Below are 286,390 nucleotides of genomic sequence, written 5' to 3' on the forward strand. Positions count from 1 at the left end.
AGCAAGAGATGATTGCAACATTGGCGCCAAAGAAGGAAGAAAAAAATTAGAGGTGAAATGAGGACGGGACGGGTCAACGATAGGTGTACTTAAGAGGTGAACAAGAGATGAGTAGAATACTGTATTACGACGTGGTAGAACGTGAGTATAGATCACAGATGCTAGATGATTATTTGTCGTCACCCCGATTCAAAGCGATAATCGTGAAGATTCAGCCAGTTGGTGACTCATGGTCCGCTCGGACACAACATGAGAGAATGCAGCCTAGAATAACGCTCTGCAGGGCTAGTTGGTGGTCAACTGACGATCGTGTTTAATCTCCTCGGTGCATGAGATTTGAATTCGCCGCTAGCTGTTGAATTCGGCCAACAAATTCTGTAGCTGCGAGCCATCGCAGTGTTCGTGCATGTTCGTGTCACGTTTTCTTTTTGAGGCGCAGGTTTCTTTGCGAACCCGACCGGAATTTCCTGACCGCGTCTGTCTTGCCAAGTAGCTCGTCACGTGGCCGATGGAGCCTCGGTTTCCCCAGCACAGCAGCCCAATGCTCTAGCCATTGGGCCACAATCGCATATATATATATATATATATATATATATATATATATATATATATATATATGTGTGTGTGTGTGTGTGTGTGTGTGTGTGTGTGTGTGTGTGTGTGTGTGTGTGTGTGTTGTCCGGTTTGCTACCCTACACTGGGGGAACACTAACTATAGCTCTTTGAGACGATAGCCGCGTGTGTCACATTGCGTAGCAGCACGGGTGCGCCCGTCTCCTTTACGCCAACAGAATCGGGAACGAAATGGGCAGCTTCGTGGCATTCCGTTAACCGCTTCGCACATATTCCAAAGATATTCACTGGATTTACGTAACATCCCAATTACTATAGTGCCGCAGAAGGCGAAACCTGAGAGGCAGGCGACGGGACAAGCGCTTGTCTCATTGCCTCTCTGTCGGGTTTCGTCTTCTGTGGCACCCGAAAAAAAGAAGAGGAGAAAAGGAAAAGAAAACGTACGTGAAACAAATACACATGAACATTTCGTTTGCTCGCAATGTTGGCAGCACACGTTACGCAGCTACGGTAAATTGAAATCTCACCACTAGCGCGTTAAAAACAGCTATAGAGCGCACGAAGGTGTGACTTTAAATAGCAATCTGCCGGAGTAACTGCAATAATGCTAAACGATGAACGAGAACCGCTGTCTACTAGATACTATAAGCGGTTTCATTTTTTATAAAGATTGTTGAATATCGCAAACTTTCAGTAAACGATACTACCAAATAAACAACCATGTAACTCAGCAATGAAAAACGATATCACAATTCTGTAAAATACATATAATAGTAATCTAAAGCGCACGACATTGATCATTTTACACGGCTCTCAATAGACCACTAAGATGTGAGTAGAACTTTTGCAAAATCGTTATAGCAATGTAACAAATTCACGTAAGATATAAATTGATATATCAAATTTGTCCGCTTTGAATGGTGCAAAGGGTGCAGTTTACAAAACCGCGATAGCTATTCTTGGTGATGAGCTACAAATTTGTAAACTTCGTGCTTCTTTTTTTTTCAGGCTCACGAATTTTGGAAAATTCCTTTAAAGATATTGAAACCCTAAATCAAGATTCCGCTTCCAACAATCACTAGAACTTAGCCTTATGTCTCCAACGAAACGAATTCCTTTAAAATCGGCTCGGTGGTTATTTCAGACAAGCGTTTCTGCGTTTTGCACGTATTTGAAAAGGTGGCACCGCAGTTGAGCCCGAGCCCGACCTTCCTCTTAATGTCGTTACAGATAAGTTTCACTTGTAAGTGGAGCGTTCCACACGTCGAAAATTATTGCAGATATATTCCATTTATTGGAACTTATGTGGAACGAGATTAAAAGAGTGCATAAGTGGACATCAGCTCCTTTCCCAAATAGGCCGTCGTTTCTCCCTCGGGGTGCCAGGTGGGCATCGCGGTGGCACTCCGGCAGGCCGTCATGGCCGTGTCCGTGCGCGGCTTCCTCTGGGGCCTGGTGCTCTTCTCGCTGGCGCAGCTGGCCCACTGCCTGTGGAACCTGCTGCTGCTGCTGCTGGCTGACACCTCGAGGAGCGACACTCGCGTGACGCAGCTGGGACCCGACCGCAGCCTAGCACGGGTGCCCGGATGCAGCAGGGTGCAGGCGCTCAGGGCCCGCGCCGAGGGCTGCGTCGACCCGAGGCCCGACGCGATGGGCTTCTTTAGGCTCGATCGCCGTTGGCTTCTAGAACTGCTCGCCGTCACTTTCAACATGGGCGTTGTTCTGTACCAGGTGCGGGCCTGTGCGCCATATTTCTATCTATATGAGCTTTGCCGCGTTGGCGTCGTACAAGCCTGTGACGGATGTGGTGTCGTCGAGGAACGTGACGTCATCAAGCTAGCATTCTTTTAAAGTGAAATCTTTCCTAACCGCGTCGGGCAGAGTTTCGCCGTCGCCAGCGATTTGACCTTCATTTGACCACAGCTGCGCCTTAGCCTTGGCAACGCATCACGCGACTCGACGCGCCGAGCTCCACCGCCGCCGCCTTGGCGCATGCGCTGTCCGCACCTGGGTCGCCACCGCACCACCGCCTCACCACGTGACTCGCCGCACGCCGATTTACGCTCGAGCCGCCCATCGCCGCAAGCCGCACCGCACCGCACCGCACCGCACGCTTGCGGTCGCGCGAAAAATTGCACGTATCCAGCACTTGTGCACAAATTACGATTTGCACTGTTTGCACGGTGTATACCTTACACATTGTAAACCGAAATTTGCGCACAAGTGTTTTATACGCGCAATCTTTCGTGCGATCGCACGCGTGCGGTGCGGCTTGCGGCGATGGGCGGCTCGAGCGTAAATCGGCCCTAAGGGCGCTGCGCTCGACTAGTCAATGCGAGCTTGGCCATGGATGAGAGCGCGGCCAGGCCGTCTTCTCCGAGAGTTGCGCGGGAGCGGGAGGCTTTGAGCCGTTGTCGCCAAGCGGCGTCTGACCACCCCGCGGATGTCGCCCGGCGAGCTGCTTCACTGGATGGGGTCAGGACACTTACTCCGTGGGTCAGGAGTGCAACAGGCGTCGCAGCGTCGAGATCAATGTAGCGACTGCGTTCGCGCCCTGTCCGTTTGTGCTTCGACGCTGCGCATGTTCGCGGTGTCTCTTTGCATGTCTGGAACTTGCGCTTTCCCTGTGGCACCACAGGCGTCGCACCGTCGAACGATGCGTGTCTACCCAAGCCTAATCACAGGCATGTCTAGGCACCAACCTAGGCATAGATGTCATACATATCTTAACGATGATTGTATACCTAAGTGCAATAATTACAGCTAAATCAAAGGTTAACCAAGTGAAACCAAGACTTAACCAGGCTAAATCAAGCTTTCGCTTTGCATATCTAGGGCTAGCTGAGCTAAGCCGCAGCCAATTTTTTTTTTTGTGAACGTACGCTTTGCAGAGGCAACGATCATGCGGGTAATGTCCTTGGCATCTCGTACTGAGATGTATGGGCCACTTGGAATGTGTGCCGTCATGGACTTGCACACTGTCACATCACCCTATACTGACAATTCCTGCGCGCTCTGAATGTGACATTATCTAAGTTTGTTACGAGCTGAGGGTCATTTAGGGGTACGGCGTCACCTAGGCTTCTTACAAATGTCATCAAATAGATATATGAAGGCCATATCTAGCACAACCTCCCTTTTATTTATTTTGCAAAGAGCGTGTCCGGCGCCTCGCACTGATATGCGGGCTGCTCGCCAGTCCGCTTGAGGCCACGGATGTAAACACTTAGTGACGCAGTTCCTTCGCTATCTGGACATCCATCACTTAAAGGCCTGCATGCGCCTGGGACCGCAACATCACAGAAGTGGGGGCGAAGAATTCACTACGAGCAAAACATCAATTGCCTGATAAGATATTCTTGGTTTGTAGCGCGAAGTGCCACACAAACTAGAAGAAGACAGGACGTTCTACCGTACCAACTAGCCCAACTTTCTATCCTTTGCCTGATAAGCGCTGCTGCTTGCATGTCACCGTTCCCGTTTGATAGTACACACTATCAGTCCACTTGCATGATGGCACGGTACTTGCGTTATGTCACGGTAGTGCTGGTCAAACGTGAGCGCACAAATAAAATAGAACCTTGACGCATTGCGCTTTGTGCGGCAATAAATTTGTCATATCATCGTTTCAGTAGAACAACTTGGTCCGACAGCGCCGCGCGGTAAATGCCATCAAACAACTAAGTGATGGAGCTTTCATTTGGCGCTGTATTTCGCGAGTGGAAAGTATACTTCAACCGCCAAGCCCAGCATGACGTAAGCGCGACCTCTGCCCGCTTCTAATTTTATTGTACGGCTTGTCCGCTCACTGTGGCACGTTACAGCTCAGAGCCTAAGAGATAAAAAGAAGGCACGGACGCTAACCACTAGACAGTCTGTAACTACCCTGCTCTGGCGCAATTAAGGGAACAGCTAGGGGTGTGTAAGTAGCGAGAAAAGGACGAAGCGATGGTACATGATGCGTTGAATGATGTGTTAATCAAGCACGAGCAGTATAAGGTCGTAATGTCTGCGCAGTTTACAGGGATCCAAGGTTGAGAAGCGTCCGCGGTCACTTGAAAGTCGTGCCGGGTGTCCACGCCGACAAGCGGACCGCGGCGATGAACACAACGTGTCACGAGTTTCCGGCAGAAAAGGCACCGTGAGGCCCACACATCATAAAATTAGGATATTGCGCTAACCGCTGCTCTATTTTGTCGCAAATTTCGCAGCAAGATCGCACTTTATGGCCCGAATAGTTCAACGCAACACTTGGCACCGTTACTTTGCCTGGCTTTCGTGAAAGACTGTCATGGTGTCTTCATCCAGGCGTCGATGTGTTGCCCAAAACTTAACGTCGTATGGTCGTTTCCAACGGTTGCTGCACGGCAAATGCATGACCTTCGAGACTGGTTTCAGCTACTCAATGGAGGGTGCGATGTGGTCCCCACGAGTATCATTTTTCTTGATTTTAGTATTCTTCTTGACAAATCAGGCAAGTAACAATGTCGAGTGTTATATAACGACGGGGGCATAAAAATGCGACCTTGCTGCAAAATTCGAGCAAAAACAGAGCAGCGACAAGCGCGAAAGTCTTTATGACCTACAATGAAAGAACTTACGCCATCAGAGACGCTCTGCACGAGTGGTGCAATGGCCAAGATAGATTGTTAGACCTCTATAGAATGCCTGTCACAATGGCGCAACTCACTGGACTATCTGGGGTATTGCGCCAAGATCGTCGTCTGTCGCGCAACACACATGCACATTTGCACCATGCGGGAAATCCACCGCTGTCGACGAGTTCGGCATGCGTTTGCGTGCTCCTTACGAGTAGACAATTCATCGCTAAATTTTCATTGCGGTGCGTGCTTAAAAGGCCAGCGACGAGGTTTCACGGTGGCTAAATTCGCTTATAAATTAGTGTAGCATATAGTACTGAAACGATTTTGGCAAAGCTTCAGAGCTGCTACCTGTCTGTATTGTTTTAAGTTTTGAATAGCGTGCCACGTCTACTAACCAGCGTCCGCTGACTGACTAGCGGGCATGACGCATATTTCAGGGGATGGCTTCCGGGCTGTGTTTGCGGTTATACTGCTGTACGAAAGTATTCTCTCAAGACGCAGCAGCGCAGAAACATAACCACCTTAGCCTCGCAGCGTATCCAACACCTCGCCGCTCCAGACAAAAATTCGGGCATACGTACATTCCGCCTGTTTCAGCAAAGATGAAAACCAGTTAGGGCTATTTGATTTCTGAGACATGCACGCAAATGAAGGTTACCGCAGAAGCTGCGGCTTTAGTGTGCCACAGAAATATAGCGAAATCAGTCACAAATATGCTTGCAAGTATATGGCGTTGAAATGTATATAACCCACGTAAGAACAGCACATTTAGAAAGTTGGAGGAGAAGGCAAGAAAATATGATAATAGAAAGTACCGTAATTCATTGAACAAGGCCCGAGAACGTCATCACAACACACTTATAAAGAAGCTAACGACGTAAGTTATCGAGCATTGATAACACTGAATCGTAATAGCCGAAATAGTTTACATATAGGCTTCCGAAATCACGTCAGCTGCGTTCCTCTTTAGAAGCTTTAGAAGCATTCAGAAGTTGGATTATAGTAATCAGTGCGTTCCACACACTTCCTGACGCAAGCAACGGTGCGCCCTTTGCACCCTGGAAAAAAATTACCCGTTGTTATCGCTATAGTTATATCTCTGATACACTGATAACCAGCAACCTACGTACAACACACGAGTGCAAGGTATACTCGCTGCCCTTTCACACACACACAAGGCGTCATCAACGCATGCGTCTTTTCTTTCGCGCAGCTGACGAGACCTCTGTCGGAGACGGAAGCCCGGAGGGCCAACATGCTCCGCGCTGACAGCGGCAAGCGACACTGTGGACCGCGGCTCGGGTGCGCGTTTTAATCGATCCCGTTCTGTGGACGTCAACAATAAAGAAACCGAGCGAGGCGGCGTCGTTGTGGTCAGTGCGCGTTCGGTCGCCTCAAGCGCGGCAACACGACGGCCGCGAACCCGGTCGTGCCGCAGGGCAGCCGGGCCGCCTGCTCCCACAGGTCCTGGCGGAACCCGTAGGCGAGCACGTCCGCGCTGGCCTCGGTCTGGTTCGCGTTCACCAGGCCCCCGAACAGCAGGATGGCGTCGTCCGCGTTCACCACGCACGCGCTGTGCCGCGGCTGAGGCAGCGGCGCCGCGGGCCTCCAGAGGCCCCGCTTGGCGTCGTACCAGAGCACGTCGGCGGTGACGTCCAGCAGGCAGTCCTCGCCGCGCGTGAGGCCGCCCACGGCGAACAGCTGGTCCATGTACGAGACGAGCGCCAGCGAGCCGCGGCCCGACGGCAGCTGGGCCGCTTCGCGCAGCCACCGCTGGCACGCCGAGTCCCAGTGCTCGACCGAGGGCACCAGGAACACTTTGTCCGTGCGGCGCCTCGACTGGACCACGCCGCCCGCGATGTGCAGGTTGCCGGCGTGGAGCGCGGCGCCGCACGCGGACATCTTGCAGCACAGCGGCACCGGACACTCGGTCCACTGGTCCTGCCGAGTGGCGCACCAAAGTTGTCCCGTTACGGGAGACGCCCAGACGCGCTACACGAGTAACCGGGAGCGTCTGGACGCACTCTGTGGTTTCGTTATCTACTCTTCCGGTCGACCGACAGCGCCAAGAACAACGAGAGGCTGGAAGAACCTTCATTGCAGAGAGACCAGCTTCGAGTAATGAGTTGCGTACGTGTGAGCCTATCTGAGACGCGTCACGAATATTAGGAAGACTTTCGCTTGTACAATTCAATGTACATGAACACTGAATAACTAATCAACCAGTAAAGAAAGAAATAAAAACAATATGAGGCTCATATTCATAAAAGTTATTTCACTTAAGTACCGTCCACGGTTGGTCGTTGCCGCGGGTGTCATCGCGTTCCAGAGCGACCGATATATTGTTTGCGTGACTGGAAGATTAACGCTGTGAAATGCTCTTACGCAAGATAAATTTTGTGACTACGGGGCTGACGTACGTAGAAAACTCGTCGTTTGGTGTTACACATACTTATGGAATATATGTGCAAAGCAAGAACACGCAACAAACATATTTTTCGGCGATTTTCCCCGGAGGTGTCATCTGCGGTATCATTTCACTATAAGCCAATTACGTCGATTACTATATGCTCAGCAATCGTCAAATTTTATCCGCACAATGAAGACATGTAGCGGCTTAACAAGCACGGGTTGTAAAGAGCAGGCGTGGAACGCTTCGGAGGGAAGACGCACTGAGCTGACATATTCAAGACACCAAAACCCGAAGACTCCAGCACCCTCCGCAGGAGACGCAAGAAGGAGCTTAAGTGCGTGTTCACATGGCGGTGAATGTGCTTTCGCGGGTGGGATGTCCACGTACGCCATTTCGGTCCTTGGCGAATTAGCGCATACGCGAGCGCCCGACAAAGCGAACCTGCGCGGGGTCGTAGATCTCGACCGAGGCGAGGAAGCGGTCGAACTCGTCCTGGCCCGCGACGGCGTACAGCTTGTGGCCCATGGCGACCGTGGCGTGGTTGCAGCGCGCGTGGTTCATGTCGGCCACGCGCTCCCACTGGCCGGCGCCGCTCTCCTCGAGCGGCATCCGGAAGCAGGTGCGCGTCGCGAACTTGATGGCCAGGTGCGTGTTGCGCGTGTCGAAGCCGCCCACCAGGTAGACGCAGCCGTCCAGGTAGGCGGCCGTGTGGTTGTGCCGTGGCTGGGGCAGCCGGCCGCACCGCGTCAGCTCGCGCTTGAGCGGGTGGTAGCGCAGCATGGCGCAGCCCGTGGCCAGCTCGTGGCTCTTGGCCGGCTCCACGCCGCCCAGCAGGAGCACGACGGCGCAGTCCGGGTCCTGTAGCGCGCCGGCGTGCCACGGCAGCGTCCGCGACGGGTACGAGTCCCACGTGATGCCCGGCATGGACCGCGAGCCCGGGTGGCGCACCAGAAAGTGCTGGTACGGGTCGTCTTCGTCCAGCACCGCCTCGAGCTCGACCACGGGCCGGACTCGGGCGTGGACGCGCTTGTAGTGGCGCAGTGCCAGGAACCGGCGCACCCAGGCCTGGCTCCGCGTTACCTGCAATCACGACGAATGAATGAATGAATGAATGAATGGGAACTTGGCCTCCGTAGGGATGTACGTAGGAGATAAGGATAAGATTGACCAACTTTCACGTCCTAAAGCAGTACAGGGAGTATGATAGGCGCCGCATAGTGGAGGACTTCGCATTTGTTTTGACAACTCGGGTTTCTATAACGTGCACCAAAAATGACCGCTGCAAGAGCATTTCCGCTTTCTGCCGCCGTATAGGAATGCGGCCGCCGAAGAGGGGAACCGCTGCGTCATGCTCAGTGGTGGAACCCCAGAACCAGAGCACTGAAACCACGCTGCCGAGTAAATGGTTGGCTGAGAAAGGACCGATTACGTGTAAAAATTAAATTAAAATTGAAATGGAAGTTTAAGGTTTCAAGGCGTAGTGGCTGGCATCCCGATTAACATAGATCACATGGGGTTCTTTAACGTAAAGCTAAATATAAATGCGCGACCGTTTTTCGCATTTCGTCAACGTCGAAATGAGGCCGGGAATCGATCCACGACCTCGTGCGCAGCAGGCAGAACGTCACCGAGCCATCAAGGTTGTTGGAGCACCCATAAGAGCTACGATCGTGGTCACTGACGTCTGTAACGACGGTCCCGAAGAACAGTAGCGTGTAGGACTTGGTATATTGGGTTATAACGCATGCTACGGGACATCGAGGAACACAGGGAGGGCGGAGGACAAGCGACTGATTTCACTGCGCAATAGAACGACGTAGCTGGTAGCGTTAATTGCACTCTGGTTCTTGTGGGTCACGCTTTTCGCAGTGTTTATCATCAAGGGGAACGAGTGAGGTGCGCTGTCCGTGTATAGTAAGGACGAACCAGGGCTGCACCAGCAAAGAAAATGAAACAGCGGAAGTTGGTTGTGGCGAGAGGAAGCGAGATACTTCTGGAAGTTCAGAAATTCTTCTATTCTGAAAGGAGATTGGTAGGTGATACATGGCAATGGACGAGAGGAAGAACTTCATGTCGAAAGGCCGCTGAACGAGAGGGTTTACTGCTATATAGGGGGGCCGCAGGCAGAAACACCAATCAAAACTAGCAGCGACACACAAAAATAAATAACCCCTCCTGTAAAACCCACAGGTGGCGAGACAGCGGTAGATGTAGACGCACCAAATCCTGTGCGAATCATGTAGGGCGGAGATTTTTGGCGGGAAGAAGAAAAAAGAAACGTTGCAACGTGGTTTAATTAACAAGCCAGAACGTTGCACGATACACAGGCAGGTCTGTTGATCAAGCGTCGGGCACCGAGCGCGCGACCTCTGTCCTCGAGCGAGGCGTTGACGACGCTCCTGAAGCACACGCCTGCATTCTTCGCTATAGCGTATTCGACGCTTGCTCGTTTCTGTGCATGCTCCTTATTAAATACACAAGGGCCTGAAAGACACTGATAGGCCAGTTGGTGAGCCATATCATATTGAAGCAGCGCATTTACATCTGACACGTACACTGAACGTACACCTGAACCTGAGCACGTTGGTGCCGCTTCATGACGGAGAAAACGCGTGACAGGGGACGAGAAAGCGGCCCACTAAAGAGGTGCATACAAATTCACCGCTCTCAGGCGCACCTATAGTGGTTGCCGTAATACGCGGCGACCACAGCTAATTCTAGCTCCTCCTTGAACTTCAGCGGGGCTTCCCAATCACGTGTAGCGAAATCACGACGTCGAAGGGCAAACTGAAGTTTAAAAAAAAAAAAAGACGCACATCGCGTACAGCTGGCGGCTCGTCGTACCAGCTCGAGCTGAGCCTCGTAAGGCGTCAGGTCGACGTGCATGTCCTGCGAGGCGTCGCGACGCACTTTGGTCGACAGCGACTCGCTCGAGTCCACCCACGTGGGCACGAACTCGGCGTAGGGCGTCTCCGCCGCGCCCATCTCGGAGTCCAGCCGCGGAAGCACCGAGCGCAGCGGCCAGCCGCGGTGGCGTCGGTACGTGTCCTGGATGCAAGTGGCCGCGTCGTGCCTCAGCGTCTGGTTCTCGCGCGTGTACGAGCACTTCTCGAAGTTCTTGACCACTCCGTTCGCGTCCCAGTCGATGGCCGGCCCGTCCTCGGCCAGGTACGTGCGGGGCCGCGACCTGCGCGTTCGGCGGTGCTGAACAACTACGGCACTTTTCGCGGGCGACAACCGTCACACTGTGCAACTGAGACCGAATGTCTGAGTACGTCCTTTAGAGCAATATGTTTGCATCCCGAAGGCTGGGTACCGCGAACAAGCTCAATTTCTTCGCGGTTTAGGCGTGTGTATCGCCCGACATGAATGAGTACATTGTTGTTGTTGTTCAGACTGAAATTCCGCACCCAATTGAACATTTCAGACAGCGCTTGTAGCTCCATCTCGGCAGCCGTGGTCCGGAAGCTTTTACGCCAGCCTCGTGCTTCAGGAGATGTTCATGTGTGTGTCTAACCCCTTGAACAGTCGCCGATAATGGCTTCTCCACAATAACAGACTTAGCGCAGAGAAGCCCGCTTGGCAGGATCCTTTCCCCGCTATGATACCGTACTTATTTGTTCGTAAGCGCAAACGCTGGCACGGAAACGATACTCCTAGCTTTCGACAATATCGCTGCATGGCTTAGCTGGCGAATGTACGTGGTGAGGACAGCGCTAACGTGAACGATGCAGGAATAAGACACAAACAAGTGCTCACTCCGAGCAATATTTTTTTTCATTCAAGTCCCCCATAGAAGCTGCAGAAGCATGAAAGAGCCTAATGCTATCACGAAGAATCAGTTAACACGTCGTATCGAATAACTTACCGATGCACCTATCGACCGATGCAGTTTAACGGCACAAAGTAACAGCTGGGTTGGGAGACACGCCATAGCAAAGGGCTCAGAATTATGACGAGGCTGGTTTATCCAAAATGAAAGTGTTGTCTGAGAAGAGCGTTTCAACAATATCCTTCGTTTTACATGACTTCTGTGCACTCCCTGCTTCTGGAATATTTGCTCGCATGTGCGCAATTCAGAACCGGGACAACCATCCTAATTCTGTTCAGCGAGTTAAGTGTATAAGTCATGCGTATCTGTATATATACCTGCCTGTATCTGTAGTTGAGTGTACCTGTATTTTGCACCCGTTATTTATACGTTATCTGTGCCTATATGTATCCGTATCTGCAATTATGTGAATAAGTTAAGCGTGTTTGGATTCCGCGTCTGTTATCTACATCTGTATATATATATATAGTTAATTGCATAAGTTATTTATCGGTTACATGTATCTACACGTACCTTTAGTTAGGTGCGTATACAAGTGTACCTGCATCCAGTCGGCATCTGTTACGTGTGCACACGCTATATCCGCGTAGCGAAAAGCCAAAGCGACGCACCTGTACTCGTAGGCCAGGTCGTCGCGGTTGCGCTGGGCCGCCAGGTGCGTGAAGATGGCCTTGACGATACTCAGCTTGACGGTCGCGTTGACGGCCGCGCTGGGGCAGATGGGCGGCAGGAAGCAGCGCATCAGCGTCGCCTCGTCCATCAGCGGGAAGCGCACGCACTCGAGCACCTGCTCCTCGAGGCCCCGGCGCCGCTCGTACTCGTGGTCGAGCCACGCGAGCGCCGCCATGTACACGTTGAGCTCGCTGCGCGTGCCCAGCACGTCGGAGCGGAGGATGCTGCACAGCTCGGCCGCCGTCAGGTCCAGGAATTCGCGGCAGCGCATCACGTTGTCGAAGTGCTCCACGAGGAACTGGAACGCCACCTGTCGGGACGCACATACTTCGTTCAGAGAGCGCTAACAGCGACTGAGTATATATATCTTAATATGGGCATACGCAGGTAATGAGAATGCGCTCCTTTTAACGCGATAGCGTCAAGGGCCACGTGTCGCAGAAAATCCGGTGTCGGCATCGGCGCCGACGATGGCGTCCCGTGAGCGAAAACTGCCGTATATATTTAGGTATCTGTATATGTCACGCCTTGCTGTATGACATTCGGTAAATGCGAGTTATATTGTCACACCATTATATCACCAAAGTTGCTCATGCTTAGTCTTACATTCATGACAAAGTTGTTCCTCGGAATTTTGATAATGACAGCCCACAAACAAAGGTTATTGCACAACAACATCGACAGCGCATGGCTTTTATGCTAAGTCTTCTCGGACTTCAAATGTTAAAGTCCGTAACAATAATAAAATCCTGAAAATGATTTTTTTTTTTGGCGGCTGTGCACTATCTCCAGGATCAGCCCACGCAAGAGGCCGCATTTTTACCAGAAAGCTCGCCTTCGCGCATAGCGTTCGCTGACAGCGTTTTCCGGTAAACCTGACGGTTGCATATGCTGAAGTTGCAGGGAAGCGTGAAAAGCAGTCAGGAATCCTTGAATGCTATTGGCGTTCCACTCTTAAAGGCGAAGTTTAAGCGTCCTCCAGTTTTTTTTTCCTCTCTTTTTAGATATACACGCGAGCGCGTGTCGCCCCTGGTCGCATAGCGAGCACTGACACGTCTAGTAAACGGCTTGCAGAGCAGTTTCTGAAGAGGCTCTGCTGAATTAAGCCATCCCCCTTGCGCGCCCTGCGTAAGAGACGGAGCATACTACGCGTTCCTTAATTATAAACCCCGGCGCAATTGCTTTATTAGGCGCCTGTGTCGTCCACTTCGCTTTGTTCTCTCTTCGCTGCTTGCAGCAAAATGTTAGCACGCGAACCAGCTAGCCCAACTTTGTCGCTAAAGCATACATTTGTTGCGTCCGATTTTCTTAAAAACTACGAACATGACGGCCATCGCTTGTCATCTCGCTTTGGGATGCGGAGCATAGATCCCGACGAGCCGAGCGGTCCTCACGTACCTTCTCCTCGTCCCGCATGGCCACCTTGACGGCGTTCACGTAGAGAACCACATGACGGCCCACCTCGCCGGACTCGGCCAAGTACTGCAGACACTTGGAGATGAGCGCCCGGATGCGCAGCTTGTACGCGCAGCGGTACACGTCCGTCACGTTCTGGCACGTGATGCGGATGCTGCCCAGGTACATGTAGGAGCGCAGCGCCTCGAACGCCGACGGCGACACGCCCTCGAGCTCGACCTTGATGCGCTGCTCGGTGCCGATCTCGTGCAGGATGTCGCGCAGGTAGGGGCTGGCCGCCATCAGGATCTCCTTGTGCGCCAGGAACTCGCTGCCCTTGATGCAGACCACCACGTCGGGCTCGCCTGACGGGATCGTTTCGGACGCCATGGCGCTGCCCAGGCCGGCCCGCCGACGTCGACGCCTGTCAGCCTCTTCGTCTCCCTCGCACGCAACCGATCGGCGCTCACGGAAGGTTGCGCCGCCGATCTACGGCACTTACCCACTACGGGGCATCGACCAGCATGAATGAAAAATATATATATATATATATATATATATATATATATATATATATATATATATATATATATATATATATATATATATATATATATATTTGTGTATTAGATTGTATTACAACCCGCCGTGGTTGCTCAGTGGCTATGGTGTTGGGCTGCTGAGTACGAGGTCGCGGGATCGAATCCCGGCCACGGCGGCCGCACTTCGATGGGGGCGAAATGCGAAAACACCCGTGTACTTAGATTTAGGTGCACGTTAAAGAACCCCAGGTGGTCGAAATTTCCGGAGTCTTCCACTACGGCGTGCCTCATAATCAGAAAGTGGTTTTGGCACGTAAAACCCCATAATTTAAGAAAAAAAGATTGCATTACAGCGAGATGGCGAGACGGGCTTATGGTTAAAGTTCACGCTGAACAGGTGTTGCCGCGGCCTATACGCTGCACCATGCCAGCTTTTCTGTAACCCTCTGTCTGTATGCCGGTGAGCTTCAAGACCTGTTCAACATGAATTCTGTAGTGTATTTGTTGGGATTCTCACGTCGTCATGTAGTAATTGTCGGATATGGGATCTCCCTTGTGAAAAAATCTGCGCAGCTCCAAGAGCAGGAGTTGTAAATCTGCTCTGCATGACTTGTGCGCGATGCGTACATCGGGCACAGCTGTGGGCAGTTGCTGCTCGTCTGTTTCGAGTGGTGTAGGAGAGGTCAACCGGCCCATTCGATAGCGACCGAATTCAACATGAACCGAGGAAAGTGCAGAGGTTTCCCATAGGCTGTAAGAACAAAGACCGAGATGGGGGTGCACTTCACCCAACCTTAATTTTGCCATCTAACCCTCTACAGTGGCCGAGTGTCGTCCCCCTTTTTTGAAATAAAGGTTTATTCATTCATTTAGGAACAGCATGGTTATTCCTTCTAAAAAGCGTTAGGCTTCAGGTAACGAGTCACATACGCCACGATATGTGCCCGCCTCACGTGCAAACTTTCAAAGGTACAGCAGCGTGTGTCGATGGTCGCTTGTGTCTCTAATGAGGTTATATGATCGTGCATACTTCTATTGCAGGTCTTGGTATCCAGGGCAGTCCCACAGCGTACGTCTACCAGCAGTCGGGTGGCACGAGAAGAGAAAACCAACAATCATATAAGAAGAGAAAGTATACAAGAATGTGCAAAGAAATAAGTAGAAAAGCTGTCGATCTAAACTGCCGAGTAGTTAGAGAGGCTTACGACGTCATTGAATTCGGAACGTAAAGAAATTGAAGTTGCTAGCCTGTCCGTGGTACCCTTTCTTACTTGTTTTGCTTTCTTATTGTACTGCGATACAAGACATTATTTTCATTGTAGTACGACGTTTTCGTTTGTTACTTGCCGCGTGAGAGTCTTTTCAGTTTGCGCTCAGCCAATCCTTGTAATAGGTATGTGCCACGTGTGTTAGGCCACACCAACGCAGAAAGGTTAAGTAGGCTGATGACGACAATGTTCTCATTGCCCTGAAGAAGAAAGAAAAACAGCCCAGGGAAAATTGTGGTCGGTTTAAACTATCGCCGGTAGTTTATTACACGAATAAAAGGGCACCCTGAATATCCGCTTCGTAAACTTGGTTTAATTATTTGAGTGCGTTGGTCTTACTCTGCACTGAGGCCTCGGCGCAAGAGGGGAACATGTGCGACGCTGTGTGCGATTTCATTCAAGCTACGACACATATACCATTATCACCCTGCTGCTTTACAGCGAAGCTGTCTATGGCTAGGTGCCCGGGATTTGTTCGTGGCGAACCGTCGACAGAAAACTGTCATCATCTATGGCTCATACTCCCAAATGCAATGGCTCATAGCCCCGTAAGGCAGAAGCTACAAGCCCTCAGCAAAGTGAAGCGAACAGTGCATACGTTCTTTGGAATCACGCATATAACATGCAGAACAGCATGCGTTTCAATAAAGAAAAAAGCCAATTGATAAAGCGCTCCTGCGCCTACATGCAATGCGAAGAACGTAGCGCTCCTCGTGTATGTTTCCTGGTAAACATTACTGTTGCGCAAGCTGCCACGGCGACGGCAGCTTGACTGTAGCATATGAAGTAGGGAGTGACGTAACCACACTTTCGTACGTAAAAGAACCCGACTAGCGACTGATTTGTCTCGTGACAGTGCTATGGCATAGCGAGGACTCCTGACGAGCAGCGTGCATACGAGTCGCGGCGAATTTCTCTGATCTCTGGTCCACTATTTGTATATACAGTAGTGCACGAAGTAGCGGCGTAAGCCAAGTCGCAGGCCTTCAAAACGTTTTAGGCTAAAAACTAGGTGAAGTGTCTATGAATATCGCCACGACAGTAATTTCAACTTACGTCGCAAGGGGCAATCGTTCTAGCTGTCGTTTACAGCTTCGCTGTCCAGCCACCTTCACAGCGTGGATAGGATGCCATTGTTTTTTCACTATCTCTATTATCATTCTTAATTCCTTCCAGTCTAAATCATTCAGTGAATCTTTTTTTTACCGCTAGACATCATTCTCAATCAGAGAATAGTCGTTTTTTTTCAGTTATACCCTTTTAAGTTCTTCATCGTTGCTGCAATCATCCCTGCGTTCTAACCATAGAGTTTCTGACTATACTATAGTGAGAAACTCTACGGTTCTAACCATACCATTCTTGGTGACCCATCCCAGGCTGTGAGCACGTGCTACATTTTGAAAGGTCATGCTCATCTCGGTTTCAGCCACAGGTTTGTTTACCTTGCAGCGTGCAATTTCATTCTCAACACAAAATATTGCTGCCCTAATTTGACATTAGTCTTCCTTTTCTTTCTTTGAAATTCACATGCAAATTTTGAGTTTTAGTTTATTCGTCATTAGTCGGGTTCCCTTCTCTTTCTTTTCTTTACCACTTCTTCCAACTTTAAGTTTCCTCTGTTATTCATTATAGTAGACTCACTGCTAAACAATTAATATCACCCTATTGTTAAGCGTATATTGATGTAAAACCACATTATTATCCATAATTACTAGCTGTACCATTCTCGTTGTAATATTTTCACTCTTGCCGTCTTCGCCGGATATATTTTCTTATTGTTCTGCGGCTCTCGATTCGTCGCCCATCCACCATTGTGGGTACACGTGCCACGTTCTACAGGATCGTCATCGCCATCGAAGTGGTGGTGGTGCGGCAACGGCAACCGCCATGGCTGGACCCTCGGACACTCGTCGCATCCAATGGAGCCGGCGACTCTCTCTGGCCGCGGCCTGCCTGGCGGGAATGCTGGTGCTCGCCTGTCTGGCGTCCGCCTTCATCCCGCCGCCGTCGCCTTCGTCTGGTGGGTACGAATAACACGCGCTTCTCGAGGAAGCACCCGCTGCCGTCGCGAGCTGACCTACAGCTGTCGAACGGTGAACATCTCGACGATGCATAATCCTAAGCTCGAGTCACCGTTAAGGCAGGAGTGCGAACGCGGAAACCACTAGGAGCGAAAAAAGGACAGCGCAACCAAACGCCGACGATCAAGTGAAAGGTCGCACAGGGGGCAGCGGCAGAGGAATGAATTAAGGCGCAGAACTCATTGTTTGCTCACCATACTCGAGGGCTGACTTGTACATGCACGTGCTATCGCTCAGTTTAATGATGTGCCATGCCTCGACCATTAGACGCCCTTCTTCGTTTTTATGTCCGAACAGAAGTATACTGCAAAACTATCCTGCCTTTAAGAAACATGAACCCCCGTTTGAAGTTCGGTCGTTTAGAAAAACATCAATAATCGCGCATGGCGTTAGTTTATGCTTTCAGAAGTATTCGGCGTCTTCAGGGTATATTATTTCTACTTCTGGGGAGCAGTAACCCTGTTACTATGCCATGACTGTTTAAGCGTGCTTCTTGCTAGCCAAATGAAAGCTATGCAATCCTCTGTCGTATACCTCGAGTGTTCACATTCAGGGTACGACATTCAGAGTGAATGATGCTCGACAACAGAGGCGTACCATCACGGGCAGAAACAGAGCGGAAAGTGCATTGAGTGCACGTTAACCTAAGGAACCCCAGTTGGTTAAAATTAATCCGGAGTCCACTACTACGGCATGCATCATAATCGTATCGTGATTTTAAAAAATAAAAGCGAGATTCAATTTTTATTTATTTATTTTAGACAGCGCAGAATTTTTGCGTTTCCCTATGTCTGAAGGTACATAAATACATACTTTAGCAAACAGCACGAAAAACAGGACCACCCGCCGTGGTTGCTCAGTGGCTATGGTGTTGGGCTGCTAAGCACGAGGTCGCGGGATCGAATCCCGGCCACGGCGGCAGCATTTCGATGGGGGCAAAATGCGAAAACACCCGTGTACTTAGATTTAGGTGCACGTTAAAGAACCCCAGGTGGTCGAAATTTCCGGAGTCCTCCACTACGGCGTGCCTCATGATCAGATAGTGGTTTTGGCACGTAAAACCCCATAATTTAATTTTTTTTAAAAAACAGGACCCAGAAATAGGGCACACGACACAGGCGCTGACTTAATTCCAACAGATACGTTTATTGCGTATCTTGCGCGAGCGCGGCATATGCAGGGTATTTCACGTAGCTTGTGCCAAGGATTTAAAAAAAGTGATTCGCCGCAGCTGAATGAAACCAACGGCATATGGTTTGCCGTCATGTGGCGCTCATTAGAGTATTTTTTTATATTCCGCTTAATCAGTTAATTAACTAAAATGAATGATGCAAGATTTTAAATATTCACTTTAGGACCAAATGCGTTTCGTTGCGTTAGGGGATTAAGAAACGACCGATTATTTATTTATTTATTTTTTGTGGCTGCGTACATGCTGCGTGGCGACTTTTTCTTTAGATGTTTAAAGAAAGCCCACGAAATACGAAATAAAGCCACGTGACTGCGCTCGTGCGCTACCGTATTGCAGCGCTCTCAATGGCGGTTCGTGCGAAAGAACCGTGCGCTTCGCACCGTGGCGAAGTCAGCGGCCGCGGCTCCCACACAGGCATCGGCTTCGCAGTGCGTCAGCATCTTCGGCGGTGGCGCACGGAAAGGAAGCGCCGCCGTCCCCGATGAGCGGTAGGCTCGACGCACGGTTGAGAGCGGTGCAATACATGTACGAGCGCAGTGACGTGCTCTTATTTTATATTTCGCGGGCTTTCTTTAAACGTCGAAAAGAAAAAAAAAATATCGCCACGCAGCATGTACGCAGCCACAAAAAAAATTGGATCGGTCGTTTCTTAATCCCCTAACGCAACGAAACGCATTTGGTCCTAAAGTGAATATTTTAACACTTGCATAATTGATCTTAGTTAATTAAGCGGAATATAAGAAGATACTTTAAAGAGTGCCGCATGAAGACAAGCCATATTTAGTTGGCTTCATTTAGCTGTGGTTAACCACATTATACTAAAATCCTTGGTTCAAGTTACGCGAAACACCCTGTACAGGCAGAGAAGCATGGGTGAAAGAAACGGTGTGATAAGCTTGAGAAGAATGACTTGAGGTTGCAGGTGGGCGGGGATGTGTTAAATTATGAGATACGAGATTTCCTTGTCTAATAACTGGATGGATTGTAAACTGATGCACGAAGGATCACGTTGGATGATGGCAAATGCCTGGATAATTTGACGTGCTTTTGGATGACCGTGACTTTTCTAAAAGAGGGGATGCGCTCACGCGACCTGCAATGCAGAGCAAGACTGCTGCTGTGTTTTTGCTTTACGTTGTTGGCGTGCTCCCGGAGGCTGTCATCGAGGCAACTTCCAGTTTGTCCTGTATGCTATGCGAGCTCCCGTGCGTCAAGAGTATTTCACGAAATACCCGCCCACCTGCGCCCTCAAGTCGTTCTTCTCGTGTTTATCACGCCGTTTATGTTATCACTCATGCTTCTAGATCTGCAATATATTCCGCGCATAAACATGTTTGTTGGAAGTTCAACGCTTGTGTCGTGTGCCCCTTTTCTGTGTCCCGTTTTTTGCACTGTTTGCTGAAGTATGTGTTCGTAACAAGCCCGGCTAGCTTCTATTCTAAACATAAGAATGTTTCTGGGGACTTGCGCACTAGGAGTTCAGGGAACCACTCTAGTGAAATGGCTCCATTCAAAATGGCTCTCATTCAAAGGAAATGCTACTCTTATTCGGAGTTGTTTTCTTAGTTTCTGCAACCACCCTTTGCAATACAATTGAATTTCATTATAGAAGCTTCTGTGCTTCGAAGAGTTCGGACTTAAGCACAGGGCAGTAGACAGATTAGGAATTCTGAATTTCTAGGTTGTTCTATTCAACCCGCAATTGTGTATTCTGCGTCTGGTTTAAATTAAATAAAAGCAGGCTCTAATGAATGTTTCACGCGCAGTAAGCACCTGAAATGCGCTTACTGCGCATGAAATGTTTGATCTACATCAACTGTTTTATCTACCGCAAGCATGAAGACCTTCTCACGCATTTTTCCCAAGATATTTCGAGCATATTGGTCCATCTTGCAGCAAATTCCAATCAGAAGTGTCTCCAGATAATGGTGCACAGGACGAGTTGATGTGGATTCAGTTAGGAATGCGCGATATCGTAAGCGCTCGTTCAGTGTTCCTCATTTCGTACCTTTCCCTTCGCACTATCTTATTCTTGCCTCAGGATGCGTGCATCACGTTCTGAACATATACTTGTCGTCTTCATTGCAGGTAGCGCGTGTAGGTAACGTCGTAGCAGGGGGCGCCGGGACGCTCACTTGAAAAGGATCCTAAAAAGAAGTACTTACAGTGTGCGCTCTTGAGAGAGATCAGCCTTAGCCTGAGCGCAGTCTTGCCGCTTAAAGAAGTATTGTGAACCTGTGGAAGTATACAGGCACAAACGAAGGGTTGGTAGCGATGTCACCTCGTAATTTTCACGCTATCTCACTTTCGTCAGAAATTTGAGCGTCCTCTATACCCAATGCTCGTAAGCTGTTTGATAAAATAGGACTGTGTTGTGTATAGGACTAACGAGGTCCCATACAGGCAACTTTCGTATAAGCTATTGCCGCAAAACAGGAACCCTACACATACGACATCCACGGGCCCGTGGTGGCGTAGATACCTCGCAGCGACGTAGTCGTGGGCACCATCAACTGGACACACTAGCACGGCGAGAAGCTGCGCAAGAAAGCAACGTGACAGCACGACAGGCGCGTCTTGAGCAGAGAGTCAAGTCGATAAGAGCGATAATCCGGTGAAAAACAGTCATCATCAAAAAGTAAAACGATGCTCACGTGATAATATGGTGCACTGACGTGATCGTGGCCGCGATATTCGGGCAGCCGGGTGAGGAGCATCGTCCGTGACGTCATGTGAAAACTGTATGGGTAGTTAAAAAATACTCGGTATCATACCGCTGCTTTGCACTTAGCACCGTAATCTTGGCGAAGAGCCCCCATCTGGACTACCGCTAGCGCGTAGGTCGTGCCCAGTTCATGCCATGCGTGGTGGCCGAACTCCCAGAGTCCGTCGGCCGTGCTCCAGTGGCGACGCGCTCGCGCAGCGTCCATGCGCGAAAGGTCCCGGCTGGCTGCTTGCCGCTCCTGTTTCACACCTGCGGCTACTCGCTCTTGCGCATGCTCGCGCCGTTGCACGTGCACCGAGAATGCGCTGCGCACGCGCAGTAGCGCCCGTCAGCACTGCACGCTAGCAGAACGCAGCAGTGGACAGCACGCGCCACGAATACGCTTTCTCTTTTCTTTCCTTCTCTTCGTTTCGCTTGGCGCTGGGTGTGAGTTGTTATCGTTGTCGACTATACCCACGGTTTTTTCGTAGACGTCATCACGTCTGGTAAGCGCGCAGAACTCTAATTCACGCATCAAAAAAGAAGAAATACGCCGACTAGTGAGGTTGAACTATAGCTATAGACATATAGCACGTGATCGCCTGAGATATGAGGCTCATGCTACGACCACGGAAAGTAGCTGGATCCCTCGCCAGTGGGCCTACAAACCAATTATAACACACCTCTGTGGTCAGCTGACTTTTTGAAACGGCTGTGCATGCTCGTGGTGCAGGAAGCCGCCGCCCCCCTGCCGCGCGGGTACCTGCGAACGCGCCGGCAGTGCCCCTTCGGACCCCGAGGCGACCCCTGCTGCGCTTCTGCACCTCGGCGCAGTGCCAACGGGAAGGTAACGCATTATTAATGCACACTCGAGAACGCATCCATCGAAGCTCGCGCCCCGCTATCGTCGTATACTTGGAATACAGCATTGGTGCGAAACAGCACTGCATAATTTGTGGATACAGGAGGGGGAGTCAGAGTCAGAAGAGGTTTTATGTAGGCCATAAATGAATTACACGATTTGTGTATGCAGAAGGAGGTCCCATAGTCAGAGACTGAATCGGGACCTCCTGTGGTAGTGAATATAAAAAAAAATAACTAAAACAGCGAACACCACTATCGAAATGTAATGCAAAAGGATAGAAAGTTGGGCGAGTTGGTACGGTAACATGATCTTGGATTGTAGCGCGAAGTGAACACGGACACAGAAAGGAGCTAGTCATGTAATTCATGTCCGCACAATATGCAACAAAGCCTTTCACAACAGATAGAAAAGCTTGGAAGGGCTAGTTATCCCATGCATTTATTATCACTAACCTGCGAAAAACTTTTAATATGGGTAAAAAGCCCCGGTAAGAAACAAGAAAAACAGAAAAGAAAAAAAAAGTTTGCTGTGGTACCCTATGTACATAGATTATCCTATGATTTACGGAACGTGGTCAATAGGTATGACGTCAATACAGTTTTCTCGGCCCCTCGCAAGTTGTCTAACATGTGCCCTATGATAAATAGGAAACCTGAACAGGGTGGCAAAAAAAGAAAAGATGATTGCGGCGTTAAACATGTGTCCCCTTTAGTGCCTTGTAACAACGGTATATATAGTTTATCAGATTCCACTCAAGTGCGGGAAAGCTTACATTGGACAGAGTGGTAGGTGCATTATTATTAGACTAAAAGAAAACAAACATTCACTAAACAACCCTAATGCATCACATTTAGCGTCACATTGTTTCAATTGTGGTTGTAAACCTTTCTTTGAAGACACAAAAATTCTTTTCCAGGCACAAATGCCAAACCACACGGGAAATTAACGAGGCATTCCACATCAAAAGATTAGGAGACACTTGCGTTAGCCATGCATCGTTGTCTCTGTTAGATTGCGAATTTCAGTACCTTCACAATACGCGTACTAATCTGAAGTAATCTTTCTTGTGTTTCCTTCTTTGACTTCCATACCTCCTGATATGTTTAACTGATGTTTTTTTTTTACCTTGTCACGTTCTTATGCTGCGGTTTTTGCAATCACCTGTATATATATGTTCTTCGTTGTAATAAAATTTATTTGAGAGTTAGCGCTCGTCCTGTCTGCTCCTTTCTGCGTCCGTGTTCAGTTCGCGCTACAATCCAAGATCATGCTACCACTATCGAACACAAACAATGAAATGCATCGCAGGCAACAACAAAAAAAGGAAGAAACAAAGAACAGCAAACAAGGAAACCAAAAGCGAAAATTAGACAGGGTAAAAAACAAAAGTAATTCAACACTCCTAAGCAGTTGTCGAATGGTTACGGGGTGAAAAATACTAAGAAGAAACAAAAAAGAAAGAAAACAAAAAAATCACATCTATCTTCAGCAGTGTCAAACAGCCCCTGATGAGATGCTTCATCAAAAAAGGATTGTGGACAGGTAGGTATGATCGGGACCGGGACAACAAAAAGAAGTAAACGGAAGTCAGCACAATTATGCAGAATTTGGCATGAGTGTGACGAAAGCTTTCAGTTCTTTTTTGAATTTTCCAATTCATTGAGATATTTTGATTGCCGGTGGCATGGTATTCCAGAGACGGATCCCGGTGAAGTATGCCGTTTGTTTGCCATAGTTGGTATGAACTGAATGTCAAATAAAATAGTGATTATGTGCATAACTTGTCAACTTGAGGGATGATGAACAGAGGAAGTCGATTGTTGATTTGTTTGAATAATAATATACCTACAGGATATATATATATATATATATATATATATATATATATATATATATATATATATATATATATATATATATATATATATATATAAACGAGAAGAAAGGGGGTTAACCGAGGGGGCCCGAATTTTATTAATCGAAGCCAACAAACATTGACACCAAGGACAACATAGGGGATATTACTTGTATTGACTAAATGAATGAAAGAAATGCTAAATTAATGGAAATAAAAATGCATGAGTATATATATATATATATATATATATATATATATATATATATATATATAGGAAGTACAGCGATATATCACTTTCGTTTTCCCGTCGTCATGTCTTGAAAATTATGCACCGCTCTTTCGTAGCGTGATTACGACTTGCACACCACAACATACTTTCCCAGACGAGACTTTCACAATGAACTTGTACTAAAGTGCTAAAGACTAGGCGTGCTCTGAAATGTTGTTGCCTAGCGGTGTATCCACTAGGTCTAGTGAATCTTGTACGGGGCATGGACCTTTAGTCGAGCCCGGTCCTAAAGCGCCTTTATGTATGCGTCCCAAACTTGTGATGCAAACTGAGGTTTGATTCATTTTACAGACCCAGGTAGATCGACTTCGATCGAAAGTGCACTTATGCCAACTACGCGCACGCGGCCCCTCCTTACGTGTGCAGGGCAGCGCCTGAACAGTTCGATCGCGTGGAACCAGAACCCGTGCCGCGACCCCTACCGCTACGCATGTGGCCGCGCCGCTCACAGCCAGGCGGCAGATCTACGAAGAGGAGACGAGCGCCGCCTCAGCGGTGCATAAGGGTTCTTTTCTCAAAACGTAATCCTTTCAGCATTGCCTCCAAGATTGAGCAGCTCGTGAGATAGCGCTGCCCAACCTCGGAGGCAATGGTTTCACTCACGGCGTCGATCCACACCCATGGGGATCGATGCAGCATAGCTTTGAATGTTCCGAGTGTTGACGACACTAATCATGAACATAACGCTGCACCTAAACGTAATCATCGAGATCTGCTAGCCAAAAAATCGCCGACGATTAAGATACTCCCTAATGCGAAACTTAAGCACAGCTAGCTGCATACGTGTTTTCATTTCGCGATATAGTGCCTGGCGCGGACAATCTGTCTCGTGCGGCACATTGCAAACGGAGCGAAGTGTAAATTGAACAACGTGATGACTCAATAGTAGCTATTTTACTACGAGTTCATTTACTAAGCCTCTCTACAACCGTGTCTAACGGATCTACAGAAGAGCAAGTGACGCGGTGTCTTCTCGCGCATGCAGCGCTGCTGTCCTCGACGGTGGCGCCACGGAGCAGGCAGACTGTGACTGAGAAAGCAGCCGCCCTCTACCAGGGCTGTCTGAAGACGGGTGAGCAGACGTTACTGCAACAGTGTCGCTTCGTATGTAGACCACTTACCTATAGCTTTCATCTAATGTGGCCATATGTTTTCAGAAAATCCGAGACCTAAGCGCGTAAGCTAGTCTCAAAAGCATACTCAGAAGCGTACTGCCGATGCTATTCCAGGGAAGTACGCACGATTCAGCTGGCTATTCACACATATTGCCTCAGACGCATCGTGGTCGTGTACTGGGAGCAGACGGCGACGCTGAAAACCTGCAGGCGACGGTGTATATACGGCCGCACACTTATTTGGCTATGCCCAGCCACATCATGGCAGCCAACGAACAATTCTATAACCAGCTAGGCGCGCCCCGATGTGCCATATGATTTGACCTCCGGAAGAGATGTTACAACCCTAGAAAGTATATAAAGCAAAATACACTCTAAAACAAAATGACAACACCCTTTGGGCCGTGTCTTACCACACAACAATAATCGTCATCTGTCTTGTCCGCATTTCATTTCTGTAACGCTGCGAGTCCGGTACTTCCCAGTAACGAACGGCATGCGCGTTATCAGCATGACATAGCATTCCCGACAGGAAAGTAGCGGGCGCGGCGTTTTCAAGAAAGGAAACGCAGGCAAGGCAGATGACAATTATTTTTGTGTGGCAGATATACACCCCAAAGGGTGTACCTTTGTCTAACACTCTTAGAAAAGTTTACACCCTTTGGGGCTTATCTTGTCCCACAACGATAATCGTCATCTGTCTTGCCCGCGTTTCATTTCTTTAACGCTGCGAGCCCGGTACTTCCCAGTCACGAACGGCACGCTCGTTATCAGTGTGACGCAGCATTCTCGACAGGAAAGTAGCGAGAGCCGAGTTTTCAGGAAAGGAAACGCAAGCAAGGCAGATGATTATTGTTGTGGGACAAATATACACCCTAAACGGTGCAACCGTTTTAAGAGTAAGAGTGTACAACGCAAATCACGGCTAGAAATATTAAGAAGGGTACTGGTTTGGTCTAGTTGGTTGCAATTCAAGACGAATGTTATTTGCGCATTACTTGGAACGAGGACTGGCGGGCAGTTGAAAGTTTATGCTTCTGCCTGCCGTATCCCAGTCCTCGTTCCAAGTGGTACGCAAATAAATTTATCATAGAAACTTTACCTTCGCTAAGCCTCGTTCGCTCCTCTCCACCAAATGCTTAGTATATATAATCAACTCTATAGGAAAAGCTACCCATGGCGCTTACGCATTGAAATCGGTGACCGCAGGTACCCTTTCACGCAGCGTAAAATTTGCAGTAATTTTATAAATAAGCATAGATCTTCCTCAAAAATATGCGTAATGAACTTTAAACATTGTCCACGTAGGTGGTATACGTATAAATGGTTTTCGCATCATATGTTGGACATTTTAGCACTACAAAAATGAGGTAGCAACATGGCGGCGCCTTTGCATTTGCCGCTTATTTCGACTTTCTACGCATGATGCGCTATTATAGAATCTGGACACTTTTAGAATTGCCCATCTTGTCGGTTCTGATTGGCTCGCAGGGCGGTTACGTCGGCACTGATTGGTTCAGAGCGCCAACATGGCGGAATTTGATAGCATCCAGAAAAGCGCGATCCTGGTTATTCAGAAGCGTCACTCGTTCGAAAAGCACAGCACTTTACACAGACTACACATTGACATATACCCAGGTTTCACAACCTGCCCTCACTGCGGGGCCTCGTTCACAGGCCTTGTGGGAATGCACTGCGGCCTGTCCTTCCAGAAATACCTTACTGTCAGCCCTACCCTCCAGTAAGCGCCCCGGCAGCCAGTAAGACTACATCACTCCCCGCGAGTAGAAGAAAATGTGGATGCCTCGGGTGTGGCGAAGATATTGCTGTTACAAGGATGACAAGGAACGCCTACAGCAGTGTTTCCCCCTGGAGGGCATGCGCCCACTTAATGCGTAGTAAATACCCATTGCGCAGGGAGTATTTACACCTCCAGTGCCACCCCTCTGGATCCGCCACCGTGCGTGATATACTATAGGACATCTGTTTCCATTTTGGGAGAGAGTCGTGCAGCATAAGTGCGTTGCGAACTCGTTATGGCCATGATCACACTGCAGGATTGCAAGATTCCGCCTCAAGCTTTGCTGCCATCTGACACTTGCTTCGTTATACCCGTGTACGTCCCCGCTAAGAAATATCTGCACTGTCTGTGTCTGTCTGTCTAACCGTGTTACCGCCAAACTGGGTCACTGGGCAGTCCATGGTCTAATGGGTAGAGCGATCAAGCGGCTGTGCTGTGGAAACCGGGTTCGAAACCAACTGTCAAACACTGGGTATGTTCCACTCTTACAAAAATAATCACTTAAAGTTTCTCCGGTGGTGAGTGGAATCGAACCCGCTTCATGTATATTCGGGCAATCGATGTTGTCTGAATACGTAAATTATTTGCACACGCCACGCGCGGACTTCGCGGCGGCGGCGCTAGTTGGTGCAGGGTGTCCAAAGGGAAGCACGAGAAAGGGGCCCGGCTGCACACACACGCATCAGAATATACTTGCATCTCTGCGGTGACAGCACGGTGGGCCGCTATTCGATGCTAAATACATTACATCTGTGGTTGGAGGGGTTCTGTCAAATGTACTTCTCGTTTTTTTTTTTTTGCGCTAATTTCCGTCAACGTCTTCGCTAAAGCACAACTGGATCGACATATCTGCGCGCGCGCAGAGCTGCTGACGGCTCAGAGCAGCGACGCCTGGTGGGCGGTGGCGCAACGTTTGGGTGTGTCCCAGTTCCCGCTGCCGCTGGACCGGGAGCCCCCCGTGGCGCCTGAGCTGCTGGCCGGACACCTGCTGCGGCATCTCGGCTTGGGGCCCCTGGTCGCCCTTCGACTGGGCACCCCGCCCGGAAATCGCTCGGCAGTCGCCATATACGTGAGCCCCGAGTGTAATTGCTGCATGCCTGTATTGAGAACCATCTGACAATGCTCACAAGTGCAACATGTGATGGCAAAAGGCGACGAAAATGCGAAAGATAAACGACCACTCAGGCTCCGAAGATATGTATTCTATACGTAGCCAAAACCTTACAATATTTAGGTACAATTTAGTAGGTATATACACTCTTTTAGGCAATATATAGAAAGTTTCAGTACCAGCTAATATCATTGTCGTCATCATCATCGTCAGCCTAGCGTTATGTCCATTGCAGGACGGACGCCTCTCCCAGCGATCTCCACTCACCTCCGTCTTGCGCTACACCTAATTTCCCCCCCCCCCCAATTTGCGCTAAGATAATTCTTCATACGTGTATGCCAAGATACTTGTTCATAAATACGTGTTCTTTCATTGTTTTGCTGCAGTATGTACTCATTTCTCTTTTTTTTTCTTTATTTCGCTCATGATGTGCACCACGTTAGATTTCTTTTTGAGATGCATCAGCTACATGTGCACACACACAAAGAGGGGTAATAAACGAAAAAATACAAAGCGCTGTACCCTCTCGGTCTTGTTTGCTTTTTCTTGCTTTTCTTGTTGAGCTTCGAAAAGGAATCCATCGCGATGAACTTAGACTGGTTAGCACGACTCTCCATTTTGATGTGCACCTTCGAGTTCGATTGCAACGTGGGTATCATGCGCATCTATTCTTTTTTGTTAAATGAAAGTCCCACCTGATCGGTTCAATGTGACCGCGGTATTTCTGAACAGAATGTATAAGTGAAGCCGAAGAGCGCAAACCGTGCTACGGTAACGGTGCTACAGGTGGATCCCCCTTCGACGGCAGCCAGCTGGCGCTGGAACGAGACGGCCTCCGGGCTGCAGGCGCTGACTCGACGATCTCCGGACGGCCAAGTGGTCCGGGCCCTGGTCGAGCTGGACCGCGCCGTGGCGCACACTGCGGCCAAGGCCAGCCCACCTGTCGCCGCCTACGTGCCACGCTACCGCACCATACGCATATTCAGCCTGCCCCAACACGCGAAGGTACACACGCACTATACGGACTGGCACAAAACGTAAAACACGAAACACATTTTAGGCATCTGCCGTATCGGCGCGCGTCGACATTTGATGTGTGTACATATTCTTGCACTACCGCACAGACCAGTTTGGAACGCGTACAATGAATCAGAACCAACCAGCAATAAAGCAACGGCCACGCCGTAGTTTGATTCCCGGCCTGTTTGGATTAAGGCTGTTAACGTGGGGAGTGGAAAGCAAAAAAAAAAGTCGCAGTTTCGCCCGAAAGACCAAGCATCGATTGCGCTAGAAAATTAGTGGGCAGCTATATGAAATAAGGGTAGTAGTCTTATCGGCCGTATAAAGTTGTAAACATAGGCATAGTAACTAAATTAACAAGCACGGTGTCACGCGCACACAAGCAAACATGAACACATCTCATTCGATGTCGGCGGAAACTCGCTGTTAAAACGCTGGAGTGAGCCGCGAGTGAGCCTGGAGTAAGCCGCTGTCAACGCCAACTACGCTGCGAAGACACAGCGAGCGGCGGTCTGTGTACCCGTCGAAAACGGCTTTCGAGATACGGCGCCCCAGCCGGACGGAGTAGAGCGCCCCCCCTCCACTTTCCCCGGAGCCTCCACCTTCCCCCCGGAGCCTAGAGCGCGGCGGAAGACGGCGCGCTTCCTCCCCTCTGTTGCGTGCGCGAGATTATTGCCGGCTCACCCTCGCACGCTTTCATTCGCACATACGGCGTACGGGGCGCGGCGACAATTTTATCGGTCCTTGGACTTCATGTGGAACCTCACGGCGACAGCGACGGCAGAAATGCGTTTGGAGTGTTCATATAGGTGCTATCGCAATAAAACGCAGACGTGTCGCGCTTTGAATGCACGTTAAATAATTCCAAATGGTCAAAGTTGATCCGAAATGGTGGATTTACTACACGGCCTTTTTTAACCGGTGTTTTGTTTTGCATCAGAAGTAAAGTCCCGTTAACCAATGTTTTCTGCTGTACGGTAGAATCTCGACGATGTGTGTGTGGGGCGGGGGTGCGTGTGTGTGTGTGTGTGTTTGTGTGTGTGCGTGCGTGCGTGTGTGTGTGTGTTAGATGAAGGAACGAGCGCGAAGTGTATACTGGATCAACATTTGGCCATAAAGGTCCAGAAAGTCGCCAAAGAATCATTCGACCGAAAGTAATTCGCAATATTCATGAAGTGCCTGCCGGGATTTATCGCTCACGGCCAACGCCGCCGACGCCGACTTTTCTGCGACACGAGCTCCTTAACGCTGTCGCGTTAATACATGAAGAATGTCTCACCTTTACTTTGGCGCTCCGATTGTGGCTTATCGACCGCACGAATTCACTCGGATGATACAAATATTTTTTCGAGGTCCCGAGAAATTTGCATCGTAGAGATTTTACTGTATGTACCCTGTGCCAGCGAAGAAAGGCTCAACGGTGCCCAATAGCTGGCAGGGCCACGAGAACCGCATGCTTGAAAGGCCCGTCACACGAGCCCACACGCACCGCTGCAGTGGCGCTGGCGGGAGGTGTTCTCAGCGCTGCTGGAAGACCTGGCGGCACCCCAGACGGTCAGCCTGGTGCTCACGGCGCCGGGCTACGTGGAGGAGGCGGCGCCGCTGTTGGCCGACGCCAGGCCCGCCGCGGTGCACAACTACCTCGCCTGGCGACTCGCGCTCGAGCTGGCTCCGCTGCTGCCCGTGCTGCCGGCATCTGTGCTGCTCGCGGCAGACGGCGTCCAACAGCGCCCCGAGCGGCGATGCCTGCGAGAGCTGCGCGGCCTCATGGAGCACGCGGCCACGGCGCTCCTGGCGCCGCAGCCGGGACCGCAGGTAAAGCGACACGCAAAGGCTTTCCTCCGTTCCACAATAATGTGGCATGTGTAGGTGTACTGTGGTGACCGTGCGCAGCGGAAGCTACTGATGGCGCAAGAGAAAAAGTGATTGTCGAGAGAAAGAACCGATGAAGAACGCGATGACGCTCGTTAACTTAAAGCGGTACATAGAGTGAAGCAACTCCAGTTCTAGGCAATTAGAACTGTCATGTTCGAATCAAACATATATTCGCCGATCAATTGGATTTTGGATATTTCCAGCTATTTTAAGAAAACCAGAAAGTAAACAGAGCAGAAGGTGGTGTGCTGCTGGTCCCGCCATTTCAGTCAACATAGCTAACTCCAGCGCAGGTTCCCGATTAAAGCAAATGTATAAGCCTTCCGCACAGTATACCTCCCAGTTCATTTTCCCGACTTTCAAGGTAAACATGCAGTACTGCATCACTCCGAGGTTGTCCGAAGCAGCGAGGCCAGCTTTGGTGACCACGTGAACTTTTTTGAACACGAGGTCTTCTCAGCTGACCTCACACGGGTTGGCGCATCTGGGATCTGGTTATCTCGTAACCGCTTCCAGAAGAAAAAAATTATTGCACGCCTCCAAAGCGTCGTAGGGAGTCGCAGCAGGTATCAAAATGTAGCACTCAACGAGGCAAGAAGTGAGCATTAGTTGTAGAGTAGGTAAAATAAACTGAATGGGCGTAATTAGCGTCAATATAATCGAACATTGCCCACATTTCACTATACTCCTGTAAAGGGTGAACCGCCGCAGATGACGTTGTACGGCACACTTTGGACAAATGGGGCGAGTTCGATTGGACTAAGCAGGGCTCAAGCGAGATACCAGTGCCTAGAAGGCGGTTTTATCGCTGCTATTTGCAGGATCGGCCCGCCTGGCCTTTTGGAGAAAAAAAGAAAGGGTCAACCAAGTGTTGACGCAATGAACACTAAGTCGACATTATCGCGCGTGAAATACGATACTAATAAGACGCAAAATGAGCAAATAATTAACATAAAAAGAAACAGCCACGCTCAACTCCAGCTGACATCTATAGAAAACGAAGCATTATTTATTTATTTATTTATACTGCAGCCCAATATAAGACTATAGCAGGGGTGGGATCATTATACATTACTATACATTACACTTCAAGAACACAGATATTCAGAAAAAGACGAATGATCGAAAAGAAGCGCTTTACATGTTAGCGAAGGGCTTACCAGTGATAGCTATAAAATATTTTAATGATAGTGAACGAATGTTACCGGGTAGAGAATTCCAAAGCTCTATTGTACGTGGAAAAAAACTGTACTTAAATGAGTTAGCACGGGCATAAATAGGTGTTAAGTTCAAGGCGTGAGAGCTACAGGTACAACTTGCGTTAGTAAATGTGATAGTTACAATCAGAAAGATCAGAGCAAGAGTTATTAAATGCGTATACAATTTTGAGGCTTCAGTGTGATAACGTGAAAGTAATGGCTCAATGTTCAAAGACTGTTGAGCCTGTGTTGGTGAAAAAATGCGGCTGTAATTTTGGCAAATGAAACGGATAAATTTTTGTTGAGCGTTATTGAGCGACCTTACTTCACATTGTTTGCAGGGGAACCAAACGACAGATGCATGTTCTAGAACAGGGCGAATTAACGTTTTATATGATAGCAGTTTAGTAACGCGGGGAGTCTTAGCTTAAGTGCGGCGCAAATAACCTAATTTTATGGCTTTCCCGTTTACATATTCGATGTGTTTAGACCAAGAAAGATGATCTGTTAGAATGACAACTAATTATTTATATTGAGACACTCTTTTTAGTTGGACGCCATCCAGAGAATAATCTAACGAGAGGGGGCCCTGTCTATTGTCAAATGACATCACAATTGCTTTGCTACAGTTGATGTTCATTTGCCACGTTTTGCACCAAGCGCAGAAAGACAAGGGATTGGGCAAGACGGTGGTGGTGATTAATGAAGTTAATAGGTTCGTTTAATACGCAGTCATCTGCATAAAGTCTGGTTTTAGTTGAGGTGCTACGAAATAAATCACTGATGCATATTAGAAATAATAAAGGGCCTAATACGGATCCCTGAGGAACGCCTGACGTAACGCCGACAGGAGTTGAGTCCAGTGAGTTAAAAGAAACAAATTGTGAGCGATAACAAAGAAAACTGGCTATCCAAGAAACAAGACAGTGATTATTGAATATGGCGTTTAATTTTACCAGTACTTTAGACTGAATCACAGAGTCAAAAGCTTTAGAGAAGTCAATAAAGATGGTATCCACTTGATTACCTATGTCTAGGTTAGAAGCGATATCATGAACAAAATCGAATAATTGCGTTACAGTGCTACAACCACGGCAGAAACCATGTTGGGCAGATTTTATAGCATCATTTGAGTTAGGGAATTCGATTATATGTTTGTGAATAGTGTGCTCTAACATCTTGCATGACTGGGTTGTGAGAGATATCGGCCTGTAGTTAGAAATTGTTTATCACCTGATTTATACAAAGCCAGTATTTTGGCTGTTTTCCATTTAGTTGGTACTTCACCAGAGTCTAAGGATTTCAGGAATATTATAGTAAGGTACTGAACGCAGTAGCTTACTTGTAAGAATCAGTATCTTACTTGTAAGCTCAGTACCTTACTTGTAGGAATTCGGGATACCATCTGAACCGGTCCACATTTTAGTGCCGAGATTCAAGATTAGGTTTAAGACACTATCAGAACTTATTACGATATCGCCTAATTTATTAGCTTGTGCAACATAACTAAACTTTGGAACTACATGGTTATCGAGGGTGAAAACAGATTGGAAGCACTAGTTAAAAGCATTCGAAACTACGGTGGGGTCATTAGTAATAGCGTCGTTAATGTTGAAAGAGGTACTGCACGTTGCACTAGGTAAGATTGTTGTCCATAACCTGCGAGGATCTGATTTAAATAGTACATGGAGTTGGACTGAAAAATAGAAATCTTTAGCACTTTAGTACGAGTACGAAGTTCCGCCTTCGCTTTTTCAAAAGGAACGCGAAGCGCAGGATTAGAATGCTTTGATTTACGTATTCTACTTACACGGTGTGACAGGTGCAAGATATCCTGGTTAATCCAAGGAAGTTTATTATTTATATTTTTTAATTTAGTAGAGCGTAATTATTGATGCAAGATTTCAATAATGACTCAAAACAATTAACAAGGCTCAACATCACATTCGGTACTGAGTGACAAAAATGGTCGAAGTTATCTGCCAGAGTATCAGTGATAGACGTATCGTTAGCCTTGTTAAAATCATGAAATGTGGAATAGCTAAAGCGTTCATGTGGGATATGACAGTTAATGTGTACGAGAACTGCGTTATGATCCGAAATTCCTTCCGGGATGTAAAACTTAAAACCTAAATTAGCAATACTGTCACTGATATACAGTAAGTCAAGTATGGAGTTCTGCCACGTGTCCTTATCAACTAATTGTACCAGATTATGGGACAAAGAGAACGTAATTAAGTCTCTATAAATAGAGGCACTATTGGTGGAATATGTAAATGAAGGCCAGTGAACGCCGGGAACGTTAAAGTCACCAAGAACTATTAAGTTAGAACTGTCGAGGCTATGGTCATGTATAAAATGACAAATATTATCGAACAATTCACTAGGGCTATCATCATCATCATCACCATCAGCAGCAGCAGCAGCCTGGTTACGCCCACTGCAGGGCAAAGGCCTCTCCCGTACTTCTCCAACTACCCCAGTCATGTACTAATTGTGGCCATGTTGTCCCTGCAAACTTCTTAATCTCATCCGCCCACCTAACTTTCTGTCACCCTCTGCTACGCTTCCCTTCCCTTGGAATCCATTCCGTAACTCTTAATGACCATCGGTTATCTTCCCTCCTCATTACCTGTCCTGCCCTTGCCCATTTCTTTTTCTTGATTTCAACTAAGATATCATTAACTCGCGTTTGTTCCCTCGCCCAGTCTGCTCTTTTCTTATCCTTTAACGTTACACCTATCATTCTTCTTTACATAGCTCGTTGCGTCGTCCTCAATTTAAGTAGAACCCTTTTCGTAAGCCTCCAGGTTGCTGCCCCGTACGTGAGTACTGGTAAGACACAGCTGTTATAAACGTTTCTCTTGAGGGATAATGGCAACCTGCTGTTCATGATCTGAGAATGCCTGCCAAACGCACCCCAGCCCATTCTTATTCTTCTGATTATTTCAGTCTCATGGTCCGGATCCGCAGTCACGACCTGTCCTAAGTAGATGTCCCTTACCACTTCCAGTGCCTCACTACCTATCGTAAACTGCTGTTCTCTTCCGAGACTGTTAAACATTACTTTAGTTTTCTGCAGGTTAATTTTTAGACCCACCCTTCGGCTTTGCCTCTCCAGGTCAGTGAGCATGCATTGCAGTTGGTCCCTTGAATTACTAAGCAAGGCAATATCATCAGCGAATCGCAAGTTACTAAAGTACTCTCCATTAACTCTTATCCCCAATTCTTCCCAATCCAGGTCTCTGAATACCTCCTGTAAACACGCTGTGAATAGCATCGGAGGGATCGTATCTCCCTGCCGGACGCCTTTCTTTATTGGGATTTTGTTGCTTTCTTTGTGGAGGACTACGGTGGCTGTGGAGCCGCTATAGATATCTTCCAGTATTTTTACATATGGCTCATCTACACCCTGATTCCGTAATGCCTCCATGACTGCTGAGGTTTCGACTGAATCAAGCGCTTTCTCGTAATCAATGAAAGCTATATACAAGGGTTGGTTATATTCTGCACATTTCTCTATCACTTGATTGATAGTGTGAATATGGTCTATTGTTCAGTAGCCTTTACGGAATCCTGCTTGGTCCTTTGGTTGACAGAAGTCTAAGGTGTTCCTGATTCTATTTGCGATTACCTTAGTAAATACTTTGTAGGCAACGGACAGTCAGCTGATCGGTCTATAATTTTTCAAGTCTTTGGTGTCCCCTTTCTTATGGATTACGATTATGTTAGCGTTTTTCCAAGATTCCGGTACGCTCGAAGTCATGAGGCATTGCGTATACAGGGTGGCCAGTTTCTCTAGAACAATCTGCCCACCATTCTTCAACAAATCTGCTGTCACCTGATCCTCCCCAGCTGCCTTCCCCCTTTGCATAGCTCCCAAGGCTTTCTTTACTTCTTCATGCGTTACCTGTGGGATTTCGAATTCCTCTAGACTATTCTCTCTTCCGTTACCGTCGTGGGTACCACTGGTATTGCATAAGTCTCTATAGAAATCCTCAGCCACTAGAACTATCTCATCCATATTAGTAATGATATTGCCGGCTTTGTCTTTTAACGCATGCATCTGATTCTTGCCAATTCCTAGTTTCTTCTTCACTGCTTTTAGGCTTCCTCCGTTCCTGAGAGCATATTATACTTCCTTATGTCAGCTGTCTTACGCTTGTTGAATAACTTCGAAAGTTCTGCCAGTTCTATTTTAGCTGTAGGGACAGAGGCTTTCATACATTGGCGTTTCTTGATCAGATCAGCGCTATCAGGGGGGGCGATAAAGACCACAAATTGTTAAATTCTGCTTATGTACTAGTAACTTGCACCAAACCGATTCTACATTCGGAGGACATGGTAGAACCTTAAAGTTAAAATCTGAAACGTAAAAGCAAAGCAACATCACCGCCTTTTTAATTCTGACGGTCATGCCGCACAGCAATGTAACCAGGAGGTGTGAATTCTGAGTCATGAATATCTTCATAAAGCCATGTTTCTGTGATGCATATAACATGAGGAGAACATGAAGAAACTAGTGAAAGAAAATGTGGAAATTTGTTAGTTATGCTTCTGGCATTAACATTCAAAACCGCAAGATCGGTGGCAGAGTGATGAGGTTGTCAATGTAGTGATGATGATACATTTTCAAATCTTGCGCTTGAATCAAAACCTGGAGCTATTACTAAACTGTTTGAGGCACCGTCTCAGTTGTAACGAGCGTTATCTACAAATAAATGAGCGAACCTCATTTTAATAACCGAGCCATTGTTCCGCTGCTCAACCGAAGCGTCACATGGCTTTTTACGTATTGCACGTACTCTGGACGAAGTCTTCGGAAAGTTTCATGCCGGAATTTTTCAGCTTATAAGCTTTTTTCTGCGTCACTGGCTTATCGGTGAAATCAAGCAGTTATAAAATGATAGGGCGAGAACGCCTAGGCCGCATTCTGCCTAACCTATGTAAGCGTTCAATACGCGGACAGTCAAGGGAAAGCCTAATGAAAACGTTAGCAACCTTGGAGTGCAGTGTGCCACGATTCTCGTTGGTATCTTCTGGCATGCCACGAAGGATTATGTTATTTCTTTGTGAACGGTTTTCAAGATCTTCATATTTGGCAGCCAGTTCGGAAACAGTGTGCTTTAGGTGAACCGCCTCAGAACGAAGCTGATCAGAGTCTCGATCAGACAAAGCCTTCAAACATGAGGCTTTGGGAGCAACTCACTCCATTCCAAGGCATAGAAACGTGTATTCACAGCATTTTTTGATTTCAGATATGTCCTGCGACATATTTTTCTGACAAGCAACTAAATCGGAAAGAACCTTGACAAGAGAAGGCTTATCGCAACTGGACACTGCCAGCTTGGCCCTCAAGGGCGTTAAGAACGCTTCCTTGGGTTTCGTCAGGTTTTCCAGTTTTTAGACGCCTGTCTCCTGGGGGTTGAACTTAACGTCACCGCTCAGGATAAGACGACTAAGGTAATTGATGACATGAGAAAAATTGCACATGAATCTACTACGCAACTAACTGTGTGGTCAACACAGTAGCAGCAGGAATTGATTATCGGATCGAATACAGTACGATTTGTCCAAGTAACGTACCTGTGCAAACAAGAAGAAGCGTTTAGGCAACGTGCTGAAGCGCTGCTGCTGCTGCTGCATAGCCCACTGCCGGGGCGCTGGAACGACGGAGCTTTTATACTGATGAAGCTTGACGTCACCGATCCTATGGCGTCACCTGTCGGAGTTGCCACGCTAGAAGCACCCACGGGAGTGCGCAAAATCGCCAGAGAAAGAAGAACGTGGGCAGGAAATGCATGCCGATCATACGCCTGGACGATAGGGCTGAGCCATGTCTAATTGCCGGTAATCACCACGTGTTCGACCGGTGCAGGGCGTGCCATGCCCCGGAGACGAACGGCACGACCAACGAAGAAATCCAGGAGCTGTGCAAACAAGAAGAGCTTAGGCAACATGCTGGAGCTGCTGCTACTGCATTGCCCACTTGAAGACCTACGGGCCCCGGGTGCCAGACGACCTAGCTACGCCACTGGACGGAATAGATAGATATAATCAACATTTCATCATCGAATCATTTGAACCACCGTGCACGTCAACCCTGTCATTTAGCGGCGACACTTGGTTGACCCTTTCTGTCTTATCTTCACAGGGTCGCACGGCTGCGCGCGACGTCCTAGCAGCGGCCACGGACCAGCTGAAGCGCCAGCTGGTAGACTATATGTGGATCGCCGAGTCGGTGAGCCAGAGGGCCGTGCAGAAGCTGAACGCGCTGCAGGCCCACCTGCTGTACCCTCCTTTCGTCGAAGACAAGATGGTGCTCGAGCAGATCTACCGCCAGGTTCCCGACGTCGGCGGCGACAACCCCGTGCTGCTCGATTGGTTCCGCGCCCGCTCCGCGGTCATGCTCAAGCGCTGGAAGGCGCTCGCCGGCAAAGGGTTGCCTCCGCTGTAAGTCATCACAAACGCACTTGCAGTTAGATTTTATATGTAGTCTGCATGCTCGAAGCCTGTTGAATAAACTCGCGCGATATTAGACGAAAAGAAAAAAAAAATAGCTGTGGTTTAGCTCTGGTTAAACTTGGCTGAATTGCGAAAGCAGTCGTCGTCTCATAGTTTCGTTCAGTCTTGCACGACCAGACTCGCTTTCTAAAGCGGCTCGCTTAGCTGCTTCGCTTCTCGTCGTTTTCGCAATCGTTCTTCTCGTTGTTCGTCTGTTTCCTGGGCACGTTGCAACCTCTTTCTCTCATTCTTCCTAGTTTGCTTAGCTTTCGCCTTAGAATTTAACTGTTCCGAAGCAGTAGAGCAACTAGATTCAGATAGACTTCGTCGGTAACTTCCATAGCGAAACTGATCAATCAACGCGTAAGCGCACCGCTATATATCCCAGTGAAGCCGCCACGGAGCGAGCGCAAGGCGAGGAGCGGCTCCCTTCTAGCTGCGGCGGGGAGCAAGCTGACGTCACGCGTCGTCATAGCAACGGAGTGAGCTGACGTCACACAACCTGCAAAGCGCAGTGCCGGCTCTGGGGCCGGCCCACGGCATACGCGACGAGCGGTTAGACCTGGCGTAGCATTGCTTTGGCAATAAAAGTACCGAGAACCCCTGAGCACTTCTTATGAGTTGCGCATGCAAAAGCATTATTGAACGCCGCTGAGCGGTCCTTCGCGTTATGATGACCTCCTTGCGGACAAGAGAGCGCGCCTTGATTTGTCCTTACCAAGGCGCAGTTAGAACACAGGCGAGAGCTTGCGCGGACAAGGAACACGCGGATGACACAGGCTTCCGAAAGCGAGGTTGACGTGGCGTCGCGGCGATGCCCTCTCTCCTCACGCAACACCTGGCGCACTACGTGGTTTACCCTTACGCCCGCCCTGCTCCGTCGAGCGGCGCTCGTGACGTGGCGCCGCAGCCAATGGAAGTTTAGGTGCCGTTTCGCTGCTGGACAGGCAGACGCGATGCTTTTTTTTCGTTCAATTGGCCATTTGAAGCTTTCGCATTAAAAAATTATTCATACGACAGTTATGAGTGCGTAACGCGAATGTTTAAGCGCGTGATGCGGGCTACGCGTTCTCGCTCCTGATCTCGCCGAATAGCTTGGGCGTCTCAAGGTCCTGCCAGCGGCCATGGTTCTGCTTTATCTATGACATTTCAGTGTAAAGTATGTCTTATAGCACTCTGGTAAACTATACTCGCGAACAACTTTCTGTGGCAATGAAGGCTGCTACAGGCACGTGGCTGCCGCACATGTGTTGCGGTGCCAAGTAGTCCGCCAGCGTTTGGCAGTGTCCCCCCCTCCCCCCTTTCGGTTGCATGGAACCTCGGCACCACGACCTCCTCAGGTCGTGCTCGGAACAGACGCCAAATTGATACAGCTTCACGAGCGACGATTTTGCGTTTTCCCAGACGCGGAAGGGAAAAGCCGCAAAATAAGTAAACTTTTACGTTCAATGGTGTGTTGTATCTTATTTAACCGTTGCTAATAAGGTGTTTGTTTTCTCTTTCCAGCTTAAACTAATGTGAATGAAAACACGGGACTCTTTTCAGAAGCGCTCTCACTTGTGCGCGCTTCGCCCCCGTAGCTTCCCTTTCATTGCCACAGAAAGTTGTCCGCGAGTATAGTACACTCCTCTTCGTAGCTAGAATGCAATCCGGCTTTGTAAACACTGGCGCAGCGGGGCGCACAGCAGCCAGCCGGGTAAACCAATGGCGGTCTCGTCAAAACATAAACACGCCGTGACGTTAAACACCATCTGGTTTATGCGACACTGCGGCAAATGCCCACGCTGCGACGAAACCTCAGGGTTACGCCACCCTTGATGCACGGAAGGCAACACCACCTAGTGGCGTTGCAGGGAACCAAACTTTCCTCTATGCGGACGGCGCGAAACTGAAGAACGAGCTAAAAAAAAAACTGACCCCTTAAGAAATTGCAATCTCACCCGAAGAGCGAAGCAATGGTGAGGGGGACAAGGCATTAATATTACGCGAAGGCTCGCAGTTTTATTGGCAAGATAAACTTCAGTAAACATTCGCTAATACGTGTAGTGTCCAGCGGCAAATACAAGGTTCATTCGATGACCGCGAGAATCCGCAGTCACAAGGCTGGTGAGTGCCGGCAGCGGGGGGCGTGCGCGCGTTTCCCAAAGAGAACGTTCCATGTTGCGGCTCCCTTTACCATTTCACTGTGCCGCCGCTCCGAAACTGAGCACATCTCGTGAACACCGTGGGAAGACGTCGCGCATCAGGGCTGTAACAACTCACGCAGCCGCAGCAGATCGCGCGACCTCCAGTAGGCACGGATCGCACATGCGCCGTCATACCCGGGACAGCACGGCGGCGGCAATGGCGCGAACATGCCTGCTGTTTGTAATGGCTACAACAATAAAAGCAACAGGGACCATGCAGTCTGAGTATAGCGTTTCAGTCGATGAGCACTGTAGACAAGGTCACTGGCTCTAGCTAAAATCAACTGCCTCAACATCTTCATCCGGTGAAGTGCCAGATAGCATGCCTATTTACATGTGAAATGAATAAGTGCAAAACATGAACTATGCTGCACGGCCGCCAAGTCTAAGATTATACGCTACCTGTGTTCTGAAACTGCACAGCATGACCAATCGAGTGTACCACCCGCAGGTGGGATGTACCATACATGGAGCCGGCCGTGCACTACTTTGCCGACTCCAACGAGCTGGGTAGGTTAATTCGTAGCAGCAACGCTTCTTGCCAAAAATTAGACATTGTGCGTCTTCTTTGGCTACATGCAGTGGTGCCCGTGGGAGTGCTCCGTGAACCCATCTTCTCTCCGCCCGGCAATGCCCTGTGAGTGAGCCGACACCCCTTCCGTGGCAACAGGCCAAGGGCTAACGCAGTCTTATGCTTGCAGGCCTTTGGACATCGCACGCTTCGGTTTCCAACTGGCCCGCCAACTTGCGCAGGCCGTTCTGTACCGCGGTAAGCCCTAGCTGTGCATCATGCTCTGGATCCACCAAACAACATTTTTGGTGTGGATAATTCAGGTTTTTGGGCCCCGCATTTGCACCTGCATAGAATGTAGTCAGCACTCGTGCTTGCGTGATTGAAGCTGCAACACGGTGCCCGTAGACGAGGGATGCCAAAACTGCACTGCGGCGCCGACATACGATACATTAGATAGCGAATTGCTGTTCTGACAACTGCATGGTATTCAAAAAACAATTTTTTTCATATGCCGGTACCACCGTGCAGTCTTGGGGCCCCTTCCACCACGGGCAGCGGTGTCCCTCATCCTTTACTGGTGAAAGTTATGCTGGCCGCACTCATTGTACCTACCAATACGTACATTAAAAGTGTGATCAGCAACATTGCGAGGAAAACAGCTACGATAGATCAGCACAGACTGGCAAATTATTCTTTCGAAGCTCCACTTAAGTAGAAGGTTAATTTGGAAAAAATGAAGGCCAAAGTTCCCTTTCTTAATTTCGCGCGGAAGCTTCCGTATCGTTACAGCTCAATGCAACGTCACCAATTTCAAATATTTCCTCATTCGTTTTGGCACACGAAAAGTTCTCATTTAACTAAACTCCATAGCAGATGCTGTCAAAATCCACGTCTTCATGGTGAGCTGGGGTGGGAATCGTGGGGCAGTGTAGCCACCTGTCTTGTTTTTTCGCACATTTCCTGGCTTACCATGCCTCTCCACACAGTGACAGTGGCGTTTTCTGCAATTGCAGAAGTGTAATTTAATATTCCTCTTTAGTGGCCCCATAGTTGTTGTTAGGGGCTACACTCTGGGGTCAGTGTGAGGAAACACTGCGCACTCCTCACAGCTTGGCTGCCAGCCATGGAGATGCTTGTAACTTAGCGCAATAAAAACTAGAGACAAGAAAGGTGGACAAAGACAAGCACTTGACTTTGTGCACCTTTCTTGTCTCTGGTTTTTATTGCGCTATGTTACTAGTTCAAACTAGTTCAACGCCTTTTTTCACGGTACAACGGTGCATGCGCCCTGCCCTAGTGGATTAGTCGCAAAACGTTTTGGAAGGGTAGCGCGCGGCCATGTGGCCCAATCTTGGAAGAAAAAAAATAACAACAACAAAGCGCTCGAATGCGCGCTGCTGCAAACACTCGTGCCGTGTACAGCGTTGAAACTCCTCTGGTAACTCGACGTTGGTGCGGTGCCAACAACGTGCATGGCGTACTAAAACTCCAACTTCACTTTCAAACAGAAAGCGACCAGGGTTTTTTCCGGACGACTGAGTGGTTTGTACTGCACCATGAGCCACATATAGTTTCCGCCTTTGATGACTAGCAAATTTAACAAAAAACACCTGTGTTACGATTGGGTGACACTTAAATACACCGCGTTGCTAACAAGTCTTCATGCAGCATCGGCCCCAACTTGCTAGTGGTGACAGTGCTTGCTTGACTTCACATAATCGTTTAAAGCGAGGTAACACTTGGTCGATACGAGACCAACAAGACGCTCAGGCTAATGACTGGCCGACATTTCAGCACACTGTGTCGCGGAGACCATTTTATCATACGAAGCTGATGATGACGTAACCGACGAGTGCCAGCTGGTGTACTGCAGCGGGCTTTCTTGTCGACGGCACCGGTAAAATCAGTGTGCCGACGATTGTTCGATTGAAGCCCGCAAGATCGACCGTTGAACCGACAATGGGATAGCCGCAGCTCCTTTGTGTGTATATATAATTAATCGTGCTCGGAATGAAGTCAAAACATAATGCATAAAAGAAAGAAAGGTGAGGCGTGCAGACAGGACACAAGAGCAGAGAAGTGGACAACACGAACGCCGACTATCAACTGAAGGGAGCACTGAGGCGATAAAAGAAGACACAAAACTCAACTGCGCAAGCTCAGGAATGGTAACACCATGTGTCAGTTGGGTACATGTGCCAGTATACGTGAGAGATAACTGTTAAGGCACTTAATCTCTTCCTTATGTAAAGCAATCGAAGGCTGACTCACGCATGCACTTCCACCATTACAGATATGCCATGCCTCTACCATAAGATGCGTATCTTCATTCTTATGTCTGTACAATATCGCGCATTCATCTAACTCTGGCATGCAGTTACAATCTTGGCAATGTAGGGAAAGATTTGACGGCGATCCACTGGTTAACGACCTTTTATGTTCCATTAGCCTCTGATTGATACACCGTCCTGTTTGCCCTACGTAGAACTGGCCACAGCTAAGGGGAATTTTATAAACCACACCCATACGACAGTCAGTAAACCTTTTGTTCTTATTGTGCTTCACTGGACAAATATCTGTTCTTTTCTTGCCTTTTACCTGCTCCTTTTTCGTCTGTACGGCAGCACATATCTTACCTAGCTTATTGGGAGCAGTGAAAGAAACATTAACATTATATCTACTTGCAACTTTTTTAAGCCTGTGCAACACTGAATGAATGTACGGAATAGCCACTACTCTTTTTTTGCTATTACTACTTTCTGTAATCACGTCCATCCCCCTCGACACCGACTTCTTTAGGCGATCAGCCACAGTGGCCACTGCTACACTAGGATAACCTGCTTCTAATAGGCGCCGGACCTGCGCATTAAAACTTGCGCTCATTTTGTGCATGCAGGATCTGGTGAGGGAAAACTTAAGGCACGACATGGCAGTTCCGTTTTTTACTACTTTGGAATGCTTGGATTGAAAGTTTAGCAACGGCTTCGAAGATCTTGGGGAGTACTGCCACCAAACGTGATTTTGTTCGAAGACCAAGGAAATGTCAAGAAACTGAATTACGCATCGCTGAGGAAATTCCTTCGTAAACTTTAATCCTCCTCCATAAAGTTTAAATTCAAAAGTCATGAGTCAGAACATGCATACTACGTTAAAATGCCCAAACTTTTAACTGTCTCAAGCCGTGCACATGAACTTTGAACCAATGTTCATATCCTGTTCAGTGAAGGTTAGGCATAGAGCCGTCGAGTTGGTGCACCCGCTACTGGCGGACCTGAACTTCATGAAAAGTAACCAGTTAGGATGAAGGAAACTACTTTTATAGCTCAATTCTGGCCTCAGCGATTTGAAATCATCTACTCTTAACTTCGCACGGTGCGTGCACAATAAGTGGCAAGCAGCGACGCAGCGGTGTACCAACACCTGTAAGTCACTGTTCCCATAGGCTGCCGGTCGCATTCGCTGCGTAGGTGGCTGGGTCCATAAATGTTTGTATGCCGACACGTTTCTCAATTCTAGAGAAACGCTGTTTACCTCTGCGTCAAACGGGAAGCAATGAGACGGTACCTTCTGTAAACAGCAGCACAAACAAATGCCTATCTCAGTTATATACCAACTGCGTGTGAGCAACGGTACGCACCTTTCCGCGAACCCTGCAACATGGCACATACAAATGAGCGCTTATGCGCCGAGCACAGTTTTCTCTAATAATGCTCTATGGCACACACAAACTGTTAGTATGAAGTTAACGAAAAGCGAGAATCAGCAATAAATTAACAGCCAGTAATATATGCATCTGGATCACAGCTGCTGTTGCTTAAGCAGCTCGGCCGCTCATATTGACTTGTCTCAAGGAAGAACAAGGCGGATCATAGGCGCAGTTATATAGGTTTTCCTACATTTTGACATTGTTTCATATCACCGATGTACTTTTCCTGGAACATTTGACGCTAATAAAGACCTGTGGCTGTAGATGTGAACAAATGTACCTCTTTGTTAAATCCAACAGAGAAGACTGCGCTCGAAGACTTCTTGAATATGCGAAATGTCTAAAGAATGTGTAACAATAGTACAAAAGGCAAGGCGCAAGTGCAGAAATCAGTGTCAACAAGCTCCAAGGCAGCCGCGTCGGCAGACGGAACTCGGGATGCCTTTATCGGCCACAGTGTTAGCACACCAACACACTCAGGTCTGCTCACTCAGTAGTCAATTAGTGTTACATGGCTTCCCGGGAACGAGATACTGTCCAGGAGAAGCCATTGATTATTCACTATCCACGAAATGCACAACCGATGTGCACTCAACATGGGCGCAAGTAGTACACAATTCAGCCGGTGAAAGCCCCGGCACTTTTCCAAAACGTTTTCGAGTCACACGGTCAGGGCTCTGGAATGAGGACGCCTTTCCAAAGCTGCATTCACCCAATAAAAATGTTTATTCTCTCTCTCTCCAAAACGTTTTCAGTGGTGTGCGGCGGAGGGCAGCACGGGAAAATGAAAAAAGGCGCATTATGGATAACCAACTAGCCCAACAATCAACTTTTCTATGGAGGTGCTGTTGCAGCGCTCAAGTAAAGCACCGCTCGGGCGCCTGCCTGAACATTGCTGTAAGGACCTTCAAAACAAGGGGATGAAGCTGCTAACTGCCAAATGACTGGTCATGGTTAAAGTGCAACCACTGAACACTTTACAGACGCCGTATCTTCACAAAATACAGTGCACGGGCACTGTGTGTGGTCGTCACAATAATGGAGTCCGTCAAGCCGTTCTTTAACTGAAACAAGCGAATTAATTCTTTTTCTACGCCGTCTGTAAGACAGCAGCCCAGATAGCAGCCAATGTCATTTCAACGCAGTGATCGCATGGATTCTCAAAGAGCGCTTGCAAATGCACAAGTGTGTTGCCGCACGATGTTTCCACTTCGCTGCAAGAACAGAATTCCATCTTTTCAGGTGGCTCATATAAATAGGCGGGCATTACTTGCTCGACAAATTTTAACGACCATGTAGCTACAAGAAACTTGATCTAGTGAAGTCATATCTGCCTAGCAAGAAATCTTCAGACTAGCACATCCCCATCCGTCCCCAATGTGCTTAAGTTTGCAGTGGCATGGCAGTTATATGTCCGAAATGCTAACTGTTAACAGGAACGCCAATACATTTCCCCCCCGTTTTAGAGACGCCGTTGTCAAGATTGGTGCTACGATTTCTGCTAAGTGGTGTACGACTTCACAACTGCTCAATTTCACATTCTCAGCACGTAACAAAGCGAACAATTAGAAAGTTTATTTGTAAACATTTTTAATTATAGCCAACTGGACATTACGATTTGCCATGCAACTCATGAAATAGCTCATCTGAGCAGGCTGACTTGCACTTTCGAGGCATTCTTTTTTAAATCTCCTTTAACAAAAATATATATAAACAAGACATTGTATATATGGCAAATGCGTCCAAATTTAAGCTTTTTATGCCGTTTCATGCCCAAAAAGCGAGGAAAGTGGGACACTAAAGTGCAGACAGGACAAGGCAATGTTCCGCTCGTGTCCCGCTATCTGCAACTTTTTTCTTTCTTTTTTTGTCATGAACGTAATATGTAATGCACATATTTGCACAGTGCCATGGGCTTTAGGTCGTAGCATATGAGCATTTGACATAATAAAAGCAAATATTATAATGCAAATGGCTTCTAGAGCTGTTCGAAAATACTTGCCCTCTGCAGCGAGATACTTGGTCGCCCATGCAGACATGCTATAGCCCTTCGCAACTATGCATTTGAAAGCGAGCGAATAGCCTTCTTTGACTCTTTCACCCCTTCTCGTGGTTGGCGGCAGTCGGTGGTGTTCAACGGTTGAACTTGTGATACAAAGGCGCTGAGCGAAAGTTCACATGCTCTTGCGCAACCAAGTCCCGAAGAAGGGCAGGAGGGGGGCCGGACTATCGCTCACTCACTTAGGCGATTTGTTTACATTGACGTCGATGGTTCCTGCACATTTTTTTAACCTGAATTCTTTTTGATGTCTCATTATTTAGTGTAGGTGAACTGTGAACCATAGTGCCGCTATGACTTCCCTAGCAGTGCTAAAGCTTTCATTCTGAGCGAATACCTCCTAGAAACATTTCTTTACATGATGACTCAGTCCATTTGCCGGCCTACTTCTGATGAGACAGCTTAGCCTTCGTGAACCTTCATGCTATGTCACGGCAACTGCAGTGACAGTCCTTCCAGTTGTGATGCTCGCTCTGAGCTTCGCATATTACACCAACATTCTAAAAGAGAAAAGGCGAAGCAGAAATCTTCACAGCTTGGGGGGAAGGAATGACTGCTTGTCAAGGCTGGCTGCGTGACATAATCCTCACTCCTGTAGTTTATTTCCTTCATACATGGGTATAAGCAAAGTAACAATAAAACAAAGTGATGATTACCTTTCAAGGCAAATTTGCGGGACTGACGAAGGTTGTACTACTGGGTTTTCTTTTGACATTTAGTACCAACTACGCCACTGTATGTCGGCATTCACTGCCACACAGAAACCACTGCGCAACTCCCCATAACAGCTTTGCTGTAAAACACGGGGTATGGAAGTCTAAATGGCAATTTCATCTGTCTTGCGAATTAGTCTTGCAGGCCACTGAGAAGCTTTATGAAAATAATGATTGGCCACACTATGCACCAGATATGCCAAGGCACCACTCAATGTGAAGCACTAGAACGGAGCTGGCCCTAACGTGTCCCTTCACTTATGCCATACGCACATGCTGGGATCTTTCATTGGGTGTCATTTGGTAGAGCTATTCTTGCTGCTGTGCAGAACATGGCGAGACCACCTGCTTGGAATGATTCAGCGCTGCTATTGGCTTTCATTGGTGGTCTAGGGGTCTAGTATTCTAGGGGCCTTAAATGGGTCTTGAAGCCATAATGTGACAACTGGGGCACCATAAACGGCTCAGAAAAAAGCATAGATCCAGCTTGGTCATTACAGGCATCGAAAACTCTATAATACACAGGGTTAGAGGTATTAATGAAGAGAGAACGCAGAGATAGGTAAGCGTGACAAGCTCAAGCAGGCTAGGTGACCATTTGTTGCCCCCGTTTAATTGGGGATTCAGTAGAAATCATAATTACAACCAGAGTTGCCAAAAAACCTTTGCGACTCCTGAGGGCGGACTTCATCTCTTGAAATCTATCCTTTGTACTTCGGGCATGACTATTCAGTCTAGTACAGAGCGTTACCTTCTCACTACCCGAGACTGTCTGGTGCAGTGCGAAACGGGACAGGGGACACAGGAGAAAATGAGGACAAGCGCTTTTCCTTGTTTCTTTTTTTCTTTTTCCCTGTCCCGCTTCGCACTGCACCACACAGTTTCATGGAAAACCAACTGGCCCAGACCACCACATTCTAATTCATACTACCTGCTGAATTCCATTCAGCAGAGCATACAGACTCTGCTGAACAGAGTTCTACTAGCAGTTTGGCAGTGTCATGTCATCACTTGGCTCCAAGCACAAGCTTCCGACTCCTTATCGCATGTACAGATGTACATAACCGTATGCTTAACACATTTACCACTTTCAGGACCCCTTCGTATACTGTGTACACACAAACCAGCTCTAGAACACAGCTGTGGGTGTTCCAACATTCACACAAGGAACCAGCACCAGCTGGCTAACGCATTCAGACTACTCCCACGTCACATCAGAAACACCACAGTGCAACACAATTCACAATTTTAGAAGCACTGCAGAGGACTGCGTATTACAGAGATTCCATTATTTAGACCTTGATCCAATTATCTGCCTGGTCAAATAAAGAGGCGTATTAATGTTGGAACACACCACTGCTTCATCAGGGAGTGTTTACTTTTCTTATGCACCCAGATCTTGTTGTCGAGTTCATTGTGGAAAACAATGTGTGCCCAAATCTAACAGACACCCAATTTTATAATGCAAAAAGATGTATGCTAGCTCAGATTCATGTGACGCAACTGTGTTGCTGCTAACTTAGCATGTAAAATAACTTTACTTGGTCTGCCGTCACCTTGTGATGACAATGGCAATAACACAGGCTCCGATGGCATGTTGATTTTAACGCAGTGAACTTTATCATTTCAGAACCAAATTTAGGAAACTGGCATGCATTAGGACCGGGTAAACATGTCATCATTTGTTGCAAGTTGGAATTTTTGTTTTAAAATGTCAAAAATGGGCATTTTTAGAGAGGACATAATGCACCTTCAATGCTTTCACTAGGGAGCCTACATGCAAGTCTTGTTTTAGGGTAGTGACAACCGTTTAAAGGATACCAACACCACCAGCTAAGTTAGGGAGGCGAGACTTTCTGATAAATTTAACAATGTGGAATACAAAACTGTGATAGGTTTGCTAGAAGGGCCACGTGGCCCACAACAGTTTAAGACATGTAATTCAATTTTCTTCATAATATTTAGCCTCAGCCACCAAAGACATGGTGTATGCGAGAGCAGCACACACATTAAATTAATTCATGCTATAAAGAACACCCTTTACTTACACGCAAGTGGAGATACACTACAGAGCTTAATGCACTTCACAAGATTGTCTTATTTCTAACCAGATTGGGGAACAAGATGGCCACCTGCAATATTGTGGCGAATGGCTGTTGAAATTTTGGTAGTGTAACAACCCAGAACAGCAGCTGCATGCAGGCTACCTAGCATTTACTGCCTTAACACTACTTTGACAATGGAAACAGGTGAGTGCATGCTGAAAGGGCCAATTTCAGCATCAAAATAATGAAAGTCTTGGCCCATAGAAGCCTCCGGTCAGGATAAAAGAGATTAAGAAATCTAATAATATCACACGTCTACAGCTCTTCACCTTGCTAGTTGTCCTGAAACCAGGTCCCATCATAAAGTAAAAGCTCAACAGCCAGTGCTGGATTTGCAGGTTATTGAGTTCAATAAGTGCTTGTCTTTGTTCCTCAGTGCAAACGTCTACAGACTATCGCTTGACATCAATACGCAGGTGCCTTCCACGACGAATCCGGTGCGCTGAGCTTCTGGTGGGAACGTGGCAGCTTTGTGCGGTTGCATCATGCCGAGCACTGCCTGGCGCGCCACCATGCAGCAGACCCAGCCGAGGCAGTGCTCGATCAAGTAGCGCTGCAGGCAGCTTACGCGGTATGTTTCACACACACAAATGGACAGGTTGGCTCTTAGACAACAGTCCTGCATGTTTTTACTGGCCACCAAAAATAATAATAAAAAAATGCACATGCAGCTGTACAAGCAGCGGCAGCAGGGCAGCCCAGGACTCCAACTAGCTGCACTGCCGCACGCGTCAGATGACCAGCTCTTCTCACTTGCTTTCGCCACGGTGAGTGCCTATGCAGGTGCGTCACACTGGTGGAAGCAGAACCGTGTTGCGGAACCTCTCGAAAGCAGATGGCGATAACTATGCTTGCTCGAGGTTCAACGATTTTAATGCCAGTGAACTTTGTTCTACCAGTCTCGTTCCTTCCGCATGTGCGCGACTCCGCAGTTACGCGTCGAGAAGGCGCCGTTCATTCACTGGCGGTTCATTCACTTTGAAAGCCACGCTTCACGGTTCCGCTTCCTCCACTGCCAGTGTTAACGAGCCCTAAACTGTGGCGCGTACGCAGGGCATGTGTGCTGAGGGAGAAGAAGGACCACGAGCCAGGGACAGGTGAGAACAGCACACAAGCAGTTCCTCTCTTGGCACACGTACACCCAGGCATAGTCTTCCGCCACCACCAACTTGTGTCTCGGCGCAGGGTGAACCTGGCGCTTCGCGAGTGGGCCCCATTCCGCCAGGCCTTCAGCTGCCCTGAAGAGCGGCACCCGTGCAGCCTGCGCTAGCTCAGTCCAGGATGACAATCTGGTCTGGCGGTGCCCGACTGCGGCAAGGCCGCCGGGCCCAGCGCCGTAGCTCGGCCGTACTCAGCTGCCGCCGAAGACGCCTGCAAAGAAATAATAATAAGAATGCTTCTATTTCAACGATCCATGCTACACTTGTGGGGAATGTGCGAGCTTAATGAGTAGCAATGCCCAGCGCTTTCAGACGTGGTCTGAACTACACCATCACATTGCATGTTTTTTGGTGTTCTATGGAAGAATCAGTCAGGGGTGAAATAGTAGTTTTAAAGATCTGCCCAACATGGCAAATACCCAACATGGCCAGTACAACCTAAAAATAAATTTATTAACTACCACTTCCTGTGCTTTTGATCCTATATGGCACGGATCCTTCATATTTACCCGATCATAATGCACACCGAATTTTTCATAGCCAGTAAAGAATAATGCAATGTTCAAATTCTAATGCACACATAAATTTTCATACTTTGAAAAAATGCAAACTGCAAATAGTTTCCTCACCGTATTTTCATGAAGAGATATAGAAATAGCGATTTGCTGTCAATTGGAAAAAGAAAATTTAAAACTTAGGCCGCAGCAGGAGGTTAAAAATGAGGCCGCAGCAGGCGGTACGATTTGAACACCAGCTAAAGGGAGTGTCCAACAATGACAAAACTAGAAACACTTGTAGTACGGCAAAGCATTGGTTTTGAGACTAGGGGATGGAATTTGGACATCATCTATTGCAGTTTTGATATTGTGCTGAATTCCAATATATGTGCCATACTTTAGTGAGTTCTTCCTGAGATGTGCGCATTAAAGAAATGAGTAAATATGGTATTTACTTTGCCATAGCACCATTAATGACGACACTTTGAAACCATTTGCTTCCATGTTGGCTGGCACGACTCCAGTCACCATAGACAGTTCTCACTCGCATTGTTACAACCATCATATTGGCAGTAGTACCAGCTTTGTCAAGAACTTCATAATGATCCAACCAACAAATTTCTGCCTGTACTGTGAAAGCCATGAGCAATGGTATCTGCAATGTCATGTGCAAGATAACTGCAAATGCATCAAAATACTCTCTCCATCAGGGCATCTGCTGCACTGCGTGAGTCACTCGGAAGTGCACCGATTTCCCGGCAATGTCATAACAAAGACACATCCCCTGCTGCACCTCAACTAGATTGAAACGTCATTCCACCATGTTGCAAATGCCAAGCAACGAAAACGAGGCAGCTCTAGGCAAGGCACTGATGATGTGCACCATGCCCTTCAGTTATTGTGTGTTTACAAAATTTTCCAGGCAACTACATCTAGACAGGTGCGATTATCTTTCTCCACGTTCTCTATGTTGCCATAGAAGAAGTCATCTGAACTGAATTTTTGCATAACTGCAGACTTTGTTGTGAGGCCGCTCAATATGTACATCTGTTGCTTAAAAAGATTTCCACGGAAGCCCATGGGAATTCTGCATGCACGACAATAAAGAACATGGGTATCTTGACAGGTTTCACTGTTTTCTAGCGGAAACTGCAGCTTTCTGCTCTGTCAGGGTGTCTATCAAGTTGACATTTCCAAATTCACTGAGTTTTCTAGGTTTTCCCTGAGTGCCCTTGCAAAATTCCCTGAGTGACACAGAACTTGTGTTTTATATCAAGACAGGCTGATACTATGTCGCCCAATGCTGTCACTCTCTAGTAAGCATGCTAAGAAATGACTTAATCCAGTTTGAATAGTAAGGAGTACCATCTATATTATATTAAACAAATCTGTAGCGAGCGGTTAGTAAAATGCACAGCGAATAAAATAACTTTGGAAAAAATGGTAAAACTCGTTGCAAATCGAGTGGAACATTCTCAAATATGGATAAAAATGAGATACACACATAAACAAGTGTTTTCGAATATCCACTTCAGTCACGAATTATGATCGACTGTCAATACATGTGTGGGAAACACAGGTGGTGCTTGAGACTCCACTGAAAGCAAATCAAGCTGATAGAACGACTCTTTGCGCATCTTATGATGAGTCATTATAATTAGAGTAACTAAATATTTGAATATTGTAAAGTCAGTCATGCTATGCTTCTTCATAAAAAGGATTAAATCCCCCGCTCGAATTACATGCACAAGTTATTCATTAGCCTCAAGCATTTCAAGAAAGAAAAAAAATATATATATATATATATATTTCAAGGTTACTACCGACATGCGCCACATCAAACGTCGAATAAAACATGGTAGTGCCTTCACCAAAGCGATACTCCAACGATACATATCACTCAGAAGAAAAATGGATGTAATTTAGGTTAACAGAACCTTCAATTTGCCGTAAGCTTAATGTTCATGCTGTATTCCTTGCTACCACTCCACAGAAATGGCAAAAATAGGTCGTGTCTACAAATGTGCACGCCGTGACTGAAGGTCATATGAGCTACATTTATCAATTTATAGCAAGCTGATTGGTGTGAGGCCCGAACTTTGTCACAAATGAGATTCTCAACAGCTGGTGTGTCACCCTCAACTCTCCTGGCATACTCTTGGCCTGCGTACAACAGCTCAGTGTTGCATTTCACTGCTTTAGCGAGTTTATTTCAGTTTGGATGAGTAACACCTGCATTCCAGCGTCAGCCAATACTTCGTTTTTTGAGCTCAAGCTCCTCGAAAAAAGCAGCAACAGGCTTTCTTTCCCGTTCATTCCTCAATGCGTCGGTCCTTTCTGTTCTCGTCCTCCTTCAACCGTGCTTTCGCCCCACGGACCATTCGAAGCATCCTCTTCATCAGCTGTGCAGTCAACGTCCGATTTTTCGGACTCCCTAAGGGCCGTGAGAACGTTTGTAAGATCGGGCAGTCCGTAAAAATGAATGCATGTCTTTTACTGCCATTAAAGGCTCAAATTGCCACAGGCACATCCGAAAAGGCCTACGATCACGCTTATTAGGCATATCGGTGTCCGTACTGTGACAGGAGATTGTGGATGGACGCGTGTATAATTAAGGAATGGATACTGTGTCCCGTGACAATTGCCCCTTCCCACGCTTGTTATGCTTCACCGCGTAACACTTGTATTGAGGCAAAGCTGACTTTTGGGAAGCGGCCTCCCCCATTATGCAACGCGCCATACTTTCCGAGCTTCGAAGCCAATCGCGAGGACCACAAAGACAGAGTCAGTGCCACTGCTTACAGCGGCAAATTCTTTCAATGAAAAACACGGCGCCGAACGGCAAGAAGCTTTAAAACGAACGTTGAAGCAGCAAGGCTTAGCGTTTGCCAAGGTGGCGAGGTAATCAAAACGGCGGCAGTAGTGGCTTTGATTACTAATGCCGTTTCGGACCTGCGGTCGCGGCAAAAAGTCCGGAATATCGGACGGCGAAGGGCTTTCGCGTCCAAAATTTCAGACGTTCTTAGACATTGATTCTATGGGGTACGTGATAATGCCGCGGAACCGTCAGGCATCCGAAAAGTCGGCCATTGACTGTAAACTCCTCCAGCCGACGACACGGCGTCAAAAGACGATTCATTACGATTCCTCTCTGTTACATGAGCCAGCATTACTGCAACTTTCGTTCCCTTTCAATAAAATTGCAGCTAATTTTCCCCGATAGAAGCACAAATTCCCTGAGTTTTCCCCGAGTATTTCCAGACTATTCAAAATCCCTGAGAATTCCCCGTTTTCCCGGTTGGTAGACATCCTGTCTGTGTGGTTAGTGTCCTTGCACTCCATACAGTCACTGACCAATAACTCGGGACTCAGTGGGTACTGCTCTAAAGTCTGAATAGTACATGGGATTCCACAATATTGAGTTCACCAGATAATAAATGTCTATTTCACAAATGCCCAGAAAGCTTGCATTGCATTGCATTGCCGTGTGCACATAGATTTGCTTGTAACTTGGTTAGCCTGTATTTCAACCACTGTCGTGCTGTTGCCACAGAAAAGGACGAACAATAAATGAATGCACTAAAGCTCCATCCTTTGACCGCACTAACAACAGTCAAACGATCACAGGTTTTTTCGGAACAGTCACTGTGCTCACACTTTGCTCATCACCGCCCCTGTTTCAGGACACCAAGTGTGGAGTTGGCGCCGTTTGAAGTTGCTTGGAGATTCTGAGCCACAAAAATTAATAACACTCAAAGAAGTCTCCTGGGACCTTGCCACTATTTAACACGTAAAGGAACAAATGCTAGAACTTGCACAACAAACTGCAGCCATTACAACTAAGCTGCTTGGTTAGGCTTGTCGCAGCCAATGACTACAGATCGACTAGGCTTTGCCAGTATCACTTTCGAGAATGTGCCGGTGACTATGCCAGCATTGTATCGAAACAAAAATAAAGCTTTTTCTGCGAAGCTCAGTGGCTGTATTAGTATACAATGATGCAGGTGAAGTATGAATTATTGAACAACGCGCAGTACGGTGTCAAAAATTTTTGTCTCTATAGATGAAGTCTATTGGGCCGGTGGTGGTGCCAAAAAACTGTCCAAATAATCAAGCATGTCCAAACTATCTGTCAGCGACTGTACTTCCAAGTGGCCTCAGCACTTTTCACCTTTGGCAGTTGCTGCTTGTTTCCTCACAGCATCTGTGGCTGAAGCATAAGCTTCGACCTCTCTTCAGAGCATTATGGCATTCCCATTCTTTAACAGTCAGTAACACTCGTTTCGGCAGGAGGACTTCTGTGCTGACAGCTGCTTGGCGAGAAAAGCATGCCAAGTTGCTCGCGTCTCTTAGGACTGTGGGGATATACGACTCTCACGCATCCCCTGATATGTTTGTTTTCTCGCATAGCTCCCATCTCCTGTAATCTGGCTTCACTGCATGGCTTTACCGCTGCGGTCGATATGCTTGCAGGGTAGTACAAGAGATGGCGCGAGTGTTGCTCTTAATGACATCTAATGGCTGGGTTACTTGGGCGCAAAAAGGAGAAGGCTCTTCTTTTTTGGCTCTGGATCTGCAAGCGGTACGGACGTTCTGCGAGTGCACCAATCCATGTTTCTGCGAGACCGTCTCGTGAAGCCTACCTTGGAATGGACGAACAAGATCGTTCGAATGTGCCGCCGTTCGCGTAACTGTACGCGCAAACGACCAGACATTGCTGTCTAGCATGGGGCAAACATTTTCGCTCGTTATCCGGTCGCAGTGAGTCCGACTTCCGCGATTTGTCGCGCGCCCGTCGGCATGTTTTGTTGATAGCAACTCGGCTAGCAGGCATTAGTCTATGAAAGGCGCAATAAATGCCCTTGTGATTGTTTGCACTACTGTGTTGTCATTCCTTTGTCCCAAGAGCACAGGTAAGAACCCCACAGAACTCTGCTCGTATAACCCCACATTAGGTGAACAGTCAGTGATGCAAACGTGTCAGTGACATTAGTTACCGCAGAAATTCCATATTACACTGTTAGTGTTGACCATTACTATGTGCACTACACGGCACGGCAGCTCGGATGAACCAAGGGAGCAAACCAGTTGCTAGGATAGAAAATATCGCTAAGTTAGGATTATGTAAGCACGAGGCAACCAGTATGACAAACTTGGCCCATGCAGTTGCACAGTGTGCTAGCAATATTGCGAGAAACACTGGCTCAAAATAGGTGCGCTAAACAAAAGAGCAGTTCGTGACACTCCAGTGCTAGACATAACTCGTTACTCTGTCAACAAGCCCGAAGTTAAAAATGTAAAAACCGCAGTAGGTGTGTAGTACAGCTCAGAACACTTAACCACTTATAGTGCAGGACCGAATATAATGGGGTCTTTTCTGACTCCTGTTTACCTTCCCATAGAACCCAAAGTATATGCAACCATTTATAGTGCAGCCACGTGAGGTGACGCAGCTAGTGCACTTCTCGGTGAGTTGCACCGCCGAAGGGAGTGCGACAAGGTCAATGCAGAGAAGATAGAGGATACACGAAGCAAACGAACAAACAAGGAACGGAAGGGGGGGAAGGGGGGCAGCAGCAGCATTCTTGCTCAGCAGGCGCACGGGGGTTGCCAAGGCTACGGAGAAGCCTTTTGCTCTGGCCCCCCCCCGTATGGTCTGCACAGAGCGCATGTGCACTGTCGCTCCTTGGCTCTTCGGTTTGTGTGCAGAAAGTAAATACAGTCACCAAACGAGTTCTTGAGTACGAACAGGGTCGCAAGAATGTCTGAAGATTGGGCAGGCCGGAAAAACTAATTTCGAGGGCAACAATTTTTCGTGTTTCACAACTCCAGCACTGCGGAAGAACCAGTCGAGGACATGAGTGCATTTTGTGTTCACCCACTGCGATGTGCATTGTCACGGAAGTGCAGATATTGTGTGTGCCACCATCTGAAGTTCAGAAGGCACATGGCCAACATACACACTGAATGCAAATGAAACTACTGTTTGTTGCAGTAAGTGTGGCTGAAACTGCAGTCACTATCAACGTGACCATGGACAGCGACCATGCAGCTATGAAGGAATGCGGCCAACGCGGTGTTATGCTCGGTGGTAAATGCAAGAATAAAGGCTATAAGGGCACAAAAAGGCATGAAGCGTTCTGCTGTTCCAGTTATTCACATATGACTTCCACTTCGCTTCGCTTTCTACTTCGTTGCAGTTGGACACTATAGCCGTTACTGCTCTTTTGCGTTACATATTTGCTGTGCTCTGCTCTCACCAAGCTTCTAGAGCTATCCGAATTAACCAATGTGCAGCCATATATGTCAGAATTAAATGAGAGTTTGAATCCATAAAATAATGCATCTGCCTCCCAGGACCAAAGTCTGTATTATCCTAATTTGCTAATCATCAAGGGTCGTATTAAGGAGGTTTTCCTGTCGTAGGTGGTTTCAAACTGAGGTGAGAACTTTGTATGGGCATTATTAAACTTCACTTCTTTAAAGATATAAATTAGGATCAAGTCAGATACAGCAGAACCTCGTTGATAAAACCCCGTACCGCACAATTTCTTGGCACCAAAATTTGCAATAGAGAACACAAAAAATGACCCAATACAGAAGTTGCGCGTCTTTTTTGCTGGTTGATACATTCCTGGAAAACATGATCTTTTGGCACTAATGTTCAGTACATTGCCAAAGTGCGATCATATAAAATGTTTTCTGGCCACTAGATCTTGCATAAACAAAGAAAAGCGCAGAGTGTGCTATTAAAAATAGCAGCCGCCCACGGCAGCAGCTTCCCAGCAGCACTCACCCGCCCTTGTCATGTGAAAATGCCAGCACGCACTCAGTTTTCTATTCCAGTACAAGGAAATCTCCTCATTGGCCATCGTGCCCCGCATTCACAGCTATCACCACCCATCTTATTATGATAAGCCTCCTCACCTATCTGTGCCACAGCATGCATGCATAGCACCACTGAAAGGATACTGCGCGCTTTTAGAAGGAAATAACTAGGGGTGTGCAACTATTCTAAAAGTTTCATTATCAAATATTATATTTTTATCATTCGTACTAAATTAAAAAATGTTCCTATATTTGCTTGAATACAAATATTCGAATCAAATCGAATATATTGCTGGGCACATGGTAGCAAACACAGTTCTTAGCATTTTTGGATAAGTTTCGGAGAAGAAAAATTTGTCTTTTTGAAACACTTGGAGTAACACAGCAGTAATCTGTAGCCATTTGGCAAAGCTTGTTATTACTGTGCAATCAGTAAGTGCTGCTCACGAATGAAGTGAGACACAAAGCGAACAGCAACCAATTAAGCTTGCCTTTCAACGGATGGTATACCATGCACAGTGTGTTGCAAACATATTTATTTAAGTAGGCAAGGAACTTGATTTTGTAAACAAATAAAATTTTGTAGCCTAACAAGAACAAAGATATGTGTCTGGGCGCAAGACAGACATAAAATTACAAATGAGCTAGAACAATTTGCATCATCAGGCACAAGACAAAAAGTGATGGCAAATGTCATATGTGCATTCCAAATGACAGATGTGCTTTGATATGCTTTACTGCACTAGACAACATGTGTATTATGCCCAATAACAATGCTAGAAGCTCGACAATAGACTATGCGTCAATAAACAGCGCTGAGATGGGATGACTCCGTACGGTGTGTCACAAAGATGGTGATAGTCAAGAACAACATTTGTACCATCCCGTACACTTGCTTTCGTTGTGAGGCAGTTTGTCAGCTTCCAGTGTTTCGTGTGGCCACTGGGAATAGATATGAGTCAATTCGGCGTAAAACCTTAATTTTTGTTGCTGATACCCGACCGCCCTTTCGAAGCCCAACCCTTTACTGCCTCCAAGGGCTCAAATTGCCACAGGCACATCTGTAATGGCTCCAAAGGCCTGCCAGCACAATTATTAGGCATATCTGTGTTCATACTGTGGCAGAAGACGGCACATGCTTGCGTTTATAATTAAGAAATACATCCAGTGTCCCGTGACAATTGCTTCTTCCCCACGCTTGGTATGCTTCAACGCACTACTTCGTGTGTGCTTCACCGCGTAACACTGCTATATTGAGGCGAAGATGATTTCCAAGAACAGGAATTATGCAACGGGTCGTGCTTCCCGAGCTTCGAAGCCATTGGCAAGGATTTGGGCGCCACTGCTAACAGCTGCAAATTGTTTTAAAGAAAAACACGGCACCAAACAGCAAGAAGCTTGGTACAAGCTAGGCCTAGTGTTGCTGCGGTAGTGGCTATGGCTGCCAGCCGATCAGCGTGCGAGAGCACCTGTTCGAGGCAGCGAGATAAAAAATATGGCGGCGGTGGTAGCTTCGATCAATGCAGTTTCGGACCTGCAGTCATAGCAAAAAATCTAGAAAATCAGACGGCGAAGGGCTTTTGCATCCAAAATTTCAGACGTTCTTATAAATTGACTCTATGGGGTACCGTGACGGTTCCGCAAAGGCGTCCGAATTAACGAGCAGGTCCGAAAAATCGGTAGCATGAATCGGTAGGCAGCATGAAGTGAGGATCGTGTTTTGCTATGGCGGCATCGTATTCTGGTGAAGACCACCAGCTTGATTTAGTTTCGGAAACACCATGCAATAGAAAAACGAAAACTGGTGTATTGGGCCGCTCGGGCCTCACCAGCTCGACACACGTCGGCCTCTCATGCCGTGCACCGAGTGAGCATGTCAAAACTTGCCACGTGAAGAAGCTGCTGGCTCAGGCCAAATTAGAGGAGCACGAACATAAGCTTGCTGAAGCCATAAAAACGACAATGTGTGTCTCAAGCTGCTCGGGCCCCGCCAGCTCGTTGCACGTCGGCATCTCGTGCCACAACGATTCACGCAATGCTTTGCATTACGTGGATGTCAACGACCCCCTTCAGTCATGAATTATAATCGATTGTCGAAAACTGTGTGAAAGTTACACAATGTTGTGCCAAATTGCTGGAGACTGCATAGAAAGCAAGTCAAGGTGGAAGAATAGTTCTGTGCTTTTTGTAGTGACCTATCAAAATTACTACATAGTAATTACCTATTCATTGATGGTACAGTCAGTCATGCTATGTTTCTTCATTAAAAAATAAAATCACCCGCCCGAATTTTATGCGAAGGTTAATTATTGGGTGCAAGCATTACAACAAGGGAAAAAAATAATATTTTGCAATTACTACCAAAACGTGCCACACCAAACATCCCGTTCAAACATAGTAGTGCTTTCACCAAAGCGGTTGTCTGAAGCAATACATTTCACTCAGAAGTGAAATGGTTGTAGTTTAAGAAATGTTCAATGTACTCAAAGTTTAATGTTCATGGTCTATTCCTTGCAACCACTGTGCAGTAATGGCAGAAATAAGTCACATCCACAAACATGAACGCCACGACTGAAGGGGCTACAGTTGAGTTCCGTAATTTTTTAGTGACTTCAAATCATGGTTTTCCTAGTTAGAAAGCCTTTTCCCACGTTTTTCCCTAAAACGTATGAGTGAGCTTCTACCTCATATTTGGGTTGTAAACTTCTACACTGCAATCCAAGTGAGTCTTTCTGGTGCATCTTTCCCAATTGCTAGTCCTCTGCATCTCATCAATTAACAGCCGTGACAACATTTTGAGCCAAGCCATTTTCAAGACTAGCCAAACCTTGCATTCCCAAAGTGGTAGCACTGTCATGAAACTGCTATTTAATCTCAATGGTGCCAGGTTTTTGTCTATAGCCCATGACAACCTAAAGATGCAGTGGCAAATACGTTCAGGGAAGTTGCACAGATGCAAAAGAATCCTTGCTCACATCTGTGCCATCACGTTAGAGGCAACCTTCTTTCAATATAGGCATCTCTCCGGAACAATGTGTCAACACGTGGCGGTGCACGCAGCAGGTGTAGGCGGTTTTGTGGGCAAGCCTTGAACTGAATGTTTATGGTTATCACCAACTACAAGTAATACATGTATTGTAAGAACCACCCTTTCCTCCTATATCGGCATCCCTCACCTGGTGGCTTCGGTGGCGACAAAGTACAGGTCGTCAGGCGCGTCCACCCATGAAATGAGGTGCTTGCGGCCGCCGCCCAGCCGCGTGATGGTGGCAACCTTGGGTCGGCCCCCATTCAAGGGCACTGTAGGAGGGGGTGGTCCCAGCCGGCGCCTGGGTCCGCCCGGTGGGCCAGTGGCCTGCTCTGGGGCAGGTCGCTTACGCTGCTGCTGCGGTGGTGGCTGGTGGTGAAGTAGCAGTGGAGGAGGCCGCTCAGCCGGCGGAGGGAATGCGTGGCGTGCGGGCGTTGGGATCTGCTCACGCGGCGTCGGGTGCAACCACTCGGGCCGTGGCAAATTGGGCGTGCCCAGCCGGTGCGACACATCTACCACAGCACCGCGCTCGCGAGGACGGCGACGGGCAGCAGCCAGTGCGGCAGCTGCTGCAGCCGCTGCAGATGGCGTCGCTGCCAGCACGGCTGGGTCCAGCTTGCCCTGCACCTCGAGCCGGATTGCCGCCGCATTCACTGGCAAAAATGGATTGCGGGCCGCATGGCGGGGCCGCAGCGCTGCTGGGCCTGCCAGCCGCCGTGCCATGCGTGTCAGTGCGGTGGTGCACAAGTAAAAGGCGGCGCGCGTCTTGACCACGGGCCGCGGGCTTCCAGCACGCAGCGCCAGGCCGTGGGCTGTGGCGCAGTGGCGCGCCAGGTGAGCCTTCAGCTTGAACTCCTACGCAGAACAGTGAAGGAGGCATGCTCATGCTAAGTTTCAGAAAGGGAAGCACTGATGTGTAGTGAGGCCCCAACCACTCACCTTTCCACATCCGGTCACGGTGCACCGATGCGGTCGGTGCGACGCCATGCCAGCGGGCAGCCGTTCCGAGCCAAGCACATCTGCTGACTCTGCGTGTGCACAGACAAGCAATTCGAGTTTTGCTAAGCAGCACGGGGACAGATTCTTACTTGAAAGACTTTGAATGCCAATGTGGCGTCTGTCCTAACCATATCAGTCCCCGACCAATTATTCGAACCTCCTTGACTGACTGGACATCGTGCACCACAGACATCTTGTCTATCCACAGAAACTGACAAAAAGGGTCCATTATGAAAGTAATGCACATGATTTTATTATGACGCGACTATCCATGGCAGCGCAGTAAAACCAGTCGGGAGATTTGGCGAGGGTTCTACCCTGCTAATGCACCCAGTCGCCAGTTTACTCCGAGCAGTGTGAGCAAATAACATGACACGATGGAGCATTCGCTTGAACAGAGGTACGCTATCAAGTTTTGCATGAACCTTGGAGAGAATTCAACCGAAACATTCCAGATGCTTCTAGAGGCCTTCAAGGACAACTGCATTTCAAGGTCAAAGTCCGGAAGGTGGCACAAGGGCACAAGGTGTTCAGGGAGGGCCGGGAGGAGGTCGTCGACGAACCCTGTTCTCGATGTGTGTGTGTGTGTGTGAAGTGATTTTTAAAGAGAAATGGAAGAAATAAGTGCAGTGCCGTAACTGCCTCTGACAGGAGGAAACCTCAACAGCACTGCACGGGGAAAGGGGTATAGGGAGAAAACGATGAAGGAGATAGAGACCGGAAGTAAGAAGGAAAGAGAGACCGGAATAGTAAGAAAAAAAAGAGACATAATATAGCTAAGCATTTGCGGGGCCTACAGCCACGCTCTGAAAGTGTGTTGCTTCACAGAATTCCATCAATGCCGAAAATGCACGCTTGGTGATGGAGCTGTGAGCATTGGGGAAGAGTAGGCACTGCAGGGTGGTGGATGGCAAGCCACATCGGCGGTAGGAGGCGTACAGAGCCTCCCTCTCGGTCCCGGAGGCCGGGCAATGAAGCAGAAGATGCTCCAGTGTCTCCACGCCGTCGCAGCTACCACACGCTCAACAATGACCAGAACCAACAGAAACGTGGATCGTGTGCATAAAGTTTTGCGTTCCGACCGTCGAGTGAGCATCCAGCAAATTGCTGACTTCCTACACATGTCCACATTTGCGGTACATGAGATAGTGACCTAGGATCTGCAAATGCACGAGGTCTGCACGAAGCTTGTGCCGAAAGTGTTGACAGAAGAACAGAAAGAAGTTTTGCACTGTCAAGAATTGTTGGATTTGGTTCAAAATGAGCGGTTCAACCTCAGAAGCCACCAGTCTAGCTCGCACATATTCAGTGAGCTGCATGGGCTACAAACAAAGGCGAGCAGCCGTGAAAGACAGCCGCCGTGTGGTCAATGCAGACAAAAAGCGCGCATCATCAGCAGCATTCCAGCAAGCCATCAAGAAGAGACGCAAAGAAAAGCCTGCTTCGGACTATTCTCCAGGAGCATTCTGATTCCTTTTTGTGGTGACTTCCATGATTTTGTCACATAAAAAGGATTTTTCAGATTGCTAAACGTTTTTTTGCGTTTTTCTCAGATCATGATTTTCGCACACCCGAAGATTTGGGATGTGCACTGTGTCTCTGCTAGTTCTTTGATTTGCATGATTTTCTTTTTTCTGAATGCTGAACAGTCAGAGAGTGCAACAAAACTATAAAACAGTATGCTAGTGTAATGCAACTTTTTCAAATCTTGCCAGCATTAACAACAAAAAATAGTGTTCCAAAGTTGCTAATTCAAATTTTGATAACTTTTGGCTATGTAGATAGAAATACAAAACTTTATATGTGCACTCTTCAAACATTCAAAAACATACCTAGTTAATTTTAGATCTCTCAGTACAATAAATTTCTTGCAAGTCACATTCCAAATTTATAATACTAAAGATTGCATAACTTTTTTCTGTTAACCATAGAAAAAAACTGATTACATATTTGCAATCAGCTCACTAAACTGAATATAAGCTGGAAGTTTCAAATCTCCAGAGTTAATAAGAATAAAGTTCTGCTCGTGCACCAGGTCCCCCCTTAAAGCCGGTCAGCGTGACAGAGAAACGCAGGGACCGTGCATTACGTGACTCCGCACCGCTCCACATGATCATCCACGTGGTCAAACAGCTCTGTGAAACTTTGTTGCAGATCGTCCATATCAGTACGTTGAACTTTCCTAAGCGGAGCATCACGCTCGGCCCGCCGACTTCCTCCTGGTTGTCGAAGCAGCAGCCAACAATGCTTGCAATGAAAACGCCGCAAGTCATAAAGCATTTATTTTCATGAGCATTTTTGCATCTGGACAATTATGTCACAGTTAAGTGAACATAGACTTGGTTCTCCCTATACTCCGTTGGCAGCAAAGAGTAAATAAGGCCTTGCACAGTGGTCGCTCCGTGCGGCCAGTCTGTGAAACCAAGTGTGGACACTCAGCAATACATCGGCAGTGTTTCAACGATGTGCACTCCGTTCTTTGTTGAAGGAGTGCCTGTCGCTTGTATCAGTTTCGTGTTACCATCAGCTGCCTCCGAATAAGCAATATTTTTAACGTAATCTTCCTTCAGTGCCGAGCCTCGATGAATCTGGTGAATAGTGGCAGTTTTAGAAAGCAGATACTTCCACACGCAATCAGTTTGAATGATACACTTCGAGAAGTCGGAGGTCTATGTCATGTACGAGAACTGGGACAAAGCGGCGGAGTATTCCGTTATTTTTGTCTCAATGAACACACGCAGTTGCCGTGGAAGAGGCCCGGCAGAAGCCGAGAAACGAAACTCACTTTCTAACCACATGCTCTTGCACGCAGAGCGCTGCAACTTTGCCTGTTGTGCGCCAGATGGCGCTCACTATTTTGCAAACTATTTTTGTGCTCACTATTTTGCATTGTGTTGCTAGCTGACAAGCAAAGTGATATGCAACATCTGGTTAAAATCTGTTGTGCACAGGAAGGCAATAAGTTAGGTATGAAATTAAGCGTTCAAAAATCAGGTGTTATGGTATTCAATGAAAACAGCGAACATACAGTGACAATACAGGGCCAGGAAATACCACGCGTAAAAGAATATAAACACCTTGGTATATGGATAAACGAAGGCAATAGATATATATGGAAACACAGGAAAGAACAATAACAGTAACGGGGAAGAGAAATGCGGCCATAATGAAACACAGAGCAATATGGGGATACAATAGGTACGCGGTGCTCCAGTTCATCTGGAAAGGTGCAATGATTCCAGGACTTACATTTGGAAATGCGGATGTTTGCTTGAAGTAAGGGGTACAATCAGGACTCGGCAACTAAAGGTCAGTGTGACGCCTCGCATTGGGAGCTCACGGGAAGACTACAACTGAAGTTGTGCAGGGTGATGTGGGCTGGACAAGTTTTAAAGCAAGTGTGAGGGAAGCTCACAGTAAAATTAATTATTAAGAACGACTGAGGAATATGGAAGAAAGTAAATGGGCTGAGAGATTGTTTAAGTATTTGCACAGGAATAACATTGATTCACAGTGGAGGAAAAGAACTACGTACGAAGCTTACCAGCAAGTATGCGGCCTGTATGGTGAGCAACACAGCAATGAAGAACGCGAAGCAGAATGCCAGAGAGGCTGAGACAATCTCATGGGTGGCGGCAATAGAAAAGAAACCTGCCATGAGTAACTACTTAAGAAGGAAAAACAAAATCAGGAAAGAAACAATTTATGATAACTCAAAGGGAAGCTCATTACTTTTCGAAGCGAGATCAGGATGCCTTAGAATACGCACCTATAAAGCGAGATATAAGAAGGAAGAAGAAGCATGTGCTTGCTGTGGTAAAGCTAGGGAAACGATGGCGCATGTTGTATTAGAATGTGAAGCTATGTGTCCAGCGGTCGATTTAGGAATTGCTGGTTTCCTTGAAGCCCTTGGTTTCAGTGAGAGCAGGGGAAAAGTAAACATGGCTGCAATAGAGATTAGTAAAAGGCGACTGGAAAATTGGCGGAAGAAAAGTATGGAAACGACTAACAGAGGCATACAAAAACAAAGTTCACAATAGGGGTTCAGAAACATTTGTTATGGGACTTAATCATGCTATTATTTTTTTCTTTTTTAACATAGGTAGGACATTAGGCAATAAAATAAATGTTGGTGGAGCAACCCACCACCCTGTTCCAAAGGGGATGCTCTTAACATCCATCCATCCATCCATCCATCCATCCATCCATCCACCCATCCATCCACCCAACCACCCACCCACCCATCCATCCATCCATCCATCCATCCATCCATCCATCCATCCATCCATCCATCCATCCATCCATCCATCCATCCATCCATCCATCCATCCATCCATCCATCCATCCATCCATCCATCCATCCATCCATCCATCCATCCATCCATCCATCCACCTATCCATCCACCGTCAATCAATCTTTTCCTTGAAATTTGCTTTTCGGGATGTTTGATTAATGCTTTTTGGGCCTTCTCCATGTATGAAAAATTGGTTGTCGACTGTATTAGGTGCATGCAAGGCATTGGTACAGCAGGGTTATGTGGGCAGGTCAAGGAAGATGCAAAATTTGAGCCAGTTTCAGTGCATAGGCATATTATGCCTGCGGTTATGCTCAGCCAGTTCAATGATGCATATGTAACGTGTAAGGAGAGAAAGTGGGCTTCTTGAAACATCCATGATTTGTGAAAACAGCTTCGTACAACCTGTAAGTAAGCAGCTCCATTAGGTCCTTTCACCTCTACTAAGCTAGGCATGTCCTACTGTTTCTAGCACATTGCAGTTGCCAAAGCAGCGGTTGGTGATAGTCTAAGCTGGCACAGATACAACATTCGAATAGAGCCCATCGTAGTTCCAAGTCTAAAACAGTATGTGTGCAGAGCTCACCCAGTCGGGTTGGGTATTTGAGGCCACCAAACTTCTTCCAGTAGGTCCAGCAGGACTGACACAGACGGCACTGCATGTGTGCAGGTCCCCACGCATACCACTGGGCCGAGTTCATGGCTGCAATGATAAGTAGCGCTGCCTTCATCAGCAAGCTTGACAGAAAGGCAAAAACAGAAGTTCACGCCATCTTCACGGTTACATACGTCGCTCACCTAGCACACCAACAGTGACAACTGTGATGCTGACAACTTCACAACACTGTGATGGAGTTCTGCATGTGCATCAGAGCTTACGTGACCTCCGAGACACACTCGAACTTCGTTATAATGAAGATGAAGGGAGAGTTGAAATTACTGCATGATATAGAGTATTGTGCTTTACTACAGTATGTGGCCAATGAAGCACACAACTTTAAACATGCTAAGACTATAGCTCCATGGCCTGACAAACACGACTGTGTATGCGATGAAAATTTACTAAAACAACAGCAAACGAATCTCCGGGTATGCAACACAGAACTTTTTAGTACCTGATGCAGCAGCCTTTACGATGCCCTCATGTTGTAATGTGATGGCTGTTCACTTCTCTTTCTATTTGGCTAGCTCAAATTGTCGAGAAACTGGCAAAACGGCAGCGCAGTTGAAGGAAACAGCTAGCATGTTGCGATGCAAATGAAGCTTGTTGTGTTCGAGCATGTGGCACACAACATGGTGCACCAACTACACAGCTGGGACAATATTCTTGGGCGACCTCCATGACTTTCAAAGATAGTTTCACTTCTGCTACATCATGCAAACCTGTCAAAAGTATAATGGCTGACAGCAGGCTATTGCCACTGTGTGAAGGTAGCGATATTGGTCCAGTGTCAGAACTACTGTCGGTCAAACAAGTACACGCATTTGGCACGTGAAAGTCACTATTTCCAAAGTAATTGCCTTAGCACACAACACCAATGCAATCTTAGAAGTCACGCTGTGCTGTGCCAGCCTGCGCGGCACGTCACACAGAGATAGCGAAGTGGAGGCACTGGTTTTTCGCATGCCATGTACAAGTACCACCATCTATATGTGTTACGGCGCAGCTGGCTGACTTCTGAGATCACAATCCTGAAAGGCCTGCCTGCACGTCTAGCTTCGCAAAGATATGCACCGCAACAAGAAAGGTAAGTGCTATGATGAGCCGTCGTTTGAGGGCGGCCATCGAGCACAGCCACTATGTGCGCGGCAGCGAAGACGACCATTGTTGCTCAATGGCGCATTCGACACGGGAATTTTCAACTGCCCCACCGACCACGTGATGAACCTGGCAGGAAGCGATATGCTCAGTGTACAATGGTTGGTATGTTTTGGTTTTCGAAGGTGAATCTGGTTCGGTATATCCATTGACAAATACATGGATCTCTATGGGAATTTCAAGGGGCATAGGTTGTGTCCAAAGAACGACAGAAAGCTGAGTTAGTTCGTAAGGATTCATTATGCAAAAAGGTGAGGCGTGCAGACAGGACACATGAGAAGAGAAGTGGCGTTCGTATTGTCCGCTTCTCTTCACGTGTCCTTTCTGCACGCCTCACCTTGTTGTGTCTAAATCTGCGCCCCATAAGGCAACACCTTCTAGATTTAAAACGGATATCTTATTAAGGGCTTCACTTTGGCTGGTTGTACATGAAGAAGCAATTTCGAGAACCGGAAATACGCCATAGGACATCAAGTTTTGGACATCACTTATTGAATTTACTTCGTTACATTTCATTGTATGCCACTTTGCTATAACAAAGTTCGAGTGGTGTTCTGCTGTCGCAACAGTGTGTCACATGTTGTAATTTCAAAAGTCATGCTTTTAATGCAATGTCGCAGTTGACCCTCAGACACATAGAGCACACACATGCACAAGTTGAAATGGCATGCGGCACACTTAAGGTACACACAATACTGCAACATATTTTTCTTGGACGCAACATTTGGTACTGAAGCACTGCTGTTTTATGAAACACATTTCAAAAAGCAGGCATTGATCTGTGGTAGCATGCTTGGCTAGCATGCACAATAGCATATTGAGGGTCAGGGAGTAGAAGTGAAAACAGGGCAAGTTGGTAAATGTTGCACATCTTATAAAAACAGCGTGAACTACACAACACAGAGAAAGAGAAACAGGGGCGAGGTGATTTTAACTTTTTTTCCCCAGCCTGTAGCTGATATCAGTTACTTCAGTGCTGTACATTAATTTGCGCAAGGCTGCTGGAAAAAAAAAAAGAAAGTGTGAAAGACAAACAAAATTGAGAACGAACAGCAGAAAAGAGAGAATCTGAGTGCTTCAGTTGATGACGGTGACACTAAAGTATCATTCAAGTACTGAGCCAATCCCCTTCCCGTTAATGACATAATAGCTTTTCTTGGGCCAGTATACTGCCAAATAATTGTTGGGCTAGTTGGTGTTGCACTGCTGATCAGGCAAATCAGCACAACAAAAAGACAATGCAAGCAAGAAGAGGCAAAGACCAAGCACTTCTCTCTGTCTCCCCTTCCTTGTGCATTGTGTTTCTGTTGCGCTGATTTTCCTCATCAGCAGTATACCTTTGTTTCATGTGTCCACAGGCCAGGCACAATATGCTTGCGAGGGACAGCCCCAGCAGAGCAATAAAAGTGAGAGCAGGTTCAGTGGAGCACACTCACTGTAGCAGCTCTCGCAGGGGCGGCCGCCAGCTGTGGCTCCTTCGGGTCCTCCAAGGACACCCGTAGCTTTGTTGTTGCTGCACAAAGTTGCATCATTTGCAAAATACTGGTTAAAGCGCTCTTGCAGTGCCAAGCAGCTGTAGTGACTGACAAGCAGGGTGAGGTAACATGGGTCCATGCTGCAGGAAGGGGTGGAGAAGAGCCACGGGACTGGCGTGCAGATGAGGGGGGTTCACAGATGAGAGGGGGAAGCACTCACTAGTTTGGGATGTAGACTTGCTTGAGCTTGCTCTCAGCTTCAACGGCTTTCACTCGCTTCTGCTGCACGTATCGGTCGGTGGTCTTCCACATGTAGTAGTACTCGACAATGTTCTTGAGGCTCTTCCAGGGCAAAAAGTCCTGGCGGATGTCTGCAAAGTCCTTGCCGTACTTCTCAAGGGCCTCCTCAAAGAGGTTGGCCTCTGAGGCCGACCACTCCTCCATCTCATCGCGGCAGAGCACGGGCCCGCCAGGAGGCACCAGGGCCGCCACCGCCCGCGCCAGGTCGTAGCCCGTGCGATGCAGCAGCTCCATGGCGTGCAGCAGCGTCACGTCTCGTGAGGCCGCCGCCGCACTCATGTGGAGGCTGGGCTGCTTCACGGAGCTCGAGCAGTCGAGGGCACGTGCAAATGTGCCCACTGACCGGCACACGATGAGGAATTGGTCCAGCTGCCGGTCGGAGAGACCGTGTGACGGGATGTACACCAGCGTCTCTAGCTGAGCACTGTCTCTGTCGTCAGCCCCTTCGCCTGTTTCAGCGGGCAGCCCTGTCCAGGGAGGCACTTCAGCCTGGTAGCGCTGGCCCACGCGGATTTCACCTCTGTCGGCCAGCAAACTCTTCTGCTGGGGGTCATAGACGAGGGCATAGAAGAAGGCATCCTCCTTGTTCAGGTACGAGAGCAAGGACTCGGTCTCGTTGAGCAGGGTGACAGAGCATTTGCCCCGGATGTGGGTGGCTGGCAGAGTCTCCACCTGTCGTGACAGGAACAGCTCCCGGTGGCGGAGCTGGTGGCGCTCCTTCTCTGTCAGCTGCTCAGCCTCTCGCTCTTGCTCTTCCTCGAGGGCGCCCACTAATGGCTTCTCTAGTGACAGGTCCCGCCGGCGGTAATAGCACATCACCTTGGCCTCCACATTCCCGTTGGCAGTCTGCAAGGATTGAAAGAAGCCCATCGTGGTTAGTTCTGCTGTTACGATTGGCTCGGCACAGCCAACTCTGGCTTTGCACATATGCTTAATCAGTCATTGTAAATTTTCCTACTCATTGTTAAACAATCACAGGCACTTAACCAGTGCCCACTCCTGTGGCCACTCCACCTTGAGCAGACAGGATGCAGTAAGGAAAGAGGTGGTCATAAAGGCACTTTGGAAATATTAGCTTTCTCCTTCAGCAAAGTGCAAGCAAGGTTCAAAAGTCCACTGCACTGAAGAATAACCAAAAACCTTTGCCTTATAGATATATAATTGACTACAACTACATAGATGAGAAAGTGACACTACATTACTCGTATTTCGATGGGGGCGAAATTCGAAAACACCCGTGTACTTAGATTTAGGTGCACAATAAAAAACCCCAGGTGGTCGAAATTACCAGAGTCCTCCACTACAGTGTGCCTCATAATCAGAAAGTGGTCATGAGACGCGAAACCCCATAATGTTTTTTGACACTAAATTACTGTTGTATGCATAGGAATGATGGGAAGAGGGTGCTTTAGAGCAACATCTTTCTTGAAGAACCAGCCAAGATGCAGACAGGAGCATTCTGATCAAGGTTTCCAAGTACCCTAAGCAGGCCATGCAGCATCCAGCACAAAAGACACTCTGACACGACCAGCACGGACAGGTTCATGAAACCACTCTATGGCAGTAAAAATAATTTCATACCCCTGTCACATGGGGTCTTTTCAATCGTCATCAAGCCTAATCAAGAGCAAATTTTTCACCAATTGGCTCCGTTGCACAAGCTACAGAGGGGAGCAAATTGCAGTATGGAAATTTTATTTTTGCTGGGCTATATTGCAATCGAAAGCACCCCAAGGGACTGGGGCATTACTTTCTGCATTATTTTTTATGAGCCCCACACATACCTAGCTGTACAAGGAACATAACTTATCCAACGATTATGTAGACTGCTAGCTTATTTAGTATTTTTTTGTAGTGAAGCTGGCAAGATGCTCAGGTGCCGAAAAACAATGGCTGTCGCGCCACGTCTTGAACTCGTCTTTGTGTCTAGTCACGAAATGCGAAACCGAGGCTTACCTTAACGAGTTCTTCAATCCTCCTGATTTGAAAGGGAGCAGTGGACGAAGTCTCGAAGAAGACATAGTCTGCAGAGAGATGGTAGAACTGAATGTGTCAGGTTGCATGCAAGAGGCTAGAAAAGCTAACCAGGGCAGCACTGCACAAATGTACCCACAAAGCCTTGGTATAATAAAGTCCAGCTTAAATGGCAGTCAACAATTTAAAAAAAGAAAAATGCTGACCATAATGCTTGTCTTTTACATGAAAGCCAATGCTCCAGACTTGGAGCAGAATGACGTTTCAACTTACTGATAGTACACATAAGAAAGCCCATTTTATAACCGTTTTTTGTTTCATATGTGCAATATTGCATGCTACTTGCTTCTTCAAAACAAGGTAAGCAACCACAGTGCCAAGCTGAACAATTTTATTTTTCCAGCTCTTGCAAAGAAAACTTGCCGTACAGTTGTAGGAGAATACTTGTACACAGCATCAACAAAAACATGCATAACTCACTTGCTTAAAAGCTTGTCTATTTCACTTTTTCCATGCACAGAACTAAGAGACCATTAGCATTTTTAAAACCATGATTGGGCACCACTTGATGGAACACCTGTTAATACTTCAGCTGAGGCATAGTCACATCTGAACAGCCCCAAGTAGAAATAACAGCACCCCTTCCAACTACTGCAAAAATTGAGGTCTAAACCTGCAGGATGGTCTGTTACTTTTCCTCACAAGGGTAAACTGTTCACCCTTACTTAGGGTGTTCAGCTGTGGCACATTCAGGCAAGCATTTTTGCCTAGAGCTTTGATTATACTTAGAGGCTTTGAACTGTTGAAAACACCTGTCCAAACCTATGCCTAGCAAAATCCTGCACAGAAAAAGCTGCAAATCATGACACAACCATCTAAATACACTGTTGCCAAGCACTGCCAGAGATGAAGCTAAGGACAGTACAGAAGACGACAACACTCGCTGATGTCACAGGGGCTGGTTTCCATCTTGTATGCCTTGCAGGCTAGTGGACACGTAAATACTGTAAATATATTTAAACCTCTCTTCTCACCCTAATCATTTTAGTGGAGGTTGTGGGCTCTCCCAGACACACGACGGATTTATGAAGCGGGCGCTCCTTGGCTGCATCGGCAATGCCAGCTGACAGCAAGAATGCTTTGGGCATGTCGCCACCAGCGCCGACTTTCATCCTGGCACAACTGGCCGACTCTGGCACCTTTTCCAGGACGGATAACACTGTCGTTAAAGATTGGCTTCAACTAAACAAACGGGTGAGCGCGAGCAATCACTCACACCAGACCACCATGCTCGCTAACCTGATCTTTTACCTTGTGGTAACGGCACGCGTCTGGTTTGAAACCCACGAAGAGGAACTCACCAGTTGGGACTTGTGCAAACAAAAGCTCACCGTTTGTTTCAGCAAGCCTCTTGCCTGCCGGCGTGCCGTGCGGAAAGACCTCGTGTGTCAACCGCCTTATAATCTACAGCAAGTAGTGTGTTTTCAAGTAGAACGTACGAGAGTGGGCAGCCACCATGGGGCATGTTTGGTCATCTCATCACTAAACCACACTGGTGTCAAAGGTGTTGTTTCGATGGTCACAGAGGGCTATTGCTCTTAAATTTGTTATGCACATCCACGAACACAAAAACAACTGAACATTTACTCTATACAAGGGTATGGCTGCAAATTACATTAACTGAGGACTGACGCCAGCAATATTAGCACTCAATGACTGTCAATACTGCATGGGTGCCACATACATTAAAGCATGTCTGCCTTAACACCGCTATTGAACCACAGTTTATGTCGTTACTGAGCCGTACTACTGTCACGCTTGCCAAGGCATGATCATCAGGGCATATATATTATAAAATATTCAGCAGCTACCATAAGTGGATGCCAGTGGTAGGCTACTGCTGAAGTTTCCCTAAGCTCAGAAGCATTTTTTCTTTCGTGAGTGCGAAAGAAAAAAAGCGAAAGAGCCTCACGAGGTCTAATGGCAACAGCACTTAATTAGTACTGAAAGTTCTCGTCACCCTAGTTACTAGTTAGCTAGTTAATTTGGCTAATGCACCTTTCATTCGTTCTCGATAGAAGCGGCTATCCGGTACTCCTTGCATAGTGACACCAAAAGTAACACGCTATTCGGTTCTTAAGCAAGACGTCAGCATTATTTACAAATGTATTTTAATAGGCTGCATCTTTTGTTTTTGTGCCGTTATTATAATGGCTTCGTTAGGTGTATTTCAGTAAGGAAACACGGGCAGAGTTACCAAGAAGCTAAGACATTCCAGACGAGAGCTTTATCAAGCGATTGTCGTAGCGGCCCAAGATCGTTAAAGGCAACTCGAAACGATGAAGCAGACCTCGGTACGCACCTCACGTCCGGCATTTGACGCGCCGGCATCGCAAAAGACGCCAAAAGAAAACTAAGGATAGTGCTTTCTGCGCTACTGTTGCGCATTCAAGCAAAAATGCGACAGACTTGAAAAATCCTTCCTTCAACTTCCATAACGCTGGAAATGCATGTATTTCACGTTCACAAATACGCAGACTGCATAAAATTGCCGCCGATTAACCCTAACTAGCGAGATACCCAATCGCCGGCAAGTCACATACCTCCAACACGGTACATGTTGGCAGCCATGGTGGGTGACTACAAATCGCTGGTCACAGCAGAGGAGTTGTGGACGAAGCCGTGGTAGTGGAAATTGAGGCATGCATTCGTATTTTCAGCTTTTCACGAGTTCACAGGCACGGACGCCGCGCGACCGGCGCCATTTTGGACGCTGAGTGCCAGTAGAAAGCAGCGGCGCCTAACCAGCGCTAATGTTTTATGATATCCCGTATATTCACAGAATGTACACTTTAGTGCAGCAATTTGAATGATCTGACTGACATGATATAGCATGTTGTGGCTACGATTAGCGGTTCAAGGCATTTTTTGAGCACGGGCTACGCAGGCTACGTATGGCTTCAAGATCGCTTTTGTGCGGCTTCGTGATCTCTGAGCCAACCGAATCAAGCCGAAGCCAAAGCTGTGTGGTATTGGCGTGGCTGTGGTAGCTGCGGCGCCTGCGCGCCGCATTCCCGCTAAAGCTTTGATTATCGTTTGAAACGTGAGACGCTAACAATTTCAGTTATTTAGGTGGAAGTCGGTGTTGCAGAGACGAAAAGTGGACCCCCGCAACGACGAGACGTGCACGCGTACCCTACATACGAGTGCTGTTACTTGTGAAGTGCTAAAGCTCGAAGATCGTAGCCGGTTGCTTCCCGCGTGATACATCTCGGCGACGCAACGTAAGCAAATGGAATAAACTGACGCTGTGGCAGTATGTCATCGCAAGATCAAGACGAGTGCAGCAACAGTTGCAGAGCTGCGGACGCATCTTCGGAGGACAGCGAGTTCGTACAGGCGATCAAAATTGAAGGCTCTCGATATTTCCTCCACACCGTAGCAAAGCCCTCCGCCGCAAAGCCGACGGAGTACGAGCTCGTACTTGGCGACGGTCATCATTGTTTCAGCGGCCACGTGCAGATCCCCGATGGGTCAGAAGAGACGGCACGTGCATTCGACGCAGCGCTCACCTCAGGCGGTCGCGATTTCGTTTACCGTCTCAAGCCGGCCGGCGAAGAGCAAGCTCGCTTCTCGTGGCTGCGACGGGTGTCGCACGGAATGCTGTCCCGAATAAACGAAACGCTGCTCCGGCGCGACGACGACGGTGGCCCCAAGTTGCTCGAGGCTGCACTGCGCATCGTGGAACAGCGCGACGCGAACCTGGCCCGACTGCGCGACGAGCTCCAGAGGACGCAGGCCGAGCAGGCGCGGACACTGGAAGCCCTGCAAAGGTACCAGCTGACGTCGTTCAAGCGTTCTTGCGGTCTGTTACACCCGCTCGACCAGGAGGCCGACCTCGCGTTTGTGTTCTTTGGTACACTGGGAGAAAACTGCGCCGAGTAAAGGGGAGGGAAAATAGCTACGATGGTTGCCGATGAGAACAGCAGTAGTCGTACGTGAACACTTGCGTCGCAACCTTGAGTTACCACTCCCCTATATCTCAAGAACGCGCTCGCGAAGTTTTATTAGTCACCCCGTCGCGTACAGACATATTACGCGTTTGAGGCGGGATATCATCCGGAGAGCTTTACACGCCAAGGTTTTGCCAGAGCGCTTCGAACCGAACGCTGTTACCATTCGCGGATACCATTGCAGGAGCGTGCGCCTCAAGGAGGAATTGGAAACCGAGCTGTACGCCAAGTTCAGCCTGGTCCTCAACGCGAAGAAGCGCTTCATCCGCGACCGGACCACGACAGGACAGACCGCTGAAGTGGACGAAGCAACTGCCAGCACCTCTGCCAGCCCGCCGACGTCCGTGCCCGACCTACTGGACCGGCTAGTGTCAGGACAGTAAGGCATCGCTAAATGATGCTATGGCCACTAAGTATGTGACCCATCCTTGTGCGGCTGCCTGCAGCCATTGTGTTGCCTGTGCTAGCATTGTGAATTTCACACACATCAAACAATATGCATAAAATACTGCACATTTTGAAGTTTATGAATTCTGTGTTCCTGTAGTATAAAGCTAACTTGAGCTTTATCAGCTGTACAATGCTGCATGCAGCATAACTTCTGGTAAGCACACTGCATCCCACACACTACATCCAGAGCCACATTTGAGAGGCACACCGGATACCCAAATGACCCTTCACAAATTCTCTACGCAAAATATATAGCGCTGACTTCTTGTAGGAAATTGGTAAGCCAGACTGGCTTTAATCAGGTGGAAACAAAACTAGGATGGCTGTCACAAGGCTACTGTATGTGCTTTCTGGCAGCAGTCCAATATGTGCACACATTACACCACAGTATGCTCAACCTTCATGGTGAACATGAACAAGGTGGTGTCACACTTGTGCCAGGTATTCAGTAAACCTCACAACTTCTGAAGGGCATCATTTAATAACTTTGCTGTAACAGTATGGAAGAGCAAGCACTGCAACGATTGTCCCGTCAACAGCTGCTTCACTGGCGTTTTCCACCTGAGGGAGATTGCTCCAAGTGTCTTCCATGCTGGGCACGAGCATGCACAAAGATGAAACCTTTGTCGGGAATGAAACAGGCACGCACAACACAAGTGACCATGTGCTTTTCTTTTTTTTTTTCTTTCGGATGAGTGAAGAGGAAGGCGGGTGATTCAGATGTACTTGGTCCGTGTGAGTGCTTTCTCAGCGTGGGTAGGGTCTGTGAATTTGGACCAGTCTGTCTGGCCCACAACAAAGCCAATGTCCCGCATACGCTTCTGTTGTTTACTCTCCTCTATGTCAGCCCACCGCACCTGCATAGAGACATATCGTAAACAATGCTGCCAGGTGAGGCAAATGACATCAGCACTCACTCGTTTTTTGCCCGGCTCACTATGTCGTTCCTCATAGTCATCGGGCAACTGTAGATAGTCATCCATTGAGGTGTGTTTAAGCTTCTGGCTACTCAGGCCATCCAGCTTTACTGCAAGAAGAGGACAGCGTCAGTGCCGCGAGGTAGCGTTGACTTCGCAGCAATGCACTTACAGAGTCGCTCTCCACTGCTTGTAGTATCTGTCATCAGCTCCCACCGGCTCGGCTTGTGGACCTGTGCAAATACTCGGGTAACATTCGAGCTAGCTCCCTTCCCGAGCCGCAATGATACTCACGGGCTCGTCCTCCTCCTCCTCATCTTCAGGTGCAGCATCATTGCCATTGCCACCGCCATCGCCATCACCACCACCCACACTGTCTTCAGTGTCGGCTGGGGGCAGCTCTCCATCCTGCGCTCAGAAAGTTGCACGTTCTAGGCATCCACGGCCTTTGTCACAGAAAACTGAACTACTCAAGGTGATCAAAAGTGGTCGAACAAGGCATGTTTTGGGCTGGAACCAATCTTTCAACAAGAGGACCTATCTTTGTCAGGGCTTGATGAAGACAGGTTTTACTGTCGAAATGTTGACTCTGCAGGCCTCCCTTGTTCGATCATGGTTGATCTTTATATAGCCTCATATGTGAGATAATAGCCGTGTAGGTTTCTATGTTCCCTTTTTAATATTTACATTGTGACATAATGTCTGAGAAAAGCATGCTCAAAATTTGCCTCTCCAAGGTCAGACAACAGTAATGGTAGCAAAAAAAAGCAGCACAATCAAAACAAGCAGAAGAAGGGTCTTCACCATTCGACGCAGAGTACCTGAGGTGTCAGTCAGACAAGTGCAAGACAGTTGCAGCACAAATGATGCAATCTTCTTTTTTTTTTTTTTTTTTAAGGCAACACTCTAACTCACGCCTTCAACGCAATTTGGTGTTGAAGGCGTTGTCCTGTCTAAGAGACATGCTGTTCCTTACCATGTCTTCCATCTCATTGAGTAGTACACTGCAGTCAAGTCGGGGGTATTGCCTGGGTGCTGGCTCCCAGGAGTCCACAATCTGTAGGAGAGAGACACAGTGAGCAGCTGCCCAGACATGGTAGCCTGGTTGTCAGTGTGTACCCGTCGGATGTCCTCAAGGGAGCGGCCATGCACGTTGCGCCTGTGGCACTCCTCGGGATCTAGGCAGTCTGGCTCGCAGACGTACACTTGGAACCCATTCTGGCGTGCATAGCCTGAAAACTGCTCCAGCTGTTGTACCCGTGCCAGCACCGCATCAACAAGCACAAATGAGAAAAGTCGGCCATCCACTGTCTTGCGGAAAGATTTCAGCAGGCTGCTAAAGTACACGTCCTCCATGTCTGCCTCATACTCGTACCGGAATTCCTGGTGGCCGGGAAAAAGAGAGAGTGCCATTCATAAATGACAAGGAGCCTTTGGTACAGGAGAACACGCAACAACCAAACCTCATCTGCAGTACCCATTGACACAGATGCTACTGATATCTCATTCTTCAATGGCTGTCCCAACAAGCCTTGTCACATAACCATTGAGAGCACTTACACACAGTTCTTTAGATGAGGCACATGCTGGTTTGACAAGGGGAAACTAACCACAAGGAAAGCAATCTCCGCACTGGTGCAAATCCATGCACTCTAGTGGCTGAAGTGGCAGCATTCCATATCACATTATTTTCTAATGTTGACTTGCTCTGACTTCGGTAGCTGCTGATTACCATAGCTGATCAAACTTCTCTGGGTCTGCTGAGCACAACACTATTCTAAATGAATTCACTAAGCACCATTTTTGTTTAGGAGGCATTTGCTCTGACAAAACAAGCCCATTTAAAGCATCACATTCTCTCCCAACATAAAAAAATACAAATTGTAGTTATTTGTCTCCAATTTTGACAAACAATCACAACCTTCATTAATTTTGTGGGTAATCCCTTACTCTAACTCCTTCTGCCAGACACCTTTTTGATAGAAAAGCACCAAGCAAGCAATATTAATTCTTCCAAGAATCAACACACAATCACAGACCAAAAAGAGCATGGCATTTTCATTAATGTAGCCCCAAGTCGCACAATTTTCATTTTTGCATGAGTCTAACTTCTGTCTTCTGTTCTCAAGTTTCAGCACTACAACCACCATTCATCAGCAGGTAGTGCCCAATTTACAACTCTTCGCTTTCGTAACAGCATGTGAACCGTCGAGGTTCACAGATATAGGTCGTATGTGGAGCTACTCGCCTTTCGTTTGACACGCTTGCCTGTGTCGGGATCAAGCTCGGACACCTCCACTTCCTGCATAAAGTAGTCATCGAGGGCAAGTACCCGCGGCGCTACACTTCCGGCAGCACCCATCTCACGCTCCTTCAGGAGCCGTGTCAGGTATGACTTGCCCGAGCCTGGCGGGCCACGCACGACCACGCACAGAAGTGGCGGACGTGACTCACGGCCAGGCAGCCCCAGCAGGTCCTCAACAGAGATGACTTGCGGTTCTGGAGGCGCAGGTGGCGGTGCTGGTGGTTCTGGGGTACTATGACGACTGCCACAATCCCTGAATGCCGGTGGAAGTGCCAGGTCGTCAATGATTGGCAAGCGCTCGCGGAATGCTGCTCCATGACCATAGTCCATCACTGCACCAGCCAGAAGCAGGAAGGAGCTCTGTTGGAAAAACTTGCCAACCACATTAAAGTGGTGCTAAACAGGAATATAAGGTTGAGCTGCATGGGTAAATTACACATCTGAAATAGCAAAGTGTCTGCTATTGCCATGAGAGGAAGCTCTGTAAGCCAGAAGACAGGAGGCAATAAGTTCCCGTACTGGTTCCTCATGGTGTGGATTTTGGAATTGTTTACGCAGTTCAAGTTAGGTAGCAATGATGCACCAGCACACTGAAACTTGAGTAAAATTCAAAAAAAGGGTTTGGTTTTCATTTTTATTACTAACCAACATTTTGTGCTAAAGGAATGAATATAAGAGTTATTAAAAAAATACTTAGTCTAAACTGGTTTGGTTTCACTCTATGCACCACTATTCTGCTAGTTAGCAACCGAACATACCAAGGCACCAAATCTCATCCGCTTGTTTTTGTGGCTTTACGCAAGCATCAACAATGCCATGGTCACCACCTTACCTTTGGGTAGTTGCCTTTTCTCCTCTGCACTCTTCCCATGGCCATAGTCAAATGACTCGAACCTCGCTGCGCAGAGAGCAAAGAATGCGCATTAGCCTAGACCAGTCAACAACCACCCTAAATTTTGTGCGCATGCTTTGTGCAAGTTGCATGGAAGTCTTTGCTGCTTTAATACAGGTGGTTTGCATTAATCTGACCATGACAAGAAATGTCACGTTGACCATAATTACACAAGGTTCAAATGAAGGGTCAGCATGGTTAAAATTACGCTAGCTAAACATTAGTGAAAGTAGGTAGTTGCAGATGCACTGCTGCTACTTCTAAGAGCTGGGAAAGCATTTCCATATGGAAATCACGAATCTGAGCTACAAAGACCTGGTACTTATCTCGATGCACCTCCATTGTTCTTTGCAGCTATTTATGCTTTAACCTGACTATACCTGAGCTATGCTTTATTTGTAGCCTGCATTTGCAACACTTACCTACCTAGCCTTGTTGGTATAATATAGGTCTTAACAGTTAATGGTGGGCTCTTCTAGCAAGTAGGCCTTTCTCTGCTGCCTTTCAACTGTTCCATCTGACATGTGGAAGTGCATTAGTTATTAAAGATGAAGCTGTGTGGTGCAACACTTTCTTTAAACTGTTATATGCATCTGGTACTGCTAATGCCATTCTACAGTACCTCTTAGCACACTAGTTTTACTTTCACATGCTTGCCCACTCTTTGGCCAGTTTTACAAGGAAGATATTTTGCAGCCTAGGAGACTTACCACAAAGCAGTACAGGCTTTTGTGCAAGCCTAATGTTTCAATTTTTTTTTAAAATAAATGTTCATGATTAACTAGGGCAATGTTGCCTGTTCATTTTCAAGGCAAAGTAACACCTTGTAGCTCATTGGCTGTACTCACATGGAAGCATGCATGTATTTGCATAACCAGACCTTTCCCAAGGATCAATGAAGATGGTTTTGTGGACCTGGTGTTGCGATGTGGTTATAGAAAATTGTGCTTGCATGTGTTTCACTACCAAACTGTACTGCACAATACACAAACAGCACCTATAGCTAAACCTTTACTTTGTTTGCTTGTTAAAAGGCACTTACTTCACCTTATATTGCACAAGCGCTTTCTTAGATTTCAACAGTTTTGGCAACTAGTTTACCTGTACCCTCTAGCATCTGCTAGAACAAGAGGTTCTAGCTGCTGGGCTAGGTTAGCCACACTTGCAGCTGTTGAAGGCAATATTGAGAAATATCACATTGCCTCAGTGTGGCCATGAGATGCTACCTGCCTGTACCTGCATGTGCTGGCTCTGCACTGTTGCAAAGCAGTACCGCCACTGTTTCATGTGTTCTTTGCTTAGGGACACCAAAAATCAAGGCCCAGGAAATATTTCAACCCTGCTGTATTCAGCAGATTGCAGTTGGGAGATACACTTAACTTTTTCCACCATAAAATTAGGAACGCTAAATGCTGATACTCAATGTTTCTGTGTAACCACATGCATAACTCCTTTTTAAGAGCCCATTTGGTGGAAGGAGTGAGGTTTTTGGGACTGCAGACTTTACCACATTTGGCCAAGCATAACTGAAACACTAGTCTGCCTCTTGAACCAGACTAGTACTGCTGCTATCACAGATGCTTGGACAGAAGTACTGATGGTTGCAATGCTAGGAGTACCACATGCACATCATTGTTCCAGCTAAACCACTGGCCGATTCCTGAATATCCCACCAAGGTAGAATTTTGTAGTAGGTCCAGTTTAATAGGTTACATTTTCCCGTTTTACATTTGCCCGTTTCCTTCACAGTACAAAAGCTGAACTGGCTATCCTCTGCAACGATGCCACTAAAGCTAATGGTGTTTTTGCTACAGTAGAATGGTGGCGCCATCTGTCACTACTATGGTAAAAAGTGCACTTCACCATAATGGTCACAGATGGTGCCACCGTTGTACCAAGATTAAATTTTTTAGTTGCTCTTGCTGCAGACAATGCGCACTTTGGATTTATTATGAATGAAACGGGGTAAAGTATGCTTGTAAACTTGGTATTAAGATGGACCCACTACAACATACAACCGTGTGAAATTTATAGCAAAAATCAGCAAGCAGTTTAACTGGAACAGTTATGTGCACTTGGTGCTTATAGTAATGCATCACTCAGTACATCAGCACAAGTGCATCTATGTGAGAGCGCAACTTTTCAGAAGTAGCACCTCCTAGCCTCAAAGTACTACAGTCATGCCTCCCCAGTGCAGTGTAAGCAGTGCTCTTGTTGACATACCTGTCTTTCGGTACCCCTTGATCTCCTGTACAATGTATGGACACTGTACAGGTGTGCAAGGGGGCAGGACACTTTTGGCAAGCACTGCTTTGCACAAACGCAGATGCAGGTTCTTTTTTATTATTATTTGTGCTAGGCGTAGCAACTCACGATGAGAGGCGCTGTGGTCCGATTGCCAAGAGCAGTACTGCTGTGTTACAATCTGAAACTCTGAGCTTAATTCGATGTTCATAGGTTGATGAACGGCAGATGCAACTAAATGTGTTACTAGATGCCCTGCCAAAACAGCCCTCTAATCTAGGCCTCGTTACCAGAGGGAGTGATCCATGGTCAAGAATGACTCGTCATCAAGAATTCCACAGCCGACATTGCTAATGAATGCCCTTGCTGCTGATTTACCTGAAACTGCTCCAGAAGCATGCTGAGCTGTTCTAAACTTCAGCACTGAAAGGCTGGTTTCTAAGCTTGCCTACACAAACCTTTGCCAGGTGCCAGAAGCCTAAAGGCCAAGTTGCATGCGAGGAGCATCTTCCGTGACATGAAAAATGTACTCGTCACCAGTCCTAAAATGAAGTGCCATAGAAATAGGCCCTACAATTGGAGCAAGTACCATTAATGATGTCTAGGCAATTATCAATGAAACTTTTGAAGTATTAGCCTCTTCTACGTCGAAGTCGAATTCTTTCACCTAGATTAATGTTCTGCTTACATTTACTATACTGTGCTGCCTGCTGTTTCTCAAAGCACTGAAAAAAAGTGCGTAATTATCACAAGCTTTGTCGTCATCAAACTAAAGAGATGGGCCCTGTAGCATCAAATTACCCCTTCTCATTTTATACGATTATTCTAGCTAACCACAGCTCATTTCTGAACTTAATGGCATTCAGCACATGAAAGATCACATTAGTATATAAATTAGCTCAGCTTAACATTACCCAATATGTCACTGTACCCTAGTAAAGCAAACTTCATACTGATAATCTTGAGAATAACAAGCATTTTGTTTCGCATCAGGGAGTTGCACCAGGTCACCCTTAATTTGGCCATGCAGTTTATGACTTGCATGCTGCCTGCCTGTGAGCCAAACACCAAGCCCAAACATTAGGTTTACTCTGTGAAAAGCTTTCATGGATTTTCAATGCTTAATCTCAAACAAAGGTCCCTTAATCCTACAAACTGCGCGGTAATTTTGAGAAGCTTATCATATAGGGATGTATTAGTACAGCCATGAAATAATGTGCGATCAATATGGCTGCAAAACTTCTTTGCCCACCAAGCCATTACACAAAGCTGCTAATCTGATTCAAATGTTCATGCAGCATCTTTTTCTTCTCAATTTACATATCCACAAGAAAGTTTAAAGTAGTACTGATATAAAATTTTCTTTTTGTCATCTTTATTTTGCACTATGTGAAGGTTAGAACCCTCTGCACCTTAGAAAAACTATCGGCAAGTGCCCTAAATAATTTACTACAAAGCTTGTTTCTACAGACCAGCTTCGGTTACCCTGGAGGTGGACATATCATGACATCACAAAGCAGCACCTAGCTCCATTCCTGGAACCCATTGCAGTAGCTTAGTGGCTATGGCGTTGCACTGCTGAGCTCAAGGTCCCAGGTTCTATTCAATCCGTAGCAGCCGCATCCAGGTGGGGAAGAAATGCAAAACTGCTCATTTACTTATATTTAGGTGCACATTAAAGAACCTTAGGTGGTCAAACTTAATACTGAGAGCCCACTACAGCGTTCCTCTAATCAGATTCCAGTTTCTGGCATGTAAAGCCCCAGAATTCAACTTTTTTGGTACCTAGTATCACCACAGCTGCCAGACTTGAGCACAGCAAGAAGGAATGCTTCTAATATTCTTGCTTCTTTTGTCATCATCCCTAGTCTTATTGTTACACAAACAGCAAATTTTGCTCTGTCTGTGTGATGAAGGTGTCAATAACACCAAGCCTGGCATTATCTGAGCCCAACTATTGTACCAAATTAAAACGTTTCCCAGTCTTCATAGTTTGATAACCATCATCTTTTCATGTGCAAAAAGCATGCAGAGCTTCTACAATTTCAAAAACATGTCAATACTCTTTTTTTTAAGCAATTTTTTTCATTAAGAACTTGAACTTCTCAATTTTTATTATCTTGTTTCGTCAGGACACACTAGACTAGAATGTTTCAATAATGCCCAAACAGCACCCCCGAGTCTCTTGTCATTTTCTTACATCTTTCACACCAGTAAGATGGTCCTCACAGCAACTACTGCAACTCTATGTGGTTAAACTGGCACCGGACACTACTTATATGCCTATATTTGACCAACTAGTAGAGGCAGTACTTCCACTGACCTCCATCATTGCAGCCACCATGTCATGCTCCATATCAGCTAATTGCATGCAACAGTCTGGTAGCACAGCAAAAAAAGTGTGCGGCGTATTTAGAATCTCTCTCTGGATCAAACAGAGGAAACATTCCCTTAGAAATCTCATATAAAGGTATGACACAGTTGTGCGCAGTGAATTGTTAGAGACGGCCGGTGACACTAGTTAAAGGCCAACTACAACAAAATTTCACATTTATCTAAATTGGTTTAAATGAGTAGCATACTACTGAAGCACTCTGCAAAGCTGCAGAGCTTTTAATTGTCTTTTCTTAATAGCCTTTGAATGGCAACTGAGCAGACAATATGTGCACCTCATGGTTAGAGGATATGGCGTACATCGCATACCATGGCCTCGGCAATTTACAGTGTGTCACCTGCATAGAGTTTCTCACTTTTTTACCTAGAGAGAAATCTGACACTGGTGCGCTGTGGTATGCGTGAGAATGCTGGTATAATCAGGCTTCAGATTGGCATCGTTCTTGAAGAGCCAGGACATCTTGAAGACGCGCCTGGCAAGCACCATTCAGTCTGTCCCAATGATTCATTTTCTACTAAAACGGCACGCAAAAAGCTGTTTTAGCTTTATTATTATACAAAAACATTTTTTCTTCTTCAGAGAACTTGTTATTGCATGTACAATTATATGAAACGTAATAAGTATCAGCGGGCCGCTAAAGCTGGAAGGCAAACGACAAGATTCGTGCTTGCTTCGAAACAGTTTGTAGTCTGTTTTTGCTTTTTTTTCACTTGGTTTTTGCTTTTTTTTCACTTGGTTATGCATTGTGGGCGAGTAAACTTCACTGGAAAATGTAATATGTGTGAATGGAAACATTTTATGAAGATTTTAGTTTAAGAACCCGTTATTTGAGTAGCCATATCCAGGCTTTAGACGAAGCCTCTTACAACACCAGCCAACACAAGCTTTGCAGACACATATACCGTCATTCCCATGACGGCACAGCGCCCCTTAGGAAACTCTCATAGACGGTGGTGCCAGATTTCCCTCTAGGTGTTATAGTCAGAAACTCTATGGTCACCTGAGCCCACTAATCTTAAAGGCCATGCTAAGGGCTTGTCCTGGTTCTGTATTTTCTGGGTCCTGTCTCATTGCTGGCGAGCACCAAAAACAAGTTTTTTTTTTTCAGTTTTGATATAAATTTCTATTGTAGAATGCTTTTCCTGGTACATCCACTTGTATTTCAGAAAGTAAAATTTTGCACGAAAGCTGCTATATATCCTATCTGAAGCTAGGCCTCTTGCATGGTCAAAAATTGTGTTACAGTTGGCCTTTAAATGACAGACAGGCTTATTTTCAAAATCAAACTATCCAACGATCAAAGCAATCCCCTTGAATTTCGACACCCAACTACATATCATATAGTTGAAATAGTGAACTATTTTCATACCCCCTTTTACTTCTATGTTACAAATACTTGCAGCAATTAGCTCTTAAGCTCATTAAATTATGTTTCAATTTGAATGTGGAATGCTTAACAAGCTACCATTGACAAGCGAGCAAGCAACTCTAAAACAGACATATGCATCAGGTAATGCAACCTGCAAGCTACTTGCCTGAAGTTATGCATTTGCAGCATTGCATGGAACTGCTGACAAGGAGCATGGCTTCTACCTCTCAGCTATAAGCTGGGGCACTGAAAAGTTTCTGCTGCAACCCTGGAAATGTCTTCCGTCTTTAGTCTACCTTTTTTTTTTTTTTCCGCATAACTTTGAAAACTTTGGAATGTGTGCTTCTAGTGAACCGACACATTACAGTTGATTACGATTGTATTAAACATCTACATGCTTCGCTTAATGCCCTCAGCAAACCAAACTATCGGAATGCAATTTAAGCAGTACAATTTTCAGAATGACCTTTTTGGAGTACTCTCTGCAATTTAAGTTTGTAGGCTTTATAAAAGGAATGAATACCATATTTACACGATTCTAGCATGCACCTTTCTTGGCTTAAAAGTGAGTTGAAATCTGCGTGCCCGTTGCAATTGTAGCTAATTCTACTCATCAAAAACAAAATTGATTCTTAATTTTAAAAAAGCTTAATGCAAGGTAGCTAGCCGCACTGCCATTAAACTTTTTTTTATGCTTTAATTTGCACTCAGCATTTTCTAGTTTTCTGTATGTGTGGCATTTCTAATGAATTAGATGAAACTAAAGATGACTTTCTGTGGTCGGTAGACAGCAAAAATGAGGTGCTGTCGGACTCCGATAGCGACTAGCTGCTAAGATTAGGCTGTGCGCACGCCTGTTTACCTTTGTACATTCCGTAAAATTGTTTTACACGGTACGAGTCGACTCGGGTTTCATTACCCAATGTGCCCGCATAATCGGCACCAAGTTATTTTTTTGGATATGTTGGCGGTAATATAACCGTGTCTTACAATCGGAGGTGTGGTAGAATCGTGCAAACAAGTACTGAAGCCACGGCCGGTATGAAAAGTGTATACAAGATGACCTAACCAGGGTTGCTCAATAGTTAAGCAATGATGGTAATTTCGGATTTTCAGCAGTTAACAATTTTCTACTAGATGTCTACTGAGAGGATAAGCACTACTTAGCCACTAAGTTTAGGGTTCTTAAAACATGCAAGTAATATTTTGACTAGCTGCAAAGTTCCTAAAACCTATTAATTTTTGTGTTTTCAATTGCCTTGATGGCGAAAACTAACTAGCAATCGAAGGCTTATACAACTATCTTCAAGAACACAAGAGGCAAGTGCAATGCAATTTATTGCAGTTATGACAAACTTGAAATATGGCTTTGCCAGCCAGATGAGTTATTGTTGTCAATGGCGTACCACACAGGATTTTATTTTTTTTCCATGCGAGGAGTCTGGAGAGTCCAAAATCACTTATAGCGGTCTCCGTTGAGCTGCCGGATCTCGGAAAGAGTACAGTTTCACTACCCAACGCAATATTTGTTACACAACTAACTGTGTAAGGATGCCAATTCTGTCCAGTAGGAAAGCTGAAAATTTGACTAGCTTAAGTTTGTAGCTACAGCTTGTCTCGTTACATTGTTTAGAAATAAAAGAGTTTTCTGCCAGGTTGGCCATAGACAAGTTATTCAGTCTCCTGAACTACTGTTTTTTTACATTACGAGCTTTAAATCATAATTGCTTTTATGTTACATTATTTATTTCACATAATGGGTTTTACATTATGGCTTTATGCAGAATCATCTTAATGTTCAGCACTCTTATGCTTATGTACACCATACATCAATGCATAAATAGGATTTCATTAAACTGCAAGTAGCATTTAACAGGTTTGTGCTATATGACACATGAAGGATGCACAATTAGACAGCTTCTCCTGAAGGCTTGTGCTGAACAGGAATTAGGGGTGTGTGAACAGTGATATTTGAGGCCGAATTGAATAGCGCCAGAAGCGAATAGAATATTGAATAGTTTTCTAATAATGAACAGCCATTATTGCAATTAATATAAAACAATGTTCACATCCTAGTATTCTTAAATTTAGCAAGTTTCTGTCATTACATAGCATGTTACAAAACGTTTATTAAAAGCACAAACGGAGTATTAGAAGCAAACAAGTAGTTTCTTCGCATACACAGGACTGTTCAGAGAGTGCAAGTGATTGCTGTATAGCCTGTGAAGCATGGCTACCTAAGCGCCGTAGCCTGTACCACCACACAAGTTCTCATGTTTTATGTCTAACTACGACTGCGGGAGTCAAAACTTACGGTACTTTTGCTCCAATTTTGTTTAATTGGGCGCAGTTGAAGTTTTGAAACAGTCAAGAAGTATTCGAAAAATTTTGCATTTAAGAATAGCGACTACTTGGTTTGTTATTCGAAAGTTTCGGATATTCGCACACCCCTAATAGGAATCATTAAGTTACAGGAGTTGAGATTTGCTTTTGCCAACATTACTATAGGTGCAACATTTCACTGCTAGATTTACACCACTGTACACAAATGAACTGCACCTTTAAACACCATATTTGCAATTATGGCCAGTGTTGCAATATCAGGATAAGTTGACAATATACTCAAAGCTATGCCACGTGGATAACCACTGCTTGCTCTCAGTCTAAGCAAATGGGTGCAATACTTTTGTGTGTGCCTCCTCAGTTGGAGCAGCAGAAATTACTTTTTAAAACGAAAGTGACTCCCTTTGAGACAAACTCTTTTGATATGATGTCTATGACATGGCACACACATCAAGGAACTTCATTTAGTTCCCACAGATAAGCTGTTGCTTAGTAAAGATTGTAGTAAGACCAACTGACCTTCAAGGTTATTTCACGTTTGCCTCAAAGGGAGTCTGCTTTAGACTAATGTGCTAGAAGAGCAAGCAAAGATTTTTAAAATGAAGATGGTGCCAATTAGTTTCGCCTGTATAGTAATACAGTCAAACCTCGACATAACAAACACGGTACAACGAATTGTAAGATTTAATGACGTTAATGCAGAAATTTCCTTGCTCATATCAGCATGCAATGAACGTGCTAGTATAGAATATTGGATTTAATTAGGGTGTTTTCGTGTCGAATACGACTTTAATACAACAAGGTTTGACTGTAATACAGTACTGCTGCACGAACGGCTTAAATTTTTCGCTCACGTGATGTTCTTTCTCCTTCTTCTGGAAGATATGTTTTGCCAACTGTTTACTGTTGCGCATGTGTACAGTGGTAGCATATCCGAGTATCGTCCCTGTATAGATTGTCCTCAGTTTGAGCCCTCTCAAATTTCTCTATAGACTTCTGGTTGATTTAGGGCCTCTTAGAGATGAGGCTCCCTAGCGCAGCACGAGTGCCTGCAGACAGACACCGCACGACGTGGGGAGAGTGCCAGAGGCACTTTGCCCCCCGCGCTGCCCCTCCCCCCCAAGCCCCTCTGCCCAGCAACTCCATGCAATGGATGTGGCCGCAGAGGGGGCCCGAGGGAAGACAGCGTGTCTCTCTGCTGGTAGACAACATACATGAGAGGCCCTTTATTCGCAACGATGGCCGGCTGCTACTTGGCTTTACCTCCTCCAGGCAGGTCGGCTGGCCGATGACCGTAGTCAATCACTTCGGGCTCCCACGGTGCCTCTGGCGGCTCCTCTGCCCTGGCCAGAGTCAGCCCCCCAGAAGAAGAGGAACAGAGCGTCACACACACACAGGAAGAGGGCACAGGCATGAGAAGAGAACGAGAAGCAGAAGGCTCCCATCCAAGCCTTTCCAAGTGTGCCCCCTCAGTGCCGTGCTATCTCCACAGCTCTCTCTTTGGAAGTCCGGCAAAAAGTGTGTGCCCAGTGGTGGTAACACTGGCAGATTTGCGAGCAATGCTTTGAATTATGGGGTTTAACGTGCCAAAACCACTTTCTGATTATGAGGCACGCACGAGCAATGCTTTAAACATGGCTTATTTTGTTACAATGGGAAATGCAAGCACGTGGCCTACATTATGAGCAGTGAATCATAGGTGTTTATGTGGACATCAGAGCAGACTGTCTGTCTGTATGATGACTCTAATGCTGAAAGCAACATCAACCTGTTTGGTACCTGCCTCTTCGTTGTGTGACAGAATGAACGCTACTTCATGAATGCTGCAAAACTCCATTTTTAGCACGAGGTGAGACAGTGTTTGGAATGTTGCAAGCTGATGCTGCCAAGAACAAGAAATGACCCCTTTCATAGTGGGCTTCAATATACAGCCCGAAGCAAAGAAAAGCAACTAATCAAGCCTGCATTCAACCAGACTAGCATAGTTTTTTTTTTTTCTGTGTGCGCTTTTTTTAAAACTGGGGCTGATCTGCTTTACTGTGAAAATTTCTGTGCAAACCAGCAAAGTTAAACATCAAGATAAACAAGCAAAACTTTCATATACAAAGCAAGCCAATTTTTGTGAAAGTTGGCTACAAAGTTATCAAATTAATTTTGGACTGTAGAGAAACACGATTAGCTACATGATTAGCTGATACTTATCCAACTGGTTTGACAATGCCTACGCCACAATTCGGCGCATCTATTGCAGACTATACAGTGGCAGTTGCTGTCTGTTCTAGGAGCACATAATGGCTAAACTATTCAAACTGAAGTGTAGTCAAAACACGAGTCTACTGGGATAGTGGAAGCTGCAGTGCTGGCAGTGAAAGCTCTTGCTCCAAAGCTGCCATTATCACTTATAGTCTGTGTTAAAGTGCGGAGTGTTGCTGTACACTATATATACATGTATGCATGCATGCATTTGACATCTATTGCATGGGCCCTTGCACATTAAACTAAATCGCAAGTGCAGAACCACATACACTTGCAACAATTAACCAGTATATAGTGAGAGTTTCATACTCCATGCCTAAGAACAGCTGCAGCCATGTAGAGCTTCACAAGTTTGTACAAACCCAGAAAAAAAGTAAACAGCGTTGCTTCTGCGTTTTTCATTAAGTGCGATGAAAGCTTCCCTATTAAAACTCACATCAATCATTAAAAATAAATCATCTGGCACAGCTGATGGTGACAGGAACCGTGCTTACTTCCACAGCATAAACCAGACGACAAATACAAGTGCTTGGATATGTCCCATGCTCTACATCCTGTTTTAGGTGCTGTTTGTTTCATTACACAACTGCCATATAAACTACAATTAGTGTTCCGCTGACACAGCAGCATTTCAGGCATGGGTTTGCATCACTTTGCAACTTCCTTTCAATCGTTCATTGACGGCTCTAAAGCACTGAAGTGTACACTCTGCTGGCATTTACCAGTGTGCATCCTTTCTGCCTGTGCAAACTAAGAGACACAAAGAGAGAATTGCCCAAAAGCCCAGCACATATGAAGTGACCTGCCCGCTTCTCATGATGTTGCAAAAACAAAGCACCATCTGCCGCATTTCCACACAGACCCAGTCAAGTACATGCTGAAGAGTAAGCTGTTTCAAAGCATGGATGAAGCAATGCAAAAGCCTTAAAGGCCAACTGCAACAATATTTCACTTTGCCTAAATTGGTTACGAACATACTACTCAAGCAATCTTGGTGAATCTGCAATTCTCTTATTCGAAGCTTTTAAATGTACCGAAGTAGAAAATGTGTGCGCCTCGGGGTCAGAGCCTGTGAATAAGTCTCAGCATGCCACATCTGACACTTCTCAGCACGCCGTGGGCAGTCACGGAGAGCAAGTCATGCAGAACTTCCAGTGAGGGGTGACGATAGCATATTTGTGTGTATGTGTGCGTGCAACATAAACGGCTACTTCTGCTAGCTTTCTGCAAAGCACCCACTTGTATTTAAAGCATAAATCTTTGCACAGAAGCTACTGTATATATCGTCATGAAATTCTTATGGGCTTCTTATGAGCTGCTTATGGGGTCCAAAATCTTGGTGCAGTTAGCCTTTAAAGGGTAGCACATGCAAACACTTTTCCTGTGCAGAAACATGCTTCTAATTATAATGTAAAGACTAGACAAAATGTATGATACATGCATGTCAGCCTCTCAGCCAGGGTTCGTACAGAACATTTGATGACATTTGAGAACATTTGATTTGAAGGATGACGAAGGTCAAAATTCAAGGAGGGAGAAACAAACCTTATTCGTGCACACACACTGAAATATAGTGTAAACTCCTTCGTAGCTGCTATTTCTTGCAGCTAAGCAGCAGCTGCTGAGTTGGACACACGCCTCAAGCTCTTCAGGTCACTTTTCTAAGCCGACTTTCTCATTGTAATGATGTCAATCGCCTTCTGCCATGATGGTTAGTAGTGTCCAACCTCAGAGAAAAATACTCGTTATGCTCATATCAAATGGCTGAAACTTACTTTCTGTCAGTCATTTCTAGAGCCCAGGGCTCAAAAATGGTGCCAAGCAAAATAACAATGGTAGCATGGCTTGGTTGCTCATTCTGGCTTTGTCTAGCTCCACAAAGGCAACGGTGACTTAAACAAGTCTGGCTGGTGGCTGTTGACTCCAGGTTGCAGAATTTTAGTGACACTTCCACAATAAAATACTATGATTATTTCCCGATAGACAGTGCCCATGGCATAGGCATTGTGACGAGTTTGTTACATTGAATTTTCAAAAGTAACCTCCAACTCCAGTTTGCAAAAAATTCAAGGAGCAAATTTATTTTCAAGAAGCTTTAAGGGCCCTTGAATTTCTTTTTCTAAGTGCACGGGTTTTCAAGGATCTCAAGGAAGTGTACGAACTCTGCTCACGGCACCTTGATTAGTTGTGAAGCACATGCACCAGAGAGAGATATTCATGCGACCATGCCAACAGCATCAAGGAACAATAAAAGAAAGCTATAACAAGAAAGTGTAAGTGCAATTACATATACTCGCAACCTCACTAACACCTGAATAATACTTGAGCATCAGGGCAACATGCAATGGGGTTATATGTTTCGAGGAGCTACCTGAATCATCAAGCAAACACTTGAACGGCGAACCAACCGCATGCTTTACGTTGGACTACTGCAGATGCTTCCATGTATGACGGGTTCAGAACACGGCGCTAATTTGTGCTCAACCAATGTTTTCAGAAGCTATTCAATCTACGGGAATATGTCAGCAACATCTACGAAGTGTGCTCGTTAATGGTTCACATAGGTGAATGTGAATGGATCACATAGGTAGGCAGTGCTTGTTGGCAGCAATTGAGGACACACTTCTCAACTATTGTTGTTGTTTCAGTGCAACAAAGCCACCAGCAACGTGGTTCCTGAGGTGTATTTATTTATGACTGCTTCCTCGGAGCAATTGTCCTTTAGCTGTCACTAAGGCGCTCGAGTCATTGCACTGTCATTACTGCTACCGTCTGGTATGCTTCAAAAGCTTGCTGAATTATTCTAGTCACTAAAAGCAAGTGTCGCATCAGCAGCATCAAACATTTTCACTCCACCAAGAAGTACAATGTTGAGGCACTGGTGTCTACATTTTTTGTATTTTTATTTTTATGTTCAATTGGCTAGAAGTGCCGCAATAAAATTTCGAACTTCTGGCTGAATTCTAGCATTAAACTGAGACTGAACAGGCAAATGCAGGGAAACCTGCCTTTAACACAGCAAGCAGGAAGCGCTAACTGTAAATCCACTCTGGACCAAGCACTGGGAGATAAACAGCCATGTGCCAGAGAAAAATCCAGCCTTACTGCAGACTAAACAGTAGAAATTCCCATCAAATTAAATTCCCAAGAAACATTATAATGGATAATGTGCTGTGGTCATATAAATGCTTCCTTCCGAAATTATCACTTTGAAAGTTCTCTCCACTTAGGCAGTGGTCTACACGGCAATGCGCATCACATACTGTTCATATAACACAATGTTTCTCTCTTTTTTTTTAACAGAAGAAAATTAGGCGCATAAATGATCCCGGAATAACACAGCCACAAGAATCTTGCTGTAGTAGATTTTGCCACAATGGCCAAGAATGCTACATTGTATTAAAACTAAACTGCTAGCAAGGCCATTTATCTTTGAAGAATGTAGAGACACAAACACACGAGACTTTTCAGCACTACAGCTCGCAAAGCTGTTACTGACTTAACAAAGTAAGCTGTTAGTTGGAGCTCATCGAGAGGTGGTGCCAGTATCACTGACGACAGCAAGAATATCCTGGGACATGTTTTACCAAAGAATACAATAACATTAGAAGGCATGAAGGGACAGAATATTGTGATGGTACGGGAAAAGTAAGAGAACAGATGTGAGGACAGGCTTGCACATTAGCGAAAAAAGATGCATGGCAGGAGAAAAAAAAAAGGAAAAAAATGCACGCTGAAACGACGATGAGGACGCTTATACTCGAGGCACAAGCACTGCATGCACGTGACGCAGAGACCACGCCTAATGGCTCGGGCACGCAGATGGCCATCCAGGTGGCATGATCGGCGTACGGGCAGCCGCCGACTCACCAGGGGGGCGGCGGCAGCCGCCGATCCCAGTCAAACGGTGGCTCGTCCGGGTACCTGCATTGCCCATGGGACCGAGCGCTCTACCGAGATGCCAGACATGCGCTGCATGCTACTATACGGTGTGCATCACACTCTCGACTAGACGCTTTTGGATGCAATGCATCGTCTGCTTTTATTCCTTCCGGTGGGAGTCTGACTTGTCCACACGTAATGGCTCATTTTGGATGCCACTACGGTAGACTTCCATTAATTTGACTCCATATAATTTAATTTTGTGGTTGATTTTATTTCGACCGAAGGTCCCTGCTGGCACCCATTCATTTCTATGTGCCCAAACTTTCATTACTTCGATCCTGAAATTGGCCTTCAGTGGATAATTCAAGCCCGACCAGTCGGCATGCACTAGTGAGACTGCTATACTGACACCAATAGCAACCCCTTTAATAACAGCATGTCTCGTTGGAGCTTAGGGGACAGTAAATGCATCGAACACAAGTAATTTCCCTGCGAAAATACCTATTTTCAGCCTGCTCACAGTAGCTCACAGAAGACAGTTTTAGTTTCATGTATGTTGAAGTGCTACACATACGTGAAGATCTTGTGGGATCAAAATGCACATGTGCCAAGCATCTCACGTACGCAAGTGAAATCTGTTCCCTTGCGCTGCAAGCCCTAATGTACGTGATAGGCTCCGATAATTACGAGGCAGAAAACGCAGCACAAGCTAGCAAAGACATGCAGTTCACAAGGTGCGAGAATCGAGCGTTGACTCAGATTCCTGCTCGTTTTGGTTGAACTCAGCTGGAATAATGTTTACATCTGCTGGCAGAGGGCACCAATAGGCATGCAGAAGCAACAATATGAATGTTTGCGAGGCCTCCACCCACAGACTGTTGCATACATGAAACTGCATGTGTGGAATGTAGCACACATAGAAATCTCACATTTGCATGTGCAAAGCTTCTGTGTACACGAAACTAAAACTGTGTAAAGTCTGATTATGGTATTTACCCAATTCTAATGCGCGCCTTTCTTTTTCCCCAAGAAAACTGGGCCGAAAATTGCCTAGGTGCTAGGTGCAGTCAGATAAAAAACCAAGGGAGGTATTCTGTAAGAGTCCACCTATTGGACATGTCCATTTCGTCTGCTGCTCAAGTACCGATTGACTGTGGCACCTTGCTGCTGCAGACACTCAGCCCAGCCCAGCCAATCAGAACACCACCAGAATATCTCCTACAGAATACGTCCCCTGAACCGCGTTCGTATGCTTCGCCGCACAACATGGTTGTACTGCGGCGAAGCCGATGTCCAAAAGCTGTGCGGTTAAGCATACTTAAGAAAAGTGGCTGCCATTGGATTCTTGCTAAATAATTGAATGCGCATTAGATTTACAGTTTGTTTAGGAGCATTAATGCCAGTTCTTTGTTAGTTTTCTACTTTCGACACGCACAAAGCAGGCACATCTTTTATTTGGGGGTTTGATTAGATTAGACAAATACTGCCAAATGAATCAGAGGGACCTCCCAACGTTATTGCACCGTTTAATTTGACCCGTTGGATAACTAGACCAATTTCGTTGATCCTACCAGGATCAAATTAACAGAAGTCGACTGTAAGTAAGCAGGCTTGAATGCACTATTTTAACGGAACACAGGGTTTCCTCTTTGACTCAAAAGAGATGGCTTTTGATTTTAGTAACGAAGTGCCAATGGCACCATGGCAGTACTTTCACATTATTCTGAAGTTAGGGCCCATATATCACATACACTCATGAAATTCTTATTTGGGCTCACAATAAAACTAAATGGCATCTCTTGTGTATTTTTCCCCCCCAATTTGTAATGGCACATGAAGGGATTCTAACATTCAGACATCATCCACTGTAGGTGTGCAGTGTGGCGGACAAATCCCAGAGTTTCACTGCTGCAGTCACCTGCATGTTTATTTCAACCACTACCCTGCATTTCCTAAAATGTTAAATTTTTGTTGTGCATTTTTCAATAAAGCAATTATCTTTGCTTAACTGCTTCTTATTAAAAAAAAAAAGCAGAAAGCCACCATGATATGCATCTTGGTCATCTGAGAAGTGAGCCACATTAAAGATATGGATTGATTTCACTGTCTATCAAAACAAAAATTCCAGATGAATCAAATAACGAAGCCAAGTGCATATCAGGTATGCTGACCGAAAAATGCAACCTTGTTGCAAAATTAACAGTGAAAACAAAGCAGCAGTACGTGCTCAATCTTTACACCTTTAAAGTTGTTATCATGGTAATGCAAGTCACTGTATGTTAATAAACCCGCAATGCTAAATAAAAAAAGTAGTAAGCTTGTGAAACCTGCAGGAGCTTTTTAGCGCTTTCCGCAAGTCTATATTACAGCACATGCATAGGTTTTGTGTACGCTATACTGAAGTTTTTCACTGCCAGTAATAAGCTGATCTCACAAGTTTTAACACTGCCACAAGGGGTGCTAATATTTCTAGCTATCAGCAGACTGAATGGTAATTACGGTAAGGAACACAGAGTTGTAGTTTTTTTATATATATATTATAATTTCCTCCCATAAAAAATTGCCTGAAGCCATAGGACTGAGGGGTAGTGGGGCTACTAATTATGGATGGGGTATTCATGATGAATAAGGTGTGGGCAGGGAGGTGTAACCTGCACCAGTCCACAAGGCATCATCAAACCCATGGCGTTGCAAACTGAGCCCTGATAATGATATATAGCATTATCTAAAGTAATTACATCTCCAATGCATTGTTCACTGACCATTTCTCACAAAATACAGAATGCTTGACCACCCCAATGCAGCCCCACAGCCAATGCAGAGTCAGATTTTACTGTGCACATTCGCTGCAGTGGGATGTACTTTGCGTTTTATTGTACGACTGTCTACATTCTACACAAAAGCCAGTGACGTACAGTCAATTCAAGTTCATTCAACTTAATTATAATTTTTGGTTCATTCAAATGCACTGGAAAGCCCTAGCAGAAAACTTGTCATGGAAGGAAAATTCATTTAGTACCAACTCGAAAACTTGCTGCTTCAGTTCGCTCAACCCCCACAGGTGCCCCCTCATATAGCAGCATTTAGTAAACGCTTGAAAATGCAAGAAATTGAGCACATGATGCTACTGCTACCCTGGGCGCAAAGCTGTTACTTAAATTTATTTTTATCTTTTAGTGGCTGACACTCCTCCCACCCATGGAGCCATTTGTTCACCCCTGGTTCATGGGAAACATAGCTTTTAAACATATCGGCACTCTTTGCCTCATAATGGCTGGATTGTGCTTTAAAAGCAAACTAAATGCGATTACAGATGAATTCAAGCAATAAAAGAGATCTTAATTCATTTTGCCACCGTTAATTTGACCTTTTGGATAATTGGACCAAATCTTGCGGTCCCGCAAGGGTTGAATTGATCAGAGTGGACTGCAGCAGTAAGAACGCCTTTTTATGCATGTAAACATTTACGACGCATATTAGCTCTTGACGACTCTCGTTACGCCTTCACACTTGACTTGCAAGCTCTTCAAGATTTTAGTTTTCTGGTCAATTTTATGTCTGCTAAGGGAGCAGGCAATGACTTGGTATACTACTGTAATCTACAAAAATAATCTTGAAGGGGCCTTTCTACACAGCAGACCCATTCGTCTCAACACAAAATAAAGTCAACCTTTAAGGAGTTCTACAGAAAGTGTTTTCAGGTACAGTGGCCACCCTTTGGGATGAACAACCTAACACTGGGCACTTTGTGAAGTTGCCTATGCATTCAGTGCTCTTTAAACAGAAGTTTTGGAGAGATGAACACTTACAGAAGGAAGCCTACTGAACCGTACCGTCAAAATTATTCAGTGACAAAAACCACAATGTGGCACACATTAGCACTCCACCCAGCTTCCTTGAATGCAACTAAACAAATCATCAATGTGACAGTGGGTAGTGGCATCATTATACTGGCAGCATAGACTGTGAATTTGCCAACACTGTTTTGTTGTATATTGGAGAAATTTCACACATTGAAACTGGGCTTTGTTCGTAAGGTGCCGTCCTATCATGAGTTGGAAAAGCATTCATTCTAGTGCTACTTCTTGTTCTGCACCCAAGCTGGTTTGCTGCTAGGTGGACTGGTAGTTTCAATATGGCTGTGAGCATGGCCTGCCCATCTAGAGACTGCGGACAATTTGTCTTTACATTAGTCTGCATTCACTTTTACTGCAGGGAGCTGTCTGGTCAAATCAGATCTGCATGTGCCCAGCATGTCCAAACATAGCATCAAAGACAAAAAGACAGCATTTCGCTAGAATAGCAGCTTGGGCTTGTTGGTTTTCCATCCTGCGGTTAACAGCACAAAATGTAGACAAGAGACGAGACAAGAAGACACCACAGCGCCTGTGGTGTCTTCTTGTCTCGTCTCTTGTCTACATTTTGCGCTGTCAACAGCAAAAAAGACAGCAGGTGCACGTGTAGAGATTTTTTGCTTAGTAACGTTGAAAATTTGGCTGTATAGTTGATTTTGCATGATTCAAAATGCAACAGAATTTCAGTTTATAGTCTTGTTTGAAGTAATGCTGTTACATTTTGAATCAGAGCCTAGCCTCAAGAAATACCCCACATTAAAGAATATCTATAAGCTAATTCCTAAATGCTATATAAAACCATCAAATACAAGCCACAATAGTTTGAATGCTTGAAGACTGATATATTAGTCATATCAAAGCCGCATAAAACAAGTTCCAGTGTTTTTTTTTTTTTTTTTCTGACGGCCCAGTGAGGAAAGTGGCAATAGGTGGATGAGCTGCAGGATCCCACTGATATGCTCCCAGTAACTGCAGAATGGTGGCATAACTCTGGTAAAATGACAATAGGTTCTTGTCTTCCCAATTGCAATGTTTGCTTTTTTTCTGATAATCCTGTCAAAAATGTACGAACAGGGTTATAGTGTTAACCGTCGCAAGATTAACAAATTTTTCCAGTCGTTGCAAATATTTTGACAATCCAATGGCACCGTGTTTTCGCATATCTAGAATAAGCTATACAACTTCATCAGATGACAAGGCACAGAACCTTTACAATGCAGACTGTGCAGGGATGTGCTAGAAGACATCCACTAGAAGAATGTTAGTGAGGTACGCGGTGACACATACGAGAGAGCATTAGCAACTGAAGTTTATTAAAATTTCATGTGTTCATATACAGGCACATGATTCTAAAGCCATGTGACAATCATTGCCAATCACTCTGCTGAGTTAAGCAAGCACAGTTCTTGCGGCAAGAAAACAGATTGTTTATTAAGTAAACATAAATGGTACTAAAGTTGCACATTGGGCTTGTTGGTATATAATGATGCAGGCAAAAGGCGTAGTGCATCAGAAACAGGGCAAAAGAAGAACACAGACGACGCACACGTTTGGCACTAAACGTGCGTGTCGTCTGTGTTCTTTTGTCCTGTTTCTGATGCGCTAAGCCTTTTGCCTCTATAAATGGAACCTTGCCCAATTTTAGCTTTTGCTTCTCTTTACATTTATCTTCGTGAGAGCTGGTTATGCAGCACTTTGAAAAAAGTCGCAGTTTCACCCGAAAGGCGAAGCAGCGACTGCAATAGTAAATTAGTAGATAGCTATACGAAGTAAGGATTGTAATTTTATCAGCCGCATAGGCTTGCAAACATTCTAAGTTAACAATGATATGATGTGTAAGCAGGACTGAACAAGGGCGTAGAAAGAAACAGACACAAAGAGACAGCACTGTCTACGTGTGCCTGTTTTTTTTTTTTTTACATCCTCGTTTAGTTGCGCTTACACATTCTATGATAGATTTAAACCAACTAGCCTGCCAACATGTTTTAAATGAATTAACAAGCACAGTGTCACGCGCGCACAAGTAAAGATGAACATATCTCGCTCGATGAGTGCGGAAACTTGCTGTCAAAATTCTGGAGTGAAGAATCACGGCAGCAACAACAGTGATCGAATTGACCTTCACGCATCTCTCGCTTCAACGTGAACAAAACGTTGAAAGCACAGTGCGTACGAAGCTACCGGCACTACGCACACTCCGCAAACATAGCAGATGGCCTTGAAGATGAAGTCTGCACGGGCGCGCACTTTGGACACGTTGCAAATCGCTTTCGAGACAAGGCAGCCACACGGCCGCGCTGTAAGCAGCAGCCACTGGAGAAGAATGCCCCTCCCCCCCCCTCCCTCGCTCGCACATGCGAGATTGAGCCATGTTCGCCAGCTCACCCTCGCACATACACCATACAATGCGCAGCGACGATTTTATCCCCCATGGACTTAATGTGGGACCTCACGGCAATGGTGACGGCAGAAATGCGGCTGGAATGTTCATGTAATTGCTACTGCAATAAAAAGTAGAAGACAACCACAGTCATAGCAATGTGCTGACAGGTGCCCGTCTTTGTAATGCATAATATTTTGCCCATGTTCCCTTTAATTAGTCATTTACAGAGCAATGACGGTGGTTGTTTCAAGTGTATTAGTAAACTATACGTTTTGTTGTTGCAAAGATAAATGTACATGTTTAACTTTCTCCGGTTGCAGCTTTTCACCAGCTAAATAACATTAAAAATAATCGCTTGGCACTGGACACGCCTGCATATATCAAAAGTTTCTCGAATGTTTTCGATAGTTCTATCTCTTGTCTGTCGTCAGCAAACCTTGTGTATTATGATTGTATGCGCAAGGCGAATTGCGCAGCACTTTCTGGAAGTCAAGTAGGCACCAGTGATTACGCTGGAACCTTCGACGAGTCATGTATAAAAGCTGACAAGCTTGATCCGCAGAATCAAATGTTTGACAATCGCCGACACTGCTCGCCGCTACTGTTGTGCTTGGGTGTTACTTGTATTGCCGAGCACCAGTTCACCTAATAAAATGTTAAATTTGTAACTCACAGTTTTGGCACTGTGGCATTCTTCACCATCACTAAAACATGACATCTGGTGGAGGTACTACGTTGTGTAACAAAAAAAACCTGCAAGCCCAAGCCTTGAGGACATGGTCAACATCCTTGAGAACCATTGAGCTAGTTGCCGGCTTAAAAAGTTGCTGCCGGAGCAAGGACTTCTACCAAAGATTTTCAGATAGACTAAGGCCAAGCCAACAGCCGAAATGACAGCACTCGCGCCTCCGATCATCTTTCAAAAACCCAGGGTGCCACCGACCCTTTGTGGATCATCAGTTAAGACCCCGAAAGCTGGCTGGAGACATACAACAGGGTCGCAACATTCAAGAACTGGTACTCCAAGGACAAGTTACGCCATGTGTACTTCCCCTTCAAAGATACTGTGATGACCTGGTTTGAGAACCGAGAGATGACCCCAACAACATGGGCGCTGTTTCACAACAGCCTCCTGTGGAACTTTTCGGGCATCATATGCATGAAAGGGCAGAGGCTCTGATAGATGCCGAAGTGCAGCTCCTGAATGAGAACATTGCTGTTTACACGGAAGAGGTGAGCCGTCTTTTCTGCCATGCCAACCCGAACATGTCTGAGAACAAAGTTTGTTCCCTGATGCGGGGAGCAAAGAAAGAACTCTTTGTGGGATTAATTCACAACTCACCGAAGACCGCAGCGGAATTTTCATCAGAAGCCACAGCCATCAAGAAGACGCGAGAAATGGGCACCAAACAATATGATTGCCAAATGGTTATGCCGAAGTACGAGGTCCAAGCACTTGGCCCCAACGACTTAGGCAAGAACCATCCAAGCAATTGTGCGCAAGGAGCTACAGAGGATGTTCCCAAGGTCGCAGCCTCAGATGGCCTCAATCGCTGATGTCGTGCTAGAAGAAACCCAGCGGTCATTGGGAGTTCCTGAAGTGCTGCCGGAATCACCACAGCCACAGCCTGAAGCAATGACTAACACCGCTGTTGCTGGCCATCAGTCTGCCTCCATGCCTGCACCATGGCCCTGTCACACCGCAATTCCATCGCCAGCTTTTGCCACCACCGCGTGTCACGTGGCTTTGGAATCACGTATCTATATATGAATGCGTCACATCGCAATAGACTTCAGTTGCTAGTGTGCTCCCATTTGTGTCATTGCGTGACACATACAATTATAGTGAAAAATTCAAGAAACTAAACTTTGACTTTCATTTTCTTTTCTAATAAACAACCTATTATCACAGGATTAATGAAAATAGAGTTTTCAAAGAATATCTAATGCTACTGTGGTTTCCTTTTAAAAATTGCAGTACCTCAACTGCCAAGAATGAGATGCTCTAAGCTGTTGATAGTCTCTCACAGCAACGATGAGTCATATACAAATGCTTAAACAAATTGCTGTTACTCTCTTACTAACCACAAGAAAGTGGAACATTGAACAACCAAGGGCACTGCCTTTATAATTTCTTGAAATATCAAAATCGGGTTGTGTATATTAATTCAGGGTGCAGTTCAACCTGGATATATCTAATCTGAAGGGGATTACAAAAAAGTTCGAAATATAGGTAATTTGATATATAAAATAAAATTGTAATCAGAAAATCGAAAGGGGATTTTGCAGCTGCTCGTTCTACAGAATAATTCATTATATGTGAGTTCGATATATCCAGGTTCGACTGTATTTCATTTTTCGTTTGTGTCCGAAAATTTGGTGCTCATTACAAAAGAGGGCACGTTATAACCAAGTAAATGTGGCAGCTCCCAAGGTGGGGTACTCATGTAACCTGCTGTCGCTCATTCACAACCTTCATACCTTAAAATCTTAAAGGGGCCCTCACCAGGTCTGGCCATTTTGAGCTGACAAGCGCAGAGCATACATTGCGCGCCAACGATCGTGTTTGCAAAGAATTACATTGCTATGCGCTGCGAAAAGGCCTGAAATTTCAATCCGAACGCCATTTCCCTCTTCACTCGCAGTGAATGCGCCCGGAGAGGGACGGTAACGTAGGTTACATTGCCGACGTAATCGTGTCCGCAGTGTGACGTAGCTTGTGGTGACATGTGACTTCAAGAATTATTCAAGGCAACATCTGTTTATTTGTGTGATCTGTTGCTTGAATTGACGAATTGAAGTTTAGAGAAATAATAAAACACACAAACGGAATTTCTGCGTGGTCTTTTTTGTTTTACTTCGCACTGAAGCAAGAGCGATGTACTTCAGTTTCGTCTGCTTGTTCCTACAGTGGTGCAGTCATGTGCGCAGGTATCGAAACTATGCCATTTTTTGCCGTGTTCCGGAGCGTGATGATGCACTGTGATCTGCGTGTTCTGCCTCAGTATTCGTGTAGCCCTGAATTATATCGCTAGCCATGTGTCTTTGTGCACAGCGAGCAAAATAGTGTGCTGCGTGAAACGATAACAGCTCGCGTGCAACGCCGCCAGCGGATAAACCAGCGGAAGTGCACATCGACAAAAAAAATAATAATAATAAAGCGAGGATAAAAAAGAAAGTAAAGGCGGGGCCCGTGACGTATGGGTCAAGTGATCCTCGAGGTACGGCATGGTAGAGCGCAGGGAAGGTATTTCGCTTGTGAAGGCTAGACGGGGCAAGTGGAGAGGGAGTCTCACTATGCAGTGGAGCCTGCCTGCTGAAATCATGGGTTCGGGGCACTGAAACATTTCTATCTTGCTATTAATGAGCCGATTTGAAAATCTGCAGCAGAACGCTCCCTAGAGGACCCGTAACCACTTCCAGCGTATAACGAAAATTTGCTAGGGGGCCTGGTGAGGGGCCCTTTAAAGGGAGACGCCCCTTGAAACAACTTTTTTTCATTACTTGTATTACAGTTTTCAAAATTCAGTCAAATATAGAGTTTTCTATGCAGATTTCAAATAAGGCACTACTTCCTGTGTAGCTGTTATAGTTTGAGAGTTATATGATGCACGATGGCAAAATATAGTCATCTTTATGGGCACTTTCTTATGTAATAAATTTACACAAAAAGCATCATGATTTAGCTTGTTTAGCTCTTCATAGATCACGAAGTGCCGATATCTAGCCAAACAGTGTATACAATTACTGAAACTATGCAAAAAGATTAGAACATTTCAACTAACTTTTTTTTCTCAATTCTCTGAAATATAACCATGTACTTTTGCAACTTACTGCTTGGAGATATTGTGATTTCAAGTAGACAATAGCACTGCACGTGTCTTCAAGAGTATGTATGCCAAATTTATTTACTATAAGACAATTGTATGTGTACAAGGTTAATTTAATGTGATTGTGAAAAAAAATTAGTTGAAGTGTCCTCACCTTTCTTAAATTTCCAGTAATTGTACACGCTGTTTGAACAGACATCGGCACTTTGCAGTCTACAAAAAGCTAAATAAGCTACAGCACAAGGCGTTTTATGAAAATTTATTACACCCAATAAAGTGCCCGCAAAATCACTATTTTGCCACTGCGTAGGACTTAACTCAAGAAATATAGCAGCTAACAGAAACTAATGACATATTGGAAATCTGCTTGAAATGCTCTATAAGTGGGCAGATAAGTGAGCGTCTCTCCTTAAGAACAGCCCGTAGTAAATGGCTGCAAGGTTCACTATCCCCCCCTGTCACAGCCAGCCTGCGTGAGCGAAGACGGGTATGGCTGGTGTCTTGCAACGATGTGAAAGTGTGCGCAAATTCATATGTTATGTGCACTTGGCCTGCGCCATCAATTCCAGACATCTAATTGCTAAGTATGCATATATGCGAATTTCTCTTTCAAGTGCAGCTACATGGCTATGCAATCTGGGTTGCTGCCAGGTTGCACCACAGGTTGCACCACAGACTCAACATAAAGAACTAGGCTGCTTTTTGGAGAGTTTTTCAGTAGTACACACTGGTGCTAAGTAACTTTTACAGATTTGAGCGTTGTTGTTTGCGGTTATTAAGTTATGAGTGCCTTCCACCATACTTAGATGTTGTAATTGAGGGTGCAGATCACACACATGGCAGTGCACTATTCATGTGAGAGTATGGCAGCATCTGCGACATTTCTCTCTCTCACACAAGAAGCATCAAGCGAAATAAATCGCACCTGTTAATCAAGTTCGTAAGTGAACAAGTCATCATCACGCATATTAAACTGCTGCTGTTGACCGCATTCTTAAACTGAAGACATTTCAGGGACCATGCAGCCTCTCTGTTCACATGAAGCAAACAAGGCCCTGTAAATAACAAATGATGATGTAGTTACTGTGCAAAGATTGATGACGTGTTCCCTTTCACTCAGCTGATGGCATCTAGTACCAGACAACATGACCAGACCAGAGCTGACCGATTTTCATTGAACCTGTGCCCATGGAAAAGAGCAAATGACTTGCAAGCAGTGAGCAAGGCTTCTCTTAGTTCCATGGCTGCAATGGCAGTCTGTGTGGCCAGTCAAACAACAGCATCCATCTAAAAGTTCAAATGTTCTGTTTATTAATGTCTTGCATAAAGCAATGATGGTTGTGATACTTGCCAATACAATTCCGTGAACCCTTAACAGAAAAATAAAAGGTACGGCAAGCAGGAAAAACTAGCAGTGTCAGATGCCGCTTCAGATATGTGTAACACAGGGTTGGGACCTCTCACGGAAGCAACTTGCTAAACTGGAATGATTAAGAAAAGGACCAAAAAGGGGGGGGAAAAAAAGCTTGAAAAAAGAAATTCGGCGATGCCAATGCACAGCGGCCGTTCTGGGGGGCAGCTGCAGGCTCACATGTGTGGTGGGTGAGGGCGAGGTCTCCAGTCTGGCGGGGGTGGCCGTGGCCCTCCACGCATGGGGCCCCCCCAAGGGGGCGGAGGTCCCCACTCGGGCATGTCCCAACCGCCCGGTGGAGGCATGGGGCGTCCTCTCATCCCTCCACGAGGCTCACCCTGCATTGCGCATAGTTCATGTGCACTGCCATCAACATCATCCTGCGACTCTTTGCACAGGGTCTGCCAGACCACGAGTAGATATGCTAAAAGTTGGCGAGAAATACCGTATTTACTCACACAATGATCGCACTTTTTTGGCAAAAAAAATTGACGCAAATTCAGGGGTGCGATCATTACGCGGGTTAAATTTCTCGTGAAAAGAAAAAACATTTCATTTTCATCCCGCGTTTGGTGCGGGGTGACTACAGGTCAACAAGCAGGCGGCTGCCGCTGAACAGTGTGGGACACCAAGACAAAAATGGCGGCCGGCAGACCAAGCCGAACGCGCCGAACGTGATTTTTTCTTCTTGCGAGTACATTACGCGCATTGAAACAGTTTCTTCCGTATCAGTAATGAATAATATCGTAAATATCGGTAAGTTTGTGACAATAACGTAGCCATGTCCACTTTGAGGAGACAGAAACAGAGGTGGGCGCGCTTTGCTGCCAGTGACATAGAAACACATGGCATGCATGCTGCGGAAACTGCGGCATTTATCTTCGCTACTATCCTAATACGGCACATTTTATTTCAGCTGTATTACAAGCGTCGGCGTACGAATAGGGTACACTGCTAACATATCAGTGTAAACATTGCCACTATCGTTGTCGCTCGCGATTTGTTGCGCGCGCCCACGAGTGCAGACGAGAAGAATCAAAAGGTGCCTTTTGTTCTTGAACAAAACCATTATGAAGCCTACAAATAATAAAGCCAAGGTAAGTTTGGTTGTAGCTTTCTTTTTCTTTCCATGGAAGGGCGGAAAGTGATTAAAGGAATGAAATGGAACATGTTTGGTGCATGCAGACCGCTTAGTATGTCTTCAAGAGTTGTTCGCGTGGCATTCAACAGATGGTAAGCGCGATCATTATTAGCTAGACTTGGCACACGACATATTGCTGCGACAAGTTCGGGGTGCAATCACTACACAGGAAAGAACAAAAATAGAATTTTGACGAAAAAATTCAGAGGTGCGATCATTATGCGAGTAAATATGGGACTAAAGTTTGTTATATTACTCAAGAAGTCACCTCATCTTTAAAATCAATCCCTTTCGTTCTATGTTGATGCTGTAAAACAGGCACTCTGCTTTATGGTTGGCGCAAGAATGATCGGCATCACAGACAAACAGAAGCATTTAATAAGTTTACTTGTGAAATATTCATGTAAAAGCGGAAGAGATTTTAGTCACTAATGTTGTTTCTATGGAGTACACTGAGTAGGATTGAATTATCAGGCTCAGAGAAATCAGCCTGCTACAGCCCAGTCACTGAGTGATAATTCAGACTGCTTTGCAGCACAGCCTTAACCCTTTGAGGTCTGAAACTCTTACCCCACTTTCCGACATTTCCGATCCAAAACTATTTCACCAGTTTTGGGCACTGTGAAAGAAAACAACAGCCGTGTAAGGAGAACTCATAGGATGTTTATTTTTGCAGTTACATTTAGTGCCCAAGTCTTAAGCAGTACTTGGGTAGCGTGTGGAAGCGCTCAAAGCACTCTCCTGAGTGCAGTCCTGGATTAGTGCTGCAAGTTTTGCGGAACACTGTTTCTTTCCTGCCCCCCTTTGTTTTGCAGTCACAGGAAACAGCGCAGTCCTTGCTACTTCGGCCAGAGATCTCGTAGATGAAATGTAGCTTCTTTCTTCACAGTCCAAACGTGCAGATGGGCCCCGCTTTTTAGCGCGAGCCCCTATGTCACCCACCAGCTGCTCGATTGGGTTCCGGAGGTACTACGGGTGTTGTTGCTGCTCGTTCTGTCCCTCCTTGAGCTGGTGCACCCTCATCAAAATGAAACTGTTTACAATCAAAACCAGTAGAAGCACCCCAGAAAAAAAAGAAGTGCTTTCTTTACCATTTTATCAACTTCCAGTAAAATGAATTTTCAGTGGAGTCACATATCATCACGGGTTTCTTCAGTGTCCCTGTCTGTCCTCCCACTTGCTTCCTTGATACTTTTTTCGTAGATGCATTGTGGGCTGAACTGAGCATTGTGACTTGACACATCTTCCATCAGGCAAGCACCATGTACGAGTTTTCTTGTCGGTAAGCAGTCACTTTTTTCGCTTCTTCTTGAGCTGATGTGGCATTTGTTTTCTATTCATCATCATGGTCCCCAGTTAGAAATAGCCTCTGTGAATAACTTTCCAGCAAGCACTGGGGACGTGTAAGATCTGTCCCTATAAAGATGATAACCACTAACCGGCATAGCTTCCTACGCATTCTGCAGCAGGTGAAGCACAATCCTGCACATGGAGGGGAGCGCAGGACAGCAGAGGCTATCAGTCGTCGCGCCACCGTAGTAAGCTCAAATGCAGAAATGTAGCCTGTTAGGCAGGCAACAAGCACACAAACAAGCATGCCCCATTTTGTTGGCTTCTGAGAATTGTAACAGTTGAATGAGACTCAGCCCTTGAAGCCAACGATGCTATCATCTAGGCAAATTTTGAGGCTGCTTTGAAATTCTCTCTGCATTTTGCATGTATGTAAAGTACAACATCCCTGACCCTGCTCCCAAACCCAGATGCCACCTGAAGAGGCATCTGGGCTTGGAGCAACGTGTTGCATCCAAAAGATTTTAAAAAATCTCTTTCGTTGAAAAACATGTGGGAAAAAAGGCATCTTCTTGAGGAGGTCCTTGCTAGAGTACTCCTTCAGTTCCGACTTAGGATTCAAAGCCATGTTGATGATTAGCCCTAGGAAGGCTTTGAATTCTTCTAAGGACGCATCTTCCCAGTCCTTCTAAATCGAATGCTTCAGAATGATGCCAGCATTGGAGATTTTTTCACGTGCATAGCAGTTCATTTTGCGCATTATTTCCTCAATCAGCTAATCTGTGAAGAACAGTTGAAAGTAGTCCAACTCATAATTTAGATTGAAGGCACTTACTCGGGATCCCAGGTTCATGGCACTGAAGGTAGGAGGGGCAAAGAGTGGAAAATTATCCATGTAGGCACGCCAGCCCGTTCCACATGGACATGTGTTACCAGAGCCAGTGTCGTCGTCATCTTCGTGGCTGGCATCTGTAGGATCTCTTATCTCCATAATAGGGTGGAGGCACATAGTTCTCTTCCTCACTAAGATCGTCTTCGCTTTTGCTAAAAGCTTCAGAATTACCGCCGTAAAAGGCGCTTGGTGAGAAGGCGGCCATGCCTTGCATCAAGAGGCACAAAGTCAGAGCCTCTGAGCCCTTGAAGAATCCAAGGCTCCAAACAGCATAAGCACTGCCCTCTAGTCTAAAGAAAGCAAAGCTCAAGTAAAAGAGTTTAATTACTCTTTAAGAGATGGCACACCATGCATTATGAGAAAATGCACAGCAATGCAACAACGAAAAAGCTTGTCGGGCAGTAACCGACAGCGGACCGGTACAACTGTGTTGCACTGTCGGGCACCTCCCGACAATGGAACGCAAAGGGTTACTGTGTAAGGACCAAAACTTTTCACATGTTCCAGCAATGCATACTTGAAGCGGTCCCCGGTCAAGGAGACAGCAGAGAATGATGGCACGTTGGGTTTATTGCCTATTAAAATGTGCTGTACACTTACAACAGCACTAGACACTACACTACACCCTATTCCACTATGTTGCCAAGCAGATAGCAGAAGATGCTTATTGCATTAAGGTTGGCGGTGATAAGCCATACTGGTGCGCCTGTTGGTGGTTATATTCTTTTCTGAAGCTGCCACCATGGCTCCACACATTTTCCGTACTTATCTATATAAGCCATCACTGCAATCGCACTGATGCCAGAAATGTTGATAGGCTGGTTTCTGCACTTTCTTAAAAGGTTCGTGGCACAGCATGGCGCACATTTTTTTTGCCACTAGTGGAGTGAAGTCACTTGTCGTCTGGCGACTCCAATATACCGGGTCCCAATTATTGGGACATCCGGTGGTCCTCGTCGAATCTAAATCATCGATCGCAACTGCATTAGTGTTCTTTGCAATTCGTTCTGCACTAAGTTAGACACAAATGAAGAATTGTGAAATTGCTAGTTTCATTATGACAACTATAAGCAAGCTCTAATATTGAGCATTTCACAATAAATTAGTAAACCTTGGCAGATATGCATCCACTAAAGAGTAGCACAAAGCTACAAAGAAAGCCTGTATGGTTTTTTTTTTCAGAAAGAAAGTTTTTCAGTTAAAGAAAAGATCATCCTGATAAATAGCTTGAACCTGGGCCCAACACTTTGCTGAGGCAGTTACTCTGCTATCTGAGCTAACCAGGAGCCTAGTAGATTGCACAGATCACAAAGTGACACCAAGTTAATCAACAACCCATAAGCATGGGAACACTGAATATCACAAGGTGTCATGAAAGAAGTTGGAGTCGAGACATTAGCAAGTACAGTCGTAGATCTGTACTATTAAAAAAACAGTACAGCAGGCAATGTCTTTCTTATTACACGCTTCAGCAAAACTTATGGCAAAATCGCAAGTAACGCTGGTGCGCACCTGGGCACCGTTTCATCCTATCATTATCGCCCCAGTGGGCCCCAGTGCACACCGGTGCAATGCTCGCTTCGGCAATATTTAGGGCCTCCGACAGCTCTCATCACTATGCTCACCCGCATTGGAGGGAACCCCCTTAGTGGACGGCGTTGCATAGGGCCCCCTCTTGGTGGTCCGCCCATCCAGGGTGGTGGAGGGCCACCTCCTCGGTGAGGTCCCGGAGGCCATGGCTCGCTGTCTTCAAAGCCATCCCACTGATCCTCAGCGAATACATCCTGCAGCGCAGAGTCCAACACACATCTCACTGACTGCTCTGTGTCCCTGAACACAGGTATGAGCTACACTCATGACTATTATGACTCATGAGTTACAACTTTCAAGGTGCGTTCCAACCCATTACTCTAAAGCGACACTGTTGAATATGGTCCATGACAAACATGAGCTATACTAACTTTCAGTTACACTCACGACTTTCAACTGTATTCATCAATTAGTTAGGCCAAGCTGGCAACCCATGCTATATTAATTAGTGGAAATTAAGATACAAACAAACATGTACATGCATTCTACATCTTTTCATGTGTCCCACAACAATTGTCATCCTTCTCATGTTCAATTCTCTAAAGAACTGTTGGCCAAGCATGCATTCATATCGGCTGCGTAAGCACGAGGGAACACAAAAGAAAGAGGCAAAGTGGATAGGAGAAGAGCTGGACATCAACAGCTTTTATAAGACAACTGCAGTATGTGCACAGGCACAAATGTTATGCACAAAGGTGAATATGCACATGGCTTAACAATGTGAAAAGACAGCATATCATTAGTTGTGAGCAGAACCCAGACCCAAAAAACATAATGGCTAAAAATAACAAATAGCATGGTACCCCCTCCACTCACACAACAATCATGGTTCCTGTGGATATCTGCAGCTTCAAACATTTGTCTGCTCGTATAGTCTTCCCCCCTTGGGCAAGTGTACTTGTGGCAGTAAAGTCTAGAGTGCACAGGCACTGGTAACAGTGATCTGACAAATTTAACCCCTGCTATATGTGCACTCAACTCATCTTTCTGCACATTATCTTGTTTGCAATGGAAACATGAATGCAAACTAGCCAAAGTGAATAAATCATGCACTCTGCACAATCTACAATACTTCATAATAGGGGTGGGTGAATACCATTACATACAGTTAAACCTCAATATAACGAAGTCCGTAAAATTGGCAATTTGTTTTATTATATCGAAATTTCGTTGTATTGAAATTCGACCTTTTATGCAAATAATTACAGTTGCCCATGGATCTTTGTTACACATAAGGGGCCACAAAGCTTTTCTAATTATTGGGCAATTGGAAAAAATCGAATTGTTTGTTAAATTTGACAGCAGCCAACAAAAGATCCGGTTTTATGCAGTGTCAATAGCATAAACTTCACATCGGCGGTAAGAAGCGAATCCAGCCACGCTTTTGCATCCACTCCACCTCCATGGCTGATGCCTCCCGCCTTGGAATGACGCTATCATGAAAAGCGCGGCCCACAGGGAGCGAATGCTTCGTCTGCCTCTTGCTTCAATATGTCTCCAAAACCTGAGATTATGCAACTCCAGTGCTAAATGCACGAGACATACACAATCACAATCACAAACTATCTTGGTACACCCACCTTTTACACACTCGGCAACCTCAAACACAAGGCGCGCATGCCGACAGCCATACCCAGCCGTGCCACACTAGGAGGAGGCACGACACCCCCCCTCCAACCCCCCCTTCCCGTGCATCCACGCTTGACTGCATTACTGTGAGCTCGCTCCCACGCCCCTTAGCTCCTTGCTCGCACAGGAAGATGGGACTCATCAAACCACCATCCTTCTTGGCTCACACATGCACACTTTCACTTTCTCCCAAAGCACACAGTGTACAGACCGGGAGCAATAGGATCTTTTTGCACTTGGGACTTTATACGAAACTCCACTTCGGTGCTCACTCTTGGTCACCCAGCGCAAGATTTGAGAGATGCGCATTCGCTAGCTGCCACTTGTAATCAACCATTTGACCATTTGCGTCCACAGAAGTTTCATTTCTTGTCTCAGTATTCATTCGCAGCGCCCATGAAATTTCTTTACATCGATATTGTGTACACATTTTATTATATTGAGGTCCTAAATAGACTGTGTTGTATGGACAACAAGTTATAAAAGGTTACATGCTTCATTATATTACGAATTTCATTATATTGAAGTGCGTTAAATCGAGCTTTAACTGCAGCAAATTTCAAGATGACCATCAAATCGAATCAAGAAAAGAATGCTGAATATTGAGTTTAATATCAAATATCAGAAAATTTATCACGTAATTTAATGGTTACAAATCTTGTGCAAGAAAACACTGTGCTGCACATGCACGATACAGTAGCCGACCAATTTTCTGCTGGAGGGGACTGAAAGTTTGTCCGAATAAAAGAACAGTCCCAAAAATCCGTGAGTCGCAAAACCGAACTTTATTCCAGCTAAACTGGATCGAAAAAGTCTCGGATGATCCCTTGTTTTATATTCCTGTTTTTGTAACGATGTCTGCTTGCATCTGTGCAAAGGTCATGTTCTCATCATACACACTAGAAAACAATATTAGAGCGTTGACGATGTCTTGCATTGATGGCTGCGGGCGGCCAGAGGTGTCATTGGAGTGCGAGTCACTTTGCAGCGGTGCGGTCACCTGGCGAAGATCTCGTCGTCCGTAAGCTACACGCACAATTCTATGTTCGATCGCGGCAAACTCATGAAAAGTAACAGCAGCGGGAAGGTCCATCCCACTGCTGCACAAGTCGGCAATCAGCTGCTCGCCAGTGTCAATGTCTTCAGCAGTGCCATTTGCCTCTTCCGTTGCTCTTCTGGGCTCTTTAGAGTTGCAAAATCCAGCATGCCTAAAACAATTTGCAATCGTCGAAGGCTGAGCAGCCTTCCAGGCATCTGCTAGCATTCCGAGTGCCGAGAACAGGTTAACGGAGTACGCCTTCCTGTTGTCGAAGCACATGAGTGTGCGGCCAAGTAAACGGGCCTGGTAGTGCACCTTGAGGTTTTGAATGGCCCCTTGGTACATCGGCTGGAGCACACTCGTTGCATTTGGTGGCAAGAATTCAAGACGAATAGCTCATCGTGCGCCCCGCAGCAGTCTACGACTATTACCACTTGCTTCTTCTGGAGCTCGAACATCCAGTCCAGATGGCAGACGTAATCTTCGAACAAGCTTTGTGTAATCCAGGCTTTTGTATTGCTGCTGTACCACGCAGGCAGGTTCTTCGCACCCTTAGAGCAACGCGGCTTTTTCACCTTCCCTATCACTAGAAGGGGCAGCTTCTCGGTGCCAACCGCATTTGCCCTGACCATGACAGTTATCTTCTCCTTACTGTGCTTCACACCAGCGCAGGCCTCATTAGTAAAGGAAAGTGTACGGTCTGGCAGAATTTTGAAGAAAAGGCCTGTCTTGTCACAATTAAAAATGTCTGCAGGAGCATACTCTTGTAGCAGAGCCTTCAACTTACTCATCCAGTAATCCGTGACAGCAGACTAATCCACGGCACAACTCTCCTCGCAAACTTTCTTGAAAGAGACTCTGGCTTTTTCTTAAACTCACGGATCCACCAATCGGTGAAGCTGAAGTCCTGAATTCCCCGTTTTAAAGCGAGCATCTCGGCTTTCTGCTTGAGCATGTTGCCCAAAACGGGGAGGTTCTTTGCTAGGACTCCTTTTAAACACAGCTGCAGGGCCTCTTCAAGCTTCGGACGTTGTCCTTTCCGGTAATTTTTTGTAGTTTTGCAGTGCGACTGGTCGACTGCAGACAGGATCTTTTCTTTGTTTTTCACGTAATCAGACTCCTTCGTGACGTCGACTTGGGTCCATCCTTGCTAGATAAGCCTGATGATGGGGGCCTTCTTGGCCAGCATCATGGTCGAATATTTTCCATGCTTCTTAGACACATTCGGTGGAGGCGGGTGAAGAGCAGGGGCAATGACGTCAACAACACGTCGGCGTTGCACTGAATGAACAGCCGCAACACACTGAAATAGCGATGATATGTTGTGCAGCGGTTAGTGATGGCAGACAATGATTTCAATCGCACTGAACTGGATAAAATCTGGCAGATCCCTGCTGGACAAAGACACCACCTACAATACTGAGGCAAAACTGATGATGATGAAATAAATGAAATGAAATGATGGTTGTTATTGTGAGCATCACTAGGCATTCATAGGTGGTGTCCAAAACTGGCCTCACATGGCCTGTTTCCGACTCTCAAAATCGATTTCGCCACAGGGCTACAGGCAAAAGCATGGCCTTTAAGATCAGCGTATCTTACAACAGGTGCTGCCGTTGCTGCACAGATTTGGACGTCTCCTATACCAGCTAATCAATTTACTACACTGACCCAAGCCACTTCACGTCCGATCCGAAGCTTCTCAGGCGGCTCAAGATTCAAAATGGCGTCCTCCCCGACTCATAGCGCTGGTCCGTCATGGCAAATTTTGTCCGGAAAATGTAACTTCTGGCTTTATGTTGTCCGGAAAAAAAAAAAAAAAAAAAAAATAGGTCGCGAAAATGCATTAGCTCTATGGGAACCCCGATGGTGCATTTATGAAGTCTGAAATATCCATCAAGTCCGGATTTTTGGAGTCCGAAAAATCAGTCTGCTACTGTAGTCTCCTAGCATTGCATAACAAGAATGCAGCAAGCTATCAGTGACTTAGGTACACAGAAATCAATATATACATGCAGACCCGAGTGATGCTGAGCTGAGCATGTCCCCTCTCTTCTCTCACATGCCACCATGCCACCCAAAGTTGGAGGCTTGAAATACCCTCGCTATTCAAGGCGTACTATATCAGCCTAGTCATTGATCGTCATGTCACTCCCAGTCCACTAAAGACGTGGCACAGCATGCGCGCCGGTTTGGAGCATGTATGTGACATGGTGATGGAATTTAGGTCAATTCCAGCAAGTTCAATAATGTCCGAGCATCTATTCTCACATGCTGTTGGTGTGGCCATTCAAAGAAGGTGTCAGTTTTGCCCAAACATCCTAGCCAATTGACATTCCTTTGCTCTGTAGAGAAGAGCATTTCGTTTAAAATTCTAAACCAGTCATTTGTTTTCCCCTGTTCGTTTTGCAATTTCTTGCTTATTTCAGTTGGACTTCACCTTTCACTTTTGCCATTTCTCTTATTTTTTATTTAACTGTATTGTAGAGAGATTCATTAGTGTCTTGCATATTATTTAATACATTACAAGTGCCATTTATTTTATAACATATGTTCTTTATCTTCTCAAAAGCCATTAGTGCCAATGATATTTAGTATTTAACAAGTTAAAGATTATCCTTTATCAACTGTTTATACACTCGGCTGTTTATAACTCTGTGTTACCATATTGCCATTGGCATTCCAAAATGGCCGCCTCGTATGCCCTTCAAGCCTAGCAGCTGTAGCTCCCTCTACGTGCTGTAACATGTGTGCTTAGGTTAGTCCACCATCCCATCGTCCCGTTTTCCACGTTTTATCTATCAGCATGGAGGTGTCGACTGCAGGACATGCCCAATTCATCACAATGCTGCAATTAAAAGGAAAGTGATCACATGTGCGGAGGCAGATGAAAATCAGGCCACCATCACAGGCGCTTGTAGTTCCCAAAACTTGCGTGCGGAACTGGCGCAGACAGAAGAAACTTTCTACTCTGGCAACGGAACGCAGCTCCTATCTAGAAAGCGATCCACAGTGGAGACAGTCTCACATCTACGCATACCGCGCGATGTTCTGGTCGCTTACTTCGCGTTGAAGAGGCCGCTGTCATATGTAAGAGGCATGCGGTGCAAAAAGAAAGGAAGAGGACGATGTGCGGAGATCGGTCCGAACGGCACGAGCCCTCGAGGGACGTGACCCAAGCTGTAATCAGGAGAGAAGCGGCGCTGACCTGGCATTATCAACGTGGCTTTGGGCCAAGAAGGTCATGGTGTAAGCATCGCACTGACGACGGGAGCCACGGAGGTTCGGTCAAGTCTGTGATGCTGACGGGACTGGGTGTGGCCGTCGACCTCGGCGACGTTCGAGCGAGGCTCCTTGGAGCTGCTGCAGCCTCTCACGACAGTGCCAGGCACTCCAGGAAGGATCCCCCTCCAGAGGCAAACCAGCACGTATGATAGTTCCCGGGGCATCTCGTCGGCACTCGAAGAAGTAGCGGCAGAACCCAGAGTTAGAGCTAACCAGCAAGGCCGGAGTGCCAAGTCACCGACGGAGTTCGGGACAGTGGCATCAGAGACGGACAAGTGGACTAGCCAACATCAAGGCAGCAACTGCTACGGTGTTGGCGATTACGGAGATCTGACACGCATCCAACTCGGAGGATACAAACGACGTCAAAAGTCTGTAAGAATGATCCTTTCTGTTAGTGTGCAGCCATAGGCTGGGGTTGCCAGACTTTCGGGTAGAAGGCGCTAAGGACTGACGTAGCCGGCAATTGGGACGTGTTTAGTGGCTATTAAGTCGGTAGCCTAAGTGCTAGTACTTCTTTGTGTTTTGGTTTGCATGAGTTTTACTTTGAGTTTGGGTTAATTAAAGTCTGTTTGCTGTGCTGCTCTGCGTCTCCCGACTCCATCTCTCCCAACACCCACACATCCCCGAGATCAGTGACACGCGACAGCCGCACAAAGGTCAATTTGCTCGCTCCTGCTACCGCACTTCCTTATTCCAGCATTTTGATCAAAAGTTTCTGTGATCAGTGCTGGCAATGAAGGTTCATTTGCAATGCATGATGTTACCGGTGAAAAGAAAGTGCGCTGCTATAGATTTGAAAACAAGGTGCTGCTAACCGATGAGGCGATCGTCACAAACATGCTTGCATTAGTATAGCAACAGTGGCAGTGACGGCGACAACGGCAGAAATGCCGCGATAGGGCAGTCTGCCTAAATGTCTTCACAGGAGGAGCTACGGCTGACGCAGTCTCCCCGGGGCTTCGTTTTCCTGAGGTACCTTCTGCTGCACAACGTGGAGCACCTGGATGTCTTGGAGAAGGATGTCAGCAAGCTTCGCATAAAGCAAGCCAAAGTGACAGACATGGAGTTTTCTCGTGCCAGCCAGTGAGAAGTACAGTCGCCGACCGATTTTCCGGACTCCAAAAATTCGGACATGCCCGATTATTCGGTCAGCTTCGCGGCACCGCCATTCTCCCCATAGACCATTATGTATAACAACTGCCGAAAGTTCGGACACCTTGCAACCTCTCATCTGATTTTTCGGACACTCCTTTAGCTAACTCAGTCGAGAGCACCATGCACCGACTCTGACCGGTGCATGGTTCGACTTGCTGAACGCCATTTTTGTTTTGAACGGAGCTTCCTTGCTGCCCCACGAAGTGGCGCTACTAGAAATCCCCGTTCATCATCATCGTTTCTGCCTGGTTAGATAGAGCGGCTCTGCAGCAGTTCCGGTTTCAGCTTATTAAGCCATGTCAAGACAATCCAGCAGCTGATTTGTTTCCTCGCGCAAGACGCTGCGAGCAGGCCGCGTTTTTCGTTTGTGCGACTGGTGTCGGCACGGTGGTGTTTGCTTTGTGTGCTGTGTCGAGGTTTCGGTGATCCAACGCGGCATACATAAACATCGCGTCAAGGGTCTAATGGCGCTGACAGTGCCCGCGCAGACTGCGCTGGGGAATGCCGGCAAGCGGGTGCCGGGAGGCCTAAGATTTGTCGCCTTCCGATGTGCTCCCTACTGACGCGGAAAATTTTCTGCCGAGACCTGCGCAGTGGTGGCATTGCGATTCCGGACACCGTCTCATTTGACAGTTTCATAGGTGCTGACACTGCTGTATTGACATGCGCAGAACTCGACGACGGCAAGATCATTCGTTAGGTTTCTGCTGCACCGCCGGACGATGACTCCGAGTCGGAAGATGACGCACCATGTGCTACGCTGCCGTCGCATGCGGAGCGTGTACAAGCAGTGACTGTGCTTTCAGCCGCTAATAGTGACCGTACGACCCTCTCCGAGATTCAGGCTTATCTGATTGCGCGTAAACGGAACAGCGTGCAACGGCGTATTCACGATTTCTTCCAACGCTACTGCCGAGCCCGAATAAGTGCGTGGAAATAAAGGATTTCATCTTTTTTTTTTTAATCTGCTTTTTCGGACACCTGTTTATTCGGACATTTTCGCAGTTCCCGTGAGGTCCGAATAAACGGTCGGCGACTGTATGCGGCAGGGTGTTTCTAGCAATCTCACGCCAGCGTTTCTGCTAGATTTCTCATGCTGAGAGGCTGCCACGGCAACTTTCTTGCATTTTTCTAAGAGGCCCTTTTGAGGCCACCAAAGCGATGCATCGGCAGAGTTCACGTGTCACTTGTCGCCCATGACCCCGATTTGCAACTATAGCAGTGCCATTTTTGAAAGCCGACAGCCGACAAGTGAGATCGTAGCATGCAGGGAGCAGAGTTAAACAGTTAAACGAGTCAACAGAATCAGCAGCCGGATGGAGGACGGTGGTGGGGAGGGGCACTGGCCTCCCATACATTATACTATGGCTTTTTCACAACAGTTCTGCCATCCCCCACTTTGATTCTTTTAATGCTTTCTTTCAGTTTATTTCTAAAGAAATAAACTGAAACTGAAACTCAGTTATAACAATGGAATTTTTGTGGCATTTGAATATTGTTATAACTGGCTTCAACTGCATTATGATTATTCATTATCCGAACTCTTTTAAGTTCTGCCAGATTACTTCAACCTGCACTTTGCCTGATGGGTCATGCAAAATTGATATCTTTTCATACTAGAATTAAAGAAAGGACTTTAAATATGGTGACTTTCTGCACTTTTTAAGTAAGAACAAATTAAATGGTGGTCAATATTAGCGAACCAATTTCGTTTTCTTTTGCAGCAGAGACAGGAAGCAATAGCTGCAGGTATTTGGCATTAACAAGCAGAGAGAACTTGCCTGCCCTGGTCGTGGGGGGCTCCTGACCGGCAGGGGTCCCCCCGGGCCACGTCGCCCGCGCATGTCACCCTCATTCATCCCAGACTCTGGACGGGGTGGTCTTTCGGGCTCAGCCTCTGGATCACCCTTGCCATGCGGGGGCAGCTCTCCTTCAGGCATGTCCCGCTTGAGGTCCTTACGTTCCGAGTCAAACGGCGGTTGCTGACGTGGAGGGCCCTGCTGGGGCTCAAAATCCTGCAGGAAGGTTGCGGCACGGTCACCAGACAGCAGACGCTTGCCACAACAGACGGAACTCCTTATTAAAAGCTCATGTTTTCAAAACGAAATTTGTTCAGCTGCTTTGCAGAAACAAGTATTTTAACAACTTAAAGAGCCCCTCACCAAGTTAGGGCATTGCAAATAGACAAGTGTGGCACGTAGGTCAAGCGGTGGCGATCGAGTCTGCAAAGCATCAAGGGTCTGGTCTGGAGGGCACAAAAACAGCTAAAATTTCAAATGGAAGCCCTCGTGCCCTTCCTCTCGAGAGAGCACCGCTAGATTCCAGAGACTGTAGGTCACATGCAATAGTGCCTCCACAAAGACGTACTGCTTGCAACGTTACCAAATAGGGCACATAAGCATAACAAATCCTCCAATCCAGAATGTGCATTACCACCGCAGGAACTGCACAGCAACAAGAGGAAGAGAAGGAGAAAAAGAAGAGAGGCGGGGCTCACGACATAAATATACCACTGTCCTTTGGCTTCCGTATGGGAGAAGGCAGGGAAGGTGCTAGTCAAAGCAGAAGAGTGTATGACGACAGTAAAGCATGCCTCCAGGCAGCATGAGAATATGACATTCTAATTTCCCTTATATTCTCTAACACAGCAATTTTAGAAATGCTTCCAATAAAGCACTCACCACATGGCACTATACAAGATTCTGGGTGTAACCGAAGTTTCAATAGGGCCTGGTAAGGGTCCCTTTAAGGCACTATGACACTTGGTACTATTTTTTTCTAGGGTGCCACGTATTAACTTTCATTTAACTTGCCGTGGTTGCTTAGTGGCTGTGGTCGCAGGATCGCATCCCAGCCCCGGCAACCACATTTTGACGGGGGTGAAATGCAAAAACACCCATGTACTGAGATTTAGGTGCACATTACAGAACTCCAGGTGGCCCACATTTCTGTAGTCGTCCCCTATGGCGCGCCTCATAATCAAATCATGGTTTTGGCACGTAAGACCTTGTAATTTATTTATCTTTATTTGTCTTTAACTTTAATTTAGCACACAAAAAAATAAAAATAAATGACAAGTAATAAGTTCCACATCAGTACTGCTTAAACACGGTCAGCAGAGCAGGCAACTGGATCTCCATTCCAATATGATCACTGGCCAGTGGGAAAAATGCCAATTGGACTCCAATGAGGCACTGCACTGGACGCCATGTCATGCAAAAATAAAGGTTCCCGAAAAGTCATCAACTGTGAGCACAGCCGCACAAGATGCACGTTGGCCATCAACTAATGCTTTTACTTCCCAGTTCAGTGGTCGTAAATAAAAAACGAATGCAAGCTTCGAGAAAGCCAGAAAAATGCACCCTTAGAATGAGGAGCATACTGCTCCAGATGACTGATGTTTCGTGTAGTGCTAATAGTAGATTTTGAGTTCGAAGCGAATTCAAAGAAAATAATGACTCTGCACGAATAATTTCAAATCAAATATTGAATAGTTGCCATTCAAAAATCTGGGCTGTAAAGTGGCATGCAAGATAATTATTGGACATGTGCAATTAAATGGACTAATTTGTGAGAATCAGACCACAATTAATTCGTGGTATGACTAACTTATTGAAACACGGGCTTCATTTTTAGAGGGAAGTTTGAGAAATACTTCCAAACTGGATGTTTCCAGCTGTCGTTCGTGTCCATCTTGCTGACCAATCAAGCTTCCGCTATTTTGATAATGGTGATCTCATTCACTCATCTTATCACTTTCTTTCAGAACATTATAGCTTAAATTTTTGGATCAGTGTTTATAAGTTTTCTCGCAAATACAAATTTCTAAGAAATTATAAAGGTTATGAGAAATTTTAATGGTATTTATTTTTTACAAAACTTGTTTTCCTAACTTAGTGTCTGGACATGACAGTGGTGAGAAAAGAGTGCGGGCAACCAAGGTGCCAAAATGGGCAACGATGGCACCGGCATATACCGGCGTATCTGGAGCTCGTTGCTCAGTTTCTTTTGCACGTTGTTCAGGGAAGTTGATGAAATTATTACATTTAATATATTTGCAAGCTCTCACCATAATATTTATGCAGTTCTGCCGAACGTGTGAGTCTATTTTTATTTTAAAAATCAAGCCTTACTGATTGCAGTCAACATCCAATTTTTTTTTACTCCCTAGGGGCCGTGAAAACGTCTGAAAAATAGGGCAGATCGAGAAAACGAATGCATGCCTTTTACTGTCCTAAAGGGCTCAAATCACCACAGACACATCCGAAATAGCTCTGAAGGCCTGCCAGTACACTTATTAGGCGCATCGGTGCTAGTACTGCAATAGGACACAGCAGGTGCAGGCATGTATAATTAAGGGATACATACTGTGTCCTGTGACGATTGATTCTTCCCAATCTTGGTACGCTTCACCGCAATACTGCACGTATACTTCAGCGCGTAACACTGCTGTATTGAGGCGAAGCTGAAATTCAGCAACCAGTATTATGCAACACGTCATGCTTTCCAAGCTTCACAGCCTTTGGCTAGGATTACAGAGGCATAGCCAGCGCCATTGCTAACTGCGGTGAATTGTTTTAATGAAGAGCATGGCACCAAACAGCAAGAAGCTTGGTAGGGAACATCGAAATGGCCTAGCATTGCAGCGGTGGTGTCTTCGGCTGCCAGCGGATTGGCGTGCGAGAGAGCCTGTTAGAGGCGGCAAGATTATCAAACTGGCGACGGTGGTGGCTTCAATCAATGCAGTTTCATGGCAATAAGTCCGGAAAATTGGACAGCAATGGATTTTTGTGTTTGAAAGTTCAGGCGCTTTTATACATTGAATCTATGGGGTATCGCGGTGCCGCGATACCGGGCCTGCTCTATGGCCCTACCCATAGCTTTTCACTATCCCGCGTGTTTGTTCACTTTTCGGAAGGGCTTTTCAACATTTTGGAGAGTTTTACAGTGCACACAACACTCATGGGGGGGGGGGGCGGGGGGAGTCGATAGTTGATGGAAGTGCCGCTGTTCCATTCGCAGCGGCACACCTTCAGAACAGCGACGCTTGCGGGGAGTATTGGTAGTTCATGGAAGAGCAGACACCGCTCACGTGTTTCTCTTTCCCTGTAGCTCTTAGCTTTATCTAGCTCTTAGTCTGACCAACGGCATTGGTCTGATGCGTTCCATTTGACTGCCTGCTACATGCTACTTCCGTGCTTCCTCAGTCATCATGAGTGCTCCAGGTCCACTAATCATTCGGCACCCGTTCACAGCAACGTTCAAGAGGGCTGCCATCCTTTACGCCGTAGAAACAAATCACTGCGCAACGAGCCGCAAGTTCAATGTTTCTGAACGGGTGGTGTGAGAGTGGCAACTGCAGCGAAGCGAAATTTTCACCTGTGACGGCAAGTGAGGAATTTCCCATGTGCCAAAGTCTGGACGCTTTCCAGAGCTGTAGTCCAAGCTTACGGTGCATGTCGCTGAAACGCACGGTCGATCCCTACCAGTGAAGTGCGACATTATGAAACAAGCTTGGATCCTCGCCTTTTAAGGACCTGCTCCGCCATGAGTACGAGTGGCTGGCGGCAGAAGACCGCGAACTCACGCCAACTAGACCTGTCAAAAGAGCCTCCCTGACGGCTGCGTGTGGTTGGGTGCATTCGGCGTGGGCTGCTGTTCCACAAGATGCCGTGGTGCGGTTGTTAGCCAAATGTGGAATTTCACTGGACGACGACGTGCTGCGGGACCATAGCAGCGCTGACGATGGAAGCACTAGTTAAGACGAGTAGTCCAGTGACCATGTAAGCTACTAATAAATTTTCTTTATTGAATGCGCCCTCTGGTATGTTCTTTTTCCCCTGTCGCATGCGATATGGGGGGAGGGGAGTCAACTTACATTGGAGTCAACTTACAGTCGTGTAAATATGGTACCAACACAACATGGCACAGCTGTGTTTCCTGCCTACTGCATCCCGGCGCACACTTTGACAGCTTTTTTGCCCCTTAAGCTTTTCATGCAGAAGGATGCTTGAAATAACTTTTGTACAACATTATTATAGTTCTTGCTAGATTTACTAGCCATACAGACTCTAAATGTATTACTTGGACTGAATGAAAACTTCATTAAATCTAAGCAGCGTCACAAAATTACTTAGTTGAAAAATTACACGGTTTTCAATGTAACTAAGATGGAGTAATGAAAATATTTCATTACATCATGAATTTTGTTAAATCAAGGTTTACAGTATTTGCATATGCCAAGTACTCGCACACCCCTATTGAATGGAGGTATACACATACATTCAGAAGGTAGTGCACTGCTTTAAAGTACCTTTCAAAGCTTCCATCCAGTTGCCTCTCAGTAACACTAACAATAAGTGACACACTCATAAAGCGACAAGAAATCTGTCCGGATGACGCGAGCCTTATCTAGGCTGGTGGCAACAACAATGTTGCTAAAATAAAAGGCGCACTTACATGTGGTGGCTCCCCGTTGGGGCGTCCACCAACTATGACATCGTCTTCATCTTCTCGTGGACCCCTCCAACGCTTCTCCGGGGGAGGGCCACCACTCCATTCGGAGCTCCTGTCATCAGGAGGGCCAGGCCTGCGGTTATCAAGAGGACCAGGCCTGCGGTTGTCATGAGGTCCAGGCCTACAGTCGTCAAAAAGGCCAGGTCTCCTGTCGTCAGGAGGGCCTGGCCTCCGGTCGTCGGGCGGTCCAGGCCTGCGTTCGTCGGGAGGTCCAGGCCTGCGATCGTCGGGAGGTCCAGACCTGCGGTCGTCGGGAGGTCCAGGCCTGCGGTCATCGGGAGGTCCAGGCCTGCGGTCATCAGGAGGTCCAGGCCTGCGGTCATCGAGAGGTCCAGGCCTCCGGTCATCAAGTGGTCCAGGCCTCCGGTCGTCGGGAGGTCCAGGCCTTCGGTCATCTGGAGGGCCAGGCCTCCAGTCATCAGGAGGACCAGGTCTTCGGTCATCAGGAGGGCCACCGCCCCATTGATTGGGAGGAGGGGGGCGCTGGCCAGGAAAGAACCCACCACGGCCTCTGGGTACTCCCCTGCCCCCACCTCGCTGGTTGGGGTTCTGCCACACGTACGGTGATGGGTGCCGCATCCCACCGAACTCTGGTTTGTCTGGAGGGCCTCCAAACTTGCCCGGGGGAGGAGGCCCAAAGTCATGGTGATGGGGTGTTTCAAATTGCTCATGGCCACCTTCATACTCGTCACCTTCAGGACCAAAGTCTGGCTCACCTCCAAAGGGTTCTTCGGGAGGGCCCCCACTACCACCAAATGGGCGACCACGCCCCCCACGTCCTGGAGGTCCACCCCGTGGAGGCCTTCCACGTGGCCCATCTCGTCCTCTGAAGGGCCTGCCTCCCCCAAAGCCACCACCATCACCATCACCATCAGCCCCTTCAGGCTGGCCTCCAGGGAAGTGCTGTTGCTGTTGCTGTGGGGACAGGGGGGGGCGGTAGGGTCCAAAGTCAGATGGTCCTCGTGGTCCACCACGTCCTCCTCGTGGCCCACCCCTCGGGCCACCTCTGGGGCTCATGCCTCCCCGTGGACCCATGCCTCCTTGCGGCCCCATACCACCCTGGGGAGCCATGCCTCCTCGTGGCCCCATACCGCCTTGCGGCCCCATGCCACCTTGTGGCCCCATACCACCCTGGGGACCCATGCCCCCGTGTGGTGGGCCCATGCCTCCCTGCAGGGGCATGCCCCCTCGTGGGCCCATTCCTCCTCGCGGGCCCATGCCCATGCCCCCCCTAGGACCCATGCCTCGATGCATAGGTCCCATGCCTGAGGGAGGGCCTTGCTCTTGCTGGGACGGAGGGGGACCCTGGTGTTGCATCATGCCCGGCATGCCCTGAGGAGCCATGCCCTGTGGCATCATGCCCGCACCCATCATTCCTTGGGACATCATGCCCTGTGGTCCCATCCCCTGTGCCATCATTCCCTGCGGTGGCATGCCTTGTGGGGTCATGCCCTGGTGTGGCATTCCCTGGGGAGTCATACCCTGTGGGGCCATTCCATGTGGCGCCATGCCCTGGTGTCCCATGGCCTGCGGCATCATGCCCTGGGGAACCATTGCCTGTGGCATCATGCCTTGTGGAGCCATGCCTTGTGGCATCATGGCTGCAGCTTGGGGCACCATAGCTGCCTGATGAGGCATCATTGCTGCTGCAGCTTGGGGCACCAGCGCCTGCTGTTGCATGAGGGCTTGCTGATGCTGTTGTTGCTGGGCTAACACTTGTTGCTGAGCAAGGGCCTGCTGATGGGCCAACATTTGCTGCTGTTGCTGCTGCTGTTGCTGCTGCTGCTGCTGCTGTTGCTGCTGCTGCAATGGGGCAGCTGGAGTACCGCCTGCTGCAGGAGCACTGGTGGCTGGAGGTGCCTGACCTGCTGGCTGACCCGTTGCTGCACCTGTGTGTAAAATACTCTTGAGTTAAGATTGCCAACAAACAGAGCAGCACACAAATGATATGCCTTTCAGGTGCTGCATGAAAAATGGTACCCCAAGACAGCGCCTCAAAAGTGAATTACATGAAAAGTAAGGCTTCGAAATCATGTTACGGACGTCTGATTGGATCTATGCTGTAAAGGTTGATTAACAAATTCAAAGTGTGCTAGAGAAAGCAGATGGAACATAGGCATCTGGGCGCTAGTAAGTGGTTAGGTTTAAAGATGCTGTAGTTTTCTTTCATTCTTTTTTACTATAACAACCTACAGTAAAACCTCATTAATTCGAACTCGGAAAGAAAGCACCGCTGTTCTATTCGCGGCGGCACCCTCAGTACGGCAGCACTTGTGGGGAGTATCGGTAGTTCACGGAAGAGCAGACGCCACTCGCGAGTTTCTCTTTGCCTGTTGCGCTTAGCTATTTCTATAGTTTGACGAAAGGCACTGGTTTGACGCGTTCCACTGGACTGCTGGCTACGTGCTACTTCTATGATTCCTCAGTCATCACGAGTGCTCCAGGCCCATTACTCATTCGGCACTCGTTCACAGCAGCGTTCAAGACGGCTGCCATCCTTTACGCCGAATAAACAAATCACTGCGCAGCGGGCCGCAAGTTCAATGTTTCTGAACGGGTGGTGCAAGAGTGGCGACTGCAGCAAAGTGAAATTTTCACCTGTGACGGCTAGTGAGGAATTTCCCACGTGCCGAAGTCTGGACACTTTGCAGAGCTGTAGGCTAAGCTTGCGGCGTACGTCGCTGAAATGCGCAATCGGTCCCTGCCAGTGAAGTGCGACATGGTCATGAAACAAGCCCGGATCTTCGCCTTTTAAGGGCCTGCTCTGCTGTTAGTACGAGTGGCTAGCAGCAGAAGACCGCGAAATTACACCAACCAGACCTGTCAAAAGAGCCTCCCTGACGGCTGCATGTGGTTGGGTGCATTCAGCGTAGGCTGCTGTTCCACAAGATGTCGCGGTGCGGTCATTTGCCAAATGTGAAATTTCGCGGGACGACGACGCACTATGGGACCATAGCAACGATGACGATGGCAGCATTAGTGAAGATGAGTAGTCCAGTGACCATGTCAGCTACTAATAAATTTTCGTTATCGAATGCGCCCTCAAGTATGCTCTCCTTTTTTTTTTCCTGTCATGCGATATGGGGGGGGGGGGGGGGTCAACTTACATTCGAGTCGCCTTACAATAGTGTAAATACGGTACTTCAAGTGACCGTTTTTCAGGCGGAATAAAGGTGCAGTGTTGATACAGCCACATTGCGTACGTTTATTTCTCATTTTTCGTCCATTTTTTATAATTCGAAAACCCGGTTCATTCGATGATTTTTCGCAGTCCGACGGACTTCGAATTAACGAGGTTCTACTGTACATTAGGCAGGTTCCTTAAGTGGCTAGGCACACTCTAAATGCATAACAAAGTGCATGGACGAAATTGACCATTGTTTTTTCATACTCGAGGTATCCTTAGGACTTGAGTAAGCATCTCTGTACAAAACAGAATGCCCTGAATTTGAATTCTTTATCCGTCCTGCTCCTTTGTGTGTTCGATGATGCTGAAGATACAAAGAGTTAAAACTTAATTTTTAAGACATAATTAATTTAGATTCCCCAATAAGTGTTTACTAATACTAACTACAAATGGCTTTGTGTGCAGGAGCCAGTGCAGGTTAATTTTGACCAGCTAGGGTTACAAGTCCCAAGGCAACCATATTCTGCATTCCACCCCCTATGCATAGGAGTCACCTCTGTGGCTGAGATCCTAAATCACAAGTACTCAGCAGAAGAGCACAGCTAAGTGCACTGTTCTGTAACATGGACACACTGCGCTGCAGAAAGACAGGATGGACAAAGTGTCATACAGTGTTTCTCTGGCACGAGACAGCAAACACAGGGGTTTTTTTTCATGCTTACTGTCAACTACTGCACAAGCACCACTCCACTCCCCACTTTCCCCTCTCCCCAGACTTGGGAATAATATATGGATTGTTGGGGAAGGGGCCCTAATTCAGATTTACCTCAAAATTCAAGATGGCAGCCAAAAGGCCTTCAATCTGAAAAAACAACTGCAAACTGTAATTAAAGGGACACTAAAGGCTAACGTGGGCTGCTAAAATACCATTCCATAAACCTCGCAGTGCTTGTTTAGTGCCAAGAAAAGGCTTAGTTTATTAGAAAATTGCATTTAAAGGGTCTGCCATATGCTTAGTGCAATTCAAATCACCCGTCCCCTTGTGGAAAGTGGTGTTGGTGCATACGGCATCACCACCTTTTACTGCCATTGGTGAGTAAATAGGTGCCAGACAGGTGGTGCTACATTTTTCTGTGGAAATCTCAAAGATGTGGACATGGTGAAATCAAGCCAAGACAGAGCAATGGATTCATCGCTGCCGCTGCTCTTGGTCAAGTGGCATGGACTGTTCGGGAATTCCGTGACATCACATGGACGTGACATCTGTTAATTGCAGTTAGTGCAAGTTTCTTTTGTCTTACAGTGCAATACAATTCTTTTTATTACGAGTGGTTGCGTGCTATTGACAGTATTATAATGAGGAGGGCCTTCATAAATGGGCTAGTACTTAAATGTTACGGGGGAGTCTCTAGCCATGTCCTGCATTTAGAGTCGCTGACTGATTTTTTGGATTGCAAAAATTCGGACATGCTCGTTCATTCGGTCTGCTTCGCTGCACCGCCATTCTCCCCAAAGACCATAATGTATAACAACTGCCAAAAGTTCAGACACCTTCCAACCTCTCGTCTGATTTTTCGGACACTCCTTGAGCCAACTCAATCGAAAGCACCATGCACCGACTCTGACCGGTGCATGGTTCGACTTGCTGAACGCCATTTTTGTTTTGAACAGAGCCTCCTTGCTGCCCCACGAAGTGGAGCTACTGCAAATCCTCGGTCATCATCATCGTTTCTGCCTGGTTCGTGGCTAAAGCAGTTCCGGTCTCAGCTTAGTAAGCCATGTCAAGACAATCCAGCAACTGATTTGTTCGTTTCTTCGTGCATGACGCTGCGAGTAGGCCAAGTTTTTCGTTTGTGCGACTGGTATCGGCGTGATGGCGTGGTGATGTTTGCTTTGTGTGCTGTGTCGAGGTTGCGGTGATGCAACGTGGCATAAGGAAGCATAGCGCCAAGTGTCTAATGGCACCGACAGTGCCCACGCAGACTGTGCTGGGGAATGCCGGCAAGCGGGTGCCGGGAACCTAGGATTTGTCGCCTTCCGACGTGCATGCTACTGACGCCAAAAGTGTTCTGCTGAGACCTGTGCAGTGGTTCCGGAAGCTGTCTCATTTGACAGTTTCACAGGTGCTCACGCTGCTGTACTGACATGCGCAGAACTCGATGATGGCGAGATCAATCGTCAGGTTCCTGCTGCACTGCCGGACGATGACTCCGAATCGGAAGATGACGCACCATGTGCTACGCTGCCGTCGCATGGAGAGTGTGCACAAGCAGTGACTGTGCTTTCAGCCGCCTATAGTGACCGCACGACCCTCTCCGAGATTCAGGCTTATCTGAATGCGCGTAAACGGAGCAGCGTGCAACGGCGCATTCACGATTTCTTCAAGCCTACTGCCGAGTCCGAATAAGAGCGTGGAAATAAAGGATTTCTTTCTTTTTTTCTTAATCTGCTTTTTCGGACACCTGTTTATTCAGACACTTCCGCAGTCCCCGTGAGGTCCGAATAACCGGTCAGCGATACCTCAATTTCCTCACTACTAAAGCAATAATATTGCCGCTTCGAACGTTCTCGAGCACTAATCTATTACTTTAGCTTGATTTAAAGAGCTTGATTTGAGAGAATGCCTTTCAACCACAGTGGAAGCCATCAAAACACTCCTCAGCATGCGAACCAAAAAACAAAAACATGTGGCTTGCATTACCAAGTTCCAGCAAGAACCATACAGCACGCCGTATACAGAAGCTTCAAGCGTATTGTTGATGCCACAATCTTCAAACAGAGTACAACAGCCTCTTCTGTAATAGCGGCTACTACGACGGCAGCATGCCCTCATATTCAAGGCCGAGGGCATACTGCCACCGCTGCTTACAGAGCCTTCCGGTGTCCTCTCTTTGAGCATCCAAATATACCGTATTTATTCGAATCTAGGCCAACAGCGTTTCTTTTCTTTTTTTTTTTCAAATAATTATATACCAAACTCCAGGGTCGGCTTAGATTTGAGGATCTTAAAAGATGCTCTATTTTTTAACTGATATTGATGAATATGGTGCATAGCTAGTGTCATCGAGAAAAGTCAGTGTCGCAGCTGCTACTAGTCGTAGAAGTAGCGAACTAAAGTATACGAGTGATGTCCCCATTTTGAGCTGTGTCGTATCGGCATGAGGTGCGGTGTTATCATAATGGCACCAAAAAGGCAATGCCACTAAGCTGCCACTTTGAAACGAAAAGTTGTGCTAGCCGCATGGGCATCATCAAACGTTCAAGCCAGGTGGGACTTTGGCATCAAAGAAGAAAATGTCTGGCGTTGGAGGGGGCAACGGGTGATGCTCTTTGTGTACATTGGCTGCGACGAGAAGATGACAGTGATAAGGAAGATAGCGACGTAGAATGAGCTTGGCACGCGCATATTCAATGAATGCTGCTTTCTTTTTGTGAATGCTGTCCTGTTACTGTTTGGCCTACATTTGAGGCAAGTTGTTTTTTTTTCTTCTAATAATTACAATTACAATAATTTAATTACAAGCGGCTGCTTGCAACCGCGCCTATAAAATATTGCACCACACAGGAAAAGTGACCGCCAAAGTGGAGCTGCATCACGTTCCATATAAAGTACAAGTGCGACAAAATCCTATGCCGCCCCGCGCACTGTGTGCTTCAGGTGCAAGTGAAAGTGCACGAGGGGGTGACAATAAAGATGGTGGCTTCACAAGTGCCGCTTTCCAGCACGAACAAAGGGAAAGAGGGGAAGAGGAGCGAGCTCACGGTAACACGATCAAGTGTGCGCGAGGGAGTTGGGGCGCAGAGTGGGGGGTAACTAGGTGAACGTCTCAGCCATTGCTGCATATGGCTGTAAGCGCAGCTGAGCACATATGCAGATGCGCACCATGCTTAAGAGGTAATCTGCTGCATGTGCAAAGACTGGGCGTGCTGAGACAGCGTGGCATGTTAGCTTACCACACATTTAGTATTGGAAATTGCATAATCTCAAGTGTCCGTGACCCGTTGGAGTCAGAGGCAGACGATGCATTTGCTCCCCACTGCCGGCGCTTTTCCTGATAGCGTCGTCCCAATGCGGGTAACGCTATCAGCCACGGGGGCAGAATGCATGCGAAAGTGTGGCTGGCTTGGCTTAATTCGTACCGCTGAGAAGATATCGTCGAGGTGTGTGGCAGGAAACTGTATCATTCGTCGCCAACTCGAAATTGATCAAAATGAATTTTTTTCATTAATATTTGCTTTGTTAGCTTGCTTGATAATTCAGAAAATTCTGTGACCCCTTTCCATGCAATAAAAATTTATCGGTGACTGTACATATTTGCACAAACGGTCGAATTTGAATCAAACGAAATTTCAATATAATGAAGCAAATTGCCGATTTTACAGACTTCGTTATATCGAGGTTTAACTGTATTAAGCACGAGACACATGGTGCAATTTTGCGTCCTATCCATCGTACGACCATTTGTATTGGCAGTCGCACTCAACAGGTGCTCAAAAGATTCCACTGCGCATGCGACCAACTTGCTGGATATTGTCGCACGACTGCCGCGTCAGTCGGACGGCTGCAGCCAATGACAGCTTCGCTAGCGTGTGCATCATGGCCCCTTGGCAGACTCTGCAGAGCGAGGCCAGCAACAAGGCCCTCGCCACTCCAATCGTCCCGGAGCTTTTTTTTTTCTCCCTCATCGAGACACTGGTCTTTTTCACTGCTGACGGTGGCACTTAAATTGCAACAATTTGTTTCTGACATGAAATAACTTATGAAATAAAGTGACGCCATAACTGTTTAAGGCTATTAGCGCAGCTCAGGACGAGCAAAAAAGGAAAGAGGTAGGGGTAATCAAAGGGAGCGGAAAACAGTTGGTGAAGAGAGGCATTGCTAACCTTTGCCTTAATAATGCTCTGAAAAAGTCGTGCCACCATAGTGTTTCGTCTAGCTTTGCCTCTCAGTGCGAACGGCTTTCGCAGGCTGGTTATCCCGTGTCCCTACAAGTGTCAATAGCAGAACGAATTCTTAGACAGTGTAGAAAAGACAACCAGCACGCAGATAATCCTGTAACTACTCGGGGTAGGACTAGCGTCATCCCTTATATTCACACCGTCTCACATCATCTTAAGAAAATCGCCCAGCGAGCGAATGTTCGTGTAGTATTTTCTGCCCCCAATAAGCTCATGAGGATTTGCAAACTCACTAATCCGAATAAGGTAGCTCCTCTTTCCTGCGACAAGAACCACAAAAATAAGTTTGTTAATTGCGCACATTGTGTTGTTTATTCTTTTCCACTCAAGTGCGGAAAACGTTACGTAGGTCAAACTGGCCGATGCCTGAATGACAGGCTGCGCGAGCATGGTTACAATGCCAAGAATTGTATTACAGCTGGGGGGTTTCTCGCGCAGCACTGCAAAACGTGCGGTTGCGAACCTATCTTAGAGGAATGCGTCATTCTTGGTCGCAGTCGTAATCAGCTCACAAGAGAAATCATCGAAGCAAAGGCTATCATTGGTCTGGGCCATGCATGTGTAAGCTCACCCTCATTATCATTTTCAAGAAATGAATTGGCGTATCTCCAACTGCAGCCACAGGCTGTATGAATGTGTTGCCACTTGGTTGCTATCAGTTTTCTTGCTTGGTTTTCTTTGTTGATGTCACATGGTTTGCGAATGTATAAGTAGTCTTGTGTCACGAAATAAACCTCAGTTGGAAGTTAGCGCTCACCCTGTTTTCCGCTCCCTTTGATTACCCCTACCTCTTTCCTTTTTTGCTCGTCCTGAGCTGCGCTAATAGCCTTAAACAGTTATGACATACCAACTCGCCCAAACTGCCACGCTTTTGACGTCATAAGTGTGCATGCTATAAGATGTTACTCATAGTAAATCGCTGGCGTGGTTTCAGCTCAAAAGTGCTCAGCGCAGATGGCGCAGCAATCATTAATGCGAAGCAGCTCGCCCGACTGGCCCGTCTTTTCATCGCTACCAACAGCGTCTGGAAAATTAATTGTATTTTCACTGAAGAGCAACATAAATGTTCAGACGTAGACAGTGCTCACGAATATGGGCACTTCATTACGAACTGCAGACAGAGGGCAAGAGCTGCCGGCCTCGGATCCGATGGCGAGCTAGGCCTATACTGTCTTCCAGCGATCGCACGTTAGACTTGCTTGCTCGTTCACTTCCGCCAGCATTGATAACATCAAACGTATTGCAATTTAAGCGCAATACAATTGTGTACACGTTGTGCTGACCAATATAGATACCAGCTGCATACGGTCGTATCGCAAGCGCCACCGGTGTCGGGATTCAACAGTCCAGCGAGCTAGGCCTTGCGGCTCTTAGCCATCGGCGGCGATCAATAGAGCCGGCACTGCCAATGCAGCATTGTGGAAAATTGTGAAAACAGTCTACGCTGCTTGCATAAACGTGTTTATATAGGCATCGTTTGTTTAAAACAAGAGAGCTGTGCAAATACGTTTGTTTTCACTTTTTTTGCGAAGTTATGCAGTATTCCGAGCATCCACGCAGGGGCGCCGGTTTGGGGCGGGGCTGCGTGCCACTCACTCATTAATACCACGTGTCCCAAATCGTCGTATGCAGCAAGTCAGACACAAAGCACTGTACGAAGGATCACACACATAATTGCACCATGCGTCTCGAGCTTTATAGCAAAATATGCGGTAGAAATCGAGAAAACAGCATTTTCCTAATGTGCCGTCATCAAAAACTGCAAGGAAATCCAGCTTCAGAATGTGCCATCGTACCACAGATCACGCAGCTTTCTGTTGCATGGAGGAGGGGGTGTAACGTGATTGCGCTAGCCTCAGCAAGCCAAAAGTCGTCACCTTGCGTTCTGAGTTACGCGCACCATATTGTAGCATTATGCGGTGCGACATTGTTATGCTGTTGAGACGCACCTGTTGAGTTCTCGCCAGTCTGCTGAGAGGCCATGAGCACTTTGAGCAGAACGACAACGTCGACTGGCACAGTCTGCCTTAACAATAGGCCGGCACAGCCTTAAATATGTACAGAGTCCTCGGCTCGCCAGTCCATCCTTGAGCACAAGAAGGGACAAATTTTTTTTCCATGGTAAAGTAGTCGCTGTGGGCCCAGGATGCTCGCTTAATCGCCTGCAAATGTTTGCGGGGGCAAAAGGCGTCACTGTTTCCCAGAAGATATCACCAAACGGGACGAATTGTCAAAAGGGTGGCTTGGTTGTCTGCACACGTTTGCAGAGCAAAAGATTTCCTGAGACACGATGAGACACGACTAGTTATCCTTGAGGTGGTCCTTGGAATGCTGGGCACAATGAAAGTTACCAGACAGCCTTGGTGCCTGTCTGCTGGTTAAGAAGCGAGCTGCGTCTATGTACCGTATTTACTCGCATTATCATCACACTTCTTGGTAAAAAAAATCGACGCAAATTCAGAAGTGCGATCGTTACGTGGGTTAAATTTCCCATGAAAAGAAAAATTTTTTTTTTTCATCCCACATTTGCTGCGGCATGACAAGCAGGCGGCTGTCGCTGTCAGTACAGGACACCAAAAAAATGAAGTAGTTTAATGACTGGAAAATGTAGAGAGGTCGGCCGGAAAATGGAGCATCTAGCCTGCTACTCTACGTAAGGGAAGGGGAATAGGGGAAGAAAAAGGGTCCCAATGGGGTTTGATAATGGGAAGAACGAAGTGAAGGACACATTGCATAAATGTTATCACAAGCATGAGTCAAACAAAAATGGCGGCCGGAGGAGCAAGTCGAACGCGCCAAACGCGATTTTTTTTTTCTTCTCGTGAGTACATTACCCGCATTGAAACAGTTTCTTCTGTATCAGTAATGAATATTATCGTTATGTCAGCAAGTTTGCAACAATAACGTAGCCATGTCTACTTTGAGGGGACAGAAATAGAGATGGATGCGCTTAGCTGCCAGTGACATAGAAATACGTGGTGGGCACGCTGCGGAAACTGCAGCATTTGTTTTCACTGCTATCCTAATACGGCACGTTTCCACTGAGGGTGAGCGAATATGTTAGCTGCATTACAAGCGCCGGCGTATCAATAGGGTACACTTCTAATGTAACAGTGTAAACTTGGCCACTATCTTTGAAGATTGCGATTTATTGCGTGCCCACGAGTGCAGAGGAGAAGAATCAAAGGGCGCCCTTTATGTTGCTGTTGTTGACCAAAACCATTATGAAGCCTACAAATAATAAAGCCGAGGCAAATTTCGTTGTACAGTAAAACCTCGTTAAACTGTACCCGCTTAAACAGTAGTTTCGTTTTAAAAGTAGTAAAGTCAGCGTAGTAGTAATAAGTAAGTAAGTAGTAAAGTCAGCGGCCATTGAACATAATGCGCTTTGTATTCGCATAAATCGTACCAGCTTATTGAGTATGCATCGGTTAAAAAGTAGCGTTACCACTTTTCATCGAGCAAACACAGCGGTACTTCATCTCCATCGGGTGGCCCGGCAGAACAACAAGCCTCAGAGATCGGAACAACGGCCTCCAAGCGCCCTGTGCATTTGTGCATAAAGCAACATCAACATCATTTTGACACCATGCCAGAGAGCGTTGCGGCGGCGTGCTAGCGAGGACTCGCATCGTGCTGAGGCTCGGATAAAAGGCGCCGGGTGCTCAGCATAGAACAAAAATTAGACATCGTCCGTGCTATCAAACGTTACACGAAGAAGTTGGCGCTGGCACGCGACAGCGATCTGCTGTTGACTACAGTGTGTGGCATTTGGAATGCGAAGAAGTTGCTCGGCAGCGCTGCTGCGACCACAAAGAGATGTTGGCTACGACGTTCGACTTTTTGCCATCGTTGCCTCTGTTGTTGCCGAAGTGTCGACTAGCGTCAGTGATGAGGACGACACGGAAAGCGACAGCACTGGCGATTCAGGCCCGACAGTGGCAGAAGCTGCACGTTACGTCAGCCTCATGAATACAATCGCCGCAACGAGAACAGGGGCACGTTAACGTAACTCTATTCCAAACGAAAAGTATTCAAACTCCGGCACCGAGACGAAAAAGGTGCCCCGGGACTTCTGCAACACTACTGCGCGCGTGCACAGAGAATACGTAACGCCAATGAGGAATCTGCCATGTGAGTGTTTGCCGAGAAGAGGGGGCTGGCTGAAAAGCTGGCACGCAGCTTCAGTAAGTTTGAGGCTGCTGTCGTCGTGCTAGGCTGCCGCAGTATCAAACGAAAATAACACTTTTGTCGAGCGAAGTGAATAAATACTGCACGTTTTTTTCCCCTTTCATCGCACTCTCTCAGAGTTCTGTTTTTGACAGGTAAGTGGGTGATCTCATGCTATTTCGGTTAAACAGTACTACCGTTTAGTACGTACTTTTTCTGAACTCCGGCCAACTACTGTTTAACGAGGTTCCACTGTAGCTTTCTTTTTCCATGGAAGTGTGGAAAGTGATGAAAGGAATGAAATGGGGCATCTGCTTAATGTTGGGTGCATGCAGACCACTTGGTATGTCTTAAAGAGTCATTCGCATAGCAGTCGACAGATGGTAAGTGCGATCATCATTAACCAGACTTGGCACACGACATAGCGCTGCGACAAGTGCAGGGTGCCATCATTACACGGGAAAGAAAAAAAAATCGAATTTTGAGGACAAAATTCAGGGGTGCGATAATCACGCGAGTGCGATCATTAGACAGTTTTAGTATAGCGTACACTATTCCATTGCGTACGCTAAAAAATAGCGGGTCGTCACTGCGCATGCGCTGAGCGCTAAACGAAATAGTGGGTATAGCGGGCGTACGCAACGCAAACGAGTTAGTGTTAGCGTTTTTGCGTGGTTTGCGGAGTTTGCGGGAAACATGGCGGCGGTCCCAGCTGCCCGCTTCGAATTGAATTTGGCGTTGCTTTTGTAAAATGCGCTTCGCTCGTAGCAAATGACTGTGTAAACGGCTTTCGCTTAGTCTCAGGCCGTTTCGACGACGGAGTATTATGGATAACTTCATGGTGTTTTGGAGATCGCTTCTCGTTTCGAACGAATCGAAGCCTAACGAAAGAAACATTCAAGATGTCAGCGCCACCTATCGCTACAGGCGCAAAATAGCCGCAACGACGGCATATGGCCTCAGAGATCCGAAGATATCGTCGGCCAACTAAAATTGTAGAAAACCTGCGCTGCTTAGCGTACGCTATATTATAGCGTATAGCGTACGCTATAGTTGCGTACGCTAAACTAAAACTGTCTATTATACGTGTAAATACGGTAATGTGTGTTGGTGCGATGTGTTACCTAACACAACACAGACTCGGCTGCTTCACATGCTTGAACCTTCACCAACTTCGATATGTGTTTGTCACGCCCTACCATGTACAACTATTCCGAATTTCCTGCAGCAGATGAAATCAAAGCAAGCCAACTAGAGTCTAGGGCTTGCTTAGCACGTGACTAAGGCCTATTTCTCCTTTATATTTTTTATGACTAGGCTTCAAGATTGTCACGTAACACTCCCGCCTAATGTTTTGCCTCCTCCATGTTCCATTGACACAGTGCCACCACCATTATATCACCATAAACAGACGAGATGAAAGCTTAAGATAGTCGCCGCATCGTACTTCTGTACACAAAAGCAAAAGTAGAAACAATTGCGGAAAGAGAAAACTAGCATTACAGTCTTGAGACCTTGAGATTAACATCTCAAGATCAGCCTCGTTATCTCAAATTTCTTTAGTTGCTCCGTCCTAGCTGCTGTCCTAGCTGCTGCCCAATCGTGATCGGGACACGATTTTCGCAAGACAAGAGGCTCCGTTAACTTTTCTTTGCAGCGGCAAAGCTATTTCGCATCATTGTGCTACTGATGAGGGCAAAGGTAGTTTCTGTCAATGGGCGCTGTAGATAAGAAAAGCCTGGAATGCCAAGATATCCATGGAAGTGAACATCGCTGAGCGCAGATAACCTTTGCTGATAACATCGCTGACCTTCTCAGATCACATTGCAAAGAGTTTGAAAAAGGCCAACAGGCTGCATGATATTGCTAAAGAATGCCAAGGATTGCAGTGAACTGTAAAGAAAATGTGGCCTCAGTGGTAAAGGACTGCTGTCCTGACAGGTTTTAGGCACTCTAAGGCTTTCTTGCAATGATTCTGACAAAAAAAAAAAAGAGAGAGCGAGAGAGAACTGGGCAAAGTTTTCTCAGCTGTTAATTTTCAGGTAGTTGCTGTCACTCGTCCCTCGCCATGTCACAAATAATGAAGGCAGAATCGTTCTGATTATTTACATATAAGTATTGAAGCATTCAGGAGTGCTATAGAGCTGTCCATTTTTGTCTGCATGCCATAACTATTTTTATAATTTGTGTTGCCTGCTTTGCGGCTGTAAACCCTTGTATGACAAAACACAAGTGGTGTCAAGGAACCTGAATCAAGTGACTAGAGAGATTATCGAAGCGTTAAAAATGACTAGAAGCTATAATTCTGTAAGTTGCCCATCTGTTTCGCTGTCATCGCGGTAGCGGCCGGTGGTGGATAATTACAGTCGAATCCCGGCACAACGAAGTCCACTTCAACGAAATTTTTTTTATTCCCCGTCAATGTCCCAATGTCCCACTGCAAGTGCTCCCCAACCTCAGCTCGATGCAGGGATCACACACACAGCGCCCGTACGCCACAGTTCGCAGAAAGACACCGTGTTCACAGGGGCCACATCTCTGTAGGCATAAGGTTCACCAAGGTCAACAGGACCGATAGAAATGATAATGCAATGCGGGCAGAGAGAATGGCAACAAGAGCAGCATATGTTTCGTAAAGTGCCAAAGCATGTATGAAGACTGGGCCGATTAGCTGCTGATAGGCACACACATTGTGCTGGATACGCGGTGACGAACTTCATGCCGCTTCAACAACCGTCAATCTAACCCACACACGTAATCTTAAGGCTAATCACTGATGAGCCACCTGTATGAACATATTAGCGACAAGCATTCTGCCATGTCTTGTGACCCGTCACCACGTCGGCCAGGGGCAAGTTTTCATCATGGTCACACTGAAAAGCCATTAGGCCTAAAAGCAGTGCTTCATCAGGCATCAGCGACTGAAGTTGCAGTATGGCTCCAAATCGATGAACATCTATTCACAGCAGCCGCACAACACTCGGAAAGCCGACAAGCAACATCGCAAACGCGAGCGAGTGCACAGGAAGGCAGCAAAGTTCATCATGGCCGCCATTTTTGTGACACACCGTATGGCGGCCTCTCGTTCCTTACGCCATCTGTAGGCACACATCAGTCTCCTTTTTATGGCTTCGAGCAACACGCCACAAAACTAGCTTTGGATTTAAACAGCGAGCGCCAAAGTGTCATGCGACTAGTGCACTAACCACCCTGCTGCATACATTTGTTGTTTCACACAATTTAGCCATGACATTTCAAATGTCTGAATCTGACAGGTGGAAAATCACGCCGAACCTGACAATGAAATAGAGCAGACAGCACCTGCTCATTACTGTTGGTGCCAGTTATGTGCAGACTGATGATCGAGTCACGTGATGCACAGTCCTTTCATCTGTCATGCAGACTGGCCTTACAATAAACCACCTGCCATAAAGCTTAGATGGCCCTTCTATATTTTAGAGAAATACTGGAAAGCAAAACTTTGTATAGAATAAATAAAAGACTGCTGCTATACATATTTCTACTGTTAAACTGAGATTCACTATTAAACAGAGCCTCACTGGTATTCTATACAATAGAACATCACTAATTCATTAATTTCAGAGGAAGAAAAGCCCTTGCTTCTATTCAACAGACATTCTATGGATACAAAAATATTTTCCAGACCTTCATATACTAGAACTGAGCCATAATCAGTGCTGGCATACTAATTTGGCGTTCACTTTATTGAGTAGACCATGATGTGTATCTTGATTTTCATGTATGTAAGTTGCTGATCACTTGCTACATTCTTGTTATGCAATGCTAGGAGACTTCTGAGCATGCACAGCACCATATTTTCTTGCCCAAAATTCGTAAGCATTAAATTTTGTAAAGAATTTTACCATGTTCGATTCAATATTCTGCTTTCTAATTTTCTTGATTTGAGCCAATATTCGATTTGAAATCTACTATTTGGTATTTGCACGCCCCTATATCTTACAGTAAACCCTGTAGTCCTCGAACCAGCAGTCTCTATCTCTGACACTGCAACTGACCCAGATAGTGTATCATGGCTGTGGATGGCGATATTATCACAGTGTTTCTTTTTGCACATTGTCCCATTTGGCTCAGATTCCCAATGCAGTTTTCCTCGCATGTTGGGTGTTTGGGCTGGAAGTGTACGCACTGTCCCTTTGCAATGTTATCGCATCTTTTCAACAATGATTCATGTGCAATCCGCCTTTTTCATGTTCCTGTGCTGCCCTCTGATGGACGCCACTGGAAACTGTGCCCAAGTTGAGTGTGCGTCGGTTGTGTGCTTCGTGAACAGATTAATTATCAATGGCTTCTCCTGGGCAGCATGTCGTTCAATCATCCATTACTGGGTGAACAGACCCAAGTGCACTGTTGTGCTAACAGTGCGGCCTATAAAATCACGCTGAGTTCCGTCTGCCGACGCAGCTGACTTGGAGTTTGTTGTCGCTGATGCCTGCGCTTGCACCTCGCATTTTGTATTCCTTTTACACATTCAATAAACATTTAGCATATTCAAGAGGCTTTCTAGCGCAGCCTTTCACGTCGGATTTGCCAAAGCGGTGCATACGTTTACATCGACATCTACAACCACAAATCGCTGTTAGCTTCGGATATTGTGGAAACGGTGCGTCACTGATATGAAATAATGTCAAAATGTAGCAAAACCACGGCCGCTGGCAAAACGTATACATATCTGCGCATATGAGCTGCGTTGTTCCACCCTGAGACGAGTCAATGTTAGCGGCCGAGCCACTTAAACAATGGCAACTGCGATCCAGACACATATGTTACGGGCTATTGTTACTGATTCTCGCTTTTATTTCATTTCATCATACTTACAGTTTGCGCATGCCATACGTGTTATTAGACAAAACTGTGCTCGGCATAAGCCCGCACTTATACGCCATGTAGTTCTCTCGCGAAAACGCGGATGCCATCACTGACACAATCGGTAACTGAGTAAGTATATGCTCCTGTACCAAATACACTGTCTCTTCTTTCCCATTTGACGCAGAGGTAACTAGTGCTTCTCTGGAATTAAGAAATGTGTCAGCATAACAATACATACAGACCCACCCTATACGTAGTGAATGCGAGTGGCAGCCTTTGGGAACATTGACATAAGTACAGGATGTTGGCCAAGTGCTGCGTCGCCGTTTGCCGCTTATTGTGCACGCACCATGTGAAGTGAAGAGTAGTTGATGTAAAATCGCTATAGGGTCACGACTGAACTATAAGAGCAGTTTCCTTCGTCCTAGCTGCTTATTTTTTAAGTTCAGGTCCACCGGTAGCGGGTGCATGACCTCAACTGGGCCAGGCCTAACCCAACCTTCGCTAAACAGGATCAACAATGGGTCAAACTTCATGTGCAGAGCTTGAGAGGACTGAAGCTTGTGCATTTACACTTTGCACACATATAGACGCATTTTGAGCACAAATAACTATATGTACAAGAAAATTCGCTGCAGCTATCTCGTTGTCGGTTTGACGGCCAATCTCGCGGGGTTCGATCGAGCGATCATGGTCGGCACGCTGATTTTATCGGTGCTGTCGACAAGAAAACCCACCACGCTACAACTTGCGCCAGTTGGTAGCGTGATTGTTGGCCTACTCTGATCAAATGGTCTCAGCGACACACTGTGCCAACTAATTGGCCAATTATTGGCGTCAGCTTCTTGTCGGTCTCGTATCAGCCCAATGTTATCGCGCCTTGAACCAGTACATGAAGTCAGGCATGCGCTGCCACCACCAGCAAGAGAGGGCCGACGCTGCAAGAAGACTGCGTCGGCAACGTAATGTTTTTGAAGTGTCACTCAAGTGTAACACGGGTTTTATCAACAAGTTGATAGTTCTCAATGCAAGGCAGCAACCACGTGGTTCATGGTGCAGTCCGGACGAGGCCCTGGCCGCTTTCTGTTTCAAAGTGAAGTTGCAGTCTTACGTTATGCACGCTTTCGGCCCCAGACCGACATGTATACAGAGCAACAGGCCAGGGCAGTTCCAACGCTGTACATGGCACAAATGTTCGCTGCAGTGCGAGTCCATGCTCCTTTTTTTTTTCGAGATACTTTTGCTCAATATCAGGCCATGTGCGCGTCCCTTCCAAAACGTTTTGCGACTAACCCGCTAGGGCAGGGCACATCCACCATTGCGCCGTGAGAAAGTCGGATTACACCTGCGTATTTCAACCTCGCCGAACACCATGTCTTTCCATGCTACAGCCCATTATGAGTAACTACTCCATGACAGAGTATGTGAAACAAAAACGCCACCTGTGGTCTTCATCTGGCGCATCTCCTGGCGGCGATCCAGCAGCTGCTGACGCCACTGCTTCCACTGGGTTTCGTATCGCGCAAATGCCTCCTTGTCAGGGTGGTCTCGGTTTTGGGTCAGCCAGTTCTCAAAACTCTTCTCCCACTCCTTGAACTGCCGCTCAAATTCTGCATCCTCTGCATCCACAGAAGGGGCACCGGCGACAGGCACTGCTGCTGGTGCTACTGCTGGTGCTACTGCTTGCGCGACTGCTGGTGCCACTGCTGGTGCCGCTGGTGCAGCTGGTGCAGCCTGATTTGCCTACAAAGCATAAAGGAAGAACGTCACAAGGTGCACATCAATACCCGACAACCTGTGAACATTCCGATTTACCCATATCCCGCACACATGACAAGGGGAGCGGGGGGGGAAACATGAAGATGGTAGAGCATGTTTTTTTTTTCTTTTTCTATCTGCTTTGCATCACACTTTTTGTTGGATGCATACACATTTTATTAAAGATGATTTACCTTTTATTTACACTGTTTACACTGTTTTTAGATCATAGTGGCCTTTTCAGGGACACTGCTGTGGGCAATTCGGTATGTTTCAGGACATTATTTGAATAAAATTGTTCAAAGCAACTACTCCTCTAGCACATAAAGTCTTTCGCTGCCACAATAGAAAGGCAGGGATAGTATCAATTTCTCTTTTGTATGCATTGCCATTTTTTACAATCTTGTGCTGCCCCATCTTACTTTTTCACAAACAGCATTTATTTTTCATAAAACATGATGCAACATTCATAAAATCGTACACAGAGCCCCAATAAGCAAAGTTTACGAAAAATTCAGGAGTTGGCAATCATGAAAATTTTCCTATTGTAAACAAGACAACAACGAAGAAGAAGCAAGCATGCGTGTGCAACAGCAGAGAAGCAGAGATAAAAAAATAAGAAACTGGAAGTACAAAAAAAAGTGCAAAGCACCCATGAAGTGGCTCGAGCCTGGAACAGAGCAGCTGTATCCCTACAGTGAAGAGACCAATGCACGAAGGTCACAGCTGTGAAAGAAGCAGCCTGTCAAATTGAGTCTGCTCCCAGTGTATATGCCTGGTGCTCCCGGGGCTCGAGAGCTAATGGTTGTCTTCAGGGTTTCCAGCAGGGTACGTAATACAGCGTCTTGGCTTCCGTTCATCGTTTCTTGAATCACAACCAACCCATCATACCATGTCATTCTGCTACCCATCTCCAGTGGAAGCATCATATCTGCAACAAAACTTCAGCTGGATATTATGCTTAACCTTTATGTTTTATAAGTTGCTGCCGTGTATACTTGGACAGGAGTGTGTATATTCCTTTTAAAATATTTTTTAAAAGATAAAAGGGCCCCTGAAACGGTTCGGACTAATTTTGTAGGCGCGTAGCGTACAGCTTAAGTAGAACATTCGCACCACAATTTAAGTGAAGCGTTACGTATTAATGGAGCTACAAGCGATTAGAAGTTACCCTCCTCCCTAGCCATGCTTTTCTTCCTCAATTCGCTCGCCGAGCGAGCGACGCTAACCATCTTCACTGGTTCTGCTTCACGATGCGACGTCACATCGTCCACTTCTGGTTGTTTTGGAGCACGCCCCCTCCCGCACGAGACCTCTCCGCTAGCCGCTTGGCCGTCGACCAAGAGCTATCGAAGCAGCGTGTGTTGCGAGCATTCTGCCGTAGCGCCGAACGTGTCCGGTTCTCCGGTAACCACGGGCAAGCTGGTCATTTCAGCAAATGGCTGGAGGCATAAACTCAAGCGGATGAAGGAACTTTAGCATAGACGTACGTGAGCAGCCTGATCGGTGTGCACGGTCCAGACACTTGTTGGCGCAGCGCTTAACCAGTCAAACAAAGCGCTAATATTGCTCTAACCAAGTGTAAAACATCTTAAACATTTACAAAAACAATGTGTTAATGATTACACTCCTGTAAAACATTTACGCCAGCAGCAAAGAAGAATATATTTCGCTACTGCCACTGTATGTGGTTGAGCTCTGTGCCACCAGGCGGCTGCACTGTGCAGACCGTTCACGTTTGCGCTTCTGCTCATCCCGTGAACGACACGGTCAAACAGCCAGGCCCTGTTCCCTTGCGTTTGTGTTTACCCTAATACCGGACTCGCGAAACACTATTGCGTTAGTAATCTTCCTGTGTAAAGTGACGGCCATAAACGCGCAAATCCTGGCGCCGATTGGATAGCGGCAGTCCGATGCGCTGCAGCCAGTCCGCTCATCTGCTGCCTATCAGAGGGACACAATGCCGCAGCTTGACATATTGCCAGTCGCTATGTTTGCAGTCCACAAGGCAACAAAGTCGAATCATAGTGCTCGCGAAAAGACTGAGACCGACTCTGACCGCGGAGCTCTCGTCAAAATGGAGTACGTTGTAACACAAGTAGACGACGCTTGCTGTGTGCCAGAAGTGCTTAAGTGTACTGAAAAATTGTTCTTGTGCCTTCCCTTTATGTTACTTTCTTTTTATAAAAACAAATTAACACACATTCCAACTATTACGAAGATCATTTGTTTACCATAAAGTTGGAAAAATTATTGATCACGCGCCCTGGTCAGCCAATCGGATAGCTCGCCCCACTGACGTCATATGGGTGATTTCCGTCATATGGGTAGGGGTGGCTTAAAATTCCGCCGAGCAGCGTGCTGCGATCGGCAGCGATGTGCATTTTTATAACCTTGTAATAAATTACACGCTTTACACGGAGCACTTAGATGTGTCAATTAATGATCAGAGGGACCTACTCTAACGACTCAGTATGTTTGTAGAAAATCGTCAAAATCGTTTCAGGGTCCCTTTAAGCTTACCAGTGTTCTGTTCTTGCTCAAAATTCACAGAAATACCACATTTTATGGTCTAGACTGTTTAATGTAACACATGGCACAGTTGCCTGGCTTTTAACAGAAAAATTTTAAGTTGCCTTCGTTTATGCAGATGCAAACTGCTGCCAAAGTGGCGCTAACAAACATTTGTCACCGTCTGTAGGCCGCTGCAGAAGCAGCCATTGCCAGAAGAGCGCATGCAAGAAGAGCGGGCAACATACGGCAACACTGCCTGAACAGCTGCCTAGCGAGAATGTGCCTAATATGCTCGCTGCCTTTCCCTAGGGCCCATTCACACCAAGCATTATCTTGACCATATAAAGAATTGGCTTCAAGCTAAGGAGCATTCCTGAATATGGGCATGAGAAAGAAAACTGCGCCAGTGTAACACTGTCTGGGGACAGGGGAAGTCAGAGTATGCATACTGGTTTGGCCTAAATTGATGCATCTCATTTTGTGAGTACAGTACCAGACACGCAGAAGAGAGGAACATACCCATTCTTTCGATGAGGAGGGCAGCCCTCCTGCATAATGAATGGGACAGGAATATAAGAGCAGCACTACGGTAGGAATGGCTCTCTTTCTCTGTCCTTGGAAAGCACGAAAGCGCATTTGCCCCCTCCCACTGCAAAAAGGCTTCTTCCCCTACCATGCGCGATAAAATGCGACCCAAACCTCTTTATTTTTGTCATTTATGGAGTGCCCTTCCATTGATTCTCTCTTTGTCCTGGCCATAAACAATGTCTCAAGTGTACACTACTGTTTTACCATGTCTGCCTGAATTTATCGAAGTGCAATTTACTTGCACTATGAGTCAGGTACACATTACAGAGCAACTAAGCATAGCCAGAGCCAGAGTTTCCATTTCGCACTAGCCCCACAAGTGAACATCCCGTAGCTTTGAAGCTGAAAAGGCTGAAACAGACAGCTCACATCCTATACTTCAAAACAGTATGAGTGCCACAAAAGACCCACAGTAGCACTCGAAAATCTTCTTTTAACTACACTGGCATTCCCGTTAATATTTTCCAAAAAAGCCTATTTTGCCAACTGCAGTACAGAACTAAGACACGTGAATGTTGTCGACTTTACAATCATGTCGTGAAAGTCAGCGCGGTGCCCAGACTACCTTTTTTTTTTTTTTTTCACTGCACATATCTTACTGCTTGCTAAAACTTGCTTAAAAAGTCGCAATCAAACTTCACCATCTTATGCCCCTCTGCATGGCACACTACATGGATGGAAATGAAAGACACCACAATTATGAACACATTCCAAGCCGAAAACATGGCACAGTGTGCACGCTACTGCGTGCTATAAAGAGGGAGCACTGCAAGTGCTATGTATAAAACCATTCAAAATTCAACGGCAATTTAGTGATAGGAAAAGTTAAAGCAGAAATGACCGCTGTGACTCACATACTATTTGGCACTTCAGGGGACAGAAATGTGTATGCTGGCCTAACATACTTGTAAAAAATGTCATGTGAAAGGAGTGCTCTCAATATGGCAGCCCATACCGCCATATTTAGAAAGAAGCCTGCACCATGGACAGTTATTGTTCATTAGTTGAGTTCTGGGGTGTTAAAGGACCACCCGGGGCAATTTTATAACAATATCCTATTTTATAACCATATTAGGATATTGTCATTTTCAAATGGCATTCACAATCCTGTCACTGGTAGGGTGGTCCAATTTGCTTAGAAACTCATCAATAACTTTAAATAATGAATACATGAGGTACCAAATCCAAAACGGGTAGCTGCTTCGTGTGATGTCACGATGAGGTCAGATCCTACACTACCGTAATGTAAGCACACAGTACACATGGTACTAACGCCAAAACAGCGAAGCTGGTGATGTCTTCTACTGGACACAGGAAGCTTTTCCAGCTCTTTCGAACTAGACCGCAGCGATTATGAGTGCCGAAGGATTACTGTCTGCTTTTGACCCACTGCCACCGCATGAGGCAGCTAACGTGCTCAAGCTCAACGCATTGTGCTGCGGCAAGAGGAAGAGACCGCCGGTTACCACGTCTGTCAAAATGATGATTGTCAGTCTTTGCCTTGTAGAAAAAGGAGCCAGCTTCATCATTTCTGGGCAAAGTGGCAGTGTAGTATCCGACGTCATGAACACAGGGTGGCCAGTAAATGGTCATACTTTCGTGGGCATGAGTTGGGAACAGGCAAGCAATCTTTAAAATTCATGTTAAGCAAAACTAAATGACCTGCAGTGATATCATTTGGCACAGGTAATCAGAGTGCAAAGGAGAACATATATTCAAAATTTTATTAAGGTCAGCGGACATTCACAGATCACCAGAGTTGCCCTTTAAGAGCGAAAATTCTGCAAATGTGTCACAAGATTTTCAGTTAGCACGGAAGCACCTGATCTGCATATTGGCTCTGTAGGCATTGCAAGGGCACAAAAAGTTCTGAACGACACAGTCAGGCCTGAATGACACACTTAGCTGCGTCAAAGCTCGCATTTACCACTAGACTTAATGTCAGACATTTACAGCTCTAACGCAATAGCGTTAGTGTCACCATTGATGACATGACCGGGGGAATGGAACATCAGAAAGATCACTACAGCATACAGTACACAATATTCTGCACTACAAGGAAGTGCACATGCTGTGAGTACCAAAACCAACTTGCAGCAAACAATTATGGGAGTAATGACAGGTTTAACATTCTAAAGCTACCCATAGGGTAATGAGATTATCCATAGTGGGAGGCTTCCGGTAATTTCGACTACTTTCTTTGAGCATTTTTGTGTTCTGCCTCTATAGGAATGTGGCTGCTGAAGACAGAAAAATTTTCACTAATTTTATTACTTTATTATGCTGCTGTCAGCTCTGTAATTGTTAAAAGCTCTGTTACGCTTCAATTCCAATTCAAAAGTGCAGCATTTTAAAGCAACTAGCTGAAAATGCATCCCAAGTGCAGTGTGGCTTCGGAAGTGAAACAGGTGGCTGCTTACGTTATGAAAATTGGAAGCAGCGATCAAGTGCTATCCCAAACCCTAAGTGTGATAACCCTAAGTGTGTCCCTGAGTGTGACAGTCAGACCAGTGCAGCTGTTGAAGGTCAGACAATGACTACGTTAACGAAAGCTGGCCATGGGATGCCAAAGTGGCCTATGACCGAAGCAAAAATTAAAGGTGGGCAGTGACAATGCTTTGAAATTCACACACCAGGCCCACCGGCTGGCACAGAATTTTCTACAGTATCTGTTCGGTGCAAGCTATTTATGAGTAAAGAAAGATTGTACTATATATATTCAGAGGCTCAGCTTGGCACCTTTTTTTTTGGAGTTATTCCTGCATGAAAACTGCAAAGCATGCAAACACACAGGTACTTGTGATACAGTCAATGTCAATTGCGCTGCAGTTTGGTCATGAACTTCAAAAGAAGCTTGACTTTCAATTTCTTCTTCAGTAATATACTTTCTTTCTTTAACACAAATATAGTTTTGAAGGAACACTATGCCAGTCTAAACCGATTCAATCATTTTTTGGTGTCCCCTTAATTTGTTAGTCTGAAACTTAACACTCCACACACAAGCACATGGATACAGGCAAGAAAACAAACATTGAAGACATTTTGCTCGTTTGTTTCTTTGCCTCAGTCTATGTGTTTCTGGTCGGTGAGTTAAGTTTCACAGGTGTGAACCAACTAGCCTGCCAGAAACATCTGATGTCTCACCAAAACCCTCCACACTGAATATCAGTGCAAGGCATTCAAGAAGGAAGGTGCCAAGCACCTGTCTTGCAGACCCTGCTTCTTGCGTGCCTTGTTTCTCTAGTAGACTGACGTGGGTTACTTTGCTAGGCTAGTTCGTAAATTTCGACTGGTTTGGCCAACACAATATTACACAGGGCAATTACAATGAAAGAAAATGTGCATTCAAGTTTCCATTCAGTCGTCCCTGTGTAATGCTCTGCTGGCTGAGTCTAGTTGTTTCTCTGCTCCTAGATCCAATATCCTGTCAAACAAACTTGCAAAATTTTCATGTTTCTAGCACACTACTTACTTACTCCAATGCCTTCAATGCCCGAAGGTGTTAAAGATTGTGGCAAAATAAAGATACGGCATTTATAACCCCCCAAAGCCCAATATACTTTTTATATACCAAGTTCGAGACCTCAAAATGCTGACTCAAGTATAAGAAACTTATAGCATAGCCCAGAGTAACGTTACTGAGGTGCTAGAGCAAATTATCAGTTGTGGATAGATAAGAAAACCAATTACTAAATAAATAAATATTATACTCATTATATTTTAACTCAAACAACCTTTTATTAAGAGTTTTTTGTTGTCCTCTGTGGCAATGTACCCTCGATGGCCAGAAATAAAGGCAAACAAGTTGTTCCGATTTTCCTTGATGTGGAAAGGCGTTTGGGCTTCGCGAAGATCAGGCGTTATGTAAACAAGAAATTCAGTTCAGGCAGAAAAAAAGTTTCCTGTCGACACTGACCTTGGGCGCCGCGGCTGCTTGCTGGGAGCCAACTGCTGCTGCCTCGTAGGCAGACGTCCAGCCGGCCCACTGCTGGGACCAGGCCAGCCAGGCCTGCTGCTGTGCCTGCTGCCATGCGTGAGCCTGGGTCTTGAGCTGCTGCATGCGCTCTGCATCCTGCGACACACATTTAACACATGAGCACTGTCAGCAATGCAAACAAAGCCTGGCACATCTTCCATGTGTCAAGCGTGCCTGCATCCCTGCCCCACACCCTCAGTTGATTTACAAATGCAGATGAACCACTATCAACCAGACCAATATATCCCAGCAGCCACAAAATGACCTCTGTATTGCTCAAAAGCTTAACCAAAACGCAGAAGTGCCAGAACTTGATGCAACTGTCTACCTCACCTGCTAAGAAGCAACAGCACCTGCTAAGAGGCTCAAGTTCCTCACAACTGTCTGTTTTGACAAGGGCTAGCACTATATTTTTTATACTTAAATGGCAGCAGACAGTCACTGCTTGACAATGTACCTGAATGCAAGCCACAGTTAGACCCTAGAAGCACTGTGCGCAGCTCATAAGTGGCAGTTTGGTCAGCTTTGGTATAAACCTTGGGCCCGCAACGAAAGCACAATGCCTTGCTACTTCCACCTGCCCTGCACTCTATCCTTTTTAGCCACCCAGTGTTAGCAGTGGTTAATGTGCTTTGCAGCAGACATCTGTGTGACAAACATGAGAAGCTGCTTTAAAGTACATGCCAGTGCATGTAGGCACTGGGTGAGTAGCATGGATGCAACATGCTTTGAAAAATGTATGTCTTTTTCAACAGATGTTTCCGCCATGAATGCATTCAGCGCTTTCCAGAAATTAAGGTTCCGCTGTTCGACACTGGCTGAGGTGCCTTCTTTTTTCGGTCTGTCGTAAAGATTCAACAGTCACACAAACCATACTCAAGATGAACATTTTCTATGGCACAGATAAGGAAGAAAAGTAAACAGCCCTCATGCCACTTACTCCTTGCCTCCATCTGTCTATCTATGTCTAGAAGAAATGTGGCGATGGCCTTCAAGGTGCCACCATGTAAAGTTATAAGACCATAATGCCACTCCATCACACCATTACATTTGAATGAGTAGTGGCATAGTAAACAGGCACAGCTTTACGTAATGCATAGACATGTGCAAGCATTATCTGTACCTTCACAACAGGGCTGTGCCTCAACACAAACAGTGGTGCGATGCCATTACCATCCACCAGCTAGAGCAGGTGAATCAAAAGGCCCTTTTTCTTCCACAGTGTGACTATTGACAGCGTGACACGTTTCATTGGGAGACATTGCGAACACTAAGTCAAATTAAAAAGCTTCCACTGTAACAACATATATATGTATATGTATAATTTCTTTCATATTGCATAGTTGTTACTGCATAAGTGTTTTCAAGCTACGGCTCCAAGAGACAAACGCACACTGTGGCACACACTGGAAATATTGTGCATACTTGTCATCCATGTCTGAAGGCACCCTTAACATATCTGCTACGGTTGCCATGCCATATGCCAGAATGAAACATACCAGCTAGCTAAGCAAGCCTAGACCACGCACACTGTAGATGTAAGCACTGCCACCAATAAGCAATGACACTTTTATGGGTTAAAGGGTTGTAGTATACAACTCCTGAAGCCACTCAAGATTTGCTGTGAAAAAGCAGTGTTCTCTCAAGATATCAAATTAAGGTGATTCAATGAAACCGCAGCACTGAATCTGAGCTCATTTTATGTTAGATTGTTCCGAATACTTGTAAATGGGCAAGCATCCAATACTGTAACGGCCACAAATTTTGCAAGGTTTTTATTATTATTACCAAGAAGTGCATGTGTGAAATTTAAATACACTGAAGCCTACAATTTAGGCCACTAGACCACAGTATGCAATTAAGAACTGGATGACAAAGCTAACTGAAGGTTGTGTTTCTCTGAAGTATTAAGACTAAAGAAGGCTAGTGGCATTCGTTCTAGTTTGAGCAATGAGCCTATCTTTAGTCAGCAAAATTTTCAAAAAGTGCCATTACAAAACCTCGTTTTGAAGAACCCGCAGGAGTGCAAATCAACAGGATAGAAAAGTCCTGTTGGAGGTATTGATTTGCAAACGGCAGCTCTATGCAACAAAGCCCGATTTTGAGAAACTAAGTGAATTCCTGGAAACAGCACATGTATTGACGCTGCGAACCCAATTTCGCATAGGGCACATTTCCTTCTCGTCAATAAGAAGGAAATGTCGGGCATGCTGTAGAAGCCATCGTTCTTGCGTGAACGCGCGGTTGCTCGGGGAGGGAAAGCTATGAGCGTCTTGTATTCGTTAATTAGAGTGCTTCGGCAGGAGGAATCGGGGAATGCAAGAGAACCGAACAAGTTCAACCGACTTCATTTTCTTTGTGCATTAACACGGAACAGTCACAAGTGGCTGCTGGGGCCGCGCTGAACTGTGGGAACCCGCGTGGCGGCCATTCGAAGTACAGAGAAAAACAGTTACGCTCGGGAAGCGCCGTAAACAGTCGCAAATGGCCTCCACTGAGGTCTCGAGCGAGACGTAGCATTCTGGGGAAAGCGGGGAGGTGGCGATTTTAACTAATCCGGGTTCCCGCGAGCTGGCTTTGAGCCGCGGCGCAACTCGGGGGCGCCGTGCCCGTTGCGAGGCCTGCCGCTGCAACGTCCAAAAGAAGCGCGCGCACTTAATGAGAGGAACACGGCGTGGCGGCCGCAATCGGCCAGCGAGCGTTGGGTGCGCAGGTGGGCGCCGGAGCAGCACCAACCTCGGGCGTCGCTGCCGCGGCCTCCTGCGTTGCTGCCGCGGCGGCTGTGGTAGCGGCGGCCGGCGCCGCTGCGCCGGCATCGGCTGCGGGCGTCGCGGTGGGCACCGCGGCGGCGACGCTGGTCGTCGTAGCAGCGGTCCACTGGGGCCAGGCGTACGAGACGGCCGGCTGGGACGCCGGGGCTGCCGCGGGCCACCCCACCGTGCCGAGCACTCCCAGTCCCGCCGGCACAAAAGACTGTCCGGCCGCGGTCGGCATTACCGCCGCGGCGGCGGCAGCGGCGGCCGCGGGCTGCGCGGCAGCACCCCACTGTTGCCACATATCTCGGTTTGCTTGCCCCGGTCCTTTTACACTTCACCGCTTCGTCCCTTGCTTGTCGATGCTGGCTGGCCGAGATCGCCTCTGTCTTCCCTACTTTAAAATATCGCCGCGTGCGAGTTTATTGTCCGCAATCATCCTCACGGGCACAGCGTGTCATGGAACGCACACACACACACACATCAGCTCAAAGGAAGGAAGGAGCACATGGTTTCGAGTAGCCGTCGCTAGGGGCAGGCAGCCGGCGCGCGAAAGCTTAGCCTGGGAATCGCCGAGATTCGGAAAAGCACTGCAGTGATGAGCACGTACAGCTAACACTCGAGAAGCCTTTCGAACTGCTCTTGTTTTTCTTTAATTTTGTGGAGTTAGCGCGCCTTGTGTCGTTTTTTTCTCAATCCCTGTGGCGACGGTTTCCAAAGCAACGACGTGTTATGTAAAGGTGCGTCCACAGGTCAAGCAATGCCATTTTTATCGCAATTCTGAAAGTAATCGATATTTTTCTAAACGCCGCAGTATTGGTCCGATAGGAAAATATTCATCACGTCGCATTTTCGCTCTACCACAAAATGGCTCTAACTGGCTTGAATTACGGCACTTGAGTCGTGATGAGCCGAGATGATGGTCGCGGTGCCTATTAGTCGCAGAGGATGAAGAGGTTCCGGTGACAACTACGCACTGAATGGTCATCGCCATCGGTTTCGTGCATCCGTGGTTTCGTGCATGTTTTAGTCTTCTCTAGCGCTTCAGCGAACTCTACTCCGCGAGTGTTTCTGCATCGCCTGCGCGCCGACTACACGACTTGCTGGCCGTGTGCTCTCTCTCATCACGGTTGTTAACCTCCACAGTTGACTCCAGCATGTCCTTAGCTGCCGCGCAGTCGAGTGGCGAGACTGGTCTCGCTTGAAGGACTCGAGAGAACATGCTCACCCAGCGCCTTCGCTCGTGCCACAGTGCTGTGCTCTGGGCAGTGCGAGGCGCACGCAGCGAGCGAGCGGCATGCCGGCGCGGCGTCGCGTCGCAAGCGAGCGCCGAGGGCGCCCTGCAGCTGACCGACAGCTGCGTGGAGAAGCTGCGGCGCGTGGGAGTCGGCCGTGTGCTGCGCGTGTCCGTGGAAGGCGGCGGTTGCTCGGGCTTTCAGTACCGCTTCCAGCTCGAAGACCAGCCCGCGCCGGACGACGTGCTTTTCGAGCGAGACGGCGCTCGCGTGGTGGTGGACAGTGCCTCGCTGGACCTGCTGCGCGGCGCCACGCTCGACTACCAGGAGGAGCTCATCAGGTCCGCCTTCCGCATCGTGGACAATCCGCAGGCGGAGCGGGGATGCTCCTGCGGCGCCTCCTTCACCATCAAGCTCTAGGCGTAGGAAGTGAGACACGGACAGCCCCGAGTGGCGACACACTTTTAATAGAAACTGTAGTGCTTAGGCCAAAAAAGTGATGACACGCTGTTGTAACAAGCCGTACATAAAATTGTTTCACGTGCTGCGTTTGCTCACAGTCTATAATGCATTTGAGATGACGTGTAATCAGCGCTTGCGTGGCAGTTGGCACAACGTATAAACTCTGCGTAAGTAAACAGCGTCTGTAACAATTAAGGTGAGCGAGAAAAGCACGGCTATCGTTAACGCTTTAGCAGGCAACCTCAGTCACGAGGCGGGCTGGCGTTACCCTGAGTTTGAGAGCGATAAGCATGGCCTTCAAGCCGTGAAGCTGACTGTATGTGTATGGCATGCGCTGTTTTCTTGCTGGATATTACAGCAGGTACACAAAAAGTTCACGAGACCAGACACTAAAATCTCTGCACAAAGTGCTGTGGCAACACAAGCTTTGTCCATTAACATTCTCCATGGTTTTGATCACGAGCACTGATGCAATAAGGGCCTCGGTTTGCTTTCACAACACAAGCTGCAGACGATTGCACATAGTGGAACAGGAACTTGGCAGGAATGGCAGAGCACTGCCAGCAGTGAACATTCAGGCCACTGGTGGCGGGCTGTCCACATGTCGTCGACGTAACTCCTGCAGGATTATGATCTCATTGGTGAGCCGGTTGTCCTCTCGAATCTTCTCCCGAATGGTCTTGGGAACATCAGGTATAATCCAGCGAATTATAGTCATCAGGAATGCAATTACATTCTGCAAAACAGAGCATTAAATTATTCTCTACATCGCAAGGTGGTAAAAGTGGTACCATGTTTCATTTTCGCACTCACCTCAAATAGTAGCACAAAGGCAAACTTCCAGACTAGGATCTCAAAGTACTGTGATGTTCGCTTGTACTGGTTCTCAACCCACGGTGGTGTGCGGTGGTCAGCATACCTGCATGCACATTTTGTTCCATGGAAATGGGCCTCAGAGCAGTGTTAACGTGCACCTCACCTGCAATATCGAGAGCCCAGCAGGCCCGATGTGTTCCCATGTCGCACACCTTCATCGTAATCTTGCACATCGAAGTAGGACAGGCTGAAGTCCACAAAGCCGTCAAGGGTTCCTGTGGGTGACACCTTCCAGCGGTAGTAGAGGCGAGGCACCAGGTCCGATGTGAAGGCGATTAGGACCGCCTGCACAAATTCCTCAGCGTTAGAAGACTAAAAACTACACAAGGAGCTGTTACTTACATTAGTAAGCACAGCCAGTTTGCCCAAGGAGTCCATGATACGGTACCAGATACCGATGTCACGGACTCGCACAGCCACTGGCCGCCGATAAGAGCTGAGCAGCTTCAGTGCATCCAGTCGAATCTCGAGCACGTTGTTGAGCAGTGCAAAGAGAGGTGCCAGAGGAAAGGCAGCCACAAACAGTGTGACAAAGCCATACTGCAGGATCATCTCGAGGTACTCGTGGAAGAGGCCAGTAGAGCCCATGTCGGGAAGTAAGTAGTCGCGTTCCCAGGGCTGCGTAGGTTGGTGCTCGTTGTTGCTGCTCCGCAGAAATGACAGATGGGACCACAGGCGCATGGCATAAGGCAGCGCCATCTCCGAGAACGCGCTGAACGCCTGTTTTCCCACCATGATGATGGCCAGTTGGATGGACAGCTCTACGAAGCAACCCCCAAGGCCACACTCTTCCTGCTGGTAGTTCAGGAACGTGTTGTATTTACCGGGTCGACCAACAAACCTGCCAAGACAATACCCGGTCAGGTCAAAATGCATGCTGCCCGCCTCTTCATAGTTTTGCACTCACTTTCCCTTGAAGAAGGCAATGTAGAAGATGGATGAATAGCAGTTTACAAATTGCAGCAGGTACAGCTTCAAGGTAAGGCTGTCGTCGTACTCGGTCTGTGTTCTCGGCATCTCTGGGTAGAATGATGTGCATTTAAAACACAGTGGCCCTAAAGCCTGAAGCTTTTGGCTCTTATCAAGACGCTCACAGAAGCCGAGCTTGCTGTAATTACATGCTGTGATAAAAAAGTATTTTCCCTTGCTACTTGGACCAGAACATGGCATTAGTGGTGAACCTGCACCAGACACGTGCCTGTGCAACAAATGGAGAGGGTAGAGGGGCACTCACCCATCTCGGTCAAGTAGACGGCCAGTCGAGTGTACAACTGCAATAAAAGCCCCACCATTAGTTTTCGCATTCCTTTGCAAGGTTGTTGCAGAGCACACCTAAGCAATCTTTGGTACGTCAAATTGGTACATCAAAAGGAATGCTAGTGTCATTTTTGGCATCTGTGATAAGTTCGAAACCCATCAGGAAACACCTCTTAGCTAGACTAGCACTTCTGATCGTGTGCTGGAGATTATGCAGTGCAGCCAGGGTCCAAGAAGCTGATTTTGAGCGTGGAGTCCTGAACCTTTCTCTGTCCATTAAAAAAATGACAAATATTTTTTTTAAAATTGAATAAAGCAAAAGAATGCTGCATGTCGCAGGCTCTTTTTGCACCAAAAACTGCTCAAGCCAGGCCCAACTAATTGGAAAGAAATATGGTAGGCGACCCCAATATTTGACTTAGGCGTCTCTTAGTGGCAATTGCACCTACGAGTTGCTGTTCTTTAGGTAAAGTGAGCGAACATCTTTCCGCTGGCACGATATGCGGGCAAGGGAGGGCGAGGAGGAAGCACAGCACGTGCCACTTAGCCTGCCGTAGCCCCCCTAGAGAGCGGCACACAAAGCGCACCTTACGTGCCCTCTCCGATGCCGACGTCAGAGCATGTAACGAGCGTGCACACGCAGCTGTTGTGCGCAAGCAGGTGTGTGCCGGGAGAGGAGAAGCAAGAGAGATGGGAGTGACATCACATCCACTCTGCTAGGCAGATGTTCAGCCTATGCCAGGCAACTGTTTTCCATTAATTAGCGGGTAAATATCATGCCACCTTGTGTGTGGCATCATAATTGATGTCATTACTTCTGCTTTCTACTTCCGGGTTTCCAGGAATTTCACCGAAGTCGTGCTTACATGGTGGGTCTCTCAAGTCTACAATTTTGTGATTTGGTGTGCGGTAATCAGTGATTTCTAATTGATTCCAATTATTCCAGACACTTCAGTAACTCAACTTGTAACTAAACTTATTCTCTGATATCATATCTGTAATGAAACCTACTAATTTTGTACTGTACCGTTTTTTTTTTTCTAATTTGAGTTTTGTCCCTAGTTGTCTTGGGAGATGAATCGAAAGTGCTGCGCAAGAAACGAGTGTCACTCAATGCTCGTGTCACTAAAAAAGGACAATTTTGGGGTGGTGTGAGGGAAGTGTGTCTTCAGCACTTGGGGGCACATTGCCCACCATTAAATAGAATATATAGAGGCACATGCCCCCAGTTCCAGAACCCTAGAGTAACTTGTAATGAGCTATATAGTCTCATTGCAAGTTACCTTCAACCTCACTGACAGGCGACAAAAGAAGATATATTGTTGCGCACCATGTTGAAGAGGAGGATGCACAGCAAGTTGAGCAGGGCTGCAGTGGTGGAAGTGATGAGTGGAATGAAGCTCGACATCTCCTCACTTTGCAGTGCGAGTGTAGCACGCACTGACATGCGGTACACAATGACACCCACAACGGCAGCCACGGCGAGCAGCACCAGCAACAGCACCACCGACACCGACAGCAGGCCAAAGGGCAAGCGTATACGCCAGAATGACAGGGACTCAACACCACCTTTCTCCTGCTGCTCAATGAGCTCCACGTCACGTTTCTTAAGGCGCGACAAGCGTGCCAGGTATTCAGGCCTCGAGTTCTCCTCCAGGGTGTCAAAGCCAGACAAGTCCCACTGGTAAGTGATGCGTGCCGAGTAGCGCTTCCAGAGTTCGAGAAAGGCAGCGCCCCAGAGCGACATGAAGATTGAAAAGACGACCGTGGCACCATTGTCGGACAGGTAACCCAGTCGTGCTTGTGTGCAGCTGTCACGCAGACGCCAGTACTCACAGCCATTGTCGCACAACGGACACATGAGCAGGCGTGACTCTGAACCGGCGCACATCTCGTGCACAGGGCGATGTTTGCCCAATGTGGCAACACCGTACAGGAAGCAGCCAAGACCCAAGAGGGATGCCGGCAGAAGCATGGTAGTGTAGAAGCCCAGCCAGGCAAAGTAGAGGCCAATCTTAACTCCGAAATAACGTCGCACATCATCCAGTGGTTGGTAGCGAAATAATGCCAGCACTGAGGCCCACTTGCGACGAAGTTGTGTGCGGGGTGCTGCTAATCCTTCACCGGAGGTGCGGTCGGGGCCACCTTCATGCAGTGGATAAGCAGCCAAGTAGACACCGTCGGCAAGCAGTCGGCCAATGCCAAAGTGGCGTCGCTGGGTGTCGCGCGAGAACGATTTGCGCTGAAGAATAAAGTGCACCACTTGCGCCCTCTGTGCTGCACTGAAAAAGTCCTCCTTCGGCTCAGGGATGTCGAACCTGCATAAATAACGCCACCTTGTGCATGCCATCCCACAATTTTCAACGTGACAGTTCGCCCAATGCATGTGACTTACAGGTACTCCTTGGACATAGAAAACGTAACAGCAAACTGCTTTTGACGCCGTCCCATTGAACGAACTTCCACCTGCAGATTTGCAAATACCACATGATTATGTTTAACTAACGTGTGAATAGCAAAACTAAACGAATGAGGAAAACTAAAAGAACTATATCCAGACAAAGCTAGCCAGTTTCACTGGGCCCTAACCTTAGCTCATAAAAACCTTCCAAAACGACTTCGAACAACAGTGTTGCTTCGTAACCACGCTGTTTCCAAAAATCTGCAATTAATTCAAGCCCACGAAGTTTTCAGGTTAGTACTACACCATGCACATTTTAATGAGGTTTTTGCTACCACACCATTAATCTATTCAAAAGAGATACTATGAAAGAAGTGCACTACATAAAAATGAGAAAACCCTGCAAGAATGTCACATGTACTTGCAGCACAATAAGAAACAACAATCGCCATTTTTCTCAACATTTCGGTACAATGATAGTGCATCCTTACTTGGCAGAATCATACTACAGTGGTTTGATTTAACAGCATGTACATTCCATGCAGGGTCCTCGTGAAATGGCATTAGTGACCAGCACACAGGTAGACCAGACCCGCATGCTGGTGCCAGGAAAGGCCAAAAGGTTCTTACAGGCTCACAGTCCAGCATAGCATTCTGCTCCTGCATCCTCAAGCTCCACTGCAAACCACAGACACAGGGAAGGTATACACACAGCAAGCACCCAGTGGGACACAGGTTGAGCACACAGCCTATGGGCCAGCATGCCTGCACCTCAGTTTCACTCAGGCTCTTCCCATGGTGGCCTTACAAGCTCACAGCATGGCAAGATGCAGCACACAGACAGGACAACAACATGAAATGACAGAACAAATAACAGGCTGTCATCCTACTAGCATACAACAAGAAACAACAGAATGCTGCTGTCCTGTTGGTGTACAACAAATGTATGATGGGCTGTCATCTTGGTGGTCCACAAAAGGAGTGACAGCAGACTGCCAGCCTGTTGGTGTATGACAACATGGAATGACAAAATTGAACGCCAAGCTGCTGTCCTGTTGGTATGCTGTTTCTTGTGAGTGCTACTCACCAAGTGGTACAAGTTAAAGCTATACCACCCACCCAACTCTCCAACCATCTTTATGCATGCATTTTATGTTATATAAAGGTTTTATATGTTGGCATCAGGTTTTTCTTATGCTCTGAAGTCGTGATGCAGAATCGTGCCTGAATTGTGACAAGTTTACCGACTACATAGTAGCATTGAATTTTATGATGTATTTGGATTCAGTTAATTCAGCTAGGTACCAGCAGACAACATTTTGAATATGACAATTTCAAGGTAAAGAATGAGCATAACAGACAAAAAAAGGACAGGACAGGCAGCCACAATGGTGGACCATCGGTGCAGTCAGCAGTTGTGCGTCATTCTACAGTTCATCCTGTGTTTATTTCTTTTTTCTTTGCCAATTTATATTCGCCATGAAGTATACATTACTAAACTGCCCAAGTTGCTGTCTTATTGCAGTTTAAAACCAGTGATAACTCAAATGTAAAGTTTTTACTCTTCCAACCGTATCCACAGAACCCAACACAAAGAATTCTGAACTGGTTCAGAACTCACATAGATAAGAAGGAGTCAATGACAAAACCCTATCAATTTTAGTTCAAATCGTTGCAACAGTTAGTACAACTACTGTGAAGATAAACAAGATTGCAATGCATGCGACTTGCACTTCAGTACAAGGTCTGCAAGAGAAAACTTGTGTAACTACTCACCATTTACCCTTATTCACATTTATTCTTTATGCTCTTAGGATGTACAAGATATCACAATAAAGAAACAACAAAAGAGCGCACACAGAGAAATTGCAAGGCACAAGTTGAAATGTACACAGAAAGCAAACGTAGTGATACATAAGCAAGAGTGCCTAATACGTCTAAATAGAACAGCAAGCATTTTGTACAGACATAAGCAAATCTGCATCCAGGACTGACAGTACCAGCTTCAGAAAAGTCATCACACACCTCAACTGCTAGTGGCAGAAACAAACGAAATGAAATGTGTTGCAAAAAGCGTATTAAACATGCAGGGAATGCTACCACAAATTAATCAAGATCATAATGACAAGGTTGACTGGCTTAACGAAGGCTTGCTAACTATAGCTTCGGGACCTGATTGTTTCACCGGTCAATACAAAACGATGCCAGACTTCCTTGCCAAAGTAGGCAATAGGTGTTCTGTTACTTTGCAAGAGAGAAAGAGTGAGAGATAAACGGGATGGGAAAGGCAAGGAGGTTAACCGGATGACATACTGGTTTACGGCCCTGCACTGGGGGAAGGGTAAGGGGAAATGAAAGACGGAAAAAGCAAACTAATGGAAAAAAATGCAGGGAAGGTCGTGAACGTCCATGAGAATTACAGTCTCTCCAATAGGCCACTCAGGCATACAAATTTGAAGAGTGCCTTCACTGTCTTGTGATGTGACAACCGTATAGGTCGGCGTTCCAGAACTGTCTGCTCCATAAACAGCCAGTCGTCAAGACGCGCCAGTGCAGTCGCAAGTAACTGCCTGTATGCGCTGTATCGGGGACAACAACAAAAGAATGTGTTCGACAGTTTCCTCATCGCCACAGTGGCGATGAGGAAATTATCGAAGTGGCGATGAGGAAACTATCGAACACATTCTTTGTCGCATTGCATTTCAAAAGTAGCATGGTCACTTATCCAGAGCTTCTTTCACCACTTTATTATTATTATTGTTGTTATTGTTAGTCAACCTTCCGTGATTTCGTAGGTATATGTGCATATTGCAATACACCTTTTACGGTAAAAGAAAACTAGCCACATACCAATTTATACGAGTATACAGTTGAACCCACTTATAACAATACTGGTTTTAACAATATGTCGGTTATAACAATGAAAAGCTATTGCACTGTTAACTTTTGTATGTTTTCTATGGGGAAATAACCCATTTACTACAATGTCCCCGGTTATCAGTTATGTTATCGGTTATAACAATGAAGTCTGGCTGCTGGGTGTCGATGCAGAAAGGTAATGTAATACGAAATCCTTAAAAGGAAAAAAGAAAAAGTGAAATGCGAGCCGCTGCACGATCGCCCGCCACCCCAAATGCCGCCGTGTGCTTCCCTACATGAGAGATGCACGCCAGCCTCACGCGCATCTCTCCTGTCACCCTTCCACCCCTCCGAACATGAATCGGCTGCACCCATAGCTCTGCGCCACGCCACCCTCTAAAACACAAATGAACCACACCAACTGCGCTGACAATGCTGCTGGCGCTGCTCCCAGATTGCTCGCTGGGCCCTCACAGTTGGTTCTTTATTCTATGGCCCTCATTCTGCACAATACCGCTAATGGATTAAGTCGCTCGTGCTGGTCTTTGTTCATTGCATCGAAGTAGTTCCTGGCCACGTTCCTTCTCAGCCTCATTTGACTCGCCGCCGAAATAAAAGATGGCTGATCCACCTGCTGATCATCGGCAATGCACGGCATTGCCAGTGAAAAAGAAAGCGCACTGCTATAGATTTGGAAAAGAAGTGCTTCTAACCAATGAGGTGATCGTCGTGAACATGATTGCATCAGATAGCGACAGTGACAGCCACAATGGAAGCGCTGACGCAGTAGGGCAGGCTGCCTCAACCTTGTCCCTGCAGGAGGTCCTGCAGATGATTCAGTCCCTCATGGGCTTGTTTTCGCGAGGAACCATCCACTTCAGTTTGTGGAGCACCTGGATGCCTTGGAGAAGGATGTCGGCAAGCTTTGCACAAAGCAAGCAAGACTGACGGACATGTAGTTTTTTCGTGCAAGCCAGTGGGAAGTACATGGCAAGATGCTTATGGCGATCATGTACCAGCATTTTTTATTTCTCAAGCTGATATGCTGCCGTGGCAACCTTTCCGCATTTTTTAAAAGCCACTAAAGTGATGCCTCAGCAGAGCTCGTATGTCACTTGGCGCCCGTGACCCCTCTTTGCAGTTGTTGTAGCAGTGCCATTCTTGAACGCCACTAGCCACGGCTTGTTAACAACACGTGATCAGAGCAGGAAGTAGAGTTAAACAGTCAAATGAGTCAGCACAATCAGAAGCTGGATCAAGGGAGGTGCTGGGGAGGAGAACTGTCCTCCCAGCCATTATAGTTTTCTCGGAACAGCTACATCATCCCCCATTTTGATTTTTTTTTCATGCAACCCAGTTATAGAAATTGTCGGTTATAACAATGGAATTATTGTGGCACTTGAATAGTGTTATAAGTGGGTTCTCGACTGTATAGTTTAAATGGACACAAAAATAAACACTAACAAAGCATTCTTTCAGCATTTCATTAATCTCATGGTAAGAGGTAGGCTGTTAAAGGGAAACTGAAGATCAAAGCTCCACTCTTAGCACTTCAAACCAACACCCCAGCACCAGTACGTCAGTGTGACGTCACAAATTTCAGAGTACTTTCTTGTATTTGGGTAATTTTGTCTGAGTAAACCTTCTCGAAACTTGCCAAGATCAGTCTTTGGCTCTTTTAGACCCAATGTAGTTCATCTTTACCAATCAAAAAAGTTAGCTAGGTCCAAGCAGACATCGTCAAAATCCAAGACACTTCCGCGAGCTGAAGCGGAAACTTCAAGGCGATGTCGCCAAATGTCTTTTGTTTTCGTGTACTTTCTGTTTTAGTGAGCGTCTTTTCATGGTGAGAGTGGCTTTTCTTGCATTATAGAAAGGTAACCTACTCATACAGCTCGTTTTTTTTTTTTTTTTGTCCCTTTAAGAAATTAGTATGAACAAATAAGTGGTGCTTATATTTTTAAAACCTAACTTGCAGCAAGTTGATGTGCTCGAAATGGTGGACCACTCCGTGGCATCTTTTTATAGGGCATAAAGTAAAAGACACAGGTACACCTTTTGGAATAAAGGATAAACACAGTAGGCATGTCCGTAGAGCTAGTGCACACCTAGTGGTAGTTCGACCACACAGCATTTATTTGAAAGCCTCCTATGGGTACAGTCTTATCATACGTTGAAGATGCTTACATGCTGCCAGTTCCAACACACAAGCCCCATCCAGCTGTGCGCCCTGAAGAAAAAGCTGAGATGCCGCCTCCACCAAGTGCACCAGGTAGTGAAGCTTACCGACAGAGCATCCCCAATCACAAATCCTAGACTTACCGATGAGTCTTCGGAACAACACCCTGGCGATTGATTTTCTTGAGTAGCTCCACCCACCAGACCAATGAATCCCGGAACGCGATCATTTTTGGCAGAGCCCCATCTTCGGACTCTTGGATGTCTCACTGGCCTGCCAAGGCGATTTTGGTTCGGCAGCTAGCAGGTGGCAAAGAGACGCACGAAGGGCATGGCCACATTGAAGTATGTACTAATGCGAGCATTTCAGGGTTGCTACTTGGCGTTAATGTGGTCTCGGTATTCTGAAGCATTTGTCCCCAGCAAATGTGTAAGGATCTAACTGTGTGATCCAATATGGTTCATTCTGAATTACAGTTAGACCTCGAAGTAACGAGGCCGATAAAATCAGCAATTTGCTTCGTTATACTGAAGTTTGGTTACATCGAAATTCAACCTTTTATGCAAACAAGTACAGCGGCCGATTAATATTTCTTGCACAGATGAGGCAGCAAAATTTTTCAAATTACCATGCAATTGGAAAAAGCAAATTTGAATGAGACTAAAAATCAGTTTGTTGTATTTGAGTCGGCGACAAATGGAGATACAGTTTCATGCTGTATCGCCAATATCTTCACAACGGTGATATGAAGCAAAGCCAGCCAAGCTTTCACATCCACCCTGCCCCCGTGGCTGATAGGGTCACCTGCAGTGGGATGGCGCTATCATAAAACGTGTGTATGCACTCAGCCACGCAGCCATGGTTGCACGAGAAAAGGAGACTCAGGTCAACCTGCCTCCCATTTGCCTCCAAATGTTGCCACAGCATCCAGGAATCATACCCATGACCTTCCATAACATCAAACGGAGAGAAAGCTATCTGGACTGTGCATGGGGCGGTTGTTTATAGAGTACCTCTGTCGTGTGGTGCATGTTACATAGGCCAAACAGGCAGATTGAGGGAGAACCGGGAAAGGGCATAGTGCGCCTCTCGCACGTCTACGCCGGCTCTTGATGAGTCCACAACATGCAAACGCGACGACGTGAGTATGCTGGAGGAAATGGGTGCATGTGCTCCCCTCAGTCTTAACAACCACCTGCGGGAACACACAAAGACCATTCACAATGGTAAAGACAGCTTCCTTGCACAACATTGCCATTCATGCATGTGTTTACCCATGTTCGAGGGCTCCATAACATTATGCAGACACAGGGATGACCGTACTCGCATTATCTTTGAAGGCGCACAGGTGACACATGAACACGACTTATGCATGAGCAAGCTGTCCCTGTCCCTATTGGACAAGGAAATTAGGTTCCTAGGAAGTACTGGTGCGCATATAATGCAATAGCATTGTGTTTTAGCATTTTCTCACCATTGTGTTTCATACCTATGATAAAGAGACTTGATTGCCTTTTCTTTTTTTGCTAAACTACTTATTTCCGTGTTTTGCCACGATAAACCTCACTTGAAAATAGCGTTCATTTTTCTTTGTCTCATCATCCAGTTGTTATTTTGCTTCGTGCTACCGCTCACCCCTGTAACAATGACATGTCAACTAGCCCAATCTGCGGACCTTTATAACCTTGTGCTCACGAGCAAAAAAACACACCCACCCAGTCACTATGGTCACTCAGCTGTAAGCAGCATTGACACACTAAAAAAACAGCTAGCGCATCAAAACTGGCAATCACTGCCAAGTGTTCCCGCCAACTTTGCGCAGCATGGGACCACATAGGCAAGATTGCTGTACCTCCTTGACGGGCATCTTCAGGCGCATGATCTCAGCAAAACAGCTCAGCACCTCCCAAGGTGCATGGATCTTCACAAAGCAAAGGCCACTCGGATTCTGGAAGACAATGTAGGCCATTATAGACTAATAAACAATTACAAATCAAGGAAATGCAAGAACAGCAAATAAACTACAGCTGCTTCATTGTGCTGAACATTGTTTTTTGCATGAGCAACAACAGCAACCTTGGCTCGAGTAATTAAAGACTTATTAAAGTAATTAACGTTGGGACAAAAATGTGTAATAATTCACATGCACTACTGTTATGCATTCTTTTGTCCTCTTTTTTCTTTGCCACCAACATGCAGCACAATTACAGGAAACTTTCGCAGTATGCTTATTGACAAAATGTCCTAAATTTCTTCCTGGTACACGCATAATTAGGTGCTCAAGCAAGTTTCTGTGAGGCTCAATTCCTTTTCAGGTTTGATTGCACCTGCTTGCTTTTCGTCCATCTTATGGCTAGCAAGTCAAAACAAAGATCAGGCTGATCAGTATTTCCTGAACAGAAGGTTGTGGCCTCATGCAGCCGAGGCATTGCCTGGAGGAAATTAAACAGGCAAAAGGAATGATGCACTCGCATCATCTACTCCTAGTACTACTCCCGTTAGTACCTATTAACTACTCCAAATTACTGATGTGCTTGTGGTAGCAAACTTGGGTTTATATTCGATGCCACTTTTCAAGTACAACAATTTTTTTTATCTCAAATTCACACTTCAAAACGTGACGAGCTCAGCCACAAGGTAGCTAAGTTTTGCGGAGAAGCCACTCTCTTGACAGCAAGGTTTGCGAATAACAAGACCGCAGCTCGCTGTTCGTCTGAACAGAAATCCAGAGAGGAATGGGACTGAATTATGTATCTACAAGCTGGTCTATGAACTTTAGCTTAAGGAGGATTGACCAACGAACCTCAGTGCATGCACACACAACTTAGTAACAAAGTGTTCAAGATAGGTGCAAAAGCAACCTATTAAAAACTCAAGATACAGTCTGCATTAGGAAGGCTCCACATTACAATCATTATATTGCTCTTCCCATTGTAATTTTATAAATATTCCCTTGCACTGTACTTATAAAAATATGACATTTGTCAATTTAAATTTAGACGTCAATCCACTCTATGTTTATACATTGAAGTTGAAAAGCTCTTGGAATGGCTAAATGAGAAAAGAATGAGAAGGCAGGGGCGCACGCAACATTTTTACATGAAAAATTGAGAAAAAAAGTGTAGCCGTGCACTCCAAGAGCCTACGAAAAGCAAATAATAGCTGACAGCCAGATGGTCATTTTAGCCAAATGTCACTTCTACAAAACATAAGTAAAACATCATAAAATCATGACTTGAGTGTTTTCTTTAGCTGCACTAAGTTTTTAAAAGTTGCCTATGGCAGAGAGCGCAATTCAATTATAACCCTTTAAATAAATTACTTGATGAGGCAGATATTATTTCCACTTGCGATCAATCCTGTAATTGACAGCTAATTAACAAAACATTACTCATCATGTTTTACTAATTAACTTAGAGCACAAATTGCAATTTACAAATTGTAGCTCATGAAATTACAAGGTATATTGACTTGAACAAATTCTGAGGATTGCACTGGTTTCCAAATATGTGCTGTTAAATATGCGCTGTCAAATGCACAGTTGCTCCACTTACATCTGTAAGAAAATGCTGTTTTATGCACTGAAGCACAAAAGTAACTAGAAAGCCCGTGTATTTAGTTGCACACTTTGAAAAATATTATTTAATTTAAATTATTACCTCAAAACTGGTGTCATCCTGAGAATTTGTTACAAGTGTATAGTATCCCATTGCGAACTCAGTGGCTACAATTTGTGAATTGCAATAAAGCAATTAATTAAACAATTCATTTGTGTAATTATGTCAACTATTAAATTAAGCATTTTGATTTCTCATAGAAGTAATGCTTGCCTCGTCCAATAACTTAGTTCAAAAATTACAACTGTGGTATCTGCCATAGGCAACTTTTTCAAATTTGGTGCAGCTAAAAAAAATCACCCGGTATGTTTGTACAGCAAGGAACCAAAGAATCCACAATTTCAGTTATCGTTCACATTGGTGTGTCCCCTGACGGCCTTCCTGAAATAAAGTGACAAGGTTTGAGGACACCTGCCAGTGGGACATGCTCGAGCACCAGTCCTGCCTTGCTGAGCTCCTCCTCAAAGATGTCCCGGATGGCCTGGTGCTTGGCAGGTGAGTAGGCCAGCACAAAGTCCACCTTGCGCCTTGAGCCACTCAGGTAGACACACCCACTCTCGTCCACCAGGGCGGCACTGTCCCCGTTAGGTGATGGCTTCATGTCTCCCAGGGCCACCAGCACGCTTTCTTCGTCTAGTGCTCTCTCATAAGCGCTGGCGGCACGCTCTGAAAAACAGCACTCATCACTGTCTTGCACTGACATCAATCAGGGGCATGTTGACAAAGGGAGGCACACTGGGAGCAAGCCCCTGCCTTCCAGAAATTCCTGTGTGCTGAGATACCTGGCACAAGACGACACGCGACAATGCACCCCTCCCCCTACACCCTTGAACTTAGGTAATAAGTATAAATGCAGAAAAAAAATGACAGAATTCAAGGCTCCTGGATGAATCATATTGCGTGCTGCTGTGCGAAAATGCAGGATATATGGCATTGAAGCAGCTGGTCTGTGAAGGTGCAGGAACACTACCACAGACATGCAAAGCCGTAATTTAAAGTGTAGCAGCACACAGTGAAGACAGCAAGAGAAATCTAGAAATAGTAGCACTTTTTTAATACGTAATAATTATTTCGCGAGTACCCCATCGAAATCTAACGTAAAAAGTGTCACCCCCCCCCTTTATATGCAAAATAAATGCATAACTGGCAAACCTAAAACATTGAATCGTTAAAATAGTGTAAATGTAGATGATTGGTAGCTTTAGAATCGATAAGGAAGGAATGAAAAATGAAAAATATATACATAAAAGAGAAAAGAAACAAGTTCTCTTCATGCCCCCTGAAAGCTTACTTCCCCGCATTACTCGTGTGCATGCAACGAAGCCTGATTTGGGATTGCGGAGTATAAATAATGACAGAATAGCTGATTGATAGAGGTGATAATACTGTAATAGTAGAATATTATTAGCCCTAAAAAAGATGGGAAAAAATCGTTACGTCACCGCGCTCAAGTCGTAACATAATAACGAAATAAAATAAATAAAAAAGGAAATACTGTGAACCCGAACAAGCACAGAAGAGAAAGAAAGATGACGATGGAGATGAAGAACAAGCAGCTACAGTGACACAGAAACACAGCAAGACATTTAGGGCGAAGGATAAGCAGGTTCTCAAAAATAATACTGTAAAAAATGCAGCAATAAAAGAAGATTGTAATCTTGTGATTGTATGGAATGGAATTGTGTTTATAACATTATGGTATGGTCTACGCAAGATAAACATGATAAGCAACAAAAATACTACAGAAATTCGAAGAATTGTCTACTAACGTGTAAGCATTCTTTGGAGCCAGAAAAGCGATGGGTAGACATGCATAAGCTATGAAAAGCAAGCAAGCAAAAGTGAAGTAACAGCTGAGCCAAAAAATCCTTACACATTAGTAGACAATTCTCAGAATTTCTGTAGCGTTTCCTTTATCTGTCATATATTTTACATTTTTTTAGCTATGAATTATATTGTGCTAAATTACCCTGTGTCAAATTCCCAATCGAAGTTCAATAGAATGCATCACCGCAAGCTTGTATTATTAGCATGCCACGAAACTGCACCAACCTTGTTACAGCAACTGGTGCAGGATGAAGGGCAGGAAGATGGAAGCATTAGTGCAACTTGCAAGTGCAGAATGTGATGCCACATTGTGTAGCACAAGAAAAAAGAAGTGAGAATGAAAAAAAGTCTATATACACACATGGGTTTGAAGGACACAATACAGATATGGGCAAGAGATATCATAAACAAAGTTGTAAGTGGACTATGATGAAGCAGCAGCATGGTGAGGCCACTGTGCTGACAGACTATAGGAGCATCAGAAGCAGCACACATTAAGTGCACAGTCGTGTAGTCATAATCCACCAAAAATAGCAAGGCTTACCAGCATTCAGCGCGTCCTGCCAGATGTTGGCAGCCATGATTCTATTCACTCTTGCCACAAAACCAGTGAGGCCTGTAGTGCAAGAGAATATGTAATTACAAAACTGACAAGTCATACTTAATGCTTGAAAACAGTGTATAGCACCAATTTCAAGCATGCAGTCTTAATGGTCTTCGAGTGCAATCACTGTTGTGTTTGTCAGTCAGAATGTGCTAATGAAAAGTCAATACTGTTGTGTGAAGCAAGCTGAGAGCAACTAACTACGATTACCTAGATAAAGTGGCTAAAACCTGTGTGATGTTTTAGCATTCCATATGCAAGGTAATTGTAATTGATAGATTTCAACGAACTCAGTGACTCATGACCATTGACAGTGAATGCATAAAGTTGCCATTAAAGTGATGGCAACTGATGACCAAGAAGTCTAAGGAACATAACTGTAAACGCTGCTTTGCTAAAGTAAGAAGGCATTCTCATTTGCAAAGCCGGATAGAGGCTTATAGTAGAAGAGGCTAATATGGAACACATGCTGTCCACTTGCATTACAGCCACGCATTCAAAGCAAGCCTGTTATTATTGATTGGCCATTAATTGCACTAAAATTTTGCATCTAATTAGTCAATTTGCTCATTTATTCCTACATGACATTTAATTATTTGGTAAACAGAGGTTCGTGATACTTCATCCTGTCCTTGTGATTATTTGCGGCTGCATAACAGCAGAGAAACGGTTTGTAGAAGATTGGACTCAAAATTCAAGGAGTGGAAACAAAGTTTATTTCTATACATACACTACATATTTCTCATACACTACACATGAGGGTTAGTAGTGTCCAGCTTCACACAAAGATATCCTCATCCCGATAAAGCCAAATGGCTGAAACTTACTTCCTCAAAGCATTTTCGTAGCCCAGGGCTAAAAAACGGAGCCATGATGGCTGCAATGTAAACCAACTAGCAATACAACAAAAATCATGATAAGGCTCGATCGGTTGATCTGGCTTCATCTAGTTCCACGACGACGATGGTGATTTAAACAAACCTGTCATCGGCAGCTATGGACATGCTACACTGCAATCAGTGAAACTCTCAAAAGAGAACATATATGATAATTTCTCGATAGACAGTCTCCGTGACATAGCACCGATGCAGAGTATATTACTTTAATATTCAGATGTCGCCAACATACAGTTTTCAAAAAATTCATGGAGGTTCATGAACTTTTACATAATATTGTAAGTGAACTTCTCTGTTTGGCACAGCCACAACTGTCATCAAAGACGCCAGAGAAACAACAAACTCTTAAGGTGCTTCAAAAGCCTCACTTCACTAAAATGCTGCTTTGTAGCATCAAACACCTCTGCTAATTCTTGCACAGAGTGAGTATGAAAAATCAAATTGGTCCTCAGTATAGTAAACAGATGCAGGAGCAACTCCTCAACGAGCTGAGATATAAGTCGAAGTGCAAATGCTTCTCAATATTATAGTAAACACACTCAAGAATAGTGCAAGATTTTAGTGCCTTGGCATACACTGACAAATCAGAACCTTGTTAATGCTTATTCTTTTGAAATGGTATGCTCCATTAATGAATGTTTTCAAAGAAATAATAGCAACATAAAAGCATCACTATAGTTACAATCTTAGAAAGGTACACCCCTGAGCAAAAGTATACGGACCAGGGATTGCTCGATACAGTCAATTTTTTCATCTGCCTGTGAATGCAACTTGAAATTGAGCACTGCAGTCCTAATGTGGCATTGTGAACTTTCCAGTGTATTTGACAATTTCAGTTTACGCATGTTAGTTACACATAAATTTAGCTGTTTCGGAGACCCTGTGGTCCGTATACATTTGCTTGCGGGTGTACCTGGATGCAGCATGCTGCTCATGCCAGCTGAACATTTGCAGCACAAGATTCTAAACATTGAAAATGATACTTACAGGACTTACACTGCCCCGATTGTGAGCATTAAAAATGCAGCATGAGCCACTGTCAGTTCTACAGCACTAAAGAAACTATGTGCAAACACCAATGTTCCATTTGAACGGTGGTGCAAAACACTAATGCAACACAGAGCAGAGGGACTACGAAACATGATGCTGAACCTGAAACTAATTTTTAGTGGAAGCACATGAAAGAACACAAAAGGTTAAAAATTACGCATGAGTAAAGATATGACAGAGAATTTAAAAATGAGATATGGTTTTGAATTTCTTGCTTTTTTTACGTCTTTTATTTTGTTTGTCTGTCATACCTTTTTGTGTGCGTGATTTTTAACCTGTTCTGTATATACAGTAGCCTTCTGTCAGTTCGACACCAGTTACTTTGATCCCGACCAAAGGTCCCGGCCAGCACCCATACATATCTATGGGCCCAAACCTCCATTATTTCGAACTCAAATACCACGAGGGAGCAATGGGAGGCACTGCTGTCCACTAGCTCGGTCCTCGACGACCAGCTCAAACTGATAAAGAGAGCTGAGAAGATGGCAAGATGCAGCGGAGCCCTGGGCTAGGGGGCCCGACAATTAGCGGTTTTTCTGATTATTCTTTTAATAAAGTTTATCTATCTATCTATCTATCGATCTCAAAATTGACCTTCGCCGGATAATTCTGATTTAACTGGTCAGCTTCGCCGCAGTATAGCCATGTAATGTGGTGAGGCATGCACAATTTATTGCAGCATACCAAGAATGGACAGGGGCCACTGTCACGGGACATAGTACACGTTCCTTAATTATACAGGAGCGCACGCCTCGTATACGGTCACAGCACGAGCACCCTGACGCTTCATAAGCATACTGGCAGCCATTGTTTCTGGCACGACGCAGTTTCTGGCGCTGCTGCGGCGATTTGTGCCCTCGTTTCACCCGTCAATGGGTGCCTCGTCTATGAGACGTTTGGCAGGGCCCTAGTATGCATTCCTTAATTATCCGCACACGCTGTGCATGGAGAAGAGGAGAAAGACCATCTGTGTTTTGGGAAAGTTAACACGAAAGAAGGTGCAAGATCAAAAAACTTCAAAAGTCGAGGAGACTCTTAACAAAAGAGAGGGGGTCTACCTAGAACTCCAAAGGCCTGCCAGTAAACTTATTAGGCGCCTCGGTGCTCACACTGTGATGGGAAACGTCGCATGTGCGTGTGCAAATTAAGGAACAAGTGCTATATCGCGTAAGAGTCGGACCTTCTCCCACTTTCTATGGCTCGTCGCATAACAGGTATGTATAGCCGCGAACCTTTCAAGACATAAGCTGCCAAGTGAACCAACAGCTTTTTTCGGTGGTTTTTTTGCCTTTTGTTTAATTCGACCCGCAGCATAATTCGACCAGTTTCATCGGTCTCGTCAGGTTCAAATTCATGGAAGTAGACTACATATCCTGCACCATAGTCCATCAAAACGAAGTAGAGGAACTGATGAAAATAATGATGTTCAAGATATCTCGCATACATCTTGAGACACTTCGGACTGGACACTTGCTCCAAATTTGAATATGATGTATGCAAAGTGTTTTAGTGAAAGGAGTGCTTTTTAGTAGTGCCATTATGTAATTTTGCAGGTTCATTTCTTTCATTGTTTCTGACCATGTTTTGCATCGGGCATGTTCTTCAAATGGTTGATTTGGCGTTTTCCAAGCATGATGGACTTGTAATACTAAATGATGTTCCCATGCCTAACATTTCCCGTAGAGAGTTCACAAACGGAGTCCACATTTCGGAAATGTGACATAACCAACCGAAGAATTAGAAATTACTAATCCATTCTTCTGCAGTTTGCTTTTAATTATTTTGAAGATACAAGAAATTAGGTGAAATTAAATTTTCAATGTACGTAATTAAATGGTACTTGAAGGGAATATTGTTTCAAGTTCTTCTAATAAAGATTAGTTGCAAGTTCAGCAACGTGTTTCGTGGTCACTCTTCTCTGTGCCGTATCTGTGTTTTGCACTGCTGTTTCAAAGATGCATTCTATCCAACTAGCCAAAGTGTTGGTCTTATTACAAAAGTGTTAAGTGGTATCATGTCAGGAACACTGGACTAATCTAGACCGCAGGTCAAGGTAAACAGAAGCACCAACTACCCTCAGACAATGCTAACAATAATGTGTCAGTACGCTGAAGCTTCACGGTGCATTGTATAGGCGGCGAAAAAGTTTACCATTCACATCACGCTGCACGTGTAAAGTTTTATATCTGCGGGTTGTTCCGCAATGCAAGAGCACCAAACTCATTCAAGCATCCAATATGGTGACCGTGACTTCTTCCAGTCGTGCATAACCCTTTAATGATGAGAAAGACATATAAATACCAAGAAAATTTTTTTATTCTTCTATCTAAATATGTAAAACACATCAAGAATAAGCATAATCAACAAAAATTTTAAAAATATTTCGCAGATTTTTTTTAGCAACAGAGGGGCAAACCCCAGGCAGGACACTGGAAGTGGGCTTCGGCCCAAGCCACCTAAGGCTTCACTTCCAATTTGTATGGGTAGCTCTCATCATATGTGAACCATAGGTGCACATTTCAGTTGCTTTACATCACATGTGTGACGCCACTGCAGCTGCATATGTTGCATCAGCCTGTCTCCTCTGACCTTGCTTGCACAAGACAGTGAGTCGCGTGCCAAACTTCTACTTCTTTGTCCAGTGCTCCTGCTCTAAACCAACAAATGACGCTTGCTGCCTGTCATTCAGTCTTGGCCGAAGACATTTAGCTAGAAACTTCATACTCAATACTTAAACTCAGTAAGAAAAAAAATCTTTTTTGTATTTTGCCTGTAGGCAACACTCGTCAATAAAGGGATAATTAGCAAAGAATGCATTGCAATTATCATACAAACACCAGAGGCATTTCAGGCATGTCCACAGGGTACACATCTCTTCTATATTGTCACGCCTGCCTCGATATCTATGTTATTATGCAGCCAAGAATGCAAGGCAGAGTGTAAGTTAAAAGAGAACATAAAATATAAACAAATAACCACAGAACGCTAGGTCCACTGCATTTCTGCGCAGTTTAAATACCCAGGACACTGTTGCAGACAATTTGTCATAAAGTTTTAAAGATTACTTCGAACATTGATGAACTCTCAATAAGGCAAACAAGTTCTGCAGAAGCCCACAAGGCGGAGGAAAGTTCATCAGAGGGAAAAATTGTCATCCAGCCGACTGTAGCATGAAGCTGCAAATTAAGGAAACAACTACGGGTTTCTCAGAAAGAAATCTTTGCAGTTGAAGAAAAATTCGTTCTGGTCTGGTATGCCCTTCATAAACTCATAATTCAGATGACTGAGAAACTAGGTCAGCGCCCTTAGAACAACATTCCCGAGAAACTACCATCAGCCAAATATTTCTCCCCCCCCCCCACCACACACACTGATATGTTTGAACATTAGCTTTTTTTTTCTGTATCTTTGCAGTGAGAAGTGCAGAGCGGTGCAGTGCAGTGTCGCACAGATGTGTATAAAACTTCATTCTTTCCAGTGACGTGCATTGATTGGAACAGGCTGCCAGCTGGCATCACTGAGTGCCCCACAGAAGATTGATTCCATATTTTTTGTGAGACATATGCCGTGGCATGCATTCACCCTTTTATTTTGCATGTCTTTCATTTTTCTTTGTGCATTACGTTTGTGGCGCGTCGTTGCCCTTTTTTATTTGTGTGCATATGTTCCATTATTATTTTTGTGTCATATTTTGGTTCGTATTTATGTTGTATTTTTTGCTTTCCTTTATGGCCTAACAAAGAAATGCTATTTGTCATCACCCCCTGCAATAATACCTTTGACTGCTGCAGAACTCTGTAATAAATAATAATAAATAAATAAACTTGCTGCTTAAGCATGCCTATGACCTTTCATATAAAGAAGCTTAGTCTTGACACAGGGGAGCGCTCCCCTGTGTCACCTCGTGTCCGCTTCATATCAAGTATCCATTCTGTCCCCGCTGCTTCTAACAGTACTTAGCGCAGGAAAAATGAATGCATACCAACTAGCCCAATTCACAGCTCTTCTACACATTTTCATGTATTCGTCCCCACTCCTGTCAGATGTGGCACAGCCTCCAACTGTGCAGAGATGTGTGACCCACATTTCCCTCAGTATCCTAGTACAATTGTGTAAGGAAAAACACAAAAATATGAGAGACAATACCATTACAACACCTTTCAAACAGAATTGCACAATGTAGGCCATTGCAGAGATAATGATGCTAGTGAGAGGCATAGTCCAAATGAAAAATACGAATCCCTATGGCTTACAGCTGACATCAAAATGTGCTGCAGAGGAGCAAAAGTTTAGACAAAATTATTGCCCTACTTCAGTGATCAGTTTGCTTGTTACAGGAACAGATGTCTATGTAAATGAAACATGGACTAAATCAAACATGTTGAACGAGAAACATGTCAGTCAAACTAGCCAAGAGATATGCAGACTTTCCTGGTGAAAATTCCTTGTACCTGAATTACTGCTGCCATTGGTGCACTTGCCCTGAATCCACACTACAGAGGTAAACAGAGAGTAAAGATCTGGAACTACTACTTTGTACGTCATTTTTTAGCTGAATCTACCTCGTTCTCATAATCTGATGCACTGAGTGCATGATTCTGTTAATGATGTTGCCAGAACTCACGAGCTAGTGACAAACCGTGAAATAGATTGATTTGGAAAAAAATGCAAAGTGCGACTGTTCTGCCAGTCAAGCGGCACACTAAATACCGAATCATGATCGCCATTCTGGTGACAAGGTGGAATTCTTAGGCGAAATAAAGCAGGCAAGCATGCACCCCTAAATAATTAATTTAACACAAGGCAATTGCTTGAACCAAACAAAACAAAAGTTATTTTCCCTTATCACTTCCTTGGCTTCTGTATCAGCTTTTTATGATAAGTACTTGACTAAATATCAAGCCCCCCAGTTTCTTGATTCTTATTGTGCATAACTAGAAACATAATTTGCTTACTTTTATTACTTTTTATTTCTATGTGCAAATCTGTTGTGTTAGCATTGTCCCATTTACAGTCTGCCAAATTTTCTACTCATTCATAGTGTTTTGCTTTTAATGGATTTATAGAATGAATACCATACAGTAAAGAGCTGTATGGAGACAAGTTGGAATGTGAGAATTGTAAGGATAAAGTAACTAACTCACAAGCACTAGACTGTACTCACCACAAAAAATTGAACTGGAAGTATGTTAATTTTATGATACTGCACGTGCCATCATCCCCTTGCCTTATTTCTTTCCACACTTCATGGACCTTTTTACAAATAAAGACAATTTTTGGTTGGAGGAAATAGTACAAGCACAGTTAAAATGAGGCCCCTTTTGGTTGCCATTGTCTGCACATATCAGATTTCACTTAGAAACAAAAGAGTGTACTGATAAAGGGAGGAAAATTCAGAGGGTATTGCATGAACTAAGAATGACTACACGATAGCATAGCATTTGGTATGTGTAAATGCTACATTGTAAGTATGTAACAGTAGCATGTTTTCTTTTCTTATGCAATAGATGGGGTGCACATTCCTTAAAAGAAAAGGTGTTGTAATAGGCTGACTTAACACACAAGAAAATTTGGACAAAATGAAGTAGGTATAGCAGCTAGAATATGCTGTACTGAGAATAACGAAAAAAATAAACTTGAGAAGAAACTAAGCACTGCCCAATGGGCGATGGAATGGAATATGGCAGGAAGACTAAAGTCTGGATTAGATATGAAATGAACATATCTGAAATTCTAGTAAAGATTAAAAGAAACAAGTGGAGCTGGGCAGGTCCCATAGTGCACCAATTATATTAACAGAATGGACAGGAAGGGAAACACAGTTAAGGACGACAGAGGATTAGGTGATGTGCAGAGATTATGAAATTTGCTGGCACAAAATATGGGCCTTTGCCCTGCAGTAGTCGTGAAATAGGCTGATCATGAATATGCTGTCCTGCTAACTGATGCACCAACTGTTTAGTTGGTAGAGCAGAGCCTCTTTCTCAGCAGCCCATTTAGCTCTTTGTTTTGCCTGTTCATTCTCAATCCATGTAAGCAATTGTGTTTAGCCCATCCCTATGCTTTCACTTTTTCCCTCGATTCCTTGTACGATAAACAAAATGACCTAATTTTTCAAGCTGCATCCGTATCAACTGACTGCAGTTGACACTCCATGAACATTTTGCTAGATGTAAACGCTGTAGCTTTATGTTATTTGCAAAATTCATTTCCTATAGAGCTATGACCATCGTCTGCACTTAATTTTTTTTTTGTGATATAACAGCAAATTTACAAGTGTGACATTAATTGATTTTCTAACATAATGTTATCATGGCTGTACAGACAAATAACTTGTAAACACACTTGCACAGCATGATGTTAACATAACCCTAGTCATTATTTTGTTTGCTCATGTAAACTAGACATGGCCAAACAGGAAGTGGTCTTTGCTGCATCAGCTAGGTTTGTCCTACATAAAATTTTTGTCTGACGTAGTACTTCAATAGGGCCAAACAAGTCAATGAGCTCACAGGGTGATATACACTTGAAGCGATCAACAGTGAACAGCGATAAAGAAAATTTCCTCAGCTTATAGCCACAGTTTTGACAATGGTTTTTGTCACTACCGATACCATTTTATCACATACGCAAGATAATCTACACTATGACATTATGCTCTGCATTTACCCCACAGCGCCAATATTTAAAGACTCACTCACACGTCCTCTAAGCAGCAACTCCAGACTCCAGCAACTCCGGCATTTTCCATCAAATAAGTGGAGTTTACGTTTCCGTGAGACAGGTTGACAGGCAAGCATCCACTAGCGTACAGGCATTGCGCTTCAACAGACGCGCCAGCTTGTTCAGCACTGTTTACAATATCCGTCTGTTCACTGTAAACAGCGGACGGCCGCGCCTACACACAGCCCTGTATGTCAGAAACCAGAATTTTTGTGCACCTTACGCAGCTTTTCACTACAAAGGACTGCGCTAAAAAGCTTTTCGCTGTAGTCGTTACAACTGTAAGCGTTTCTGCCACCCCGGCCGCTTATTCATGCCAACAAAAGCAGAGATCGGAAGCAGTTTCACAATCGGTGCAATAGGCACGCCCCTATGCATATCCTAAAGCAGCACTGCATCGCTTGTTTACATTCAACACTACCTTATTAAGAAGTGCACCACCGGAGTACAATAGGACGCGTTATAAACGCTTGGAAAAACACCGCGCAGTCATTCTCTATCGCAAAGAAGATCGCGTACTTACCCGATCGGGGAATGGTTTGTCGCCGCCGTAGCAAGACCGACGAGTGTTAAGTACGATTCAGCAATGCCCGAAAGATTAAAAATTGTCATACCCAAAACGAACTTAGCCAAGCGGCCGAGCATAGACAAAGCAGAAAGCTACGCATTGCTAAGCAAGCTAGCTGGGGCCAATTCCTCGAGGCGCTATTACGCATATGTAAGCAGCGCTCGCAACATGGACGCGGCCATATTGCCCTGGCGATAGTGATTGAAGGAACGATACGTGAAGAGCTCCGTCACCGTCCGAAAAATGAGTCATACGCATTGGTCCGGTGTCACACGGCGCACTTTTGATCGCAATGAAGCCTCGTCCGCATCGAAACTCTCTACCGTGATTGGCTCACTCGCGCAGCTTGCGCAATGGAGCCAATCACGACCGAGAAATTCTATCCAGATCGGGCTTGATCGCGATCGAAAGTGCGCCATGTGACACCAGTATTCATCGCAGGCGCGCACTTTATGTCTGCAGTTCGATGACCGCAGATGAAAGATTGTAATGTGCTCAGCACAATGCTTTCAGTAGAAATGAATCTACTCGATGAAAGGAACTTTGCGTGCATACAGTCCGCTGCAATTAGGCAAAGTGAGAACAGCTCAAGCAGCTCTTGATTGAAACGAAACAGGTAGCCAAAGTGATGCAGCTCCACATTATTTGCCGAGAAATTCATGTGAACTCAAAGATGGGTGGCTGTTCAAGTTCAAATTTGCTGAAGAGGAGTCAAAGTCCAGCATTGAAGAGCATATGAAAATGACCTTGGAAGTCAATGTCCTAAGCACAATTTGATATATTCTGATACACGTGCAAGACCCCAGCTAGCTCTATTTGGCAAGTAGCGACAACAGCATTGATGCTCTTTTCGCAGCAAGGACATTTGCACTGCTGCGACATTTTATTGAAACGAAGCTACAACAAAAGAGAAATATGTAGACACATTGATTCGTAGCAATATGGATAACAGGAAACAGTCAATACAGTAATTTGCAACAATACAGAAACCGTAATAGGGTTTAAAGATGCGTTGAGCAGACCACAATGCAGCGGCAGCCAGCACAAAGCATCACTCAGGTGCTGCATGCAGCTCGAGCAATACTGAAGATGCACGAGCGAGACTCTCAGGGCCACGCCATATACACTACACTAATACAGTCCTGACTACACGGGACACAACCGCTTAAGCCCCAGAGGCGAGCCTAGTCACTAAACTTGCGGTTGGGGTTTCTCCCAAAGAGCGCTGTGCGGACCTGTGGCAGCAGCTGGTGAAAGATCATGTCCAGCCGCGACTCAAGAGTGTTGCAGACACGGATGCGGCCCCGCTTAGACACCAACTCGACTCCACCACAGATGCCTTCAGAGAGATTTCCTTCAACGGACAGCTGCACTGTCTGGCCCGTCACTGCATGGTACTTCCGTGCGACAGCATCGGTGTCGATGAGTTTCTTATCCTTTGGTCGACAGCACACAGTCACCTGCAAAACCCAAGCAAAAGATATGCCATCACAGCGCTCTGTTCCTTCTTTTGGCCGGCTCGCCTGTTCCTTTCTTTCCTTGTTGCACTGTACCAGCTTGAAAATGAAATACCAAATTGCCCAATCCTCAACATTAGTGGCAATCAACCCTTCTGTAACATAAAGGAGGCAAACGCAGCCTCAGTTGCCTGGTTCAGGGTGCTTTTGTCAACATTACTGCTAAAGTAATGCTCTTGATATTCAATGTTTTGAAAAACAATATAGGCTGTGTGACATGGGGCACCATTAGCACAAAACTTTTCTTTAAAGACACTGGCATTTGTGGCAACTACTGATTCTACAGCATTGTGTGTAATTATGTATAATTTGTTGTGCAGGGGCTCCAGATGTGTATATTGAATGTAGGGGCAGGGGCTGGGGACGCAGGGGGGAGGGGGATCATTTCACTTACACAAACTTTTTTTTTTTTTTACAGCAGCGCTCTTATACACTAGGTTCTGGCAGTTTGTGTGCGTAGGCAAAAAAGATGCCGGCCAGCCCAGAGCTAAAAGAGCTAAAGCATAAAGCAAGAACATATTGCCGGGTATACCCCAGCTGTGTTTAATTGAGAGAAGTGTCAAAAAATATTTTGATAAAGAAATATATAATAAAAAAGTAAAACCAGGATAAACACTGTTTAGTATGGATTGCGGTTTGATGTCAAAGGCTCTACAAGCAAACCACATAACTTTATCTCAGTTCCTTTCCACCCATGCGATGGCTAGGCTGCGTGCAGTGAGGACTGCAGAAGAACAGCGCACCTATGAAGAACACAGTCATGAACAGAAGCAGGAATGTGTGTGGTGACGGCGGGTGGCACGTAATATGCACAAACATGGCACTACAAATGCGAAGCACATGCATCCTTTGGTTGGATCACCCCTACCAACTCCACTCGATTAGTAATTGTGAGTGATTTCAACATAGACGCATCTCGGCCAGACGGAAGGTTCAGCAATCAATGTTACACAAACATCAGTGTGCCCACAACGCGTGATCAGTCGTGTATATACCTCACATTTGCCAAGAACCTTTCCAGCGTTGCCACAGAGCCACTGGCCGTATATCATAATGATCATAAAGCGATAGTCACCTTGGTGAGCAAATAATAAATCCAATAAAAAGCAAACAAAAGAAGGCTAAAAATAAAAAAAGCATTGAGTGTGCAAAAAAAGGAAATCGTGAAAAAATGAAATTGATCTTATTTTCAATCAACATATATATTATCAACACATTTATCACCATATTACAGCTCGGCTGATCATCCACTTTCACAAAATTAAATAACTCTGATTTTGTTGTTGTTGTAAACAATGCTTAAAGGGACACTAAAGAGAAAAATTATTTCTTCTGCATCAGTAAATTACCCCTCTAGGCCACCAAAAACACCACTCTTACTAGGATAAGACTCTTGGTAAGCCAGAAAAAGCGCAACGAAACACGGGTGGTGACACCTCCTTGAAGCTCCCGCACCTGGTCGCTGTGACGTAATGGATTTTGATGGCATCTTCTAGGCCCTACTTACATATATAGCGGTACAGATTGATTACATTGTGTTCTAAAGGAACCATATATCAAACATGGCAAGTTGTGGGAACCTTTACTCAGCCAACAATGCCCAAATGCGATAACATACTTTGGAATCCCTGACGTCATGCTGACATACCGGCATCTGGGTTTCGGTGCTAAATTCAAATACTGATACTTTGACCTTCATTTTTGCACCTAATAATCAAACTATTATTTTGAAATGACTGTCTACAGTGTTCTCAAACAATGCTTTATTAGGCTAAACTGATTTGTTGTTTCGCTTTAGCGTCCCTTTAATAGCTATATTAAAGAGGGGTCAGCACTGAGAGGGCAGTGGCCAGTTGCAATGGAATCTGCGGGGGTGCTCACCCCCCCCCCCCCTCCTGCCCCCCTAGTTCTGGCACCCCAGCATTCATGTGTCTGAAACCTGTGCAACCCAGACATCCACAGGCTTCGTTTCAATGAAAACTTTTCGAGTGAGAAAATTACTCTGAGTGTGTTACATGTTCTTCTGTTTTATTTAATTATTACCCAAGAATGTATATTTTACTTTTTATCCTATGTTATTAACTAAGTGAAATAGGGTAGCTGTTGCCAGCAAATGGCAACAACTCGTCTGGTTATTATCTCAATAAAAAAAATAGGTATTTGGTGTAATTTCAATTCTTCCCTATACATTGAACAGCTTTAATGGAGTCTTTATTTCTGTGTGTATAATTGGCAGCAGCAGAAGAATTCCAACCTTTCACACCTTCTGTGCCCCAATACCTTCTGTGGTCACGAGAGAGGAGTCTCATTGACATACCTTTAACTCTTTCCTTAGCGCAAGAAACATGCTCATTTTGAATGCCTTTATGTTTTAGTGTTCTATTTCAGGACATACTAGTCGCAACATATACCATCATGAATCTATATAATAATATATATATAATATATAATAATATATATAATAATAAATCTATATAATAGGCCAAGTAACGAATGAGATAAAATGACATGGAAATGTATGATCCAGGAGAATGTACAATTGAAATGACACTTTTATTATGTCCATTTGCATGCACATACCCAACGAAAACCATATAAGCCAAGAACATATCAAACAGGTTCTATTATATTACCTTAATGTTCTGTAAGAACAACTGGCCCTAGAGTTTATCTACCCGAAGAAAATCTTACACTGTGAATCCTTCAGCCACTGTGGGAAAAGTGTAGCACACAAATCTTTCTATGATTTGCCATGAATTCATTAAAAATGCACAATGCAGCTTCTATTATTGTTCACTGTGGTTCAGTTACATAATATACTAGTCTCACAACATCAGACAGTAAGCCTTGATGAACCTTCTCTGACACCACTCCTTTCCTTCGAGACCCACCTGCGTGTTGACCCTTGGGAAGTAGGCCTTACATGGTTGCCAAACCTTCCGAGGCATTGTTTCATTTGTGGCAGCTCTTGAGGCTCATTCACACTAGGCCAACACGACACCGATTTCAGTTTGCCGACTGTGAGCAACAGCATTTTTCCCTTTATGTCGGCACCCCTGTCGTACTGTACCGTTGCCGAGCTCTCCGCCGACCATTGGCAGATTGTCGCGTCGGTACAGTGCAGCAGAGGTGCCGACACAAAGGAAAAAGCTCTGTCGCCGACAGTCGGCAGACCTAAATCAGTGCTGTGTTGGCCTAATGTGAGTGAGCTTTTAGTGATGCCCTGGTACTCGACAGCTAGAAATTACGGCTTGCCTATGATCACGTGGTAAAAGCCTATTTACCATGAGCCTTATTTTTTATATCTTTGCGATTATACTTGAAGATTGTCATGTGATGATCCCTCCTAACCTTTTTCCTCCCTCCATACAATGTTTCTTTAGAGCAGTTAAGTGTCATCCATTCACAGCACGTTTACTATATGCATAATAAACCTTTTTCAGGCATAAGACAAGCTGAGCTCACCATGCATGCACTTGCAAAAAGAGAAACGATGAGCCAACTCGTCCAGCACTCCCTCAAGACTATCTAAGCTCGTCCTATGCTCTGTGGTGGTTGTGGTAGAAGATGTAAGGTGCTTGTTGAAGACTGAAGTTGTGTGTGTGTGTGTGTGTATATATATATATATATATATATATATATATATATATATATATATATATATATATATATATTATTTTATCATATTGTCAGCTGTCTATTTCAAAAGGGCATCCTCCAAATGAACAATTTCAGTAGTGTTGAAAAGAAGAAAGACAGAGCTGAGCTTCTTTGAGCAAGAGTGATTTTGTAATAGTGTACTGTGTTGAAACGCGTAAATAAGGCCAAAACGTGCAGTGAAACCACCTTGTATGCAGTGATGCCTACCTTTGCTACAGTTAAAAACATTTTTTTTTTTCCTAATAAGCTTTCCCTTTCTGCACATTTTCCCTGTTCTTGCTCTATGCCAGCAACATAATTGTTTGCATGCAAACAAAAACATTTCATCTTTTTTGCAAGGTTTTTTTTTCTTTTTCATTCTTTTAACATTTTTAAAGGCTTAAGAATCCACAAGATTATTCTAAACCAGAAAGACGAAGCCATACTAGTGCTGCACGCAGACACCTGCGCCAGTGTTTTCCCTAGTGCATTTAAGTGTTCATGAAGTGGACCACACTGGGCCTCCGATTTGTTGTCCTGAATGGCCCAGGACTGTCCGAGAAGCTGCATAAGACTGAAGCTCTAACAGTCTGGGCGTTGTCTACGCGAGGCTAGACTCGCTCCAATGCACCCACCTCTGTCTCGAGCAGCCGCAGCAGTGACTGCAGGATGAGCTTCTCAAGCACCTCCCGATATCGCGGCTCATCGTGGGTAATGTCGCCAAGATGGCGGCGAGCCTCCTCGAGCACCTTATGGATGTGCCCCTCGCCCTCCTTCAAGACCTTCAGGCGTGCCTGATTCAGCATGTTGGAGCTCTGGCTGCACATCCACAGGTTACCATTACTATTGCCACATACACTGCCTGTTCAGGGAGGAATCAAAAAACGATTTTCTAGAAAGCAGTGCAGTGCAGATGACAACATCCATCTACTTTTTCAGCAACACATTAGCAGTGACAAACAGCAAATATGTGGTGATCACTGATTAGCTCATAACATATCCACATTTCATTAATTAGCTTCTAATTATTTTACTTCAGATGTTTTTTATTGTTACAATAGATATGTAATGCTTTATACAGGGGGAGGTCCCAAATTGACTATGCAGGGACCACCTATGCTGTTCGGAACAGGCAGACAAATGAAGTGCAACAGAAAAAAAAAGTTGGCTTTAACACTGTGCTATATGGTAACAAGGGCAAGTGCTGAGAAAGACTATATTGGTCTAAGTGCTAATTTTGGCAAAAAATGTAATGCGACAGAAAGATAAGTAACAATTTGAAATTGTGGAACATATATTGTTGTAGGACACATTGAAATTGCAGAAATGAAGCCAATCTCGCAGACCAGCAAGCTGCTATAGCCCACAAACTCTTTAGCTACTGCATGTGCATGCTATCTGGTAGCACGGGCTAGCAGCTAAGCTAGGCAGCTACACTACCACTTCTCTAGTTAAGCCACTGCAGTAGGCTCTTATCACATGGGCCACTGTATAAAGAGCAGAACTAAAAGACCAAGTCAGTTACTTTTTTTTCAGGTGCCCCAAAATCAAGGATAGCTAATTGCATGTTTGATGCTTTTGCATTTGAAATATAAACCTGTGCAGACAGCACCACACATTTTCATACCACCAGCTGTCACATTAGGCCCAGGAACCCATCTACAACATGAGCAAGAGTGAAAATTTCCTTAGCAATATTAATAGGCACACAAGTCTTGTGCATGTTAATTAGGCAACGTAAAGGCCCATCTGTTTGTCAAGCTTACATAACTGTCATGTTGTTGAAATAGAAATGCTTTCATTCCAGTGGCATGATCACTTACAATGCCGAACAAGTATCACACTATCGCAAGCCTTAGCCCATAATGACAACAAGGAAAAAGAATTGCACTCACATCTTTCGCTGCAGTTCTACCTGTTTCTCCTTGCGTGAATAGTAGTCCATTATCTTGAGCCGCTGCTCAGCAACCAGGCGACCTTTCTCAATGTTGAACTCTTCCTCAGCCTATGGGTGGGGCAAGGCAAAATTTACGAATTTGAACAAGTTGACAAAAGGTAAGGTCAAAGTGCAAGGTTGCCAAATTGACCTTGCCTGCATATATTAAACTACGTACACTGTGACTTCTGTTTTGGAGCCCCTAACTAGTTCGTATATTGGGGCAATTCTGAAAAGTGTGACGGATGTTACGTTTTGTGGTCTGGCCTACCTCCCTAAAGATAATCATCATCAGCCTATTTGAGTACACTACAGGGCAAGGGCTTCACCCGAAAATATCAGGCTACCACTGTCCTGTGTCGAATAAACCCACCTGCAAATTTAATAATAATAATAATATTTGGGGTTTTATGTGCCAAAACAACTTTCTGATTATGAGGCACGCCGTAGTGGAGGACTCCGGAAATTTTGACCACCTGGGGTTCTTTAACGTGCACCTAAATCTAAGCACACGGGTGTTTTCACATTTCGCCCCCATCGAAATGCGGCCGCCGTGACCTGCAAATTTCCTATCTCCCATGACTCCATCTAATCCTTTGCTACCCCAACTTCAAGTCCCTTCCATTTCTGTTACTCTAATTAGAGCATTGGTTACCTTATCTAAAACACACCCTGCCCAACTTTGCTCCTTTCTCTTAATTTCAAGCTGTAACATCCCATCTAACCCTAGTGTTTGACCTCTAATACTGCGATCTATACCTTTAATGATGCAACTATCATTTTACTGCTGCAGATGTCTGCACAAAGACATTGTGATGTATTACATGCCTAAAGGAGCCATTCACTTGGCATTAAACAGTTACTGTAAAATGCAGAGTGTTTGAAAAGCTAGCTTTATTTGGACAGCGGGGCATGGCTGAAGACTGTGTTAAATTTTCAGAAAGCGTTAATTTCATTGCTATAACTTAAAACTCGGAACTGTACCATACGTCATAATTACACGGTATTTAATTACGGGCAAAAAAAATATAAGCGGCGAATTACACGTATTTGATAATACCAACAGATTCAAAGGGGCTAAGCTCAGCTAAGCAAGGCCTTCGGAGTAGTAGTAGTTCTGCATCCACTACGTAGGCAGAGTTTATATTATTGGATTATTTACTTTATACCGATGGGCAGAGTGATGAATTCTCTTATTTAGAGGAAAAATATCTGATTAAGTGCAATTGGGCGCCAGACGACATACGATACTTCGCGTTATCATGCAACCTCGGTTCTTGCGGTGTTGCGAATGTGAGCCTCGAAAAAACAGCTATTCCAAGAGACATTATATGGGCGGTGCATAATCTTGACTACAGCAAGGTTTGCGGCGGCCATACAGCCCGGCAACTTACTGTTATGTATAGACTTTGAAAAAAAGAATCCTCGAAAAACGCTGTTCTGTCGAGAACAGACGAGGCGGCGACTGACACGAGCTAACGTGACACTAAATTACAAAAGCTTTTGTGTGTTTAGTGTCACAAAGCGAAGGTAGAACAAGCACGAGCTCATTCGACGGCGACAATTAAGGCCGGATGTCACGCGCCTCACCACGGCAGCGCGAGCAGACTCCCGCGCGCGTGCCAAATATTTACCTTTGCGTCCACTTCTTCCACTTTTTCGTTTGCCTCTTGTTCAATGAACGCCATCATGTGCTTGATCTGAAAGGTAAACGAAAGCACGAGACAATCACTCTGGCCCAGGCGAAAACTTTGCCAACACGTTTCTACCTGTTTCTTAACGTCAGAGTCGCTGAGAGCCATGGTTGAGGAATTAGTTGACGGATGCTGTTACTCCAAATCGCGCGTTACACTTTTCGGCCGCAAATTTTCAACCACTGCACCGTTTAAGACAGCTCTGTATGTTACGAGGCGAAGACACTGCAGCTGCGGGAGGTCGATGCAGACGCTGTCATGTGACGCTGCCGAACGTAACTGACGTGATGATGATGATGATAAGCGTCTGGAGTGATACCACAGGTGATACGTTGCTTGAAGCATTATATGGCATTATGCTGCTAAGCGCTGCAACACGTACGACACGTACTAATGCATTTGTATCACAGCACTAAACAGTGCACTGCATCTGTAGCTACAGCGGGAGAAATTCGACTTTTACGGCGTACTAAATTATGTGATAATGTTTCGTTTTTGCCATACATGCAGTAACAAATAGCACGGCGTCATCCACACCTGACTTATTTTCGTTTAATACTTTAGAGCAAAACTAAAGGCAAACGTTTAATAGCTTCAATAAATATAGGTTTATGAAGCCACCTTTGCGCCAAACAAGATAATGATTTATTTTATAGCATACTAACAGTGCAGTATGGCAAGCCGTTTATTTGTTAAATTACGCAACTCTTGCAGTAGAAACTCCGTATCGCGGCGGTGCGGACTTTTTCGCGCCTGTCGTCTGCTAATATTTTGGGAGGCCATGACCGACGTACTGTTAAGTGTCAAGCACATTAGTTAGCCGACCTTTGTAACTCGCTATGTTGTGTTCAGTCAATGCACTCCTGCAATGCACGCAGCGCTCCTTGTGTATGGAAGTTACAAATAGCCGTTGCCGCATCTCAGGTTACATAAGCGATGACCCGTTACCATGACTACCGTAAGCGCTGCAGATCGCGGCGTAGCGGTATTGCGGTAAGTACAGCTGTGCCTGTCTCATCAAATCCAATGACGCATCAAAGTTTTTTCTGTAAGAAACAGATTCGTTATGGCGGTCTGTGCGGGCTATTATTTACCGCGGTGGAATGCAATATGCGCGATTAAAGCCAATAATCGTAGTAAAGCTGTCAACTGCCCATGCGAACACATCAAGTAGTCATGAATCACAGAAGAAAAAGCATGAACTAAGAATACTAAACATAAATGTGCGAAGTATTGTAAATAAAGCAGAACTCCTCGAATGCTTAACAATACTACACAATCTTCAGTACGTTATTGCCGTAACAGAAACGTGGCTGCACGAAGATATTCACAGTGAAGAAGTATTTCCTAGGTCATATAATGTGCTCCACAGGAACAGGACAAACAGAGGCGGAGGTGTGGCATTACTCATAAAGGACACATTGCAATATGAACCCTTCCCCCTTATCTGTGATCACGAAAGCGTATTGGCGCAAAAATAATTGACTGATATGACATATTTATATCAGAGTCATTTATAGACCTCCAGCAAACCCTGTCGAATACCTCCAAAAAGACTGATGAACAGTTAATTAAGTGCTCTAACGAACAATAGAAGCAGAATTATGCTTTAATTTACCCAATGTAGATTAGGATCGACGCACGAGTTCCCGGGCCTATGGGAAAGTCTCACGCTGGCTTGATATGTTAGAGATTATGACAAAGTATAGTCTCATTCAAACGGTGAAGAAACCCACCTGAACTTAAGGGAACTGTAATTCGCTGTTTGATTTAATATTTTTGTCTGTGGGAACTTTTGATTATAAAATAGATATTCACAAGGAAATGTCGGACCATAATAGTGTACTTGCTACTATATTAATGTTAACAAGGAGTCCGTCTCAAAACAAAAGGTGGTAAACATTTACAATTTCAATGCAGCTGCATGACAATTCAGGTATTGACTATTTGGAATCTGCCTTTGATATAATGCCACAAAACGATGGCATTGAGAACCTGTGGCAATATTTCGTGTTAACTGTGAGGCATTGTTTGCAGAAATTTGTGCCACTGAAAAAAAAAAGTGGTCTCGAAAAGAGAATCCATGGATTACTTGAGATACCATCCATTTAAAACAATGTGCTCGTAAAAGCAAACCCATACATGACTGCGTATAGTTGCTACTCTCATTGTGCAAGTGCAAAAAAATAACTGAAGGAAGCCAAAACGCATTTCCTTTCTACTACATTGGCATAGTATATGAGGAACGCTCCCCAAAAGATTTGGAGGTATCTCTCTGGCTCTAATACAATAATAAACGGAGTACTAATAAACAGTGCTTTATGCTGTGAACCGAAATCAATCGCTGAAGCATTTAGTAGTTCTTTTATGTATGTATTTAGTTCAAAACACGGCAAAACATCAATAAAAGCGTCAGGCAGGCAGCAATGTGATGGCAATTGTCGCATAGTGAGAAGGTCTCCATTCATAGCATCGTTATCTGACAACACTGTACTGAGTGACTGGCTGTTAGCGAGAGTTGTGCCTGTTTTTAAATCTGGCGATAAATTGGACATTTCCAATTATCCTCCTATATATATCACATGTTCTGCATGTAAAATATTACAGCATATAATATCTAAATATGTCATAGAATACATTGAAAGTAATCAACTTTTTTATAGCAAGAAGCATGGCTTCTGTAGCCGTCTCTCAACAACAACACAACTTTTTGAAATTACTCATGCTTTTGCTTCAGCCATAAACTCGAGAGAACAAATTGATGTTATCACAATAGATCCGTCCAAGGCATTTGGCAGAGTATGTCGTGTGAAACGATTACACAAACTGCATGAGTTTGGTATTGATGAACAAATTATCAATTGGATAAAGCCTTATTTAATTAACAGAGAACAGTTTGTAGTAATAGATGAAGAATGCTCTTCGACTTCATCAGTATCATTCGGGGTTCCACAAGGGTCTGTTCTGGGTCCTATATTGTTTTTATTATATATCAAGAATATTGCGAAGAACATACATCCTCTGGTCAAAGTGTGATTGTTTGCGGATATGATATTGTTTTATATTGTTGCATAAGAAGCGTGCAAGACCAGGTCCTGTTAAATGACTCTCTGAAAGTTGTATATGACTGATGTGTAAAATGGAACATGCAAACGAATTATGAAATGACCAGTTCTTTGATTGTGTCAAATGAGACGGCACCATTTGTGTTCCCATCCATAATTAACAACACAGAAATAAAACGTACCAGTAAATTAAGATATTTAGCGATTTCTCATGAGATGAACTGGAGTGATCATGTACAAAATATATCTGGAACAGTCCAATGAAAACTCGAATTCCTACGGCGAAAGCTGAAAAATGCACCATCGGATGTGAAACTAAAAGCATATAGTAAGGCCAACTCTGGAATATGGAAGTATAATTTGGGATCCAAATCAGAAATATCTCGTTGACAAACTTGAACCTGTTCAGAGATTGGCAGTGAGGTTTGCATTTTCCTGTTACTGAAGAATGCAGTCAGTAACAGAACTTCTTGCACGTGCAGAGCTACCAACTTTGGCTGTTCGCAGAAATAATTGCTAGGCTTAAGTATCTTTACCAACTCTATCACTATAGATTCAATCTGGATTCCAGTTTGCACTTGCAACCGCCCTATGGCGATCATCACGTACTAACCACCCCTTTGCCGTTATGTCCTACATACCAAGAGTTTACGTCTATGAATATTTGTTTCTGCCTAAAACATTATAGAATGGAATAATCTTGACCGATGCATATTTGATAATGCTTGTTCACTAGAAACTTTTGAAAAAGAGTTCGAACTGTGCTGTATTCATTGAATGTACCCTTCCCACCCTGTAACAGCCCAGAAGGGCTAACAGTATTTCAAATAAATAAATAAATAACATATTTTTAAACCAGTTTTCTGCTGTGCACAAGTACATGTTAAGCAAAATATGAACATCGCTATATAACAACAATGTGTGCATGTAATCTGCAGTATAAAGTGATTAAAGTTTTTTTACTGCACGGGCAGTAATATCAGCATAGCAGTTGGTGCGGTGCTTCTACAAAAAAAAAAAAAAATAATAATAATAATAAATAAAATACTCTACTATGTCGATGCAGAATTGCGAACTTATCTAAACTAGTCAGATTATGGTGAATTTCATATTGCAGGTATCCACTATTCAGCGTTAAGCTATGGTGGCCAGCAAATTGCAAAGGCAATTTGAATTGTATATATTGAATAACATCTGTTTGACAAGGTCGGCACACGGTATGCAGAAATTGATTTCTCCAGATATAGGAATGTTTGCCGTGTTTTAGTAAGTGTCCATTGTCTAGCTGTCTACAATTAATTCAAACCATGCATGAAATTTCATCCGACATATAACGAAAATACCATCGCTATATCCAATATTCGTTATGAGCATGTATTCATTACATACTCATATTGGTATGAAACATTCGAGATTTACTCAGTATAAGTGATAATTTGTTATATCCCTGTTCCTAATCGAGGTTTGACTGCTGCATCATGCATGTATAAACTTGTGCACGGCTAAAGGCTGCTATGACTGTTGTGTTGCAGGTGGTTGCGATTGGGGTGGCACGTACAGGCAGGCAAGTATATGTGGCAGCATCAGAATCGGCGACCCCTAGCCACAGCATGTGGTGGACGACAGACAGCTTCCTCGGCCGTCAAAGGCCGATGTTTCGAGCAGCGACTGGCAGCCCGGCACATGATGCTACACTGGTTGGCAACCCAGCAAGCCAGTGGTATACTTAATTGCTATAGCTATAGCTGCTAATTGCCTTATCTCTTTCAACCGGAACATCAAGTATATGTGGTATGCTCCACAACTGACAGTTCAATATTAGGATGCCGACCAAAAAAGGTGTCAGTGATTAATAGGTTGACATTTCGGCTTCCATGTATGTAAGCCCGGCCTTGTTCACAAAACATGTGTCTTACGAAGTTTCCATTGTAGCTGGAAAGTGTTAAACTTCTAATCTGACTACACTTCTTTTACATGCCATATGCTACCTACTATTTTCTTTCTATGCCAATTTATTACCTGACTAGACAAGATATCAAACAATACATTTAAGATTAGCAATAAGCTATGCAACAAATCTCCAGATTATGAGACTAGAATTATTTCATTATTTTAGCAGGCTTACCTTTGTGAAACTTAATGGCAGCACACATTTTGTCTAGCTGTGAACGTACACACACACACACACACACACACACACACACACACACACACACACACACACACACACACACACACACACACACACACACACACATATATATACACATATATATATGTATATATGCAGCAATGTGAAGTCATTCAGTATACCCACCTCCTTAGAGCATAAAGACTATAGCTAGCGTGAAAGTCGTGCCCACTATAATTAAAAGTCATTGTAACGAAGTCAGATTTAACACAAAAATACATTTGCTAGATCCAATATTCTTGTAACAATACACATGTCAGTGGGAAACACTTTATATTTCCTTATATCAAGGTTTCATTGTACAAAGTGTGCTGTTTACCAAAGATGAACTGCATGGCCCATGAATGCGTGGGCACTTGCATAAACATTTGTTTCCTGTGGATGCATCCTGCATGGTGAGCTGTCCCAGCAGAGCCAATGTACACGGAAATATTGACAAGCTAGATTGTCACTCATTTTTGGTTTACAGTGATTAATCTTTGCACTAGCTATGTAGCAACTACATTGCATATTAGCTTTCTGCTATGTATATATATGCCAACAGCAATCCGTAATGAATGGCCAGTGATAACGGTATGTTTACTTATTTGGATGGGGAGCATTGTGCACTAAAGATTTATGGGCCTAGTTACTTTTTAAAATTGCTCAGCAGAGCAGAAGCATATTGCACAAATGTGCATGTTTTCCCTTTCAGTCAATCTTCACCACAATACATGTGCTGTATCATACTCAAGCAGCCCTGTACTGCGAGGCTCTTTATATAATCAAAGCTTGTTTGCTAGTGTTATGTCAATAGGTGACAATACACATTTACACAGTCTGGCATTTGTTAGTTTGTGCTGTTGTTCCCCATGTTCTGCAATTACAGACTAAAGGCTATACAATACACACCAGTCTGCTAATTTCTTTTATTATTAGCAATAATGGAAATTTTGAATTCTGTGAAAGTATAAAACACATAAACTACAGAGTAAGCATTGTGTGTTCTACTTATGCACCACAAAACACAGTTTATGTTCTATGTATTCACAGTTTAACAAGGATGAAGAAATTACCCCTAGCCAGAAAACCAGCCATTAAAACCTGAATTCACCATGTAATAGTGTCCATCTGCTCTAGTGAATTGTCAACATGCCAGATGTACAAATTGCTTTCTGTAACACATGGCTCTTAATTCCTTTGCCCAGCTGCTGTGGACTCAGGTCGACAATACACTCGGCCCAGCAAGCCTGTGAAGCCGGCTGCATGTAAAGAAGAGGCAAGTCCTTGTAATGTTGCACATTCTTTTTAAGTGTCAATTCGCCTTCACATTAAGTTCACCATACATGTGCAATACTCTTGGATGATTCTTTCACTCAGCGGCCATGTGCAGTCTATCTTTTGCAATGTTTGCACAACTGTAATGCCTCTTCAGTTTTCTCTTGTAAACATGGTATGTGCATGCTTCATAGTTATGAAACTTGACTGACACACTTTCCAATAATGCTGTATTTATATTGGTCTGATGCACAGCTGTTGTTCTGTCTACAAGGGACTTACAGCCGCAAGAATAGATCGAAATTATGCCACATAATACCAAAATTAGAGGTAGTTTCTTGCTTGCCTGTCCTACCCTCCAACAGGTTCACTTTCCTCCTCGCCAGGTACAGTGCCTCACAAACTTTTTGCAGAGCAGCAAAAGCTATTAGTTCCGTCAGCCCAGGACTTAAAGCCTCCTTTCACTAGGGGGATGTTCTCACAGTCCGGCGACCTGCACAGCGCATGCATATATATATATATATATATATATATAGGTATATATAGGTCATAGGATACAACCACGCAGTAAATAAAATAAGTAGTGCCCCGCACTACTTATTTTATTAGGGAAGGGAAGTGCAGTCAAGGGCGGCAGAAAATTAGGTGGAATGATGAAATTAGGAAATCAGGCACAAGTTGGAATCAGTGCAAGATAGGGGTAATTGGAGATCGCTGGGAAGGGCCTTTGTCCTGCAGAGGACAAAAAATAGGCTGATGATGATGATGATCCTGGTGACATCACAGGCACAACTCGATTGATGTCACGACGTTCAAAGGAGGGACTGAAAAAGCCGGTAGAGGAACGCAGAACTGTTTTCCAAATTTGTGGCCTCTCCGTGGCACACAGCACTGTCATGTTCACTAAAGATGATTGTCACATCATCCTGTACGTGGTACAAGTGTTTATTTAAGATCTGTTTAAAATGTCAGAAGTGGTTTAGCGGTCCTTTAAAAATCCTGACTGATGCTCATCTGCTGGCTTGCCCAGGTTCATGAGTGAAGGCCTGTTGCTATTGCAATGCATTATCTGTAGCAGCTAGAACTTGGTTGTGCCTTCCTCTGTAGCCTATCTTTGTGCTGTGAACATGAGCAGACGAGGTGGTGTGTTTCCTTCACATACGCATTCGGACACACTGGAAATTGGAACTTGCACAGGTCCGTGAGCAAAGGCACGGAAAGCAGGCCAGCATCGCTTCTTCAGCTATAGCTGCCAAGCTGTCGAACCTGCTCAGCCACTGTCATCCTATGGGAGTGGCACCAACGCAAGAAGGCCGATCAAGTGTCGCACCCCTGGCAGAGTCACGCCTGGCACAGATGCCGTGGTGCTACCAAGGTCCCCTGCGCCGTGCAGAGCCAACTAGCCCAGAGACAATGCAAGATGATCAACCGGACCTCGAAGAAGAAGACCACAGTGGCACTTTGGAAAGGGGCACTCCATACCTGGATTTCCTGGCACGGCTTACTGAACACCTCGTTAACCAATCGGACCTCTCTGATGAGTAAGTGTGTGTACATATGCAGCTGCATCCACAGCAGAAAGGACACAGTGCAAGATGGCCCCCAGTGAGAATTGTGTATGCACATGCTCAAATCAATCAATCAATCAATCAATCAATCAATCAATCAATCAATCAATAAATCAATCAATCAAATTGCTTTTCCTTTTGAAATGAAAAGCACGGGGCAGCCACTAAAAGCTCACTTGACAAACACTTTGACGAGGTCAATGTCCCTATATTGGCAGAAACGATGCATCAAGGAATCACGACACCTACACATACAAGGTTACTGACCACTTCAGCAAAAAAAAAAAAGAAACAGGCCCATAAGAAACACGTTCCATGCACAATGAAACACAGGCAATAAGATCAAACAATATAGAAGAATAAGAAGGAACTGCAGCACCTAAAACACTTCAACAATACTGTGATCACCACAAAGAGTCAATAACATGACCGGATGAGAAAAAGATATGTTTTCCATAACAGGTGGCTGAGCTCAATACAGATAATGGCACATAGACGAAAACGAAAAGATGGGCACAGAACTGTTGTACATTATTTTATCTCTGGTTGAATTGGCAGGCTGGATGCTCTAATCACTGAATTTTAGTCACGGGCCTCTGAGGGATCTGTATCAAACATTGGTTGCCTAAGCATATGCATGCAGCAGACCAGCAGTTGATTGCAGTGTTTTCACTGCTGCACATCTTATCCATACAGTGCCGTTTCTGCCGCTCATGCATGCTTGCACACTTAGCAAAGCTCAAGTGAGAGAAATGTTCAGTATTGGCAAAGACTGTTGCATGTGCTTCAGCTTAATACAGTTGAACCTCGTTATAATAAAGTTGCATCCGACATGAAACTTCTTTCGTTAAATTAAATTATGGGGTTTTACGTGCCAAAACCAGTTTCTGATTATGAGGCACGCCGTAGTGGAGGACTCCGGAAATTTCTACCACCTGGGGTTCTTTAACGTGCACCTAAATCTAAGTGCACGGGTGTTTTCGCATTTCACCCCCATCGAAATGCGGCCGCCGTGGCCGGGATTCGATCCCGCGACCTCGTGCTCAGCAGCCCAACACCACAGCCACTGAGCAACCACGGCGGGTACTTCTTTCGTTATATCCAACGTTTGTTATAAGCATATATTTGCTACATGCCAATATAGGTGAGAAATATTTTAGATTTACTTTGTTATATCAGTGTTCATTATATTGAGATTTAGACTTGTGTACATATTGCAGATGCCAGATAAGAGAAAATGTTTTCATAGATAGTCAACAAATTTAAAGGATGCAGCTCATGCTTTGGCAGCTGAACATGGCAACTGTTAGACTTTACCAATTTCACGCAGTGTAATAGGAAATTCTGTAAGCATCATCACTTGAATGCTGTCAAAGCTTTTTTTTCTCCCATTACTTTTACACAGTACATGGTTCTCTACGCAGAGTCCTCCATGGTGTCTGTGAAAGGTACATTACCAGGGAAGCTGCTCAACTTGACCAGGTGAGCTACTTGACCAGCTATATGCCATGAACACAGCATGTGAAGCAAACACCTAAAGCTATTATTAGGCTATGCAGGAGCCTGTTCTGGATGGGCTTTGGACAAGTTTTAATTGTCTAGTGTTCCGCAATGTGCACCATAATGTCAATACAGCTTTCTTTACTGCACTTCATAACCATTCCAAGGCAGTCACTTTGGCCACGAATCAAGCACTCACATGCTCAGTTCCAAAACACTATAGTAAAGGAGCCACCACAGTAAGTAGAAAGTTAAGCTTGTATATATGTACTGGCAGACCCAAAGTTCAACCGTGAGCTACTAGTGATATTTCACTTAGGCTAAATTGGTCATAGACTTAATGAGAGAATTAAGTAATGGTCATAGACCAGTACTATTGAAACAATCTTTTCAAAGCTGCAGGGCTGGTAATTTTCTTACTAGCATCCTTTAAATAGCACCTAAGCAGATGATGCTTGCACATGGTGGTTAGCGGATATGACGTAAATCCCAGCACGCCTCCAAGATTTCTCAGCATGCCATGAACCACCTTATCTTGGGGAACATGCTGAAGAGTGGCGCCAATTCCGCATGTTCTCAGTCATATGCAACTTACGACAAGTGGCAACGGCGGCATTTCTTCAATTTCAGTATAAAAAACATTTACTCTTATCTTTTCATAAAGCAACTTTTGCAAAACTGCACAGCTTGTAATTGTCTAATTTTCTCATTATAAATTGAGACCTAGGCAGACGACACAGACACCTAGTGGTTAGCGAACATAACGTGAATCCCAGACCACAGCTTCCAAGGTTATCAACGGGCCACAGCTATGTGCAACTTGATCTCAAAGGTCATGGCAACAAGCCACATTGGTTCTTAACATTCCGAGTTCCATGTTATTTCGAGCAAGCGGGGATAGCATTTCTTTCTTCAGCTTCATTATTAAAAACATTTGTTTTCGGTAGCTTTTCATGACACATCCGCTCATATTTCGAACAAAATTTTGCACAGAGGCTGCTTATATCTACACTATTTGAAGCTAGGCATTTTATGCAGTCCAAAAATTTGTTTCAGTTGGTCTTTAAGAACTTTGCACACCTTATATAAGCTTCTGAAGTATGAAAACAGCTAAGCCAAATGGTAGTTCATGCATACAAGTGAATTCGTTTTTACAGCAAATCAGACAGAGCTTGGTGCTGTTGCAGACAGTATGGCAGAGGTAGTTCCTGGCATGCTTCTTGTGCCTGTGCAGTACATATGCATGAATGCTGCCAAAGCCTGCATGGCTTGAATCTAGAGGCACAAGCTTGTATGCTTCCACTAACATCCGTCACCCCCGTACAAGACATGGTGTTGTTCTGTGCAGGAGACCCTATGGAACCTGGTGTGGGAGCTGTTTCCAGAGTTGTATCAGTGGAAACACCCATTGTCCTGAAATGTCAAGAGCAAAGCCATAGGTCAGCGAAAGGTTCAGCAGCACTGCAGGGGCTTGGTTGTCCAGAATGATACATTTATTCCTTGTGAAGCTGCAAAGTTCTGGCAATTCCCATCACATAGTTGGGAATGTTTTGCTGCCAGAACACCCCGTGGTACCTCTTGATGAAAACTTTTTCTGGAGATGCTATGGTAGGAACATAAGGCATCCCGAAACCTAAAGAGCAAAGTCACAAATCATCGAAAGGCTTGGCGGCAGTGCGGGGGCTTGGATTATGAAGAGCAATATGTTTATTTTTGGAGACTAGTGACAAAGTTCTCATTTTACGCTGTCAAGTCATGACTGTTGTACTGCCAGGCCTTTGAGCTTGCGGTAGAGGCACTGCTTCCACTCTTCTTCGGGCACATCCTTGGCCCAGGGAGGCACGTGCGAGCTGGGCAGTTCAAACCCTGCCATAGCTGCCTGGATCGCTTGAATTTGTGCTGCACAGTGAGCCATGTCAAAAAATAAAATGTCAGTTCTCAGCAGAAGGCTGCCATGCTTAACAAAGAGATGCCTAAAGCTTGGATAGCCAGAAGAAACACAAACAGACAGGTGGCAATGCTGCCTCGGAGTTCCCTCACTTAGCGTGACATCACCGATTTTGACAGCGTTTCCTCAGGTTCAGCTAACTTTTTTGCGGTGGAAATGGACTACATTGTGTTCTAAAAAAGCCAAACACTTAACTTGGAAAGTTTCAAGAACTTTTACAGAGTCACAGCAACCTGATTAAATACAAAAGAATACATCACTGACACACTGGTGCTGAGGCTCCACCACAAAACTTTCAAATTTTTACTTTCACTTTTGCTTCCAGTGATCAATTAAATAATTTGGCAAAAATGTGGCTGTGAAAGTTGACTTTACTGGTTTATTGTTTCTCTTTAGAGTGCATACCTTGCATGTTTGGAACCCATGACCGACATCAGCCAAGCTACAATGTACAGTGAAATCATCTCAGCAATCAGCTAGCACACTATGCTTCAGCACTCCAGCATGCAGCAGCAATGTGCTTGAAATGCACCAGCAATGAGATTTATGTTCTAGCCATGTCAAGCCACCAGACATAATTCACTGCATACCCTGCACACCAGCTAGCATCCCAAAGCTGAGGCTTACTGACATTGCCGCTGATGTCAAGTGCTACACCACCTAATATATCAAAGCCTTTGAGTTAAAGGAAAACTAAATCAAACCAACAGCAGAGAACAAATTGTATGTTCAGAATTCTGTTTTTGTTAATTCCATGGTAGTAGGTCGATTACTAGAAGAGAAAACGAAGATCAAAGTTTCATTTCTTGAATTTCATGCCGACACACCAGCACGAGCGCGACATGATGGATCTCAATGCATTTTGTCATATTCTGGCAGAGTAAATGTTCTTGAAACTTGCCGAGTTCAGTCTCTGCATTTTTTTCTTACAATACCATGTGGTTATGTGGTTCACCTTCACTAATTAAACATTAACTAGGCTCAAGTCGACGCCATCAAATTTCACAGCATCAGCTGGTACGCGAGACTTCAAGCTGGTGGTGTCACAGTCTTTCTTCTTGCATCTTTTCTGGCCTACCAAGCCTCTTCTCGCAGTGGGCTCTACGGTATTAGTGGAAGGGCAATTCACTAATACAGCTCATATAGTCTCTCTTAATTTAGTATCCCTATAACTACATAATCTTTTTAATCTTAAATATTTTTTTTAATCTTAAGTGTAAGACGGATATTGAAACATCAGGCAATATATGCGAACGAAACACCGAAATTTTAAGGCAGAATATTAAGGATTATCAATCACCTTGAACAAAAATGTGGATACACAAATAATGACAAAAACATATGTCAGATATTTCTGTTAATTAGAACGCAATTATAAATGAGAACCAGTGAAGGGTAGCAATGAGAGCAGTGGTACAATAAAGGGTAGTAAATTGATTCAGTGGTACAATAAACTCAGTTGAAAGTTGGCACTTGGTGTGTCGTCTTCTCATACGTCTTTTTTTTTTTTTTGTGCAATATCATTTCAATAAAGGTAGTAAAAAAGCAAAAACTACGATGTGTTAAGGAGTGAACTATGTGTCTCTTAGGAATACACGTTCTTAGGAATACCAAGCTTTTGCTATTATGCTGGCTAATACACGTAAAGTCAGAGCAAGCTTCACATTATCACCAAGGTGTTCCAAGTTGTAAATTCTGCAATTTTGGAACCCATATTTAGAATTTACTTTTCACAGCAGTAGGCAGTGTCAAAAAGTGTATTCGTCAGTGCAAGTTGATTCGTAAGGGAACTCTTAGTAACCCTTTCAGCACTGCAACATATGACAAAAGGTGACCAAATTTTTCTGCAACTTCCCAGAAGTGCACTGAGTGCCTAGGCAGCCATGTTTCCTGTGCAAGCATTAAAGGAGCCCATTATAACAAGGAAAACTACACACACTGCCACCGACAATGAAAAGCATGATGGTAAATAGCACGACGAAAATGTGATGCAAGAATGAAAAAGGGACACACACAAAGTGCTGCAAGTGTGTACCTTTTCCGTTCTTGTGTGCCATTTTCAGCACGGTACTTACCAAGAATTGGGGATAAGAGTTAATGGAGAATACCTTAGTAACTTGCGATTCACTGATGATATTGCCTTGCTTAGTAACTCAGGGGACCAATTGCAATGCATGCTCACTGACCTGGAGAGGCAAAGCCGAAGGGTGGGTCTAAAAATTAATCTGCAGAAAACTAAAGTAATGTTTAACACTCTCGGAAGAGAACAGCAGTTTACGATAGGTAGCGAGGCACTGGAAGTGGTAAGGGAATACATCTAATTAGGGCAGGTAGTGACCGCGGATCCGGATCATGAGACTGAAATAATCAGAAGAATAAGAATGGGCTGGGGTGCGTTTGGCAGGCATTCTCAGATCATGAACAGCAGGTTGCCATTATCCCTCAAGAGAAAAGTGTATAATAGCTGCGTCTTACCAGTACTCACCTACGGGGCAGAAACGTGGAGGCTTACGAAAAGGGTTCTACGTAAATTGAGGATGACACAACAGGCTATGGAAAGAAGAATGATAGGTGTAACCTTAAGGGATAAGAAAAGAGCAGATTGGGTGAGGGAACAAATGTGAGTTAATGACATCTTAGTTGAAATCAAGAAAAAGAAATGGGCATGGGCAGGACATGTAATGAGGAGGGAAGATAACCGATGGTCATTAAGGGTTACGGACTGGATTCCAAGGGAAGGGAAGCGTAGCAGGGGGCGGAGAAAGTTAGGTGGGCGGATGAGATTAAGAAGTTTGCAGGGACAATATGGCCACAATTAGTACATGACCGGGGTAGTTGAAGAAGTATGGGAGAGGCCTTTGCCCTGCAGTGGGCGTAACCAGGCTGATGATGATGATGACTTACCATCATGCTTATTTAAATCAACTAGTCCAATTTTATTATGATGACGATGATTTATTGGCATCCCCTTTGAAAAGGGGTGGTGACAAATATTCACCTAGCGTACTTGAGTTACTCAGGTATGCTATACATGCACTTTCTTAGCATTTCTGTATACATCTATTTAATATTCTTTTTCTTCCTGAAAACTTCTCTAACTACCTTGTACCACTACCTATGGCTGTAACAGATCTGGTCATATCAATCTCTTCCCTGCTTTTTCCACCATTACTCTAAATTTCTCCTGCTTATCTCGACTGCTGACTGGTTGAAGCTTCTGTCCACTTTGAATCCAAGTGCTTCTAGAAGGCGTACGTTACCTACGGGTCTCACGGGGTGAATCCCTTCACATTCCATCACATTCCAGCTTCCATCATTCAGTTGAGTTTGAATTTTCAGCCATTTTTCCTGCCTGCAACCAACCTGCATGTTTACGTAAAAAATTTTACAGTTTCTATTCTTATCCTTTGTGTGTCTTTTTTTAACTCTTTCTGGTCCAATTATGCCCCTGGCTGGTTTGTCACCACAATCAAAATTTGGTCTTCCTGCCCTGTTGCCTGGGGCCACCTAAAAAAGCTACTGCCTGCACCGCGAATCGATGTCCAACTGGTGTTGCTACACTATCGCTAAAATGTATCCCGTCACACACACAAGCGACTTCACGGCCTGCTTGGTGCACTTCTCTTTCATTGTCTTAGCTAGTGTCCAAATTTCCCTGTTTACTGCAAGCACTGCCTTTTATGATGAGGAGGATTTATTGGCGTCCACTTTGAAACAGGCTAGTGACAGTCACCTAGTCTGCTTGATTTATTCAGGTATGTAATACATGTTTTTAATTACAGCAATTTTTATGCACCTCCATAATCTTATTTCTATTTTTCAAGATTCTCTATCTACCTAGTACCACTACCTATGCTGATGACGATTTATTGGCATCCCCTTTGAAATAGTGCGGGCACAATTACAATGGATGGATGGATGTTATGAGCGTCCCCTTTGGAACGGGGCGGTGGGTTGTGCCACCAAGCTCTTGCTATTATACTGGCTAATGGCCTACCTAGGTTAAACAATAAAAAAAAAAGAAAAAGAAAAACACAATGAACTCCCACAACCAAATTTTCTGATCCCCTATTGCGAACTGCCCTTGTGTACGTCTCAGTTTTTTTGTCGTTTCCCCACTTCTACCAATCCTCCAATCGCCTCTTACTAATCCCTATTGCGGACGTGTTTACTTTTCCACTGCTCTTGCTGAACCCAAGGGCTTCAAGGAGGCCAGTGGTGCCTAAATCGACCACTGGGTAGATGTGTTCACATTCTAATAAAACATGCCCCATAGTTTCCCTAGCTTTACCGCAGCAAGCACATGCTTCTTCTTCCTTCTTATATCTCGCTTTATAGGTGCGTGTTCTAAGGCATCCCAATCTCGCTTCGAAAAGTAATGAGCTTCCCTTCGAGTTATCATAAATTGTTTCTTTCCTGATTTTGTTTTTTCCTCTTAAGTAGTTACTCATGGCAGGTTTCTTTTCCACTGCCGCCACCTATGAGATTATTTCAGCCTCTCCGACTTTCTGCTTGACGTTCTTCGTCGTTGTGTTGCCCACCCTACAGGCCGCATACTTGCTGGTAAGCTTCCTAGTTCTTTTCCTCCACTGTGAATCAATGTTTTTCCTGTACAGACACCTCAACACTCTCCCAGCCCATTTACTTTCTTCCATATTCCTCAGTTGTTCTTCATACTCAATTTTACTGTGAGGTTCCCTCACTTCAAAACTAGTCCAGCTCTTATCACCCTGCACAGCTTCATTTGCAGCCTTCCCGTGAGCACCCAAAGCGAGGCGACCCACTGACCTTTGGTTCCCATTGAGTCCTGATTGTACCCCTGATTTAAAGCAATCAACCGCATTTCCAAAAGTAAGTCCTGGAACAATTACACCTTTCCACATACCTTGGAGCACTTCGTACCTATTGTATCCCTATAGCGCTCTGTGCTTCATTATGGCTGCATTTCTCTTCCCCTTCACTGTTATTGTTTTTTTTCTGTGTTTCCATATATCTATTGCTTTCGTTTATCCATATACCAAGGTATTTATATTCTGTTACCCGAGGTATTTCCTGGCCCTGTATCGCTACTGTCTTTTCACTGTTTTCATTGAATACCATAACACATGATTTTCTAACACTAAATTTCAAACCTAAATTGTTGCCTTCCTGTCCACAGATATTAGCCAGACGTTGCAAATCACTTTGCTCGTTAGCTAGCAACCCAATGTCGTCCACATAAAATAAACCTGGAAGCTGCTGCTCTACTACTACTACTACTGCAGCTGCCTGTTTGTATGAGAGATTGAAGTCGATCTTACTTCCTTCTAACGCCCTCTCCATCCTCACCACATAAATCATAAACAGCAGTGGGGATAAAGGGCACCCCTGGCTCAGTCCCTTGTTGATATGAACTTTCTCCTCGCTCCTCATCCCTTCCCATTCAACACAAACGGTATTTTCTAGGTAAATCTCTCTCAGCAGCTGTAGACAATTGTCACCTAAGTCTTCCCCTTCCAGAATATCCCACAAAATGTTGCGTTGTCATAGGCTCCTGTAATGTCTAAAAAGGCCACATACAACGGTCTGCTTTCTACTCTTAACATTTCAATACACTGAGTAAGAACAAATAAATTATCATCTAAACGCCTACCCATTTTTAAGCCATTCTGAAGTTCTCCCAAAATGCCATTATTCTCTGCCCATGCTTAAAGCTTTAATTTGATTGCCTGCATTGCTACCCTATATATTACCGATGTAATGGTCAACGGTTTATATGAGTGAATTCTTTCTATCCCTTACCTTTATAAATTAAGTTCATTCTACTTTGTTGCCAACTGTCTGGTATTTCGTCTATCTTCTAAAGTTTCTTCCACTGCTTTCGCCAGAGCTACCTTACTTTTTGGTCCTATTTCATTAGTCAGCCAAACGGGAACCTCGTCTAGCCCTGTGGCTGTGCACTTAGGAATTTTTTCTTCAGCTTTCTTCCAGATGAAATTTATCAGCACCAGCTCCGTTTCCCCCTGGTCCGTTTCATGCTCTTTTTTTCTTCAAATGCAACCTTGTCATTGCCTTGGAAAGATTCAGATGTAATTTATTACCGCTTCTCTTTCCAGTCTGTTTTCATCTTAGTCTAGGATATGTTGTATTGTCGTTGACTTCCTGCCTAATAATTTTATGTGGTTCCAAAATATTCTAGGTGCGGCCTTCTTTTTCTCACGTATTTCTGACAACCAACATTCACTTTCACCTTTTAATTTTGCTTGCACCAGTATTTGAACCATAAACTTCTTCTCCCGGTATATTTCCCATTTACTGTTTACTTCATCCTGCGGCAACTGCGCCTTCTTTGCCTGCCTGTGCTCTCAGGATGTTTTCTGTCGTTTGGCGATCGCTGCTCATATCTCTCTGCTTCACCAGCTTCTTGGTTTCTTTTTTCCTTTCGAACGAATATGTTGTTTATCTTTCCGTATTTCTGTCGTTACTACACTTAGATGCTCACTATATTCCCACTCTTTATTTGGCCATTTGCCAAGTTCTTAATCGACTCTAGTGACTATATTTGTTATTTGTTCAGCGTTCAAATTCGGACTAGCCATTTTGCAGTCCTTGCTCTCTTTCCCAACTACATATCCTATTTTCAAAATCATGCGTTTATGGTCACTCCCTATGCTGCTATATCCTTCCTCATCAATGACTATTTCTCTCAACTTATCATTAATTCCTTCTGTCATCAGACAGTAATCAATGGTTGATTGCCAGTTTCCCACTTCCCACGTGATCTGCCCTTCACACTTAGGCCCTGTATTAATGATAACGAGGTTATGCTGCTTACAAAGGTCTAGCATTGACTTCCCATTGTTGTCAGTATAGCCATCTAAATCCTGTATGTGGGCATTCATGTCACCTAATAGGATAATTTCAGCACCATTCCCGAAACCCTTAATACCATCGCTTATGCATTCCACTAACTCTTTATTCTTCTCTGTGCAATTATTTCCGGTCCAGAAGTACGTAACGCCCAGCCAAGTTTTTTTTCTCCGCTCATTGTATCTGATAACTTTCAGCAAAAACCGATACGCACAGGATCCAAATCCTCAAAATGTCGCAAAGCAACTCTCACCACTGTTTCAAAAGCAATCAATGCCGTGGAGACCCAAGGTATGACACGCTCTCGCACGCACTCAACCACTCGGCCATGCTCACACTTTCCTACCAAAACACGCACAGTAAAACCACTAACAGCTATTAGTCTTGCCATTTCCAAGCTACCATTTAAAGGCTAGAAACACTCAACGTCCCACCCGGCTGCGCGTGTTGAAGCACGTGGCGCGACAGGATGCTCTAACCATCCTGCAAAACCAAATGTAGACGAAACACACCCGCGCACACGAAATACGAGACAAAAAAGAAAGAAAGAAAGAAAAATTAAGAGAAAACCACCCAATTACTATTTAAAGCCAAAAAAAAATAAGCAAATCAAAAACAGAATCAAGCTCAAAGTATGCACAAAAACTTATGATTTCGTCGCCACCATGGAGCCCCAAGAAGCACGTCCATTCGCCACAAAATCTCGTGTGCATTTCTCACAAGTGTGAGAAACGGGCAATGACAAGGGCTGCCATCTAGTGTCAAAAACTATTACTACAAGGAGGCTGACTGATATACTCATTATTGGTTCACACAGCTAGGGATTTACTTCTGATGTTGACTACGCTCATCTGTGGTATTCATCATGTTGACCATACTCATCCGAACTCTTAATTATTCTACACTCACCTTGTCCTAAAGGCTCCACAGGCCGAGGTTCGGCAGGCCGCAGCATCTCCTCTGTAGGTCGCCACTCACTGGGGGCCTGCCACAATACAACACATGCCTTCAGCAAGAGCAGCCATTGGAATGATCACTGCATCAAGCTTACCTCGGGTAGAGCCATAAACCCTGGAGAACTCTCGCGTTCATCAGGTTCCTCCTACAAAGCACAAACATAACATCCCCACATGCCGTCAGTAAAGTCTGTGCACCCGAACGCGTTTGCAATGTCCCCATGAGAAAACAGTGCAGGAAACATGAACATAAGGAAAGCATATATTTACATGAAAAATGTATAAAGGCTAACCTGTCCTGCACTGAAGCCATCTGTTTCAATAAAAGAAAACAATCAAATAAAGAATACGACTTGTGTGCTTTTAGGTATGTGGAGCCCCTAATAATTCAAGCACACAATTATTTCTTATAACGGTGTCACCTATTGTGAGCGTCCTGGCTTTTACTCTACGTCCGTGTTGCCCTGCATCATTTCTTCCCCAACGATGAGCCCGTGAGCCCAAGCTGGCACTTTAGTCGGGTAAGGAGCTCAAGGGTGAAGGGATTCTGTTGTTTCAATAAACCATCTTTCTAATTTGCTAGTACCCTTCTGTACAATCCACATTTGCCCAACAAATGGCGACACCAGCCATCATTCAAATGAAGATGAAGTGCTGGGATTTGTCTCTTATGGTTTTAGCATATGAGAGCCCCATCTACATGCATATATCATAATCCAAACAAGCTGTGCTTGTACATGCCGTTTGCTACAATGACTATGCCACAATTAGCTTGGCAAACTGCCCCGCAGGAGAGCTAGCTGTAAAATTATGAAAAGGGTCTGTAGATCAGTCTCGTGATGAGTTTCACAAAACTGATATTACTGCAAAGAGTGCCAGCAGTGGTAGTGCTTAGTGAACTCATGGGCAACTATGGTTGGAAGCATATGCATCAAGCATGCAACAAACTGAATTAGCACACAGGCATACGTTATGCAATGACATCAGCAAACAGACACTGTTGAGAAACACAAGTTGGCGCACAGGCATACGTTATGCGATGACATCAGCAAACAGTTACACACTGTTGAGGAATGCAAGTTACCCGCTATGGTTGCTTAGTGGCTTTTGTGTTGCGGTGCTAAGCACAAGGTTGTGGGATCAAATCCTTGCCATGGTGGCCCCATTTAGATGGGGACGAAATGCAAAAACACCTGAGTACTTAGATTTAGGTGCAAGCTAAAGAACCCCAGGTGGTCAAAATTAATCAGGAGTCCTCCATTACGGCATGCCTCATAATCAGATCGTGGTTTTGGCACATAAAACACCATTATTTAATTTTTTTTAAAGTTCAACACAAGAAGTTACAAACACCACGTTTATAAAGACCAACATGGTCGCTAGCCCAAGTCATGCGCACTGGCAGACGTGTAGCGGAACTAGCAATGAAAGATAGTATAGAATACATGGTAAGCGCCTGTGTTGTGTTCTTCCTTCAGTCCTCGTCTTTTGTGTTGTGCAAACATATTGATATGGAATACACGTTATTACAAGTTGGGGATGAATACTATTTCTGGATGGCACTGGGCTTATCGGTATTTTGCTGGCTGTCATCACGAAAATGTAAATTAGAACCGCAAGTTCCATTACAAATTTTAGTTATTTAACTGGTTGAAATAGTTATTAGGAATCAATATACTGGGGGGAAAGAGATAAGCAAATAATTCTGCTCTGTTAGTTTTGCGCCGTTCTGCTAGTTCGACGAAAATGTAACAAAACACACTGAACGCGTTCACGCGCACTACTGCGCAGTTTGCAATTAATGCACGCTAGTTTACAGCGGAAACGACGATAAATTAAGGAAGAGCGACGAAATTGCACGACATTTAGTAGGTACTGCAGCACGCTTTTAGGGTAGTGTGAAGTGGGACCTCTTAACTTTTGTTGGCTACAATTGATGCTGCAAAGAAAAGGCAAACAAATTAACAAGTTTTACACGGAAACGAGCAAAGGACTATTCTCACTGAAACCATTGAAGTGAAACCAGCAAACCAGCTCGACAGGTCTTTTAGAGACGCACTCTTGCGCTGTTCATTTCCATGATGAATTCGCAGTCCCACATATTCGCGTTACCGCAAGGTACAGAAGTAGTAGCGTACTTTCAGGACGCTGCCACCGAAAGAAACTGGCGAATGTGTATACCGTGTCGCTCGCCTGGTCTGGGTCTTGGGGGAGCAGCTGGTAGCCGCCTCCGTCGACGCTGTCTCCGTCGCCAAATTCCGAATCCGAATCGGACGAGCCCTGCTGGTTCATGTGATAAGCGGGCACGGTGAGCCCACCGTCGTCACCCGAGTTGTCCGGCTCCGGCAAGTCGTTGTTCGGGAGCACCATTGCCTGCGCGTCGGCGGCGCCGGTTTCGCTTCAATTGCTGATCGCCGCTTAGCCAGCTTAGCTTCCGGAATTTTGTAGAGGTGCCACGAGCACGTCGCCGCAGCACTCCAGCGCGAATTGCTATGCGTCCCTACGTTATTTAAATACGAATGACAACACACATATCATTACACATGGCCAACGAAAGTATGGTAGTACACCATAGAATAAAGAAAGTACACTGTAACGGAGCCGTCAGCCGTCCCTCGAATACAATAAAAAACCAACAAAATTAGGCGTCCTCGTCCGGGAAGCATACTAAACTATTTTATGCATAACGCAAGCAAATTTAGTGCTGAATTTTTTTTAATGTTCCTTTTTTTGCAGGTAATGCTACTTTACGTTTATTTAAGGAAACAAGCGTGCCGTAATTAAACAGTGCTTTACAGCTGATGGTTGCGTGATCCTTGGTTTTAATCAATCAAACCACAGAAACAAAATCGGCACATCTACGAAAGTGCAAATCGTTGACTAAAATACACAGATTTTGTTTTCTAACACCGATTATTGGAGAAAGTGAGGTCAGAGTCGACACCAACGGCAGTAGCGGACAGTGGCGCCAGCTGCGAGTGGTGTTGTCCCATCGTGTTATTGTGCAAGTCGCAGACCGAGCTGTTCCTTGGAGGAGGAAAGAAATCGCTTCTGCCAGCTAGGTGTTGTTCCGAACGGCTAGTCGTCGTTACCTGCGGGGGCTGACTTCGTGGCAGGGAGGAGTATCTTGTCTGGCCGGTTGCGAAGACGACGAGGCGTGATTCTGGAGCGAGCAGATGTCATCGGCAGCCAGCGCACCTGAGCTCAGGTGATGAGCACCTAGGAGGAATTCTCGGCCGTGCTGGAGGAGCCAAACGGTACAAGGACGTAAGTGCAGCCGCCTGTCTTTCCTCTTCTCCGCTGGGGTGCGATGCGCGGTCCGATCTGTCCCGCCTGGCCTCGCCAGTCACGATTTGCGTAGTCTCTCCGCACAGCTCGGGCGTCTTCAGCGTCACTGCAGCACTTACACCACGCAGGGACGCGATGGTCGAGCGGATCGAGAGCGGCCGACCGGTGCAGATCCTGCGCACCAAGGATGACCACAGCTTCGAGCTGGACGAGGATGCTCTCGGCCGCATCCTGCTGGCCGACCATTTGAAAGACAAGCCCGTCGTGGTGGTTTCGGTGGCAGGCGCCTTCCGCAAGGGCAAATCCTTTCTGCTGGACTTCTTCCTGCGCTACATGCGCAATCAGGGACAGACGGACTGGCTTGGCGACCCGACGGCCCCGCTCAAGGGCTTCACCTGGCGCGGCGGCTGCGAGCGTGACACCACGGGCATCCTCGTATGGGATGAGGTGTTCCTGGTGAGCCCCGGTTTGCCGAGCAGCTCTCTGTGGACGCGACTTGACGTGTGGTCTGATCGCTCGCGTGCAGGTGACCACGTCGCAAGGCCAGCAGCTGGCCGTACTGTTCATGGACACTCAGGGAGCGTTCGACTCGCAGTCGACGGTCAAAGACTGCGCAACCATCTTCGCCCTGAGCACCATGACCAGCTCAGTGCAGGTCTACAACCTCTCGCAGAACATTCAGGAGGATGACTTGCAGCACCTGCAGCTGTTCACCGAATATGGCAGGTTGGCTCAGCAGGTATGTGTAGGTCTGGCAGTGACAGCTCAAAGCACCTTGAGGTGGCCGTACAAATTATTGATTCCTCACTTCACTGCATCTGATCTTACAGGACATGAGTGAAAAGCCCTTCCAGAAGCTTCTATTTTTAGTGCGGGACTGGAGTTACCCGTACGATGCAGATTACGGTGCAGAAGGCGGCCGTGCCATCTTGGAAAGGCGGTTGCAGATCTCCGACAGGCAACATCAGGAGTTGCAACAGCTACGGAGGCATATCCGGTCGTGTTTCTCAGAGATTGGCTGCTTCCTTATGCCACACCCCGGACTGAAGGTAAATTCTTGCCTACTCCTATACAACACTTGGCAGCTTAAACGGGTCTTCTATGCAGGTTGCAACTGCAGCCTCTTTTGATGGTCGCCTTTCTGACATCGAAGAGGACTTCAAAAAGCATCTGCTGGAGCTTGTGCCCTCACTACTCGCATCAGACAACCTGCTGGTCAAAGAGATAAATGGCCAAAAGATCTCCTGCCAGGAGTTGATGGCATACTTTAAGGTAGGCGGACCAGTTTCTCTTCCTTTCTCAGTGAACGTCACAGTTCACTTGTTCTTGCAGGTGTATGTGAACATATTCAAAGGGGACGAGTTGCCCGAGCCCAAGTCGATGCTTGAGGTGAGTGACCATAGTTAACCTTGAACAGCATGCTGTAGTATGGTATTTACTTTCAGGCAACTGCTGAGGCGAACAACTTGGCAGCTGTGGCCACAGCTAAGGACAAGTACACGAGTGGCATGGAGCAGGTGAGTAGCCAGGTCCAGTCATTGTTTCAGACTAAGGTTACTAGAGGGAAAACTGGCACTGCAGTCATTCAGCTACGATGGGACTGACGGTAGGACATGTGGATATTTCTCTGATTTGGCCTAGCTTGACTGAGAAAGCGTGCGGCTTTTGAAAATAATTTCCAGTAGTTAAGCTGTCACGCGTGATAACTGCACAGATGTCTTTAGAATACTCACAACTAATACATTTTATCATCCAATTAACTAAGAGCTGAGTGTGCGTGTTGCTAGATCTAAACGACATTGGGACTGTAACACTCATCATGGTTGATTAATATTGGTACAAAAATTAATATGAAAAGTTTATTTGTAATGTTAAAATACAAATGGGATAATGGTAGAAACTAGAGGCTAATGAAGGAGGCAAGTCATTGCCATATGACAAATAAGCCATGATAGATTAGGTTAAATTAAGAAATCGGAATGTTGTTTGCAGCCAAAAGGACGGAAGTTAAAACAGACCCTCGTACTGCCCATGATTTCCACACTGGACAAAGCACTGTACTGGTGGTTCACACACACACTAGTTCCTCTATTATTATTAAACAGTTTTAGCTTGTCCATATACGTATTTCTCTTTATGGAATACCTGGTTACCATACACTTGAATGGGAGTAGCAATGCTACTAGCAACACCTTGTGACACTTTGTCCAACCACAGAGCATTAGAAATGTTTGTTACGTGGGTCTTCTCGCCAAAGGAAAAGGACAACATGTTGATGATTACATTGCTGCCAGCACTTTTCATAAGCAAATAAGTAAAAGATGGTTAGTTACTTCACTAATAGCTCTGTGTCCTCTTTGGTTAAACTCTGTGCCACTTGATGGTGTCATGAACCTGGCTTCTCATGTTTATGTCTCCGGTAATCTGGTGTGCCATGAATGATAATGTGTATATGGTCAAGCTAAATCTCTCGGGTAGCATGAAACTCAATGCTGCTTGCGGTCAAAGTTGGGGTGGCAGTTTCTGCATGATGCAAACAATGGATAATAATTGCAGCTGTGTGGTGGAGACCAGCCCTACCTCAGCCCCCAGATGCTGGAGAGCCATCACCTACGGTTGCGGGAGTCCGCGAGGGAGCTGTTCTCCAGTACACGCAAGATGGGTGGCGAGGAGTTCTCCCAGCAGTACCTGGAACGACTCACTGAGGCAGGCTTCCTTCCATTATTATCTCATACAGAAGCTGCAAACAGGGGCGTGTCGAAAGGCCGCCACCGTGCAAGACACAGTAGGTCTCTCCCGTTTCTCTTCGTTCGGCGCTCGATGGCTGAGTGTCGGTGCTCACTGTTGTCCGTCGCTGCTCAAGGCCTGCATCATGTTCCCTGCAAATGAAAGGCATGGCACAAAATAAGCTTGCATGGCTGGCAGATTGGAGCCCTACAGCAGTAAACCAGAAGGTGATTCTTAGTGATATCAGTTGGCGCTAGGAAACAAGGTTACAACTGTATTTGTGTTTTTGCAGCAGTCACTGAATTTATGGAGATCATTAAATGGGCAACAGCCACTGATAAACCACACATAAAGCTAAGGAGCGTTTGGGAAGGACAGCACTGTGCACATAATTAGTTTATTGATTAAGATTCAAAACTTCACGGAGCAGCATTGATTCAGTGGTCACAAGAGTACACTAGGAGCGAGTGCTTGTGCAAGGCAGAATGCTCAGAGTTCATTTTCTGCTGACCAGGCTTATGCGGTAACATTTTCCGGCACAGGAAAATGAAACTAGAAGTGCCATGCCCATTTGGCTTATACAAAGGTTGCATTCATTCTGGTAGTGCACAAGTATAAATAGCAAGTATTCAAGCTCAATTTTGTGCATTTCTTATTGGCAATTCCCCAGAGATGTGTTCAGTGTATGTTACACAAAGCTAAGAAATGTTCTGTAGAATCAGCTCAGCTATGTTGCTCGTGTGAAATTTTGCTACATTGCAAGCACTCGCTACATGGTGGATGGCAGCTGCTAGCCCTGCAGATGTATTAATAGAAATCTTTGCTCATTATTATTATTGAGTGTTCTTTGAATTGTTGAAGTACAAAAAGTTGGATGAGTTGCTACTGATTTGCCATAGACAGCTTTTTAGAATAGGACGTGTTAAGAAAATAGGCACAACACACTACCATCTGATAGGCCGGTCTTTTAACAGTTTAGTAACAGGTATGTGATGCTCTATGGTGACCAGTTGCAAAGTGTCATTAGCCATAATGTGCATGTTGTCGTGTTCTACAGTTGCCTCTCGACTCTGTGCTAAAGGCAAGCTAGTGTTTGAGGGTGGTTGCTTTGAAGGCAGTTGCATAGTTATCAACCTATCTGTCATTTTGCATCATCTTGCACAAACAGGGGCTGTCTCTCTCTCTCTGTCTCTCTCTTTTATTTAACAGGCACTGAAATAACTCATTTCTTGTTGCATGAGGCTAATAATATAAAAAATCAGAGGTGATGTTGACAACGCTTTGCATACACCGTAACACAATTGTAGCATGAAAAAGTGCTACCCAAGCTGCTGACCTTCGAATGTTATGCCAATAAGAGAGCCAGATAAAATGTACTCTTCTGACTAAACTGTTGGCTCATTTTCACTCAGAAATTGCACAGGGGTGTTGGTACTTTGCAGTGAAGGCTAATACTATCCCCTTTGATGCAGTACTGACCTGTTTCATTTGGAATGAGCCAGAATTATTCATTGCCTGCAACAGTGCAGTAAGGAAAATAATTTTTAACAAAAAGAAACTGCGCTGCCTTTGTCATCGGCGGAGATAGGGCGCCACTGTTCCTTTCACTGAGAAAATTACTTTTCCAATTTGGCTTTGATGCCAGCATGTTTGTCTCATTTATTTTGTGTGAAACAGGCAAGTACTGCTTCTAGGCATGGTGCTTAACAGAACGCGCTGTGATATGCCACTGCTATATGCAATTGGAGAAGACCCACCATTATGGCATAACGGCTATGGTGTTGCACTGCTAATCTCGGCTGTGGCAACCACATTTTGATTGGGACAAAATGCAAAAATGCCTGTGTGGACAAACCCCATGAGGACAAAATTATTCCGGAGCCCCCCCCCCCCCCCCCCCTTCCACCCCATTTTGCTCATAGTCATATATTGGGTTTGGCATGCAGTACCCCAGAATTTAATTTCTTTTTAAAATCGGAGAGGAAATGAGCCAGTAATTTAGCCAGAAGACCCATTTATATTGGGCTCTTTTACTGATGCAACCTAGTGCTCTAGAAGGTGTACTAAACTTGGCATGCATATGGAAATATGGTGCATCGTTGCTGTTGATTGTAACGGACCAACTGATAATGAAAGAGAATGTGTGTGACAGTTTCACTCCTGCTACTTGTTTGCATACTTCCAGGTTGATGTCCTGTTGTTCAGTGACCAATTAAAACCTACTTGCTTTGTTAATTTTTCTAATGTGCAAGGCCATTCTTGAAGGTGTGCCTTCATCTGTGTGGTCAGTGGGGTGGACTAGCTTAACCTCTTTTCATACATTGTGGAAATCTTGCCAATCATGGTTGGTTGCACGAGTGACAAACTTGCCTTTTCATGTGCTATGAGACACATGTCGCATTCCAGCTGTAATGCTACATTTGTCAGTTTGCTTCCATTTAGTTTCTGATACGAGATCATGTCAAGTTTGCCTTCAATTGCATTCTGTTGGCTCTGAATGAAAGCTGTGAGGGACTAATGGTTCATAACGTTAACACAGTCTTTGCACTTCTTTTGTGATTAAAAAAAGTATTCGCAGATGGTTTAATAGAACTTGCTTGAGCTAGTTGTTTCACAGTGATAACAAAAAAAGCATAGTGCAAGAAAGACAATGACATGGCATACACAAGGCGCACCGTGTGCGCATCTTGTTCTGCTATGATTTTTAATTCACAGAGGAGCTGGCCACAATCCGCAAGCATACATCTCCACTGTGTAAGAAGGTTTGGCTAACGTACTTGCGCATGTCCATTGCACGTGCATGGTGCTTTTGCAGGAGATTGACCAGACCTTTCAGAGCTTTGCCAAGCACAACGAGGGCAAGAACATCTTTGCGGCGGCACGCACACCGGCCACCCTGTTTGCCGTTGTGCTGGCCTTCTACTTTACATCGGGCGCATTTGGCCTGCTCGGCCTGTACGCGTTCTCCAACTTCTGCAACTTGCTCATGGGCCTCTCCCTCATCAGCCTCTGCCTTTGGGGCTATGTGCGATACAGTGGTGACATGCACGAGGTTGGCGCCCAAATCGACACCATCGCAAATATAATCTGGGCCAGCGTGAGTGATCTTCTCACACTTGCTCCAATAAATCTGCCAATTAATCTATTGCAATGGCACCCACAGAAGTTAGAAACACAATACAAAGTGAAGCTGCTATCTTGTCTGTTTTGTGGATTCTCTGCTGCATGAAAAAAAGATGCTTGTATGTCATAGTTAAAACAGTGCATTTAAAGAACATGGGCACAAGCAGTATAAGGACGGACATTACAAAAGCTGAACGCATAAGCAGACACGTAAAAGTGCTTCTTTGTGTTGTCTATGTGTCTGCTTGCTGCATGATCTGTTTGCACATTCAAACTTTACAGTTTTACAGTGCTGGATCAGCTTGTGAAATTTCTGAGGACAGACATAAAGGGCTGATGTGTGTGTCCCTGTTGAAGTGTGCAGCTTTGACTAGGTCATTAATAACCAACTAGCCCACCAGTATCGGTTAATCTTATCATATGTCAGATATGCTTGTCTACACTCCCCTAAGAATGTTAGGAGCGAAAGGGATTTGTGGGTGAACAGGTTGTGTGTAGTAGCAAAACATTTTGTACATTATGTGATTTTGCTCTTGCTGCCACAAGTCTGCAAGCTTTCATTCCTGTTTCAGCATGCCTATGGAGCTGCCAGAGATGACACTTGCTATGCCAATGCAAACAAGGAGGATTGGAGTGAGCCTTGCATATTTAGAGAAGGGCACACAAGGGGTAGATACTAGATAAGGGCACACTCAGAGAGTCCTCCCTTATCTCTCAGCCCTTGTCCAGTCTCTGTGCCATTTCTGCCATGGTAGATTTAGCTGCCAACTGCCATCACAGGCGCACCTAGCTTGAATTGTCAGCTGGTGGGTTGTCAGCGAAGCTGTGCAGTGTGAAGCGATTTGGTATGTGCTGGCACATTGACCTAATTGGACTAATGGCTGGTAGTAACGCAGCAATGGCCTCTTTCTCTGAAGTTCCTCCTCGAAAAGTTCTAGGCAGGGCAAATAGCTCAGAGGGCAACTGCTGTATTAATATGAATTAAAGCATGACACTTGTCTGAGAATACACACTTTTTCTTTTGATAATTGCAGTTGGGAAAAAACAAATTGCTGAATGTTTCTAGCTTCCATTACATTTCTAGTTCTGAGCTGCCACTCGAGACATACATTGGGGCCACAAGACCCTGTCAAGCTACTTGTTGTAGCTCTTTGTCTGCAGTCCGCTTAGCCAAGTTTAATTTATTGATTGTTTGATCCTGAGTACACTATTTTAGGCACCTTCCCCCAGTTAAGGGGTCCACAAAATATCGGAATATTGTAAGTACCCCTGTATGGCAGGCAGGCATATAACTTTCATAGGGAGAATTTCACCTCATACACTGTCACTTCAGTGGTGTGCTGCTACGAGCAAAGGAAACCATTGTATATATATATAGCAAAACATAGTTATAACGAAGTTAAAAAGGGAACCAGAATTACTTGGTTATTATATCCATTATTGCATGTGCTGCAGTATGAATCTATGAGGATTTCACTTCGTTATATCCACTGTGCTGTTATGTCGCATTTTATTACAAGGTTTCACTGTATGTAGAATTGTTAGCAACAACATGGCTTTGAAAGTTACAAGCACCTTTTTCATTTGTAAAATTGACGACAAGATTATTGTTCCATTGAAAAAGAGTGTTTGTTGTTACTGTTTAACTTGCTTGACGTGGCCACCGAATACATGATCAGAAAAGTAGCAGCTGCTATCACACCAGAATGAAATGCAAATATGTGAAAAACTAGAAGGCATATATTTTTCTTTGAGTACTTGCCAGTGCGTGCAACATTAGTGCAATTTGTGGATGCTTAGTTTTGGAGCTGTAGCACATTCATTCATCATGCACGCATCACTATTTTGAGTGCTAATTAAGTGTAAGAAGTGTTATTATTTATTTCTTCTCATTCGCATTTAGTTCCACCATAACCATATACTATATCAAAAATCCAAATGGACAAGTTTTTTTGAGCATGTCTATTCTAAAAGCGTGAGATAGCAAATTCTGGTACTATACTAGTAATGATCCGAGAGTTATTCTACATGCATGAAGGCTAGGCAATTGTTGGCACTTGAAAGGAGTTGTATGTTGTGTAAAAGAAAATGGGAATTTCATGTGTGATGCTGCAGGCCTTTCGAGTTGAAAAAGCTTTAAATACTTGAAAACTAACTAAAATGTGACATTGCATAACAATGACAAAATATGTGAGAGCTTGGACACTGAAGGAAGTTAGTAGTAAACGGAAGATGAGCTTCTCACTTTGTGATTGAGTCTCTTCCTTCCTTTTTATTTAACTCTGAACGAGTATTATTATTTCCTAAGCCTAAACTGATTGTTTCCTTTTAGTGTTTACTTCCAGCCTACAGCTCTCGCTTTTGATCAAACGCCGAAGGAGCGACTGATCGTAGCACATTGTCTGTGCACATGTTTCAGCTGCTCAAGCCCCTGTACAAGACTGTGATGCAGGACCGGGTGCTCCCACCGCACCTCACAGGGGGTGCGGGAGAGGGCACACGGGCCCCGCCCCCCAACGGCCGGCTCAAGGCCAACTGAGCCAAAGTCGTCGACTCCTTGCCAAGACTCAACCACCACCACCTAAGTGCCTTGTTGTGGGCTTCTCCGTTTCTCTTTCTTTGTACCGTTATGGAGGAATAAAAGGCCCTGTTGTGCACTTGCTGCCCCTCCCTTCTCTCCTGGCCGCCCTGGTGTTGGACTTCTCTAAACGGGTAATTACCCGCATTTTTATCGCCATGGGTGGCTACATGGCTCTTTGGATACAGATACAGATCAATTTCTTTTAAATTTAACTGTGGCAATTAACACCCCAAAAGTGCACAGCGAGTTATTACAGTTGCCATAGTGAAGGGCTCCAGGATTAATTTTGACCACTTGTGGTTCTTTAGCATGCACCTGAATTTACATACACGAGCATCCTTGCATTTTGTTCCCATCAAAATGCAAGCTTGTGTGTGCAGCGAGCAATTTTCCACAGCCACTGTAGTGAAAGAACAAAATAAGCAAGTTGAAACAGCACGAAGAGACGACAAAGATTTTATTTGTCCCCATCTTTTCGCGCTGTTTAAACGTGCAGTATGTCGCACCAACCTGCCCAAATGGACATACTCCTTGACCAAAATAAGCCTCATGCGAATCAACTTAAGTTAAACTGGAATTATTCAACACTGTGCTTTATTAAAAAAGTATCGGAATATTGGTTGGCCCACTATGTTTGCAGTACATCTTGAAACTGCTTAAAGGTCCCCTGCAACACTCGAGAACATGGTATATAAGTTTGCTTAGCCACTTGACAATGCTGTCATGAGCATCTGAGAAAAGTATCTGCACATGCTAGTGAGAGCCAAGATGTCAACGGTCTGGCCCTTTCCTCCAGCTTTTCAATATCCTTTATGTGTCAAGTGATCGAGCTAATTGGTAATCCATGATGCAACTTCCTAGTGCAGAAACGATCTGTATCAATATCCTTGCCACATGTATTCCTTACGCTTACGCAGGAGTGTAAGTATAACACTGCATTGATCTTTTTTTAATGTCTTCATTCTACAGTTCCTCCATCAGAAGCAAACCTGAAGAAATGTCATTACCGATTGTACAGCAATGCTACCTGGTGGCAAAGAGCCATACTAATGTGCTGATAACGTGGCTTTCAGCTGGTTCGATGAAGGGTTGCACCACATCTTGCTGAAGTCAGCCTGTACGAAAGCTCAGTGTGTTGACTGGCGAAGCACGTTGCTCTAGGGACAATAGCACAGCTTCGACTTCAATTTAAACTGTACAAAGGTCGGGAAGGCTGGCATTAGCAGCAGCATTTGATGATGGTGGCTTCAGTCATTCAAGGTGCATTCAAACAAACTATTCTTGGAAAATATTTCTGAGGAGGGGGCTCCTTATTACCGACATTCCACACATTAATGCAAACTTAAATGGAAGCCAAGAAACACACATTTCATTATCCAATAAGTGTAATAGGAAGCAACAAGAACATGGCATCATGGAATAAAGGTCATATGAAAGTAGATTATCTAGATTAAATCAAGAGGAAGATATGGAAATGTGTACAACAGATTGTTGGAGGCCTCTTTAACAGAATGAGTGCTGCGGGGAAGACAGTGGAAGATTAAACACAATGATAAGATAAGACTCTGGCATAGGGTGGGCTCAATTGAGATAGAGCATTGTCCCACAGCATACTTAAAGTAGACTGATGACAAAATACAAGTATTTTGCCTTCTCTGGAGCAGAGCAACACAATCAAAAAGTGCTGGTGAAAGGATGTTCATAAAATATCTATAGTAGAAGTAGTCGAATAGTGCAATTTCCCAATCGAATCCGAATATTTGAGAAATCAAAGGTCAAACATTTTCTGATTTGTAAACAAAGTTAAATACAAAGTTTACTTAGAGTCCATCTAGTAAACAAAAGGATTATTTACATTATTTTTTACATTCATATCTAATGCTACTCAGACCATTTAATTATCTGGTGCACCATGCAACTAACGATAATGAAACGTGAGAACAGCATGTTGCCACATGCACGTAGAGTCATGTTTGTTCAATGCTATAACACTGCAAGTTGGCTTAGTGGGATGCAGATTTTTCTAAATCGAGACTACAGATCTATAGAAAGCTAAGGGCGAGATAATCTCATTGAATGACTGGAAGTTATTGTCCCGAGGTTGGATGTTCCATGCTCTCAATTAGGAACTGGTGCCTCTCTGTGGCTCTCGTGCAGCAGTATCATTTGAAACAGTGCTTATTTGCATTGGTCGTTCCCCTACAGGACTACAATAATTGTTGTTATTCCTTGCATTCAAACAGGAACAAATATTTGAAAATTTGAAACAGCAAATTTTTTTATCGAATAGCAAAGACTAATCAATCCATACTTGCAATACGGAATAATAATCAAAGTTGTAGCCATGTTTGCTGTTCAGGCTGCCATGGATCAATGGGTGCCACTGCAAGACGATGCTACTAGTCCAAGCCACATGTTTGCGTCTTTGGTGTGCTAATGCTAAAGGATTTTCTTCCGTACTATCAAATCTGGTGATGGCCAGCTGCTCCCTTTTGTACATTTTCTAAATTGGTTTTGTACCTGTATCTGTTTGTATCATAACTTTTTACCTTGTCTTGGACCCCACTTTCTTCAACTCCTATTGTGATTTGTGCAATCTGGTGCCTCTATATGAATCTGAGTTAGCTCAAGTAAACTGCATATCTAGCTATGGATGCACTGAATTTTGATGTCTATAACACAGATTATTAAAATTGCAGTACAGCTGTGTGCGAAGATAGAAAAAATTAATCTTTCAAACATGGCTAGAAAAATAATTCATAAACAAGTACAGTATAAAACCTTATTCATGTACATTAAAAGGATTAAAAGGATTAAAAGTCAGTAAAGGATTGACAGACTAAACTGTAGTTGACATGTACATAATGTGAAGCATTGCTCAGGTCGTTGCAGCATGAGATGCTGATGCAAGCTGGGCTGGTGGAGCTTGAGTGGCCCTGAGACATGCATTGTCTATTTTACGGTAAGCTTTAGTTTGCGCTCCTCGAGTTCGGCCTGGGTCAGCAGCTTCTTTAAGCGGAGAATTTTGGTGGGGAAGTTTTGAGCTGCCCACTCGGTGCAAATGGTTCCGGTACAAGATGCAGACGTGCGTTAAGCTGATAGGGCCTAAGCGGCCCAAGACGCACATTGTCATTTTGCTATTGCATGGTGTTTTGAGACTGCATATTTAAATATAAAAGAAACTGAGCCTGTTGGCAACACAGGAATACGATGCCTGTGATGCCACCAGAACAATACATGGCTCCCTGTGCACCGCATGCAGCAGGGAACGGTGGTGCGTTTAAGCATGCAGTACATTTTCAATGGCACTACGGCCCATGCGCTGTGAAAGATTGTGTTTTCCAGGAACGTACGAACCGGTAAAAATAAGCACTGTATTGGGCCATTTTTTGTGTGATCAATCGCGAACATTGGGGCCAGGAAATCTTACGCAACAGGATTGTATCACTGAGGTTCTACTGTACTGAGCATACCGTGCAGCCAACTGCCCTAAAACTTTAATATTGCTTGCCCAAAAACTAAATTTCAGCAAAGGAATAAAAGGCATGCAATGGATGTGCTTGCTGTAACAATGAGCCATTAAAATATCCACAAACTTCATCAACATCTCTTCGCTTATTGAAAGGGAAGTAATTGGCATGGACATAGCCACAGTGCTATTGAGACATGGGTTGATCATAACATCCGAATTCAGTTAGAAATCTTGAAGGTTTACTTGAGGATCGATATATATGATACTCTTAATTAATGTTCAGCTCGCCTACATTTTGTGGTTAGCTGCAATATTAACAAGTGTATAACAGTTTGTCATTCATATTTTGATGCAATGTATTTTCCCATGTCCTGCAACAGCCTCCATGCAGAGCTTAGCAGTACATATGAAATAAAATATATACATGTATTTATTTATTGTAAATACCTGAAAGGCCCGTAGGCATGGTGTAAGGGGAGTGTCAAAATACCAAAAGTGAATACAGAACAGGAATAAAAAAGAAAAGTACAATACGTGGTAAATAAAATTTGAGCACAGTAGAAAAGAGTAGACCAAGCAATTCAGAAAGAAAAAGAAATATGGTACATAGATTAAATAACATGAAAAAATTAAACAATGAATAATGCATGGATCAGTGCGCAATCCATCAAAGCGTGATAAAGCACTATGTGAGGCAACAAAGAATATCAAAAAGGGAAACAAGATGCTCAGCCGGAAATCAGGAAAAAACATCAAAATATGAACTTGGGCATTCTAAACAATGGCTTCAGCGAAATGTGTATTGAGGTGGTGATAGAATGTATCAGGATTAGATTATATATATGCATACACATATCACTACATAATGGTGTTTTCATGTGGCTTATTGGAAACAGTAGGATTTATTCGCTATGTACACCCACTTGGCATGACTTTGAGAAAGTGTATTCCATATTCCTTAAATTATAAAGTTTAGTGTCCCTAAGCAACTCACAGGCTATTAGAGATGCCTGGGCTCCAAATTAATTTCAACCTTCTTCCATGTGCACTCTAAGCACAGTACACAAGCGTTTTTGCCTTCATCAGAACGATTCCATATACATTAGTTTAAGAAATAGATGTTATTTGTCAGTCCTCCCTACTGTATAATAATCACTTGGGCAATATGTAGGTATGTGAATGAATTAATATGTAATCATTTTAATTGCTATATTAAGGATTAATGTATATGAAAAATGTCATGAGGCCACGGAACATCTGTACAGGTTTGCATCTTTTATGCATGAAAAGTTTTTAAAAGATTCTTAACATTGCTAGAGAGGGAAAAACATTCTTTAATGGTTGCTGGAGGTCCTTGTCCAGGCTATTGACTAGCATATGCTACTACAGATGACACTGGATTTGCTGGAGCAGTCCAAAATTGGTATATGCCGTTTCAATGTTAGTGCATCTATATTTTCTGCAGCCAAATTGTGGCGGATCTCTACAGTACACTGAACATTGGGAGGTCTACTATCGAGGGAATGATGTGGGACGGGTACGGATGAGTTCACTTCAAATGTCATTATGAAAGTAATGAAAACTGGCCCATGATGAAAATGACCACAGCTGCAGATGGTTTGTGATCTGACAACAAGTCCCCTTTTTGAAATGTTGGCTACAGCTACATCTCTTGTTCGACCACTGTTGATTACGATGGTGACTTTTATTGTGATAGCAATTATACGAATGCTCAAGGGGAGCTTGCGCCATTGTTTTGGTGCCCCACTATCAATGGTGCATGCGCCACTCTTATATGAAGGGTCCAAAGATATGGATTGCGTTTGGCTGCAAAAATGACGAAGCAAGTTGGATGCACTGACGATGCTCCACTCAAGCAGTTCGGTGTTGGACCAAGGACAGCATCCTGCGCGTATATACTACTATAAGCACACTAACATTTCTGCTGAGCTGCACTAGTCTGAGCAGAATGGACAGCAAGTGTCAACCTAACATTATCTATTTTCCTGGGTGCTAATGCCAAGGGTTTCACGTCGGTCTCATCTCGTGCACCATCAAGGTGCGACAACTCCGATGCCACTAGCAGCGCTCCGCATCATGCTGGCATTGGGAGACGCCTGGTAGCTGCCGAGGTGCTGTTTCTCCTGCCCTGCAGTAGTTGCCTTGTGTGCTGCATCTATTATCCAAGGAGTTCAAGCGTAATGCCAAACCTTGCTATTGCTGTCAATGCTTCACCCTTCGGGCAAAACTACAAAGCTTTTATTTGCCTTTGAATGCATATACCTATGTACATCCGCTTTGCATGACTTTGAGAAAGTGTATCCGATATTCCTTAAATTATAAAGTTTAGTTTCCCTAAGGAACTCGCAGGCTATTAGAGATGCCTGGGCTCCAAATTAATTTCAACTTTCTTCCATGTGTCCTCTAAGCACAGTACACAAGCATTTTTGCCTTCATCAGAACGATTCCATATTCATTAGTTTATACCTAGTTTGTTTGACCAAATTAGTAGTATAACCTGGCATTTTGGTTACCACAGCTTTATCGCATTTATATAGTTTTGAACAAGGAAGTACAGAAAATGCCAGAAAGCACTATACATGTATATTGAAAAGCTATAGCATGCACTTTCTTAATACTTTTGAAATTGTATGATACACTCAGTTATTTTTTAATTGATTGCTTTAAAATGCTGGTGTACTAAGTGCCAAAGCTTGATGTGAAACAAATAATTTAAAAAGCCATTAGTATATATTCTTGGTCAGGCCTGCTAGTGCATGTAGACTGGTTTTCAGAAAGAATTTGCCAAGCAACTGTATGCATTTGACCAGAGCTGGTGGTGGTTTGTGTTACAAGACCTCTGTGGCAATTCTGGCTCTGTACTGTTTGAGGACGAGAGAGCTCCAAACCCTCTTTGAGCTCTGGTGTGCTAGGAATACAATATTACATGACGTTTCATGCAAGAATTAAGGTCTATAGCCAGACATACTGGGTGTTTTATGTTACTTGAACAAATTTTAAAAACACACAAATGGGACCGATGGCATATTCTTTGTAGTTTTCTTGAGTGACTGTTCTTGAAATGCGATTGGTTTGCTAATTAGTCACATTTTATGATGCAAAATTTTAAATATTCATTTTTATAGCCAGAAGCGTTTCTGAAAAGTTGTAGACCATGCTCAAGAACACCCAATACAGTTGTTTTCATGATGTTATCTTTTACATGGTTCTGTTTTCTGGGCTCTGCAGAAAACCCACAATATACGAAACATATAACATTAATGCATATTTTTGCATGTGGATTGCAGTGCTCTTAATGGTGTTCCCAAATACTGAAGACCAACTTCCTGTCAAAATCTGACGAGTGCGTTTGGATATGCCTTCACTGCTGACCTATGCCTTAATTAGGATCGTGGTGGATTCTAGACTTCAGAACAAAGATCTAGTACACTATAATGAAGGTGCTGACATATGCTTGATGCCATGCCCTATCACTTCCTTCTTCTGCAATGGGCATGCTGGCTTCATTCTTTCGAAACATGATTGAGAGTGCCGCTATCCAAGTGTGCAAGATCACAGTGACATCATACTTTTTATATTTCGTGAGCTTTCTTGAGAGCCTGCAAAAAAGAACCACATATAGGGTAAAATGAAATTCAGTTTCATTAGGTGTTTCTGAGCCCACCCTACACCTTTCAAATGCAACTTATGCCCTAAAACAAATATTTACCAATCTCGCCCAGTTAAACTTAAACAATTAACTGCTAACTAATCGCACTTTAAAAAAACAGTCTGAATAACTCAAGGTGACTACAAACAACATACCATTGGTCTCATTTGTCTAAGGTGCGCTAACCCAACTTTAAGGTTAGGTTCGAGTTATGTGAAACAACCGGCCATATTACAACCATAATTAAATTGACTGACCGATTGTATTTAATGTCTGAAAGCAACACACGTACGGGTACTTTGAGATGCTACATTGAAGGGCTTCAGAATAATTTTGACCACCTAGGGCTCTCTTGCATGTACCCTGTGTTTTTGCATTCATGAGCGTTTTTGCATTCTGCCCCCATCGGAAAGTGGCTGCTATGACCAGCTGGAGTAGAACCCATCACGCTGAACTCAGCAGCAGAATGCAATTAGCCACCGAGTGTGTCAATGTTATTAGAAGACAAAAAGCAAAAATTGGAACATCCTGCGATACGGTGTTAAACCAGAATGCATTGGGGGGGATTCTTGCAGAGCGCCTACTCCATTTGAAACAAAATGCAAAAGAACCAAAAATGGCTTAATGAGTATTGCGCCACTGCTAACATCTCTGCACAGCAGCTAAGTACTCGAACATAAGCATGTGCTTCACTGCTGCAAGTCTGCTTTAAGTGATTGAATCTACCATCACTGCAGCTGTTCTCGTCAGTGTCCCGATCATGGGGTAGGATTGTGTGAAACACATGGGAACACATGGTGGCACAGGCAACAGAATTAAGTGCCACACCATCTGTGTTCATCTGTGTTTTAGAGCGAAGCTCTTAGGCGCCCATTTCTGGGTGAGCGTCGAGTCAGTGGCATAGCCGAGTGAACGAGCACACCGAAAGATGAAAGAGCGAATGCGTAGTGGGAAATGAAGACGCAAGCCGCGAACGACAAAGACCTACCAGAGCGGCCCCTTCAGTGATGGGCGCCCACTGCACCGCTCAATGCATACTCGTATGTAGTCTCAGCCAGACGACTCATTTCGTACTATCGTCTGCTTGTGTCAGCTCTTGCTCTCACTTGTTTGGTTAGCTTGGTTTAGTAATGTTTGCACTTATTTCGATTGCCATTGTATGGGATCATTTTGTAATCTGAATGTATGCGCGACACGAATTTTGAAGTACTATCTGGAAGCCATGTGGCACCAGCGATTACACTGGAACCTTCGATGAGTCATGCATAAAAGCTGATGTGCTTGACTCGCAGATCAAATTTTCAACAATCGCCGACTCTTTCTCAAATTCTTTGTCTCAACATATTGCGAAATGAAAACGCCTATAGAGCTGCGCTCAAAGTTTGCATTAGGGAGATTCATAATCACAGGTGAATTTTTTTGTATCCTAGTATACTTTGCACAATTCTACACCATGAACCAATATCACCTTGCCCAGTTTTCACCTTATGTGAATTATGTTTCATGGAAATGTGTAAAGCTTGTACTTCAACCCTAAATAATGGGAGAGCATTCCAGATAGGGATCTTTGCTACAATTCACCCTAGAGGGAAATCATGGTTGCATAGGTTTTTCTATGACTTGGCTTTTGACATTCTAAACATTTTCTTTTTTTTTCTTTTTGCTCTGTCCTAAACACAGAGCCCTGTAATGGTACTCAGAGGCTAAACTGAACTAATGATGCCCACATAAATTAGTTTTCAAGGTCAATGAAATAAGGAGCCACAAGGTTGTTTGAAGCCAAAAGTATAGAGTCATGTTTTACCAAGTGTTCCTATGCTATCTTAACAGTCATTATGGTGGTTCATGGAAATGTCAGCTAGCACCAGATTTCCTACTGGCAGTGGTAGTATCATTATGCAACACAAGCCTCACCGCATACCCAGCTCATGTGAAGCACTCGGTAACCCAGAGTTTAGAGTTGACAGAACTTCTCAACATCGCCATTGTAATTCAGCGTAATGCCAGACACACCACCTGCGTTGCTCGCATTGTACAACCTGTGTGTGTATTGTGCATTGTACAACTGTGTCCAGGGCAGCACAATGCAACACCTGTGTGCTCTTCTGCACATGGTTAGCAGACTTAACCCTTGTTGAACACAGCTGTGGCCTGCTTCAACTTACTCATAGGGAACTTGCCGCCTTTCCAAATGCCTCTAATGCTCACAGGGTTGTCCAACTTTAGGACCAACACCTCGTTAGTATTCAAGTGCTCCTAGCAGCCTAATTTTGGCATAATAGGTCACGTAGACCAATTTTTCATTAATAGATATCTGCACTCACCATCAGATACACTGGCCACTTTCTTTTCCCATCAAATAAATAAATGCCAGATCAATGTTGGACTGCATAAGCAAGCGTTAAAGTTAAAACTCCACATTTGCTTATGGTATTATGGCTCTGCCAAATATGTTTCTTCTAGACAAGAAAAAAAGAAAATTGTAGGTTCCCGCAACCACATTTCTGTGTGGTTGACTGCATGTAAGTCTGTTAGATAGCATATAAGTCAACTGGAGATACTGCTAAATGCCTACAACTGATAGGCTTTTGTTTTTTTACCTACTCTCATAACTTCACTTGATGGACAAAAATTGTCCATCAAGTGAAGTTATGAGCGTACAACCCCCAGAAGACCTTTGCCACCCATGCCATCAAGTGAAGTTATGAGCGTACAACCCCCAGAAGACCTTTGCCACCCATGTTATACCTAGCAGCATGGTCTAAAAAAAGAAACATAAACTGAACTAACCAGCACTTTGTTTGAGCACTCTCTGTGCAGACAATGTGCTCAGATGAAATCAAGAGTTCGACAAAAACTATGGCCAGGATTGGTAGTCAAAGGTAAAACGGATGGAAACCAAAAGAAACAAGCAGGGCATTTCGGCTCCCATACAAGGGCCTTGTTCACAATGAAAGTAAACAAAAGGGGGGAGATGATTATGTACGTGTGAACAGATGGCGCAAACAGCGGGCATAAATGGAAGGAAGGCTGCCATCATTGCAGTTCAGCATGGCATCAGTAGTTTGGATCAGTAATCTGACTCGAGATACAAATTCGAAGTTAGATTACTTTTAGTGGCTAGCACTTGCGCCCTACCTCAGTCAATATCATGTCCTTCTGTTAGAGAATGCTCAGCAAGAGCATCAGAAGAAACTTTTTGTTTTTTTGACATTGTGACAATGTTCCTTGATGTGTCTGGAGATTGCCCGTCTCGCCGAATGAAGACATATCTACAGTCTGCACAAGGAATATTATACACAACACCTGGGTACCTTTCCTTCAGAAGCTTGTCTTTGACATTTACAAGCATGTCTTTTAGCTTTTTCGCTGGCACCATCTATTCACACTTACATAATCAACTCCCCCCCCCCCCCCTCGTTTACTTTCATAGTAAACAAGGTTTGGGAGCCGAAACGTCTTGGTTTCTTTTCTTTTAATGTTTTTGGTCGGCGTCCGTTTTACCCTTGACAGTGTGCTCAGATATAGAAATGTGCTGTTGAAAAGTTCAATAAATTAACTGGTTAACATGTACAGCACCACGTCTCACTTCAGTCTATATACAAAGAAGATAAGAGCTCTCCAAAGGGAGACATACTTGGCCTGACAGATGTAGTACATTGATAACACAAGCACTGAAAATTTGTTTTCCCACCAAAGTATTCTATGACCAAGGCTGTTTTGCATGGTGAAATGGAAACTAAACTCCAACACATCATCAAAAACTGGTTATACAAAACAGATTCTTTACAAGTGTTGATGTTTGGCTTTATTGGCAAGACCTACTCAGAAATATTTAAGTGCAAGGACAAAAGAATTGAGACATGCGTTTTGATATGGCAAGTCTTCTGGTGTGCACTGGCTATCATCACTGGTTCACACCTAACACAAAACTCCTTATCAGTCAGTGTTCTTGTGGGAGGAGAAGGACTGCTATTTGCTGCAGGTGGACACAGCTTTGCAAAAGCTGCTGGCAGTTGCCCAGCTCAAAATGCATTGGTGTTCCAGTTACATTTGTGCTCCAATGCATAAAGCAGCATTTTCATAAAAGAAGTAACTGGAACACCAATGCATTTCGTCGGACACTCTGAAAATTATTTCGAGATTGGTGCAGTCCTGAGAATTCGTTCCAAGTGGATGCACCTTGCCGACTCACCAGCTATAATTCGTATGTTCAAATATGTGCCATAAAGTAATTAATTAAAATGTTAACACAATTATGTTATTTAATGCAGCACTTTCATTTCTGAACTTATGGTTGCCTCATCGAGCAATTTAGATCAAGGATTAGAATTGTGCTGTCACAGGCAATTTTTAAACATATTGGACCTTCAAAACAAAAAGAAAGAAAGAAAGAAAACAACACCCGGTATAGTGCAAATGACGGTGGTCTGCTTCAAGCTTTGCTCCTGGAAAAGGCAGGCCTTGTGTCAAGTGAACTCCTGAAAAACAGTTTGCAATGTGGTGAATATGGTTTAAATCATAGATACGGGACTTGAAAGAGGTGCGACGTGATGCCTGTTGTATTTACCGCTATGTTGCCGCTGAATTTAATTTTTTTTACCAGCATTGTTGCTTGAAAGGTCAGCCAAATGCATTGCCTGCAGGAAATCCTGCATAGCCTGTGCAGGTACTAGATTACTGGCACATGCTACCAGCTATGTGCTAAATCTCTGTATGCGACGCACGGCCGACTGCAAGTCAAGCATTTTTGGCAAGAAAATTACTAATTGCAATTCTATATGTTATATGAAGCGATTACTTCCAGAGAGTGCAATAATTTAACACTTATGAGAAATAAGATGATTTATCATGGGAATGTTTCATGTGCTATTTCGAAACTCTTAAAGTATGTACATAAAAAAAGATTTTTTTAATGACTGCAACTTTACTTTTAAAAGCCTCACTGGAAACTGTGCACACATTCATTGGTCTATATATATATATATATATATATATATATATATATATATATATATATATATATATATATATATTTATATATATATATATATATATATATATATTGTATTTCGAATTATAATTTCAAGTATTATTCACAATAAAATAGTTTTGAAACCACCTTGTCCTTGGCCAATCACCTGTAGTGGGTAAATGCCACTGCTTGCTAACAAGAACACCCGATTTGCACTAACGTGTACAATGCTTTAAGTCTTGGGTGCCTCCAAATTTTCTGTCAGTTTATTACATCTGTGTCGCATAGCAGCCTCATCAAGACAAGATCCAGTCAGTCATTAAGAATGGCCCACTTTTAGGCAGGCTATACACAAATTTATTACGATTTATTACTTGGCCAATCTTAACACGTCTGCAAGCTTTTAAAAGAATGCGCAGTGCTGTAGTATCGCACTTCTCCCCTTCAGTGAACGCAACAATGTACGTGCATCCGATAACATGCTGTCCCCTTGTTACAGCAGTCACTGGTGCCGCACCACAAATAATGAAAAGCAGTATCATTTACAAGCTCCTTGATTGTTCAAATATTGTCATTTTTAACAGTATTAAACGCACATGTGAATGAATTTTTTTTTTACCAAACATAATTTGCACACTAGCTTTATATCCCATGTTGCCTAAGAAGTCATATTCAATTCGATATTCGGTGGCCATTTTCTTTTAATATTTGTATTCAGCTGAATTTGGATATCTTATTTGCACGATTCTAACGTGCACCTTTTTCGAATAATGGGTGTGTTCACATTTGCATCACAATCGTAACTAATTCTACTCAAATTTAAAAACGAAACAGATTCTTACAAAAAAAAAAAGCTCAATGCAAGCTAGCTAGCTGGCCACACTGCCATCAAACAGGGTCGTTTAAAGAAAACGACGCTCAGCGACATCACAAGGTGTGTTCATGGCATGTCCTCGTGCAGACAATGGTTGAGCGAGCCTTCAATAAGTGTGGCATTTCTAACGCATTAAATGGAACTGAAGTCTGTGGTCGGTAGACAGCGAAAAGGAGGTTTCATCGGGACTCCGATAGCGGCTGGCCACTACGGTTCAGCTGTGTGCGCGTCTGTGTGCCTTTGTATGTTCCATAATATTGTTTCAACCTGGTACCCACTGACTCGGTTTTCATTACTTGATGTGCCCTTAGAATCAGTTAGCTACTTTTTTTTATGTATGGGCAGTAATATAACTGTGCATCACAACTGGTGATGCGGTAGAATCGTGCAAATACGGTATTTCACTATTTGAACACCCCAACAAAATATGTTTCAGCAAACTTCTGTTTTCACAGCTCTCACTATGCCATTTCTCACTGCAAGTTGTCGGAAGGTTCATGCTGGTTCGCGAGAAAGTAATTTCACCAGCTTCAACAACCGTCTCACCAACTTGACATGCTTAAAAGGACACTAAGGCAAATATTAAGTCAAGCTGAAGTGATAAGATTAATGCGTGAGACTATCTAAGGCGTCAATATTTTCGCAAACAAAGCTTTAGGAATCCAGAAACCGAGGTAAATGCAGGACAGACTCCCCCAGGACATTCAAGTGCTAGCACGATGAAGAAGGCACTTCTCATAATTCTCACTAGTATCAACCACTTGTAAAAAAAAGATAATTGTAGTGCATTAGAAGACGAAAGAAAATCCTACTTGTCCAGTTCTGGTTGATCATTAGTAAAAAAATGCATATATCATTGACGTCACCCTTGACGACGATGTGGGCAGTTTCGTTATCGTGTAGCGCCATGCTGTTTTTGTTTTACTGGCTCACGGGACTCGCACAAGCTGCAAGCAGCCGAGAATGCCAAATCCATGTGATGTTATGGGATTTCCTAATGGTCCGCACCACTTGACCAAGAGCAGCTTTATCTGCAAATCTAATGCACTGTCCTGGCTCGCTTTCTCCATGGTCGCACGTATGAGTTTTGCACAGGAAACTGTAGTGCTGTCTATTGGGTGCCGTTTAACTCACTGATGGCAGTAAAGGGCTGTGATGGCATATGCAACGTCAACACTCCTCGCTCGGGGGCGAGCGATTTGAATTGCACTAAGTATGCAATTTAGTATGCCTTAGGACAATTTTCTCGTAAACTAAGTAATTTCTTGGCCCACAACAAGCGATGTGAGGTTTCTGGAATGGTATTTTACCAGTCCCCACTGATTTAATATTGTAACGACGTGGGATCGACGAGTAGGCGTAGCAGCACCGCCAAGAAACGCACTTTATCAGTCGTCCAAGGAAACAACAACAACAACGTCTTCTTCGTTTCCCCCGCTTCACCTAAAAACCCGCGCTACTTCAGCGTCGTCCCCACTGGCGCATACCCGCTGAATTATGGTTCTGCCAAATATAGTTGCGTCAATATTAGCCTTAAGTGCCCCCTTTAAAAAAAAAGGAATAAACTCAGTTGTGAACACCTTGAGACAAATTCAAGTCGCTAATTGATGGAATTTGTGTAACAATTATACTGAGAAATTCAGTATGACAAAGAATTTCCAGATGGAGGGAATGCAATGCTTCATGTAAACCTTGACCATTCTGGTTCTGAGCTCGTGCACCAAGCACAAGCAAAAATGAAGCTGCATCTAGGGTTTCACGTTCTTGCTTAAAACCGAAAAACATAACGACATGGGTTTTCACTCTTTAAATTCACTTTTATCCCATTTGCACATCGCTGGCTGCTCAAAGAATGGCTGTTTCTGGCTATTTTTCATAGCAGCACATTGCGGGCTATTTTCTAGCTGTTTTGGGTTTCGTACATTAGACCGACATCTTTGTCAACACATTTAGCGGGAGTTGTTTGTAGCACAATGGAAGGATTCCTGCACGTCAGACTCCACTTTGTTGTTGTAGCCGTCGCAACCAGAGTACCAGGCTCGAAAAGCGTACAGGCTTCCGAGTGGGCGCATTTTTCAGCACATACCACAGAAAACTGTAAAGCTGAACCATTTGATGCTGTGCTTAGTTTTCGAGGGCCAAGTTCAAAAGTCCAAGAGATTTTCAATTGCCAAGAAATGGAAAAGTAGACTTTGCATTCCTGCTAGTTCTAAACTTGCTGTGCTCACTTTCTAGCTTTTTAGAGCATCTGACATGGAAGCCTTTTGGGAACAAAATAAATAATTTTGTAAATGTGATGTCTGTAGCAGATTATAGAGCAATTTTCTTACAACACTGAACACTAAGCACGGCTGAGTGCCGAACAGGTGGAAGCGAATGGATTAACATAGCAGGACCACTGTCCTAAAATAGCATGGCATGAAAAGAAGAGAATGATATTCGTTAAGAGATTTTAAAGGTGTCACATTGGATCAGATTTGGCGTAGTTAGGTGCTCATTTATAAATGAAAGTGAAGTGTGAGATGTATATTTGCATTCACCACAACTGTAAGTTTGACTGCAATAAGATATCTGTGCAAAATTACTGGCTATGCTGAGATGCAATCTGAAGCTATGCGAGACAATATGAACACCTAATGGAACTGTTGAACTTTGTAAAAACTTTACATCAAACTTCTACATGTTCCTCGTTGAAGTTGTGACGTTGCAATCACATTTTATGCATGTGTGTCGGACTTCGCGTTCATTACTAACAACATATGCACAGATTACACATCAAAACCCCATTTCTGTGTCAGTTGCCACTACAGCAGTGTTAAGCTGATATTGCACTAAGAGGCCAACATCATGCCAAATATGTGCCATGAAAGTTGCTGAAGAAAAGGTGAACTTCCATAATCACATACACAAAAAAGGAAAACTATTGAGTGAAAAGAAAAAAAATTGCAAAAGGAGGTTTGTTCACTTTTAAATATTCAGACAAAAAAGAACTGTCTGTGTGAACAAAGCTATACGTCATAGATTAAAAAGAATTCATTCAGAAAAACATTCAGGCTTAGTTATGTTAGTGCTCTGAAAGATCTTGTAAGCCTTTGCCCAAAAAATAGTCATTGGCGGAGGGGAAAAAAAAGACTAAAAAGTTCAGTTTTGCATGATACTAAAAGTAGTGAACCCTAGCCACAATCTATACTTCACAATGTCATGTGCCTTTGTTGCAGCAGTACCAAACCTAACGAAATGAAACACGACCAGACAGCTTTAGATGCAATTCACTGTATTCGCTATATCTGCATTTGTTACGATGAGGCTCGACTGCAATGCACGAAGGTATAGACACAGAGCAGCCGCATGAGACAGCGTGGCATTCGTGTGTTTATTGTGGGCACGGCTGCACTTCCAGGTTGCGGCCAGGGCACATTCCACACACACCGCAAAATTTCCCTGCCGGGACGTTGGTTTGGATACGGCACCGTTAGCACAGTGGGTGGCAGCCCAGGGCGCTTTGATCGTGACGCGTGCAGTGCTCTCACTACAATGGCTTTGCAGCTTGGTGCCTCGTCTCTCCTGTACGCTGCTGGGAGTAGTGGCGGGGGGAGGGGGGGTCCAGTCACCATTACCCACGTGCACACACAGAGCAAAGTGTCCCATACACAAAAGTTTGTAGCACACCTCGTAGAACCCCAGTCAAAAGAGTCGCTTCAAAGCTACCGTTGCATAGGCACCATTCTCTTCCGACACGCTTCCATCTTCCCACTTTTTCACAGCGTTATACAAGACTCGTGCAAAACACACACACACCTTGAATCAACATAACAATCGTTGGTATGCCAAATATGTTACAAACGTAATGACTGCACAACTGCTCACTGCATTTCACTGTCTACATGTGTCTACACCAGATGATGAAAAAAAAATTGTGTGGAAAGTACGTGTTTGTTTCTTAAGCAACATAGAGGCCATCACATGGCAAAACACTTGCCGCACTTTCTATATCAGGGCCCTTTTGCACCCCACCCAAAGCTGGGAGGTGATTGTCAGTATTTGGCACTGTTTTCACTCAACACCTCTCCTTTGGCTGCGGTGCAAAAGAGCCCTCAATGCACACAGAGTGCCGTGCTGTCAAAATGGTAGCTATGGCAATCGCGCATGCCATGCAAAAAACAAGCTTGCAATTTAAGCACTGCCTGGCAGATTAAACTACAGTCTTGACCACGGCTTGCGGCAAGCTGCCCGCATATTTTAGTCGGCATAAAAGTGCGCACACTCTGCGCGTGCCCATAGCAGACAAAAAAAGCACAACACAGGCTGCGAGTGTCTCTGTCCATAGTTGCCAAAAGACACATTGAAGCCTAACACACATGATATGCGGGGGAGAGAGAGAGAGAGAGAGAAAGAGAAAAGAAAAACTGAAATGCCATTGATAGATCGCAGTCCAAACAGAACACATCAGTGAACAACAATAAAATAAACCTAAGAGAAGCTAGCCTGACTGGAGTCTCTCCAGTCAATCATTTCTTTTTTTCTTTTTTCCCTGTATTTTGTAACCTTAACGTGTTATGAGCAAATGTAGGGCTCCATCCTTACTGCTGTGTGAAGTACATGACACACAACATCCTGCAAAAAAATGAAAAAAGGTAGGAAGGGTCTCACCCAGCAGCTGTCCGGAAAGAAAAGGGGGAGGGAAAGAAAGGTGGAGGGGGAGAGAGTGAGAGATACACTGGGTAATAGTCATACATGAAGAGCATGCAAAACAGCCACCAGCACAACACTTCATTCACTCAGGTAGAGCAGTACCAGGCGTTCCAGGATCGTCATCGTCGATGGCTTGGCAGACTGGGGAAGGGGATGAGAAAGCTGGCCTGACGGCTGCAGTCTTTTCCTAGTCTGGCGAGGGCACGGCCTCTCTCTGCAGTGACACACACACACGACCGGGGCAAGGGCAGTGACGACAATTGGTGGATGGGGGATACAACACTTGGTGGCAGCGGTGATACAAAACCACGTTGTTGCGGGGGGGAGGCCAACTGCATAGCACGACAGAGCCAGCTGTCGGGGGGTGAGCGGAGGGGGGAAGAGTCTCCACCCCCCAATAAATAAAAAGGGGCCAAACACCGGGCTGTTCTCTCGTGTATCTTTTTTTTTTTTTTTGGCACTTTGGTCGGTTCACCCTACGCACAACACGTGCGAGCGCACACACACACTGGCAGTCACGTCATGAGTCCCACGTGTGTCGGCTCAGTTGACCAGCAGGGTGTGCGACTCCATGGGAGCGGCCGAGTCGTACAGGGTGTCCGTGTCCTGGGTCGGTTCACCCTGGAGCTGGCACTGGTTGCTCAGGGTGCCAGCGCCACAGTCACAGAAGAACCTGCGGGAACACGTGGCCTCGTGGATTACATTGCGTACACCTTGCGGCAGAGGTAAACGTGCCAAGCTGAAGCAGCGAACACAGAGCACTAACTACAGAAAGAAAAAACCGACTGACTCTCAAGTGAAGCTTTATTGCACACCCATATATGTTACGTGATAAAGCTTTAGTCGAGATTCAGCACTCGTTCACATGTTCTCAGTTCTTTCCCGCAGTCCCACATTTTGTCAATGCCACTTCTGTATGAGCAATTCCTACTTACCAACCTGTGAAACTCTAAAATTTGTAAAAAAATCTTGCAGACACAACGAGGAAAGGAGTAAAAGCACACATTCTTCTAAAATTTGCTCCTGCACGTTTAGCGGGATACATGCGTACATCAACAATTTACTGTTAAGACACAGCAGAAGCTGACAAGCAACATATTCATTTTAGATCAGTTACTTTTTCAGATTTCGCTGGTGCCGATTACACCTGCTTCAGTAACTTGCCTGTGTAAACTTGCTCGAAGTATGTACCATGCCGAAATATTGTGTCTTGCCCTGACATAAAAGGGCGACACAGATACCACTTCAATTTCTTTTTTGCGTGCATTTTTTGGAATACTGCACACACAAAGTTATTTTTCTTTTATATTGACACTGCAACATTTGTAAGAGCATAGAACAAGCCAAAATTCACAAACTTAATGGAAGATTTGGGAAAGCCAGCAGGTGTGGAAAATACCAACCCATGGAGATTTCCATTCAAGTGTGCAAAGGAATGCAATAACAAAAGCAGCAAGTGCATGTTCGTGAAGGCATGAAAGACTCACGACGAATTCCATTGTTGGTGCAGCTAGCTTAATTTCGAGAGAGTGCGTCGGTCAATAAGATTTTCACATTCAAATCGGCAATGGGTTTCAGTGGAGGTCATTATGAGCAGCTAGCAGAAGTGACTTGTAACTTAAGGGGGGACACAGGTTTTAGGGGAAAAAAAAAAAAAGAAGAGGTGAAAAAATGGGTTTCTTGAAAGTGGTATATTCGTAATATACAAACACTGCCGCATGTTCAGACTAACTTTCCCGCATCATGGATCAATATTTTAGCCGCAACATCAATTTACGTAACTGCCGCGAGCTATATTTTGACAGAAAGAAGCATAAAAAGGGGGCTTTTTTCATGCCATGCCGCTGCTGAACGACGTATGCTGTCGCGGCCATCTTGGTCGCATCGGAAAGAACTACTTCACTTCTTCAATTTCCTGCCACATTTTCGTTCGTCCACCAATTCGCTATTTATAAATACTGCACTGAAAAAAAGTCCCAGCGTGTGACCCCATTTGCCCATTCAGTGCACGTGACTAAATAAAGTCCTGCGATTAGCTTAGGCGGCTGGCATCATCTGCTACAGCACACGAACGCATTTGAAAAGCGAACTGCAACGCCATCTTGAAAGTCGCTAGCGTAGCGATGTTGGAATGTCACAAGTTTGCCACTCGAAACAAGTTTGGCAAGAAAAGAAAGCGAGCGCGCTACAACTTCGAAAAGTTCTTCGACCCTGCCGAAAAACACAGTGACGACCACCCGCCGGCGGTTTCACGCGACGGCTGCGACGATGGATGCAACGAACCTGGCGAGAGCGAGCTAGGCTTAACAACGTCGCCGGCCAATAGTGGTCGCAGGAACAGCGTTCAGCACGACGACGACACAAATATGGTGCAGCCAGCGGATTTGCTCCAACAGCAGAAGTAAGCAGGGAAAAACCTTCAACTGGCAGGAACTTCGGCAACGAAGCGGGAATTGAACATGTGTATGAGCGTCAACGATGGTGCGGGGGAGCTGGCGGAGATGGAGTAACGCTTTTATGTTATAAGTGCGGAAGCCATAAGCGTTTTGGTCTCGCGTCTAAAGTGCAGTCTCTGTGGCGGCTCCGTGACTTCTGACTCAGAGGAGCGAGAATAAGGCCTTGGCGTCAAGCTTCTCGCCATTTGTGAAAACTGTGGCGATGTTGTTTCCGAGTGGAGCTCGCCGCATGTGAAAAACAGTAAAACGGTCAACCCCTTCGTAGTGAACATTCTCGCCGCTTGTGCGATGGTTAGCCCTGGAAATTGACAAACCGATGAGCGACGTTTTTGCTGCATTGAATAGCTTGCACCGTGGTCTTCATAACAAAATGTGGCATGGCTATCTCAAGCAGAAGCTGGCGCCAGCGTCGTCTGCTGCCCAAAGGCTGATGGGCGCTGGTGCGCTATCAGTGAAGCCATTGTATAATGACTTGAAACTTGCGAACTCCAGGAATACCTTATTTACTCGCATAATGATTGCACTTCTTTGTCAAAAAAATTGATGCGAATTCATGAGTACAATGATTACGTGGATTAATTTCCCGCGAAAAGAAACAAATTTTTTTTTTCATCTTGCATTTGCTGCAGGATGACAACAGGGCAACAAGCAGGTGGCTGCCGCATAACAGTGCGGGGCACCAAAACAACAATGGCAGCCGGCAGAGCAAACCGAACGCGCCGAACAAGATTTTTTTCTGTGCGTGAGTACATTACGCGTATTGAAACAGTTTCTTCCATATTAGTAATGAATAATATTGTAAATATCGGCAAGTTTGGGACAATAACGTAGCCATGTCCACTTTGAGGGTACAGGAACAGAGGTGGGCGCGCTTAGCTGCCAGTGACATAGAAACACATGGTGGGCATGCTGCGGAAACTGCGGTATTTGTCTTCACTACTATCCTACATTATGCATTTTTCTTTCTTACGAAAGTAATCCAGCGCTACTTCTTAAGCCGAGGACACTGAAAGAGTCAAGTCTGTCAAGTCTTTCAGTTTCCTTGTCTTAAAAAGCAGCGCTGGATTACTTTCATAAGAAAGAAAAATAGCGACTTATCACAATCCAGAATTTCTAGCTAAGTCCATACCCTAATGTGAAACAGAATAGAACAGTCATCGCAGAGCAGCACGACTCTCAACTAAGGGCAGGAATAGCCGAACATGAAGAATTTAAAGTGGAACCTCGATATATCGAACAGCACGGTGATCCCAAAATAGCTTGATATAGCCAGAATTCGATATATAAAATTACGAAAAAAATGCGCCAAAAGCTTCTGCAAATCACTCAATGAACCAAGGGCGCGATCGGGGATCGTTGTTCTGAGCGCGCATTCGGTTGCGCCGCACGCAATTGGCCTAGGCTGCGCCGACTTTGTCGCGACTTAGGCCAATCGCGCACGGCGCAACCGAATGCGCGCTCCGAACAATGATCCCCGATCGCGCCCCAATCGTGGCGCAGTAAATACTCACTTGAAGCTTCGTACAAAGTGTTTATGTATTTATTTCGCTGAAAGTACTGCAGCAGTGTAGCCTGCTTCTTATGGGCAGTCGCATGCTTAAACATGGAGTGCTCAACATAGTTTAATGATCCACAAGCGACAGGACCGCGCCGCAGTTGGGAGCGGGGCAACATCAGCGCTTGCGGGATCAACCTCGGCAGCGCCTTTGTTTAGCCTCTACTTCTGCTGCAATCTCCAGTCCGTCAATCGAAGTATTTTGAAGCGCTGTCAGTAGCAAAGTGTTAAGCGGCGACTGCCAAGACTATTGAGCAAGCCCAGTGAGCATGCGCGTCCTTGTGGATGCAAACCACCAGTCCTCAAGAGGTGTGGCAGGCACAGAACGTGGCACTGAGGAGGAGTCAGTGCGACAAATGCAATGCGTTGTTGACATTGTTGAAATAGCCAAGCCATCGCGTGCGTACGCCGCTACATTCAAATGGCACCTTCGCCGTGATCGATGTGTGCAGCTATAGTGCGCAGCAGTTGGGAAGGCCCATCGTGCCAACACGGTCGTCGATCGTCGAGCAGCAAAGCTCACCGCCAGTCAACAGAGCGCATGTGGTCTGGGGTGACGGAGTTCGGTATATCCATTTTACAATCGACCCCATTAGAAATAAAAAATAAAAAATGCATGCAATCTTCCAGATGAAATAGAAAGTGTTCGATATATGCAATAATTCGATATATCCATGTTCGATATATAGAGGTTTGACTGTACTAGTTAAAAACAAACTCTCCACCAAATAGGGAAAAAATTTAAACTTTTGTTTAGTTTGCTCTTTACACTCAACAGAGCCCACTGCCCGTAGGCTTCCAGTGTTCCAGATATGCATGCATTTGCTTTAAGGCTACATGAAACTTCGATTAACGGAACAGTAAAGGAACTTTCTCCTAACAAGGGTGCACTGCAGATGTGTCAGGCATGATTGAAGTGTAACACCCCAGCTGCCATAGTGTATGCTGCTTACAGTGGCTACTGAATACAGTGGCTATTGTTTCCATGATACAGCGGTGTGTCATGATACAAGACTATAAAGAAATCAGTTAAAAATAAAGTGCACAAGCTGGTCTCTGGACAGCATGAAGCAGCTCTTTTTTTTTTTCTGTTTCAATCTTGGCTTTACTGGACGGAACCTTGCATGGGGTCATTGAAATGAACACACCTCAACAACCAAGTTCCACTATTGCACATCTGCTATGCCATGTAACGAGACAAGACAAACGAATTAAGCAGACAGCTCACCTGTCGTGCCGTATGAACTCCACTTCATGACCCGAGTGACACGTCTTGATGCAGTTGACACAAATGGCGTTGCGGTCAGTCGTGTTGCACGTCTTGCAGCTGCACAACAGCATGGGATTGACCGTGTCAGACTTGCCATGATAGTAAACTGAGTATATTTGGCTGAATTGTGAACATGGCTGAATTGTGGCAAAGCTGAGCAGTCAAATTTGAGTTATACGAAGAAGGCTAATTTAGCTTGAGTCGGAATCAAATTAACCAAATCATCAAATTAACCGTAGTTGAATTACCAGAAGTCTACAGCATAAACATACACATTGACTAAAGCTTTCAATTGAGCAGCTGGAATGCCAGCAGTTTGTTTGTTTTACTGTCAGACCAAGAAAGGGTCTTTATAGGAGTTGAACCAGCCGCAAAAGCACTGACGGAGGAAGATATGACAATTGAATTTAGCGAGTCATTCCATTCTCAATCACCCTCGGAAAAAAGCTGTATTTGAATGTATCATTCCGTGTAACTGACGGCTGTATGTATAAACTGTGCCTGTGTCTAGAGCACTGATCTGGTGAAATTAAACACCGTTCAGATAAATTAATTTTAACCTGATTATGAATAATTAGAAATACAAATTTTAATCGGTCAAACTTAGTCCTTGGTTCTAAAGTGAAAAGGTTTGCACGACTGCATAGTTCAGTAGGAGATTGCCCGCGCTGATATTTATTAAAAATGAATCTGCAAGTCAGTCGTTGAACTCTCTCCAACCTGTGGCATTTAGTAGCAGCGTGAGGGTCCCATACTATCTTAGCATATTCATAATTGGCCGCATTAGTATCTTAAATGTCAGGCTTTCCACTTCAGGAGTTGCGCTATACAATCTTCGCCTGAGGACCCACAGAACTGTATTTGCCCTGCTACAGACTTCACTGATGTGGGTGTTCCACCTCAAGTCAGGGGTAAATATCAATCCTAAATATTTACATCGTGTTTCTCTATTTAATTCATGGGGCCCGATTCTGTATTTATACCTAAGGGACGCGTTCTTCCTTGTTAAAGTCACCGACCAATAAATCGGACAAAGATAATCCGGACATGGACGGTAATTCGGACAGCTTCGCGGCACCATCAATGGCCCGATAGACTTAATGTGTAAAGACGACACAATATTTCGGACAGCCGCCAGCTCTACATTCGATTATACGGACTCTGCCACCCATTATCTCTTCTCGCAAGCTAGACAAGAAAGACATCAAGTATGGCCTCGGAGATTGCTCATTAGATGGTAATCCCAGAGACCTTGCTTTGGTCACAGCACTACGCCTCAGAGAGTTAACTCCAAATGTCGATCTTCGAGGTTTTGCCTAATTATAGGTCGCATCAACATCGCGATCATCACATCCTATTCCGGCAACCCCGTGCATGGCCTGCTCTCGCCGTTCTGTTTGTCGAGTTGCGGAGATCATAGGAAGATATGTTCTACAGGAGAGTTCAGAGCCCTGTATACCCCCCCCCCCCCCATGAATACAGTGCGATTATTCAATTTTGTTCTAATCCTGTCACATTCCACGTGATAGGAAACCAGGCTGCAGATGGTAAGGACCCCACACTTACCGGTAAAAGTCGTGCATGGGAAAACTGGTGTAGCTGGAGATCTTGTACAGGCACTGGCCACTGGTAACAGCCTTCTCAACTGCATTGTGGTTGTCAAAGATGCGGTTCCCTGCGACCAAAATAAAAGCAAGCACTCAGGTTGCGCTCCTAAAAGGCATCAAAGGCTGCACTTGATGCTTAGAAGCATGCATGATCAGCTGTTCTTCCATCAATTTCAGCTTCACTTGAATTATAGGCCAGGAGTGTAATAGCACAAGTTGGCCACTGCAGTAAGGCAATATGAAATGCGCACTGAAGCATGTAGTGAAATCGGAAGCATTCACATTTGCATCCTACAGACGGTAGCACAGCTCTTGCATCAGATTATGGAGTAAATGAGCACGCTTGCAGAGAAACATTTAATACTAACGAACCATATCTGGAAAGCGAGCACTGCTAGAATGGCCAGTAAGCAGTAACAATTAGTAACACAATAAGCAATAACATTTTATGACACAGAGTCACACACTGACCATGGCACATGTTATGGAAGGCTATGGATTAACCTTGACCACCAAGGGGCTATTTAGTGTGCCAACAAGTAATTCTAATTCGTCAAACCAGGCACCTTTATGCAAAGCAGCACTAATAAATGCTGCTGTACTGTTCTTTAAATAATGTTTTGAACGATGCAGCTAAATTAGATATGGATTCATGTCACACTTGACAAATGGCAACTGTTACTGCACATAAAACAGTTTGCAGTCACAAATCTCCATAACTGGTAAGTCATCGATTCTCTCCTGATAGTTTTCCCATATGTGGCCTACTCTTACATAACAAGAGCTCAACACTTGCAGGCTCAGTCTTTTGTTTCTTTAGAATGAAATGTAATTCTCCTTTACCAGTAAACATTTAGCTAAATGAGAGTGCACATTGTAAAATTCATGACATTATAGCAAGCTGGTGTAGGAACATTGTGTTTGCACTGTTTCCATGCTACCAAGACTCCCAGTAAGCGTAATTAGTGCAAAGAAGGTCCTTGATGGTGAGATAACTCTGTATTGGCATGAGTGCACAAGACAAGGCAACGCACCTTTCAGAATTGGCTGGACGCCACTTGCCAGGCAAAGGCCTCCAAACCGGTTGTTGAAGATCTGGTTGAACTCAAGCGTGGCGGTGGCATTATTGGTGATCTCGACACCTGCAGCCAGGCCGTCGAAGATCCGGTTCCGTCGCAATACCGGGTGACTCTGGGTAGATATGAGAACACCGGCCTGTGCATTGCGGAAGATGTCATTTTCTTCGAGCACGCCCTTGCCACCGTTGAAGATGCAGACGCCACCATCACGGCCATCGTAGATCTTGTTGCGCCGCAAGGTAGGGTTGCTGTCCGTCTTGATCCAGACACCAGCCATGGCATTGTCAAATATTTCATTCTGTTCTAGCACGCCGAGACCACCATTGTAGACCAGCACACCACCGTTCTGGCCACCCCATATTTTGTTGCGACGGATGATTGGGTTGCTGCCCGTCCTGCAGAACCAAGGAGAGGTGGCATTGGTCTCATGGGTCATCCCAGCATAAGCTGATCATGATCAGCAGCAGGTTTAAACCCTTCAGTGTCACAATATTAACCTAAATTATGACTAGAACTGACCAAATTTTCTTTTATTACTGAAAAATCCTTTTCAAAGAACAATGTAGAGAATATTTTAAGCATTTTTCATATATAAGAAATTTAAATCATTGATTGCAAAACGAAAGCTTAAAGGTACTATACAGTCAACTTCAGATTTTTCGGTGTCCCTAGGGATAGTGAAAATGTCCGAAAAAACGTATGCATGCTTTTCACTGCCCCAAGGGCCCAAATTGCCACAAGCATGTTCAAAATAGCTCTGAAGGCATGCCAGTACACTTATTAGGTGTATTGGTGCTCGTCCTGTGACAGGAGACGGCAGGTGCATGCATGTGTCCCGGGACAAGTGCGCCTTCCCACTCTTGGTGTGCTTCACTGCAATACTTCGTCCACGCTTCACCACGTAACTGGTGTATTGAGGCGAAGCTGACTTTCGGCAACCAATATTATGCAATGCGTCGTGCTTTCCAAGCTTCGAAGCAACGGCGAGGATTACAAAGTCGGAGTCAGCACCAATGCTGATAGTAGTCAATTCTTTCAATGAAAAGCATGGCACCGAACAGCATGAAGCTTGGTAGCAAATGTTGCCACGAATGTTGCCTTTCGTTGCCACGGTGGTGGCTGCTTCTGCCAGCGGATCTGCAAGCGAGAGCACCTGTTCGATGAGGTGAGATAATCAAAATGGTAGTGGCGGCGGCTTCGATAACGTTTCGTACATGCGGTCACGGCAAAAAGTCAGCAAAATTGCACGGCAAAGGGTTTTTTGCATCTGCAATTTCAGACATTCTAACACAATGGCTCTATGGAGTACATGGCAGTGCTGCAAAGGCATCCAAAAAATTGGTCGTTGAATGTGCAAGATATAGCAAGGTATAGTCTTTTTATTTTCTCTGAACCAGAAGACACACAAGCCAAAGAAAAGGAGAGAACTGCAGTTCGCATCAAGAAGTCTCGTTAGTGCATCCTGTGATAGCACTGCTTTTTCTGTCCTATACATATTTCAACACCACTTGTAAGCCACTATCAACCAATTAGTCCAGCTTGACATCTTGGTAAAGAACCTTTACAGAACGTCAAATATTGTTCCCTCACAAGTGATCACTTATCTATGGCAGTTCACCCACAATTTGAGGCAAGAAATTTCATATGCTAAAATAGGGTGCTCTCTCCCCCTTTCTTTTAATGCATTAGGCATATCTCGCATGCTAATATTACACCACTGCACCTAAGCTCTGCCTTGTTGACACTGGCACACATACATATGAATGTTCATGAATGTTCGCTAGAAAATGCCAGCTCTGAACTAGACTTCATCTCGCAGATGGATCATGCTGCCAAAGTGGTGTAGCAAATTCTATGCTGTATGGGAAATTTGAGTTGAAAGCTCTATATGTTGTATTACTGAAACAACTTGAATCTCCTACTTTCTACAAAGATACAAAACTATGCCGTTGCGAAAATTATCATGAAGAAAGGGGAGACGCACCTGATTTGGACCCCCGAGTAAAGGTGGTTGAAGATGTCATTCTCCTCGAGGCGGCCGTGGCCGTTGTCATAGAAGTAGACGCCCACTTGTTTGCCCGAGTGGATACGGTTCCGCCGCAGCACAGGCGTGCTGCCTGTCGTGATCCAGACGCCCGCCAGTGTGTTGGCGTACACCTCGTTCTCCTCGATGAGGCCCTGACCCTTTTCATGCACATAGATGCCCCCGTGCTGGCCATGGTGGATCTTGTTGTAGCGCACAATGGGGTCACTGCTTGTCCGTATCTGAATGCCCGCCAGAGCATTGCCATGGATGTTGTTGTGCTCAATCAGGCCCCGACCCTGCAAGACAGTAGTTGAAAGCACATTGACACCAGCTGCCAAAAGGAAATTCCAGAAGCCCTGGCCATTTAGAGAAGACAGTCGTCTAACTGAGGAACAGGCAGAGCTTATATTCAAGGTAAATTCTGAATCAAATTCATTGACTTAAACTAAGGAACAACTTTGACAAGCGCTAACTTCTCATTGCTGCCACTGTGTGCAAGCAATTGATTATAATGCAGAAGCAAAAATAATAGAACATTACATGGCTTGGAACGCAAGCTTTCTTTGATCTCATGTCAACTTTGTGTGATGGTTGTCTTTTCATTCACCGGACAATACCAACATGCAAAGCAGCACCTAACGGCCTCTTGTGATCAGAGATACCATCTAGTTTAAGTTGATAAATGTACCTTGCTGCCTGGTGATTTTACATTTAAAAACACCTACGATGCATGCTTTTGAGGAAAGCCTACACCTCTTTTTTTTTTGCCACAGTGCTTCCATGCACAGCACACTACCTTACCACATTGCATAGCTACTGGACCAATGCACATTAATTTGCCACATAAAATTGAGCAACACCAATTGTCCATGCAGCACTGCTTGACCACTGGAGCAGACTTCACCCGAGTCTCAATGGCAGAAATCCAACGTGAAACTTGTGCCATGCCAAGAAAACATTATTGACAAAAGGAAACATGGCAGAACTGAAACAGCAATAACGTGGCTTGGCTAAGTTTGAGTGATAAAGGTTTCTTCAAAAGCGTAGGAGGCATGAGCTCCTACTGTATACTACCAAAAGAAAATTTAATGTTGATTGAACTAAGGGGGAAAACATGACGAAGTGTGCAATTTTGTGTACCGACTACAAATACGCAATTACTGATATGCAAAGCTAACACTAACATTGCTTAGCTCAAGGTAGTGTTGCACTCAATGACAACAGTTTCCGACGAGTTTCTCAATAACAACTTGGGCCATGTACCACAACATTTACAATGACACACTTAATTTAAAGGAAGTGAGATGTCTCAATGGACTATTTCAACACCAGGTCATCTGGCCCATATTCAAAAGGTCATGCTGCTTACAACAGAAAAATTTGTTTTGAAAACGGCCTTTCAATACACCTGCACACAGTGCTAAAAACGAAGTAGACAAACATGCAAATTCTGGGAGTGTGGCATTTAAATTGCAGGCATGAACATTAATGGGGGACGTGGCAACGAAAACTCTTTATGTATTTATTTATGGGAATAAATTGAGGAATTATGGCATGCAGGTGTGATTTGCTATGCTGATATCCTAACTGAAATCAGTTTTGTGCTATCTGTTATAGTTTTCCAAGTTAAAACACTTGACAGCCTCTAATGGTTTTCCCCAAATTAATTCATTAATTACACATAAGTTCGCCAAGATTTTTACGTCCGCTAGTTCACAAAGGCCCATTGTGTGCAATAAAGCTGTTGTTTTATTTTTTAAATGCGGAAATGAGCATAAAAATATCTTTTGAACTTTCCTACGCATATTGCCTAACAACTTTTGCAAAAGCCCATTATGAATTTTTTTATGAAGTGCAGTTAAAAATGGGCAGCTTTATTACACTAATCAATGTTTCAGGATCTAAGAGCAAAAGACAAAATGATTTTGTCTTCATTCGTTGTGAAATGGCACTGGGATGACTGAAAGCAACTGCACAAAATACGAAAGGTCAGAAAACAGAGCTCAAAGTTTCATTTGTTATAGACATTTAAATATTTACTTTGAGCCCTTAAAACCCACCTTTACTCGTGAGGACACATTTTCTTCACATTTTGATGTGGTTTTTTTGCCTCTTTGCAGCAGTTTCGTGCACCTTAGTTGCCTTTTTGATGCATCGTGCATCCATGCATCATACAGAGGTAGATGACAATGCATTCACAATGTTCGCTCTTATATCCTATCGTTGCGCAACCTCTTCATTAGTGAGAGTTGGAGCTTAAATCCACAGCTGAATATTTGAAGCAAAAACTTCCACACTCGCCAATGTCGTGGCGCCATCACGAACACATGTGGGCACACTGTCAACACCGCACGCGGACGCACCGTCACCACAGCCCACGGTCACGTCATCAGCACCACAAGCGGATGCACTTTCCCGGTCACCCATGTGTACCGGTCGTGCCTCATCGACAAGCTTGGTGGCATCCGCTTCTATGAGTAGTTTGCTCCCTCTGTTACATGCCTTTCATGGTCTTCAGTACATGTGGGCCGTTCTGAACTTGATTTCTTTGGGGCTCATCACAGAACATGTGCGTTAAGCTGCCACGATTGTCAATCACATTCACTGGAACTTGCAGTTTGCTGCACAAATGCACATGAGAGAGGTTTGGCAGCAATTCAAATCTACAGTAGCCAATAGGAGTATGCCCTGGGCCCCACGTGACTACTACGCCCAATCGCAATGCTGCATTTGACTTTTTATCGCTTGCGTTTGCTAGCAGATTTTTCTGTGGAGGAATATGTTGCTTCAGCTATCTTTAACTCCCATCTCTATTCGTCCCGATGATACCAAGATGGCAGCACTGCGTCAACGGATAGCCGAGTGATCTGCAGTGTGACGGGGCCTTCCGAAGCCCCGTCAGCACTCTAGATAAGTGCTGTTTTTTTCTATTTCTACCACATATTTTGCTATTTCGCCACGAGGAAAATAAGGGACCGTGGATCGTAAAAAAATTAAAATATAAAATTTTCACAATTTGACAACTTCAATTGCCGCATACCCCTTAAACTTTAACCCAGACAAACGTAAACGTTCATTAAGTCTTGCATGAAATATTAACGTACCGTATTTACACAATTGTAAGTCGACCCCTTTTTTAAAATTTGAAAGTCTGAAGTTGTTGGGTCGACTTACAATCGAAACCAAAACATGGCCCCGCCAAAAAAAGCCATACCATCGAGAGCTACAACGCAGTTACAAATTTATGTCTTCTCTATGGCCCTACCCGTAACTTTTCGCTATCCCGCGTGTTTGTTCGCTTTTCGGAAGAGTTTTTCAACATTTTTGAGAGTCTTACAGTGCATGCAACACTCATGGGGGGTGTCGATAGTTGATAAAAGCGCCGCTGTTCCCATTTGCGGCGGCACCCTCAGAATGGCGGCGCTTGCGGGGAGTATCGGTAGTTCATGGAAGAGCAGACACCGGTTTCTCTTTCTCTGTTTAAAGGCATTGGTATTCGTTTGACTAACTTCTTGACGCGCTCCACTTCGGCTACGTGCTACTTCTACGCTTCCCCAGTCGTCATGAGTGCTGCAGGCCCACTAATCTTTCGGCACTCGTTCACAGCAGCGTTCAAGAGGGCTGCCATCCTTTACGCCGAACAAACAAATCACTGCGCAGCGGGCCGCAATTTCGATGTTTCTAAACGGGTGGTGCGAGAGTGGCGACTGCAGCGAAGCGAAATTTTCACCTGTGTGACGGCAAGTGAGAAATTTCCCACGTGCCGAAGTATGGACGCTTTCCGGAGCTGTAGGCTAAGCTTGCGGCGTACGTCGCTGAAATGCATGATCGGTCCCTGCCAGTGAAGTGCGACGTGGTCATGAAATAAGCCCGGACCTCCGCCTTAATTTTAAGGTTCTGCTCCACCGTGAGTACGAGTGGCTGGCGGCAGAAGACTGCGAAATTACGCCAACCGGACCTGTCAAAAGAGCCTCCCTGACGGCTGAGTGTGGTTGGGTGCATTTGGCGTGGGCTGCTGTTCTGCAAGATGTCCTGGTGCGGTCGTTTGCCAAATTTGAAATTTTGCTGGACCACGACGCGCTGTGGGACCGCAGCAACGATGACGATGGCAGCACTAGTGAAGACGAGTAGTCCAATGACCATGTCAGCTACTAATAAATTTTCGTTATCAAATGCACCCTCGGGTTTTTTTTTTTTTTTTCCAATCAAGCGATATGGGGGGGTCGACTTACATTCGAGTCGACTTACAATCGTGTAAATACGGTAAAAGCAAAATTTTGGTTGATATTATAAATTTGATCTATCAGAGGGTGGCACAGCTGCAGATAAGTCTGAATAAGTGAGTTGATAAAAAAATTCTTGCTCTTAAAAATTTGTTGGCAACAGTACAGTCAACAACCGATTTTTCGGACCCTCTAGGGAACGTAAAAACGTACGAAAATTCAGGCAGTCCGAAAAAATGAATGCATGCAAAAGACGCACTTTTTTCTTTTTTTCTTGGATCTAGAGGTAAAGGGCGAAGTACCAGGTTTTCGAAACCCTGCCAAAGCATCAGATAAGTGTCTATAAAAAAACGCATTCAGAAACTGTATGCAGCCGACTGCCGGTTTATTATGTACATGTGCATCGTCGAGCAGCCAGTTTTATTGCTGCAGTGGCTTGAAGAACTTGTTGATTGTTGTTTGGACAGCGTTCCAGTTGCATGCGATCATATTCACCTCGATCTGAGCAAGGGTCATGTCAGCGCTGTACACCGATGAAAGAGTCAACAGTGCTCGCATCAACTCGGCGCTTGTAGGCACCGGCATTGGCTCCTCATTTTCAACATCGGAGTCTTCTGAATCCCCCACAACCTGACTCCTTGCTCCATGCTGAACTCCTTGCTCACGTCAGCCTGTGATGGGCCGCTCACGACTGGCTTAATAATGGCGGCTTTCTTCTCCATCGTTAACCAACGGTACTGCTTTCTGCGCTTCGATGCCATCGGCGAGGACGACGAAGACGGAGTGGGGGCCATCGAAGGCAAGCGAAATCCTCAAGTTGCGAACAGTGGAGTTTGCAGACGAGCGTCGAAGCACTCAGGCCTAGCGTCACAGAGCACACTTGACACAACCGCACAACCACACACCACGCTAGCCAAAACGTGGCCTACGCAAACAAATGAAATGGCGCCGCTCCGGAAACTCCACCGGAGGCGGAAGCGGAAGTGCGGCAATAAACAGAGTCAGCGTGGCCAGACCAAATTGGTGTGTGACAGCTAGATTTGGCTAGTTGTGGTTCAAAGCGGTGATATGCTTCGGCTGGAAGTCGATTTCCTGCGCAAGGGCGCTGCGAGAGGAGCCAAAGGACCTTCCAGCGCGTCAAAAAGTCCGGAAAATTGGACGGTGGGGGGTTCAAGCGTCCGAAATTTTAGATGTCCTTATACATTGATTCTATGGGGCTTGTGGCGGTGCCGCGAAGACGTCCGAAATATCAGGCATGTCCGAAAATTTGGGCGTCCCAAAATTCAGTCGACTGTATATTGAACCCGTTTACATCTAATTATCTCGTATATCAAACATTACAATTACACTGAACAAAAATAGCGACTCCCGATATATTGAATATCAAGTGAAGCAAAGGTGGCAGGGAAAGCCGCTGACACCCCCCCCTCGAAGTGGTTTAGCTCAGCGGCTCATGGGCAGCTCTATCATCCATCGGCTCTCCCTACCATGACCACGCCACGTCGGGCGAGCTGTTGACACACCACTGCTAAAAATTATCCTGGCCCACCTGCAGAGCTTGTTCAGACAGTCAATCAGAGGCTTTTGTGTTCTTGTCGTGCAAGTGCATGTTGTCTCACTACTTTTCTCACTGATTTTATTCGAAACTGCTTCAGACATGCCAGCTTCCACGTGCCCTTGGTGATGACTGAAAATTCTGATGAGTGGAACGAAGCCGTTGCCAGTGTTGCCAAAGTTTGGAGAAAACTGTCAGGATTTCCTGAATCCACTGACAGTCAACGTGTTTATGAGTGCGGATGATGGTGTCGTGACCACAGGAGAGCTTGAAAACCAGGACTACATTGACAACATTGTACCGAACAAAAGTGAAGGCAGGCACAATTAAGGAAGCAACAAGGTTCCTCTGCCTGCATCCTCCAAGGTGTGGTGCACTCACACTAGTCGAGCGCCTCCGCGCGAATGTGGAATGTTGAGGCCTTAGCTGTTCTGGCTCCTTGGAAAACGTGGAGAAAATGTATGCTGTTGCTCAGCAGAAGATACAAGACTATTTCATGTCAAGCTAAGGTAGTTTCATCAGTAAGGTGCTTTTATAAATGGTACGTGCTTTTATGACACCCCAATTCTTAAGCCCGCTATATCAAATTATGCCCTATGTTAAACTGACAGAAGTTTCTTTTTGCAAGTTCAATATAGCGGCGTTTACATGAATACGACAGAAGCGTATTGTATCTACTTTCAAGCGTATCGCATCTCATGTAAACGAGGTAATTCGCTAGGAAGGCGTATCGCATCCAATACGCCAAACAAGGGTAGTTTGAGATGGAGAATGCGCATTTCAGCGGCGCATGTAAACAGAAGCGTATCGCATCAGGAATTATGGGAAAGCATTTGCTGCGGGATTACAACCGGCCAACCAACCAGCGGCGCGGCCGTATGGCAGCGGAAGCCTGTTTACCGGAAGTAGGGGGCTCATTTTCAAATGTTACACCAGACGGCGCTAGCTTGCCAGCCAGTGAGATGCGCATACATATAAACGGAGGTGCATCAGCGGAATGCGATACGGCAAGATAATACGATACGCTTCTACTGTATTCATGTAAACGCGGCTTATAACAGGGTTCAACTGCATTAGTATGCTTTCAAACTTACTTTTCCTGTACTTTAGACTCAAATGAACAATAGTTAAATCATTGGTGTCAATATGACAGTCGTAAACAAATTCTTAAACCTGGCACTTGATAAAATCACAATTCTTTACAGGTAGAGTAGGGTGTTCTATGCTTAATGTTCCGTCGATTCACTGCTTTCAGTTTTAATCATGGAGTAGTGACATGCACAGTTCAGTACATTAATCACACACAAAGACCCACCTCGCCAAAAATGTAGACGCCACCCTGGTGGCCATTGTAGATATCGTTGCGGCGGATGGTGGGGTTAGAGTGCGACGTGATCCAGACGCCAGCAAAGTTGTTGGAGTGGATTTTGTTTTCCATGAACTGACCCCGGCCACTTTCATGCACGTAAATGCCCCCGGTCTGGCCATGGTGGATCTCGCAGCGTACCACCGTTGGGTTAGCACCTGCCTTCACCTCAAAGCCCGCAATGCGGTTGTTGTGGATGTCGTTGGCCTCAAAGTAGCCCAAGCCATTGTCGAACGTGAACACGCCAACGTCGCGACCGTGATGAATGTGATTGCGCCGCATGATGGGGTTGGCATGGTTCTTGACCCACACGCCTGCCAGAGCATTGCGGCTGATCTCGTTCTCTTCATAGATGCCCTGCACCAAGAGCACAAGTATGTCAGAAAATATATTTTGCTTATCAGCCTAGACTAATCACTTCCCTTGCACAAAAAGGAAGTACTTGTGATGAAAATTTTGCCTATGATACCTGTGTGCCTTTGCGGTATCATGTTGCACTGATATCCCCCTTTTTTTAACCGTAACCAATGAACATAACACACGTCAGAATTTGTGAAGTGTATGCAACAACCTCTTGTCTTGCAAACACTAATAGGCTACTAAGACAGCAGCCAGAATACCCGTCGCTCATATGAAGCATTGCACTAGATGCCATATCAAACAATAGTGAAAACATTCTGAAAGTGATCAATTGAGAATACAGACCCAATTGTACTTCTAAAACATAAGAGTTGAAACTCATTATAATGAATTTGCATCTAATACACAAATAACTTCATTATTCCCAGTAGTTAAAAGCATGCCCGTTTATGCTGGCAAGAAAAACTTAATGAGTTAGATTTTACTGCATTATATCTGCATTCGTTATAATGAGGTTCGACCATACCTCATTCATACATTTTGGAAAAATGAAAGGTGGGAAAAAAAACATACTAACCGGCAACATTAATATGATATGATCTGGAATCACTAAAAAATCTGACAAACTCAACTTTAGTTGACATGTACATTATGCAAAGCATTGTGCACTGTACTGGTGGGGCCAGAGCAGCCCTAGGCATCTGCTGTGGTTTTTGCGGCTTCGGTAAGCATACGTTTGCGCTGCTCGTATTTAGCCTGGGTCAACAACTTCAAGTGGGGCATTGTGGCGAGAAGTTTTGACGCGCCCACCCGGTGTGCCAAATATTGTATTTACTCGATTCTAACACGCACCCATTTTTCGTGACCAAACAAGAAAAAAATAAATAAATAAACCACCCTGATTGTACAGCTGCTTCAAACATACACAAGGATCGGTGCCATGCCGAGCTCCACCCACAGGACGTACTCCAACCTGCTCTTCGCGCACTCATCACCCAACTATACATCGTGCCCACTTCACTGGTGAACACTTTTCTTGTACCTTGAACACATGCATGAACTTCAGCTCTCTTCTGGGTGTTTTCCGTTCGTTCGGCCTGTGTGCTTTAATTATAGCTTGTTTATTGTGCACCTTTACAAGTGGATTCGTCGTTTCCGATGACTCTCACCATTGTGATTTCATTTATCTAAAGAGCCTGCACTCGAATCCACGCAGCCTTGCGACAGCACCGCAACCTGCTAAAGGCACCAAGCTGTGTTACCAATGCCAACAATTTGCAACCTGCGACGAATAACAGGACTTGGTGACATATTTTCGAGGATGAATCATTAGTAGACTTTCGTTGATTCGATCCTGATGGGTAGACATAACTGGTCTAATTATCCAGCGAGTCAAATTGTCTAATTATTCGGTGAAAGAATGCAAGAACACGCTAGGCAGTATTGCCTTAAAAGTAGGGGTATGCGAGTATTTGAAAATTTCGAATATTATCAAATATTTTCTTAAATATTTGTATTCAATTCAAAAACTAGGTATTCGAAAATGCTTGATTATTCAATTGGATATGAATATTCAAAACAAATCCAATATATTGCTGGCTGTGCAGCAGCAAAACTTGTTCTTAGCGTTTATTTCTATCTAATCTAAGAAACTGTGTCTAATTTTGTGCTTAAGTTTGCGATAATTTGATGCTGCTGGCGAAGTTTCACCTGCAAAACACGCTTACCGACTGGACATCTAAGCTTTGCAGGAAAGCCAGCCTCTCAGTAGCAAGGGGCATGGGTTTGCAAGCAAAAAACAACTGCTTGCAACGGGTTTGCAAGCAGTCAGGGTGCACTCTTTCGCAGGCTCCACCCGCAGCCTGAGCTTACTGCTTGACTGCTAATGCAAGGAGTGGTGGCTGGTACAGGGTCAAATGCCTCCGAGTTTACAGGAAGTTTATGCGGTATAATAAGGCCCAGGTAGCTGAGAACGAACAACTAGTGGAAATTACTCAATTTCCCAAAGCTAACATGACAAATACACAATATTTTAGCCTAACGGCTTACTAGCTAAATTTTTTAAACAATGACAATGTAATTGCAACGTTCCAACATGTTAAAATAAGCCAATTTGCTAATCAATGCATGTGCATATCGATATTCAATATTTGATGCTATTTGTATTCAATTTGCATTTGAAAATTTAAATATTGGCGCACCCCTACCTAAAAAGTTAACTTCACCTCAATAAAATGGTGGCTGTTTTCGTCATTTGAGTGCTCGTGGTCCTTGGAGCCAACCATGAGTCGCCATCTTGGTAACATGCTCAAACTGGGCCAATAATAGCATGCGCCGCGAATTTCTTTTTGTGTTTCTTTTTCGTGCCCGCATTGCCGGCAATGTTGCCGACCGGAAAAAAATCCAGAAACGTGAGCTTTCGAATGATACCAAAATGGCTCTGGCAGAGCGCATATTTAACTAGTTATGTGCGACAAAAATCGGGCGCGATTTATCCACAATTTAAAGGGCAACACTAGCGGATTCGCATTTTTAGATAACGTTAACGGAAGAACTACACAGTATTTTGTAACTAAATTTCGAAGATAGGCGCGAAAACGCGTCAGAAACGTGGGAAATAAAAATTGAAAATTCAAATTTTGGGTGGATTTTCGGTCCCAAAGACCCAGGTCCCCCCAATTATTTACACACACACCTGCGCCGTCTCCGGTCCCAGTACAAGCACTGAGATGCCTAGTAAGTTTGCTGGCAGGCCTTAAGAATTTTAGATAGACCCACGCTCATTTGTTGGCTTTAAACATCCCCTCGACTTTCCGAGTTCTTGCATCTTCCCGCCTTCCTTTTCACTAGCTTTCCCTAAACACAGATTGTTGTACTTCACTTCTTAGTGCACATACAATTAAGGAATGCATACTAGGCCCTGTTAACAGCTTCATATACAAGACATGCATGGCAGGCAAAACAAGGGTGCAAATTGCCACAGCAACATCAGAAACAGCTCTGAATGGCTGCCAGCATGCTTATTAGGTGGCTCGGTGCTCATACTAGGACTGAACACGGTGCCATGCTCACCTGTATATTTAATAAATGTGTACTAGTCCGTGACAGTGCCTCCTTTTCGTGCTTGGTATGCTTCACCGCAACAATATGCGTACGCTTCGCCACATAACACAGATATATTGCGGCGAAGCTGACCAGCCATACTTCAATTATTCGGCAAAGGTCAATTTTGAGGTAGAAATAAAGGTTTGGGAACTTAGAAATGTATGGGTGCCTGCCGGGAACTCCTGTCAGGATTGAATTAACTGGAGTCCAGTTACCTAAAGTCTACCGTATAGGAAAAGTAGAAAAGTTCTAAGCTAGCATGCTACTCCAAATAGGAAAAGTAGAAATGGGATGAAGGAAGAAAGTGATGAAAGATTACGGAAATAAGGGATGCATACAAACATGCAAGAATATGAATTCACCAAGCACACATCAAGTGCCAAACTAGCACTTTCCAATAATGTTAGAAGTGCTTAGAGATAACTGATTGCATGCTTGCCATGTTCACTTTCCCTTGCTGTCCAATCCCGCTTGTGATCTGTACTATGGAAGAACGAGCTCACCTGGGCATAGTCAGTTATGTACAGCCCCACATTCTCGCAGTCAGAGATGTCGCAGCTGCGCAGGCAGGGCTCGGCACCAGTCCCGCTGACGCACACGGCTGCCCCCACCACCGACGTGCTCCGGATGATGCAATGGTCCACCGTTGGCGAGCAGTTCTCGTTGATCTCGAGGCAGTAATGCTTGTGGTGCGGCACTGACGACGTAATGTCGGGCGTGAACTGAAGCAGACAAAAGAGCAGTGTGATAACCTGCTTCCAACAACAGAAGCGCGGAAAGGCAGGCATGCAAACATGAACACAACATAGTTTTGTGCCTTCCTTCTTTTCCCACCACTGTGCAACCTTTCATTTCTGTGACCCAACATGATATGTTGTGTTACAATATTGGCAAATAAAACATGAAGAAACCAAATACAGAACAAATCAGGTGAGGTGAAGCATTCTTACATTTCTGCAAGAACACGAGTTACAGAAGAAGTTCCTAGCACAACATATGGCAACAGGTTATAAAGGGCACTGGGGTCTACCCAGTGGTTTTAACGAGCTAGCCTATTTTTCTTCTCTCGAGCGTTTTAGGAAACGTCCATTTCCTGCTTTTTTCCCCCAACAGCTGCTCTGAAAATTCAGACCCTGAAATCTGGGCACTGCAGCCACCACTCACCTTGAGCGTCAGGTATCCGAGGTATGCTCCACGGGCACCCTCCACGAAGGTGACCGTTGAGTCTGAGTCGCGCTCGAGGATGACATGCTCAGCAACATTGCCAGGCGCCGCCCCGATCAGTGCCACACCGGTGTCGACGATGAGAAACTCCCCCTTGTATGTGCCCGCATGTACGAAGATGACAGGCCGATCAACATCCTCGCAGAAGTTGAATGCCGTCTCTATGGTATCAAAGTAGCTCAGCGATCGGCCGCGATACCTCTGTGGCTGGCCATCGTACTGCGCCTGCATAGAAGGAAGCCAAATTATTAGTGGGCAAGCAAGACCACAGGGTACCAGAAATTAACACAGGCTCCACTAAGGTCAGTCATATGTAGAAGAGGATGCTGACCCGAAGTAAAATAAGATGTGCTTCGGCTCCCAGACAAAAACTTTGTTCACATTGTTCAATTAGGACCTCCTCTTGTATGCAACATGAATTTAAATGGGTAGTTATACAGTGCAACAAAAGTGGACAATCGCTTTAGCATATGCTAAATAGGATGAAGACGAAAGCCTGCCTTCTCACGAGACATTCATTACATTACTTGACATTTTCATTCTAATGTGTTGCTACTTCCTATTGTTTCCTCCCAACAAAGGTCATGGGTTCGAGTGCCTTAATTATCTCTATTTTACATTTGGGTTATACGTTGGAAGTTACGTGTCCTCTAGGGAGCATTCTGTCGAAAAAATTTTTCAAAACGGCTCATTAATAGCCGAGATCGAAATATTTTAGTGCTGTAAACCCACAATTTCAGAAGGCGAGCTCCACTGCATAGCGAGACACACTCTCTACTCGCCCCATCTAGACTACACAAGCGAAATTACTTCCCTGTGTTCTCCCATACCGGACCTCGAGGATCGCGTGACGCATACGTCTCGGGCCCCGCCTTTGATTTTTTTTTTTCTCGCCCTTTTTTTTTTTTTTTCTTGCGGCGCTAGCATTTCCACTGACGGCATTGCGAACGAGCTGTTGTGATGTGTTGTTTCATGCAGCGCATGATTTTGCATGCTGTATACAAGGACACATGACTAACAGTATAATTCAGTGCTACACAAATACTGAGGCAGAACAACCGGATCGCAGAGCATGATCACGTGCTGGAACACGGTGGAAAATGGCCTAGTTTCGGTACCTGCACACATGACTGCACGACCGTGGGAACAAGTAGACGGAGCGGAAGTACATCTCTCTTGCTTCAGTGCGAAGTAAAACAAAAAACATGCAGACATTCCGTTTTTGTGTTTTGTTATTTCACTAAACTTCAATTCGTCAATTCAAGCAACAGATCACACTAATAACAGATGGTGCCTTGAATAATTCTTGAGGTTACATGTCACCATGAGTGACTTCACACTGGGGACACGACTACGTAGGCGCAGGGACACGGCTACGTCACTGTCTGGCTTGGAGTGCGGTCACCGCGAGGGAAAGGGAAAACAGCGTTCAGATTGAAATTTCAGACCATTTCAGACCTTTTCAGGCACGTAGTGATGCAATTCTTTGCAAACGCGATCGTTAGCGCACACTGTATGCTCTGCCCTGTGGGGATGCGCGACTCTCGCGCGTCCCCTGATATGTTTTTCCCGCATGGCGCGTCTCCTGTAATCCGGCTTCGCCGCGTGGCCTGCGCGATGCCTGCGGCGGTCGATGTGGTTGGGGCGCAGTGCGGGAGATGGCGCGAGTGTTGCGCTGCTAACGCTGCCTCATGGCAGGGTTACGTGGGGGCGCAGGGGAGAACAGGCTGTCTCTTTCCCGGCGGGTCGGCAAACAGCGTGGACGTCCCGCGCGCCGCCGACCCATGCTTCTGCGAGACCGCCTCGCGTGGCCGCCTTGGACCGCGCCACCGTCCGCGTGACCGTACACGCGAACGACCAGGCGTTGGGATCCAGCATGGGGCGAACATATTCGCTCGCTATCCGGTCGCGGTGAGTCGGACTTCTAGATTTGTCGCGCGCCCATCGGCATGTTTTGTGTGGATAGCAACTCGGCTAGCAGGCATTGATCTATGAAAGGTGCAATAAATGCCCTTGTGATTGTTTGCACTACTGTGTTGTCGTTCCTTTGTCCCAAGAGCACGGAGGAGAATCCCACAGCCCTTGTTAGCTCAAAATGGCCAGACCTGGTGATTGGTCCTTTAATTAACCATAGCTTAACTAACTTTGCCTTAATTATTACCCAAGGTGGTGGGTTCCACTCTTGTCCTTACAATTTCAATTGGAATACAACTTGCAGACATGGTCAGTTCGCCCATATCTCCATGTTGGGTCGTGGGTTTGAGAGCCTTAATTAACACCAAAGGCTGTCGATTCGACTCCCACCAGAGATTGTGGATTCGACTCTCGACCTTCATGATGTCAACTGGAATCCAACTTGGAGATATCGCCAGTTTGCCCATATCTCCAAGTGGGTTCGACTACCACCAAAAGTCATGGTTTCAAGTGCCTTAACTCTTTGAGGGTCAAAGACGTAAATATAAGGCGCCGTCTGTATGTTTAAAAAGCAAGCCCATTTCCTAACTTTTTTTTTTCAGTCATGTGCTATGTGCGAATATAGGGAATTTTTTTCCCGCACCTCCCCCTCTCGGTTTTCATTGCATGGTTTGTTTTAGCCCTAGTTCGCTCCCGCGTGTATATATAATACCACCCGCACATTGGCGCGCGCGCGGGCGGGTGGCGGTTCGGCTTCTTGCACTTGCAAAACTGATGGCTATCTCGTTACTAATTGCTCAAAGGGCGACCGCCTCTTTCTCGCTCGTTCAGTGCTCACAGGGGTGCGCATAGGAAGGATGCCGCCGTGCATGCGTTTCCGCTGCTTTTTTTTTTTTTTTTGACACTTGTGAAAACTAATTGCCGCTGGTTGGCGATAAGGTGAAGATTAGCGGAAGTTTGTCACACGTTTTGCTTTTTTGACGGGCACACAACCACAGTTTTCTTGAGTGCGCACACCTACGCAGTTCGATTACGCTATGGATGCACATATTAGATATTAGTCTAAGAGCAGGAACATTTGAGTCTTGCGAAATATTCTTGTGTGCGCATTTTCAAGGCCTTGAACTATGTGTATAAAAATGCATCAAATTTTTAATTCTTATAAGTTTATTTCCTTTCTTATAGTTGTTATTCATGAATGAAGAGTACATATATACCAACACAAAATATTTTTTTCTCACTTTACAGTCACCCTAGAAAAATTGCAGGGAACATTTTTCGAAATAAGTCCCTAAGAAGAATTGAAATTTGCAATAAAAAAATCAACCCTGGGCGGTCGCATATGTCGAAAAAAAAAAAATCGACCCTCAAAGGGTTAACCAACTTTGTCTTAATTAGCTGTGCCTTAATTCACTTCACCTTAATTATCGCCAAAGGTAGTGGGTTCAACTCTCTACCTTCTTGATGTCAATTAGAATCCAACTTGGAGATATTGCCAGTTTACCCATATCTCCAAGCGGGTTCGACTCCCACCAAAGGTCGGGGGTATGAGTGCCTTACTTTATCTTAATTGCCTGTGCCTTAGTTAACCCCACAGGTCGTGGGTTCAACTGGTCAAGTGTCTTAACACTACAGGAAGTGGGTTCGATTCCCACCAAAGGTCGAGGGTTCGACTTCCTATGAATTTTGGTGCCATAATGCTGGACATCGGATTTTTCGTCCCATGAGCCGTCTATAAGGCTTTTGCCTTAATAAGTCTGAACCTGAAATTTATTAATTGTTTCAAGGTACTCCATATTACAATATCCACAATATCGAAGACTGAACATGTCTCAGATGTTTTGCTTCTTCATTGTCGGCATCTGTTTTTACCTCCAACTATTATTCAACACAATCACCAACTATCACCAAGCCATTGGCTTCTGCCAATGTTACTAAGAAAACTACCAACACGATTGAACAAGAGACCTACTGCTATATTTTCAAAAGTACAGTCGAAAACACTTATGATGATACCAGTGTTAGCAATATACCGTATTTACTCGCGTAATCCTCGCACTTGTTTTCCCTGAAAATCAACGCGAAGTTTGGGGGTGCGATAATTATGCGGGGAAAATTTTCAAGCAAATGTTTCGGAGTGTTAAATGCAAAGATGAATGGGTGCAAGATCAGAATTGTCAGGTACGCAATTGTAAATATAACGAAAACATTACTTTCAAGCATAACTTACCTTCGTTATGAAAGTACAGGGTGAACGTAAGCTCAAGCTGCTAAAGCACTTTATTTGCTGCGCGCAACCTCCCCGTCACTACTCGCGTTGCGTACGTCCTGCAGGCAATTGTACTCTTCATCAGAGTCCGTGTCGACACTGGAATCGATGGTTTCTTCATCTTCCGATGCTTCTTCGTCGTCCCGCACCGGGTGGTCCTCGGTCGCATCCAGGGCGTTCGAAATTCCTGTTTTCTTGAAGCTTCTGGCCACCATGTTTACATCAATCATCCCCCATGCCTCTGACACCCAGCTGCACAGCAGCTCCACGGACGGTCGGGCCGGGCCTTCCAGTCCACGGAAGGCCCGGCGCGTCTTACCAGTCGTCTTGAGTTCGTCATGCTGCCGTCTCCAATACCGGATGCAAAACTCGTTGACGCCGAAGTGTCTGCTGGCGGCGCGGTTGCCATGTTCCAACGCATACTCCATAGCTTTTAGCTTAAAAGCAGCTGTGTAGCTTGCGTAGCGTCCCATGGCGAAGTGGCACAAAGAGCACGGTGCAACACGTGAACAAGGCAAACGAGGCCTACGAGACACCGGAGAGCTGGAGACACCTTCGCAAAATGGCGTAGCGGTGGTGAGTGGATGAGGGGTAGCGGCGGTGGCAGCGGATGATAGCACAGTACCGCCGCCTAGTAGCACGAGCACCGAACCATGGCAGTTAGTTGTGGCCGCAGTCAATAGATGGCGATCGCTACGACAAGCAGACGGCTCGTGGCAGTAATTTTGGGGGTGCGATAATTATGCGGGAAAAAAAATTTCCAATTTTTTATAGCCAATGTGGGGGGTGCAAGCATTACGCGAGTGCGAGCATTATGCGAGTAAATATGGTATTGGTTATAATAATGAGAAGCTGCTGCACCGTCAACTTTTGTATGTTTTTCATGGTGAATTAACCCGCTTACTACAATGCTCCAATGCCGCGTTATTGGTTTTAACGATGAAGTCTGGCTGCTGGGTGTCCAGGTCGAAAGGTAGTGAAACACGAAATTGTTAAAAAAAAAAAAAAAATGCAAACGAGAAATTCGAGCCGCTGCACGATGGACTGCTGCTCCAACAAACTCGCCAAGTTTATACACCCTCCACAAATATTCAATATGTGCCCCTTTGGTGACAAGACACACGTCCAGACGATAACCGAGCTCATTCCATACATATTGTAGCATAGTCCTGTCAATTGTCTGCGCTGCAGCACTGATGCGTTCTTTGACCTGGACTGAGGATTGCAGTAGTGGGGGTACATAAACAAGGTCTTTAACGTACCCCCCCTACCACAATCCTTAGTCAAGCTCAAAGAATGCATCAGTGCAGACAATTAACAGGACTATGCTACAAAATGTATGGAATGAGCTCGATTATCATCTGGACGTGTGTCATGTCACCAAAGGGGGCACATATTGAACATTTGTAGAGGGTGTATAAACTTGGCGAGTTTGTGGTTCTTTTTCATGTATCTTTCATGTGTGTATGTGTAATACTTTTGAAAATATAGCCTTTACAAAATGAATTAATCATTTATGCTAGCCCTGTATTTCAATGAAAGGCACAAGACCCCATACACCTTGAAGGTAGTGCCATGCTTGCCTGGTGCCAGTGTTGCTCAATGCATAGTCTCCTATAATTTCTATGTGGATCGCAAAACCTAACTGATCCGCTGCATTAAGCAACAATACGTTCAATAACTGTGCCTATTTTATTTACCTGGATGGCTCACTGACAATGAGAAGCTGAAAATATGAATTTGTTTTCACAATATGAGTTCCTTTTACTGTACGGGTTTACATGATCTAGTTTGTGTTCAGTCTCACAACAAACCAGCCAGCCCAAAGCAAACAAAGCACAAATGCCACGAGGGAGAAGCTCACCTGGAAGTGCGGCCGTACATGGATGCCGCGGTAGAGCTGCCGGAAGCTCTCCTTCCAGGGGTTGGGACAGTCAGCCTCCTCAGGGGCCACAAACTCAAACTTGCACGGCGCCGGGTGGAAGAGGGGCAGGTCATACTCAAACACGTTTTGGTACAGGGTCTTCCAAAGCTCCGTGTCATTTGAGATGGCATGGAAGCGCCGGCACACCTGTGCCACCCGGCACAGGTCCTGCTCCAGCAAGTACGAGAAGATGGTGAGCAGCACTTCGTCCGGCACCTCGAGCAGGAGGTAGTGTGCCGCACTGCTCCCATCTGCACCACAAGAGAAGCTGCCAACATGAGCAGACTCATACTCTTGCGCTCGGCCTCACTAAAATTATGAGGCAAGAAATTCTCTAACCATGTTCTAACAGCCAGCGCACTTGGGAACAAACACAAAACCAGGCAAACCCAAGTGCTGAACTGTAACTAAAGGTTTATTGCCGAGAGACGCATTTGTGTTCATGCTTGAATACAGTGCAAGCATGGACATAAATGCTTCTCGCACAGCGATAAACCTTTAGTTGCAGTTCAGCACTTGCGTTTGTCTGCTTTTGTGTTTGTACTAGAGTCGCCAAGTATATTGCTTTTAGATCAATAAGTGGCCACCCAACCAGCCCGCCAATATCTCCTCAGCAATTCACCTAAGGCTAGTGAAAATGCACTTAGCGTTGCCAGTACTTAGCAAGCGATACTAAGGAAAAAATACACAAGTAGTATGTTGGTAAAACAGGAGATGCATCATGCAATTCAACAGAAAGTACCAATCGTACAAACAAATGCATCCAACAAGGTTTTAACAAGGTAACCTTTTTTCAGACACTCTTCGCAGCGCATAGGATGCAGCAGGATAAAGTGTCACAGGTTTAAAGGCAGATTGCTCCACATAATAATTCCCTTCAGGCTAATCTCCTTGAGGGAATTAACGTTTGACTGGCGTTGACCGCCACATCTGAAGTAAATATGCCTTATTTAATTTTTTACACACTGAAGCCACAGTGCCATCTGTTTCAATAAAGGAATTCAATCAATCAGTCAGTCAATGTAACTAGCTGTAATGGATAGAGTACATGCTGCTTTGAATAGGCCTCAAAGGTCTGCTAGTAAAAGCAGTGAGGGTTGTTTCCTGTTACAGAGTTGCACTTTGTACCCACCCTTGTATCAAACAAAGAGTGCTTATAGATAAAGACTGCGCATAAATACAGGGATGGCTGGCCTGTACCTGGACAGGAGTTTGTGAATGACCAAACATACAGCACAGATAAAAAAAGAGAGCCAACACCCAGCATATCTGTCATATCTCTGAAGAAGTATCTCTTGTGAAGAAAGATCTGCACATGACATCGCAAACTCCTGTTCCAAACATCGTTTACAGCTTCAAGTGCTAGAAATAAGCTGAGGGCAAGCAATTCAGAATAAGGTCATGCTTTTGTCGTACCAGCACTTCAAGAAAGCGAGTCTTGGCACAACCTATCTACAGAATGAAAGAGCAAAAAAAAGCAAGATACAACATTGTCTCAAGGTCAGAGTTTGAAGGACTACAGCAGAAATACTATGTAGGACGACTTGAGAAAGTTGTCGTAAATATCGAGCAAATAATGTTTATCACAAACAAAAAATAAATTATACAAGAAAGACTTGTAGAGAAAACTTGCACAAAATTCTACAAAGTTTGTGCTGACCAGGTTGTATTCGGTTGATTTATGGATTGCACTAACCTTGCAGCCAAATGTCCAAATAAACTGCCCATAGCTGGGTGAGTTGGTATGAAATTCACTGCTAAGAAATATGCAACAGATCAGACACGAAAGAGGCAGGCAAACAACTACCATAAAGATTTCCTCCAAGCACTTGACTATTTTCAAGGCCTTGAAGATAACACTGACATTTGTGGGGCTCTCACACATGCCCTGGGGACAAAGGAACGATAACATAATAGTGCAAACAATCACAAGAGTGTTTATTGCACCTTTCATACACTAATGCCAGCTCGCCAAATTGCTATCCTCAAAACATACTGATGGGTGCGTGACCAATCGAGGAAGTCTGACTAACTGCAACAGGATAGCGAGTGAATATGTTCACCCGCATGCTAGACGCCAACGCTGCATCATTTTTGTGACCGTACACGCGAATGGTGGTGCACTTGAATGACCGTGTCCTCTATTACGGTGTCCTAGCTGCTCCCAAGCCTTTCCTGGGACGGTCCCACGAAAAGGGTTGGCACAGGCACGGAAGGTCCACGCTGCTCACCGACCCTAAGCCTACTCCCTCTTGCGCCTTACTAACCCTGCCATTAGATTGAGTTAGCAGCGCAACACTCGTGCCATCTCTTGTAATGCTTAGCTACGGGGAGAAGCCGGATTACAGGAGACGTGAGAGCCACGTGGGGAAAACAACATCAGGGAACGTTCGAGACTCCAGCATCCCCACACATTCAAGAAAATCAATCGCAGGATAACAAAGCAGGCCCCAGCTTGGAGTTTCAACAAGCAGACTCGTCTTCATGAAGGGTAGGTCACCAGTTTAAGACAACAGCTCCATGCAGAGGCTCCCCTTGATCACCCATTGTTGGCCAATTTAAGTCTCCATCCTTCTAAGGACCCTTGTCTCATCTCATTTAATATTCAAGGGTTTTGAAGAAACACCACAACTCTGATTTATTGGAGTTTTGGCACAAGTGTAACCCAGGGTGTTCCATGGGTTAGCCAGTGTTAAGAATGTGGGTAATTCAATAATAAAAACGGGCACCAAGAAATGCCTTGTTCTTTTCCGCGTTACTCACACCGGCTAACCCATGGCACATCAAGGCACCAAATGTAACAACAAGCTTTGCTACGTTGTAATGTGTGCATTCTCACCTTCAGAGGAGGAGGAGGAGGAGGCACCCTGGGAGGAAGACGGGGTGCGACGCTGGCGCTTGCGCGGCAGCGGGCACGGGGGCGCTCCGTCGTGGGGCAGCTTGCGCCGCAGGTCGTAGGGGGGCTGGTGGCCGCCCCCACCAGTGCTGCCCTGAGGTCCCCCCCCCACCGTGCACACGCCACCCAGCACGCTCACCAGTGTCTGCTCCACGCTAGCCGCTGCATCACACACACAAAAATCCCCTCGTGTCACAGTGCGGGTTAGGTCAACTCTAGAGCAGCAAGCAAGCTACTGCTTGAAAACGCAGTAGAGCCAGGCCTTAAAGCTACACACCGGCATGTGCAAAGGCTTGTATTATTTGTTGATAGCTTTTGGGGCCAATTTCACTTTCGTGTGGTATAACATCCAGCACACTGCAGCACTGGTGCAACAAGCATCTTAACAGTGACTCTGATCTAGAAGTATCGCTTTTGTAAAGTGTGCCATTAGCTTACACCAGCTTAGCCAATCAGCACACATCGACATCACCTAATGTGATCCACCAGAACCGCCCTGCCATGTTCATGGAGGATGGAAGTAAACACAAAAAAAATTGCACTTCTGTATGAGGCATGCAAACCAGCATGATTTACCAACACTAGCTGTACTGTAGGTTTCCTCAGCATTCCTTACTACATGCGACAAGGCATGCCACAAGGGCTTTATCAGAATTCTCATGTAAATCATATATCACACGGGGCGTGCTAACAAGTAAACGTTCCTAAAACAAGTAAAAAAACCAGATTGTGAAAAGAACCACACGAAGTTTGTAGATTGCAGCGTCGGTGTGGTATATAAGATTCCCTTGTCATGTGGCAAAGTGTATGTAGGGCAGTCAGGCCGCTGTGTTAACGAGCGCCTTAGAGAACATGAGCGATCCATACCAACAGGCACAGGTTCCCATTTGGCTCAGCATTGTAAAATATGCAAGTGCAAACCCATGTTTCGTGATACCACGATTTTGAAAAAGAGCCGTGACACCACTGCTCAAGAGTTATCGGAAGCATTCTTCATTCAGTCATTAGGGTCACAGTGCATTAGTGTGCCTTCCTTAACCTTATACAGCGATGAATATGGTTCTTTGGATTCTGTCACATGAGTGTGCTCTTGTGATCGGATGTTGGTGGCTCCACCACATGGTGCTCATTGCGCATGTTCCTCTAGTTTCAGCTTTCTATAAAGGAGTGACGCAATAAAATGATGTCAGTTGAGAGTAGCGCCTTGTCCTGTCGTCTTTCTTGTGTCCGTTGTTTTGCGCTAAACAAAGTATTCATGCAGCCTATCATTGTTTCAGTGCTTCCTAAGTTGCTTATTTTTCAGGTTCCATTTATTTCTACCTTCAGGATCACACTGCATTGTGTATTTCATGCCACCGTACCTGAATGTAGAATGTTTACACTTGTACTACACACTGCCTTCATTGATTTATTTATAGCCTGATCAATGTTTGTGTCTTACGGCATACGGCCTCTGGTCAAATAATATCATCACTGTTTTGGCATGTGTCCTCTACCCATGCTCAGTCGCAAAAGCTGATGTGCTATAAAGAAAGTGCTTAGTACTAGTAAGTTGAGCCACATTTTTAAAGGGACACTAAAGCGAAACAACAAATCAGTTTAGACTAATAAAGCGTTGTTTGAGAACACTGCAGGCAGTCATTTCAAAACAAAAGTTTGATTATTAGATGGGAAAATGAAGGTCCAAGTATCAGTATTTAAATTTCGCGCCGAAACGCCAGCGCCGGTACGTCAGCGTGACGTCAGGAATTCCAAAGTATGTTTTCGCATTTGGGCCGCGTTGGCTGAATAAAGGTTCCCGAAACTTTCAATGTTTAATATTTGGTTCCTTTAGAACACAATGCAGTCAATCTGTACCGCTATATATAATTAGTAGGCCCTAGAAGATGCCATCAAAATCCAAGACGTCACAGCCCCCAGGTGCGGGAACTTAAGTAGGCGTCGCCACCCGTATTTCGTTCTTGCGCTTTTTCTGGCTTACCAAACGTCTTATCGTTGTGAGAGTGGTGCTTTTGGCATTGTAGAACGGTAATTTACTGATGCAGAAGAAATCATTTTTCACTTTAGTGTCCCTTTAAGGTTAAAGTGCAAAGTTCATATGCAGCCAAAATGTGTTACAGTAAACCATATCCCACCGGTGTGCTGTCATCCACAGCTGGCATGCACTTCCAAGATTTAGAACTATTAAATAAACCAAATCTTAAATAGCACTTTGCACAAAAGCATGCTGAAAGGTACACCAAAGGCAAATATTAAAACAATGTGGACTGTTAAGGGGACACTAAAAGAGGAACACTGAATAAGTTAAATTGACAAAGTATACTTGAAGAACTACTCTAGCTTCACTGACTTCTAGGTAATAAGCTGATTATTAGAAGAGAAAGTGAGTGCCAAAGTCTCATTCTTTAATTTTGCAGCGAAACTCTAGGACCAATAAGTCAGTGTGATGTCACAGATAACAGAGTATCTTTGCATTTCAGCCATTTCGGTTCAGTAGAAGTTTTCGAAACTTTAGCTCCTTAAGAATACAATGTAGTTCATTTTTACCAATAAAATTTAACTAAGCACAAGGAGACGGTATAAAAATCCACATCACTGGTAGCTGGTGCAGGCATTTTAAAACAGTGTCACTATCAGTTCTTCGTTTTTGAGTCATTTCTGGCTTGCAGAGAGCCTTCTCACTGCAAGATTGGCTCTTTTGGTACTACGAAATTTACTAACACAAGCTTAGATCGTTTTTCTCTATAGTGCCCCTTTAGAATACCATTCCAGAAACTTTGCACAGCTTGCTTCGTGCCAAGAAAAGACTTAGTTTAATACAAAATTGGGCCTGAAGGGTCCACATAAATGTAGCACAATTCAAATAGCCTGCCCCCAAGTGGGAAGTTGTGACGTCGCATACGCCATCACTGCCCTTTACTTTCTCGGCGATTAAAACGGCACCTGACAGACAGCACTAGTTTCTTGCTGAAAATGAAAAATGCGTGGCCAGACACCAAGCCATGAAAGAGCCAACAGTGCAAAAGAGAACGGGAGAGGGTGTGCCAAATTATAAACACAATCTTCACCATTCATTGCAATGGTCCTCGTTCTCTGCTACTTGCAGTTTGTGCGAGTTTCATGAGCCAGCAAAACCAGCACAGCCCTAGGCAAAACTACTGAAATGCGAAAGCGCGGGCGGCACAGTGTGTAGCGAAAACGAAACCTTTCGACTGCCTGCATCATTGTCAAAGCAACGTCAAAGGTTTTTTCTAAGAACTGAATAGAAGTAGACAAGTACCATTTTCTTCAGTCTTATACAATGCAATGAACTTTTTATTATGGGTGGTTAAGTACTAGTGACAAAATTATAAAGTGCAGTCGCTGCATCATCAGACTATACTCCGTTTCATACATCAGGTACACCGCTGTGGAAGCTACGCAAGAAGTCCGGTCACCAAAATTTATTACTCCGCGCGTTTCGTCTATGCTTCGCAGAGTGCCAGCGGAGTTTTCTCGCGTGAGCATGCACGTGAAGCTGCCGCGACAGGCTGCAATTAAAAAATAACGAAAAGCAAACTGATTTAAAACAAATGTGTTAGCAGCCGTATAAGTACATGGATTGTTCCTATGGGTAAATTCATATTTTTTTTTTTCATTCAGGACTTAGCTTATATGAAGAAAATTTTCACAAAAATCGCATCAAGAAACACTGAACTATTTCTAAATGCAAACGCAGCCACTGCAAAAAGTACCTCTAGCCTCCACAGCATTGCACCTGATGTATGAAACTGAGTATAGTACTTGAATGTTCTGGTGGAGTCTCAAATCGTGTCCTGCATTTATCTCCAATTTCTCGATTACTAAAGCAATGTTACTACTACTACTACTATGTTCTCAATAATACTGATGCCTTAAGACATTCTCGACCTTTAATCTATCACTTTAGCTTGATATCTGCCTTCATAAGTGCCCCTTTAATTGGGAACATACAATCCATCTATGCCAAGAACGACATTTCAATCATTTACTGTACCTGAAGCAAGCTTACCTTAACAGCAAAAAAACACAGTGTCCATAAACTGAACTGCTGATGAATAAAACATAAAGGCTGATCAATCAAAGCACTCACCAAAAGAATCTATACACACCGGACAATTGTATCTCACTCTAGTAGTCCACAAATTTGACACTAATTGGGCAAGGCTGAGTACGAGGATATGCCTACTAAGCAAAACACAAAGGCACATGTTATATTCACACAAACAAAATAAACAGACAGAAAGTACTACAGCACAGTAGGAGGCTGCAGTGTTGACAGGAAAAGACGCTATGATCAACTTTGTGTTTTAGGTCAGCAGTTAAGCACAGAAGTGTCATGCCATAATCCTATGACGATTCTGCCTACAAATGAAAGGTTTCCCGGTGCACCAGAGAGATCAAAGGGTCAGTAAAGAAAAACCCTAAATCAGTTAAGACTTATCAAGTATTATTTCAAAACTATGTTTTTGTTGATCTTGCGGTAAGAAATTGATGATTATAAGAGAAAATGCAGGACAAACGTGTCATTTTTTAAAAAAATTTCTCGCCAAGCCCATGCGCTGGTACGCTAGTATGATGTCGCAGATTTCAACATATTGTCACGTGTACCTGTTTAACTTTCTGCATGACCACTTTTCACTGGCTTACAAAAGTTAAATTATTGCTCAAAACAAGACATGCCTTTCTGTACAGCACCTTTCTCGAATGTTGTCTCCGAACCCTGTGTATTGAAATTGCATGTGCGATGCAAATAGCACTGTACATTCTAGAATGAATGCAGCACCAGCGATTATGCTGGAATCTATGACAAGTCATGTATCGACACGTTTGACGTGCGGATTGATTTCAATTATAGATTACTGTGCTCACCACTTTGTTGTGCTTGAGTGCTACTTGCCTTTCTGGGCACAAGTTCACCCATTAAAGAGTTAGTTTATGTCACTAGCAGGTTTACAACTGTAACTTGTTCCCTGTCACTACAATGTGACAATATTCTCTCATACTTGACTCACTACAGTACAGTACAGGTTCTCAACTTGTGCCAAGTTAATTTGGAGTACAGTAGCTAGCTTGGTGAGTCGGTACATCTTCATAACGATACATCCTTAGATTACACAGAGCGGGCACTAAAAAGCACGGACGAAGAATAGAGAAATGTAATGCGAAAGGGTAGACAGTTGGGCGAGTTGGTACAGTAACATGATCTTGGCTTCTAGCGCGAAGTGAAACACGGACACAGAAAGGAGCAGACAGGACGAGCGCTAACTCTCAACTAAATTTTTATTAAAACGAAGAACATATGTATAGGTGATTGCAAAAACCGTAGCATAAGAACATGACAACAGCATAACAGCATGCTTTTATGCTACGGTTTTTGCAATCACCTATATATATGTTCTTTGTTTTAATAAAAATTTAGTTGAGAGTTAGCGCTCGTCCTGTCTGCTCCTTTCTGTGTCCGTGTTTCACTTCGCGCTAGAAGCAAAGATCATGAAGAATAGAGAGCGCTCGCATTTGTCTATTCTTTATCCGTGTTTTTTAGTGCGCGCTGTGTGTAATGTCATGAAGTTGACTTGGCTCTTTCAAAATACAATGTAGTGTTATACTTACGGATAAAAAATTAATTAGGCGCAAGCAGACGCCGTCAAAACTCCTGATGACATGGCGATCAGGCGCATGAATCTCAAGGTAGCGTCACCACTTAGCTTTGGTTGTTGCATTTTTAATGGTTTGTCAATTTTCCTTTTATAGTAACAGTGTCTTTTCATTTAAATTGTAGAAGCACAATTAACAAATACAGCTCAATTTATTTTTCTCTTTATTGTCCCTTTAAAGGCCAACTGCAGCAAAATTTTTGACAGTGTAAAAAGCTCTTCCTAATAGTGTACATATTCCCAACACAGCTTCCTCACATTTCTTGCAGCTTCAAAATCATGAGAAGCATACAGAATGGATTAAGAATTTTCACTTCTTTAATGAGTTTTAACAAGTTTACAGAACGTGGACCTCATGGGAGAACCATCTACAGGAATGTCAGGTATGAGAACATCAATTATTTCAAGTCTAGCTTGTGCTTGGAAAGCACCTCTGCAGCACTTGAAAAATAAGCCTGATGTAATACATCCTGAAAAAACAATGCCAAGCGTGAAACCACTACATTACGAAATATCAACATCGAAAAGTGCAACCAGCCGTCTATCTTGCCACTTGTTTTCCTAAAGCACTTTACACATGTTCAAACTTGCACCACAGGCCCAATCAGAAGTGTCTCAACATGTGTGTTGACACATTTTAAACATGATTATTTTCACCACGTACCTGTGTCACCCTCACTACAATGATGAAGTGCTCTATGCTGTATCATGCACTTAAAAAAATAATTCTGAACAGCCATCCAATAAAAACAGAGCCAAAGTATGTATTGTGCACAGTCTGAATGTTGCAGAAATGAAGCTGTGTTGATGAAGCACACAGTGAAGTTGTGACAGTAATTGGAAAGAGCTTTTCTTCCGCATATAAAATGTTTTGTGCATAAGTGCTTTTTAATAATGCCTGTGAGCCAATCAGTGAGAAACAGCACAGAAACCACGACGCTTGTTTCCTTAGATACTTTAATTTCTTCTGGGTACACCATGGTTAAAATTTATGACTGAAGATGCTACCAAATTGCGATCTTTTAGTGCTGGATTCTTTCACTATAACGACCAGTCTTGTGAAGAACAAGGCTAAAGTTGAGTGTAGCGCACCTTAAGACAATATGCCTTACTAGCTAATGAGCTGTTTATTTCCTTGGCCTGTCTTCATTCCCTGAAGCGATAATGAAGACACTATGAAGGAAATTAATCGTATACATCCAAGAATCTGTCCCCAAACAACACAGCACAGAGCAGATGACAGAACCACTGAGATTCTACAAGGGATGGCTGTTCTGGCCAAAGGATGGATCAATGAGCAGGCACTCGACCTAAGGATGGTCATTACCACTTTAGCTCTGCCTCAATTCCAGAATGTAAACATTTACAGGTTTTAGTTGTACAATGCTTATACGAGAACTCCTTTTGCAACCAAACTGTGGTGGAATGCAGTTGCTTGAGCAACATTAAGGAGGATTAAGGAGGCTACGTGTACAAACATATAAAGCACGAGACAGCTCACCACACTCCTGAGGGTGACCAGCAGGTTCATCTGCAACATGAAAAGGATTGCATTCGAACACCTGTCTCAGCGATGCTCTGCAGCAACATAACTGATAACATGGCACATTCCTTCAACACATAAGTACATCAGCTGAACCGAACTCACAGTACGACTTAGACGCCTACTCTGCTGACCTCTGCACAGCTGCGCAATTTTCTCCATATAGTTCTTACTGTTCTCAATCTGTCGATAATCGTCAGTTGTTACTTTAACAATACGCAGCCGAGTGAGAAAACTGGGTTAGCACTTGCACCGCCCGTTTCTTGTATTACACTCGGGAGCTATTATTGCTTCTCAGCAAAACCAATTTACTCGGACGGTCTCGCGTTTTTCGCATGCTTGCTACGTGCGGGATGTCGGAGATTAACCCTCACGAGGATGCGATACCGGAACGAAAGCCGTTGTGTGAATAGCGCCCGATCAGTCGCAAGCTTTCATAAAACACGATCACAATACAACAGCTAGCAGTCGCGTTGCGTCACGCCAGAACGTTATTCCCGTACCGTTTCCACGGCACCGAAAGGTCAACTTTACCTGATGCAGTGCGTGTTTACACAGTCTTCGCAAATAACTTTTTTTAGGTAACACAGAGCAGAAGAGCACCAAAACAGCTGTTGAGGCGATTTTCACTGCTGGTAGTAGCACTGACAATCCGTCACACTCGCGTGTACAGAGTGACCGACATGGTTTTTTCGGTAGACAGACTAGCGCCATACGGCCGCTCGAGCCATCCGGAAAGGCGTATGGCGCGCTTAATGACGCATCCCAGAAGACGCCCTGTTCCTTTAGCGAGATTAGGCAGGGTGCCTCGCATTTCGCACGCCGCCAAAGAAGCGGCGGCGATCGCGGGTGCCCTGACCGGGAAAAGCGCTCGGCTTCTCACAGCGCAACGGGGCCAGCTTGGCCGACCATCGTCGCGGCTTTGCCAATTCGATCGCGCAAAGACCGCGAGACAACGCGACGTCGAAATCAATGCCGCCGCCACTCTTTGGCCAGACAAGAGCACCTTGCCGAAACGAGCGAGTCGGCGATGCGATCGTGTCGAAGCCCCGACGCGAACACAAGGGGGGAGCGCCCTGCAATGTATCGCGACGAGCCAGGCTCGGATGCGGCTGGCGTGAGACCGCCGTAGGGGCCGCAAAGACGCCGAGGACATCCCTGAACCTACCGAGGGTCGACTGACCACGCCAAGACGGCGACTAACATGAATCGGGGAAAAATATTCCTGCAGACTAGGCCTAATCATGGCCCAAAGGGTCCCCCCCCCCCCCCCCTTTCACAAAAGCAGTGCTCAGGCGTACCTTCGTCGAACGCCCTGGGCGTGATCCCCGCGCGCTTCAGAGGCTTCTTCCGCGTTTTGCGCACACTTTGTCTCGGCGGCCTTGCCGCCGCACTGGACATCTTCGGGGAACACGAAGCACCACGAAGACTTGCCCGCAGCACTCAACAAAGGGTCGAGAACTTGACAACCACCCCCATCACCATTGCTGTGAGGCCATTTTCTTGTTCCATGTCGGGAAACATTAGCCCGGCCAATCGCGACGCTGATGCGGGTCACGTGACGCTTCTGTTGGTTGACTACCGCAAAAACCAGGCACGCACAACAAAAGAAAACCGGAACACAAGCGAAGCGCACTGACTGAAGCCAGCTGTATTTGCATATGTACTCAAAAGGCCCTGTTCGTATGTTTTCATGTCAGAAGTTATCACAATTTTTGGTTTAATGTTAGTAAAAGAAACATAAATAAAATAACACAAAGATAATTAAATTGTTACAAATCATGGCGCCATCTTTTGGCAGTAGGTAAAGTATAAATGCGCTTTAGTTGTCGTAAGTTTCCGAAAAGAAATAATAATTTGTATGTATTGGTGACGCAAAAGTCTGTTAGATGTTCAAATGTTGTACGCTGCTCGGAGATGGAAGCGTAGTTTTTTCTATAGTATGTTTACCTAACTCTGAGCAGGGATCGACTGCGAGTCAAGGCATAAATAAACCCGTCTTTGAATATTGATATCACTGAAGTGCGCGTAGAGCTGCGTATGTCGTTTCTGTACAGCGCCCCTCAAACACTCCTATTAGCGATCGTTCCCAACGTGCTATGTAACATCGCTTAGCTTGCTGGCGATTGGGGAGGTTGCCCAATCTGTCCCGTTTCGAAACGAACTGTATATGCAGGGATCCATGGCCACGGAAGCCGTGACTGTGGCCGAAGAGGCTCGGCCTAATGTTGACCTCGAGCTGGAGCAGCGTGTCAAAGGCACCTGCGGCCGCATCTCAGAGAACGTGCACATCTTCGCGAACGAGCCGTCGCTGGCGTGCTATCGGCTGCAAGAGCATGTCCGCAAGTCGCTGCAGCCGACCGTGGAGAGGCGTCTGCAGATGACCGAACTGCGGCAAGAGTTGCGCGGCAAGTGCTACGACTTGGACTACGCCATCGCGGCATTGCGTGGCTTCCAGCAGAGCCGCCAACACCTGGCCAATGTGCAGGACCTGCTGCGCAACGCGGTCTTCATGAAGCAGCAGCTGGCGCACCGCGAAGCACGCGCTGCTGCCAGCAGTGCAGCGCAGTCGACCGGTCGCCGGCAGCAGTTGCTGCATCAGCAGCGGCTGTCCTTAGATCTACCCCAAAAAGCTGCCCGTCTGAGCAGCTCGCCATCACTGGGGGCGGCTGACATGCGGCTGGGGTCGCAGCGATCAGCGTCCCCGAGACGGCCTAGCGATCAGCGTTAAATGGTTAATAGCCTGCGGAGGATGCAAGCGTAATGCAGTAGACAAATCCAGCCATTGGAGTGCAGTAGTTTCAGCATAGTGTAAACGCAGCTAGGAAAAAAAAAAACATTAACAAATCAAACTATGACGTAGACGAGAGCAGCAACGCAGATGGCGACATCTAGTGACGCAGGCTTAAACTGAAATGCGTTAGGAACATTTTTGGGCATCTGTGCTTCCGTGTTCAGAAAAAAAAAAAAAAAACCACAGCTTCCTAATTATTTCACTTCCGACAGGTTTACACCAGCTTATAAGTAGATGATAGTTGGTAATTGCACTAAGCTAAACAGTGCCTTCATTGGTTGAATGTAGCACCACGAGATGGTCACCAGTCCATCGTGTCTTTCATCATTGACACTTTGTGTCAACGTGCATGTTTACAGTTTGCTGGAACGCTCTGTAGACAGTGCCTTTTTTGTGTGTGGTGACACCGATATCACTTAGCTGTGCTTGCGGAAAGCGGGCAGGATGGTGCGGTTGGTTGCCTGCTGCACTAAGCAGTACCACAGAACAGGAACCAAGGCTACAAATGATCGTTACCACTACGACAGCCTGTGACCTGTGACTGGAACTATACCCACTGCCACCCATTGATGTTGTAATCCTGTCAAAATGTGGACAAATAGTGAAGTGGGTGGTTGAAGTTTTATCCAAGAACTGGCAGTAAATGTGACACAACATAAACATGAAAAGAATAAAAGGCATATGACCTGGCTGTTCCTTTGACACACTTCTTTAGTGTCTGCAATTCTGTGCTGGTCACTGCTCTGGCCTTTATAGCTGCTAGCATAAGAACAAAAAGTTTCAGAGGGATATGGTATGGGTAGGAATACTTCAGGTTACTAATCATTGTCTTAAATCTAAATCATGCAAAATAACGTTGCTGAGGCTCACTTAAACCTCTAAATGCATCAAAACAATGTTTGATGGCCTAATGGTGGCTTTGGTAGAGACTGCCTTGATGTAAAGCAAGCAAAAGACATTGTTGCTGAGTATGACCATCTAAAGCCAACAGGCAATGAAAAAGAATGCTTAGGGGTAATTAGCTGTTACTGAAATTAAAATGTTGAAAATAATGAGGAAAAGGGAAATGAAAGTGGACAAAAAGATAACTTATCGCCGGAGAGGACCGCACCCACGACCTTCAGGTTACGCAAAGTTTGTGGGTTCCTAAAACAATGTTCCCTAAAACAAATGTTTAACACCCTGGTGGTGATCTTGGTGGAGGGTTCCTCTGAATCTTTACAGTGCCTTCTTCAATAATTACATTCCATAGTGACCACGACATAGTGATGATAGTTCTTGGCATAACATGTGGACAGACACACCAAAAGCAAAATTGGAAGAGTAACTATAGCAGTTGTACCTCAAAAAATGTGCGCTTCAAAAGCATGCTGCTCAACAGCAGTATGCACTAGCCATTGCTCTCATGTCGCTTTTAATGAGCCTTGTTCACTTAACTGTCATTGGCCAATCACTGTTCCTTAGCATGCTGCTGTCAATACACCACTTGCACAATGCAAGGTCACATATCATGAGAGAAAAATGCACACTTGTGGCATATATGCCAGGTTTTTGAGCAGACTATGAAATTCTTACATATATATATATATATGCAGAGCAGAAAAGATATGGGGATACTTTTCCATTTATTTATGCTGGTGTATATCACAAATTGTTCAGTGATTGCTCAGTAACTATTTAATTAGTGACAATCCTTTATAGTAATAATGGTGCATAAGTTGCACTATTATTACTACTATTATTACCATTATTACAGAACCACTGCTCAAAGGTCACCCACATTGTAGAAATCCTGAGACCTGTACGTTTTGAGATATTTGTCCGCAATATACATTGTTAATCCATGGAAAGCATGGAAAATGTGGGAGATGGAAATTCAAGATGAGCAAAACGAGAACAAGGTGAGAGCAGAAGGCAACATTTCGACAAGTGGGCTTGTCTTCTTCAAGGTGACATACACTCTCCTTGGCACAGTATGTATAGGTAAGGTTCTTCTAAAGGGGAGAGAAGGTAAGGCTGGTGAGTGAGGCAATGACTGAGGCTGTGTTAGCGGTGAGGGTGTAGAATTAAAAAAAAGATTATTTGCTACTCAATGTCAGTGGAGGAATGTGAGATAGCACCATGTGACAGCCGGTTGGCGTGTACTGTATGTTGCTATTTTTCTGGAGGAAGCCTGGACGACGGAGGAAATTGGCGTGATTATCTGCTCCGCTGGGGGCCAGTGAACTTGCATCTCTCTGAAAGAAAGAATAGAGGTAGCAGCACAAGATGGTGCTCATGGAGAAAAAAAAGTGGATAAATAATTAAATAAATGAAATAAAGGAATGAATGCAGGAAAAGGGAGGTGGGAAGATTGGATTATTATTGACAACACAATAAAAAAGAAAAATCTAGGAAACTTGCTGAAAAATAACTAAGTGCTGCTGCCTATAGTTTGAAATTTAATGTAGCGAATATTGTTAATCCATGTAATTTTGTCCGCAATGTAGAAATAATGCCTTTCTGGGGACACAAATGCATTTCACCATAAACTTGGGATCGACATTTTGAAAGTGTAACTGGTCTTGGTAAACCTGTTAGGTGGCTTGAGCATTGATTGGCCTCAATGCCACGATTTGAATATGTGTCATAAAGTAAACCATAAAGATTAATTATTAGGAGTAAACTCATATTTATTTACCATAGCTCAAAGGTTACAGTGAAGAGATTTTACATGGGGGTAGGCTATTACAGTATTGTTAAAGGTTGTACAGTTGTTTGATCATTGCCTTGAAGTCAGTGACACTAGAGTGGATCACCGTAGGAAAAGCCACTCCAATCTCATAACGTGTTGACAAAAAATGAAAGGTGCATCGTGGTGCAACATTGAGCACACATCTTTTTCATGATTGATGTAATCTGAATGAAAAGCGGCTGGTTTGATGACGGGAGTTAGAGGCAATGCATGATAAAATTTGAAAGATGCAAAAGTCAGCTACACTGCAACGTGATGAAACATTTGGCATATGATGGAGAATTTCCATGCAATTTATTACATATGGCACTCCCATGAATATTGAGCCACAAAATATACTTTTTCCTCTCGAATACTTTATTTTAGAAGCATTTCACTTATGAAACACGAAAACGCTTGACATGTGTGGCTGATGTCAACTTCTCCGATTTCTATTCACTGACATCTTGTCTTTTATAAAGGAACCATACTCGCAAATCACTTCTGTTGGTCAGCTGAAATAAGAGTATTCATGTCAGCATACTTAATGACTGATTTACGGAGAAAAAAAAAACAGTGCCCCTCCACTCTGTGGAGAAGGATGACCAGCGACGCTGTGAATGTGGGCCCTTAATGGCAAACTGCACCTCTACCGTGCATCATCCCAGTATTGCACAACCTTTGGGATCGGCCCATGTATCGGGAGTGCTTAACACCTGTTTCACCTCTGCTGTGAGTCGGCACAGCATTGCACTATCTGCAGAATCAGCGCACATATGAAAAATTGTCCGTTTATGCCCACGGAGACGAGATCCGCCAGGACCTAGTGATAAACAGCTAAACTTGTAATAATGCAAGAGTCCACACAAGTACAGTCCCACTTTGCCTTAGGCACTTGCAGTTTCTAGAGACACACATACCAGACTTTTACACGTTACAGAAAAAAAAGGTAACTGATTGCAATTACAATTACTTCACTCAAAAATGCAACTGATTACACTTGCCAATTACTGCCCCATGAAACTAATTGATTAATTACTCCAAAGTAATCGGCGACTTCTGTGTTGCATTCCTCAGAACCTTTTGATAGTATTGCACAGGTACCATAAACAGAATGAGCTGGGCTGGCACATTCAGTGCGTCCTCTACAGCAATTCATACATTGCTTAACCTTACTAACAATCGCTTTCCAATTTCATCGGTCATCCTCTAACATTTAATTGTGAAGACATCAGCAGCAACCCTGAAAACTCACTCGATGCGCGCGCTGGGGAGTAGGCCGGCAGAACGTGTAAGTGCGACTGAACAAGGACAGAGAAATAAACAGATACACAGAGACGCTCTTTCGGTATATATTTATCGATGGGCACGAAAATAAAACGTATAGTTGAAAGTAGCGCTGTCTCTGTGTATCTGTTTCTTTCTACGTGCTTGTTCAGTCGCACTTACACATTCTAACATGGCTTTAAATCAACTAGAACGCCAATGTGTTTTAACCGAGCAGGCTGGTGTTGCAACATACAGGAATCTTGCACACAAGATTTTCGTTATTTAGCATCTGGGTCCTCTGCGAAGCACAGCGTTTTGTTGCTGCAGTGGTGGAACAGCTGTGCCGATTGCGCCAAACTGCGCCAAAGCAAGCATACAAGTAAAACCCTCCTTCTGTTGATGTGCCACGGCTAGCAAAACTGAAATCAAAACGAATAGCACGCTATATGATTATCATCGTAGAAGCAAGCAGAGGCCCGTTGGAGTCATCTGGTTCATCATTCCCGCATTTTTTTCTGACGTACGATGTAGTGCCGGTGTACTGTCTTGCTGGCACTTTATTTCGGTGTTCATCAGGCACGCATGGTACCGCGGAGTTTGATGAAGGAGGATTCTAGGATTAAAGGTTAGCTTTTCAATGTTTATGGAAGACAGTAGGGTTTTGTAAAAGAGCCACTGTGACCAGAATCGCACGTGGTGCATAGTTTAGAATAGTATTAGCGAGCACACGCCAGCTTCTGCATGTATGAGTTACTGAATAGACTATTATTTGCAAGAGTATCACCAGTTTTACTGCATGCATGCATATGGGCCGGGCCGTTAATTTTGGAATTGTGTATAAGCGCTCAGCATGAACACATGGGGGCCATTGAGAAAGAAAACAGAAACAGAGGACCATGCGAGTATTCGTCACATTTCATATGCATTCTCAAGCATATTTCCCATGACCAGATATTGTGACCGATTTCAGCAACCTAATTTCGCACTTGTGACTTAGCTATCAGTGTGCCCCAAAGTTCGTGACCCATTGGGGTAGCCTATGCAATGGCTATGGAGTTGCACTGCTCGGCTCGAGATTGCAGGCTCTGCGTGCAGCTGCGGTGGCTGCATATTGATGAGGGAGAGATGCAAGGATTCTTTTAATGCAAAATTGCTAAGGTGGAAAAATAAAATTTGTTTGCTCAACTTTACGTTGCGCCGTGTCTTACTGAGTCAAATGAGAGGAAGCAAGAACCCTACGACACCATTCATTGCTTTCGATAGCCGCAGATTGGGTGCTGCCGCCACGTTTGTAGATGCGAAACTACTGTGTCAAGTTTGAGTCGCTGCACTGTGTCGGCGAAATAGCGTCACCGACGCAAATGCAAAGCCCTTTGATCTCGCGCATGCGCAGAGGCACTGATGCTATTTCTTTGTTCGAAAACTCCCTAATGTGCACCGTATGGCATGAGTGTATTGCATAATGTCATGTTCAGTACAGGTGTGCGTACTCGACTGTTCTCACGGTGAGCCTTTGTCCACAAGCCGTGACTATTGCACTGTGTTGAATTCCCAGTTAATAAGTCCACGTTTGTTAACGATCTGTCTGTGGTGCCCTTTCTGCACTGTATCGGACAGTCGATGAACCTAGCCACAGCGCTCCTTGTGCATCGCAGTGTGAAGGAGCAGCGTGTCCTTTCGTGGCTGCACTCGCAAGGTAAGTTTCACACAAACTTGTCTTCACACTATATCACTATATATATCACAACTATATCAGTTAAAGTTTGCATTGTATATGGTAAGCACACATGTGTTTAGCCCTGCGCCGAAAGTGTTTGTTGCTGCGCCAAATCAGTTTTTTGCCTGCGCCAATGGCTGTTCCACCACTGGACAGTGACTTGTAAACTTGTTACTACAACATGTGAACGTTCTTTGTAGGTGATATCTTGACATTAATGTCCCAAGTGGCTGTTGCTATTGAGACATACCAGCACCAGTTCAATTTGTTGACCGACATCTGGTGAAAAATTAACATTTGGAAACAAATATTGAGCTCCCAGGTTTGCCTGTTCGAACTGGCTTCTGCGTGGCACGAGCTTGTCCTATTGCAGTTCCCAGCAAATGTAGGTTCCGAAAATTCTGTTACTTTTTACAGCTTGCCTCGCCAATAAAGTAACAAATTACACGTAGTTGGTTACTGAAAGGAGCATTTGAACTACAGTGAGTGCTACCAAGGTTAAAACTTTAATTGTTAAATTACGAAATTGGCAAGAAATGTAATAGTTTACAAGTAATTAATTCAATGTAACTCATTATGTACAAGTCTGGCGCATACCCAATGCCAATCGGTCTGTGCCAATTCAAATATAGATAGATATATAGACCCATAGGATACAAAGGTTGCAAAGGCATCAATTGTTCACTGCTGGACACTTAACTGATTCATAACAACCATGCTCGACCAAACCAAACATGCTTTGTCAACTTAGATGTCAACTGGAGTTCAGTCAGTTTTTAAGCTTTTTTAATGATCGGAGCTGGTCATCACAGAAGCACCTCATGTAGGTGCTCCACACACTGTGCCACTGTTCACATACATACATATATGAGAATATTTGCTCAGGTCCTTCTTGACCAAACCTGTTGCATACATGTGCGGTACACTCAACTGCACTGCACATGTCACTGAGAGGCATTCAGTAGCTGCCCAGGCACATAGCAGTGCTAATAGCATAGGCAGAACATGTGGCGACACTTGAACATCCTCCCTTGAACATAAATTTTGTTTTAATTTCTTATATTTCGATAAGGTAGGGGAGTAGAGCCAACTGTTTACTTGCTTTTCTGCTGTGCTTTGCTATTGCTTTTTTTCAACCCACCACTATAATAAATATATTTTGAGGAAACTTTCTTTCTTGCACCAAAGTGAAGACACACAGTAAAAGCCTAAACCCATTATTAGCAACATAAGCATTCACTGAAAAACTTAATTTATGACAGATGTATGATTTCTTCATTTTGGTAGCACCGGGAATCAGAATTTTCCACACCTCACACTCCTAGCAGTAATAAACTATCCATGCACTTGCTTCACCCATAGATATCAGGGTGTTACATACAAGAAATTTATAGTATATAAGGTCTTCAAAGAGGCATCTGTT

The 286,390-nt window shown here is 45.1% G+C and overlaps 13 protein-coding genes and 1 long non-coding RNA gene across 22 annotated transcripts; 7 read left to right on the top strand and 7 right to left on the bottom strand.

The window, feature by feature from the left end:
• Nucleotides 1–6,457: 6,457 nt before the first annotated feature.
• LOC142564393 (uncharacterized) lies at nucleotides 6,458–38,736 on the bottom strand. Its single transcript, XM_075675388.1, has 7 exons — nucleotides 37,996–38,736; nucleotides 30,825–31,126; nucleotides 13,493–13,994; nucleotides 12,034–12,404; nucleotides 10,435–10,777; nucleotides 8,032–8,670; nucleotides 6,458–7,118 (listed from the first exon to the last, which is right to left on the bottom strand). The coding sequence occupies exons 3-7, from the start codon at nucleotides 13,877–13,879 to the stop codon at nucleotides 6,552–6,554; spliced, it is 2,307 nt and encodes a 768-aa protein (XP_075531503.1). The 5' UTR covers nucleotides 13,880–13,994; nucleotides 30,825–31,126; nucleotides 37,996–38,736; the 3' UTR covers nucleotides 6,458–6,551.
• Nucleotides 17,170–51,607, top strand: LOC142564395 (neprilysin-1-like). The gene is made up of 13 exons (XM_075675391.1): nucleotides 17,170–17,319; nucleotides 22,010–22,123; nucleotides 24,655–24,783; nucleotides 25,274–25,360; nucleotides 28,068–28,273; nucleotides 29,102–29,320; nucleotides 30,833–31,150; nucleotides 38,564–38,862; nucleotides 41,551–41,609; nucleotides 41,682–41,736; nucleotides 41,801–41,868; nucleotides 50,613–50,767; nucleotides 50,868–51,607. The coding sequence occupies exons 1-13, from the start codon at nucleotides 17,187–17,189 to the stop codon at nucleotides 51,039–51,041; spliced, it is 2,016 nt and encodes a 671-aa protein (XP_075531506.1). The 5' UTR covers nucleotides 17,170–17,186; the 3' UTR covers nucleotides 51,042–51,607.
• On the bottom strand, nucleotides 50,801–75,516 carry MTA1-like (metastasis associated 1-like). The gene is made up of 8 exons (XM_075675390.1): nucleotides 75,175–75,516; nucleotides 72,554–72,621; nucleotides 70,518–71,443; nucleotides 70,259–70,335; nucleotides 67,590–67,706; nucleotides 62,649–62,737; nucleotides 61,858–62,564; nucleotides 50,801–51,567 (listed from the first exon to the last, which is right to left on the bottom strand). Exons 1-8 carry the CDS (start codon nucleotides 75,200–75,202, stop codon nucleotides 51,468–51,470), a joined length of 2,112 nt encoding a protein of 703 aa, XP_075531505.1. The 5' UTR covers nucleotides 75,203–75,516; the 3' UTR covers nucleotides 50,801–51,467.
• An 89-nt stretch (nucleotides 75,517–75,605) lies between these two features.
• LOC142564399 (uncharacterized) lies at nucleotides 75,606–77,106 on the top strand. The gene is made up of 2 exons (XM_075675394.1): nucleotides 75,606–76,404; nucleotides 76,769–77,106. The coding sequence occupies exons 1-2, from the start codon at nucleotides 75,890–75,892 to the stop codon at nucleotides 76,965–76,967; spliced, it is 714 nt and encodes a 237-aa protein (XP_075531509.1). The 5' UTR covers nucleotides 75,606–75,889; the 3' UTR covers nucleotides 76,968–77,106.
• A 390-nt stretch (nucleotides 77,107–77,496) lies between these two features.
• On the bottom strand, nucleotides 77,497–155,047 carry LOC142564391 (uncharacterized). 2 transcript variants are annotated; one of them, XM_075675378.1, is made up of 17 exons: nucleotides 154,335–155,045; nucleotides 151,539–151,694; nucleotides 144,205–144,505; nucleotides 125,602–127,547; nucleotides 120,924–121,157; nucleotides 112,067–112,225; nucleotides 107,299–107,456; nucleotides 95,626–95,679; nucleotides 90,763–90,842; nucleotides 81,089–81,154; nucleotides 80,200–80,588; nucleotides 79,071–79,334; nucleotides 78,928–79,008; nucleotides 78,246–78,359; nucleotides 78,124–78,184; nucleotides 77,952–78,061; nucleotides 77,497–77,891 (listed from the first exon to the last, which is right to left on the bottom strand). In XM_075675378.1, exons 1-17 carry the CDS (start codon nucleotides 154,653–154,655, stop codon nucleotides 77,751–77,753), a joined length of 4,635 nt encoding a protein of 1,544 aa, XP_075531493.1. In that variant the 5' UTR covers nucleotides 154,656–155,045; the 3' UTR covers nucleotides 77,497–77,750. The 2 variants fall into 2 exon arrangements, with proteins under 2 accessions (XP_075531493.1, XP_075531495.1); XM_075675380.1 differs by lacking the exon at nucleotides 95,626–95,679 and having other exon boundaries at nucleotides 154,335–155,047.
• Nucleotides 155,048–155,169: 122 nt separating this feature from the next.
• Nucleotides 155,170–156,133, top strand: LOC142564402 (iron-sulfur cluster assembly 2 homolog, mitochondrial). Its single transcript, XM_075675399.1, has one exon. The coding sequence runs from the start codon at nucleotides 155,572–155,574 to the stop codon at nucleotides 156,004–156,006; it is 435 nt and encodes a 144-aa protein (XP_075531514.1). The 5' UTR covers nucleotides 155,170–155,571; the 3' UTR covers nucleotides 156,007–156,133.
• Nucleotides 156,035–181,162, bottom strand: LOC142564392 (anoctamin-2-like). 7 transcript variants are annotated; one of them, XM_075675381.1, is made up of 16 exons: nucleotides 180,861–181,162; nucleotides 178,779–178,867; nucleotides 175,766–175,886; nucleotides 171,609–171,680; nucleotides 169,653–169,903; nucleotides 167,473–167,568; nucleotides 165,764–165,919; nucleotides 161,213–161,260; nucleotides 160,577–160,647; nucleotides 159,512–160,499; nucleotides 158,159–158,195; nucleotides 157,832–157,943; nucleotides 157,267–157,765; nucleotides 157,028–157,209; nucleotides 156,862–156,967; nucleotides 156,035–156,784 (listed from the first exon to the last, which is right to left on the bottom strand). In XM_075675381.1, exons 3-16 carry the CDS (start codon nucleotides 175,836–175,838, stop codon nucleotides 156,623–156,625), a joined length of 2,853 nt encoding a protein of 950 aa, XP_075531496.1. In that variant the 5' UTR covers nucleotides 175,839–175,886; nucleotides 178,779–178,867; nucleotides 180,861–181,162; the 3' UTR covers nucleotides 156,035–156,622. The 7 variants fall into 7 exon arrangements, with proteins under 7 accessions (XP_075531496.1, XP_075531497.1, XP_075531499.1 ...); XM_075675382.1 differs by lacking the exon at nucleotides 178,779–178,867; XM_075675384.1 differs by lacking the exon at nucleotides 175,766–175,886.
• Nucleotides 158,928–161,763, top strand: LOC142564403 (uncharacterized). Its single transcript, XR_012824571.1, has 2 exons — nucleotides 158,928–159,050; nucleotides 161,128–161,763. It is a non-coding gene; the product is annotated as an uncharacterized LOC142564403 (long non-coding RNA).
• A 585-nt stretch (nucleotides 181,163–181,747) lies between the features above and the next one.
• On the bottom strand, nucleotides 181,748–189,973 carry Vha26 (V-type proton ATPase subunit Vha26). Its single transcript, XM_075675395.1, has 5 exons — nucleotides 189,767–189,973; nucleotides 189,632–189,697; nucleotides 187,957–188,066; nucleotides 186,697–186,880; nucleotides 181,748–182,365 (listed from the first exon to the last, which is right to left on the bottom strand). Exons 1-5 carry the CDS (start codon nucleotides 189,797–189,799, stop codon nucleotides 182,090–182,092), a joined length of 669 nt encoding a protein of 222 aa, XP_075531510.1. The 5' UTR covers nucleotides 189,800–189,973; the 3' UTR covers nucleotides 181,748–182,089.
• A 444-nt stretch (nucleotides 189,974–190,417) lies between these two features.
• On the top strand, nucleotides 190,418–202,692 carry LOC142564398 (uncharacterized). The gene is made up of 6 exons (XM_075675393.1): nucleotides 190,418–190,684; nucleotides 194,289–194,476; nucleotides 196,135–196,205; nucleotides 197,402–197,745; nucleotides 199,197–199,254; nucleotides 200,621–202,692. The coding sequence occupies exons 1-6, from the start codon at nucleotides 190,641–190,643 to the stop codon at nucleotides 200,687–200,689; spliced, it is 774 nt and encodes a 257-aa protein (XP_075531508.1). The 5' UTR covers nucleotides 190,418–190,640; the 3' UTR covers nucleotides 200,690–202,692.
• Nucleotides 200,962–211,727, bottom strand: LOC142564401 (uncharacterized). Of its 2 annotated transcripts, none has more exons than XM_075675398.1 (4): nucleotides 211,219–211,727; nucleotides 209,121–209,171; nucleotides 208,979–209,054; nucleotides 200,962–201,171 (listed from the first exon to the last, which is right to left on the bottom strand). In XM_075675398.1, the coding sequence occupies exons 1-4, from the start codon at nucleotides 211,393–211,395 to the stop codon at nucleotides 201,026–201,028; spliced, it is 450 nt and encodes a 149-aa protein (XP_075531513.1). In that variant the 5' UTR covers nucleotides 211,396–211,727; the 3' UTR covers nucleotides 200,962–201,025. The 2 variants fall into 2 exon arrangements, with proteins under 2 accessions (XP_075531513.1, XP_075531512.1); XM_075675397.1 differs by having other exon boundaries at nucleotides 211,207–211,676.
• Nucleotides 211,728–212,025: 298 nt separating this feature from the next.
• Nucleotides 212,026–220,820, top strand: atl (atlastin GTPase). Its single transcript, XM_075675392.1, has 10 exons — nucleotides 212,026–212,292; nucleotides 212,442–212,769; nucleotides 212,840–213,052; nucleotides 213,144–213,362; nucleotides 213,421–213,585; nucleotides 213,646–213,702; nucleotides 213,759–213,830; nucleotides 214,870–215,019; nucleotides 217,856–218,137; nucleotides 220,583–220,820. The coding sequence occupies exons 2-10, from the start codon at nucleotides 212,449–212,451 to the stop codon at nucleotides 220,700–220,702; spliced, it is 1,599 nt and encodes a 532-aa protein (XP_075531507.1). The 5' UTR covers nucleotides 212,026–212,292; nucleotides 212,442–212,448; the 3' UTR covers nucleotides 220,703–220,820.
• A 16,274-nt stretch (nucleotides 220,821–237,094) lies between these two features.
• FBXO11 (F-box protein 11) lies at nucleotides 237,095–278,106 on the bottom strand. The gene is made up of 12 exons (XM_075674074.1): nucleotides 277,776–278,106; nucleotides 276,433–276,462; nucleotides 269,200–269,418; nucleotides 266,301–266,611; nucleotides 260,194–260,478; nucleotides 259,533–259,751; nucleotides 255,514–255,921; nucleotides 248,379–248,716; nucleotides 246,350–246,789; nucleotides 245,275–245,383; nucleotides 243,667–243,765; nucleotides 237,095–239,100 (listed from the first exon to the last, which is right to left on the bottom strand). Exons 1-12 carry the CDS (start codon nucleotides 277,873–277,875, stop codon nucleotides 238,971–238,973), a joined length of 2,688 nt encoding a protein of 895 aa, XP_075530189.1. The 5' UTR covers nucleotides 277,876–278,106; the 3' UTR covers nucleotides 237,095–238,970.
• A 330-nt stretch (nucleotides 278,107–278,436) lies between these two features.
• Nucleotides 278,437–279,959, top strand: LOC142563529 (BLOC-1-related complex subunit 8). Its single transcript, XM_075674075.1, has one exon. The coding sequence runs from the start codon at nucleotides 278,645–278,647 to the stop codon at nucleotides 279,203–279,205; it is 561 nt and encodes a 186-aa protein (XP_075530190.1). The 5' UTR covers nucleotides 278,437–278,644; the 3' UTR covers nucleotides 279,206–279,959.
• The last annotated feature ends 6,431 nt before the right edge of the window (nucleotides 279,960–286,390 follow it).

This window comes from Dermacentor variabilis, chromosome 11 (assembly GCF_050947875.1).
Source record: "Dermacentor variabilis isolate Ectoservices chromosome 11, ASM5094787v1, whole genome shotgun sequence".
In the NCBI taxonomy this organism is placed as follows: domain Eukaryota; kingdom Metazoa; phylum Arthropoda; class Arachnida; order Ixodida; family Ixodidae; genus Dermacentor; species Dermacentor variabilis.

Excerpts from the sequence above, each read along its gene's own strand:
- Vha26 (XM_075675395.1), bottom strand. The coding sequence starts at position 189,799 with ATGGCTCTCAGCGACTCTGACGTTAAGAAACAG. Across the intron at positions 188,067-189,631 it reads TGGAAGAAGTGGACGCAAAG|GCTGAGGAAGAGTTCAACAT; the intron begins GTAAATATTTGG and ends CCCCACCCATAG. Across the intron at positions 182,366-186,696 it reads TGCGGCTGCTCGAGACAGAG|GTGACTGTGTGCTGTCGACC; the intron begins GTGGGTGCATTG and ends TGGGTTTTGCAG.
- LOC142564391 (XM_075675378.1), bottom strand. The coding sequence starts at position 154,655 with ATGTGGCAACAGTGGGGTGCTGCCGCGCAGCCCGCGGCCGCCGCTGCC. Across the intron at positions 95,680-107,298 it reads CGCCCTCACCCACCACACAT|GTACCCGGACGAGCCACCGT; the intron begins GTGAGCCTGCAG and ends TGGGCAATGCAG. Across the intron at positions 80,589-81,088 it reads GAAAAGGCAACTACCCAAAG|TGATGGACTATGGTCATGGA; the intron begins GTAAGGTGGTGA and ends TGGCTGGTGCAG.
- MTA1-like (XM_075675390.1), bottom strand. The coding sequence starts at position 75,202 with ATGGCTGCCAACATGTACCGTGTTGGAG. Across the intron at positions 62,738-67,589 it reads CAAATACCCAACCCGACTGG|AGTCAGCAGATGTGCTTGGC; the intron begins GTGAGCTCTGCA and ends GTGCACACGCAG. Across the intron at positions 62,565-62,648 it reads CCGTGACCGGATGTGGAAAG|GAGTTCAAGCTGAAGGCTCA; the intron begins GTGAGTGGTTGG and ends TGTTCTGCGTAG.
- FBXO11 (XM_075674074.1), bottom strand. The coding sequence starts at position 277,875 with ATGTCCAGTGCGGCGGCAAGGCCGCCGAGACAAAGTGTGCGCAAAACG. Across the intron at positions 276,463-277,775 it reads GCCCAGGGCGTTCGACGAAG|ATGAACCTGCTGGTCACCCT; the intron begins GTACGCCTGAGC and ends TTCATGTTGCAG. Across the intron at positions 246,790-248,378 it reads TACTCGGGGGTCCAAATCAG|GACGGGCAGCAACCCAATCA; the intron begins GTGCGTCTCCCC and ends TTGGTTCTGCAG.
- atl (XM_075675392.1), top strand. The coding sequence starts at position 212,449 with ATGGTCGAGCGGATCGAGAGCGGCCGACCGGTGCAGATCCTGCGCACC. Across the intron at positions 213,831-214,869 it reads ACACGAGTGGCATGGAGCAG|CTGTGTGGTGGAGACCAGCC; the intron begins GTGAGTAGCCAG and ends TAATAATTGCAG. Across the intron at positions 215,020-217,855 it reads ACCTGGAACGACTCACTGAG|GAGATTGACCAGACCTTTCA; the intron begins GCAGGCTTCCTT and ends GTGCTTTTGCAG.
- LOC142564398 (XM_075675393.1), top strand. The coding sequence starts at position 190,641 with ATGACTACCGTAAGCGCTGCAGATCGCGGCGTAGCGGTATTGCG. Across the intron at positions 197,746-199,196 it reads CAATCGGACCTCTCTGATGA|AGTCCTCCATGGTGTCTGTG; the intron begins GTAAGTGTGTGT and ends TTCTCTACGCAG. Across the intron at positions 199,255-200,620 it reads AAGCTGCTCAACTTGACCAG|GAGACCCTATGGAACCTGGT; the intron begins GTGAGCTACTTG and ends TGTTCTGTGCAG.
- LOC142563529 (XM_075674075.1), top strand. The coding sequence starts at position 278,645 with ATGCAGGGATCCATGGCCACGGAAGCCGTGACTGTGGCCGAAGAGGCT.
- LOC142564393 (XM_075675388.1), bottom strand. The coding sequence starts at position 13,879 with ATGGCGTCCGAAACGATCCCGTCAGGCGAGCCCGACGTGGTGGTCTGC. Across the intron at positions 12,405-13,492 it reads CCATGCGGGACGAGGAGAAG|GTGGCGTTCCAGTTCCTCGT; the intron begins GTACGTGAGGAC and ends GCGTCCCGACAG. Across the intron at positions 10,778-12,033 it reads GACCTGGCCTACGAGTACAG|GTCGCGGCCCCGCACGTACC; the intron begins GTGCGTCGCTTT and ends CCGAACGCGCAG.
- LOC142564392 (XM_075675382.1), bottom strand. The coding sequence starts at position 175,838 with ATGAGTTTGGTGCTCTTGCATTGCGGAACAACCCGCAGATATAAAACT. Across the intron at positions 161,261-165,763 it reads GTTGTTCCGAAGACTCATCG|TGGAGCTTGAGGATGCAGGA; the intron begins GTAAGTCTAGGA and ends TGTGGTTTGCAG. Across the intron at positions 157,210-157,266 it reads AACTGGCTGTGCTTACTAAT|GCGGTCCTAATCGCCTTCAC; the intron begins GTAAGTAACAGC and ends GAATTTGTGCAG.
- LOC142564399 (XM_075675394.1), top strand. The coding sequence starts at position 75,890 with ATGTCATCGCAAGATCAAGACGAGTGCAGCAACAGTTGCAGAGCTGCG. Across the intron at positions 76,405-76,768 it reads ACACTGGAAGCCCTGCAAAG|GAGCGTGCGCCTCAAGGAGG; the intron begins GTACCAGCTGAC and ends ATACCATTGCAG.
- LOC142564395 (XM_075675391.1), top strand. The coding sequence starts at position 17,187 with ATGGCTGGACCCTCGGACACTCGTCGCATCCAATGGAGCCGGCGACTC. Across the intron at positions 25,361-28,067 it reads CCAGGGCTGTCTGAAGACGG|AGCTGCTGACGGCTCAGAGC; the intron begins GTGAGCAGACGT and ends GCGCGCGCGCAG. Across the intron at positions 31,151-38,563 it reads CGCCGCAGCCGGGACCGCAG|GGTCGCACGGCTGCGCGCGA; the intron begins GTAAAGCGACAC and ends TTATCTTCACAG.
- LOC142564401 (XM_075675397.1), bottom strand. The coding sequence starts at position 211,395 with ATGGTGCTCCCGAACAACGACTTGCCGGAGCCGGACAACTCGGGTGAC. Across the intron at positions 209,172-211,206 it reads CAGACCAGGCGAGCGACACG|GAGGAACCTGATGAACGCGA; the intron begins GTATACACATTC and ends TGTGCTTTGTAG. Across the intron at positions 209,055-209,120 it reads GGTTTATGGCTCTACCCGAG|GCCCCCAGTGAGTGGCGACC; the intron begins GTAAGCTTGATG and ends GTATTGTGGCAG.
- LOC142564402 (XM_075675399.1), top strand. The coding sequence starts at position 155,572 with ATGCTCACCCAGCGCCTTCGCTCGTGCCACAGTGCTGTGCTCTGGGCA.